Raw genomic sequence first — 243,793 nt, forward strand, 5'->3', positions numbered from 1 at the left:
GGCTGGTTGGCTCAGTTGGCTAGAGCTCAGTGTCGTAACACCAAGGTCAAGGGTTTGGGTCCCTGTACTGGCCAGCCACCAAAAAAAAAAGTAAATAAATAGATAAACAAGAAAATTCAAATAGAGAGGCATTCTACAAAACACCTGACAGTACTCCTCAAAACGTGATGCATCATCAAAAACAAAGAAAAGGAGAAACAGACTATAACCAAAAGAATAAAATAAATATCCATGAGTCCATATTAATATAAATAAATGATTGAATAAATAAATAAATGAGGGAAAGGGACAGGCCTTCTTTACAGAAGAATTCCAAATAATAAATGTAGAAGGAATGAGGGAAATAGAAACCACCATTAGAACACCCTAGTAATAAATGTCACAGGCAAGATCCACCAATGAACGTTCAGTATAGTGAGCGAAACTTTAAGGAGAAACAAGATATGTCCTATAGCCTCAAAATATCCTCCCCCAAATATGTATTAACTATGGCAATGGTTTCAATGTATGTCCACAAATATTTGATACTTCACACTCCAGGAGGTGAAGCCCTTGATTGTGGGCTGGACTTAGTGACTCGCTTCTAAGGAATGAGTGTGAAAAGGGAAAAATAGTAACTTTGTAGTGGAGGAACCTGACAGACACCACCTTAGCCAAGAGGTCAAGGTTATCAACATCAGTGCAGCACATTGACATCATGTGCCCTGGTAGGATGAGATGAGAAGCCCACTTCACCTCTGACGTCTTCTTCCCCCAAATCCATAACCTCGATCCACTCCTAAGAAACTTCAGACAAACCCACACTGAGGAACGTTCTACAAATACCAAAACACCTGACTAGTACTATTCAAAATGTCACAAAAGACAAAGAAAGACCTAGAAACTGCCTCAGATGATTGATGACTAAATGGAATGTGGGATCCTGGATAGGATTCTGAAACAGAAGGTTATCAGTGGAAAACCTGGGAAAGCTGAATACAGTCTGGAGTTTAATTCATAGTGATGTATGTACCAGTGCTTCTAAGTTTTGATCAATGTGCCATACTCAACTAAGATGGTAACATTAGGGGAAGTGGGTGAAGTTTATGTGGGAATTCTATGTACTATCTTTGCAACTCTTGTATAAATCTAAAATGATTTCAAAATAAAAAGTTCAAAAACTTGCACAAGGGATGTTGCTTGATTTGAATGCCTGGATCTTGCTCTAAGGTGGGGCCTGGGCTCCTGCCCTCCAGACAGCAGCAGCACCGTCAGTGCCAGCACCAGGGCAATGCTGGTAGGCCTGTTACTCAGCAATACTCCGCCTGTGGTTCTACCCATTGGGTTCCACCTACGTCTATGTCCTGGATCGGCACAAGCAGCCTGCAAGTGCTTTTGGTTCCCGGCTCCGACCATCTGGGTGAGGCCAGCATGACAGTAAATGAATGGGAGCCCCATTTGGCACAAGGGAAACATTTCCTTGAGCTCAGGTCAAGAAAGGTCGCGCATATGCGGTTGATGGGATCCCCTCCCCACCATGAACCAAGGCAGAGCATGCACCCAAGCAGGAGGAGAAGTGGTGGGACCCAAAGTGTCAAGTGATAAAGAAAGGGACCCCAGAGAGAAGGTGTGGCTCTTGGAGGACCAGCAGAGGGGACAGTGTGGGCAGCCCCAAAAGTGGAAGGCGTGGCCCACTTTGACCATCAAGCAGCCCCTTGTGATCTCCCACCTTGGGTGGGTTCTGGGTGTTCTGCACAAGGCAGGCAGATGGAATCCAAAATGAAGGGGGGACTGCCAATAGCTGTGGGTCACTGATAAGCCAGTCCTCAGACTGTCCCCTCCCAGGTTAAGGGCACATTAAGGTGGTCACAGATCAACTAAATCATGGGGAAGAGGCGGGAAAAGAGCATCATACAAAGACTAGGCTGAATCTCTAGGACAACTATTGTCAAAATATCATTCCACAGTGAACTGAGGCTTGCGAAACTTGCTAAAGTCAATATAAAAAAAGACTTTTAATTGATGATCAGAGTATAGAAGGAACAAAGGGCAACTGGTGTGAGATTAATAGAGGATGAACGAATTGCCTTCCCTGTTGGAAAACGGGTCATCAGCATGGAAAGGGTGGGCCAAATGGCATGGGTGCAGGCACAAGCCTGGAACATTATGGATCCCAGCATTAACCCAGGCGGGAAGCAGGTGTGCTGACAACTGGAGACGGGGAGGCCCGCGCTCCATCCTCCGGAAGGAAGGGGGGGCTTCAGCTCTCTCTACACAGATCTGCCCAATGCTCCAAAGGATGGCATGAGGGAGAGGAGGGGCCCCCCACCAGTGCTGCCTGCAGCACAGCTGAGGCTCTGAAACCTTCTAGCCTGGAGAAGGGAACAGTGCTGGGGGAAGGGCTTCAAATATTCAAGCAATTGACCATGGAAAAAGGCCTGGGGTGTGAACCAACAGCTCTGGGTAGAAGTTACAAGGAGATAGGGTTTATGTTTAAGAAAACCTTTCTGATCATTTGAGCTGCCTAAAAATGGAGTGGGTGGCTTGGCTACTGCAGGCGAATAAGCAGAGGACAGAAGGCCGCCTGTTGGGGGATTTGCTGAGGAGATCCTGGTAGCAGACCCAAGGGTAGACCAGGTGTCCTTTAAGGTCCCATTCAGCTGTGAGGTCTGCATGTCTTAGGACTGAAGCTGGAAGGAGTTAATCCCCACCCACACAGCTACCCAGGTCCTGGGGATACTGTGGTGTCCAGGCTGGTAAATTAGGCCCTGGCATCAGCAGCAACAGGCAGCCTGCCAGTTTGTCTATGAAGGTGTTAAATGTCCAGGCTCTGAGCCCTGGGCCTCCTGGAAAATTCATGCAGCATATTTTCAAAAGGATGGCTCTGTGGTGAGATTTCCAGACTGCAGCTGCCAGGAAGGGACAGAAAGGAGTGATTTGAAATCCCCCATGAGCTAGACAGGAAATTCCTCAAGACACAGGTCAACATGAAGTGACATCAGACCTCAGCAGCTACTGCACCTGTCATGCCCCCACCCTCTCCCCCAGGCCCCAGAGGCCCAGGCCCCAGCTAGACAGCTGCTGCTGCTGTCCTTCTGCAGCCCTCTCTGCTGCAGGCAGCACAACGCCTCACCCCTGCCAGAAATGTCCTGCTCTGCTCAAGTTTCTCTCCTCACCAGACTGCCCCGGCACTAGCACTCGATGCCTCCTCTCCCTCCCAAACTTTTTTTTCCTTTCTAAATGAAGGGCTCCCCCCCTTATTTCAAAAATAAGATAAAAATTAGACAAATGGTGATACATCCATAAAATGGAATACTATTCAACAATAAAAAGAAATGAACTCTCAAGCCACAAAAAGACATGGAGGAATCTTAACTGCATATTGCCAAGTGAAAGAAGCCAATCTGAAAAGACTCCATACTGTGTGATTCCAACTATATGACATTCTGGAAAAGGCAAAACTATGGAGACAATAGATCAATAGTTGCCAGAGATTTGAGAAGGTAGGGAGGAATAGGCAGAGCACAGGGAATTTTTAGGTCAGTGGAACTATTATTCTGTGTGATACTATAACAGTGGGTACATGTTTATACATTTGTCAAAACTGACAAAATGTACCATACGAACAACAAAGCCTAATGTAAGCTATGTACTTTAATGTACGTAATGTAAACTATTGACTTTAGCTAATAATGTATCAATATTGGCTCATCATTTGTAGCAGATGTACCACACTGCTACATACCATGTACCACAACACAAGATGCTACAAAGAGGGGAAATTGACTGGGTGGTTAGAGCACAGTGTTACAACACCAAGGTCAAGGGTTCAGAACCCCCTACCCACCAGGTGCCAAAAAAAGGGGGGGGGAATTGAGGGAGGGGAACGGGTTTATGGGAACTATGTACTTTTTACTCAGTTTGTTTTGTAAACCTAAAACTGCTCCTTTACAGAAAGTACAGAAAGGAAGAAAAAACAAACCAAAAAAATAGAAAAGCCCATTATCTCACTTAGAGGAAACCATTCTTACTACCAAGGCATATCCTTGTTCTAGATATACATTAGCGAACTCTAACAACTGGGACCATTCTGTAGGTTCTCTTTTCATCGTTGTTGTTTTCAACTGTTTATTTTGAAGTAATTATAGACTCACAGGGAGTTGCAAAAATAGTACAGAGAGGTCCAGTGTATCTTTCCCCCACTGGTAACATTTTATATAACTGTAGTACAATATAAAAACCCAAAACTTGGTATTGGTACAATTGTAGGTTTCTGTTTTGTAATCTGCTTGGTTTATTTAACAATGTCATGGATCCCCATCCCTGCCAGCCACACACACACACACACACACACACACACACACACACACACACACACACACACACACACACACCCCACAAAAAAGCAAAAAATATGTCATGAACATCTTTCTGTCAATAATTACATTTCTTTTGTGTTGTGGGTCTTTTAATGGGCATGTAATAATATATTATATGAATTGCTATAATATATCCTATAGTCACTATGGTTACATATTTCCAACTTTTTGCAGTTACCAAAGGCATTGCTGTCACCAAAAAGGGCTGGCTGGTTGGCTCAGTTGTTTAGAGAGTGACCTTATAACACCAAACGCATTGTTAAAAAATAATATTACAACAAATCTGGTTTTGTAGATCTTAACTGGCTTTAATTGCTATTCTAGAATGGTGCGGCAATCCTAACCAAAAATGGTTCAGAATGCTGCACCCTTCCACAGGTGCAGGGCATATTTATAGCCAGAGGAAAGGAAGTGACATACGGAAACAACCTAATTGGTTACAAGCTCAGTCTTTGCCTTATTTGGGCATGGTGTGGTGATTGGCCAGAGTTTGGCTGCTATGATTGGCTGAGTGCAAAAGTGATGCAGCCAAGTGCAAAAGAAATGTGGCCAAGTGCAAAAGAAATGTGGCTGAGTGCAAAAGGTCAGCAAAAGTTCATAGCATTCCTAGCTCAGACGGGCCTGAAGCTCAAGCTGAGGTGGCATCTTGTCTCCACTTTAGGTGCCTTAACCAGACAGATGCTATTTTCTTTGTCAGCATTAACTTTATTAACAGTTGACATTTAAGTGTGTTTCCTCTGTGTGAGTCCCTTACACCCTTCGCGTGCACTACTCATTTGCTTCTGCAAATGCCCCCTTCACAGAGGAGGCCTCTGGAACCCAGAGAAACTAAACACTTGCCTAGGATGCGGGAGCTGGGATCGGAATCCCAGGTGGGCCACAGAGCCTGGGCTCCCTACCACAGAGCCACTCAGCACAGAGAACACCCTGCCCTGAGTGCTTCGAGTAAAGTCCCGTAAATGGAATGGCTGGGTTGAAGGGAGGCACCATACGTGTGCCGCAAACAGCACAAGAAGGCAGGCAGGGCGGAAGGCTGCCGTTGCTGGCTGTGAACACCAGCCTGTCTGCTTCAGGACTTCCTTCTCCCCCTGGCTGTGTGAGCACACTTGGCCAGCATGCAGGCACATGAGGTCCCAGACGGTTCCCTCTGATGGTGGGGAGCTGCTGTCTAAGCACCCCCTTCCTTGCCTCACGAATAGAATAACTTGGCAGGTCTGTGCTGTATGTGGCCTTCCCCAGGGGCCTGAGCTCCAGCTGCCCAGAGTGGAAGGACCATGGCTCCATATCACACGCTCCCCTCCCTGTCTCACTTCTGCACTCCCTACTGCCCCTGCCTGGAATTTCTTTCCAGATAACCTACTTGCCCTGAATCCTTGTCTCAGGGCCTGCTTCTGGGGAAACCCAAACCAAACAGCAGGGGATTTATTGACACACGTAAACAAAAGGTCCAGAGGTACAGTGGGCTTCAGGGTGGCCGTGATTAAGTGGCTCCACGGTACCATCAGAACCCAGTTCCTTCCTTCTCTCCACTCTGCCTCCCTTGGGACAGCTCCATCGTCAGTCGCAAAATGGCTACAGTGTTCACAATGTCCTCCATTTCTTCCAGAAAAGGAAGGAAAGCAGGAGTCCAGGAGCTCTTGCCAAAGAACAAGTAATCTTTTTTCCCAGTAGCCCCATAAAACCTCCCTGAGTCTCTTTGGCTTGAATAGGCTAAAGTGGCCAAGCCTAAACCAGTCCTTTGGGTCAAGGGAAGGCCGAGGGCTGATTAACTTAAGCTGGGGAGCTGGCCCAGTCACTGTGGCATGAGGGTGTCATTATCCTAGTTGAATTAAGATGATCACATCTGGTTTCTTTACAGTACAGGGCAGAGGTGTCAGAGGTTACAGGGCGCAGTACTTCAAGACTCGCAAAATGCACCACAGGTCTTTTACAAATTGTTGACATGTGCTTGGCAAACTGCCTTCCAGAAAATCCCTTCCAGAAAAACCCTCTCTCATCTGGTTTTTATTGTTATTTTTTATTCTTTGCCAATTTGACATGTAAAAAATAGTATTCTATTTTGGACATAGTATTTATTGGATATTTATATTTTTTCTTTTGTAAATTGACTACTTATGTCCAGAACCAATTTTTCTATTAAGATAATAATTTTTAATTTTATTTTTTAATTTTTCCTTTTGTTCCACAAACTGGAGTTTTATTTTTTTGTTTGTTTGTGTTTTGGGAGCTGGCTAGTAAGGGGATCCAAACCCTTGACCTTGATGTTCTAATACCACGCTCTAACCAACTAAGCTAACAGGTCAGCCTCACAAAGCTGGAAATTTTTGAAGACCTCTTTAGAGATTAAAAATATTAATCTGTAGCGAGCGCAGCCTTATAACACAAAGTTTATGGGTTCGGATCTCTGTACCGGCCAGCTGCCAAAAATAAAAAATAAAAATAAAATAAAATAAATGTGTGTGTGTGTGTGTATAAAAATTCGGATCTCTGTACCGGCCAGCTGCCAAAAATAAAAAATAAAAATAAAATAAAATAAATGTGTGTGTGTGTGTGTGTGTGTGTGTGTGTGTATAAAAATCCCAGACTGGCCAGTTAGCCCTTTTGGTTAGAACATGGTGCTGATAACACCGAGGTCCAGATTTGATCCCCGTGGCCAGCCACCAAAAAATAAATTAAAATAAGAAATAAAAATATTAATCCCTTATCACATCTGCTGCAGATATTTTGCCCAGGTTGTCATTTGCTTTTGAATTTCATTTACGGTGTTTTAAGTTTTTACCAGGTTAAGTTTATTTAATATTTCTTTAAGATGCTGGCTTTTGCTTAGTTCTCCTACTCTAAATTTGTGTACTAGAGTACAGTGTTATAACACCAAGATCAAGGGTTTGGGTCCCCAGAATGGTCAGCTGCCAAAAAAAACCAAAAAACAAAACAATAAAGCTATGTAAACTTTTTATTTTTTATTTTTTTTATTTTTTGTCGTTTTTTCGTGACTGGCTCCTATATAGGATCCGAACCCGTGGCGGGAGCGTCACCGCGCTCCCAGCGCAGCACTCTACCAAGTGCTCCACGGGCTCGGCCCAAAAGCTATGTAAACTTTAACCTATAAAGTTATTTTCTTCCATTACATCTGGTACCTTTGTTTATTTGTTTTTGCATTTAAGTACTTAATAAATCTGGAATAAATTTGGCTTAAGATATTAGGTAGGCATCTAACCTTATTTTCATTTTATGATGTTAGCCAGGTTTTTAGAAACACCATTTCTTAAACATATTTCTCTGCAAGAGATTGAAATGCTTCCCTTATCATATGTTATAATATACACTTGGGCCCACTTATGGATTTTCTGTTCTATTCTGTGGATCTGAATGGCTGTTTCTATAGCACATTGTTTTAATAACCATAGTTTAAGAATATGTTTTAGTAACACTAAGTCTCCCATCATGACTCTTCTTTTTCAAAAGTTTCTTGGCTATTCTTATGTCTTTATTGGAATTGATTTTAATGTGCTGATTAAGCTGAGTATAGAATTAAAATGTGAATATTTACATAACATTGTATATTATTTTCAGGACCACACTATATGTTCTTCTCTAATCAAGTCTTACGTATCTCTCAGCAAAGTGTTTGCTTTTATTTTTAAATCTAGGTCCTCCACATTTTTGTCAAATTCATTCTAAGATATTTTATATTTCTTATTGTTATTGTGAATTGACACTTTTTAATTGTATTTTTAAACTAAAATTGTGACAGAGAATATTGTTTTTAAATATTTCTCTTATAACCATCTTCTACTGAAAACCATTTTATTAGTTCTAATGTTTTTTGGTTTTGTAGGGTTTTTTGTTTGTTTTGATTTTGTGGAGAGGGTGGTTGATTCTTTGGGGTTTTCCAAGTAGATAACGTATCATCTTCACATCATGAGAATTGTTGCCTCTCCCTTTTCCAATATTTATGCCACTTTTTCTTGTGTCATTGTGTTGGCTGGAATGTTCAGGAAAAAATATGTCAAACGACTGCAGTGATACTGAGATTCCTTCCTTATTCTGATTTAATGGGAGTGCTCCTAGGCTTTCCTCCAGTTTCCTAGAGATAAATCCTCCTTATATCCATTCAAGCACTCATGCTACTGCTAATTTACCACGTTTCTATCAGGAGTGGACGCTGACCTTTGTCAGTGCATATTCATAGATATCAAATGAACTTTTCTATTACTGCATTAATGTGAAACATTTCATGAATAGGATTTCTGATTTTGAACCTTCTTTGTATTCCTAGAAACTACATAGTTAGGAAGTTCATTATTTAAGTATAATGTAGGATTTGATTTACTAACATCTAAATGCTCCCACTAGCAACGCTGGTGGGACTCACTTGCCAAGGTTTCTCCCTTGGCTTCTGCATTCATTCGTCTTCCTCTTCACTGGCCCCTCACTTCCCAGCTAAAAACAACAGCCATGTCTCATGGCTGCACCCTTCCTTCTCCATCTCCTTCCCTCCCAGCCTCTGAAATGCATGCTCTGGGCCAGCAGACATCACTTCTTTGCCACCCGCTCTCTCCTGGACCCCACAAGCTGCCGTGCGCCTCTGCACCCTCCATAATACTCTTCTCCCTCCCTTTCTGGGTGGTCCTATCTGGTCACCGTCTCCTCCCTGACTTCTCCATCTCCTGCCAGGACCCTGAGTCAAATCCTCCCCTCTCTGCTCCTCTTTCTCACTGTTCCTCCTGCTGCCAACAGACCTCAGGTTGGTGTCACCTTGGGTGTCCAGTCTCTTGTCTCCTCTCCCTACCCACCCAGTAGACATGAGACTTCACTGTCACCACAAATTCAACAGGTCTGAAGCAGAGGTCCTCCTTGCCCCTTCACTTCCAGCTTCCCACTCCCAGCTCCGCAAGACAAACACCCATGCACACGGATTCAGACTCAGAAGCCTTGGTGCCCCTCTTTCACTCCACATGGCCTGCTGGTTTGCTCTGACATGCTCCTCACAGCTGCCCTTTCCCCTCCATGTCCATAACGCTCTTACGAGCACTGACACCAATATTTAGCTGTACCTTTAATACATAATTTCATTCTATTCTTCCAAACCCTGATAGCCAGATAACTGTGGTCCCATTTTATAGATAAGCAAGCTGAGGCTCCAGGAAAGGAAGCACCTTACCAGATTGGGCATCTAGTAACTGCAGAGCCCAGGAGGGGGTGGGATGCAGAAGGCAGACCCCTTCCTCCCTCTAGGGTCTGTCCAGTTCCCTGGTGCCTTGCTGTCCCGTCTTCCTGGCTTCCTTATTTCCTTCCTCAGCTGGTGTTGGATTCAGACACTCAGACGCTAGGCCACAGCTCCTTGTCTTGGTGGGTGTTAAAGAATTAGGGACCGAGTCCCCAAGTCTCTGTGTGCTCTCTGGCCTCCAACATCGTCTGCTTCCCTTCACCACAGGGATGTGGCTTCTCTGTAGTGACTCCCCAGTATCTGGAAAAACACCTTCAGTAGGGAAGTTTGATAGTTGGGAGCCAGCAGTGCAGGGCAGGCGGAGTGGGCACAGCTTGTGGGACCAGGCCAGCTTGACTGCTTGCCAACTGTGTGACCTTGGGCAAGTCACCCGATGGCTCTGAGCCTCAGGCCCTATCCGGTGAGGCTTGTTAGCATCAAGTGAACTAGGTCCAGAAGAGCCGCACAGCGCGGGCACGTGGTGGGCATCAGTGAGGGGCAACGATGACCTATGGCCAGTGTTGGCCCATCAGTGACACGCTGGGGGCTCTCCAGGCGAGTCACCCGGGCCAAATGTAATGAGCGCGGCAGCGCCACCTGGTGGTCTCTCTGCTTTGCTACAATTCAGCCCACTCGGGGGAACGAGCAGAACCAGAGCCAATTGAAACCCAGTAGTGCCAGACCCGGAAGCCGTGTCTTTGGGCTGCTGAGGGGTGATAGGAAAGGTCTGGGCTCTTGTCTCCTCTTCCCATGTGTCCACTAGACAGACTTCATTGACCAAACAGGTCTAGGGCTGGCCACTTAGCTCAGTTGGGTAGAGTGTGGTGCTGATAATACCAGATCCCTGCACTGGCCAGCTGCCTGAATAAATAAACCACACCAGGTCTAAAACAGCTCATCCTCTTCCAGCTGTGCTCTGGACCTCCACTCATCTGCGACTGTTTTGTGACAGGAGAGAAATTAATTGATTGCACAATAATGTCTTCCATTTTTAAATGAAACTTTAAGTAGCAAACCCTCAAAGTGGACCTTAATGTTAAAGTGTAGTATATGATATGGTGACATTTCAAATCACTGAAGAAATATACAGTAAAGAGGCTGAAATGGTTAATTTAATTAACTGTTTAAAATAAAACAATGGGGGGGGCCCCCGCTGGCCAGTTAGTTCAGGGCAGTGTTATGACACCAAGGTCAAGGGTTCAGATCCCCATATGTGCCAGCCAAAAAAAAGGGGAGGAAAGAAAAAGAAAGTATCTTTTCCTTTCCCTTTATTGTATCTTCTTCCTTTCCCTTCATTAAATATTAATTATTGGCATCCTTCCTTCCCTTGTCGAAAAGCCACTAGGAAGGTCCAGATGAGGTAGTGGGCCCTAGGGTTGGGGGATTGCTGGATCAGGGAGGTGCCCCAAGTGTGGATGGGGCCACAGGTGAAGGGGTAGCAGCCTAGGGGGGTTGGGAGCATGGTTGTATAAGGGACCATGAGGAAGTATGTAAATATTTGAAGAGAACAGGAGGTAGGTTTCTCACTGCTGGAAAAGAAGCTGCAGATATGGAAAGGGGAAAGGCCGGAATAAACCCTGTACTGTTGGACTGGAATTGGAGGTATCAGCCTGAAGCCGTGATTTTCAAAATATCTTGATAAAGAAATAAATATAGATGTAAATATGTGTGTGTGTGTTTCTGTGTGTGTGTACAGACATACTTCCTAGCTATGTCCATTGAAAAGACCTGGGATACCGGCCAGCCACCAAAAAAAAAAGACCTGTGAACACAACACCACCTCTAACAATGACCACAGCCACCATCCAGATCTTGGTCACTGTGACATTACAAAATATATATTTGGTCTTTATCTCCATGTCTAGACATATAGCTTCTAAAATCCTCAGACTCTCCAGAGTGATTTCATGCTGATGATATGACTGGTGGCTGGGTGTCCCTAGATAGCCTCAGGATAGGGGCTGGTCACCAGGGAAGCCAACCTAGTAATTAGAGGTTTGGGACTTTCTGTTCCACTCCCCACATACACCTCCAGAGATGGGAGAGGAGCTAAAGGTTGAGTTGACAAAACAATGGCTGATGAGTTAATCAATCATGCCTACATAGTGAAGCCTCCATAAAAGCCCCAAAGTACTGAGTCCTGGTGGCCTCCAGATAGCTGAGCACATGGAGGCTTCTGGAGGGTGGCTAGTCAGGAGAGGGTGTGGAATCTCTGTACCCCTATAGCTTGCCATAAGCATCTCTTGCATCTGGCTGTTCATCTTTATTCTTTGTAATATCCTTTATAACAAATGAGTAAATGTTGGTTTTTTTTGTTTTGGATTTTGTTTTTTTGTTGGCTGGCTGGTATGGAGATCTGAACCTTGGTATTGTAACAGCACACTCTATCTAACCAGCTGAGCTAACCAGCCAGCCCCTGATAAATAAGTAAAATGTTTCCCTGATTTCTGTGTGCTGCTATAGCAAATTAATCAAACCCAAGGAGGGGGGCATGGGAGCCCTGATTTATAGCTGGTCAGTCAGAAGCACGGGACACAACCTGTGCTTGTGACTGACATCTGCGGGAGTTGGGGGGACAGTCTTGTGGGACTGAGCCCTAAACCTGTGGGATCTGACACTATCTCAGGCAGATAGGGTCTGAATCAAATTGAATTAGAGAACACCCAGCTGGTTTCTGCTGGGGAATCCACTGCAGAATTGACTTGTAGGTGGAAGGAAATCCCTACACTTTTTGGTGACCAATGGTCACAGAAGTGTTCTATGTTGTGAGATCATAGTAGGAGAAAATGAGTTCTTTTTTCCTATATCCTCATAGTCAACAGACACTGCTCTCCACTGAAAGGAACCAGGGCTCCTTGGAGAAATGGCTGATCCTAGGACTGGGACAGGGCATGCACAAGATGAACCTGGAACATCTATAGTTCCACAGAATTAGGAAATGCACAAAGAATGTAGGGACATTTGAAAAAAAGTCAGAAAAGCCAACTTCAAGGGGCTTCCAGTTGCCAAACCTTGGACAATTTGAGCATCAAAATAACTAATGCCCCCCTCCCACAACCAAGCACACCACCAGCACCTCAGGGCCCGCCCAGGGGCCTGAGGCATGGAGCCAGGGACTGGACTCCCTCCCACAACCAGGCACACCACCAGCACCTTGGGGCCTAACTGGTGATCTGAGAAATAGAGCCAGGGACCAGACCCCACACACACAACCAGGCACACTGCCAGTGTCAAGTAGCATGCCAAAAACATCACCTCCATGTAGGTGGCCCACCACAGCCACCACAGTAACCATGGCTGCCATGAGAGTGGCTAGATGTCACAACCACCATGCAGATGGTCCACCAGCCACTGGAGTGCATTGACACAAGGAGAGTCACCAGCAGAGACCAAAGAAAAGAAGAGGATGTCTCTCTCCACAAAGCCCATTCCAGAGTGACAGAAGATGCATCTGCTCTATGATAATACTGGGGTACCTGAACACACCTTTCAGCATTAGACAGATCATCTAGGCAACAAATCAACAGAGTAATCATTACTCTTTCAGAAGGACAGAAGAAATCTAGGGTTATCAGTGGTGGGGGGGGGAGCGAGAAGGGGATGGGAGAGATTGAACAAGAGGCATAAAGAATAAGTACAATTTGTAACAATATATATGCTAGTAATATTGATTTGATCAACATATGTCAACATTGAACCCCCCAAATATGCATAATCAATTATGATTCAATAAAAAATAATAATAAAATAACTAATGCTAGTAACATTATAACCGATTAAATAACATAAGAATCCAGGAATCCATCCACATGAATGAATGAATGAATGAATGAATGAATGACTACTATGAGAATGGGAAGCTCTTCCTTCCAGTAGAATGCCAGTTAACACCTATAGGCGAGCTGGTATTAGGACATCACAGTTTGGCAGCCACCATAGTATTAATTCCAGCAAGAAACATTAAAGCATGCTAAAATGAGTGGGTGGAAAGGGTGAAACACAGGATTTTATGTGGTCCAGTATGCTGTGGGTTAATCAAATGGAGTCCCCCAAAGTCCATATATTAGAAGCTTAATTTCCACTGTAACTGTTGAGGGTAGGAAATCCTATTATGGTAATTAAAAGGTGGAGCCTTGAAGAGGTGATTGGATTGTAGGACCCGTGGTGAATGTACTAATAATGGTGGTCAGGGGCATGGTTCTGAGGGTTTAAAATGAAGTGCATGAGGAGCTATCTCTGTTCTCTCTGCTCCACCATTTTTGTAATATGATACCTGCCATCACTGTAGTCACCAGCAAAGAAAGCCTTCACCAGTTGTGTTCCCTGGACTTTGGACTTCTAGCCTCTGAAACTTTAAGCAATAAATTTCATTTTCTTATAAATTATCCAGTTCAAATATTTTGTTATAAGCAACAGAAACAGGCTAATACAGAAAGTTGGTACCAGAGAAGTGCTGCATATAACAAATATTTGAAAATGTGGAAGCAGCTTTGGAACTGAGTGTTGAGGAGAGGCCGAAGGAATTTGGAGGAACAGGCTAGAAAAAACCTAGATGCTGGTGAAAGTTTAGAAGACAAAACCTGGGAAAGTTCGGAATGTTTTAGAGGCTGGTTAAATGGTAGTGACCAGAATGCTTATGTAAATATGGACTATAAAGACCACTCTAAGGAGGTCTCAGATGTAAATGAGAAGGGACTTACTGGAAACTGGGGCAAAGCTCACCCCTGCTATGAAATGGCAAGGAATTTGGTGCATTGTGTTCATGCTCTAGGACTTTGTGGAATTTGGAACTTAAGAGTTGTGAACCAGAGTATTTGGCAGAAGAAATTTCTAAGCAGCAAAGCATTCAGGAAGCTGCATGGCTACTTGCAACAGCCTATGCAGAATTATGGTGGCAAAGGCATGACATAAAGCCAAAATTTAAATGATTTGGAAAATTTGCAGCCTGGCCATGTGGTAGAGAAGCAGAGAGCATTTTTAGAAGAAAGATGCAATGATGCTAAGAAGATTAGTACAAAAGAAAGGGATTTTCAAGAGATGGGGTGAGGTGAGGGGAGGGAAAGCCCTGAAGGGATTACAGAAGCTTCTGGGGCTAACCCTTCCATTTCAGGGCCAAAATTCCAGGAAGACAAAATGGTCTTGGGGAACAGGCCTAAGGCACCCTCCACGGGCTCCCTGCCCAGAGGCGCCTCGGGAAGCTGCTTCTAGCACCAGCACCCCAGCTGCTTTGGCTGCTCAAGTTGTGGCTAAATTGGTCCCAGAGGTGGCTGGATCTGCAGCTTTGGAAAATACAAGCTGGAGGCCTTGGTGGTGTCCACGTGTTGTTAAGTTTGTTGGCTCGCAGAACTCCAGTCACCTAGATTTGAAAGGATTCATGGAAAAGTCTGGGGACCCAGAAAGAGATCTGTCACAGGGGCGGAATCACCACATAGAGCCTTCACTAGAGCAATGTCAAGTGGAAATGTGGGGTCAGAGTTACAGCAGAGAAACCCCATCAGTGCCATGTCTAGTGGAGCTGTGAGAGCAGGACCACCATGGAGACCCCAGACTTGTGGAGCTACCAGTGTGCAACACCAGCCTGCGAGAGCTGAAGCATCACCTGAGACCAGGAGAGCCATAGAAGAGGAGCTATCTGAGAACTTGGGGACTCAACTCCCATGCCAGTGTGCAGAGGATGTGGAACACGGAATCAAGGTACATGATTCCCCAGCTTTGAGATTTAATGCCTGCCCTGCTGGGTTTCAGACTTGTTTGGGACCTGTTACCCATTTCTTTTGGCCTATTTCTCCCTTTTTGAATGAGAATATGTGCCCGACGTTTGTCCCACTATTGTATCTTGGAAATAGGTAACTTGTTTTGATTTCCCAGATGGGACTTTGGACTTTGAACCTTTAAGCTGAAACAAGTTTAGACTTTGGGGATGGAATGAATGTACTTACTTGTGAGAAGGACATGAATTTGGGGGGCCAGGGGCAGAATGCTGTGGGTTGATTAAATTGTGTTCCCCAAAGTCCATATATTAGAAGCTTAATTCCCACTGTAACTGTTGAGGGTAGGAAATCCTATTATGGTAATTGAAAGGTGGAGCCTTGAAGAAGTGATTAGGTTGTAGGTAGTGAATGGATTAACAGTGGTGGTCAGGGGCATGGTTCTGAGGGTTTAAAAAGGAAGTGTGTGAGGAACTATCTCTGCTCTCTCTGGTCTACCATTTTCACAATATAGATACCCTGCAATCACTGAAGTCACCACCAAAGAAAGCCTTCACCAGATGAGTTCCCTGGACTTTGGACTTCCTGGCCTCTGAAATGGTAAGCAATAAATTTCATTTTCTTATAAATTACCCAGCTCAAGTATTTTGTTATAAGCAATAGAAACAGCTAATACACAGTGTCTTCCCGCAAAGTACTTACTGAATACAAAGGAAAAGAAAGAAACTTCACAGTGAAAAAACCTGGCAGGTACCATCTTTATAAAGTGGGCACAGGCTGGCTGTCTAACTCAGTTTGTTAGAGCAAGGTGTTGATAACACCAAGGTCCAGGGTTCAATCCCTGTATCGGCCAGATGCCAAAAAATAAAAAACAAAGTGGATGGAATTATCACCACCAGTCATGAGACAGAGAAATACCAGGTGCCACCCAAGAGAGTGCAAGGGAAAGGGCACAGCATATATGATACTCATCCTCTAGGCCTAATAATGAGGAAATACTAGACAAATCTAAATTGAAGGATGTTCTAAAAAATGACTGGGCTATAATCTTCAAAGACGTTAAATTCCTGAAAGTCAAAGAATGACTGAGGGACTGACTCAGATCAAAAGTTACGGGAGAGACGTGATGGTTAGGTGATGACAATGTGTGATTCTGAACTGGAACCTTTCCTCTAAAGGGTGTTACTGGGACTATTGGTGAGACTTGAGCAGAGTCTCCAGCTGAAGGATATACAGAAGTTCTTGGTACTATTGCAACTTTTTTGTAAGTTTAAAGCTGTCTTACATTAAAATGTTAAAGTAATGAAAGGACTGAGCTGCCCAAAGAACATAGTCTTCTTCCTGTGCTGAGAGTGTAGGACAGTCCTCCCATATTCTCCTGCTAGAAATGCCTAGACAACGGGACAAAACACAGGTGCTCCTCGACTTACAATGGGTCATGTTCCAATAAATCCATCGTACGTTGAAAGTATGGTATGTTGAAAATATACATGATACACCTAACCTATGGAACATCATAGCTTAGCCTAGCCTTCCTTAAACATGCAAAATCATCTCACGTACACATACAAAAGAAAAGAAAAGAAAATCATCTAACACAAATCATGTTTTATAACAAAATCTTGAATATCTCATGTAATTTATTGAATACTGTACTGAAAGTGGAAAACTAATGGTTGCGCAGAACTGGAAACATGAGTTCTACTGAATGTACACCCCTCTCACATCATCCTAAAGTTGAAGAATCGTTAAGTTGGGAACCATCTGTATAAAAAGTAGCTATTTTCAGGCATTGGGAAACAGGTAGCACAGTAGAAAGGGAGACAAAACTGAGGTATAGCTCAGTTGGTTAGAGCATGGCGCTGGTAACACCAAGGCCCAGGGTTCGATCTCTGTACCAGCCAGCCACCAAAAACAAACAAACATAAACAATCAGAGTGAGCCCTTCTATCTCCCAAGCTTTCTGCCTGGAGGAAAAATCCAGACTGTACACAAAGAAGGGAAACCCAAACAGAGCCCAGCAATCTCACTGAGTGGAAGAGACAGAGATCAAAGTCTGGAGAGGCCAAGAAGGCTAGAATTGACGAGACAGAGTAGGCATCTGCAGAGGGGTCCCTTGAGTCTTTGGCTGAATAGCAATTTGCGCATGCCCAGGGTGAAAGCCCATGAGGCCAGACAGAAACACCTTCTAGGGAAAGAACAATTACTACAGAGCCGTAATTAAGCAGAACAAGTTCCAGAACTTATAAGAACTTGGAATTGTTTCAGTTCACACTGGCCAGAGTAAAGAGGTTTCATTGAATTCATAGGGTGTACGGCAGAGAGCCCAGAAGTGCCACACCTTAAAAGTGGCGTTAAATTAGCCAGAGAGGAAAAGCTACTCCAGACCAATGCTGAAAGAACTTAAAAAACAAGTCTTAAAAAGATCAAGGGAGACTTCCAATCAAGATGGAGGAATAGACAGTCCCCAGGGTCACCCTCTCCCAAAATCAACCATTTCACAACTATTGAAAAGCAATGATTAGGCTTCCAGTGAAGATGGTGGAATAGACGGTCCCCAGCATCACTCTCTCCCACAAATCAACCAATTTACAACAATAAAAATGCAACAACAGCCAAGCTGGGGCTGCTGGAGCTCAGGGGAAGAGGAGGAGAGACCTACGGAGTTCATGAAGGCAGGAGAAGCCACAATGAGAGAAAGAAAAAGCTGCTCTGAGCATTCTGGGCCATGGCCGCTTTAAGGCTAGAGCTGCTGAGCTCATGGAGCAGGAGCCGGCAGCAGCTGCAGCTGTGCCCTTCAGATGGAGTTATTTGGAGGCAACAGGGGAGAAGGGGGCCTTGGTGGCCCCCAGGACAGCAAGACCACTAATAGGGTTCCTGTGGATCCACACAGGAGCGAGGAACCAGAACAACTGAAAAAGGGGAGCCACTCAGAGGCCAGTGAGTCATTGCAAGGGACTTGGCATGCAGCCTGTCCCATGGGAAGTGTTGGAGTACAGGCAGTGGGAGAAATGGGCCCACCAGGGGAACACTGGGACACAGCAAGGACAGCCAATCCACCCCCCAATCAGCACAGGACCACTCAGAGGAGACTGGTCAGGAATGCAGAATTGCATGGGGTGCTGTTTAATGAAAAGACTCAGGCCCAGATCAGAGTTTCTACACAATCCAGGTGCACCAGGTCTCTGGAGAGCTGGAAGTACCTGTAAGGTCAACCATTAAACCCTGAGCTACACAAAAAGTCTTCCCTAAGGAAACAGTAGCAAAGCAGCAATTTAGCTCAACCACACAACTCAACTACTGGTTCCCGCAGGACATGCCCCCATTTTAGAAATAAGCAAAGGACAAAAAATTAGTTCTGGCCCAGGCACACCACCAGTGCCTCAGGAACCACCAGGGTACCCAAGGTGTGGAGATGGGTACCAGACCCCCCCCACCCACAACCAGGCACACCACCAGCGCCAAGGAGCATGCCAAAAACATCACCTCCGTGCGAGTAGCCCACCACAGCCACCACAGTAACCACGGCTGCTGCAAAAGTGGCTAGATGTCACAACCACCGCAGATGGTCCACCAGCCACTGGAGTGCATTGACACAAGGAGAGCTACCAGCAGAGACCAAAGAAAAGAAGAGGATGTGAGGATGTCTCTCTCCACAAAGCCCATTCCAGAGTGATAGAAGAAGCATCTGCTCTACGATAATATTGGGAGACCTGAATACACCTGTCAGCTCTGGACAGATCATCTAGGCAACAAATCAACAGAGTAGTCATTACTCTTTCAGAAGGAGAGAAGAAATCTAAGGTAATTAGAGGGGCAAGGAGGGGAGAGATTGGAGAAGGGGCATAAAGAATAATTTGTAATGGGCCGAGCCCGTGGCGCACTCGGGAGAGTGCGGCGCTGGGAGCACGGCGACGCTCCCGCCGCCGCCGCGGGTTTGGATCCTATATAGGAATGGCCGGTGCACTCACTGGCTGAGTGCCAGTCACGAAAAAGACAAAAAAAAAAAAAAGAATAATTTGTAACAATCTATATGCTAGTAATATTGATTTGATCAACATATGTCAACATTGAACCCCAAAAATGTGTATAATCAATTATGATTCAATTAAAAAAAAAAAAAAAAGGCAACGACAGCCAAGCTGGGGCCGCTAGAGCTCAGGCGAAGAGGAGGAGAGACCTACAAAGTTCATGAAGGCAGGAGAAGCCACGATGAGAGAAAGAAGGGACCACTCCAACTGTTTTGAGCCCTGGCCATTTCAAGGCTGGCCCTGGGAAGCACATGGAGCAAGAGCTGGCAAAAGCCACAGGTTTGCCCTTCGTATGAAGCTGCTTGGAGGCCACAGGGGAGAGGAGGGCTTTGGTGGCCCCTAGGCCAGCAAGACCACTTACAGGGTTCCCGTGGACCCACATAGGAGTGAGGGGCCACAGACAACAGAAAAAAGGAGCCACTCAGAGGCTGGTGAGTCACCATAAGGGATTGACACATGCCCACCCCATGGGAAGTGTTTGGAGTGCTGGTGATCAGGGAGATGGGCCACTGGGAGAACACTGGGCCACAGCAAGGACAGCTGATCTGCCCTCCAATCAGCACAGGACCACTCAATGGAGACCGGTCAGGAATATAGATCTGCAAGGGGTGCAGTTTGCTGAAAAGACTCAGGCCCAGACCAGAGTTTACACACAACCCAGGTGCACCGGACCTCACAAGATTGGAAATGCTCACAAGATCAACAATTAAAACTTGAGCAGCACAGAAAGCCTTCCCCAGAGCAGCAGCAAAGCAGCAATTTAGTTCAACCACAGGTCTCAAGCGCTGATTCCCACAGGAATTTCCCCCATGTTAGAAGTAACCAAAGGACAACAAATTAGTTCCAGTGCAGAGTTTAAGTGGTGGGAATAGTGAATAATCCAACACAGAACTAAAAGAAAAAGGGCCAGCCCATGGCTCACTTGGGAGATTGTGGTGCCGATAACACCAAGGCCACAGGTTCGGATCCCTATATAGGGATGGCCGGTTGGCTCATTTAGGAGAGCGTGGTGCTGACAACACCAAGTCAAGGGTTAAGATCCTCTTACCAGTCATCTTTAAAAACGAAAGAAAGAAAGAAAGAAAGAGAGAGAGAGAGAGAGAGAGAGAGAGAGAGAGAGAGAGAGAAAGAAAGAAAGAAAGAAAGAAAGAAAGAAAGAAAGAAAGAAAGAAAGAAAGAAAGAAAGAAAGAAAGAAAGAAAGAAAGAAAGAAAGAAAGAAAGAAAGAAAGAAGGATAATGTGACATTTACCCTGGAGAAAAATCAGACAACCTAAACTGACCTCGCAGTGACAAAGATGATAGAAGTTTTTAAATTTCCATTTAAAAATGGCCCCCAACTAACTGTCCTTGATGAAATTTCAAAATGGGATCCTGCTTCTTGTCCCTCTTGGTAAAGTGTTTCCACCTATCAGTGCACTATGGTCAGCTTCTCCTCTCAGTGGACTAGCGGCTGCAGTGACCTTAGCACCTGGCTCGATGGAAGCTCCACCCTTTACACACCAGGCCCCCTGCCTGACCTTGTTTAATTCCAAACCTCAATTTCAGAGGCAATGTCACCTCCTGCAGGAAGCCCTCTCTGACCTCCCAGACTAGGTCAGGTCTCTGTAATGTGTTCTTAGTGCCCTATTCTTTCATCCTGGCCATTTACCACCATTCATGTGAATTTGTGTGAATGTTGTATAATCTGTCTACTCTGAGCCCCCAAACTGGGGCTGGGTGTGTCCTTGAATCTCCAGCAGGAAGCACAGTGCATGGCACAGGGTGTCATCAGTAAACATTTGTTGAATGAGTAAATGCACACGTGAACAAACACTGTGGGTAGGATGAATTTTATTCCGTTCTGCGAAGCAAATTCCAGGAGAGTTACTGACAAACCGGTGGCGTGCAGAAGAGGGTGCTCCAGGCGACATGCCATAGTGCTGATGAACTGGAACTGCAGGTCAGCCCCACTCCCTACTGATGACCTTTTCTGTTCTTTTCTGTTCTCTTCCCTTCCCTTCTTTTCTTTTTTTCTTCTTCTTTTTTTTTTTTTTTTTTCTTTTTCTTTTGTTGATGACTTTTTTCTTATCAACAGCAGCTTTTCTCCGTAGTGTGGCTCACTCGATCTCTTAAGGTCACGATCTGTAACGGTGACAGCGTCTCCTTAACGATGAAACTTCCCAGACATAAAATGAGAGGGTTACAGTAAGTGCTCTTTAAACCCCCTTTCAACCTGGAAAGTCTATCATTTTCGACGTTAACCAGGCGACTTTTGTTTCCAGTCCGGTATAGGTGCGCGGTTGTTCCTCACTACGGCCACTAGGTGGCACTCCCAGCGTTACATTCCCCGCCTAGGGGCTGGCCCGTTTGGTCAGTGGTTAGAGCGCAGTGGTGTAACACCAAGGCCAAGGGTTCAGATCCCGGTACTGGCCAGACACCAAAAAATAAAAAATAAATAAAATAGGCAGTCCCATGGGGAAGAAGACACAACATCACAATTCCTTGAACTTGTTAAGACAAGTGAACAGATATGCTATTGATGGGGAGGGAGTGGGGAGCGGAAGGGGAGAAAGAGGAATTGGTAAAGGGACACAAAAATTAACTATTGTATATTGATAAATTAAAATAAAATAAAGTAAATAGGCAGTCCCAGGATCCACCTCCAGAGACTCTGATTCCTTCTAGGGTGAGGTCACTTCCCAGATTACTGAGAAGATTAAATAAGACAAAACCCAGCATATAGGATTTTTGGAAAAAGTAAGTGAAGCCCTATATGTTAAGCCCCTAGTACCATGCGCAGCGCATATAGTAAGTGTTCACTGAATAGGAGCTTTCGTTATTATTGGCAGCAGTTAGTAATTCAAGTGCCCAGAACAGTGCCTGGGCATAGTAGAAGCCCAGTCGATACTGTTGGATGAGTCAACAATTTCTGGGAGCAAACAGGAAGAAAAAGCAAAGTGTGCCGGATCTCTCTGTTTTCACCAGTGTCGGTGCAGCAAGAAATTTTATTCTTGACACTATTAATTAAGAAACATAGGTTTTTGGCTTCTTTTTTTAAGGTAACCACTAATAGAATAACATTGCAATTACTTGGGAAAATAGAAAAAACACTTGATCGATATAGCAAAAGAGGAAAAGGAAAACCAGGCAAGTGCAGGGAAGCTTCAGAAGTGTCAAGTATGATGAAGTAATTCCAAACATATTCATCCTCCAAGTACATTTGACTTTTTGTTGTGGTGGGTTTTATTTTTTTATTTTTGTGGTTGGCTGGTTTGGGGAGCCAAACCCTTGACCTTGGTGTTATAACAGTGTGCTCTAACCCACAGAGCTAACCAGCCTCCTAATACATTTGAGTGGGTTCAACTCTTCTCTAACCATACAGATTTTTTTCCATAATCACAATGGCTAGAAAGAAGAATTTTTTTTAAATCATGAGACACCATCAGACCACGAGTCTCCCATGATGCAAGACTTGCCTGTCCCTCCTGAGGATGAAGCCCTCTCATCTATGGGTGTGCACCTCCCCCCCCCACCGCCCCGTCACTTCCAGCGGGAGCTGAATGTGATGTAATGAACCTTTTTGGTTTTTCCCTTTAGCCTGAAAGCAAATAACACAAAGACTCCAGGTGGGCCCTGAAGCATCTGCAGGTACCCAGCCAGGTCTCTTTCTCAGACAAGAGAATGCACACAGGAGAAGCGCTGACACTTGCCTCCAATTCTCACCAAAGTCACTGTGGTCAAGCACATGTCATTTGCTCAGCTTCCTGGAGAATGACAAGGGACAGGGTCCTGAAATGCTGAGCACGTCTCTCAACCCTCACACGTATGAAAACCCCCAAGGTGGAAGGAGGGGCTCAGGGCACAGTGCCTGTTGCACCACATGCCAAGAGGGGACTTTAGTCCTCGTGGATTAGTTCTGCAAAGCCCCAGGGTCAGGGGAAGGGAGACGATTCAGGCAAGGTGCTGGTGGCTGTTGCTGTTCTGCCTGTCTGCTCTGTGTGGAGGGTGGGCATGGATGGAGAGGAAACTTCCAGCAGGAGAATGGTCCTCCCACCATGGCCACTGAGCCTACGGCGGAGACCTGGGATATGAGTGCGGACAGCGCCCCACAGCTACTGAGGCTGCCCTGAGAAGGTTGGAGGAGGGAGGGTCTGGGGCTCTCTGAGTCACAAGGTGGGCACTGGGGACAGGCCCTCACTGGCATCTGGAGACCTGGTCCACTCTGGCCTAAGTTGGTGTCCTTATTCTGGTGTTGTTATGGGAAGGCCAGGCAAGGGGAGGAGGTCGGCCTCCACCAGACCAACCGGCCTGTCCTGAGCTGGTGTGCCCTGAGGCCTCCCGTGGGCCTGCCCAGGTGTCCCTTTCCAGGTGACTCCCAGGAAGCTCAGGGCCAGGCCTGCAGCTCCTTCCAGGGGCCATGTGCGATTTGGAATGAAGCCCTCAGGCCAGTGTCTCTGCCTGTGTTTTTTGGGCAGCTGGCCGGTATGGGGATCCAAACCCTTGACATTGGCGTTAGAACACCGCACTCTAACCAACCGAGCTAACCGGCCAGTCCCCAAGAGCTACCTCTCTATCGTCACTAACCGCTGACAGAGTCTAACCTTTCCTTCAGGTGGGTGTGTAGGCAAGCTGGTAGGACTTTGTATCTCATCACAGTTGTTGCAGGCACCTTGAAATATCGTCTGCATCGTTCTGTTTTGAAAACACTGCATGTATTTCAATATAATTGGTTTCCTATGTACTCCTATGTGTTTTGGTTTTTTTGCATTTATAAACATTCTGGAAGAGTCCATGGGTGTCACCAGAGGCCAGCAGAGCCCAGGGCAGCAGGAAGGTCAAGTGCCCCGTGTTGCCATCTTCTTTGTTTTTGTGTCCCTGATAATCCCTCTGCAACTTACAGCGACCGGCCCACAAGCCCCAGCCAGACCGAGAAAGTGAAGGCTCCAGATGCTGTCTGAAGGGGGAAGGGGCTAGAATGACACCCACTCCTGCCTACTGGGAGTCCAGGTGCCCCTTGATAGAACAGGCATCCAGGGCATAGGATCCACCTTCTTCTCAGATGCCCACCCCCACCCAGGATACTTTGAGTTTCTCCAAAGCTCTAAAGCTGGCCGAAGACCCCCCACCTCTGCTCTCTGGTCCATGGTGGATCTTGGGAGGGGACTGTCCTCTCCCCATGTCACACATATTAACTTTCATAGCTAGAGGGCTGTGGTCACCTGGCGAATAACCCAGTGTGGGCCCTGTGTGGCAGTCTGAGGACCCAGCAGTGGCAGTGGGCCAGTGGTGCTCCCTGCTCCTCCCTACCCGCATGGTGCCACTCTGTGCCTGTCCCTCCCTCCCTCGGCAGAATGGTTCTCTTTGTCCTCCCAAACCTTGGAGATTCCAAGAACTGAATCTGATACCCCTGAGGCGAGAACTGTTCCAGAGATGTGCTGCCAACAGGAAGCCTTTGCCCACACCCAGGAGAGCAGAGGTAGGAGCCCCCATACCCCAGCGTTCCCAGGAAGCAGCCAGGTGACTCGAGGAGCCTCTGCCATGTGGTTCCCGCAGCATCCAGCATGGGCAGCCTGCCGGAGACTTCCTGGGGCCCTGTCCCCAGAGCTTGGTGCAGGCTTCCGCAGGCCATCTCCCATTGTGGAAAAGAGCAGCAGCCAGCAGGGGTCAGGCATCCAGCATAACACCAGCCTGCCTTTACCCTTTTGGCCCTTACCCACTTGGCCCAAAATGTGGAAACCCCAACACCAGACATGAGTTATGATGTCAGAGTTTGTATCATTTCAGCTTTGCTTTATCCTAATTTCTGAGTGATACTCAATCAGACGGGCTTGGAGGACCATCCGTGCACTGAATTTCTCTTTTGGGTTTTCTTTTCTTTTTTTTTAAAGATGACTGGTAAGGGGATCCGAACCCTTGGCCTTGGTGTTATCAGCACCACACTCTCCCAGGTGAGCCACGGGCCAGCCCTTCTTTTGGATATTTTATTGACGTAAAAAGAAGCATCAGCTTCACTTTTTTTTTTCTTGGGTGGCTGGCCAGTACAGGGATTTAAACTCACAACCTTGGTGTTATAAGGCCATGTTTTAACCAACTGAGCTAGCTGGCTAGCCCTAGTATCAGACAGCAATAAGAAAATTTTAAAAGGCAAGCCACAGACTGGGAGAAAATATTCACAATATATACATCTGGTAAAGGACTTGTATCCAGAATATATAAAGAACTTTTACAACTCAATAGAAGTTATCTTGTTATAAAGAAGTTAGCCCAACAGAAGTGGGCAAAAGATTTGAACAAACATATCATCCAAGAAGATATATGGATGGTCAATAGAGACATGAAAAACTGATCAGCAGCATGAGTTCCCTAGGGAAATGCCACTTAAAGCCAAGATGAAATGCCATTACCGGCCCATTAGAATAGCCACAATGTGTCAAGGGTTTGGATCCCTATATAGGCCAGCTGTCAAAAAGAAAAAAAAGAATGGTTATAATTTGGAAGACTAGATAAAAAATAATAATAATAATAATAAAATTAATAAATAAAATAATTTGGAAGGCTGATTATAACAAGTATTTTGAGGATATGAAGCAACTGTCATACAATTCTCATACACTGCTAGGAGGGATATAAAATAGTGCAAGGAGGGCTAGCCAGTTAACTCAGTTAGAACACGGTGCTAAGGTTCAGGGTTTGATCCCTGTTCCAGCCAGCCACCAAAAACAAAAGAAAATAGTACAACCACTTTGGAAAACAGTTTGGCAGTTTCTTAAAAACTGAAATGTAATGCTGAGAGCATACACTATGCCATTCCTACTTAACTAATCAAAAGAAATGAAAGTATATGTCCACGCAAAACTCAAACACAAATTTTCACAGCAGTCTTACTAGTAATAGCCCCAAATCATGGGCTGGCCGGTTTGCTTAGCTGATTAGAGCATGATGTTGTAACACCAAGGTCAAGGGTTCAGATCCCCATATTGGCGAGCCACCAATAAAAAAAAAAAGTTGAAAACAACCCCAGTGCTCGTCATGAGCAATGTGTGGATGAGTGAATGGTGGTATATCCATAAGGTGGACTGCTCCTTAGGAATAAAAAGGAACCAAGACTGACATGCATGCCAATGTAGGTAAATCTCAAAATCATTTTGAATGGAAAAAGCCAGACACAGAAAAGGACATATTATTGCTCAATGTATTTCTATGATGCAAGAAAAAAGAGGGAAAAAGTACACATTTCATGACTCCATTTATATAAAATTCTAGATCAGACAAAATGAATAGAAAGCAGCAGGAAGGTCTGGATTACCAGGAGCCAGAGGTGAGCCTGCCACCCACCATAAGGGTCTCACCTCTCTGCCTTGTCCCTTCTCCTTGGTGGGCATGCCCTGCCCCCACTGCCCTTGCTAAGCTACCAGCTCAAGTGTCCCTCTTCCCTCCTGGGGCCTTCCCCAACCCCCTCCATGCCCTGCACAGCACTGCCATGCAGCGTGGCCTAGGGCCTGGCACAGAGGACACCCTCAGTTGTTGTTACTGAATGAATCAAAGAAAAATGAAGGATTGTTATTTCCATCTTTGAGATGAGGAAACCAAGGCCTAGAAAGCCATTTCCCCAAGTTGACCCAGATTAGCAGTTAACAAATAACATTAACCTCAGTAAGGCTTAAAAGCCCCCAGGACAGCACTGAGCACAAGCCAGGATTTTATACAGAAAGCCCTTTCCAAAGAGTTGGGGATTGTTACACCTCTCACTGTGTAACAGAGACGCAAAAAGATTACTCAAAGCAACATGAATGCAATGAGAAGCCCGAAGGGACTGCACCTCAGCAACTCCTCTGTCAGAAGGAGAAACTGGGTACAGCCCCGAGTCGGTTTTTGCTTCAGTTTTTATTGTAAAGACAAGGAAATTATAGGAAAAAAACAGATGGTTAATCAATCATAGTAAGAACATAAAGAAATTGGCTATATAATAATCTTCATCCAAGCATGCATGGTTCAAAATAGTTTAAACAATATACCATCAAGAGTCATAAATCTAAGCTATGTGACATGCAAAAGAAACAATAAGATAATTATTGAAGTGCCTGACTTCTTGAGAAACTCAAAGAAACAGCTTAAAGCAAAATGTGGAACAACCCCCATGTCCTAACTAATCTAGCAGAACATCCTTGGAAATCTTAATTCACATGTTTTCCCATCATTTAAGTTTTATTATATTAAGGGTTATTGCCCTCAGAACAATCCCTGTTTTGCTTCAGTTCTCTTGTTCACATTAAAGGCTTTAGACCTGTGTGAGTTTCCTTCTCACAAAATTTTCCAATGAACCCTTTATATTAACCATCAGTGTATACAATTCCTTACTTAAACAGTGATTAGAATTGATTCAGTGGGCTCTTGCCCCAGCTGTAAGCTCTTGCCTCCTATCTGAGGACTTTTGTTCCATACATGCATTACCTAAAAACCCTATCTAATAATCAAATAGGAATCAAGATTTCTTTTTTTTTTTTTTTTTTGTCTTTTTTGTGACCGGCACTCAGCCAGTGAGTGCACCGGTCACTCCCATATAGGATCCGAACCCACGGCGGGAACGTTGCCGCGCTCCCAGCGCTGCACTCTCCCGAGTGCGCCATGGGCTCGGCCCAGGAATCAAGGTTTCTAAACCTCTACAGGGGATCAAGACAGACAGAAATCACTTATTCTTTGTTGTTGTTGTTGTTTTAGTTATTAAAAACAAAGCAAAACAACTCAAAAACCCTACCTGGTTCAATAGAAGATACAATTAGTTGGTTTCCTAATACTGAGAGGAAGAAATGAGTTCCTTCTCGATGGCCTCCAACTTCACTCCACCCTCTTCAGATGTATAGTTGTGCATATAGACTTCAAAAAAGCCCATGGAAAGATTCGTGTTATCTTTTAATTCAATTTTTTCCACAAACTTTTTTCCCCCCTTTGGCAGCTGGCCAGTAAGATGGACCCGAACCTTCAACCTTGGTGTTATAACACCATGCTCTAACCACCAAACTAACTGGCCAGCCCTTCCACAAGCTTTTTGAAGTACCCTCGTATAGCATTATATACAGTACTAAATACTATATATTTACATATTTTTTTCTTACAAGGTCAAGGTTGATGTCATACATATTCACCAGAGTAACCATAATTCTCCCTTAGTCTTTATGACCTTCCACCAAGCTTGTTTATTTCGATTTATCTCTGGATGGTGCCATCACGCACGGAGGGTTTTTGTTTCCTCAGAAGAGATCACAGGGCTGCGTTCCCTGAGTGTCTGTGTGTTGCCCAGTCTTTGAAGGAATGCTTTGCTGAGTAACACTTTTTTTTTTTTAATAACATTGTCCATTTTTTAAAATAAACTTTTATTAAGTAAGGCACATTACTCCAGATATTGGTTGTGGCATAACAGCACACACAACTCAAAATTTAGTGGCATGCCATGTTTGTAACAGGAGCGTTATTTGGGACAGCCAAAAGGTGGAAACAACCCAGTGTCCATCAGCAGATGAATGAATGAAACACAAGTGGCACATACACAAAATGGAATATAACTCAGCCTTAAAAAGGAAGGAAAATTCTGACACATGCTACAACATGGATGAATCTTGAGGACCTTATGCTAAGTGTAATAAGCCAGTCACAAAAGGACAAATACTGTTTGATTCCACTTATATGAAATACCTGTAGTCAGACTCACAGGGACAGAAATAGAGTGGTGGGTGCCAGGGCCTGGGGGAAGGGCAGTGAGGTATTAGTGTTTAGTGGGTACAGAGTTTCTGCTTTGCAAGATGAAAAACCTCAGATCCGTGGTGCAACAATATGAATGTACTTAACACTGCTGAACTGTACACTTAAAAGTGGTTAAGATGGTACATTTTGTTCTCTGTAACTTACCACAATTTATATTTTTATTGGTAGCTGGCCGGTAAAGAGATCCAAACCCTTGACCTTGGAGTTATGAGACTGTGCTCTAACCAACTGAGCTAACCAGGCAGCCCAACCACAATCTATAAAAAAATTAACTTAGTGGTGTAAGATGGCCACCACCATTTTATGATGTCCATGGGCTCTCTGGGTCAGGAGTTTGGGCACAGGCAAGGTGGCTCTTCTCTGCTCTAGAATGTCAGGGGTGATTCGACAGCTGGGTAACCCCAATGGCTGGGGCTGGAAAAGCCAGGGATAGACGATCTAATTCTAAGACAACATCTTTACTCACACATGTGGCACCTGGGCTGGGCTGGCCCAATGATCGGCTGCTCTGGGCCCATCTGCAGAGCCTACATGTGGCACCTCCATCCTGGCAGCAATCAGACTCGTTCATGGTGGCTCCAGGTTCCAAAAACAAGAGACATAGACCCTACCTCTCAATGGGATGAGGGCCAAATCGATTGTGGCCAAGTTTTAAAACCACCACAAATACAAATACAAAAAAGCACACAAATCATGAGGGTGTTGTTGCTTAACATTATTGTGCAAAGTGAACTACTCGTACAATTATCAACCAGATCAAAAAATAGAACATTACCAGAAACTCAGAGACCCCTCTTGTGCCTGCTCCCAGTCACTAATCCCACCCTCACCCCTGGCTTCTAACACTACAGGCTGCTGCTTTCTGCTTAATTTGAACTTTACATAAACATTCAGGATATATTCTTTTTTGTCTGGCTTCTTTCTCTTGACCTTAAGTTTATGAGATTCACGCATTTTTTCATACATATTTTTATTTGTTCATTCTCACTGCTGTATAGAACTGCATTGTATGAATTTACCATGATTTATTTATCCATTTTACCATTAATGGACATTTGGATTATTTTCAATTTGGGGCTTTCGTGAATAAAGCTGCCATGAATCTAAATATACATGCCTTTCAGTGCACAGGTACATGCATTTCTGCTTGGTGTATTCATAGAATGTATCTATTCTTTTGCAACTTTTTTGCTTAACATTATTTTTGTGAGTCATTCAAATTGGTGAACATACCTGTAGTTCATTCATTTATTAGTTTTGTTACAAAACACAAATCTGGCTGCCCACCACCAAAACAAAAACAAACAGGCCTGGCCAGTTAGCTCACTTGTTTAGAACGTTGTGCTGATAAAACCAAGGTCAAAGGTTTGGATCCTAGTACTGACCATCCACCAAAAAGAAAAACAAAAACAACCAGAAACAACCCAAAAGTCAAAGGAAGTCAGCTTTTTTCAGGAATACTGGTAGCCTGAGAGAGATGTTAGGCTAACCCACCTCTCCTGTAAACCTGAAGGAGATGGCCAGGTTAAAACCATCTCAAAGACTCAGATTTACTGAGTGGTTTTTAAGGAGTAAGAGGCGGGGAATGGAAGGCAGGAGGGGGAGATGTGGACCGTGGGTAGGGGGCACGACACGTCAGGGGCCAGGTGCAACTTCTCGCCAAGACTCCACCTGACTTCTGTTCTCATCCTTGACATTGTCTTAGGGTCCTGCAGGATTTTGATTTGCTTCAGGGGTGGAATCGCCACAGCTTCATTGATGTCTTCCTTGGTGATGGAGTTTGGATGTGTTGTCCCCTCCAAACCTCATGTGGAAATCTGATCCCCAATGTGGCAGTGTTGGGAGCTGTTTGAGTCGTGGGGGTGAATCCCTCATGAATGGATTCATGCAGGTGGGGGGAGTAATGAGTGAGTTCTCATTCTATTAGTTCCCGTGAGAGCTCGTTGTTAAAAAGACCCTGGCGCCTCCCCTCTCTCTCTTGCTTCCTCTCACCATGTGATCTGTTTGTACCCACTGGCTGCCACTTTAGAAGCATGAGCAGAAGCAGCCTGAGGCCCACACCAGAGGCAGCTGTCTGAGAATTGTAAGCCAAATAAACCTCTGTTCTTTATAAATTACCCAGTCTCAGGTATTTCTGTTATAGCAACACAAAACGGACTAATACACTTGGTTTCTCAGGCTCTGGATAGTTTCTGTCTCATGGCAAGTCTACAGCTCCAGGCTGACTAGAAAACACTTTACATTCATGCAAATGTCATCCGGCCTCATAACCAAGGTTCAAAATATCAATTAACCATGGGAAAACAGGGGGCCGAGCCCGTGGCGCACTCGGTAGAGTGCTGCGCTGGGAGCGCGGCGACGCTCCCGCCGCGGGTTCGGATCCTATATAGGAATGGCCGGTGCACTCACTGGCTGAGTGCCGGTCACGGAAAAAAAAAAAAAAAAAAAAACCATGGGAAAAGAGGGAACTCAGAGAAATGCATGCTAAGAAAAGAAAAACTGTCTTTTTAAAATTTCCTCCCCAAGGTCAAGGGCTCAGATCCCCATACTGGCCAGCTGCCCCCAAATAAATAAATAATAAAATTTCCTACAGCCCAGGCAGTTTTAGGTCTCAACATGGCTTCAGTCCTGCTCACTCCAACAGCTATAAATATTTTTGAACATTTCTCCTGGGGTTCATAAGAGTAGCAGAACGTGTGAATCTTCAAACAGTTGTACCAGTTTGCGCTCTTGTCGGTGACGTATGAGGGTGCTCAGTGTCTACCTTCCAGTCCAAACTCAGTTTTGTCAGATCTTTTAACATTTACTAATCCAGTGAGTAGAAAATGTCCTTTTATTGTGGTCTCGATTTGTATTTTATTTCCGTGATTACCCATAAGGCAGAGCATCTTGCAATTACTGACGATTCAGGTCGCCTCTTCTGTGAACTTCTTGTTTACGACAACATACGTACTGTAACAAATTTCGGCATAGACAGTGGAATGTTATGTGTATGCCAGTTCCTCAAACCTTAACTCGGTATTAAAAATGTGCAGCCCAAGGATGTGGAAAAATGGAAACCATCATACAACGCTGGTGGGAATGTCTGTGATGGTTAATTTTATGTGCTAACTCGGATGGCCCACGAGGTGCCTGGATTAAACATTGTCTCTGGCTGTGTCTGCGGGGGTGTTTCCAGATGAGATTAGCATTTGAATCAGTGGACTCCGTAAAGTAGACGATCCTCCCAGTGTGGGGGCATCACCCAATCCCTTGAGGTCCTGAACAGAAGGAAGGGCAGAGGAAGGAGGAATGCCTCCCTTTTTTCCTGCCTCTCTGAGCTGGGACACCTCATCTCAGACTGGGACTTACATCAGCTCCCCTGGTCCTCAGGCCACCGCACCTGGGGTTGAATTCCACACACCACCTGCTTTCCGGGGTCTCCCACTGCAGATTGTGGGACTTCTGCTATCGGTTCTGTTTCTCTGGAGAACCCTGACTATCACAAGGTAAAACGGTGTATCTGCTGTGGAACACAGATCGACAGTTCCTCAAAAGAGTCAAACATATTAACGTGAATTGCAAGGGAAAGAAGGTGAACACAGTTACCATATTACCTAGCAATTCAATTCCACTCCTAGGTATACATCCAAGAGAAGAGAAATCAGATGTCCACACAGAAACGTGTACATGAATGTTCATAGCAGCACTACTCGTAACAGCTGAAAGGTGGAAACAGCCCAGATGTCCATCAAGGGATAAACAGATAAACAAATTGTCATATAGCCATACAATGGGATATTGTTCTGCCATAAACAAGAATGAAGCAATGACACCTGTTGGATGGACCCCGGAAACATTATTTGGGAAGAAGCCAGACGCAAAAGGTTACATATTGTGTGATTCCTTTTGTATGAAATATCCAGAACAGGCAAATCCATAGTGACAGAAAGCAGATTAGTGGTGGTTGCCAGGGGATGGAGGGGGGCGGGAGGGATGGGTGATTTCTTAAGGAAGTACAGGGTATTTTTCTGAGATGAGGAAAAAGTTTCGAAGTTGGTTGCACAATGCTGGATGCACTAAATGCCACCGAATCCTACACTTCCAAGTGGCTAATTGTATGTTATGTGAATTTTACCTCAACTAAAAAAAAGAAGGGCTGGCCAGTTAGCCCGTTTGGTTAGAGTGTGGTGCTGATAACATCACGGTCCAGGGTTCGATCCCTGCACTGGCCAGCTACCAATATATATATATATATATATATATGTAGTCCAGGGGTGTCAGCTAACATTGTATCAGAAGGCCCCACTCCAGATGTGGCTAATACATGTCTTTCTGTGATCCATATCTTGGAGGAAGCTTGATTTGCTAATTAGCATAACGATGTCAGAATTTTTTTTATTGGTGAATATGGTGGCCCATTGACTAAACTGATGAATGTTAAAAACGGGCTCTCACTGGTGACATGAAAAGTGTTTTTCGTTTCCCACACCTGCCAGCCGCCAAAAAAAAAATAAAATGTATTGTTAATCAAGATATGCGCATTGCCTAAAATTGTTTAAAATCACTCCCCACACACATCGCACTGGGAAGGAGAATCCAGCAAGGCTGGTACTTGCCCCGAAGGCTTGATCTTTAATGAACCTGTTTCCAGCCGTTGATTAGAGGGTTTCTGGTTGTGCGATGCTGATCCTAAATAAGGCAAGGAATCCTGTCTCTGGGATGTGCTACTGCCTCTGGTGAAGGGTGCAGTTGAGTTTCCTAAAAGACCAAGAGCCAGACTTGAGACTTCATGGAATCTACAGAATACTATAGGTTGTATGAACTGTTTCATGTCTGCTTACTAGGAATGTCGGTGTAATAAATACCTGTACGTTTAAGGGCCGGCCCGTGGCTCACTTGGGAGAGTGTGGTGCTGATAACACCAAGGCTCCGGTTTTGGATCCTGTATAGGGGTGACCAGTTTGCTCACTGGCTGAGCATGGTGCTGACAACACCAAGCCAAGGGTTGAGATCCCCTTACTGGTCATCTTTAAAAAAAAAAAAAAAAAAAAAATACCTGTATGTTTAGCAGAATTTGGTCTGAGGCTGGCTTTCCTAACAGCCTGGTAACTGGATTGTGGGGGAATAGTTAACACCCACCCCAAACTCCTTTGGCTGCTATACTACCCCACCAAGTAGAATATAAGAGTTGTGTGCGGCTCAGACCTGTTTAGGTAAGTTTGAAACAGTGTTCACTCCTGTTGCCCAATTTTTCGTTAGTTTGTCTTTTTATTATTGCTTTGTAGCAGCCACTCCACCCTGCACCCCCCACCATCTTAAGATTCTGGATACTTTGATACATTTGTTAGTGGTAACTTCTCTAAGTCCACATGTTAAATCTTCAAATACTTTTCTTGGGATGGACTGCTCTTAAACTGAAGCTGTGTATAGGTGGATGTTTGTTACACCGGAGATCCTGAAAGAACCCTGCTCACCTCAAGAACTACTAGGTCTTTGTCTCAAAACACCGCAGGCCACAGAATTCCCCAGCACCAGCAAAACCCTTAGAAATGCAAACAGAGACTCTGTCCCAGGTTTGGGGGAGGGGTAGCTTGATCTGCACAAGAATACTGGAGGAATCTGCCATTGGGGTGGGGGTTCCCTGAGAAGGAGGAGCAGGGGGGCAAGCCGAGCCACAAAGCCAATTTGGAGTGCTTAAAGGAGCTGCTAAGACCAAGGTTTTCTAAAAATTAAAACTGAAGTCATTGGTATGGCAGTGATGTGATTCTCTATTGTTACCAAGCCACCCTGACTGGTGTGGGCTTTTGGTATTATGAAGGGCTGAGCCACTTGCCTGCATAGCAGTAATGTGGGTGAGGGCTGCAAGAGACTCCCCTGCAAACCAGCTCCGTCAGTGCCTACCCGCTGTGAAAAGAGGGCACAGAGAATCTCGTGGCTGGAGCCAATTTTCCCACCTCCAACCTTAGCCACCATCTGTGTTGAGCCTATAGCAACAGGGCTCACGCAGCTGCAGGGTGATACTGAACACCTACTAAGTCCGATGTTCATCATAACACGCTTGTAGGTCTTGTGGTTGGTATTATCTGTAGTGTATACATGAGGAAACTACAGTTCAGAGAGGTTAAGTAACTTACTCAAAGTCACACAGCCACTGAGTGACACAGCCAGGATTTATACCGTTTCTCTCCTCCTCACCCCTCTGTGCCCCTGACAGAGGGCTCCTGGTTCTGTGTCTAAAGGGAAGAACTAGAATAGTTAATTATTATTAGACCCCCAAAAGGTTAACTTGTCCTGTGCTATATGTAAAAACTGTCAGACAACATGCGGAGCAATATCCCCAAACTTCTTTAAGGAATGCTCCCATCAGCAAGTGCCCAGCACCATGCAAACCTTTGAACTGTGGACATGTCTCCTCCACAAGGGGGAGGCAGCCCACCCACTCCCATGGGCTTCCTGCAGCCAGGGCCCCAGACTTGAACAATAAAGGTCATCTGGGAACTGCGACCAGTGGTGCAGTTTGGATTTTATTTATTTGAACCCCAGGTGTAGCATCCATGGAGCGCTGGGTCAGACTTGGGTGGATCTGCAAACTTTGGTGGTAGTGGGGGAGTGAGGGGTTTCCGGGGAGGGAGGGGAGGCCAGAGATGAGCAGCGGGACATGCCCAGGGAGGGTCAGAGGAGGGAGCAGCGGCTGCTCCAATTTGCCTTCCGGACTGAGCTGTTCCATAAAGTTGCCACCAGCCACGTGTGGCTATTGAGCACTTGAAATGTCGCCGGTCAGAACTGGGATGAGCTAGCTCTAAGTGTAAAACACACCTCAAATTTCAAAGCCTTGGTACAAAAGAAAATAGTGGAAAATGCCTCATTAACATTTTTTTAATGTTGGTTACAGGTTGAGAGGATAATATTCGGCATGTATTGGGTTAAATAAAATATATTATTAAAATTAACTTCACTGGGTTTTTTTTGGTGGCTGGCTGGCATGGGGATCTGAACCCTTAAGACCTTGGCATATACAAGGCTGTACTCTAACCAACTGAGCCAACCAGCCAGCCCTTCTACTTTAAAAAATATATATATAGCTATTAGAAAGTTTAAAATACAAAGTTACAAATGAAATTACGCATTCTTCCTGCCTGCGGGAGGGAACAGGGGACAGGGGGTGGAGGGCTAAGCCCCTGGAGAGGAAGAGGTTGCCCCCCTGGCTTCCCCAGGTGAGCCCCGCCCAGCCTGATGCCAGGAAGGACAGGACAGGAGAGGATGGAGTCGCCTTGTGGGGTGGGACCGTGAGGTGACTGACAGGATGTGGGGCTAGAGTCACTGGTGGGGAAGAGCTCCCTGGGTGGTACCAACCTCTGAAGGGCACGGGTGGGGACAAGATAGGGCTGGTGGGATCTCCTGACAGCTGCTCCTCCCACCTCCAATCCCACAGGATTCAGAGGAACAAAAATGAGAGTATTGGAGGGGCTGGCCCGTTAGCTCAGTTGGTTAGAGCTGGTGTTACAACACCGAGGTCAAGGGTTCAGGTACTGGCCAGCCACTAAAAATAAGTAAATAAATAAAGTTAATTTTTTTTCTTTCTTTTAGCAGCATCCTGTATTTGGAGTCTCTTCGTTCTCTGAGCCCACAGGGAGCTGAGGTCATTGGGGAACCTCGGTCTGAGCTAATCAGCTCCCGGGAGGTTCCCTGGCAAGTTCCCTGGCAGGTTCCTGAGGTCTCCAGACCCCAGCCTGCTCCCCAGACCACAGACATGGACGACAGGAGCCGGAGGGGCCCTGGGGACCAGGCCTCACTTGAGGGTCAGATCTTCTAGGTCTGGCCTGGCGCCTGGAGTCTGAGGTTTAAAAGCTCCCCAAGCTTTTGTTCCCCAATTCCCTGATTCTCTGCCAGGAATTTCTCCTGCAGCTGTGCCAGCACAGGGGTACCAGGACCTATGCCAGGGGCACCACTGGCACAAGGTGTGGTTCGCTCGCAGGTGTTCATTTATACAGTCTGGGCTGATAAAAGAGAAAGGTGAGAAACCCAAGCAGGTAGTGCCTGTGGGCTTCCCACTGGGAGAGCAGCCGAGCCTGGAGAGAGTGTGTGAGTCCCTTTAAAGGTTTTCTCAAACATAAACAAAGACCTGAAATTTGCCCTTGAGGAGACATTCCTGGAGAAACCTATAGCCTCTGAATGATCGTGTTCTGACTACGCTTTACTGTTGGGCCTCCTCACTTTCGGCTGGTCATTGTTTGAATGTCACCTCCTCTAGGATGCACGCCCCCCCCCACCTTTTTACCTAGAATTGCAACTTGCTGCCCTCTCACCTTAGGCCCTTCTCCACTTTATTTTTGTCTCTGTACCTACTTTCTAACATACTGTATATTTTTATTTATCTTGCTGACTGTTTCCCCCACTAGAATGTGGGCCACAAGGCCAGGGACTTTGTTTTGTTTCTGGCTGTTCCCAAACATCTAGAACAGTTTTGGTACTGGGTTCGTAGCTGTTGAATGAATGAACAAATGCTTGCATGTATGAATGAATGAGGGTTTTCGCCTTTTAACCCAACAGCTGCATGAGATGGGAGTCCGCCCTCTGTTCACTGCAGTACCGTGCGGACATGAAAGACAGGAACCAACTTGAATGTCCGTCAACAGGGGACGGGTTAGTCAGATTATGCCACACACAGAGAATAGAATACTAAGCCTCCAGTTAAAGAAATAAGGTAGATTAGAGATTCTTGAAAAGCAGTCCACAGACCTCTGAGAATTATTTTCCTAATGCTAAGATATTACTTGCCATTTTTTTAGGGATCGAACCCTGGACCTTCGTGTTATCAGCACCACACTCTAAACAACTGAGCTAACTGGCCTGGATGGACATCTTGAGAAAAGCATTTGTATGACTGAGTATAAGCTGAGCTCACACCCTCTTCCACAAAACATCAGTTTTACCTGAAAGAACAACCAACAATCTAAGGCTTTTCACAGTTGGGTATTTGGAGACTCTTTTTTTTTTTTTTCTTGGCAGCTGGCTAGTATGGGGATCCAGGAACCCTTGACCTTGGTGTTATAATACCATACTCTAACCAATGGAGTTAACCATCCAGCCCTGGAGACACTTTCTTGAACAATGTACAAAGTAAGTCTGTCACTCTAAGGTAAGCAATTGATAGTATAAGCTATCAATAACAAAATGTGAGTATCAAGCAAAAATTAGAATTTTGAAAAACTTTAATATCATACAAGTGAAATATGTTAACTTGATCAATGCGTAATGCAACAACAAAAAAAAATGCATTGACCAAGTATCAATTAAATGTGCAAGACAGAGTAACAGATTTTTATGTAGCAGAGTATGAAGACTTTGTTCATATGCTTTCAGTTCACATTGCAGCTGAACTTCAAGAAACTATCACTTCTCTGAGCTTTGGTGTCATATCAAGAAAGGATAGTCACAATTACCTGAAAAGGCATCATGAGATGACACAAAACATTTTCAGCTACTCTACAGCAAAAATATCAGTCCTCCATATGTAACCCCCCCAAAAAAAAATTTAAAAAGAGAGAGCAAAAAAAAAAAAAAAAAAAAAAAAAAAAGAATAGCAGAAACAAACAAAAATTACACCTCTTTTTCCAGCTATATGAGGGGACTTCAAAGAGTTCATGAAAAAAAGGAATTAAAAGATGCAAGAGCCAGCCCATGGCTCACTTGAGAGAGTGTGGTGCTGATAACACCAAGGCCATAGGTTCAGTTCCCTACATAAGGATGGCTGGTTGGCTCACTTGGGAGAGCGTGGTGCTGACAACACCAAGTCAAAGGTTAAGATCCCCTTACCAGTCATCTTTAAAAAAAAAAATGCAAATAAAAAAATATAAACTTTATTTCCCAACATAAGCTCCATTAACTTCAAGACACTTTTGTAAGCAATGCTACCAGCCATTTAGCCCATCCCTAAAGAACTGAGAGTCCTGAGAATTTAACCATGTTAATGCAGTCTTTTTTACATTATTAACTGAAGAAAAATGGGTGCCCTTTAAAGATTTTTTAAGATTAGGCAATGAAAAGAAGTCAGAAGGAGCTGAATTGGGAGTGTAAGGTAGATGTCTAACAATTTCCCAAGTGAAACTTGCAACATTATCCTTGTTTGATGAGAGAAATGAGCAGGAGCATTGTGGTGGTGGGGAAGGACTTTCTGCTGAAGTTTTCCTGGGCACTTTTCTGCTAAAGCTTCGGCCAACTTTCTCCAAACACCCTTATAACAAGCAGATGCTCTCATTCTTTGTCCCTCCAGATAGTCAACAGGTAAAATGCCTTGAGTGTATTCAAAAAACTGTTGCCAGGAACTTTGCTCTTGACTGGTCAGCCTCTGCTTTGACTGGACCACTTCCACCTCTTGGTAGCCGTGGCTTTGATCATGCTTTGTCTGCAGGATTGTCCTATAAATCCATGATTTATCCTGTTACAATTCTTCAGAGAAATGCTTCAGGATCTTTATTTCTATCTTTATGTTTTTGGCAGCTGGCCAGTATGGGGATCCAAACTCTTGACCCTGGGTTTTTTTTTTTTGTTTTTTTGTTTTTTGTCTTTTTCGTGACCGGCACTCAGCCAGTGAGTGTACCGACCATTCCTATATAGGATCTGAACCCGCGGCAGGAGCGTCACTACTGCGCTCCCAGCGCTGCACTATCCCGAGTGCGCCACGGGCTCGGCCCGACCCTGGGGTTTTAACACAGGATCTTGATCCCACTTTTTACAAATTTCTGTCGAAAGCTCTGCTCTGGCCTGCGTCTGATCTGGGCACAACAGTTTTGGCATCCATCAAGCAGAAAGTTTGCTCAACTTAATTTTTCAGTCACAATTGTGTAAGCTGAACCAATTGAAATATCTATGATGTTGGCTATTGTTTTTGCTATTTATCATCGCTCCTCTTCATTAAGACACAAACAAGATTAATTTTTTTTTCTCAAAAATTGATGTGGGTCGTCTGCCACTGCTGGCTCCATCTTTAACATATCTCGTCCCGTCTTAAAATGAGTTGTTTGTAAACTGCTGATTTCATTGGGGCATTATCCCCATCAACTTTTTGCAGGTCGTCCATGATTGCACTATTTTTACACTTAAGTTTCACCATAAATTTGATGTTTTCTCTTCAATTTGAGCAGAATTCATGCTGCTTTGATACAGGCTATTTTCAAACTGATGTCTATCCTTCTTGGTGCTTCAAACTAGATCCTATTTAGACATGTTATAACAAGTTAGTTATATGAGTTTATCTTGTTGCAAAAAAATTTTGAAAGCCATGCATAGTTTTTTCATAATATGCATTCTCCATGAACTATTTATTTATTTATTTATTTATCTCTCTTCCATGAACTTTTTAAAGACTTCTTGTATATCCAACTATATTTTCAGCTATCTGTGGAAAACTGGATTTTCTTCACATACTTCAAAGCAACAAATCAAATGCAGAAGCAGATGTAATATCCAACTGTCTTCTGTAAAGCCAGAAGGTAGACCTTTGCAAATATGTAAAACAATACCTATTTTCTCACTAATATTGTTTATGTTAATATGTAATGGCTTACTATTGTTATTTTTTAACTAACAGATTTATTGAGCTAGAATACACATACCATAAAATTCATTCTTTTGGAGTGTATGATTCAGTGGGTTTTGATACAGTCACAGAGTTGTGCAACCATCATCACTAATGTTAGAATATTTCTAATTCAATAAGGGACTGCAAGAAGAAACTTGGAATGAGCTCCTGGTACCAAAATTAAGAGCTTAACAGTATTTTCAAAGGTCAAAACCCCTTCCTCTAATACAAATCTGAACCCATAATTTTGGTGTTATAAGGCTGTGGTCTAACCAACTGAGCTAACTGAGTCCAGTCCTGAGATTTCAAGAAGTCGAAAATCCAAAAACAAGTGGGAGGGAATGCCTATGGGGATGGAAGCAGCCCTGGGTTTCTGCTTTTCTCTTTCTGGAATTTAGTTCATTTTGACTTCTTTGTGACTTGCAGGTCAGTCCTTCCCAAAGAGCCCAGAGAACTGTGCTGACCCATCTGGGCTGAAAGATGTACCCTTTCTTGCCCAGGTGCCAGAGATGGAATAGACACAATTCTGCAGGGATTTTCAGAGGCCAGGCTGGCAGACTGTAGTATCCCAAAATGGCCACAGCAATATATATCCCATCTCACATGCTCTGCTCACATGCAATGTCACCACTCATCCCTCCCCTTGTGACCACCTTGACCAATAGAGTTCAGCTATGTGACTTCTTAGGCTACATTATAAAAGGTGATATAGCTGCTACCTGACTCTCCCTCTTGGGATGCCCACCTGTGGAACCCAGTGACCATGTTGTGAGGAAGCCCAGGCCACATGGAGAGGCTGTGGGTAGGCTAAGTAGGCATTTCTCTAAGGAAGATATACAAATGGCCAACAGACATATGAAAAAATGCTCAACATCACTCAGCATCCGGGAAATGCAAATCAAAACCACACTGAGATACCATCTAAGCCCAGTTAGGATGGCTAAAATCCAAAAGACTCTGAACGATAAATGCTGGCGAGGTTGCAGAGAAAAAGGAACTCTCCTACATTGTTGGTGGGACTGCAAAATGGTGCAGCCTCTATGGAAAATGGTATGGAGGTTCCTCAAACAATTGCAGATAGATCTACCATACGACCCAGCTATCCCACTGTTGGGAATATACCCAGAGGAATGGAAATCATCACGTCGAAGGTATACCTGTTCCCCAATGTTCATTGCAGCACTCTTTACAATAGCCAAGAGTTGGAACCAGCCCAAATGTCCATCATCAGATGAGTGGATACGGAAAATGTGGTACATCTACACAATGGAATACTACTCAGCTATAAAAACGAATGAAATACTGCCATTTGCAACAACATGGCTGGACCTTGAGAGAATTATATTAAGTGAAACAAGTCAGGCACAGAAAGAGAAATACCACATGTTCTCACTTATTGGTGGGAGCTAAAAATTAATATATAAATTCACACACACACACACACACACACACACACAAACGGGGGGGGGGAGAAAATATAACAAGCACAACTACTTGAAGTTGATACAAGCAAACAGAAAGGACATTGTTGGGGGGGAGGGAGAAGGGAGGGAGGTTTTGGTGATGGGGAGCAATAATCAGCCACAATGTATATCGACAAAATAAAACTCAAAAAAATAAATAAATAATTAAATAATTAAATAATTTTTTAAAAATTATTAAACATGTATGTGATTATCAAACATTGACCAGCACACCACTCCAATACTAGGAAATTGTATATACCTTTTTATGTTAAAATTAAACCTAATATTAAAAAACTGAAAAGACAAAAAATAAATAAATAAATAAATAAATAAAAGGTGATATAGCTGCTACCTGACTCTCCCTCTTGGGATGCCCACCTGTGGAACCCCGTGACCATGTTGTGAGGAAGCCCAGGCCACATGGAGAGGCTGTGGGTAGGTATTCCAGCAAACAGCCCCAGTGAAGGGCCAACCATGTCCCAGTATCATTCCTGAGACTTGAGGGAATGAGTCTTCAGCTGATTCCCACCCCCAGCTGCCGGCTTTTGCTAAGTGCATTAGTGAAGAGATTTCCTGATAAAGTACTGCCCAAAGTGCAGATTTATGAGCAAAATAAATGTTGTTGCTGTGTGAAGCCACTAAGTTTGGGGATGGTTTGTTACACAGCAATAGAACTGAACAAGAAGTCTTGGAGTTAAAACAATGGCTTGATTTTCCCTATGAAATGTGGAACCTCCTTTAGCCACCCCAGAAGAATGTTAATGAAATAAATGAGCTCATGAGATGATGTAAGACAAAACACTTTCAGCTGCTCTACAGCAAAAACATCAGCCCTCCCATATATACTTCTTCAATGTAAACAATGACGTTTATTTTTCTGATTATAATTGTTTTATATATTCATTGTAGGAAATTCGGAAAAATAAGAATTAAAAAAGAGAATGAAAATGATGTGGACTGCTAGCATTTAGAACTGTTAATAATTTGGGCTCTTTAGGTTTTTTTCTACACATAGAAATTTATTTTACAAAACCTGGGTCATATTTACACAGTAATGTTTATATTGACCTGTCATTCACCCGTCATGTTTGAATGCTTTGTCATGTGCCCACCCGGACAGTAGAGAAGGGGAGATGGAGTGCAAGGTTTTCCCTGCTATGGCCGTGACTCTGACCACCTGGAGTGGTCACTAATGAGATATTGAGACATCATTCCCAGGGGTGGCCGGCTGTTACCTGGTCAGCATCCTGGGCCTCAGCTGTTTTGCCAGCAGGGGCAGTCCACAGCTAAGGGGGTGTTCTATCTTCCACCCCCACCTCAGCAGCAGGGAGGCCGAGCAAGGTGCCTGGTGGACACAAGCCCCATTTTCTGCCCCTTGCAAGGGATGCGCATTTTGAGTGGCACTAGGTGACTGTTCCCATTACATATGTGCATCATGCAAAAGCTCTTCCTCATTCGGAAAATGTGGAATTGTGTTCAAATCCCCCAATAATTCAAGAATCTTCAATCATATTCACAAATGGAAGAGAAGAAAGAGCTGTTAGATTCTTTAAATTTAATGTAAATTGTTGTAAATTTTTGCATGCAAAAAATGTTTTAAAGTTTTATCATCTTCTCATGCAAAATTTCTTGTTCATGGAGGCTACTAAGAATTTTTCATGTTCTGTGTGTGAAATATGTCACGTACAATGCTCAAAGGATACGTGATGACAAGCGAGATGAAGAGAACCTCCTGGTCACCAGCACCAGGCGAGGAAGGGTAGCACCTTGGGATCCATTTGGAGGGGTCAGTCAATCGCCATTTCATGCATAAAGTGCGCTTTCGCAGAACCGAGTCGAATTGTTCAGTGCGGATGTTGAAAATGTTTTTATATTTTTATTTTTTAAGAAGTAACCTTGGAATCTCCAGACCCATACGGGTGCCTGGAAGGAATCCCCCAGGTGTCCCGCGTGTCTTAAGCCCGCCCACATGCCAAAGGCTGGCCCTGGTCTCAGGCACCCAAGGCGCACAAGCCCTGAGTCATCAGCCCACGGCAGGGCAGACCGTGTTTACCAGATTCTTCTCAACGCTCGGCTGATGTCACACACATGGGCATCGGCCTTCCTCGGGGACAATGACGACGGTACTTGTTTAACCTCTAGTTAAAAATGACGGCGCCCCTGAAGCTGTGCTGGTCTCACGGGAGTCGGGGTTTTTTCTTGCTCGGCCCCTTTTTGCTCCTTTATTTTTAGTGTGTTTTGGAAACATTTCAGTGAGTGCTTGAAAAAGAGCCCCCACGCCCCGCGCTCCCTGACGGTGCCTCCCGCTGCACGACCTGGGTGTCACCCGAGGGCGCTCGCCTCCCCCACCCCAGCCTGTCGCGGGCCGCGAGCACCCAGTCAGGGCCCTTCTGGGGGACGAGGAAGGAACTGCCCGAACGGTCGTGAAACTTTGCCGCTACCGTTTCCCCGGGGACCGAAGCGGGCAAGGTCAGAGTTGACTGGAGGGTCCGTGCCCCACCCCAGGGCCAGTCAGTCCCCCGTCCCGAACTGCGGAGAGGGGAAGCGGGTCGGGGTCCCCGGGACACGCAGACACCGGCGGGCGGTCCCCAAGCCCCGGCGCCTCCTTAAAGCCCCAGCTCCGCCCCGCCCCTCCCGCCCGCGGTTTTTCCCAACCGCCGGCTCCCCGTCGCTCCGGTGAAGTGTCGCAGAGCCACCCGCCTGCGAGGAGCGCGCCGCCCGCCCGGTCCCCGCGTCCCCCGATCCACCGCCATGGCCAGCGAGGAGCTGGCGCGCAAGCTGCAGCGCCGGCTGTGGCTCGAGCAGGCCGAGGACGGCGGCCCCCCGCCCGCGCCCGGCGTCGCCCCGGCCCCCGAGCCCGAGCCCGAGCCCGAGCGCGAGCCCGAGCCGCCCGCCCGGGAGCCGCTGGCCAGCGCCGACGCCGAGCTGAGCGCGCGGCTGAGCCGGCGGCGGGACATCAGCGAGGGCGCGGCGCGACCCCGCCGCAGCACGGTCTTCAGCCCCTGTACGGAGTTCCCGGAGTTCAGCCGCCGCCTCATCAAGGACCTGGAGAGCAAGTTCAGGCGGTGAGTGCGCGCCCGAGGGCCGGGGAGGAGCGGGGACCGGGGGGAGGGGGTGAGCGGGGACCGGGGAGGGGAGCGGGGAGCGGGGACCGGGGAGGGGAGCGGGGACCGGGGAGGGGAGGGGAGCGGGGACCGGGGACCGGGGGGGGGGGATGAGCGGGGACCGGGGAGGGGAGAGGGGACCGGGGAGGGGAGCGGAGAGCGGGGACCGGGGAGGGGAGAGGGGAGGGGAGCGGGGACCGGGGAGGGGAGCGGGGACCGGGGAGGGGAGCGGGGAGCGGGGAGGGGAGAGGGGAGCGGGGACCGGGGGGGGGAGCGGGGACCGGGGAGGGGAGAGGGGACCGGGGAGAGGAGCGGGGACCGGGGAGGGGAGCGGGGAGCGGGGACCGGGGGGGGGAGCGGGGACCGGGGAGGGGAGAGGGGACCGGGGAGAGGAGCGGGGACCGGGGAGGGGAGCGGAGAGCGGGGACGGGGGGGGGGGGGGAGCGGGGACCGGGGAGGGGAGCGGGGACCGGGGAGGGGAGCGGGGAGCGGGGACCGGGGAGGGGAGCGGGGACCGAGGGGGGGGAGCGGGGGCCGGGGAGGAGCGGGGACCGGGGAGGAGCGGGGACCGGGGAGGGGAGCGGGGGAGCGGGGACCGGGGTGGACGGGGACCGAGGGGGGAGCGGGGACCGGGGAGGGGAGCGGGGACCGAGGGGGGGAGCGGGGGCCGGGGAGGAGCGGGGACCGGGGAGGAGCGGGGACCGGGGAGGGGAGCGGGGGAGCGGGGACCGGGGTGGACGGGGACCGAGGGGGGAGCGGGGACCGGGGAGGGGAGCGGGGACCGGGGGCGGAGGGGCTTCCTGTCCCGGAGTCCGGGCCCGCTCGGGTGGGACGGGGTGGGCAGGGGGTGCTGGTCCCGGGGGTGCGCTGGCACCTGACCCAGCCCAGCCAGACCCTGCGCCCCCGAGTCTGTCCCGGCGCCGTGGGGCCCCGGGCCGGGCTGGGGAACCGAGAGCAGGAGCCGAGCCCAGAAGTTGCCCCGCGGCCGCCGAGCCCCCGGCCCCGGCCCCGGACGGTCGGTCCCGCCCCCTCCGCCCGCCGTTCGCAGATTTCCTCCGAGCGCGGCTTCCAGGAAAGGGAGCCGCCGCCGCGCGTCCCCTGCCAGCTTTAAAGTCACCCCCACGGGAGGAATGAGCCCGTTGTCCTTCCATCCCCTAAAACGAAAGGCGAGCGCGCTCCCCGGCCGCCGCGGCTGACACTCAGGACGCCCCGGGGCCGCCGCGGCCGGGCGCCTCCTGGGGGCGTCGCCCCGTCTGTTCCCGCCTGTGGGGCGGGAGGCGCCCGTCGGAACCGGACTCGGCCACTGGCACCGGTCGGGCGGGGGCTCGTTCCTGTCCCGCTCTGTCAGCCCCAACGAGCGGGGAAGCGGCGACCCGGGGCGACCTGGGGACTGCCACCGGGCGCAAGAGGCAGGCGTTTGGAGGCCCGCTAGCCGGCCTTGTCGCCCGGGACCTCCCCGGGCCTCAGTTTCCTCATCTGGAGAGTGGGGGCAGTAATAGTCCCTGCCTTTTAAGGCCGTACTTTGCACACCGTAGGCTCCTACCCGAGCTATTAATATTATTTCCAGAACTGGGCCGAGACCGGAAAATGCCTGGGGGAGCGGCGGCCGCAGGCCAGGTCACGCTTGGGGCGTTTTTAAAAGCGCTTGGAATGTGTTTGTCCGCGGCGTGGAGGTTCTATTTAAAGGCGCTGTGGCGGGCGCTGGGTGGCCGGAGCCTCGGGTGACGCTGGACTGTCGCCCAGTCCGGCCCCGGCCCTGCGCAGAGGTCTGCAGAGTGGGCACCTGGGAGCCTCCGCTTCCCTGACACCCTGACTTGTCCTCGGCTTCCAGGCACTGTTCTTCGGCATTTGCTGGGTCTAGTTGGGACATTCGGGGAGGCAGCGTTGGGGCCCCAGAATGCGACTGGGCGGAGATGGAAAAGCATTCGCTGAGGCGACGGCTTGTCAGAGCGCCTTTGAGACTTGGGGTGAAGCCCTTCGTGGCCCTGCTGCTCCCGCGTCCCATCAGCTCCTCCCAGTCCCGGGGGTTCAGGGAGGGCGTCCTGGGGAGGGACCTTCATCTTCAGGTTGCTTTGTGATCACTCGGGCTTCTTTTGTTTTCCTGCAAAGCGATCTTTGGAAGGATACATTTGTGAGTATTTATTAATACTCTTAGGTGCAGGATAGCTCAGTTGGTTAGAGTGCCTGTTATAACACCAAGGTCAAGGGTTCGGATCTCCATACCTGCAGGCCACCAAAAATAAATTAATTAAATTAAATAAAAAGATAAAGCCTTTGGTTAGAGCTGGTTAGAGCACAGTCTTATAACACCAAGGTCAGCTGCCAAAAAACAAAGCAAACAAAAAAATTAAAAATAAAGGGGTCCACACAGTCAGAGGGTCTTGAGAGACCAAGCAAGGTGGCATCTGTAAGGAAACAGGTACTGGACCGGGGTCAAGCTAAGGGAAGGCAGTGTGTGGTCTGGGGTCTCAACAGAGCTGACAGTCCAGCCATGCGTGGTATTTCTTTCTCCTGAGCGATGATGTTAGTCGGAATTCTAGGCTAGTTTTTCTGTCACTTGCAACCAAAATTGGTGTAAACAAAACCGGATTTGGCTCATGAAACTAAAAAGCGAGGATGGCTTCAGGTATGGCTGGATCTAGGAGCCCAGACGATACCATTGATGCTTAGTTTCTCTTTTCCTTAAGACACCTTCCTCCCTGTGTTGTCCCCATTCTCAAGTGGCTCATCCCCGATGGTGGCAGTGTGCCGCAGCAGCTCTGCTAAAGAGCAGCCACAGCAGAAGCCTTAATGTACCATTTCTGGGGGGAAGGGGAGAAGGTAGCTTTACTATTGGCTCTTAACCAATTACTGTGTTCAGGGGAATCTATTGCTCTGGTGTCCAGGCCTGAGCCTCACGATCCCCTCCTCAGAGCGAAGAGTGAATGTGTCCATGTCCGGAGTCCTCCCAGGCCCTGCACCCCAGTTCTCCCCTGCCTGCCCCACCATCAGGCTCCCCATACCCTATAAAAGTAGGGATTCCTTGGCCCCGACCCCCTTAAGCTTCTATCGGCTTCACTGTCCCCAATTGAGCTGGTTAGTTCTCCGTTCAGGGTGCCTCTGCCCAGTTTTCTTACACCCGGAGGCAGCTGAGAACTCTCCTCCTCCCTCCCCGCACCCGGCTCAGGGACTCCCCAGTCTGGGAGACAGTGCTGCCTTGTCGCTTCCGATTGTCTCTGGTTCAGCTCTCATCCACCCCTGGTGCCCAGCATGCAGCCATAACGGCAGTTGATGGACACACCCCTCTTATCAGGAGGTCCTGACATGCCTGTGGTCACCAGGTCAGACCAGCTGCCCCGCCATCCCTGGGCCACCTGCCTTCCTTTACCTCTAGCTGTCCTCCAGCTGGCCAGCTGGCTCTGGATCCTTCTGTGCCTGAGCCCATCAGCTCAGGCGGCCACTTGCACGCTGCTGCCCTTGCTTAGGCTGGGGCAGGCTGTGTGCTCCTCTCCCAGCAGGGAAGGCTGCCTTTAAATTTTTTTTAAGTTATGTCCAAATCCTGTTGAAGACGTGATGCCCACTTTTCCTCAGATTTGCTAGCAGTGCCCCTGCCCCGCTCCACGGCCACTCTTGCACTGACTGTATCTGCAGCTGCCTTAGCCACAAGCTGAGGGCCGGGCAAGGAAACCCCACTGTGGGCCCTCCTGGGCACCTCTGCTGCCTGGGCCTGCCCGGAGGTCAGTCCCACACATACCAGCCCCTTCTCAACCCTTCTGACTCTGTGAGCATGGGTCAGCTGTGGCCACTTCCATACACAGTCCTTACCGTGCTTCTGCCCCTAACTGAAGTATGGTCTCTCCCCCTGTTTTTCTGTTTCCCTTGGTGTCTATGCCTAAATAAATAAAAAGTATAAGCATGTTAAAAATCCTAAAGAACACACTGATTTGTTCTCCATTGTATGACTTTCCAAATTTTACTCATTGCCGAAACAGTCTTTTGAGGCTGAGAGTGGCACAAACTTGGAGCCAGGCCTCCAGGGTTCAAATCCCGACCCCGCAACCTGCTACCTGGAAGGTTGCTTTGGGCAGGTTACTTAAAAGCTCTGTGCCTTCTGTTTCCTCTTCTGTCGATTGGAAATAGAATAGGATCTGCCTTGTGGAGTTATTGTGGGGATTAAGTAAAATAATATATGGGAAGTATTTAGCTCAATATTTGGCCCATGGTGAAGGCCCAGTAGATTTAAGTCACTAACTTTTAGATGATCACATAGCCATAATGTTGGTGGATGTGCAAACTTTGTGTTGTCCTTTTTTGGTTTAATAATTCACTTTGCCAAGTCTGATCTATTCTTTGAAGTTGATTTAACCTGAGCTCGAGCTGGGGAGTGGTGCTCTGGCCACGTGGTGAGTTATGGGTCTCCTTGGGACTGTGTTTTGCCTTTCTGGGTTCTGTTGAAGGGACTTGTGAGCTCCACTGCTGGGGGAGTGTGTTAGTTTCCTAGGCCTGCTGGAACAAAATAACAGAAACTGGGTAGCTTAAAACAACAGAAATTTATTCTCTCACAGTTCTGGAAGCTAGACATCTGAAATCAAGGTGTGGGCAGGGCCGTGCTCACCCCAAAGGCTTTAGGGAAAGATCCCTCTTTGCCTTTCTCTAGCTGCTGGTGCTTGCTGGCAATCCTTGACTTTTTTTTTTTTTTTTTTTTTTTTTGTCTTTTTCGTGACCGGCACTCAGCCAGTGAGTGTACCCGCCATTCCTATATAGGATCCGAACCCGCGGCGGAGCGTCGCCACGCTCCCAGCGCCGCACTCTCCCAAGTGCGCCATGGGCTCGGCCCAATCCTTGACATTTCTTGGCTTACAGGTGCATGTCTCTAATCTCTGCCTCTGTCGTCAGCTGGTCAACTGGTGTTCTCCCTGTGTGTGTCTCTCTATCTTCACATGGCCTTTTCTCTTTTTTTTTGACATTTGGTCAGTATGGGGATCTGAACCCTTGATCTTGGTGTTACCAGCACCACTCATGGCCTTACAAACACATCAGTCATTGGATTTAGGACCTACCCTAATCCAGTATGATCTCATTTCAATTTAATTTACTACATCTGCAAAGACTCTGTTTTCTATAAGGTTACATTCTGGGGTTCCGTGTGGACATGAACTTGGGGGGGACACTATTCAATCCAGTATAGCAAGTGAGAAGAGCTGCCCAGTCTTGCATTACTAGCTCTGGAAATGGGGAGACTCTTCTAAGGAGGCCCTCGGATTTAGAAAGGTCAGAATCTCAGACTTATCCAAAGCCAGCATGATTCCCACCCCCATCAGAAGGAGAATCAGTCTTCCCAAAGCCCAACCGTGATTCAGATGGATTCACCACCTAACTACAAAAACAACCCAACAGAACCCCCCACCTTCTTGCCAGGAGTTCACTTACTGCCAGCAAGAGTTTGACTTTTAAGCAGTTTCTAGATTCACATTCCGGTGTCAGCCCCTTGCAGCAGGTAACCTGATTAGACCAGTACCAAGTACACCCATTCTTTTTGTTCAGGGCTAGATAGATCCGTACAGGAACTGCGAAACATGCTCTGGTCTTTTATTTTTATTTTCTTGTTCTTATTCTTATTTTATTTTTTGGTTGGCTTAAGAATTTTCAAAGTTTTGAAAAAACAGATCTTTCCCAGCCTGTGAGCTTGTTGGTTTCTTGGGGTGGGTCTTGTTTATATTATTTTTTTTTCTTTTGTGACTGGCCAGTAAGGGGATCTGAACCCTTGACCTTGGCGTTATAACGCCATGCTTTGACCAGCTGAGCTAATAGGCCAGCCCTGTCTTTGTGTCCTTAGGAACTGTCACCAACGAGCCTGGCTCCTAAATGGTATGTTGTAGAAGAAAGAGAATTTCCTAATGAGTGTGGGAAGCCAGAGGCACCATCGGCCTGGCCGGTGAAAGTTCCCTCTCCATTTTCAAGTGTGTTACTAGATAGCCCTAGCCAAGAGAATAGTGGCCTGATTTTAAAAGAGCAGTGAGAAGGCCCAGAAGAAACTGACTCTGCAGCGTGTGTCCACGGCTGTAACGCGAGCTGGCGGCGCAGTCAAGGTTGGACAGGAGATTTTAATTACCCTGGACTTATCCCGAGGCCCCTTTCAAAGGGAGGTAACAAGGGCAGCCACTTAAAGGCAGGACCCAAATGCAACATCTTAAATGCAGCTGTGATGTTTCTGCAGCATAATAAAAGCCTGTGTTTCGATTCCCCAAAGAGAGGGTGGGAAGAGGAGCATTTGGCTATTGGAAAGTTGTCTTTTTATTAAGAATCCGAAATGGTGATGTCATGGACACCCTGCCAAGGCCAGATTCCCGCAACACCAAGACACCACTGAGACCCAAAAAGGGGAGGTGGTGGTGGAATTCCTCATTACTCGCCCCCTCCTCCCTCAGTTTCTTTTTCTCCTCGTGTCTCGGAAGGACGGAGAAAGGGGTGTCCACTTGGAAGACTGGGAATTTGCCAGAGGCGAAGTGAGCTCTTTTCAGGAGGTTTTCTGGGGGAGAAGAGGTGAGGCGCCTGCGCATTGGGCACCCTAGTCTTTTGAGTGAATTGACTTTAAAGACGGGAATGATGGAGGGAAATAAATGGATGCGAAGTGCTTTTTTTCCCTTGGAGAAAGCCAGGAGCTTCTGACTCTTCTTAATTGTAGCTTTGGTCAATAGCGATTCACCTTAGATTTGAAATTCTCTCACCTGCCCTGGATTTTGCACATTTGATTACGTGGAATTGAGGAGTGGGGCAAGAGGACCCAGGGTTTGTCTGAATTTCTGGGGGGCAGCCCCAGGCTGGCCCCCTGCTTGGGGGCCCTGGTCTCTGGCATAAAGACACCGTGACTTGGAACTGTTCCTTAGACCGGTCTGAGCACTGGTTGCTTTGATTTGCCAGCACGCATGTTTACTATGACGTAGGAGGAGCTGGAGGAGATGCCACGGCTGCTGGCAGCTTTAGCTTTGTAGGGAGTTTTCTCTTTCTCCTCATTTCTTACACCCCACCCCCTCTCCCCTGGAAAGCCCCCTCCACCCTCCTTATCACAGGGCCGTCACATTTGATGAGAATTTGAATGATGGCAGTTTGAAGTTGAGTGATCAGAACAGTTATTAAAGCCTTCGTTATGCAGAAAAAGAGTCCTTTCCCCCTTCTCCCTTGCAAGATTGGCTAAAAAGTGCCTGATGTTAAAGCTGTAAGGTCCAGGGGACACTGAGCCCTGTGGTACCTCCTCATCCAACTGGTCAATAGGAATACGGATACTTATTTGTTGAATTTGGGGGGGTTCATTTGCATGGGGCTACATCACATGTGATTTCATGGTGTGGCTGAGCTGGTGGGTCTCCAGAGATGTGCCCGTTGACCTAATAGTCCATGAATCGGGTCTTGGGAGCTCGAGGCTGCAGGCCTGTCTGTAATGGTCATTTTAGGAGCCCTGTACACCCTCGAGGCCCTGCACAGCCAGGTTTGCGTGCTCACACATGCCTACACATGTGCTTGCATGCATGTTCACTCCCACATTCGCTCACACACACAGCACTTGGCCCCCACATTGTACAGTCCTCCTGGAACAAGCCTCTAGAACCTTCTCCTGCTTCTGTGTCCCTCTAGTATTGGTGATCAGAGGGCACCATTGGCCCTGAATCTTAGATGCTCCTTGGAAGGCCTGTATTGTTGGAGTGTGGATCGTGCTCCACCTCTTGTGGGATGAAACCTGACCCGTGGTCACTGACCTGCCTTGTTGATTCCAAGGCTGCACAGGCCTTTGTGACTCCTTTCCCGGTGCTCCCAGCTCTGGGATTCTATGGCCAACACCACCTGTACAGCTGATGTCTGCTCCTGTGTCACCATACGAAGATGATGATGAGCTCTTTCTCTCCTGCTGACTATGAGCTAGTGATTCGTTCATTCATTCATTCAGCTAAGCATTTGCCAGGTACTTGATCATACGGATTGATCCAGAAGGGTCTCTTTCCTTGAGAAGCTCAACAGACTCCTCTGACAGTGAGCTGGTGCTTGTCAGGGAGGGATGCAGCTCCCTAAAGGGCTACCCCTCACCCATGTACCAGACACTCGGTATACTTAGTAGACCCTGTGGGATGCTGGGGGCGAGGTGGGGGGCAGTGTGGCCTCAGGCTGCTGCATTCAAGGCCGAGGGTTCTGGTGGCCCGGAACACAGCGGGGGAGGAGCAGTGAACAGAACTATGGAGGGGTCCAGGCCCTGGATGGAGGCAGCAGCGAGGGCCCTGGAGTGAGCCTCCCAGAGGCAGAGGGGCCAGACTGAGGACTTGCTCGATGGCGGTGATCGGCATGGCCTCAGATGGCAGAAGGCGGGCAATGAGGACTCAGCTAAAGGAAGCTACAGCTTTGGCCAAGAAGGAGTGTTCTCACGCCTCAGCCTTCCCCCAATCAGTGGTCTGGAGTTCCACTCACTGGGGAAGACCTCAGGTCTGGAGGTGAAAACAGTAGAAGCCATGTGGGGCCTCGTGAGCCCTCAGCTGGATGGGCAGTGTAGTGAGGCCAGAGTTCTGGGACCCCAGAGTTGCTTCTGGAAGATGAGCCCTGGAGCAGGAGGCTAGGCAGCTGGCACACCCTGCAGCTGGGCTCCCTGGGTGATACTCTACATCCTTGGAAGGTTTTTCTTCCCCTGACAGGTGCTCCAAGGTGTGTTTGAGCTTAAAAAGTCCAGATGAAAAGGAAAAATGAAAGCTAATTCGACGGCACGTGGGTGTCTGCCTCCTTGAGCCCCATGCTTAGAGTCTTTGAGCCCTCAGGAATCATGTATGGAATTGCACCCATGCATTTGCTGGGAGTCTGGTTTCTCAAGGGGGTTTGTGGACCCTTCTCCAGAAAAAGTTGAGATCCACTGGTTTGGAGGGAAACAGGAGAGAATCAACTTTAAAGAAAAGAAAACTTAATTATTTTTCACTATAAAAGCAAAATGTTCCCTGTTTAAAATTTCCTGTAAGACCATAAAGATATTTAGGATTTAGATGGAGGAAGCCCGGTGCTGTCCTGTTCCCAAGGGATCACCTCCAGCAGGCTTGGTGCGTTTTCTTAAACAAGAATGTCCAGACGATCTGGGCTGCTCCGCCATGTATCAGTTAGGAGGCCTTTGGTCCCAAACTCACTAATCAGTAAAGAAAGGTATCATCTCACATCACAGGGAGTCCAGAGGACAAGCATGGCCCTTGGGCATGGTTGGTTGCTGCTGTCACCAAGGACTTGGGTTCCATCCTCCTCTGTGGTCCACCAACCTCTGTGCTGGAGTCATCCTTGGGCTGGTAGCAAGGTGGCAAGATCCCCCAAGTTGGGCCGAGCCCGTGGCGCACTTGGTAGAGTGCTGCGCTGGGAGCGCGGCGACGCTCCCACCGTGGGTTCGGATCCTATATAGGACTGACCAGTGCACTCACTGGCTGAGTGCCGGTCACGAAAAAACAACAAAAAAAAAAAAAAAAAAAAAAAAGATCCCCCAAGTTGTTTCTAGCTGAGACCATATCCAGAGTCAGGAAAGACCGAGGGTGCTTCTAAACAATGAGGGAATCTTCCCTGGACAGGTCCCCTAAGCAAGCCTCTGGCATTCCATCTGTCAGCACGAGGGCAGGAACCCACCCAGGGCAGTGACTACTCAGAGGGAGGCGATGACCGTGGTTAGCTTTGTCTGAGCTGGGGACAGGCTCCCTTCCCTGAGAGGTGGATACCTTGCCAAAACGGGGTTCTGTGCATAAGGAAGGAGAGATGGGCCCCAACAGTGTCCCTCTTGGGCCTTTTTACTGAATATGACCCGTGGCTCTCTTTGTCCATCTGTTCCTGTATACATGATAGGGGCTTTTTGATGGCAGGCTTGAATTCTGGGGACCAGGCAAGGAGCAGCACATTCCTGGGGGCTCCTCAGGACCTGAATGCAGAGGTCGTTCCTCTGGGACACTCACTTTTATAATTTCCATCACGATTCTCTTTGCCTGTGGGTGTAGACCCCTAGCAGGTAGGAGTGCTGTGTGTGTATTTGGGGCTGGGTGGGGTGTCATGTTGACAGTTCCTGAGGCCAGCGTTCAGTTCAACGCCCCCTTTTGCCTCCTGTTGCCCTTCCAGCCTCCCAAGAGCCTGGCCTTGTCGCGCCCATCCTGTCTACTGGGTTTGGAGGCCCGACTTACGCTCCTGCTGCGTCCTGGCTGTGACAACTGCTGCTACTGCCTCCCTTCTCTCCAGCCTCCTTCCCAAACCTCCTTCATTTTCTTTCTCACCCTGGGCACCATGCCCCTGCTTCCCTCTCCTCTGAAAGCCTCTCCAGATGGAGAGGCGGCAAGTGCGTGGGGCCGTGGGGCCAGCGCAGGGAGCCATGGTGTGTTGACATCCCCCATTCCTTTAGCAACTGCCTGGGGTTCTGTTGTGAAGGGTGCCCGTCTTGGCTTGGAGGCCTTTGTACAAGTCGTGGGGGGTGGGGGTGCGTAAGGTGTCCTGCTTTTATTTTCTTTCAGTCTTAGCCTCACGGCCTCCTGTGTTTCTAAACAAAGGTAAATTCTTTGGTGTTGGCAATAAGACCTGGGATGCCAGTGATGGCAGCAGCCTCCTCAGGACCGGTTCTGGGTTCTAGACCAGGTGGAGCCTTGGAACTGGGACCATACTGGGGAGCATCGGGCTCCCCCGAGCTGCGCCAAGGTCTGATTCCAGAGTGATGACCCTAGCTCTGGTGGGAGGTGTGGCTGCCTGGTCTTTTCCCATCCAAGCTGCCCTTTGTGTCACAGATATGCCCTCAGCTCTCTGCCAACTTAGACCAGGTTTGCAGCAAGTAGGAGGATAGTGTTTGGGACTTACACACTGCCTTGTGCCCAGGGCTGGCTACTCCATCCCTTCCCAGTGGTAAAACAGCAGAGGTGACCCCCTTCCCACAGGGCTACTGCTGTTTCCCCCACCAGACTCCCCCCAGCACTGATCACTGGACGCCAATCATGCCTTGGGACAGCCCTTGCAAAAAATATCTGGCTGCTAACAGTCCCAGCTCTTTGCCTCTGCATGTGACCTGGTGAACTCTGTGGCAGCCTTGGAGAAGCACTGGCCCCTGATCCTGCCCAGCGTGGCCTCGGTGGTGACAGGGTCTCTGGCCCCTTCCCTAAATGCCCCTCTACCCTATAAAGGCTGACTTTATTGAGCTCTGGGCTCCCCCACAACACCTAATAGTCATCACATACAGAACACCTACTATGTGTGGGCACGGTTCTTAGTGATCTACACGTGCTAACTCATTTACTCCTCAGTAAACTCATAACTCAAACTCATTTACTCATAACTTCCTGCACTCCTCAGGCCCACCCAAGGGCTGGGTCCAGGGCCATGGGCAGAGCAGGCACCTTGGCCTCTGTAGAGATTTCTGAGCTCTGCTGGCTGCAGCTGCTCGGAGGCCCTAATTACTGCCCAGGGGGAGCTCCTCAGCTCCCCTCGGCCACGGGAAGGAATGTGTGCCTTCAGTGGGGTCCTGTAGCTCCCTCCAGCAGAGCCACTGACACACACAGGCACACGCCCGTAAGTGAGATGTGGAAAACAGTGAGTGACCACCTTCTCAGGTTGTCCCCAAGATCGTGTGACCATGCGGTGTACAGTCATGACCTTAATTAGGTCACTGGGGTTCCAGTCCGATGTTCTCTCCACTGAGGGCTGCTGGATTTAATTAAGGTGGCGTGAGCCCAGCAGACGGACACAGGAAAAGGTCCCGCCGGCAGAGAAGGTGTGGGGTGGAGATCGAGAGCCCAGGGTGCTTTTCCTTCCTATTTGGAGTGATGACAGAGTCCCCCACAGTCCACTGGATTGGGTGTGGGGCCCCGGTCTCCCCTGAGACCTGTGCTCCTGCGGCTGTTGCGCTGCCGCTCACCAGTGCCTCCCCGTGGCCGTTTCCTTCCCTGACTTCCTTGGCCTGGGAGTTGAGGAGGGGCAGGGGCACTGCTGGGGCTGTGTCAGGCCCAGCCCTAAAGGAGTCTGGGTGTTTGGGACATCTGTCCCCTGAGATCCACAGGCTCCTGGGAATTCCAGGAGAACTAGGTTTCCGGTGGCACCTCCAGCCCATTTCCTGGCCCCTCAAGTGTTTGAGCCAAGGGAGGCATCCTGTTCCCACTCCCACGTGTTCCTGCAGACAACCCCGGTCAGGGTCTTTTAAACCTTCCCCCCATCCCCTCCCGCCACAGGGATTGCTCAGGGCAGGCTTCCCATGGGACACTGAGTGCCACAGTCCTCTCTGCCGTGTCCCTTTCTTCTTCCTCTCCTTTCCGAATGAATTGCTTGGAACTCTGAATTCCCAGGTCTACTCACGGATCCAGTCCCTGTTTCCAAACCAAATCCACAGCCTGCCTGAACTTACTCAAACCCAGCAACGATGTCCCATTTCAAAAGGACCAAGGAGAGACCCCATGATTACGGTCTTTCTCTTAATGAGATCACATTAGCCAAAACTAAACACATGAGCTCTTGCTTTGTGCCAGGTCCTCTGCTGAGAACTTTTTTTGTCTTCAATCTTAACAACTGGTTATAGGAGGAATTGGAAGCCCAGAGAGTTCAAGTGACTCACCCAGGGACACACAACACAGCACATGATGGTGCTGGGCTTTGAACCAGGGGAGTCTGACCCCAGAAGTACACGTCCAGCCACACTGCCCTCTGCCTTCCTCAGGAGGAGCCCACTGAGGCTCTGACTGAGCAAATCGTTCCCTGTTCCATTGCGTTGCTGGCTCAGAAGCTTTCCAAGACTGATCTCTCTCCATCTGGTCATTCTTGGTCAGAGGGTTCTTGGCATTTGTGTGAAGAACTTTGCACAACTGACGTGCTACCTCATTGTCTTTGGCATGTTCCTCTGGGGTGGTCATGGGGGCTGGTTTTCTTTGTTTTCACACTGGGTTGTTGGCATCAGTGGGAGAATATGCATGTAGCTGAAACCTCCCATTTGAGGGCTTCCTGTTAGCTGAGTCAGGGCAGCCAGGCAGCCAGTTTGAGAGCATGAGGGTGGGGAGGTGGGTGTAACAAGTGTCCATCCTGTGCAGTCACCCACCACCCCCTCTCCTTCTGAGTCCATGTGACAGTCCCCAGCATGGGCAGTGCACTCCCACACCACGCACTGCGGACGAGGCAGTCTCTCTTGAGGCCCGGCTCTGCCTCCCCTCTGCCTCCCCTCTGCCATCTTGCAAGGTGCTGAGCACACAGTGGGTGCCCTGTAGCTGCGGAGGTGGCCCTTCAGCTCCGCCCTGTCTCCCACCATTGTTTATGAACTTCCAGACACAGTGTATGGAAGGACAGGGGCTGTGGCTTACTGGGGGGTCCCAGCCTCCACTGGTCTCCTGCAGCCTGCAAAAACGTTGGCCTCTGCCCAGAAAAGGCAGGGAATTTGCCAAAGTGAGCCCTGCAGCACTGGCTCTGCACAGAATGGATGAAGCTGGAGTTCAGCCTCATGCCAGGGCCAGCCCCACGTCGCCGCCACTCTCCCTGCACCACCCATGGCTGGCCCTGTCGTGCACTGGCGGACTGGGCTCCTGCTTCAGTCCCAAATCCACCCGCACACTGAGCCGAGAGTCTCTGGGATGGCATCTGACGTTGCTTCCCCGCTTCAGGCTCTTTGGGGGTTGCCCCTGTTGCCCTTAGGAAGACACAGCTCTCCCAGCATGCCTTGTGCGAGCTGGCCCTCCAACCTCCTTCTGGGACATTCTGGCGCCCCGGACTGGACTGGGAACCGTGGCGCCCTCCCTTGGCTCTGCACATTTGCTCCTGATGGTTCCTCCTCTGCCCAGTGGTCTCCCTGCACCCGGCCTCCTCACAGCCCCGCTGTTCCTTCATGATCTGCCTCCCGTTGGGACTGGTCTTTGTGCTTTCCTCCAGCTCTGGAGAGGCCCAGGTAGACGTGAGCCAGGTGCTGAGTGGGTGCATGAATGGACCCAGTATTTGGAACGTGAGAGCCAGGAGCTCATCGGACAAAAAGGGCTGTGAGCAGTCTGATTGGAAAGCAAAGGCTCTGGGCTAAAGCTTTTGTACCTAACTCCTGAGTGCCCCAGGCCCTTCAGCAGAACCTGCTTCCTCTTGCTTTTCATGCAGTTGTGACACCCTGGGAGATCTGGTTTCCCAGCCTGCAGCAGATGATTTGACAGGACTCCCTCAAAGGACTGGAAACCAGAAACTTGGAGAACTGGGCAGCAGGGAAGTATGGAGCAGGAACAACAGTCCTATGACCTTGGGGAGTCCCTGAGGCTCATCTAGATAGGCACAGTTGGGGACAGCCACGGGGTGACCCCAGGAGGGCCCCTGAAAAGACCACCTGCTGATGGGTATAGTCTGCGCTGCCCTTTTCTGACTTGAAAGTGCCTGGGGGCCACAGGGGAACTAGTGGAAATGCAGGGTCTGATTCAGCAGGTCTGGGGTGGGACCTGAGAGTCTGTATTTCTAACACTCCTGGGTGATCCTGGTACTCTGGTCTGGGGCCCACACTTGCTTGAAAAGGCAGTGTGTGATCTCCATACGAGACCTTCCTATGTAGAGAAGGAGGGATGTTCCAATGTCCTGGTGGCCTCTGAGGTGTAGGCAGCAACCCCCCCAACACTAAGGCATTTTCTGGGGGCACTGCCACCCTCCTGAGAACGCCCTGTCTGGGGGATCCCTGGTGAGTTTCTAATGACTGAGCCTCAGGCAGACAAAGGCTGACCGGCTTCTTTCTTCATGAATGGCAGTATTATTCTGGTGAGTTGAAAACCAAGAAAACCCAGGGGCTCTGAGCTGTGGAAGCTGAAAGAATAAGTGATTCATAGACTGAGGAGGGGTCCAAAACCAGACAGACACTGGAAACCAGCCCTTGTCCCCTTGCTAGCTGGCCTTTGGAGGGGTCACATGGGCCCCTTAGGCTGGGCTGGGTGGGGGCTTTCCCAGGTGATGGGCACGCACAGCTGTGGGCCCATGATCGGGGGTCTCAGCCTGGCTCGCCTCACCCCACCATCCAGTGATGGTCCAGGTCGAGAACTCTTTTCCAGTGGACCCTGGAGAGGTGGGCGTTATCCTCTGATAGGCTGGGCATGAGAGTCGCCCAGGCAGGTGGTGGGTTTGGGTTTTCCCCAGAATGCTAAAGATGCCAAAGTCTATTTGGGAGCCAGTTGGGTGTGGGCAGCTCTTCAGAATAGAAGCCCTGGAAGCCGTCTGCTGCTTCTTCATGACTGCAGACAGGTACTACTTCTTAAAAATAGCCCCTCTCACTGTTTTCACTGGTGCCAGTGCCAAGTGCAGGAGTGTTTTCTCCTTTGGGCCCTTTACGACTCTTCAAGGCATGAGGACTCACGTCACACTCGGTTTACAGAGTGAGTCAAGTCTCTCCTGAGTGGTGGGGCTGAGTTTTAAGCCAGGCCTGTGTCTGCGGGGCCATCCCAAGTGCCAGTGAGATGAGTCTCCTTAACAGATCCTCGAAAATGTAAACGTGAGAGGGTCTAAGAAAATGGAAACTATGGGAAAAAGTCACAAATCCAGAGGAAGCCACAGAAACAAGCAGTTGTGCAGGATTTGGGATTATGGGTTGCCTTTAATAAGAAAAATCTGGGTTAAAATTTAAATTACAGGGGAAAAGAAGCTAAGATGGTAGAGGAAGACCCAGGGGCTCAGGGGAAATCCAATAAACCTGAAAGCCTTTAAAGATGTAAACTGTAGGGAGGAAAAAAGAATATTTTGATGATCCCAAATAAGGGGAGGGGAAATACAGGTTTAGACCAGGCTAGCAGGGAGAAAGAAAGCCCCAGTCAGTCAGGTCTCCCTCCCCAGACCTCCCCTTTCCAGATTCCCCCTTCTTGGCCGAGACCCAGACCCCAGGGCTGGGAAGGGCATCTGTGCCTGGGGAAGGGGGCTACCCTGGCACTGACCTGGGCAGGCTATTCTAGGTGCGGTTCCCTTTCTACAGGGCTGGATTCCAAATTGCAAGGAATGTGATAGATAGCATTTTCATGGGGGGACAGGGAGCAGTGGATGTTTCCAGAATGGAGAAAACAAATCCACAGGCTGAAAAGTTTGGTGTAAGCTCAGTTGTTGGCAGGTGGCCACGTGTAAAGGGGTTTTCACTCTGCAGCTGCCTGAAGACAGGGCCCTTCTGCAGGGTAAAGATGAGCGCTCCCTCTCCCCAAGGTGTGCTTTCCCCCTGAGCCCTGCCTTGGGGGCCTCTGCTGAGCCACTCACCTCCAGCTTCCTTCAGCCACACCCACTAGTGTGATGCACCAATTGTGTTGTCCCAAAACCGGAAAGGCCTTTATCTTCTTTCTTTTCCTTTATCTTTTAAATACTTAACTCCCTGGCTTCTGTCTTTAACTGCTGCTGGAGGGGCAACTTTGGCTTTCTGAGGACACCTAAATATCAAGTCTCCCTTGAAACCAGGTAGCCCAGCCACGGGGCAGAGCTGGGGGCAGGACCGGTGATTTGGGGCTGATCTACCTCGATTGCACCTGTTCCTTCATCGGCCAAACAGCACTACACCCCTCAGAGTAGTGTTGAAAACTTCAGTCAGGTGAAGTTCATTGCAGGGTGTGGCTGGTAAGACTGCCTCTCCACATCTTTGTAAGATGGCAACACTGGTGTTCTCTTAGCCAAAAACTTCCTACTTTGCATGTGTTGGTAGTCTGCGGCACCATGCTTCATGATCAAGAGCAGAATCCACGAATATTCAGGACTCCTAACGTTTCTGGCAAAGTCTTAAGATATAAATTGCAAAAGGTATAACTCACAGTTACACCTGCGATCTGTTCATTGGGACATCGAGTACACGCCATGCCTCCCCTAGCCCCTTAGGAGTTGAGGGGCACGTACATAGTAGAAACTCAATAAGTGATCATTCTCGCCATCCCCGCTCCGATAGAAAGCTTAGCATCTGCTTGAAAGTCCCAGGTTAGTTCTGATGCATAGGAATTGGCTTTGCCACTTCAGTGTTTACCATCTGTTAACTAGGGCTACTAATTATACCACCTCACTGTTGAATTAAATGAGGTAATTCAGCACAGTACCTGGCGCTTAGTAAGCTCAATGGATGATAAGTGCAGGCGGCTACTATGAATTCTTCATAGGACTGTCGTAAAGATCAAAAGGCTTAGCACAGGAGATAGTGCGTTGTGAACTGCGAGGCAGAGCAGTCTTACTAAACGTTTTGAACTCTCTTGTATTCAGTGCACTATGTAGTCATCGGGTGCTTTGAGAAGAGCAGATAAAATAGTAATGAGATGATGAAGGGGGACATGAATTTTTTTCTGCCAGTCTTGCAAATCCAGGCCCTGAAGGCAGTGACTGTAGACAAACCCTCAGAGAGGCTCACTTTGAAGAGAGAAGGATGCACTTCTGCATTATAAATCCCAGCCCCACAGGGGAGGGACATGCCACTGATGTGGTCACTTTATAGTCCTGCCAGGACTTAAATAAATGGCACTTGGCCGATGCTTCCAGGAGGAACAAAAAAGAGCAGCCTTTGCTGCACACCTGGGAGTGCTGGGGGTGCCTGGCTGAGGATTCCTTTCTTTCCTGCCCCTCTCGCCCTCAGAGACGTGCCCTCCACGTCTCCACACTCGCATCTCCACACTCGCTTTATTCCTGTGCCAACCTGGTGGCTCCCAGAGAACATGACCGAGGCCTGCTGTGGCCGCATCTTCTGCTCTCCCTGGGATTTGCCCGCTGGGCTGGCGGGTTTCTGCTTCCGGGCACACACTCTCCAAACGGGTTGAACCAAATTTTCTCACCCATTTAAGGAATTTGGAATTCCTTTAACCTGTTGCCCAGAGCTTGCTGAGGTCCCTTGTGACATACTTGTCGTTTTTGTTAGGCCTGGAGAATGTCTCAGGCTTGAGGGCCTAAAAGAAAGTTTTTCCAAATCTTCTCGATTGGTCTCAGTCAGAACCCCACAGTGGCAGTCAGAGGGTAACTTCTCCAGACCCTCTCCTTGTACCTGGAGGAGAGTCCCACTGCGCCTGAGCGCACGGTTCATGGTCCCTTTGTGTCTGGGGGAGGCCGTGCTATCTCTAGGTCAGGTGAGCCGAGAAACTATGTACCCTGCTCTTCCTCTCCCATCTGGCCGAGGACAAATTCCTGCCTTGTTCTCTGACCTTTACTTTCCTCCCCCATCCTCCTGGCCCAGTTTTCCTCCTGTTGCTGGGGTGCTCCCCTCTCTTTACACCTGACTTCTCAGCGGCTCCCATGGCGAGATCCCTGAGGACCTCTGTAATGCTGACAACCTTTGTAATGCCACAGGCAATTCACTCACGTCTTAAGTGCCCCGCCTTCATTGCTCCGGCCTTCTCTGCAGACCTTGTTGGAGCACAGTGTGCTGAGCAGCAAGCAAAAGACATTTACTGCAGATCTCCGCATGGAAGGGACCTTAGTGGTCATTTAACTGGGCCATCCCTTCTAACGTTGAATTGCCCAGAGAAGCGCTTCCCGAAGTGTGGCCTTGGAACACTCGATTGCTGAGATGTGCCTTCTCCAATGGCAAATTCCCAAATGCAGAGGATCGTGTGGCCGGATGAGTCTGTGTGCTCTGTTTCCCTCTTGTAAGTTTCGGACACATGACCATATGGAAGGCTCTGGAAAGTTCCACACTAAAGAAACCTGTTTACTTTGACTAGGACTCCATGTAACAGACACTGTCTCTCCCAGACTGTTTGTAAGAGCTCTCTTTACTTTTTAGGTCTAGTTCTAGTCAGCTGTTTTGCCAGAAAGTGCTTCCTTGCATTTAGCTAAAGCCCTCCTGTCATTACCGTGCAGAGCCTGGTTCTGGCCAGGTTCTGGCCATCCTCTGAGGCCCTCAGGCAACATCAGAAGACAGCTCTTTGCTTCCCTGGCTCCTTCTCCCCCTGTCCTTGCTTAGGGTATTCAGTCCATTCACCTTCTTGGCTGCGTCCCACTGACCAGGCCCATGACCTCCCTGAAGTGTGGGGTCTGCATGGAGTGGAGCAGACAGACATGGGGTGGGTAGGGCTGCAGCCCCCTGTATTTGGGGATTTTCATTCTTGCCATCATGATTCCACCCCACTAGTATTTTGTCAGCCCCCTTGACTCACTGTAGCGCCCCCAAACTCCAAAGGTGTGATCACGGTACAGCTGAACTCTATTCGCTCAAAACCTGTGCTTGAAAAGTTGTTTTGGGGGTCTTAGTTTCAGTACTTTGCATTGTTTTTATTGTGACAAGATATATATATAACAAAATTTATCATTTTTAAGTGTACAGTCCAGTGGCATTAAGTATATTCACATTGTTGTGTAACTGTGACCATCATCCAGCTCCAGAACTTTTTCATCCTCCTGAACTAAAACTCTGTCCTCATTAAACACTAACTCCACATTTCCCCCCTCTCAGCCCCTGGCGACTACCACTCTACTTCTGTCTCTATAAATTTGACTACTCTAGGAACCTCACATGAGTGAAATCATACAATTTGTGTTCTTTTATGACTGGCTTATTTCACTTAGCATAATGTCTTCAAGGTTCATCCATGTTGTAGCATGTGTTAGAACTTCTTTCCTTTTTAATATCCCTCTGTATGTATATACCACATTTGGTTTATCCATTCGTTCGTTAATGGAATTTGGGTTGTTTCCACCTTTTGGCTGTTGTGAATAATGCTGCTGTAAACACTGGTGTACAGACACGTGTTCGAGTCCCTGCTTTCAGTTCTTTTGGGTATATGCCTAAAAGCAGATTTGTTGGATCATATGGTAGTTCTGTATTTAGCACCTGCATTCTTCTTTGCTATATTTTATCCCTGAACACCACACCAGCTCGCTGGGATCTTTTGGGCCTAGATTCCACCCCAACTTTATGGCACCACCAAATTTGATAGCACCCTTTCTGAGTGGCTTTTACAGCCAATCCTCCTATTGTGTGGGCACTGACACCTGTTTATCTCCCCCCCAAGACCCTGTTTGAGGGGGCCTTGATCACCCTAAGCAGCAGCATCTGTTGGACCAAGTTGATGACTGTGTTTCAAAAGTAAATGAGCATATGACCCAGCAATTCCACTCTTGGGTCTATACCCAAGAATCAAATGTTGACACTAAAACTTGTTTATGAATATTCAAAGCAGCGTTATTCATAATAGCCAAAAAGTGGAAACAAGTCAAATGTGCATGATTTGATGAATGGATAAGCAGTCACAAGGTGAATAAACAAAATATGGTATATTTATATGGTAGTTTTTTGGGGGTTTTTTTGTAGCTGTCCAGTTCTGGGATCCAAACCCACGACCTTGGTGTTTGTAGCAGAATATTATTTGCTAATAAAAAGGAACAGAAGAGGGCTGGCCAGTTAGCTCGGTTGGTTAGAGTACTGCCTCCTAACCCCAAGGTCAAGGGTTTGGATCCTCGTACCAGATAGCCACAAAAAACAAACAAACAAAAACCCACAGAGGAATTGTACTGGTTGGTACATGCTACAAATGAGTGAATCTTGAAAACATGATGCTAAATGAAATAAGCCAGACAGAAAAGGCCCTATATTGTATGATTCCATTTTTATGGAACGTCCAGAAGAGGCAAATCCATAGAGGTGGAAAGACTAATATTTGCTAGGGGTCCCAGGGATGGAGCGTGGAGAGTGACTGCTAACAGGGGTGGATTTCTTTCTGGGGTGATGAAAATGTTCTGGAATTAGATAGTGCTGTACAACCTTGTGAATATACCAAAAACCACTGAACTGTGCAATTTCAGGGAGTAAATTTTAAGGTATGTAAATCGTATCTCAATAAAGCTGTTATTTTTTGAAAAAGTAAGACAAAAAAAAAAAAACAGGTATACGAGGCCCATCACCGAGTCATTTTTAGCAAACCCATGGAAACCATTGGTTCCTTTTTAAAAGTGCTCACAAACCATGCTTTGGTAATACTGGATTGTGGGCCGGTCCATCTGTGACTCATATACTCTGCCCACTTTCTGGAAACCCAGGAATACCTTGCCCATTTCCAGGCCTGAGACACCTGGCTCGTCCACTAAGGTTTGTCAGAGCTTGTCCGGGATCTCGTTTGTGTCCTGTAGCACTTGCAGTGCCCAGCGGGAGCACACGGCCGCTTGAGTAAAGATTACCCTGCACAGGCACGTGGCAAATGCAGGGTCCCAGAGCGGGACAGACAGTGGGTGCTACTGCAGAACCAAGGAGCAGCTGGCAGCTCCCTGGGCTCTGGTACAGGAAGGCTTCAGGCGAGCAGGAGGGCCATGCTGGGTGTGGGGGCATCACACAAGTGGCTTCTGTGGCTGTGGTGGCATGTGAAGGGGATTCCTTGGCCTCCTCTCCAGCCTGATCTTGTGGGCCTTAAATACCAGCAGCCCCCAGTGTTAGATTTCTAGTCGCCCACCGGCTACATTTCTTAGTGGGGAGTAGGGGGTTGTGGTTGTTCCCAACAATGGGTGTTTTTGTTATTGGGGTGAGGGTGGAGGTGGGAAGATGGATAGTGAGGAAGCCTGATTTATATACTTTTTGCATCAATTTTTTAAAATATAAAAAACAGAGAATTTACCATTATAACCATTTAAGAATACAGTTCAGTAGCACTAAGTACATGGACATTTTTGTGCCACCATCATCAGCATCCACCTCCAGAACCCTTTCCTCATCCCAAACTGAACCTGTACCCATTAAACAATCAGTCTACATTTACCCCTTCCCCAATCCCTGGTAACCCCCATCTGCTTTCTGTCTCTGAATTAGACGACTCCAGGTGCCTCATGTATGCGGAATCATACAGTGTTTGTCCTTTAGTGATGGGCTTATTTCACTTTGTGTAATGTCCTCAAGGCTCACCCATGTTGTAGCATGTGTCAGAATTTCCCTCCTCTTCATTGCTGAATAATATTCCATTGTAAAAACATGCCATGTTCCTTTGTGTGGATATTTCCCATTTCGATCATCCGTTTATCTGTCCATGAACATTTGGGCCATTTCCACCTCCTGGCTGTTGTGAACAGATTTGTTTTAAGATAAGGTGTTCATGCCTGAACAAGAGGGGTCTCTGAATACTGGAAAATAGGAAGGACCTGAAGGGACGAGGCCAGGGAGTCTGCGAGATAACCCTGCGATGGCCGAGTGTGTGGAAAAGAGGACGGGGTGGCGGGGGATGGCAGGGGCTGGCCGGGATAAAGCAGAGGACAGAGGCTGGAGATGCTGGCCTGGGTAGAAGGGGACGGGGCTGGACCCTCCACCCAGAAAGGCTGGGTTTGTTTCCAGACAGGGGGCTGTGGCTAGCGGGACAGCCAGCAGGGGACAAGCCGGAGCCCTCTCGGCCGCAGGGGAGCACGAGCAGAGCCGGGACCAGCCCGACTGGTGGCGCGGGGTGGAGGCAGCTCCCAGGGATATGGGCAGGAGGAGGGCGGGAGGGCTGTGGCAGCGGGTGTGGCAGAGGCACGGACGTGACCAAGAGGCGGCTCCTGGAGGTGGCAGTGCGTTCCTGGGAACGTGCTGGGTGTGAGGGCGTGTGCCTGCGACTCCTCCAGCGTCCCACATTAGGAGGTGCTTAGGGGACGTTTGTTGACCGAAACTGAGGGAAATACAGGCAAACAAGGCACGTTTTGCATCCTCGAGAAACTCGGCCTCGCGCAGGAGATAAAAGTCATGAAAGCCAATGTGTAGCACACGGTCCACTTGGAGTCATTCAAAGCCCAGAGGCATTGTGAGGAGAGAGGGGTGTTTGAGTTACTTTTCAATAAACGAAGCCAAAGGAATCACACATTTGGGAGACTAGCAAGTGTCCTTTGGGTCTGGCCATGACTCCCTTTGACCCTGCAGGTATGACGCCGGACAGGACGGCTTCATTGACCTGATGGAGCTGAAGCTGATGATGGAGAAGCTGGGGGCCCCCCAGACCCACCTGGGCCTGAAGAGCATGATCAGGGAGGTGGACGAGGACTTCGATGGCAAGCTCAGCTTCCGGGAGGTACCTGCGCCCTGCTGGTCCCGGGCCCTGGGGTGTGCCCCTGAGCGGACCCTCAAGTTTACAGTCCCCTGGAGTACAAATGGGTTTGGATATTTGATCTACAGTTCTGCTTTTAAAAATAACTTTAAGGAGGTAGCAAGCCTCAGTGCTGGGCTGGGAATGCTCAGTAAGCAGATTGAAAATCAGTGTGGATAGTATAACCTCCCTTGGGTAAAATGGTAAGAAATCTGGAAGGATGTTCACCGAAATATTCATAGTGGATATTTATGGGTGCAAAATTTTGGTCATTTTATAATATACTTTTTTATATATTAAAACCTTTATTTTTACAGAAAGCATTTTAAAATAGTAAAACAGTTAAACAAGGGGTCTTACTCTGTGCCCACGGAGCCTCCCCAAATAGTCTGAGAATGTGCTTCTTGGTCTTTGAACCTCTGAAATTGCAGGCAAAGTTTTGTATGTATAGGTACCTTCCTGGGAACAGGACACATAGCATTCACAGCCTGGTCCCCAAAGGGCAGAGAACCTCGGTGATAAAGCCATTTCTATTTTGGGGGAAATGTCTTAAGACCATCAGGTTTCTGCCATGGCAAGTACACTGCTCCACAAGGAATGGAGTTTCATATCTTATGTGTTTTTTTGTGAGTTTTATTGGAAGGCCTCTGGGTGTGTCTGCGTTAACTGGTATTACAACATTGGTGACAATGTCCAGTCTAAGAGCTCAAAGCATTAGGCTAGCTCCTGCAGTCTCATTCTCAATTGCATCTCAGCTGGGACCCTTGGGAGCGGGGAGTAGAGGACTGTCCCTGCTTCCTGTTGTTTAACTTCAGTTATTCCAGGAATAGTGGAGCTATGGTGTCCTGGTTTCTGGTTGTGAGACCTTTGGTCAAGTCCTGGTCTGTCCAGGCTGTATGCTCTTCCTGGGGGTCTGCAGCTGTGACACACTGGACTTGCCTCTTGCTGCTCACAAATCAGCTCCAGAATTTCCCATCTCTTCCTTTCCTGAACTTGCAGATGTGGAGATGGGAGATCACCGTGTTGGGTACAACTCTCAGGCTAATCTTGTCCAGCTTCCTCCTTCCAGGCCAAAAGGTCTGGGCATGCCTGAAATCAGGCCTCACAGGCTGACCGTGAACTGCAGCCCCCCAGCCCCCATCATCACCACCACTCTTGTCTTCACAGCTGCACCTTTGATCCCTTGGTATCATTTGTGCATCCTGCCGGGCATTGGCTTTTTCCAAGTTGGGTACCCCTGGGGTGTAGAAGGCAGAAGCTTTTGCTTTGGTGAAGCTTTGGAGGAAACGTTGGGGAAAAAGTTTCTGTGGCATAGTTGCAACCTCTGGGAACAGGTATTGAATCACCAACTGAACCAAGACACAAGCCTCGTCTGCCCTGTTGTACTCAGGGGCCCCTCAAAGCTGCTCCTCCCTGAATCCAAGATGCGCAGTTAGCTTTTTTTTAAAAATAAAAGATGACCGGTAAGGGGATCTTAACCCATGGCCTTGGTGTTATCAGCACCACACTCTCCCAATTGAGCCACGGGCTGGCCCATGCAGTTAGCTTTTCACTAGCTGCTAATTTGGCCGTTTTCCACATGGGGTGGACACCCAAGGCTTAGAAATCTTCAAAGAGTTCCTGTTGGAGGCTCTCAAACTCCTTACAAAGCTTCAGTGACATTCACATTCAATCCTTTGTCACCTCCAAGCCCCGCAGTGTTCCATCTCCAGCAATTGTACCTTCTGTGCAGGATTTGGGAGTGTAAGGACACGTTTGCCATTCATACCTCACAGCCCAGCCTCCTGGCTCATTCTGGTTGCTGCCCCTGTTGGAAATGGGACGATGCTGCATTTACATAGTGAGAAGAGCGCAGATCTGCCATACAGAGCTGTGTCACTGGACCAAGTCCTTTTCCTTCTGAGCCTCAGTTTTCTGCCTTTAAAACAGAGGTGTTAGCTCTCCCTCGGGACTGTTTGTGAGAACCGAGTTCTCCTTCTGTGTCATCTTCAAGCCAAGAAGAGAGCCCGTATCAGAAACCTTGATCATGAGCTTCCTGCCTATCGCGTTGTGTTAGAGCTGCCCAAGCACACCAACACAGGGGTCCCCAGCAGCCCTGGCTGTGCTGGGTGCATGCCCGCCCCTGTGGCTGCGGTTGATGGGACCACGGATGGACTCCAGCCACACTAGGCCAATGGAATTCTCTCTCCTGGGAGTTTGAAATTGGGTGAAGTCCTGCGAATGGCATGTGCAGGTGGCTGTTCCTGGAAGAATCACTCAGTGCGGGGTGGCCATTTTCTGCCATGTTGACCAGACATGAGAGATGGAGGGGGGGTTGCCTCCGACCCTAAGAGCTTTGGCCCTCTGGGGTCCAGTCCTCCCCAGGCCACTGCGTCTTACCCTGTACGGTGTAAGTTTTTTGAGACATGCTTTTTATGTAATGTATACCTCCTTTTTGCTTAAGCCAACAAATTTGTTTCTGTCCCTTGCAATCTAGGAGCTCTAACTAATATAGGGGAAGTGTTTGCATCCCCAGACAGAGCCATAAAGTTAAAAATTCCCTAAAAGTGTCAGAAGCCCCAACTGCTTGTGTCGGAGAAAGATTTTTTGCTTGGTTAGTTCTCTCTCTGTCTCTTTGTTTTCCACCTCTCCTTCCCTCCCCCTCTGTCCTCAGAGTCACAGCTAGGACATTTTCCAATTCTTCTACAACATGCCCCTCTTTGTGGACTATAAATAGGAAGGCAAACAAGGCTGGGCAGTTGGAGAAATTGTCATTCGGGGGCAGTTAGTATTGTAATAAAATTAAATGGGAATGTTTGGCATGCTTTATGGAAGGCTGCACATCTTCAGGTTGAGCTGGATTTTTTTTTTTTTTCCTTTCTTTAACTGGCTGGGGCTGGGGGGACGCCTAAATTAGGGCTGGGCTGCTGTTGATAACCTGCTGAACTGGCAGGGTGAGGAGCGGAGCAGCCTAGATCTGCCCCAGACCTGAGGGTTCAAAGGAAACAGTTCAGGGGGAAAGACCTGTGGGAAGTACTTTAATGATTCCAGTTCACAAAGCCCTTCTGTACACACGAACACCATCACCTCCACTTTAGATGTGAGAAACCCAAGTCTCAGGGATAAAGAGAGTCCCCTGAGGTCAATTGGGTTGTTGCAGAGCTTGGGGTGGGGCTCCCTCTCTTCTGAGCTGCCTCCCTGGCTCATGAGAGTGGCTAGTATGGAGGGGCCACCAGTCCTGTGCTTGCCTTGCGAAGCAGTGAGATGGGGGCAGTGAGGTGGGGGCTTTCCGTAAAGCAGTCGCTTGAAGGACTGGTAGGGTGTGGCTCACATCTGCAGCGCTGAAGTCTGCTGCTTCAGTCTCTCCCATGAGAGTTCAGCCACCACTGTCCCCCCCACCCCCCTTGGCCTTGATCCTGTTCTTGGGGAGCCTGGCCTCCTCTAACAGGCTTGTTTCCTTTTTGGCTCTGATCATCTGCAGCAAACTGAGTCTTTGCCGGCCTCTAGTGAGAGAGTTTGAAGCTGCAAGTGGATGAACATGGTATTTCCGTCTATCCAGACTGACCTCATCAGCTTCAGTGGAGCTACGAGTCCTTGGGCATCTTGCTTCATCCCCTATTTTGTATTTGACGGTGTCCACAGTGGGGTTAGGACACCTGAAGCGAGAAATACAATGAAGGTTTATTAGTAAGGCATTTTTGAATTGTGGTGATGGTTGATACTCTCACCTGAATGGAACACACTTCACTCTAGGGATTAAGAGCCTTGGCAGTAAAAGATACTTGAGCTGGAATTTGGGAAGTCTGTCAAAGTTGTTAGACTCTCACTCTACTTTAGGTAATGTGTTTTCCCCATTGGGGAAAGTGGTTTTCTAGGGAAGATGGTCATGAAAAAAGATTGGAACCTGACATTTCCCTGTAGGTACACACATTTTAGGTAACACCTGAAAACCCAGAGAAACCCTCTTTTGATCGTGACTTGGGATATATCAGTTTATATTCTTTCCAAATGGAAAAATAAACTATGGAAGTTGAATAGAAGTTGTTTGACAAGTAAATTCATAAAAATTATTTAAAGAAGAAAACTAAGGGCCGGCCCGTGGCTCACTTGGGAGAGCGTGGTGCTGACAACACCAAGTCCAGGGTCCAGATCCCCTTACCGGTCATCTTTAAAAAAAAAAAAAAAAAAGTTTATTTTGTAAGGGCCTTAATGCAAGCTGCCTTCAAAGATTAATTCATTGGGCCGAGCCCATGGCGCACTCAGGAGAGTGCGGCGCTGGGAGCACGGCGATGCTCCCGTCGCCGGTTCGGATCCTATATAGGAATGGCCAGTGCACTCACTGGCTGAGTGCTGGTCACGAAAAAGACAAAAAAAAAAAAAAAAAAAAAAAAAAAGATTAATTCACTCAGGTCACATTTTGAATCTAGGGGAAGAAGATGGATTATTCAATAAATGATGCGGGGATTACTAACTAGCCATTTGGAAGAAAGTAGGATTAATAATTAACCTCAAATGATAGATCAGAATAAATTTCAGAGATTAAATATTTACGTTTTTTAAAAAAAGAAGCCATAAAAGTAGTAGACAAAAAATAGGCAATTGTTTATGTAACCTTGGTGGTGAGAAAGGTTTTCCTAGCAAAACACTGGTGAGAGAAATGAAGATTGATAGAATTTATGTAAAATTTTTGAAAGTCAAAGATTACTTTCGGGCTGGCCAGTTAGCTTCAGCTGGTTAGAGTGTGGCCTTATAACAAAGTCATGGGTTCAAATCCCCATATTGGCCAGCCATTAAAAACAAACAAACAAACCATAAACACAGTTAAAAGGCAAGTGACAGAACTAAAGTATTTGAAATGTACCACATCCTATGACGATCTCTTAGCAAACGGTAAGAAAGGTAATCTAATGCAAAAATGGGACATACAAGAAAAATATAAGTGGCTAAAAAACATTGAAAATATTAAATATTTAGTTTAAAAAATAGTATTTGCAGGTGTATTTGATTTTTCTTTCATGGCTGTAAACTAGGATAACATTTAAACTATTCTGTGAATGTTTCTGAAGGATAGATCCCTAGCAGTGGAGTTAATGGTTGGAAGGACGAAAGATGTTTTATTTTTGTTAACTATTTCCAAAGTGCCCCCAAAACTTGACACTCCCACCCACTAGAGATGAGGGTACATCCTTGGGAAACATGGGCATGTTTTTATTTCTGACAATCTGATAAGGGAAAAAAAATTCGTCATGCACAGCACACACAAACACCCTTTTTGGCAAGAATGTCTTTTGCTTGGGCCAAAGAAGATTCTTGTGAATCTCTAAGTGAGGTAGACGTGACTCTAATCCCCTTTGCCTGCCTTCTTTCTCCTGCAGTTTCTGCTCATCTTCCACAAGGCCGCGGCCGGGGAACTGCAGGAGGACAGTGGGCTGATGGCGCTGGCCAAGCTCTCCGAGATCGATGTTGCCGTGGAGGGTGTCAAAGGTGCCAAGGACTTCTTTGAAGCCAAGGTAGGTGCCTTGTTCCTTCTGTGCAGAACCACCGCTCCTTCTCTTTACCCTGCCCGACAGGAGCACCCTCGTCCCGTGACTATCCCATTAGCTCACTCAGGACAAGTGGAACAGCTGCAGCTTAAGTCTGCACATCATGTATGGTTGCAGGGAAATGAGAGTGTGCCCGCGTGCCATAAGAATATTAAACGCCAATGAGAAAAACAACCAAATACATTCGATCCTGGTTTCAGATTTAAATGGGTTTGCTGGTACAGTTTTCCAAGATGGACCCTTGATCTGGACTTTGCTAAAGAATTTCTTTCTACCCCAAACCACAGTTGAATTGCTTCAACAGCTACTACCTCCACCATTTCATCTTAAGCACTGTGTTGCAAACTAGTGGTTAATGGGGTCAGACGAGGGGGACTGGCAGCTTGCCCTGAATGGGTGTTTGCTCCATTGAGAGTTGGGAGTTGGGAGTTGGGAAGGAGTCTCTAGCACATGGTCCCAGAGCCCTTCTGGCTGCTCCCGTTCATTCATGTGTTCATGCAGTCATTGAACATTGATAGTCTGCCCACAGCGAGGGGCTGTCGTTTTCATCTCCGCAGAGCTCACCTGCAGAAACAGAGACCAGGAGAGTCAGAATCCCCTGCTGGCTGGAGCAGTGGGTGCAGTGGTAAGAGCACAATTTCTGCAGCCAGGCTGCCTGAGTTCAGACCCTGCCTCCTCCACTTATTTACCCTGCTACTCCTCTGAGCCTCAGTTTCTTCATCTGTACAAAAAGGGGACGATAGGATTGTCTTGAGGATTAAATGAGTTCACATACATAAAGTGTCCAGCAAGTGCCTGGCTCACTGTGAGTGCTCAGAACCTAGTGTGAGCTCTTGGGACTCTACCACTCCAGGTAGAACCAGTCTCTTGTGGAGTTTTAGCTCATTCTGGGAGTTTGCCCAGAGCAAAGTGTCCTTGGTGGCATATTCCCAGCCTTCTCAGATCCCAAGGCAGGACTCTATTTTCACTTCTCGGTGATGCTGCTTGGAGACAGATTCTATCATCTTTCTGTCGCCGCAAGCCTGAATTTCTGATACTGTCATCTGACAGTGACAGGGACAGGCCAATCACCATCGCACCTTGAACTCCAGCATCATGTGCCCAATCCTGAAAATGGTTTGACCCTTCCTTCCTGATGTATCTTGATACAACCCGTCTCTAGCTGTAATACAGCTCCTTCACAAGGGTGAAGTGGACAGAACTGGGCACACTCACAGTCAGTGAGGAAAGCAAACCCCACGTTGATAGAGAGGAGGAAGGGTTCTGGTGGGATGGGTCTTCTCCATTCATCGATTGAGTCAACATTTGTGGATCTCTTGTGATGCCTTTAGGAAGGTCCTAGGACTGAGACCCAAGGTTAGCAGGACACTTTCCAGTTCACGGTAGTGCAATGTGATAGGTGGTTCAGCTGAAGTATGTGTGAGTCTCTGGGAATGTCTTATCTGGGCATTCAAGACTGGTTGTAACATGACTCTGATCCCTGCTCCGGCGTCATCCACCCCCTTCCAATGCTTCCATGCCTTTTCCCAATGGACCTCAGTACCTGCTGTTCCCTCTGTCTGACAGCCCCACCCAAATGCCTGCAAAACTCTACTCCTTCTTGCAGACTCATAGCAAAGAGTTGCTTCCTCAGGCCAGGAAAGTTCATCCTCCTCTGAGTGCCTCTATTACACATGGAAGTGCTATTATAATTTATCTGTTCCAGGCACTTTTGGACACTTTTGGTAAAGGTATAAATTGACCCAGCTTTTTGTAGAGCAGTTTGGGACTAGCTGTAAACATTCTATGTCCTTCACCCCTGCAATTCTGCCTCCATAGGCACTCAAGCAAATGCACAAAGATGTATACACAAGGATTTTCCTACAGCATGTTTGGTAATAGAGAAAAATTGGAAATAACCAAAACTTCCATAGTCAGGGAGTCGAGTCCATTGTGGTGCATCGACACACTTGCATGCTCTGCAGCTGTCGAAGAACGATGTGCAGCTGTTTGTGTGCAAAACAATATGTTTGAAGCCCAGTTTTGTTAAATATTAAATACAACCTGGATAATTATATGCCTAAGTATTAGTAATAGGTCTGAGGGACTTATTTTATATTTCTGTAATGTTTTAGAATGAGTGTGCATTATTTTTATAACCAGAAGAATAAATGAAAAGAATAACACTAAAATTTTTTTCAACTTGTTATGTTTATATATCGCCTCCTCACCCAGACTCAAAGGCAGAGTAGGTGTGTTATCTTTGTAATTACAGTGCGTGGCTTGTGAGTTTATTGAGTTTATGGCCCTCAATAAACGTTTGCATGAATGACGAATGGAGAGCATCATTGCTAGAGTTTGGGAGAGGGCCATAAAGGAGCTGACGTTTGTGACAGATGTTCAGAGATGAATGGGGATTCACCTTATAATCAGGGAAGGGAAGGCGTTCCTGTCGTGGGAACTGCAAGAGTAAGGCCCCGAGGCATGGAGGCTGGTGAGGTGTCCTGATGTGGTGAGCACACAGGGAGCAGGCCTGGTGGCGTAGCTGGAGTGGAAGCCAGGATGGAGACCAGGGAATTGGCTGGCACTTCCACCCTTTGGCACGCCTCGGCACATGTGGTAGATGACTCGGAGGTAGGATGGCCACTGGGCACGCTGGACATAATTGGACAGGGAGCTCCTCTCTGGACACTTGGTTGGGAAGGTCAGGCCTTCCCCAGCCTTCAGAGAGCCAGAACCACCTGCAGGCCAGCTTCCCAGGCCCCACCTAGATGCACCTGAGATCACTCCAGGGTGGGGTGCAGGAAAGGCATAGTTGCTGGAGCTGTGCAGGTGGTTCCCACATGTAGCTGCGGGGGCTCAGGAGCCCTCGGAGGTGTTTTGAGCAGGGTGCTGGCCGGGGCAGGAGTGTCACTATGGGGACAACCTTGCCTGGGGAGGGGCTGGATGCAGAGTGGTTCCCACAGATGCCTGGAGAGGAATTGTAGGTCTCCAAGGGTAGTGACGGTGCCCCAGGCTAGAGGCTAGAGCAGGTGCAAATGAACCGAGAGTGCTGTAGCGCTCTAGAACTCAAGGTGTTCGTGACCAGTCACCTGGAGGTGGGAGGTAAAATGCCATGTTTGTGGAGCTATGAGAAGAGGCGTTGAGAATATTTTAAATCAAGACAGCACTCCCTCCTCCTCCCAGATTGGGAGTGGTTTGCAGAGGAGAAGTGATAAGCTAGGTTTCGGTGTCAAGTCTGAGGTGACTTCAGGCACGGGAAAGGCATGCCCCTTCACTTGAAGGCCATTGTGTTGGCTGCAGATAGTTCCTGATCACGTCTAGTTGGACAGAACTTGGCCATGCCTGGTACACAGGAGGCTGCAAAAAATGCCTTTTTTCCTAGGGATGCGTGTGCCTAGCTGCAACTATGCTGCTAGGGAAGATGGCAATACTAGATATTGAGGGTCATGGAGTAACCAACCATTGGCAAGGGCTGTGTGGGGTCAGTCTCCCCGAGGCCCTCGGGCCATGTGCCGGGTGAGTTTCTCCCAGGAAGAAAGAGGGGAGGGTGGACACTTCATGGGTACTGAACAACGCAGACCATAGGAGCTACCTGCACAAGGTACAAGCTGGAACCTGAGAAGGAGAGGAGACTGAGCAATGGTAGAATGTCACTGTGGCTGGACCGTGGGGAAGGCTGGAAACCCTGGAGAAAATGCTATTTTGGAGGACGGGAGCTGTTTTAGGATGAGATTGTCAGACAAGGCCAGAACAGAGGTTGTGGGTCTAACAAATGGGTCCGTGGAGATCTTTGAGAGAGCAGGTGCACCATGGAGGTCAGATTGACGTAGGAGGAGAGGCGAATGGGAAGAGAGAGGGGGAGCCCGCCAGCCGCCTCCTCTGTCTGGAGGAGGCCTGGGCAAAGGTGGGAAGGGCAGCTTGGGATCAGGGAAGAACTTTTGGCTTATTTTTTAGCCTGGGGAAGATGTCAGCATATTTTTAGGTCACAGAGGAAGGATCAAGGTAGAAGAAACGTGAAGATACAGTAGGGTGATTGATGGACTGAGGATTTAGAGGTCATAAAATCCGGAGGCAAGGTAGACTTCTATACTGGAAAAGAAGAAAGTCCCCAAGGCAAGCGATTAAAAGGCTCCTGCCCCTCTGACCTGGCTAGGAAGGGTGGGGAGACGGGGTGATTAACAAACACGTGAGTGTTTTTTTTTTTTTTTTTTTTTTTGCTGCCAGCGCAGCACTCTACCAAGTGCGCCACGGGCTCGGCCCCTACACGTGAGTGTTGAGGATGGGCCGGACCCTATGCCGAGTGCTTCAGGCTCATGTGTTATCTAATGCTCACACAAACGCTCTGGAGGTAGCTGTCATTGTTCTCTTTTGCAGATAAAGAAATTGTGGTTTATTGGTAAAGGATTAGCACCTGGCTCTCTGAACAAAGTTTGCATATATATATACATGCATAAGTTTATTGTAAATTTTATGAAGGATATGCAACACACAATTTACAAATACTACAATATACACTGCTTTTATTATAGATTCCACATAGACTATTGATTCTCAGAGAATACGCACCTTGAGTTTTGCTGGACTCTTGTATCTGTAGCCGTCCTATGGATGCAATTGACAAGAGAATATAGTTCCAATGTGAACATTGGTTGACATTTCATTTAAGTTAATTTGTAAGAAAAAAGTGAAAGGACCTGTGTTGGAACTTCTCATTTCTCAATGTACAGACACCATACACTTAAATTTAATCTGCATGTTTAACATTTTTCCATCAATTTTTTAAGAAAAAATTGTTTGCACAATGAAACAATAAGTCAAGCCCTAATTTGTAGCACGTGCTGGTTTCCATAGTGTAAATCCCCCCACTTAGGCTGCTTTCCTGCTACCAATGGGCCGCGGATGAATGGGAAGTTGGGAGGAAATTCACGTCGTCAGCCAGTATTTACACCTCAGAGATACAAGAGACATAAGTAACCTCAAGAACATAAATAGTAAAATCGTAAGGAAGTGATGACCTTTAAGTATTTATTTTGCTGTTAATATAATTAATTTAACTATAATTTAAATTTATTATTCTTTGGGGGGGGTGTAGCTGACTGATATGGGGACCCAAATCCTTGACCTCAGTGTTATAACACCATGCTCTAACCAAGTGAGCTAAATGGTCAGCCTCTATAATTTGATTTTTAATAATGGCTATATCGAACCGCCAGCTCACAAAATTCCTGAAAATAGAGCAACTGGTTTTCAAGCAGGTACAAGCCAGCTCCAGGGCACCTCTGGGCTTAGAGATGTTGAATAAACTGCATAGAGAGAGGGGGAAAGGAGAAAATGGGTGGGAGAGAAGCCCAGAGTGGAAGGGTTGTGTTCCTCTGGTTTTCTCCAAATAAAGGAGGAGAGTAGACTGCTGAGAGTGGCAGGAGCCCATGGATCCGGACACTGTCCTTGTGAGACTTCTAAAAAGAAGGTGTTCTCAGCCTGGAAGCACATACACGACATCATCGATGGGACTTGGTGGGGTGGGAGGACAGAGGTGACAGCGTGTTAGGCTAAAGTGCAGGTCCTGGGGAGTTGAAGGCACTGTGACAGGTGTCCTTGAAAGGACTAGCCAGGGTCCACGCTGGGATGGAAAGTGAATCAGGGTGAGGCAAGCACACCAGGACATAGGAGCTTGAGTCACTGGTGAAGAGAAAGAGCCGGAGTTACTGGAGGCAAGTTGTGGAGGAGGGATGGGAGGGCTAGAAAAGGGGACCCTGCAGCGTCAAGATTTTAGGCCTGAGGCTGCAACCCTAATGCAGGGAACCAGGGGTGAGAATTGCTGGCCAGAGAAGCTGTGAGGCCAGGGCAGAACTTGAGTGCCTGAGGAAGAGCTGGGAGATGTGGAAAACATAATTTCTTAGCTCCTACCCCTAGGGATTCTGATTTGGCAAGAGTGAAAGCATAACACTTGCTGTCAATATTATCAAAGTTATCCTGTCTTCAGAAATGGGCCCCTCATCCGAGTTTTGAGGGGTCTATGAAGCAAAAGAAATTAAGGCTGGCCAATTAGCTCAGTTGGTTAGAGTGTGGTGCTAATAACACCAAGGTCTGGGGTTTGATACCTGCAGTGGCCGGCCACTTAATGATGGGGATACGTTCTGAGAAATGCATTATTAGGTGATTTTGTCACTGTGATATAGTGTATTATGAAAGGGAATGGCAATGGATTTTCCTATAATCCACGTTTGCCACTAGTTGCACCAGCATGGGCCCTCTAATTTTGTTACTAAGTCTCTCTGCCCCACTTTTCTCACCTGTTAAATGGGGATTAGAAGAACACCACCCCCATGAAGTTATGAAAATTAGATTACAGGTAGGGATTGTGCCTGGCACTTAGTATACACTCAGGGAGTGTTAGATAACTGTTATTTTGCTATGGGGATGGGTGAGAATCATTTAAAAATGCAAGAATTCTAAAGTAGACACGACCTTTTTACTTGGAATCAGACCTAACATGTCAAATGCTTGGCTTTCTATCTGAAAGGTCTGAGCTACCTTTGGGAGGGTCACCCTGTGGGTGAGCTAGGCAGTCCTCAGCATATTTTGCAGTAGGTTTGTTTACACCAGCATCACCACAAACATATGACAGCTGTGATGTCACTAGGCAATAGGAATTTTTCATTTCGATTATAATGTTATGGGACCACCGTCCTATATGCAGTCTTTTATTGACTGAAACATCATTATGTGGCACATGACTGTAATGAATATACCTAATGTGTTGTTTGGAAATTTTACCAAATTGATGAGATGCAGGGGGAAAATATCAGTTCTGTTTTTTTTTTTTTTTTTTGGTGGCTGGTTGATATAGGAATCTGAACCCTTGACCTTGGTTTTATAACACCGTGGTCTGACCAACTGAGATAACTGGCTGTCCCTAGAGTAGAGGATTTTTAGGTGGACATATCTGGTATGGTATTATTGAAGACAAATTGTTAGGCTTAAAAAAAGCCAAATGACACCCAATCTCACAATACCAACAAAAAATATGTAATATTTAGAAGCAAATTTAGGATGAAAAAATTTAGGTGGGCAACATAAAAGCAATAGTGAGTAAATACTGAGGCATCAGAGAAAGCTGTCGATTGTAAAAGTATCCCTTTGCCACAGGTGGATTAATGCAATCTCAATCAAAATCCCAGCAGGGGGTTAATTTTTATTGTCTTTTTCCTTAGAACTAAACGTCATTACTGAGAAATTAAAGGGATGTAAAAGTGGGTAATGGGAGCAGGGGTATTAAGCAGTATCCTGCCAAAAAGTGGAGTAGAAAGACCGACCCACAGGTAGAAGCACTTGGGACACAGCAACAAATCGAGCATCGTGTCTGTGCTGAGAGAGAAAGCAAACTTCTGAAGACCCAGGAGGAGTGTTGGCTGGGGCGCGGGGGAGGCGGGGGGACGGTGTCCTTGTCCCAGGGTCTGTTTGCTGGGCTGTTGGCCAACGTGTCAGCGTCTCCCAAGTTCCTCTTTCCCTCCCTTACTCTCTTGTCTGTTTTTGCTGTTTCTCTGCAGGTCCAAGCCTTGGCATCTGCCAGCAAGTTTGAAGCAGAGTTAAAAGCAGAGCAAGATGAGCGGAAGCGGGAGGAAGAGGAGAGGAGGCTCCGCCAGGCAGCCTTCCAGGAGCTCAAAGCCACTTTCAGTACATAGTCCTGCCGACCTTGACCCCCGTCCACCACTGTGCCTCACAGATGCCCGGGAGGAGATTGCCAGGCATCCTCACCCTGCCGGCCCCTCCCTGAAGGAGCCTCACACCCCCTGCCCAATGCCAACCCCTCAGCTTCACACGGGGGCCGGGGGCCGCTCTCACTCATCCCCGGGTCTGAGCCCCAGCAAGAGGGTCCTGGGGTGGCCAATGCCCTGCTCATCTCCTCACTCTTGGTCAGATTCTGCCACTTGCTTTTGCATCGTCTGTCCTTTAGTGACAATGGGGCTTACGGGAGGCCAGGGTGGACCGCTGTCTGTCCCCTGTCCAACAGGGGGAAGGGGCGCACAGCCGAGATGACGCCGAGTAGAGACAGAAAGTTCTGTTCCTTCCTGTCGCCTTTCTCCTGGCTCCTTAGCATCGCCCCTAGGCCCACCATCTTCATCCTTCCTCCACCCTTGTCTTCCCATTTCAGCCTTTTCTCCACTCTTAAGTACTATGCTGCTTGACTATAAGGATGCAAGAATAATTAGAATATTAAGGAGTAGAGGAATTCTTGTTAACTCTGACTATGCAAATTATATTACAACGAACACCTGACATTCCCAAGTGACAAATCCAGGGCTTTTCAAAATCCCAAAAGTCATGGCCATCCCCATCATCTAGCTAGTTTCCAGCATCTGCTCCAAGGTATTGAGGTGAAGATGTTCTTACCCCAGTACAGATTTTTATACCTTGAGAGTTCTTGGAGTTGCTTATAAATAACAGGGGTTTGTTGTATTTTTTTTTAAAAAATTCCTAATGTCATATTTATTTCTTCTCTTTTGTAACTGCTGTCTTTATGATAAAGAAAACAACTGCCTTTCTACCTTATCGCAATTACGTTTTAAATAAACTGTGCAAATGAACTTGCCCGTCGCATCAAACTGCCTCTAGTCGTCTTTGAATTAGGAGAGAGAGGACAGTGTTCTTTAGGGGCCGAGTCCATCTCAGGGCTTCTGTTTGGCACTGAGTCACTGAAGTACAGTTAGACATGGGAACTAGAGGGTGGGTTTTCACTGTGGCATTCAGGGTACTGAGGCTATCAGCTGCTTGCCCTTTCCCGTCACTGAAGATACTTTTAGCTGTAAGTAAAAACTGTAGCTTAATTTCTTTTTTTCTTTTCTTGTTTTTTAGTGGCTGGCTAGTACAGGGATTGAACCCTGGACCTTGGAGTGACCAGCACCGCGCTCTAACCAGCTGAGCTAACTGGCCGGCCTTAATTTCTTTTGCTTCCTAGATCCCTTGAAACTCTAATGAGGGTCAATGTCCCTCTCACCCATATGTAATCCAGGGTATTTTGGAGACCTGTTTAAGGACCCCTTACCTAAGAGAATACCCTCTGTTCCCCAGTGAGGATCATTGTATTTCTGCACAAACTCAAAATCTACAAATCTCAGGCACTGCTTTTCTGGCTACAGTCACCCCTAGAGGAGAGGGACATGAAAAAGGAATGGAGAGATTCTTACCATACAATCCAGCAGTCATGCTCCCTCATATTTATCCAAATGAGGTGAGAACTTATTTATACCCACATAGAAATGTGCACATGAATATTTATAGCAGCTTTATTCATAATTGCAAGAACTTGGAAGCAACCAAGTTGTTCTTCTGTAGATGAGCGAGTAAACACACTGTGGTGCATCCCCGCAATGGAATATTATTCAGTGGCGAGAAGGAATACTCAGCCACAGAACGAAATGAGCTAGCAAGTCCCAAAAAGACATGGAGGAAACTTAAATGCATGTTGCTAAATGACAGAAGCCAATCTGGAAAGGCTCATACTATTTGATTTCAAACCATATGGCATTCTGGGAAAGGTAAAATTAGGAAGACAGTGAAAAGATCAGTGGTTGTTGGGGGAAGGGAGGGAAGGACGAATAGATGGAACACAGGAGATTTTTAGGGCGGTGAAACTTATTCTGTATGATACTATAATGGTAGAAACTCATTATACATTTGCCAAAACCCATAGAATGTATAACAAAGAATGGACCGTGATGTAAACAATGGACTTCAGTTAATAATGTATCAATGTGGACATGTCAATTGTAACAAACGTACCACATTAATGCAAGATAATAATAGGGGAAACGGTGGTGGGTCGAGAGGGGCATATGGGAATGCTAGTTTTGGCTCAATTTTTCTGTAAACCTAAAACTTGTCTAAAAAAGAAAGTATTAATTTAAGGCTGGCTGGTTAGCTCACTTGGTTAGAGTGTGGTCTTGTTGACACCAAGGTCAAGGGTTTGGATCCTCATACCTGCCAGCCGCCGCCACCCCCTCAATCTATAAATAAAGTCTATTAATTTAAAAAGGAAGAAAGAGAAAAAAGAAAGGAGACGACTGTGTAATTACTTGAAACATCCATTTGCCTCTATGAACAAGTAGGCTCGTGTAAGAGCTAAAGTTCTTGATTGCAAGTGACAGAAAATGCAACATGGAAGGATTTAAGAGGAAAAGGAAACGCATTGGGGCACATGGCTACAGGAAGAGACAGAGTTGCAGAAATTGCTCCTTTTATGCCTCTCACCTCCAGTTCCCACCCTCTATCTCCAGGGCCATGGCTGACCCTCAGACCTTCTTTGGTTCTTTCCTGGGTCTCTACAGTGGGCTCCTAATTGGTTTCTCTGCCCTCATTTTGCCCTGGTTGTCCACCTGGCAGCTAGAATAATCTTTTCAACATGTAAAACTTTTCATAACATCTCCCCTTCAATTTTTGATTCTTCACATTTGGGATCTGGCCCCTGCTCACCCCTGATGCCCCATCTCTTGCCCTCCCTTCCCTCTCTCCTTCCAAACTGTAGACTCCAGTTATATACAATGCTTAACAGTTCCTAGAAAGTGCCACACCTCCCGGCTTTTGCACTCGCTGTTTCCTCTGCCTGGCACTCCCTCCCTCCCCTCCACTGGCAAGCTACTACTTCTAATGTTGATGACTCAGCTCAGAGATGATCTTCAGGAAGCTTTCTTGATGCTCCCAGGCTAGGAGAGGTGCCCCTTCTCAGGATTCCCATGTCCCCCTGAGTTTTTCTCTATTGTAATTCTTATGGCATTATGCAGTAGCCCTCTCCTTACTTCTCTGCCTCTGCATTTGGACTATGAACTCTTTGAAGGGCAGGAACCCTGCCTTGCCCACTGTTATAGGCCTAGCATGCTGCCTGGTATGTAACAGGCAGCCCTTGCATGTTAGTTTCACGGGAAGTGCCGGGTTTGTTACAGCAGACAGAGATGGGCAAGGCAGGATCACTATGACTGATGTCAAGGGCCTTCTAAGCACCTTAACACAGAAGCCTAGCTGCAGGGACAGCTCTGAAAGTGAGGACAGTAGAGAATGTGAGGATATCTTTCACACTGGAAGAGTGATGAGTCCGCTCCCCAGAGGCCCTCCTTTGAGCAATAGAGAAAACCAACCACCCAGCCTTGCCTCTGCCCTGGATGCTTTGTGTTATAATGGGATTTGCACTCAGGCACTACACAAGTGAGTTAACCTAACTAAGCCTCAGTTTCCTCACCTGTAAAATGAGATGATGATGATTACCTACCTGGCAGATTCTATGCCTGGTGTCTATTTAGTAATTGGGACACATGGGTCCCCTCTCTACTCTCCACCCTCCACTTCTGCAACTCTGCTTCTTCCTGAGCTCTGGGTCTCTAAAGTTAGGTCCAAGGGATCCCAGGCCAGGGTGACCCAGACGTGTTCAGTCCTGGCTGCTATTTTGGCCCCAAGAGCAGGTATCCACTCACCTAGCTTCTGTGTTCCTCTGAGGCCTGTTTCCCAACCAGCCCAGGGAGACTTCCATTTACTTGCCTACTCACGAGCCATGCCCCCTGCAGCTGGCAGTTGCAGGGATCTCTGGGCCTGATCATGTGACCTGACACCTGCGGCCTTGCCAATGTTCAGATTTCTCTTTGCTGACTCTGCTTGCTCTCCAGACCAGATTCTGGCATATTCCTGTCCACCTGGCCTGACTGTACAAGTCTGGGTCCTGTGGTGGTGGTGGGTTCATGGAGGGACAATGTAGGATTCTACAACTTAGGGAGGCACTGAGGATGGGACCTTATCAGGGGTCACTTTCCTTGTTTCTCTCCACTTCTTTCTGAAACCAGTCACTTTTGGCATTCTGCCATATGGTACTGGCAGGAGTATATACTGCGATTGCCTTTTTGAAGGGCAATTTGGTAGAATGTTAAAAAATTAAAAATTGTATCTGTATTAGTTACTTATTTTTGTGTTAAAATAAAAGATAAAAAAAAAATAGAAATCACCCCATGACTTAGTGGCTTAAAAGAATAATTAACATTTATTATCTTACACAATTTCTGAGGGTCACAATTTCTGAATTCAGAAACAGTATAGCTGGATGCTCTGGCTCAGCGTCTCTCATGAGGCTGCAGTCAAAATGCCAGCTGGAGCTACAGTCACCTGAAGGCTGGACTGGGACTGGAGAATCTCCTTCCAAGATGACTCACTCATGTGATTGGCACGTTGGTGCTGGCTGCTGACAGGAGGCCTCATTGCCTGCCATGTGAACCTCTCCATGGGTCTGCTTGAACATCCTCACAATATGGCAGCCAGTTTCCCCCAGAGTAAGTGATACAAGAGAGAGTAAAGTATGCAATGTCCTTTAAGACCTAGCTTCAGAAATTCACACTCTGCCATTTCCTCAATGTCCTACTGGTTACACAGTGCTATGGGTTGAATGTTCCCCAAAAGTTCATGTGTTGGAAACAGCGTCCATAGTAACAGTTTTAATAGGGTGGGAAATCCAATTATGGTAATTGAAAGGTGGGGTCTTTAAGAGGTGATTGGATCATGAGGACCATGTTCTCATGAATGGATTAATCCACTGATGGTTTAATGGGTGATCATAGGCATGGCTATGATGCCTTTATAAGGAGAGCGAGGGAGAACGTAACTATCTCTTGCTCAGCCCATTCTCACCATGTGATACCTTGCATTGCCATAAAGAATCACCACCAAGGGAGGGAGGTTTGGGGATGGGGAGCAATAATCAGCCACAATGTATATCGACAAAATAAAAAAATAAATAAATATTATTAAAAAAAAAAAAGAATCACCACCAAGAAAAAGGCCCTCACCAGATGTGTTCCCTGGACTTTGGACTTCCAGCCTCCCAACTGTAAGAAATAAATTTTATTTCTTTATAAATTATCCAGTTTCAGGTATTCTGTTATAAGCAACAGAAATAGACTAATACACACAGGTCAGCCCTATTGGCAAGGATCACTGGGGTCACCTTGGAGGCTGGCTACCACGGAATCAGTGAGGGTCCTTAATTTCAAGTAACAGAACCTCAGCTGGGCTAATTTAAGCAGAAAAGGAATTGATTTAAAAGATATTGAGGAGCTCCCAGAATCACTAGCAAGGATGAGGGCCACGCTAAGGAAACAGGCAGGAGGGTAGGTGTCTGGGACAGCAGCCAAAAGCACACCAGGGGAGCCAGCCAGGGAAGGTGCTGCTGCGCTGGCTGACCAGGACTCTGTGGTCTTCCGCTTCTTTTTACTTTAATTTTTTAAAAATTAAAAATTGTATCTGTCATTTACTCCAGATTCAGAGTCTGAGGCTGAGCCCAGTCATATGCCCATGTGGGGCAGAATTTGACAGTACCTGCCTCTAACCAAGATTCTCATTTTCCCCAGAAATGGGAAAGTGTTTCAGATGTAGAACAGTCATGAAGAATGGCAGGTGTCCACTACAGAGATACTCACGAGCTTTGGCCCAGGGATTTATCCTATAGGTAAATATAAGAACGAGCAAGGATATATTTAAGGGAACATTCATTAGAGCATTGTTTGTAATAGCAAAACTGCTGGAAATAATCAGGATGTCTGTCGGCAGGGGATCAGTTTGGTATGTTACGGTACATCCATGTAAATGGGCACTGCTAGGCAGCCATTAAAAAGCATGTGGACACCTTCAAGACATTTTGTTTCTGGAAAAAAGTCCAGGAGAAGAGCAGAATGCATCCTGATGCTCAGGTGTTGTGTTCTGCTTGTTTGTTTTAGGTGAGAGACATAAAGCCATGTCTTGGCCCAAGTAGACTCTGAGCTTCATGAGTGGATTAGTCCATTTCCATTGCTTATAGCAAAATACCTGGAACCGGATAATTAATAAAGAAACAATATTTATTGCTTATAGTTTTGGAGGCTGGCAAGTCCAAAGCCCAGGGAACACATCTGGTGAGGATCTTCTTTGTTGGTGGCTTTATGGCAACATAGGGGTCTCACGTGGCAGATAATGGTGGAACAGAGAGAGTGACTCTCCTGTGCTCTCCTTTTAAAGCCCTCAGAACCATGCCTGTGACCACCATTATTAATCCATTCATTAGGGCACAGTCCTCAGAATCTAATCACTTCTTCAAGGCCCCACCTTTCAATTACCATAATAGGATTTCCCACCCTCTTAATAGTCACAGTGGGGATCAAACTTCTAATACAGACAACTTGGAGGACACAATTCAATCTATATCAATGAAGTCAGCCACCAGGTGGGTTTTTGGGCCATCAATGTATCCCCAACACTTAGAGCTGCTGAGAACAAAGGGACACATCATACCTGTTTATGCATGTAACATCTGGGGGAAAACCACACAAGAAACAGGGGAGGAGAACCTGAGGGTCCTGGGTAGGTCTGGGGGCACTTAAAAATTTTCCACCCCCAAAATTAAAAATTAAATAACATTTTTCTGTTACATGTTTTTGAATTCTAAAAAAATGTTTTCTTTTTTTTTTTTTTGGTGGCTGGCCAGTGTGAGGATATGAACCTTTGACCTTAGTGTTATCAACACTGTACTCTAACCAATTGAGCTAACTGGCCAGCCTAAAAATTTTAAAACCATTAAAAAAAAAATACATTGCTTTACTACAACAACTACTACTACTACTACTACTACTACTACTACTACTACTACTACTACTACTACTACTACTACTACTATTACTACTATTACTACCACTACTACTACTATTACTACCACTGCTGTCAATAGTAGTTCATAAAAAAGAAAGGAGAATCTCTGGCCATAAAGAAAATGAGACGAGCAGTTTAACATGTATATAAGCCTGACCAGTTAGCTCACTTGGGGGACCGTGATGCTGGTAACACCAAGGCCAAGGGTTTGGGTCCCTGTACCAGCCAGCTGCAACAATAACAAAAAAAATGCATATAGGAACTCTGTGAGACAGCAGAAATACGAATCCCTAAATATGCAAAAGACTCAGGAGAAAAAAAAAACATTTTAGGACACACTGTGGTTGAAAGGACACATTTATTGTATTCCAATTTTTTTTTTTTGCGACTGGCTGTATGAGGATCTGAACCCTTGACATAGGTGTTATCAGCACCCTTGCTATAACTAGCTGAGGTAACTAGCCAGCCCAAAGATTTTTTTATGATTTAATTGTCTTGTATATCCAGAGGTTGTAAGGGAGAAAAGAATTAAAAATATGCAAATATTTTTATAATAAAAAGTGTTTTTCAAACATAAAAATGAATTTGTTAATAAAAAAAGGGATTTGTTTCTGTAGTTATCATCTGCCTGGCCTTTCCTGATGTTTGCTCAGCGCTCTGGTACGGTATCTTCGGACTCTCTCTTCCCTGTGTTTTCTCTTTGGTTTTCAGGCCTGTCCTCAGCCCACTCAGTCAGGGCCCTGATTGGAATAACCACTGCCTTCTGCACTGATAATTTCCTCCTCCCTTTTCATCCGCTTTCAAACTTCTGCATCCTCTGTTCCTCAACACTGTCTTTCCTAGCCCTGTTCTTCCTTCTCCGTGGACCTTTCCAAGTACCAAACCCATGGCCACTTTGCCAGTCCCGTCCGCCTTGAGGCCTCTGCACACCTGCCACTGCCCGCCAGTCTTTTCTCCTTTCTGCTCTGAGACTGGCTTCCAGCCTGGTCCTCCCTGTAACTTCTGTGTGTGCACCAGCAACCCCTTTCCCTCCCCAGAGCTTGTCTGAGCACCACACTTCTCTGTGGGTGCTGGTTATGGATGATTCCCCAGGATTTCAAACATCTCTCTATGAGAAACTCTCAGATCTATAGCTCTGAGCCCCTCTAATCGCCTTTATTTCAATGGCCTCTTCCATGCAGTAGATGATTGTGTTAGGTTGCTAGGGCTGCCATAACAAAGTACCGTAGACTGGGTGGCATAAACAACTGAAATTTACTATCTCCCATTTCTGGAGGCCCGAAGTCAGAGATCAAGGTGTTGGTAGCGTTGGTTCCTTCTGGGGCTGTGAGGAAGAATCTGTCCCACTCCCCTCTCCTGGCTTCTGGGGTTTGCTGGCAATCTTTGGCATTCCTTGGCTTATAGAAGCATCACCCCGACCTCCGCCCTCGTCTTCACACAGGTTCCTCCTGTGTCTGTGTCTGTGTCCACATTCTCCTTTTTATAAGGACACCAATCATATCGGATCAGGGTGCACCCTAAAGACCTGATTTTGTCTTGATTATCTTGATAGGTCTATCTCCAAATAAGATCACATTCTGAAGTACTGGGAGTTAGGATGCTAACATATCTTTTTGGGGGACACGATTTCACTCTTGCAGTGAATAAATTATCCCCAAACTTAGTGGTATAAGACAATCAAAACCAGGTTATTATGCTGATGGCTCTGGTGGATCAGGAATTCAGACAGGCACATTGAGTGTGCTTTCCCCGCTTCGTGATGTCTTATGATGTTGGGTTTTGATGTCTGAGGACGACTACACAGCTCTGGCTGGAATTGTCTGGTGGCATTTTTCACTCAGATGTCTGGGTATTGATATTGGCTGTCAGCTGGGACTTCATTTGGGGCTGTTGAGGGGGCAACTACAGGAGCCACTCCTTGTGGTGTGGGCTTCAGGCAGCCTCAGGGCATTCGGGCTTATAAAGCGGCACCTCTTGCTTCAAAAGAGACACTTCAGCAAACAATGTAGAAGCTGTATCACCAGTTATGAGCTAGCATGGGAAGTCATGTCCTTTTACTTTTACCATGTTGTAGGGTTATAAGGACCCAAGGGAAGGGGAATTAGGTTCTACCTCTAGAAAGGGTAGTGAAGGTTCTAGAAGAGTATATTGAATGGGAGATATTGTTGCAGCCATCTGTAGAGAAACAATCTGTCACGGGTGATGAACCTGCCTTCGTTACAAATTAAACTCATTTGAGATTAAACTCCTTACCCAACTCCATCTGCAAATGCTCTATTATTCCCAACTTACCTGTTTTTATCAATGATACAATAAATCTGGAATTTGTTATTACTGACTACAGCATGCATCACTCTTCTGTTGTACTTTAAAACCCATAACTTAGTGAAACATTGGAGAGATGGAGTGACTAAAAGGAGAAAAAGTACTCTTTCTAAGGAGTAGATAATCAAGAATTTATTTAATTCTATATGTACTTATTGAGCATTTACTGTGTGCCAGGACAATGCCGGCTGCTGAGGATGCAAAGTTGAATAATGCAGTATGTATAATGATGAAAAGCGTGGGATTTTGTCAGCTTTGGTCATCATTGTCATCATCATCATCATCCCTTAGATTAGGGTTCTGCTCTCTGGAAGCTTATAGTTTAGGAATAAAAATATGGCCAAGGCACTCTGAAAAACAGTTTGGCAGTTTCTGATAGAGTTAAACAAACACCGTATAACCACCAATCCTATTCCTAGGTATTTACCCAAGTGAAATAAAAACCTATTGAGTGAAAAAAAACACACTCAGTTTCTCCCACTTATGCCCTCACAAAATGCTTGTGTCACCAGATGTGTGGGGACTTCTCTCCACCATCAAGCAAGCAAGCAAGCAATTCTCTGCAGCAGATACCAACTGAGTGTCCTCCAAGTCAATTCTGACTCTACCTGCCTGGAGACAGCTGTCAGATCCCACAGGCTGAAGGCCCATTTCTCAAGACTGTCTCCCACTTCACATGTCAGTTGCAAGTCCAGGCATCTGGAACTTCTGACCAACCGGCTATAAATCAGGGTTCCCATGACCCATTCCTTTGGTTTGATTAGTTAGCTTAAGTGGCTCACAGAACTGAGAAACACATAGTTTTATTGGTTCATTATAAAGGATATTACAAAGGATATGTTGTGAGGCCCCCTCCCGCAAGAATGCACTTACACGCCACTCGTGCAGAAAAGGGCAGTTTATTCACTCCAGCTGCCCAGCGTCCGTCTCCCAAGGAGCAACCAAGGAAGAGCGGCCTTGGGCCTTGGTCTTGTGGAGTTTTTAAAGGCAAAAAGTACATCCCGTTGGCACACGGGTTTGTCCAGGTGCACAAAGCAAGCTAGGGAGCTAGGTCACAGAAGCCAAGAATGAGCCGTTAGAGCCATCAAGCGTACAACTTTTCATTGTGCATGTTCCCATGTAATAGTTCACTGTATATGGTTCCTGTTCCCATGTAATAGTTTACTGTGTATGGCTCCTGTTTCTATGCAACGGCTTTTGTTTCTATGAGAAGGTCAATGGTTTCTCATGCAGAAGCGGGGGTAGTCTGCAGGTCAGATGGGGTAAGATGGAGTTACTTAGGTTAAGCAAGCAATTCTACAGAAGCAGATAGTGTACATTATGAGGGTGTAGGGAGCTCTATTTCAGACACAGATGAAGAGAGGCACAGGACAAGGTATGAGGGAAGGGACACAGAGCTTCCATGTCCTCCCTGGGTGCTCCAGCCTTCGGGAACCTCCATATACTCAGCTCCCTAAACCCTGTGCTCTTGGACCTTTATGGAAACTTCCTTACACAGGCATGACTGAAGCATAAACAACCATGTAGAAACATGATTGGATACAAAGGGTGTGATCTAACGCTAACAGATCGAGTGGGGAAACCCAGTAAGGCCTGTTTGTTCAGGTTTCTCCTTGGCCTCTCTGTGCAGCATTCCTTCCTCCCAAGTACGAGGCAGGGCCCCTTTTGACATGGGACCCACAATCAGACTTAAGGTAGGTCAGAGGATTTCTTTATGGCCAGCTCCAAGACAGAAAGGCAGGGGAAGATTAGAGTCCTGCCTTGGGGAACAAGAAACAGAGGATGAAAATCAATTTATATATCATATTACATCTACGTTCACACAAATACCTGCATGTGAATATTTATAGATGCTTTATTAATAATCTCCCCAAACTGGAAACAACCCAAAGGTCCCTCAGCTGGGGAATGGGAAACATGAATAGTGGTGCATACATATGATGAAATACTAAGAAATGAAAAAAAAAAAGGACTGAAACATGCAACAACATGGATAAACCTCATGCATTATGCGAAGTGAAAGAAGCCTGTCTCAAAGGCTACATACTAGATTGTTCTATTCCTATGACCATAAGGAACATAAAAGGCAAAACTATTAGGACAGAAAACAGACCAGTGGTTGAAGGGGCTGAGAATGGGGGTAAGGGCTGGCTATAAATGGTCATTTTTTGGGAAATGGGACTATTCTGTATTTTGATTTTAGTGGTAGTTACACACACCTGTATGCATTTGTCAAAACTTGGGGAACTGTACACTAAAAATGCTGAATTTTACTGTGTGTAAACTTCACCTTAATAATAATAATAATAAAATATATATGTATAGGCAATGTATGTACAGGCGTGATAGCATCAGAGAGGTGGCATGACAAGGTGGTTAGGAACATCAGTTCTGCATTTAGCCATCTTGGGCCCAGAACTCCTGGCTGAGTTTTGGAGAAGGTGCTTACCTCTTAGACACCTGGTTGGCTCTCTTAGCACTCCATAGTTCTGTCGTCAGGATTACAAGAGAGAATGCAAATAAAACACTTAAAGATGTGGGTAGCACATAACAACCACATCCCTTAAAAACAATAGGGGTAAATTCTTTGGTCTAACAAAGTGGATTAATGAAATCTTCACAGAGGCAATAACGTGTGATCAGGCTTTTAAAGATAAGCAGGAGGATGGCCAGTTAGCTCAGCTGGTTAGAGCAGGTGTCGATAACACCAAGGTCAAGGGTTTGGATCCCCATATTGGCCAGCTGCCCAAAAAATAAAGATGAGCATGGGTTAATGAAGATTAGGGAAAAGTGGGTAAGTGTTGGGAATAGCATTGTAACAAGAGGGAACAGCATATGCAAAGGCTAAAACAAAATGGTATGTTTGAAGACTCTCAAACATGGTCATATCTGGAGCATTAAGTTCAGGGGAAGAGCCAGGAGAAAGGGCAATATGGATGATAGAGGGTAGAGTTCAGCAGAATGGAGTTGGGACTGGCCCATTTGAGAATCTGCATTACTTTTCTTTCTTTTCTTTTTTTTGGTGGTGGCTGGCTGGTAAGGGGATTTGAACCCGTGACCCTACGGTTACCAGCACCATGCTCTCCCAGGTGAGAATCTGTATTTCTAACAAGTTTCCAGAGGGATGTGGATGCTGCTGGGCCACTTGGAGCAACAAGGGTATAAAGGTCAAAGGAGGAAAGTGTTTCAGAAAGTAGGAAGTGGCCTATCATGTTGAAGATGAAGAAGCACTAGTTGAGATGAGGACCGAAAAACTCGTTATCAACCTGTAGGTTGGGATGTCCTTAGTGCAAGCAATCGGTGGATAGGTAAGAACAGAAATCACATTGGAGTGGTTGATGATTGCCTGCCGGGGTGGCAATTGAGAAAATGAACATAAACAACTTTTTTGTGCAGTTTGGCTTTGAAAGGGAACAAGAGACCCAGGGAGGTAGCCGGAGGGGAAATTGATGTTTTTACCATTAAGATGGGAGACACTTGAGTATTTTTTTTTCTTTTTTTAGTGTGGGGGCTATTGTCATCAGACACAAATATTTTTTAAAGCTGATGAGAAGGATACTATGAAAAAGAAGAGGTTGAAGGCACAAGAAATAATGGGGTGACCTGAGAAGTGTAGAGTTGCCAGAGTTAGCAAATAAAAACACAGGACGCCCAGTCAAATTTGAATTGAAGAATAACAGTGAATAATCTTTCAGTGTAAGTTTGTCCCAAGTATTGTTGGGTGTACAGTATTTCCTCTGGGAACCCTAAAATCGGAGATCTTCAGGTGAAAGGGCAGCCCCATTTTACTAGGAGCGCTCACGTCCTTCCCAGCTGTCACATGCCAACACTCGAATGCATTCCCAGCTCTACCAGAACTGTCAACATGTACAAAAACTGCTTTGAATTTCAGTTTTTGTCACTCCCATTCGCTCTAGGATGGCAAACAGGCAGGAAAATGCTGGATGAAAAGCTGTAGAAAAGTTCGAGTTTGGAAAATCAGTTCGTAAATAGTGAGGACATTTTTGAACTGTAAACGGGCTCTGGAGCGGGTGCATAGGACAGTGAGTCACAGGGTGCCTGGCTCGGGTCCAACTCTGGACACCAAGTCTACTCGACTCAAGGGCAGGGAGGGAGCTGCGGCCGGAGAATCCAGCACGCGCCTGCGCACTGCCGCTGCCCCGTCTCGTCCAGCCTGCATCCGGGTCTCAGGCAGGGGCGTGTCCCGGCAGAGGGGCGGGAGGCTCCGGAAAGGAAGGATGTCGTGGGAGGCTGGAGGGCCAGGAGAGAAGCGAGGCGGGGCGGGGGCGGAGCAGGAGGCGTGGCGGACCGAGCGCTCAGTCACGTGGCGTACGTGGCGACGTGTCGGCCATCTTGTGTTGTTGAGGCTGAGGACTGACTTGGGTACTGAGAGACTCTCTGTCCCGGACCGCAGGTAACCGGCGACTCCGTCTCGCCCTCTTGCCCGGCTTCACTCCTCGCCCAGGCCCCGCCGCCGCGCCCCGGGCCGCTCGGGCCTCCCGCCTGCGCTCGCGTCCCTGTGGCTTCGGCCCGGCCCGGCCGCATGGACACCCACAGGCCGCCCTGGCAGCGGCCGGCCGCGGCCGCTCGGGGCGTCAGGCGAGGAGACAGGTCAGGTGCGGGGCCAGAGGGAGCCTCCTTCCGGGCGAGGGGCACGGCGGGTCCGGGAACGTCTCGGCCGCGGGGAGCTCCCACCTCCGGGGCAATGCCACAGGGGAGAGCCGAGGAAGGGAGGAGGGTGGTGGGATGGGCAGTGTCAGGCCGGTCGCTCAGGACTAGAGGGCTCGCCTTCCACTGCCTGCTCGTGGGGGCCTGCCACCCGCCCAGCCTCGGGGTACCCCGTCACAGCTGCTGCGGCCGGACAGCTGCCTCGGCCAGTCCTGCCCACACCTGGCCTCTGGGAGGTGCCCCCTTGACTTCCCCACGGAGCCTCTTGGACGGGAGAGACTCCTTCCGTGGCGAGAGGACTGGGTCTGGACCAGGCCCGAGGCAAGGTGGAGCCATGGTTGGAACCTGGGACTGACGCTGGGAAAGTAGAGCCCGTGACAGCTTTGGGGACCCGAACGTTCACTAAGGTTGAAATGGGTAACAGCCTTAAGTGCCAACAGTTTCTCATGAAGCACTCTGAATACTTCAGTTTTGTGGTTGAAACATAAATCAAGCGAGCAGGGAAGAGTATGAAAGAAGCAGGTTGTATGACCGTGTTTGGAAAGCAGCAGCGTTGCTTTGCGTTTATCTAGTTTTTTTTTTTTTTTTTCATTTTGCGGAATGTCAAAGCACTTAGTCTCTCCGTAAGAAAGGTAAGTATTCAATTTTACATGAAAGAAATAGTAAGGGCAAAAGCCTGTGAACAGCTTCCTATCTACTGCTGTATACCTTGGATTATAGGCAGTTTTGAATCCCATTGTTGAGGGAAGATACTGTTTCCTTATGTAGTATTTCTTTTTTAGAGTCTAATGACTTCCTAGATTATAAAAAAATTTTTTTGTCATCCTTTCTGTACATTAACTTTCGTCCTTCTAATATTTGCATCTCTAGCCTTACAGAGTCTGTCCATTTTGGTTAGAAGACAAATGCTTTCTCTCCTTCATTGATATTTTTATGTGTTTTATTATCAGCATAGCAGCTTTGGAGTTAAACTGAAATGTGTACTTTTCTATTACATCCGATGTCAGAAGAGGACACTAGAAAAAAATTGCAAAGTGGCATATATTTGGAAAAATGTCACATGATCCTTGGGCATTTAACACTGAGGAATACACTGGCGATAGTAGTGATTCACTGGAAAGGAAGAGTTCATACCTTTTTAATATGTGATAAAGCATTTTAGAATTTTGATGCTGGGGAGGAAGAAGGGACCATGTGCTTCCATTCATTCATTCATTCATATATACATTCATGTAATTGACAAATATTGAGCACTTATTAAACTGTTGGGTATTGGGAACAAAACATAAAAAATTCCTGTCTCTGTGGAGCTCATTTCCAAACAGATAAATACTTAGGTAAAATATAAAGTGTAGTGGTAAGTGATGTGGGAAAAAAAAGAGACAGGGAGATAGGATAATAGGGAGTTGGGAGAGGGGTTAATTTGAAATCCAGTGCTCTGAGAAGGCCTCATTGTAAAGGTAATATTTGAAGAAAGTCCTGAGAGAGAGAGAAGTGCTATTCCTTTAGCTGTATGGGGGAAGACTGCCCAAGGTTAGGGCAAAGACCCTGAGACAAAAACTGAGGTGGGAGCAACTCAGTGTATAGGCTGGGAATAGCATGGAGGCCCGCCTAGGCAGAGAGGGAAGGGCGAGTCGAGGCTGGTAGGAAGTGTGTGTTATTCACTTTTGGTACTAAGGTGAGTGTGACTCAGAAAAGGAAATCAGATTCTAGAGACTTGGGCCAGCATCCCTAATCCCCTTCTCCTACATGAGCCCCCACCTCCCAATTTGGAAAAATTCAGGATGCTTGTATATTTCAGGAAATTGTAATGAGTTACCTTTCTCAGAAGTAAAAGTTTTTAAATGAGAATGATGCTAAACTGCCTGGAAGTACTGTTAAAAAGGAATTGCTTTATAAGAAGGGGATCTTTGGAAATTTTAGAACATTTGAAAATATAGGGAATTGAGGAATTTCCATTGAAGTTTATTTTATTTATTTATTCTTTCTCTTTATTATTTTTTTCCCAATTGAAGTTTAGACACAGATAATTAAAAAATATAACCAGAAAGAGAGGTGGACTCAGTGTATTAACTCAAGTCCTTAATCTGGTCAGTAAATAATTTCTCTTAGATCTTTGCTGTCCAGCTTAGTTCTAAATGCCTCACGGACTCTTCTACTAATTTTTGTGTGTATCCTTTATAGTCTTTTACATATGTAGAGCTATTTGTGCTGAGTTTTTTTTCCTTCACTTTTACCTTTCAGATGAGTTCTCTAATTAATCTTATACTTAACAGACTTTTTTTATTGGAAAAAAATTTTTCTAATTTTTTTCCGGTTTATATCCATATCCTTATTACTGAGCTTTTGTAAATGTCCTCTTTTATGTTAGTCCACCAGAGGAGTTTAATATTTTGGTTTTGAAGAGCTTTTGCTGGTGAGTTGTATATTTGAAAAATAATTTGTAGTAGGTTTGCCTCAGAATCATGAGATGTTAGGAATTACGAGCTCAGGACATGAATGGAACTCCTTGGCTAAAAGGGGACATAGTGATGGTAGTGATGAGGTTGTGTTTAACTAATTACCTTTCTCCCTGTTGTTCCTTTGTTGAATTTTTGAAATGGCATTTCCAAATGGTAATGTCTTTGATATTGTATCAGCTTATGACTCTGTATTTTAATACTCTGTATGTCTATTCTCTTTTTGTTGACCTTTTTTTTACACTGGAAGATGACCCCATTGAAAGTGATTGCTATCTCAGAGAACCTTTTTGGGTGAAAAGATTACTACTGTCCCTTTTATCCTTGCCCTTCTAAAAGATCTTTGATTTGTGCCATTTTCAAAGACTGATTTTCTAGTTCTCCATTAGCCCCTGTTGATTAAATTTTCCATACTTTCTGTTTTATTCTGTTTCTTATAGATTATAGTGGGACCAGTCTCATTAGGTTGAATCTGCAGCCTATGTTGGCGTTAATCCAGGTATTTTAGAGGCAAGTTAAATGTCCATCTTTCTTCAACAATTTGGATTTCCTTAATATTCTTTCATCACTGTTGTAAAGGTCTGAACCCAAGCTTTCTTTTTCTTTTTCTCCTCTTGACCTTCACTAGGGTTTTATGGTGATAAAGTCCTAGGTTTCTATTCATTTTTTTTTTGGCAGCTGAGCGGTATGGGGTTCTAAACCCCTTGACCTTGGTGTTATAACACCGCACACTAACCAACTGAGCTAACTGGCCAGAACCTCTTTTCGTTTTAAATGCTCTGAAGAAGAATTACATCTCTGTATTTATTTTTTTAACTTTATTTTATTTTTATTTTTGGGTGGCTGGCATGTACAGGGATCAAACCCTGGACCTTGGTATTATCAGCACTACACTCTAACCAACTGAACTAACTGGCCAACCCTCTTTAAAAATAGAAGGAAATATTAATTTCATGAATAAGTTTACTTATAGTTAGAATCCCAATATTTCTTCATCAGATTGTTGTGTTTTCATTTTGTCATGCTCTCAGGTGAATGAGAAATATACTGGATTAATTATGTAGGCATGTAAAATGATCCCTTTGTTGAATTGCCCGTAATTTTGTGTGAGGTTGAAGAAGAGGGGAGAAATTTAAAAAACACAAGAATGTTTTCTTAAGTATTTTAAAATACTTAAAATACCAAACCTTATTTTATTTTATTTTTTTGGTGGTTGGCTGGTACTAGGATCCGAACCCATGACCTTTCTGTTATAAGGCTGCGCTCCAACCAACTGAGCTCACTGGCCAGCCTTCCTCAAGCTTTATTTTATAAAAATATTTCTAATTTTGTAAGGAACACAGTTTTATATTCCCTTGTTAACTACTGGGTTTCATTAACTTGAACTTAATTTACACTTACAATAGGAGATACCTTGGAGCTTTTGTTCTCTTGAGTTAGGCCTGTAAGAGAGTTTGTTTTATTATTTAGTTCTTGCCCCTCTTCCTTCTGCCCTTAACAAAAAGTAGAGTGCAGAGGGTAAAGTGGGTTGACCTTTTGGACATTATAACATGGCTATTTTTTTGCAAGATTAAGTCAAAGGTGGAAGTGGCTTGCTGTTTATAAAATTGTCAACTTTAATTTTTTGGGGGGCAGTTGGCTGGTACAAGGATTGAACCCTGGATCTTGGTGTTATTAGCACCAGGGTCTAACCAACTGAGCTAACTGGCCAGCTTAATTTTAATTTTTAGTTATTGTTTTTTGGCAGCATTCAAAGTATTAATTGATTTTAGCTAAGAAAGCACTCGAAGCTATTGTACTTTAGTCTACTCCTTGCCACTTGAAATATCACCATCTTGTGGATTTTTAAGATACTGTCTCAACACAGCATCAAAAGCAGATTGTGATTTTGCACCTGAAATTGCACCTGGAACTGTGCTCCTTGGACATTTTGGCAGTGGTCCTATTTCTGGGGGTTCAGTAATTGTTTGCGTAGGATGCATATTGCTGTGACGCTGGCTGTTGTTTTTCTGTCAGATATGTTTTTAATATTAAATCCCTATAATGTGGTTTTGAATGAAAACCCTAAATAATCACTTCCCTGAAACACTCTATTTGTCAGCTTCAACAGCATCGCTTAGGACTTTTGTTTAAAATATATATGAGGGTACTTCAAAAAGTTTCTGGAAAAATAGAATTGAAAGATAATACAAATCTTTCCATGAACTTTTGAAGTACCCTTGTATTTTTCACTTCCCCTCTACAGCTACTGATACTCTCTAGATGTTAGGGCATCCAGTTTATAAGTCCACCAGGTGATTCTAATAATTTAACCAGATTTGGGAGCCATTTTCTGTACAGTATAGTCATGATGAAAAATTATGCTTTTAATGTTTCCTAAGAGATTCATGAGTGATTTACGTGAATATTTTATTATTTACAGTGTTAAAAGGAGCTGAACATAGTCTGCTCAAACCTCCTGCTGTGAGCCAGCGGAACTTTTGAACTGGTAAGTACAGAAGGGAAGCACAAAGCTGAGGGCTTATGCAAACAGGTGATTTTTGCTTTTTGGTTTCAGTTATTTTTTTTTTATTTTTTATTTTTTATTTTTTTTTGTCGTTTTTTCGTGACCGGCACTCAGCCAGTGAGTGCACCGGTCAGTCCTATATAGGATCCGAACCCGCGGCGGGAGCGTCGCCGCGCTGCCAGCGCAGCACTCTGCCAAGTGCGCCACGGGCTCGGCCCGGTTTCAGTTATTTTTGTCCTATTATTTCTCCCAAGGTTATGGATAGCGAATAGAGACAACTTCTGTAATGCCTCTCAGATTCTTTATGAACCATGAGAATAACATATCCTTTCTTTGTTGATCCTGGTGTGAATCTGTGTCCTAAACTGTCATGATTTTTTTTGATGACAAGAAAATGGAAGAGGAATGTTTTGGGGGCAGGGGTGCTGAGATATCTTAAAGAACCCAAGAGCAGTTGGATTCATGAGGGGTGTGAACCAGAAACTGGGAAGCATTCAGGAGCTAAGGTTGTCTTGACAGCACTTTCCTCCCAGCTGGCCGGACAGCATCCTCTCCTGTCTCTTTTTGTCCTGCTTTAGTTGTCTTTCCATAGTCTGGCTCTTTCTGTTTTTACACGTGGAAGAAAATGGCTACTTCATTCCTAGGGCCACGTACGAACTCAAACTCTACTGTACTAGCATGTTGTCAAAATTTCAAATTCCTGGGAGGGAAAATTTGATTGGTTGAACTTGGTTCAGTTCCCCATTATTGGTCCAATTAGTTATGGCCATGGGGTTGGAGTGCAGAAGTGCAAACATAATTAGCTGAAAGGTCCCACTCCTAAGGGTGGGGGCATGTCTTGGAGAAGGTAGAGTGGTGGCTGTTCTAGGCAGACTGCCACAGAAGCTTCTAATTTTTCCTTTTCTAGCATTGTAGAAAAATTTCCTGTGTATAGCTCTGCTGTTTTAATTCATGTGTCCTAAACAGTTAACATATGTGCGTATCTTTTGGTGAAAGAGGCCCAGTAGGTCTCACCAAGAACTTCGTAATGCAGTTTTTTTTTTAACAAAAGTTCTTGATTTGGGGGGTTCGGAGAATTGTCTAGGATAAAGGTTTAGCAAATTAGCATAAGCAAATGAGAGACTTAATTTGTGGAAAAATTCATTGGTTATTTATTTTCCATTTATTGTTTTTACAAATTTTAATTTCTGGGTACTTTTTATAGTATTCAGCAATACTATAAAAGTATTAGTATTGAGTATTAGGAAGCCATATAGAAGTTATTTATTTATTGATCGATTGATTTAATTTTTGGTGACTGGCCAGTACAGGGATTTGAGAAGATTTTTTTTTTAATTAAAAGAAAATTTTTTTTGCAGCTGACTGGTACTGGGATCTGAACCCTTGACCTTGGTGGTATAATACCACACTCTAACCAACTGAGCTAGCCAGCCATATAGAACTTAAAGGATGGGATTTCATAGACTCTGTATTCACATTCTTAGAGTGAATAGTAGCAGGGATCAGTGAGAGAGTATAAACTTTTGAAATAATTGTTTTTGTATTCTACAATTATTAGGTATGGGCTGAACAGTTAGCTCAGTTGGTTAGAGTGCTGCCTTGTAACACCAAGGTCAAGGGTTCAGATTTCATTACCACCCTGCTGCCCCCCCCCCCAAAATAGTAGAATTATTAGATAGTACTGAAGCAAACTTTTTTTTTTTTTTTTTTTTTTTTTTTTTTTCCGGTGACCGGCGCTCAGCCAGGGAGTGCACCGATCATCCTTATATAGGATCTGAACCCGCGGCGGCGGGAGCGTCGCCGCGCTGCTAGCGCAGCACGCTACCGAGTGCGCCACGGGCTCAGCCCTGAAGCAAACTTTTTTTAATGAAACATTTTGAAGTCCTGTTTATTCTTGTTTGTAGATTATATATATTTGGTGACATCTAATTGCTTAAGTAATTTTTTATTACTTAAATTTTGTTATATTAGTAAATCTAGATTTTTGATGCAAAGCTTGGGAATTACTAACAAAAGTGATATAGACTGATATAGCTAATGATAGGCCATAGGTGTGACTTCCAATAATAATATATTTTTTTTGCCGAGGTATTTTTTTTTTTAGTAGATTGCAACTAAATTCATTTTTATGGTAACGGGTCTTTCTCATGTTGTACATTTTCTTAAATCTGGATCTTGAGGTAAGACATATTCAGGGCTTTGTGGGGTTTGAAAAGATTTCTGCATAATCTTTGTAAAACTTTTATAGGTTCTGGGGATCCCTCTCTTAAACATTGGCTAATGGTGAGATTATCAAATAACATGGCAGTATTATGGTATTGTAATTTTTCCTAGAGTAGTTCACTTATGCTAATTTTATTCTTATCCTTTCACCAGGAGGAGGGGAAAAAAAAAGGAAATGTTTGCATATTGTTCAGAAACAGTGGGGAGAATGATAGTAATAGTAATACCTTTTCTTCTTATAGTGATATTATGGACTGTATGTTCTTTGGGAACAAAGCTCCTTTTATTCAAGTTGTCCTGGGCCTGGAGGAAGTCTTGGGAACTCTGGTCTCTTTAGTATTGGTTTTTCGGTTGTAGAGATTGATAAGGAATAGGCAGAAGTACTGTCTTGGTACTTTCTTATTGGTAAGTCATGGCTCAGGCCTTGAAGAGATGGCCACATTCAGGGGCTCTCATAATCAGTTCCTTAGAAATTGACATGGTGCTGTCCAAGCCATGGCCAGATGTCTTCTGTGTAACTGGATGTGAAGTTATTCTACAAGATCAGTCTTAATTTATGTTCTGGAATCTGATATTCTTCTTTAGCCTTTTATGCTACTTCCACAATTGTTGAAGTTTCTTTTTTTTTTTTGACAGTTGGCCGGTACAGGGAACTAAACCCTTGACCTTGGTGCTATTAGCACCATGCTCTCTCCCAACTGAGCCACTGGCCAGCCCCTTGAAGTTTCTGATAGTGTGTTATAAGAACATGCATTCTTCCCTAATTAGAGGGCTTACTATATTTCTTAATTGAGTGAAGCAAAGGGGTGGGAGAGAGGGAGATTGGGAAAAGGAGGAAAAAGTGACTTTCTACAAAATGAATTCCTCTGAAAACTGCAAAGAAATTGAAAGAAAAAAGGTAACCAAGCAGTATTGAGCACCATATGTAGTGAGCTTTTGAGCAGAGAGATGTGGGCTTAATTTTCTGTCACTTTTTTACCTGTAACTTTAGACAAGTTAACCTCTTGGAGCCTTATTTTTCTCGTCTGTGAAGTATGTCCCATGGGTGTTGTGGGAATTAAACATCTAAAATGCCCAGTGCAGGGGCTGGTCAGTTAGCTCAGTTGGTTAGAGCATAGTGTTGATAACACCAAGGTCCAGGGTTCTGTCCCTGTGCCCAGTGCAATTCCTGGTATGCAGTAAATAGGTCCTCAGAGATAGGTTTTTAATTTATTACTATGGAAACAGGGAAATTTTGATTATAAGTTTAAATCTTTATTAAGTTTTGTATAGACACATTATAGACCTGTTTGCAGGTCCTTTTTTTTTTTTTTTTGGCAGCTGGCCGATATAGGTATCTAAACCCATGCTTTGGTGTTATAACACCGCGAGGTCTTTTGTTTTTTTAAGAATATATGTATATATATTTTTAAAGATGACCGGTAAGGGGATCTTAACCCTTGACTTGGTGTTGTCAGCACCATGCTCTCCCAAGTGAGCAAACCGGCCATCCCTATATAGGGATCTGAACCTGTGGCCTTGGTGTTATCAGCACCACACTCTCTCAAGTGAGTCACGTGCGAACGCTTTTAAGAATATTTTTGAATGCTTGTTGTGCTAGTTGCTGGGCTAGCCCTAGTGGTGAGCAAAACTCACACATCTTCATGGAGCTTATCGCCTAGTGGGAGAGGCAATCAATCAATCATTTAAGTAAATTCCAAAATGTGAAAAGTCTTTCTGTCCTTGGGAAGATCTAGTTTTAAAATCCTAGATACTTTTTGAATGTGTCACATTTTGGATCTTGGTGTTCTTGTTGTCTAATACTTTATGCCCCTTGATATGCTTTCCAGAGTATATATGTTTGTTTTAAGTTTATTTATGTGCTTCTTTTACTTGTAATTTTTTTCTCTTTCTCTGAGATAGATGTTATCATCTTCTTTTCTTAGGACCTCTTTACCCTCTTAAAAGTTATTGCTCATGCCGGAGAGCTTTTGATTTTTTAGTTATGTCTATCTTTGTTTCTCATATTGAAATTGAAAAAAATATTGATTCATTTAAAAATAACAATAAACTCATTGCATGTTAACCTGAATATATTTTTAATGAAAAGTACCTATTTTCTATAACATTTCTAAAAAATTTGGTGAGGAGTGGCATTGCTTTTACGTTTTTGCAAATTGCTTTTATGTCTTACTTTATAGAAGGCAGCTCTATTCTCATATCTTCTTCTGCATTCAGTCTGTTGCTGTTTATTACTTTGGTTGAAGTAGAGTCATCCTCACAAAGATACATATGTAGTTGGAATAGGGAGGAGTACTTGAATAGCTTTTTCAGATAATTGCCGTTATTCTTTGATATTACACTAAAATTCGACCAGTAGTATTTTTTAAGGTTAGTTGCAGTTTAATTGAAAATATGAATTATATCAGTGAATTTTTTGTACTCTGTAACATTAAAATCTATTGGTCTGTCTTGCACATTGAATGGATTTTACCTTATACAATGTCAAAAAATCACTCTCATTTATATCAACACCCATCAGAAAAACCTTTAAATATTGGAAAAGGCCAAGTATTGGAAAACTGTCAAACATGATGGTGAATAGAAGTTTTCCAAAATCCTAATTTTTGCTTTAAAGCTGAAATCTTTTTTTTTTTTTTTTTGGTCTTTTTCGTGGCCGGCACTCAGCCAGTGAGTGCACTGGCCAGTCCTATATAGGATCCGAACCCGCGGCGGGAGTGTCGCTGCGCTCCCAGCACCTCACTCTCCCGAGTGTGCCACGGGCTCGGCCCAAAGCTGAAATCTTATAATTGGCAACAACTACTCTCAGTTGTTTTTCGTGAAGTGACAGTCTCACTTTATTCATTTTTGAACCAATGTCTGCTAACTACCCAAGTCTGGATAACCATATTTGTGTTTCAGCTATTCTTTCAAGTCAAAATGATGTTGCATGAAAAAAAGCAGCTACTTGAACATGCAACCCAAAGCAGTTGCTAAATGTGTCTTCATGATTTTGGTATGCAGTAGCAGTGCTTTATGCATATTTCCCATCTCATTACATAGAATATTAAAAAGATGTGTGAGGGGGAGGGGGAAGAGGGAAGTGGGAAAGAGGAATTAGTAAAGGGACATAAAAATCAACTGCATTGTATATTGATAAATTAAAATAAAAATAAATAAAAATTAAAAATTAAACAACAACAACAAAAATACTCCCCAAAGATCAGACCACTTTGAAGTCAAGTATCATGTTCACTCTGGGTAAATTTTATAAAATGTAATGTTTTATATCATCTCTCTGGATCTTGTGGAAAGAGTGATGGAGTAGGAGTCAAAAGACCTGAGAAGGTGTCCTACATCTGCCGTTTGCTCTGTGACTTGGGACCAGTCATCACCACTTGCTGTGTGACTTGGGCCCAGCCAACACCTGCTCCATAGCACTGTTGATTTCTGGCATGCACGTTGATTAGTGATTTCAGTTGGAACTCAGTTAAGGATGTGCAAGAGGTTGAGAGCAGGAGGGGTTTCTTAACTAATGCAGATGCTCTGGACAATTTAATAAAAAGCTAGACAAAAATACGTAAAGTGCCCACCAGCACACAGGGCTGTTTGTGTGCATAAAAAAAAAAATTTGTACATAGGGATCAAGATTAATACAATTAATAGTTTTTATTACTTTGTGAAGGGCATTCTTAAGTGAAAGTGGCTTTTTCCACCTCTTGTGTGTACATGGAACATGGCAGTGGAGAATACAGTGAATACTAGTACAGTTTGGTGGTGTTAACTTGAATGATGTTAAGGTGCCAGCTGTTTTACCCATCACTGCACAATCTGTGCAAGTGCCAACACAGTGAAAAATGCAAATAATATTTTTTCTTTCCCCCAGACTGTGAGTTGGGAGCAAATGATATCTTAATAGTATTATGGAAATAGTTTTGACATCACAGATGCCCTGAAAAAGTTTGGAGGTCCACAGACTGTACTTCATGAACTGCAGCTTTGAGGAGTGGAAGTTTTCAATGGTACATTCGTATGTGTTACATTGATTTTTAAAACGTGATTTTGAAAAATAAAGTAATTGTTTGAAATTAGAATAAATATTGAAAGTTTTTAGATATTACTGAGGGCTTTTAGTTCTGGGTAGATATGGATTTGTTGATAAGATGTGATTAGTTGTAATTCCTTTAAAATAATCTACAACAGTACAGTCCAACAGAACTTCCTGGTATAATGGTAATGTTTTGTAAATCCTTACTATCCAGTACTGTAGCTACTAGTGACTTGTGTCTATTGAGCATTTGAGATGTGGCTAATGTGATTGAGGAACTGCATTTTTTTAAAATGTAAAAAGCCTTAACTTTTTAATTACAACTCAGTTTCCTTTATTTTTATAATAGGATTAGTTTTTAGAACTGTTTCATGTTTACAGAAAATTGAGAAGCTAATACAGTTTCTCCTGTTATTAACATCTTCAGTCTAATGCTGTTCCTATTTCGGCTTCCTTTCTCTGGTTATTAACATCTTAGATTCCTGTGGTACCTTGTTGTAATTAATGAACCAACATTGATACATTGTTATTAAATAAAGTCCATTGTTTATTCACATTTCCTTAGTTTTACCTAGTATCTTTTTCTGTTCCAGGATCCCATCCAGGATACCATATTGCATTTAGTCATGTATCTTTAGTCTCATCTTGGCTTTGACAGTTTCTCTGACTTCTTTTATTTTTGATGACCTTGTCAAGTTTGAGGAGTACTGGTCAAGTATTTTGTAGAATGCTTCTCTATTAGAATTTGTGTGATGTTTTTCTAATGATTAGACTGGGATTATGGGTTTTTGGGAGGAAGATCACAGAGGTAAAGTGCCATTTTCATCACATCATATAGAGAGCACTTATTGTCAGCATGATTTATCACTGTTCATGTTGGCCTTGATACCTGGTTGACCTTGATCCCTTGTCAGGTGTGTGCACTGTAAAGTTACTCCCCTTGCTCCCCTTGAGGAACTGAATTTTAAGTTTTAGTTAATTTTGATTAATTTAACTTAATATAGCCACATGTGGCTAATGGGTACTGTATTGGACAGCAGAGTTTTAAACAGTGTTCCTCAGTTTAAGTTTTATCAAAAACTTTAACATCTACTTTAATAGATTTAAAGAAAGGTGATTTAACATAAAAGAAATGTAAAGTCTTAGTCTTAGAATGCATTGCTTTTTGGAGGGGCAGTCTACTTATGTTCAGTAAGTTTAGTCTGCCTTTAAAATTAACGTTTTTTGAGATATAATTAACATATAATAAAAGTACATTTATTTTAAGTACACGCATATTAAGGGTACATTTTAATAAACCTTGACAAGCGTGTACAGTTGTGTAACTATCACAACAGTCGAGATAACATAACATTTTCATCACCCCCAGAAGTTTCCTCCAGCTTTTTTGCAGTCATTTCCCCACCCCCCACCACTAATCTATTTTCAGTGACTGTAGATTAATTTTTCCTCTTCTAGAATTTCATATAAATGGAATCATTCAATATGTATTCTTTTTGGGTCTGTCTTCTTTTGCTTAATGTCATACCTATGATTCATCCGTGTTGCTGCACGTATCAGTAGTTTGTTTTTTAATGCCAAGAATATTCCAAGGTATGATTATTGTACTATTTGTTTATGTCTTCATCTGTGGATGAACATTTGGGTTGTTCTAGATTTTGGGCTATTAGGAATAAAGCTGGCCTTAGTTTCATGGCATGGGTAATAATTCTAAATTGTACTGGGTTGCAGTATTTATCACAACACTGTATTAGGAATTCCTGTCAGGAGGAGGAGAAAAGCCAGCAGAGCATCTATAATTTTTTTGAAGATATGCTATCAAAAGGGTAATTCACATAGAAATAAGTAGTGTTTTGCAGTGTTTCATGTATAATGTGTGGGCCAGGTAGATGTAGACACTTCCTTGGACTTACGTTGACTTTCTAGAAAAGAAGTTCTTTGTTAGTTCCTTAGGTTAAATGTTTAGTAATAAAGTGAATAATTGAAGCCTAATTTTACTTCATGAAGTTTGTCATCAATAAATGTGTAAACAGATCCTTTAAAAAAAAATTACTCAATATTGTTTGCATGTTTAGTAATGAGGAGATCTGATATTGTCAGATGAGATGGGTGTACAAGGAAACTATAATAGATGGGAGAAGAATTTCCTTTTATTTTTGTACCTTAAAATTGTTTTTTAAACTGAGTTAACGTGGTAAAGAATTTTAACATTCTATGACATGTGTTGAGGTTGTAGAAATACTTCACACAGGTCAGGCAAAGACTTTTTGTGATAATTAAAATATATTTTGTTATAAAGTAATTGAAGAATATTATTGCAAGTTATGAAAATAGAGGAAAAGTCATTAGTCTCACCTCACTATTTCTTCATCCTGTGTTCTTTGTCTTTTTTTTGACATGTGTAATTACACTCTGGTGTGTAAATGTTGTTATACCTGTATTCTATTGAGTGAATATGCCAATTTAACAAGATTGCTTCTAGTCTTTTACTATTGTTAGTGTAATTTAATGGCTCCCTCTCATGTTTGGACTTTTCCTGTTCATCTTTTTACTTAGTTCTTTTGTGCTATTTGGAAAAAAAATGTATTCTGAGACCTATATTTGGTTAGCCTAGTGACTGAATTTTGCTTCATTTGAATGTAGACCTGTTTATGGTCTTAATGAGTTGACAGATTTGTAGATTATTATTATCTTGTTTTTCTAGCTGCACATTTATGGTTTAATTTAACCTTTTTAAGAATAATTGAGATGTAAAATACATTTTATAAATATGCGTACAATTCTGGGCCGGCTCATGGCTCACTTGGGAGAGTGTGGTGCTGCTAACTAACACCAAGGGTACAGGTTCGGATCCCATATAGGGATGGCTGGTTCTCACACTTCGGAGAGCACGGTGCTGACTACACCAAGTCAAGGGTTAAGATCCCCTTACCAGTCATCTTTAGAAAAAAAAAAAATATATATATATGAGTACAATTCTGAAGTGTATAGTTCGATAAATTTTTGCATATGTATATACTTCTATAATCACTGCTTCGATCAAAATAGTGAACATTTCCAGCACTCCAAAAGTTTCCCTCTTCTTCCTCCTAGTCAGTAGCTCCCACTTCCCATGGTGATCACTTTTCTGACATCTGTAACTGTTGATTATTTTATCTATTCTTGAACATCATGTAAGAGAAGTCATACAGTATGTATTTTGTGACTGGCTTCTTTTGCTGAACGTGATGTCAAATTCATGCAATATCGTTGTATCAGTAGTTGGTTTTATTTTCATCACTGAATAGTATTTCATTATATAAATATACTACAAATTCACTCACCTGTTGATGGATGTTTGCATTGAGTGACACAATAGCCAAATGTCATTTTTTGGCCATTGTGAATAAAGCTACTATGAATCTTGTCTTTTAGAATTAGAAATATGCATTCATTTCCCAGTGGATCATGGGATCACAGTGTAGGCATATGTTTAAATTTAATGGATCTTGATAAACTTGTTTGAAGTGGCTGAACTAATTTACACTAATGAAGTTACTAATCTTTGTTATCTTAATCTAGATCTGGTGAAGGTAAAAATAGCTGGCTGCTGGAGTGGGGACAGAACTATTAATTTATTTAGTATATGTGAAGAGTGCTAGTGGAGTAGGTCATTTTTATACTTTTGGGAAAGTGGAGATAGGGAATGTGGGCAGATTCAGGTTCCTTTGTGTTCATTTTCTTTTAGTCTTGTATGCAGACTATGCTGGACTCCATTGCAGATTTTACCAGTTTTTTTCTGGGTAAGTTTTATACATCCAGGAAATAGAGATTTGCAGTAGCAGACAATTTTAATAAGAAAGGTTCCAGGGGTTTTCAGGGGAGTACAGACGATCCCCAACTTATGATGATTCAACTTAAGATTTTTCAACTTTAGTATAGTGTGAAAGCAATTAAGTAGAAACTGTACTTTGTGTACCCCTACGTCCATTCTATTTTTCACTTTCAGTGTAGTATTCAATAAATTACATGGAATATTAAACACTTTATTATACAATAGGCTTTGTGGGGGCTGGCTGGTTAGCTCAGTTGGTTAGAGAGTGGTGTTGTGACCCCAAGGTCAAGGGTTTGGATCCTTGTACCAGCCAGCTGTCCCCCCTGCCCCCCACCCCAGAAAAAAGGCTTTTGTTAGATGATTTTGCTAAACTGTAGGCTAATGTTAAATGTTCTGAGCACATTTAAAGTAGGCTAGGCTAAGCTATGACAGTTGGTAGGTTAGGAGTATTAAATGTTTTTGATTTAGGATATTTTCAACTTACAATGGGTATATCCCATCATGAATTGGAGCATGTGTATATATGTTTAGAATTGTTAGTGGAATAGTGGTGGTAACTAATCAATATACCAATACTTTTTCTGGGAAATAGTATTGGGAAACACTTTCACAGTCAATCAAACTGGATTCTGATTCTGCATCAGCTTCTCTTTGCTGTGTTTGTCCAGATGGGACTTAACACATCGATCTGGAGCTCCTTCATGTTGATGGTGATTGCCTGAGCTCAGGAGTTGTGTGGCACCCCTCTGTGCTGTGCCAGGTTGTGGGAAAATGGCAGACTAAAAGTGAAAAGCCAGACTCTACTCTTTCTTTGTTGCAAACCCAGCAATAAGAAAGCTAGATTTCTTCTTTCTCTCCCCTTGTTTGAAAATGCACTCACATGCACACAGAGTGCTAAATGAGGCCCCAAAGAGGAGCTGAATAAACTAAAGACAAAGAAGCTAGGAAAACTATAGAAAAATATAGAGAGTAAAAGAATTATACTAGTAATCAGAGATAAGATAATTGATAGCAAGGGCTAAATTTAGCTCAGAGTTTCTTTAGAAGAAGGCCAGATTATGTCAAACACACAGTTGCAATTAATTGACAAAGACACACTTCCTTGTATTAATTGCATAGGGCTACATTACAGTACGTGAATTCACTTATTATAAGGAATTTTGAGTATTGGACAAGCTCTGAAATATCAGATATGTAGAGATATTTTCTCAGCTGTTTTTATGTCACCTCTCTTTAAGATTTGTATATAGACCTTTATTTGAAATTCTTATCCTTAGAATTGGAATAGCTAAAGAAGAGAAAAGGCCAGAGGAGAGAGGTGAGAGCCTTATCTGTTCTGTCACAGTTGCTTTCAGCATGGTCTCAGAACTAACAATATTTTGCTCATATTTTTTCAGCAGCACTTTATGTCCTTCTGTGACTCCTTCCTGAAAGTTTTGAGTGCTTGCTCCTATTTTTCAGAGATGCCAGGACTAGTTCTCTCAGTTCTTGAGGCCTGTTAATTCCACTATTTGTCGTTCAGAATGGAAGTCCATCTGGTTATTCATTCTTTTTTGTCTCTGATCTTCATACCACTCAGTTTCTTCTTCCCTTGTCGCAATCTCTCATGGTTTCATTTCTTTGCAAGACTTTTCTACTGAGTTCTCTGAATTGTCGTTTTTGTGTTAAAACCTCTCCATTGTGTTAAATTGTTCTTAAGATGTTTTTCAGCCTTCTTAAGCTAACTGAAGCCCATCTTGCCCTGGTAATTTTACCTTCCCTTTAGCCCTTGGGGGTTACCATATATTTTCCTGCACCGTGATAGGTGTGGCAGGATCAGGGTCTTCAACCTCCTGTATTCACATGCCTCTTCTGTCCTTTACCAGGGTGACCGTTCACCCTGGTTTGCTCCTATTGTCTTTGTGTAGTTACTAATACCCTTCTCACACAAACATTTTCTGGTTTAGATGATAGATTATACTAAGTCATCCTAACTAGCCATTATTCCTTCATCTTTGTGCAAAACCCCACCCTGAAGTTCATGCTGTCTGACAATACAACTCTGCTCCCCTCATTATTAGCAAATATAAACCCTGTGGTCCCACCCTTTGATTCATTGTCTTCTCTACTGTCCTCTCTGCCATTATCCTGATGTGACTTTAGTACATGTAGTAATTTTCTCTAAAGAAATCATATTTTATTATGTGTCATTTTAAGTAAACAACTGAGATTTTGTAAGTCCAATAGGGATAAAAGCATAAGTGTAGAAAGTTGTTTATTGCATTGTTTAAAAAGGCAAAAAATTGGAAGTCATCCATTTCTTTCAAACATCATGCAGCTTTTATTTTTATTTATTTATTTATTTATTTATTTTGTCTTTTTTTTCGTGACCAGCACTCAGCCAGTGAGTGCACCGACCATTCCTATATAGGATCTGAACCCGCGTCGGGAGCGTCGCCGCGCTCCCAGTGCTGCACTCTCCCGAGTGCACCATGGGCTCGGCCCCATCATGCAGCTTTTAGAAACCATGACCTAATCTACTTACCACAGATTTGTTTGTGTAAATATATTGAGAGAAATGCATGCTTCAGAATAAGGTAGGATTCTAGTTTTGTAAAAGCCAGAAGGTAATCCTTCCCCCACCACATAATGATGGAAGTTAATAGGAAGATTCGTATTATCTTTTAATTCTGTTTTTCCATGAACTTTTTGAAGTACCCTAGTATATGTGAATATATGGTTGTCTCAATGTGGAGAGAGGTGTAGAGGGAAACACACTAGTCTGTTAACACGTTTTCCCCAGGAGATGGAAATGGAGGGGAGGTGAGAGTGATGATTAACTTACTGGAGGTTAATATGAGTTCCGTTTTAGATACAGTGAACGTGGTGACAGCAGTGTATCCAGGGGAGAAAGCTAGTCATTCACTTTGAGTTTAGGTGAAAGATTTGGGCTAGGGATTAACCATGTGCTGTTTCTCTTTCTTCCTGTATCCTTCTGTACAATGTGTGCTGAGTCTTTGTTACTGTCTCTTAAGTTCGTCCCTTCTAGATTTCTGCCTTGGGGTAACTTCATTCAATTTTTGGTTGTAACTATGAATTCACTTACAAATCTGTGTCTCCTTATCTTGATTATACTACAGAGTTCAAGGTCTTTTGGACATCTCAGGCATCTCACATTCATTTTTCCAAAATCAAACCGAGTATTCTTCCTCTCAATTTTTTTTTCTATCTTCTACTTCCTTTTAAATTTTACGAGCATAATACAGATTCAAAAAGTACTCTACCCCCAAAATTGAATCTTATAGATTCAATTCCATTTCTGCATCCTCTGTTTTAGATTTTCCTTTCCAGAGGGAGCAGTGCTTTTGGAAATATTTTATGAAGTAGATATTTGAATGGATCCTGGTTTTGTACAGGCAATTCTAAGGGAGGCAGGATGGGATTCCAGGGGAAGGGAATGGCATGAGCAGAATCAAAAAAGGAAAATGCAGTGGACAGTGGAAAGTTCTTATTGGCTTTGAGAAACAAGGAGGCATGGGTTGTCAGATTGTTGGGAACCTGAAATACTGGGAGTTTTGACCACATGCAGTAAGTTTGATTGAGTGATTTTTAAAGAGGGGTCTAGGTCATGACCAGAATAGAGCTTTCAGAAAATTGATCCTGAGGCCAAGTCAGGGAAGCAAATTAGAAAATATTTTTTTGGCTGTTGGGTATGGGGATCAGAACCCTTGAAATTAGAAATTTTATTGTAATAATCCAGATGTTCGTTAATAAGAGTTTGGGCTATAGTGAAAGAAGAATGCAAGAAAAATCTTGAAGGAGGAGTTGACCAAATTTGAAACAAAATGACCGGATATGATGGATAGAGAAGAGTACTGGTTTTGGATGACTGGGGGGTGGGGGTGGGGTGGGGGGTTGTTAGAGCCTGGTTGACCAGTAAACTGTGAAAACAGTAGTGCCTTGATTAATTGGAAATAAATATCCAGGAGGAACAGGCAGTTGAAAATGCCACGTAAGTCATGGGAGAAAAAAAAATCAAATTTCTAATTCATGGCAGGGGTGACCTCCCCTCCTGTGGGTAGCCGTTTAAAAATTTTTCATTACTGTTGTTATAATGACATCCCACTCTCTGCATGTCCTCTTTGCTACTCCATGATTTAGTGGTCAGAGTTCTACCAACACGGTTAGTAGAGAACACCATTATAGATTTAAGAAGTTCAGGATACTATCTGAACAGTTTATAGTTAAATAAATAAACCATGGGTACTCTGAGGAAAGTTAGAAAAGAGGAGAAAATTTGGGGGCATGCTGACTTAATAGGGGGAAAATAAATTATAGGAAAAAAATGTCAGGAAAGTGCTGACCACGGAAGAAATAGTTTCAAGAAAAGGCTGTCTACAGAGGCCGAATAGTATGGCAGAGTGCAATGTCCAGAGTCTGGTTCAGATCCTGAATCGCTTTATAAATTCAGGGCTATTTTCTTAAGATCACAAGTCTTCTAGGGATTAGAGCTGAAAACATTTGGCTAGGTAGGGTTTAAAATGGTGGTGAACCTATGCTCATTTCAGTATCTAACTACATCCTTAGAAAAGACTATTCAGAAATAAGGCACAGTTTCCATTCCAACTAATTTATAATTCAGAGGCATAGCGTAAGACAGTCTTTCCAGTACGTACCAATACATTAAACCTGGGCTCATTTAAATTGATTTGGAAAGAGCGATCTGGGGCGGGGAACTCAGAGTTAACAGTACTTTAAGTGCTTAGTTAGATTTGTTCAGTAGTCCTATCTCTGAGATTTCCTGCTTTATTTATTTGTTTGTTTATTTTTGTTGTTTTGTTTTTGGCTGCTGGCATGGGGTTCTGAACCCTTGACTTTGGTGTTACCAACACTATATTCTAACCAGCTGAGCTAACTGGCCAGCCCTGCCTGCTATATTGTTGTAAATAGGAATTTAAAAATTTCATCCTTGTGACTCTAATTGAAATGGGCAAAATCAAAACACACTCTCTAGCTATGTTTTTTGGCTTGGAATTCTGCATTTAATCTTGACTAATTGTATGGAGATATTTTTCTCTTCAATAGGTTTCTCCACACATAAAAATCTATTGTAAAAATACGGAAAAGAATGGCAGCGGAAACGCAGACTCTGAACTTTGGGCCTGAATGGTGAGTTTTCAAAATCTCATCTTGTTCGATATTGGATGACTAGTACAGTAGTAAAGTAATTGTACAGGTGCCGGGTGGTTTATAAATGTGCGTGTTTTTGAGACTGTGCTTTATGTGCCTAGTTGAAAAGAATGTGGCTAGTTCAGGGATAAATTATATTTGGTAAATGACTGCATTTTATACTTTATTAAAATTTTTTTCTTGGTCTGGTTATATAATGATAAGGGAATTAAAACTCCTCATAGATCCACCGCCCTGGAAAATTATTTACTTTTTGTTTGAGCCCTTGTCTAGGAGCATATACAGTTTTATTTAAGTGTAATTGTAACATTTTTGTGTTTTCTGCCACAGTGTTGTTTTGTGATTGCTATTTATAGAATCATTTGGAAAATAGTTTTTATTGAAGTATTGTTTGAATTTTATTTTATTGATATGCAAAGTAGGTGGTCCAGAATTATACTGGCTATTAGCAGTAGCTCATCTAGGATTGAGTTAGCATTTGCCATAATAACAACTAATTGACCTTTGAGTCTCTTACAGATGTGTTTGGACCCCGAATATGGAATTCTCATGGAATTTTGAGATCCATCACATTGTAGTGTGACTTTCCCCCCCTCTTCTTCCTTTTCCCCCAAAGTTGGTGATTGAAGATCCTCTCTTCAGTGGCATGAATAATGATAGTTACTTTTTCCTTTCAAACCTTGAACAACCCCTGTGGTAATGTCAGAGGCAGTATCTAAAGTAGATAAAATAGATTAGAGTCTTAAACATTCCTTGATTGTTCAGGTGGTGGAGGTTTGCTAAATGATGCAGACTTCCTGTAGTAACTCCCTATTTGAGGGCTTTTATTAACTTAACCCTATTATATACAGTTCTTTTTGAGTAATTCCCAAGTTTTCTTAACCTTTAACTTTTTTTTTTAACTTTGTGGACTGAGGAGAAATAACTATTTGAAGTTCGAAGAACTGATATAATTCCTATACTTTGAGAGTTTATTTTGAAAATGTTGACCTAAATAATGCTGCACCTGTTTTAGTTGTTTGGTTTTAAAAATAATTTTTTATTACCAAATCAATACATGTTTCTAGAAAAATTAGAAATTACAGGTAAGCTAGAAGATAAAATCACCATAATTTCACCATTCATGATAACCACTGTAAATATCTTGGTGTATCTTTGCAGGTGGTTTTATATATGCTTATTTTTGTATGTGTATATTTATTTTCACAAAAATGGGATAATTCAATTTTGTAATGTGCTTTTAAAAAATCACCTAATCAAAAACATCTGTTTTATCAATAAATATTTTCCATTCAATTAAATGTTTGCATTGTATGGATGTACCATCATTTGTTTAACTAGTTTTTTAGTAACACATAGAGGCTATTCTGTTTTTCACTATTCTAAAAATATTTTTAATGAAAATTCTCATAGCTAAATCTTTATTCATACTGTATTAACTTCTTTTACCAGGTGGATTTAAATTCAAATAGTCTACTTTGTAAACTGTTTTGTGTGTAGCTCTTCTACCTTTATCTAGAATTTGTAACTGCTTTTCTTTTGTATTGATGTACCATCATGTCTCTTTCTTTATAAACATGATTAAAGTCATTAGCTAAATTAAAGAAATGTTTTCCCCCATCATCCTGCTGTTATAGGTTAAAGAAAATAAATAAATAAAGGCAACACCAGGAATTTAGCCAAAACAAAAGAAAAAAATCTGGTGCTATTCTAGAGTCAATACACATTTAGCTTGATGCCCTACATCATGGGTTGGCAAACTGTGACCTGTAGGACTGTAAATAAAGTTTTTATAAGTAAGTTTTACTGGAAGACAGCCACACACATTTGTTTCCATATTATCTGACTGCTTTCATACTACAGAGGCAGGGTTGAGTAGTTATATCAGAGGCCATGTGGTTTGCAGAGCTAAGATATTGCTTTCTGGCTTTTTACCGAAAAAGCTTGCTGGTCCCTGCCCTACATCATGGATTCCCAAAGTCATCTCAGTGTGTCATTGACTCATGGCGTCTTACACATCCTCTTTTTCTTTGGTACTCTGAAGTTGTGTTTGATGATCTCTGTTTTGATCAGCCGGGTGTTTTATACAAAATTGGAATTGAGGTAGCTTTAGGAGAGGGCAGTCATCAGTCGCACTCATAAATGGTAGCTTTACCTAATTGTTACCTCTGTTTCCTTGCAGGCATTAGAGTTTAGGGAACCTTCCCTTAGTCATCTGAAATACTGATAAACTGAGGAATGTAGGTCTAAGTAGGCATACTGCCTTATTTATACCATCTATCAAAATTCCTTCTGGCAAAGGGAGTATAAGAGGTCCTTAAGTAACCTAAGTAACCTTGAGTTAGAAAGCTGCAGTATGAATAGAGGCTGTTGCCATGTTTTTCTTCATATAACCCTTAGGTTCATTGTGAAACTTGAGGTAAGGGGCTATGCCAGAGTACTTGAGAATCAAGGTTTAAAGTTGATTACATTGAATCAGTGTATAATTGTGAACAATACAGAAACATTTAGTGATATTCTGTTTACTAATGTGCTCATTTTTATAATGAGTAATGTAAAAAAACCATAATGTTCAATAAGAGGTGCATAAAATTAAGATATTTATACCTGGCTGCAGTTGTGAAGATGGGAGAGCGTTGAAAATTGTGGTAGGGACAGACCATGAATGGTTGTAAGCTTAGACTTTTTAAGGTCTGAGGAATTATTATCCTCATATTCAGAATAAAGAAATGCATTATATAATCACCAAAGCAATTTAAAAGTGTGATAGATTTAAAGGAGGAGTAGCTATAAAACAACAGTTACTTTAAGCCTTTCTTCAAATGCTACCACCTTAGACCTTTCCTGACCATCTGTACAGTACTCCCCCACCTCCTACCCTTTAGTCCCTGTCTCTCTTCCTGTTTAATTTTTCTTTATGGTCTATTAAAAGGTAACATGCCAAATATTTTACTCACTTACTTTCTTTATTATTTATATCCCATCCTCGAAGCCCCACTAGACTGTGAGCTCCATGAGGGCAGGTTCTTCTGTCTGGACTTTTGTACAGTTTGTTCACTATTGTATCTCCTGTGCCTGGCATATAGGTACTCAATAAATATTTATTAAATGAATGAGTGAATTATTGGAAAGTTAAGTTGTTTTTAATGTCTTACTATTGTAAATGGTATGAATATATACCCTTGAACAGTTTTGTTTGTATTGCTATGTTTGTATTGTATTTTGTTTGGAGTGATTTCTTGGAAGTGGAATTATTGAATCAAAAGTTTCATTTTTAATGCTTCAGATGATATATTGACTGATTGACACCAGAAGGATTGGATGAATTTAATTTCCATGCCGTGCATGTTTACTTCACCCTTGACAAAACACTAAGTACTATCTTGAGAAAAAGTTTTTTGGTGCTAAATCTCTTAGATTTAGGTAGGTCTTTTAGAATTTTTTGTTAGTCCCAGTAATAAAATAAACACGCTTTTTCCAGAAAATCTGGAGGAACCAGTAGTACAAAAGGAAAAAAAAAGATCTAAGTTACTCTACATCTTAACCACCCAAAGAACCTTTGCTAACATTTTGGTTTGTATCCTACTATTCTTTTTTCTTTGAAATGTGTACTTTAAGACATTTATAAAACAAAGAAATCAATTATACTTCTTTTATTTGGGGATTTAAAAAAATTTTTGAGAATCAAATTTACCCAGATAAGTCTAGATAAGGAATTTATTATAGGGAGAGTAATTGTAGAGTTATGTGGCTTTATGGGAAAGGAGCCAAGGAAGTTCCTTTGGGGTTTCCTCTGTCTCATTTCCATGGTCTTAGGAAGTCTTCCTAGATCTTTTCCTTGCAAAAAAGAGAGAGGTACTTTTGTTTCCCCCAAACCACTTTGTTTATACCTCTGTTAAAATAGTTACGACCTTGTGGTGCATCTCTTTATAAATGTGTTTGCCTTACTCAGGAAAGAACTAATTCAATTAAGAAAGGCACTGTATTTCTCAATTTTGGTAAGACTGTTGTTTAGTGAACCAGGCAGGAGCACTTAATAAATGTTTGTTGAATGAAGGCATTCAGTTTTTATTGAGAGAAAGGGGTGGGGGTAAGAGAATGCAAACCTGAGATTGCTAGCTTACTATCCATAACCTTTGTGAAACCATGGGAAAAATGAGAGAAGTTCTGGAGGATGGAATGTGTTAATATTCCCAGTTTTCAAAAAGGGTAAAAGATGTTTATGTGGGGGCCGGCCCGTGGCTCACTTGGCAGAGTGTGGTGCTGATAACACCAAGGCCATGGGTTTGGATCCCTATATAGGGATGGCCGGTTAGCTCACTTGGGAGAGCATGGTGCTGACAACACCAAGTCAAGGGTTAAGATGTCCTTACCGGTCATCTTTTTGGGGGTGGGGTGGGGGAAAGTCTGTGTGAATCGAAGGGATAGTAATTTAGATGTTATCCAGGGATATATTTTAGAAAAGAATATTAATTTTTGTTAAGAAAACATTTTATCAAGTGCTATGTTCTTTGTCTTGGGTTAGGTACTGAGGCAACAGGCATAAAAAGACATGGTGCCTACTTTTGAATTGTTTAGGAGCTGACACTAAGTAATTTCACTATAATGTCATAATGCTGTAAAGGAATTATAATGCAAGTACAGAATATTTAGCTGCCTATTTGATTTTTCCACTTAAATGTCTTGAAGACATCTCATAATTTCATACTTTTCCAAAACAGCTCATGAGTTTTGCCCTTTTATATCTTCTTTTATTTCATCTTAATAACATATCTGCCCACATGCTTAAGTCAGAAGTCTTAGAGTGAGCCTTGATAATTTCTTTTACTTCTGTATCCCTACATCTAGTTCATCACAATGTCATGTCAGTTCTGTCCCCAAAGTGTCTCTTGAATCTGTTCATTTGTCATCACTTTAGTGAAAGCTACCACCATTTCTGACATAAACTATTATAGCAGTTTCCTGGCTTCAATTCTTATTTTCCTTTAAATTGTTCTCCCCGTATCAGCCAGAGTAATCTTAAAATGTAAATTGAATCAAGTCTTCTCAAAACTCCTTCAATAGCTTTATGTCTATTTGTATGACTTAATTATCTTTTTATTATCCCACTAGCCTGTTAGTTCCATGAAGCCAGGTGCTTGTGTTTAGCGTACCCATAGCATCTCGATCTCTTTCCTTTTTCCCCTACCACTCTCTTTCCACGCCACTATCTTCATTCTGCCTGTCTTTTTTCTTCTTCCCACTTAACCTCTCTTCTCCCCAGCATTCCCCACCATTGGTGAAAAAGTCTAGGAAAAATATTTGTGACAACAGAAAGGGCATGTGTAAAGGCAAGGAGGAAAGAAGCAGCAGATTTAAGAGAAGAACTCCAAGATGTTTTGCTTTTACTATAGTATAAAGAGATGAGCTTGGAGGCTGCCCTTCTGTGTTAAGAAGTTTTGGATTTTATTTGGTCATTGTGTGCCAATGAAGAATTGGTAGGCAGGGAGTGTTTATTCAGATTTGCATTTGAAGTAAATAACTCATGGTAATGTAGACAATGGAACAAGAGTAGTTAGATTGTTTGGGATGCAGTTGCAGCAGTCCAGGCAGGAAATAAGTGTGTGAACAAGAATTAGGTTACTTAAATCAAGGGATAGCTTGATTGATTTGGAATTTAAAACTGACAGTACATGGTGATTGGGTATGGGAGGTTGTAGAAGGTGAGGAGTGAAGGGTGAATCTCAGACTCTTAATCCAGTGGTTGAATAGATGGTGACATCCTTATCTGTCTGAGAATTCAGGTGATGAAGGGGTTGGGATGAATAAGCTGATGAGTAGGGTTTTGGGCATGTTGAACCTGATGGGCGTTATGTGGTATGTGAAAACCTGATTATGTGAGAAGTCAGATGGTGGACTTGAGAATCATGAGCTTATATAGAAGTGTTTTTTGACCCTCACACTTCACATGTCTATATTGATAGTGTGAGTAGCTTTTTTATAGGCTGAAGTTTGGATTTTAAGCAACACTTAACAAGTGAAGATTTTGAGGGTGTCATGGAGTTTTAGGGGTCTTGCTGCTGCCGCCAATCAGTTACTACCCATGGTAGGATTGGGCCTTCTTTGTTAACAGATCTCAGTATAGGCCAGAAAGTTGAAGGCTATGAGAGATGTAAATTTTCCCTTGGATTAGGCCATGTTGAGGTTATTGATGAATTTTGCTAGAGCAATGGAGTGGTGGGAGGAGCCAGGTTGCACTGGTTTTGAAGTGAGGGGGTAGTGAGGAAAAGGAAATACTTCTGGAATGAGGAGGAAAGATGAATGGTGCATAGCTAGAAGGGGGATGCTGCATTAAAGGAGTTTTAAACAACTTATTAGATATATTTAGAGACCGAGGGGAAAGCACATAGGGAGGGATTGAATTTTTAGAAGCGAGGGTTGTATGGAGGAGATAAAGGTCACTGGTGAGTTTTTAGGGAGAAATATTACTCAAATATGTTTTAGCTTCTCCAAGTATCCGTAGGTGAAGAGAGACTTGGAATAGGATTTGTTATTGAATCAGAGCACTCCTGTTTTCCATTATCTTAACTTGGGCAACCGTCTTTTCTTACTTTGAATTACTGTTAGCTTGCCTCAGTCTCTTTACAATAGCTGGAGCAATCTGGTCGTGATAGTCTTAATAGATCTGGTGCCTAAAAGAAGTATGAGAAGTGTTCAGTCCTGGACATTGGAAAGCCATTGGGAGTCGATTGGAAGGGGCAGGGTGGTGAATGGATTTGAAACCTTGGTGTGAGGAAGAGCTGTAGAAATTAGGGATGTTGGCCATGAGAAAGAGTCTGGTGAGACATAGTGACTATTTTTCAGTACAGAAATTATTTTCACTTCAAAGAGTGCTTAAATGTGTCCTCCATTGGTAGAAACATTGGCTCAGTATAAGGAAGATACTAAAAATCTTCTAATAAGAAATATGTGTATATTTAAAAATTGGCAAATAAACTGGCTATTTTAAATACAGTTTTTAGACCTCATTGTTAGAAAGATGGTGGTCTTTTTAGTCATGAAAACCTAGGTTTGAACCTTCGTTCTACTGGCTGTGACTCTGGGCAAGCTTTTAACCTCTCAGTTTCATTTATCTTGTCTGTTAGGTTGGTGGTGTTGTGCTGCTCAAGTGAGATTAAATTAGCTAATGCATATGTAAAATTCCCAGCTTCAGTTCTCAGTGGATGTTAATCTCACTTCTTAAGGAAAGAACTTGATTTTGCAAGAATCTGATGGGAAGCAGTTTCCCAAAGGTCCTTCAGCAATGTTTGGATCCCTCCTTTGTGTAGGCATGTTGTTTTTCAATCTACTTGTTTAACCTGTCTTAAGGGGTTTGAACTAAGTGACCTCTAAGCTCAAGAATAATTGGAAAGGAAACAAAGACCAACCCAATACCAATGAGTACTCCTAGCACCCAGATTGTAGTCTTTCTGTATACTAAAGAGAAACAGCACTCCCTGAAAAAGTAGTTGATTCCAGATCTGAGGTAAGAAATAATACAAATACAAGATTAGCCTGGAACATTTTGACATACGAGATAGAAAAGAAGCTCTTAAAGACTATTAGGGTCATGTCAGAAGGACCCAGGAGCCAACCTGAAGGGTCTTCCACTGGTCAAAGATGAGGCAATTTGAACATGGTTAAGAATAATAGCAGTAAATAGAAATATATTAATAAAAAATAATTTGTTGCTGTTGCAGGATGCTAGTGAACCAAGTCATTTTGAAAACTAGTAAATAAAAAGAAAGAATCAAGGCTTTTCCCTTCCTTTCCTGTTTAAACTATACCATTGGGTAACTATACCCAGTAGTATAAGAGGGATGTTTCTTTTTGCAGAAATACTCCAGCTATTAAAGAAGGAATGATAAAATAGAATATAATCACTTTGCAACCTTAGTGAATTTAGGGATCCAAGCATTGATCATCAGTGACAGCTAGTATCACAAAAATAACCAGGCCATATGTGCCTCTTATTGGAATGATACGCCACCACTTATGAAGTATTGCCGTAATGAAAGAACGCACATCTGGTCAAACCTCTACACCCAGTCACCAGTTTATGTGAAATGCAGAGGCCAGGGAAACATGTTAAACTATATCACGGATAAAGTCAGCAAAACGGATAAAGTCAGCAAAATCCAGACTTTTAAGGAAGTCCTTATCCTTTAGAGATAACATTCTAAAATACTTACAGATGAAATGATAAGTCAAAGATTTCCTTCAAAATAATGTCAAAGGAGGCTTGGATGGAGCATTGGAAGTAATAGGATTGGCCATGGATTGCTGGTTTTGAGGCTGAGTGGTACACAGGAGGAGTTCTTTATGTGCTTCTTGGTGCATTAATGTATGTTCATAAAATTGTCCATAATAAGAAATTAAAAAGTTGAAAAGACAGATAAATTGAAAAATAAAAAACAAAACGAGAACTCTACATTCTCATTTTACTTAATGAAACTTTTTAAGTATTACTTTCTATGTGTAAATACATTTTAAAAGTGTTTACTATGCATATACTATTTTTTCCAGCCATTTTTGAGTAACATGCAAGTAATTACTGTGCTTTACTTGGCCTTCACATTAATTTTTAATGTGTAATAATTTGGTAGTCATTCCCCTCTTTTTTTCTTTTGTGACTAAAGCTTAGCAATTTGGGGCATATATTTTAATGCTTCAATTGAATTTTCTTTTAAGCTGAACTACTGAATTAAAAAGTACCTTGGATGATAACTCCAAGGTCAGGAGTTTGGATCCCTGTATGGCCAGCCACCAAAACAAAAAAACAAACAAAACAAAAGAGAAAAAAAACACACCAAAGTTAGTACAAAAATGTACCTGGTCCCTTTCACCATTTGAATCTGTTACATTATAGAACTCTGGGCAACCCCCAGATTATCAACTGCTCTTAATATTAGCCCTCTCACTTGCTGTTTGACACAGTGTTGCAGTAGGATCTTATTCTTGCCATTTTTTGGCGAGGTTTTTTTTCCCTCCATCTTTTTAAAAAATAAAAACATTTCAAAAATTAAACAAATTAGTCCCCTTTTCCCCAGTTCCTTTTCTTCGAGACCGCTTCTGTTATCAGCTTGGAGTATATTTTTAATTTTTTCTTCTTAGCAGTAAATAAAAATTTTATTTTCTCCTCTTTGTACATCACTGCATTTTCAAATTCTCTGCACTGATCATTAATTGATTTTTATTAATATATTTTGAAATATCACAGGCATATAAAAATTAAAATGTGATAAACATCCATGTCCTCATCACCAAGCTGAAAAAATAAATAATTGCAGGTACAATTAAAGCTCTCTTTATTCTTTCCTTTCTTTTGCAGATATAACCTTATCTTGAATGTTGTATTTGTCAATTCCATGTTTGTCTTTATGCTTTTTGCTACATATTGTATGTGTCTAAATAGTATAAACCTATTTGCAGGTTTATACATTTTGTATAAAAGTTATCTTTATTATACATTTCTGTATTTTGCTTTTTTTGTAGCATAGTTTATTAAATATTTTAGCTATTACCAAATAGCCAAGTAGCTGTTAAATAATTAGCTGTTACCAAATCATTTTTTGAAGTGGTTATTCCATTTATAGTCCTGCAAATAATTCTTGAGAGTTTCCATTGTTTTTCATTCTTACCAACAACTGGTATTGTCAAACTTAGTCATTTTTAGGAATCTAATGTGTGTAAGATGGTCTCTCACTTTTTAAATCGTATATGACTTTTATAATTTGGAAAAAAATTACCCCTCCCTATCTCCCAAACTTCTCAGGGACATGCCATGATACCTTTTAAGTCAAGGAATTACCAAATGAACTGCTTTCTTCATGTGCTGTGGCAACAGCTTGTATTAAAGCTAAAATTGTTGATACATTGAGATAATGGGATTTCTTTCTCTTCTAAATAACAAAAGTGAAATTTTTTTACAGTGTATTATATAAAAAGTCCATAGTGTCAAAATAGTTGTCACTTCATTTTAGATTCTTTGTCTTTCCTATTTTAGGCTCCGAGCTCTGTCCAGTGGTGGGAGTATTACGTCCCCTCCTCTTTCTCCAGCTTTGCCGAAGTATAAATTAGCCGATTATCGTTATGGCAGAGAAGAAATGTTAGCACTTTTCCTTAAAGACAACAAGGTAATAAAGCAGGAAAAGAGTTCACAATTACGAATGAGACTTTGGGATATGTGCAGTGATGTATTGATATATGAAAAATAATATACTCTGCTAATGTATTAACCCATGCTTTTTCATTCCACCTTACTTTTTCCTGCTTTGAAACCTGCAGGAGTTAACTGAGGCTCTTCTAAGTATAACACACTGGGCCGAGCCCGTGGTGCACTCGGTAGACGCTGCCGCTGCAGGTTCGGATCCTACATAGGAATGACCGGTGCACTCACTGGCTGAGTGCCGGTCACGAAAACGACAAAAAAAAAAAAAAAAAAAAAGTATAACACACTGTGTTTTTTAGAGAGGACCTAAGATTTTATTGTAGGAATTGGCAGCTTTATGGAAACTGGAGAATAGTCAGCACTTAATGCCTTCTCTATCTAATTTCCTAAGTTCCCTTTCATGTCTATTTCTATCCCAGTTTGACGGCTGAGAAATGGAGAATTTCTGCTTTCTTTTTATTGTACCTCTTATACTACTTTCCAGTTAGAAGTAAGGAGTGAGAGGAGTAGTTTCTCCTGTTTTTTCCGTTTTTAAGTTAAGTATAAAATTTGTAGTGGAGAGAAAATCTTAAAATATAACACCACATTTATGTCACTTATAAATGATCTAAACTGAAACAGTATAAATAGACTTCTATTACCTGATTAGTGAGAAATAATATTTTCTGTTTTTTTCAGTATACTTTGTTTTCAATTTTATTAATGGGTTGAGAATCTCACATTTTAGTGATAATTGCTGAGGACAGATATAAGTGTTTATAAAACTCTCCTTACCACCTTCTGCTTTGAGTTAAATGTGGAGACTTTTACTCCTCCAATAATGTATTCTGGAATCCCAGAGTTAGTGCTGAGTCCAAAATATAATGGTCTGATGGGAGGATGGGAGAGGGTGACTGGGGTTTTTAATATTTGACCCTATCAAAATATGTAAGTACCACAGGAGTTAATTATGGGTGAATAAGCTTTAATCTCTATTTATAATAATGAACAATAGTAAACAGAAGAGTGGTTTTTTTGTTTTGTTTTATTTTGTAATTAGGAGAATAGCATTAATCTCTTGGTCATGTGTTTGGTCATACAGATACCCTCAGACCTTCTGGATAAAGAATTTCTGCCTATCCTACAGGAGGAGCCCTTGCCGCCATTGGCTCTTGTACCCTTTACAGAAGAAGAACAGGTTTGTGCCTTAGGTCAAACAAACCCTTGTTCTTTCCACTAAGACATGAAAATAGGAAGCTACTACTTAAGCTCTAAGGATTAGCCTGAGTCACCACAGGTGTGCTTCCTTCTTACTATTTCTTGGTATGAGGATGCCTTTTATTTATTTTTAATTTTTAAATTTTTTTTGTGGCTGGCTGGTATTGAGATCCGAACCCTTGACCTTGGTGTTACAGCACCGTGCTCCAACCAACTGAGCTAACCGGCCAGCCCTAGGATGCCTTTTAGTTGACTAGATTTTGCTTTAGTTTCTGAAGCTGTTGAATATTATGTAGAGATAAGGAAATGTTTCTAGATCCTTAAGGACAGTGGGAACCATCCCTTATAATGTACTCAAGTACAGAGGAAGAGTTATTATTGTGGGGAGGTGGGGAAGATCATCTTTGTTTTTCAGAAGTAATTGCCAACCTGAATTCTCACCAGTGCATTTTATCTTAAAGGGAAATATAGGTCTTTAGCTCAAAATGTGCTTGAAACTCTTTTTGTCAATAGTTAGTTTGTGTGATGTTGTGAGAAAGAAAATTTCTGGGCTGGGAAGTAACAAATTTTGTATTGTCCCTAATTTTAGTGCACTATGTCTTGTGCAAAAGTAAATAAAAGAGTTTGTGATTTCAAAGAACTTATGGTGATTATAGTAAAATGGAGAAACAAGAGTTTTGTTTTGGAATGCCACTTTAAATGAAGAATTATCATGACCTTTTTATTTTTTTTTAACAGCTTTTTTGAGACAATTAACATGCTATAAAATTCACCTTTTTGAAGTATACAATTCAGTGGTTTTTAGTATGTTCACTAAGTTATACAACCATCACCACCATCTAATTCTAGAACACTTTCATCATTAGTTTTTGTGGCAACCATGGGTGTTTTCTCTACATTCTTGACATGTTTTACATGCAGAAGTCACTTTATTAAGAAAGAAAAGCTTATTAAAAACAGCCCTCTATTGGAACCATCTTAAGATCTAAGAAAGGTATGATATTAATCTTTGGTGATTTTCAGCACCGTACGTTTATGAACTATTCTTGTTTATGGCTTCTTGTGAATCAGGCTAGTTCCATCTTTATGAAACTCAATATTTTCTGGGGTCATCAAGCGGAATGACCCTTGAAGATCCATTTTCATTGACCAAAAGGTGTTTATTGCTGTAAAGAGTACACAGGAAGGAAACGGTCCTGTCTACAGTGATTGCTGAAAAGTTCCTGCCAACTAATCAAATTGACATCTGACTATATTTTGGTTTAATTTGTCTTAAAAATATTTTTATTATGAAATATTTCAGAAAGACAAGCATAGAGAACATTATTGCAAACCATTTACTATATACTGTTCAGATATGTCACATCTTAAAATTATGACATGTCTGTTTGTCTTTTTTGTTTAAGAACTCAGATTTCTTATACAGTTGAAACTGCCTGAGATGTACCCTGTTCCTTCCTTCCCGTAGATTACTATGAGTTGGTTTATTTTTGTCATTCATATTTTTATATTTTCGTTACATATTTATGTATCCAAAGGCTATAGAATAGTTTCTTTTTATAGGGTTATAAATTTTGTATTGAAGATAACATACGTAGTTTTTATTCTGCAGCCGGCTTACTTTTTCTCTCAACAGTGAGTTTTAGATTTATCTATGTTGATACATGAAGCTCTAGTTCATTCGTCTCTGCTGTAGAGTATATTTCTTAGTATGAGAAAACCTACAATTTTTTAATCTCTTATTAGATATTTAGGTTTTCAACTTTTGCTATTACAAACCAAGCTGCAGTGAGCATTCTTATAATGTGTATTGTAAAAGTGGAATCACTGGGTTTTGGTTGTTTGCGTTTTTTAAAAACTTTATTGGGTATTGCCAATTACTTTTTATAGTGTTTTAGACTGATTTGCACTCCCACTAGCAGTGTCTGAGATGTCTCATTTCTATACACCTCTCTAGCTCTTGGTTTTTAAATTTTGAACGAAGTGATAGTTATGATAGCTGTTTTTAATTTGCATTTTACTACTTTTTAGTGACGTTGAACATCTTTTCATATGCTTGTGGGCCACTGTGGTCTTTTATTTGCCTGTGTCCTTTGCCCATTGTTCTCTTGTGGTGTTTGTCTTTCTTATTGATTTTATGATTTCTTCATATGTTCTTTAAATTAATAAAACCTTATTATAAAAGTTACTCATATTCATTGTAGAAAATACAGAAAGTTATAAAGAAAAAATCTCACCCGTAAATTCACCATGCAGACTTAACACACTTTTATTGCACTGTATTTATATATCTTTAGTTGTCAGTGCATACCAACACAGACTGAATCCAATAGCATATTAAAAGGACTATGCACCATGACCCAGCTGGATTTATACCTGGAATACAAGGGTGGTTGAACCTAAGAAAATCAGTGTAATACACCATATTAATAGAACAAAGGAAAAAAGCCACCTAATTATGTCAATTGATGCAGAAAAAGCATTTGTCAGAATTCAGCACCCTTTCATGTTAAGAGACTCAGCATGCTAGAAGCAGAAAGGAACTTCATTAGCTGATTAAGGGCATTTCTATAAAACCCAGAGCTAACATTATACACAGTGGTAGGAGACTGAAAGCTTTCCCCCTGAGATTAGGAACAAAACAAGGATGCCCATTTTCACCACTGCTGTCCGACATTGTATTAGAAGTTCTAGCCAGACCAGTGAGGTGACAAAAAGAAATTAAAGGCATCCAGATTGGAAGAGTAGAAGTAAAACTCTCTGTTGGCAGATGGCATGATACTATATATAGAAAGTCTAAAAACTCTGCAAAAAAGCTATTAGCACTAATAAATGAATTGAGCACCGTTGTAGGGTACAAGATCAGTGCACAGAACATTAATTGTAATTCTATACCCAATGATGAACAATCCACAAAGGAAGTTAAGAAAATAATTCCATTTACAGTATAATCAAAAAGAATAAAATAAGAATAAATTTAACCAAGGAAGTATAAGACTTTTACACTGAAAACCACAAGACACTTGAAAGAAATTAAAGAATACCTAAATAAATGGAAAGACCTACATGCTTATGGATTGGAAGACTTGATATTGTTAAGATGGCAGTACTCCCCAAAGCAATCTTACAGAGTCCATGCAATTCCTATCAAAACCCCAATGGCCTTTTGGGCAGACATTGACAAACTGATCTTAAAATTCATGTGGAGTTACAAGGACCCTAAACGGTCAAAACAATTTTGAAAAATAACAAAGATGGAGGACTCACACTTCCCAATTCCAAAACTTAGTACAAAGCTACAGTGATCAAAACATTGTGGCACAAAGACAGATATATAGATCAGTGGAATACAGTTGAAAGTTCAGAAGTAAACACAACTTGCCCGATACTGCTAGATTACTTTCAAGAAGGTATGAATGCGTATCTCTCTTTTGTTTCACTGCCATCATAGCAATAGTATTTTACCATTATTTTTGCTATGTTCAGTATTTTATTATTTTATTTTATTTACATATTTTTTGAATAAGTAATAAATCAAATGGTTTAAAAGTGAAGATTTACAGAAGAGTCTATAATAGAAAATCTCCTTTCCATCCCTCTCCCAGCCACCTGTACCCTTTTCCCAAAGGCAGCCAGTGTTAGCAGTTTCTTGTATATTTTTCCAAGTAAATGTGTATGTGTATTTCCCACCTCTTTATACAAATGTTGGTATACACTAAACTTTGTTCTGCTAATATCTGTTCTTCTAACATTGAGTATATTTATTGAAAGAATTCCCTGCAAATTTGGAAAAAAGTTTTCCCATTGTTTTAGTTTGTATTTCTTTGCCAATAGCAGCGAAGAGGTTTTTTAAATTTTTAAATTTTTTATTGTCCCCCCTCTTCCTTTTTTTTTTTTTTGGCGACTGGCTGGTACAGGGATCTGAACCCCCGACCTTGTTGTTACAACACCACACACTAACCAGCTGAGCTAACTGGCCAGCTGGGCAGTGAAGAGTTTTTCAGATGTTTATTCATCATTTACGTTTCTATGAATTATTTTCTTCTTGTCTTTGCCAATTTTTCTTTAGGGATTTTTTTTCTTGTTGATTTGTACTATTTCTATAAGCTCCTTATGTTTTAAGATCAATGGCCGTAGTTGTGCCAGCTTTCTAAATTTTTAAATTGTATTTATAATTTTAAATACAGAAGTTAATTTTTATATAGCTCAGTATATAAGTTTTATTCTTCTGATTATTTTTAGCTATTTATACATATTTAAACAGTTTTTAAAAATTTTTCCCTAAATGATTTCCTAGGTTTCTTAGAGTGTAAATTGTCCAGAAAAGCTGTGTTGTAAATAGGGAGGATGACTTTCTCCTAGTTACCAAAACATGATAGATTTTAATCAATAGAGTGAGTAATGGAATCATCTAGAAACATCCCATATCATTTCTAAGAAATTAATATGTAGTAAGTGGCTATATAAGTCATTTGGAAAATCAAAGATTATTCAACAAGTGCTGCTTGGGAACTGGTGGTTAACAATTAACCAGTGATGGTTAGCAATTTGAAGAAGAATAAAATTAGGTATGCACTACACTTAAACACCAAAATTAGTTCTAGATTGACTAAAGGACTAGGTCTTAATTTTGTTTTTGTAATGGAATGTTTGTTTTAAGGTCTGCATTTTATGATCACAGGGTCTTAATGTGAGGATTGGCAAATTTTCACAGTAGCCACATATTGAGGTCCAAGTTTGGCAGCCGGCTAGTATGGGGATCAAAATCCTTGACCTTGATGTTATAAGGCTGTGCTTAACCAATTGAGCTATCTGGCCAGCCTGGGGTCCAGTTTTGGAAGCATTTAAAATGTATCATTTATAAAATATGTTGAAGTAGGACAGTACTTAAAGCTGGCAAAGATTCATCAAAACTTTGATGTTTGTCCTTTGATGGTTAGGCCACCCCTTCAGGGATTGTTTAGATCTTCCTAGACTAGTGTTTTATATACTTTTTCTTTCAGTACTCCTGTAGGGAGGTAAATACTTTTACTGACCTAAAGTAAGATTTTAACTGTGTATCTTACGTTTCCTGAAGTTATCTGAAACTTCTATGTATGAGGGGTCTCCAGAGTCTTTTCTCATGGAAAGATGATGATTCTTCTTATTTTGGCAGCTGACCAATACAGGGACTGAGCTTTAGATCTTGGTGTTATTAGCACCATGCTCTAACCAACTGAACTGACTGGCTAGCCTCCGTGTTATCTTTTAATTCTATTTTTCCACAAACTTTTTGAAGTGCTCTCATATGTGTGTATAAAATATAACGAGGAAAAATGTTTTCTTAGAACAAAACCAGTGCTCAAAGAAGATCTTCTAATTGTTCTTTTAATTTGGCATTTCCCTCGAATATGTATCTCAGATTGAGAAGCATTATTCTATGCACTACACCTATAATTTAGGTAGCTGCTACAAAATTGGTATATTTTATTTATTTGACATCAAAGAAAATTATTTCACTTATGCATTCTGGAATAGATAGTACATGTACATATACATAAAATATTCAGAAAGCACATATAGTGAAAAGCAAGTCTGCTGTTCACACAATCTCTGGTACCTATTACTCTTCCTCAGTAGTAACCACTGTTTCCATTTTTTTGCATGCCCTTCTAGGGGTGTTTAAGGCATCTACAACTATCTGTATATTCCTTTAACCAACCCTCTGCCCTGCTTCCCCCCAAAAATGGTAGTAGCATTTACGCACATAGTTCTACACTTTACTGTTTTTACCTAAGCATCTATCTAGGAGATAATAGCAAATACTTATTTAGCTTTTAATGTGTGTCAGGCACTGTTCTAAGCAGTTGACATTTAATTGGTTGCATGCCTACAACAGCCCATGAGGAGGTGGAAATATCATCACCATCCGCATTATGTAGATGAGGAAAATGAGGCACAGAGAGAAGTCAAGTAAAGGAGCCAGAATTCAGTCCAGGCAGTCTGGTCTCTCCTTGCTTCTAACTACAACTATGCTCTCTTGTCCTTGTGTATTACATTGTATTTTACATTGGCCATAGGAAATTGCAGTTTTTGTGGATCAGAAATGATTGAATGTTAAATTAACAGTTTCATATAGTTCACCTTAGGGCTGGCGGGGTTAGCTCGGTTGGTTAGAGTGCAGCCTCACAATGCCAAGGTCATGGATTTGGATCCCCGTACTGGCCAGCCACCAAAAAAAAAAAAAAAAAAAAAGTTTGTCCATATAGTTCAACTTAAAAAAATAGAGTTGCCTCATTTTTTAAACCACTGTATAGAATTCCATGTGTAGATGACCATGATTTTCAAATTAGCCTCTGTTGGTTGATACTTAGTTGGTTTCCATATTTGCTTTTATAAACAGTGCCACAGTTAAAGATTTTTCGACTTGTTATTTTTCACATGTAAGAAGTGAAATTGTTGTGTCATAGTGTATGGAAATTTAAATATACTTTGAGAAATTGCCTTCCAAAGAGATTATACCAGTTTTGCAGTGTGTTAGAGTCTCTGAAAATATATGAGAGTTACCCCACACTTATGGATGGGTGCATTTGAGTTTTATACATGGGTATGTTGGTAATAAAATGTTCAACTACATGGGATCTTGGCATTCATAATGTAAATAGCTCTAACCTCTGTATTTTCAATGTTAGAGTGTATTAATATAGATTTTGGGACTATGTAAGTCTTCTTTAATTATGATAATGCCCAGAGGTTGCCCAGAGGTGTTATTCGACACTCCACTGGTTACTCTGTGCTAAAAGGTAAGCTGATATGTATGTTTCAGCCAGTTTTCAATTTTTTAAAATAAGTTTTATTAAAATATAGTTTGAAGGGCTGGCCCATGGCTCACTTGGGAGAGTGTGTTGCTGATAACACCAAGGCCACGGGTTTGGATCCCTATATAGGGGTGGCCGGTTGGCTCAATTGGAAGAGCGTGGTGCTGACGACACCAAGTCAAGGGTTAAGATACCCTACTGGTCATCTTTAAAAAAAAAAAAAGAAAAAAAAAAAAGTTTGAAATAGGTTTTTGAGTTGGGCGTCTTCTAATTTTTAGTTACCGAGTAATTACATCTTAAGTCTTCAGCTTTGTTTGTTTGTTTCTTTCTTTTTTTTGTGTGTGTGACCAGTAAGGGGATCGCAACCCTTGGCTTGGTGTCGTCTGCACCACACTCAGCCAGTGAGTGCACTGGCCATCCCTATATAGGATCTGAACCTGCGGCAGGAGCACTGCTGCGCTCCCAGTGCCGCACTCTCCCGAGTGAGCCACGGGGTTGGCCCCTTAAATCTTCAGCTTTGAAGTTACTTGATTATGTGAATATATACCTATAAAACTCAAAGAGAACAACTTTATTTACATTGATAAAGTTTTTAAAATTTACCTGAACAAGTCGTATTGAATAAAATTCTGAAAAAGACAAACATGATAAGAAAATGACCCATATGTTAACACAAGAAATTTAATAATGAAAGAAGTTTTTAGCTAATTACGTGTTGACTTCTTCAAACAAAGCAGGTAATAGACATCATACTTCAATTGATATAGAATCAAAATAGAAAATTGGTGGACACCACTTTGGATGAAAATGTTAGTTGAATTGCAGACTCTTTTTCACCCTAACTCTTAAGTCTCACTTCTTCACTTCTGCCAGGAGGAACCTTGGCTACAGCCACGCCCAAGGTGCATTTTCCTCTGTGTTCCACTCCTCCACACTTTTGTATAAATGTCTGTTGGGTTCCAAGTTTTCAGAAGTTATTCAAGTAAGGATATATCCCAATATTTTCCTAGTTTAAAATTCTCCTTCAAATGCTCAGGGTTTTTATATTTTATAGATCATTTTTCATGATTTTTATAATTACTTTTCCATTACTTTTTCCAAAGCCCCATATATTCCATTTATCCAGAAGTATCATAGACATATTTTTGGCTCTTGGCCTCCCTTCTTCCTGTATGGATGCACACCTACTACTATTTCATTGTAATTGACCCTATTGTAGATTGGCTGTGGGTACAAGTGCAGGTTAGTGATTAAGTGTTGGGAATTGATATTTTTTTCAAGCATTTCTTCCCCTTTCCATTAATGTATTATTTAGGTGGTTGATCTTACGGAGATTTTTACTTGGCCCTTCCCCATTCACTTCTGATTCCTGTCATTCTGTTATAATACTTGGAGTTGCAAATCCACATTGGTGAACAGAATGAGGATCTTTGTCATGCTACTGTTGCATCAGACCTTTTTGTGACTCCCTCTCATTTCTACCTTTCACTGTAGGCTTAAAGGACCCTTTTAAGCCAGGTCACTTTTACAAAGTTTTCTCTATATATTCTGTTGCATATTTATCCTGTGTGCTTCTGGTTACATACAGCATTTAATTTGTTTGCTTGTTTAATATTTCCTCACCAAACCTAGCATAGTGAAGGTATTGGTTGTTGGTTTTGTTGGTCTGAAATATTAATTTGAAATTGTCAGGTAAAATCGGGTTTTGGATCATCTCCGCATATTGTGTAGTGGCAAGTAGATGCCATTTTATAGATGCAATGGGATGTGGGGAGAAGCAACATGTAGTTTTATCTTATCTGTTTTATCCATTTTTTCTTTTTTCTTTTTCTTTTTCTTTTTTTTTTTGGCAGAGAAACTTTTCCATGTCTGTAAATAGTGCTGCTGTCCTGAGATTGACAGGACGAGGAGGAGGAGGAACAGTGGTGGGGGCTCCTAGAGGTCGAAGTTCTTCAAGAGGGCGAGGTGAGCTTTCATGTGAAAAAAGTAATGGAGGAGGAGGAGGAGGAGGAGGATAGGGAAATCACTTTTAAATATTTTAATGCCTGATTTTTAAAAAAACCTGCCCTTTGACATTAACTGCATACTAAATGTCCACATTTATTTTCTTAACCATTTCTCAAGGTATCTGCTGCATAACCCCTGATTTGTAGCAGAGGAGTGTAATTCTAACTGTAGAGAATTGAGTGTGAGGAAGTCTAGACGGTACCAGTTGACTTTGGCAGATCCTTGTTATCCAGGTTCCTTGTCCCCAGCGAGCCTTACACTTTGGGATCCAGAGCTTCCTAAAGTGTCTTGACTCCTGGAGCAGTGTTGATATTCCTGCAGGCCTCCATGACACAGAGTTTCTGTACGAGGGCCATGTGCCAAGAGTGTCCACAGCCAGAGAGAGGCTTTAGGAAAAAATGTCTCATATCAATACTAGGGTCTTTTAGGGGGTGGAACAAGAAATAATTATGCAGCATTCTGTTTGACCTTTAATTTTATAGATTTATGTCTTAGAAAAATAATTGTTATTTTGATATTACTTGTTTCTTTGATATCTGCTGTTTTGGGTTTGCTGATTTTCTGCTATATAAAGTATTCTTGATGTTTGTCATATAAATATTTTCTTGAGCATTAACTCTAAGTTGGTTAAATCATAGCACTAGTCTAAACATACTTTGTAGTTTTCTCTAAGAGATGCTTTAGAAATGGAAGAATTTGGTGTCTGCAGCAATAGAAACTGTTATCTCCACATACACACCACCAAGATGGGTATGATCATGAGTGTGGAATATCTAAATGCTTTTAAGGTTGTGCCTTATGAATAATTTATATACATTCTTTATAGAAAATGTATTTAATTATACATTCCTATGAAGAAGTTTCTTTCAGTAGTCCGTTCAGAATGTGGGCAGAATGTGGCATGAATAGTGAAGAGGCTAACTAAAATTCTTCACTTCTTATGCTAGGTACTATCACCTAGTTACATTTTTTCCTTCTGAATTTATTTGTCTGTCTCTGGAATAGTGGTTTTTAATCTGAGAAATTGTTAGATTCATCTGTAAAACTTATATCTCTGCAACAGAATTTTGGGTGGTGATATCTATCTAGGTGTGTGTGTGCTTCAAAAGCTCCGCAGGCAATTCAGATTCACACACCCAGTTAGGTTCCATTGATTCAGAATTTGTCTGAGATTCATGCATCTTGATGATGTGATAGTGTTTTGAAGATGAGACTGACCACTTACGGCTCTGTCCTGCTACTTGGGCATTTCCTGTTTTTTCTGCTTTCGGTTGGCAGTGAGTAGCGGTTGCACTCAGGCAGCTTTGCCTCCAGTGCTTTTCAGGGCCAGTCAGAGAGAGACCTTCTTCATCAAGAAGTAGGAACTACACCAACTTTGTGTGCTGCAAGTATCAACCAGTCTCTAAATAGGACTTCGTTTTTTTTAAATTTTAAATTTAAATTTTAAAAAAATGACATATTGAGAAACAAGCTAATGATTGGTGGTGTTTTTTGGTTTCTTTAAATAATGATCATTGTGGCTTTTCTTTGCATGGGCACAGCTAATATTAGATTATTATCCTGGCTCTTTCCAACTTGAAACTTTGATATGAAAATCAGCTGATTTCAGACTTCTAAATATCATATCCTAGTAAAATTTAAACAAACAAATAAATGGATGAAGAAAACAACATAAACGTGTTATCTTTCAATTTTATTTGGTGAGAATGTTTAAAAATAAAGCAAGTAACACAATTGTCAACCACTGCCTTTATCATCATTAAAAGAAAGTATATTTTAATCCTCAAAAAGAATAGGGTAAAATCTCATTCCTTTAAATTTAGTTTTATGAAGGGTTCATCATATTACATTTACTTGCTTATTCCTGTATGGGAATCACATTTATAGATGACTTAAATTTTGCAAGCCGTAAAGCTCTAGAATCTGATTCTTTTTATGTACCCCATTATAAAACTTCAGTCTCATACGGAGGATCAGTGTCAATACTAGTCATAAATGGCAGAAAATATTTTATATGTGTTTTGCTTGTTTTTTTTGTAACCTGAAGACTTTTTTATATTCATGTATTTCTGAAATAAAACATTTTCTTCAAGTGATTTGAATGTAGTGGCTTTCCTGAGAAAATTGTTTTCTGAAAGGAGTAAGGACTTTTTTTCCCTTCATAAAACCATCATCAGAGGGGAACACCCCAGTGTTTTGTAGTGGTTTGCATTACATTATTTTAGGATCTTAAATAAAATGTATAAATTTCCTGATGTGGGGAGAGGTACTTAACTTGTGAGTTGACTTTGTTGACTTAAAGTGAAGTTGACACAATTGGAAGGTACCTTTAAGATTATTACAGTTCATCCTTGGTCCTTACTTCCATTTTACAGGTATCCATTGTTCCTAAAATTACCCAATTACAATTCTACGCATTATTTTGGTATTTCATAATATGGTCATATAAAAGTATACTATTCTGAATCAGTTCTTCGTAAATTATAACCAAGTAGTAGAAATACCTCATGGATATTTGAAATAATTATTTAACGGAATTATTTAGCTTTGGAATGCATTCATGCTTTTATTCAAGATCCATCATCATTTTTCTTTGAGTCATTTTGCATTATGGGAGAAGTTGAGGTAGGGATAATGGCCAGGATTTCATCTAGTTATAAATACATCCCCAGACCCCCATCCTCCTATAATTTTCCTTAATTGTCTGTTGGATAAAACTGGTACACATTAGTTGGGAAAACTATAGAAAGCATAGAGCTGAAAGTGCATACTGCCTTCTGCTGTCAGACCCAGCAATTGGATGTATGGCCTTCCTGAGCCTCACTGTGCAGCTGTATCATTTTATGTAAATGGAATAATCTCTATATGCATTGTTCTGTGGTATGCTTTTGTCATTCAGCAGAATAATGTAGATTTCTGTTAATGTCAGTACTTTATCTTCTGTGGCTTCATGGTGTTCTACTGTATTGTTTTATCAGAATTTATTTAGCCAGGCCTTCATGGATTAGGTTGTTTGTGGTTTTTAAAATTGCAATGAACATCTTCATACATATGTATTTGCATACCTGTGCAGGTATTTCTATTAGGAGAAATTGTATGTAGAATTGTTGAGTCAGATATTGATAAGTCTAACCAAATTGCTTTCAGTAAAGGACAGTTTACATTTGAACCACCACCAGAGCTTCTAAATTCCTGCATCCACATACTGTTACCAGCTCTGTGGTTCGAATTTAGTCCTTATACTTTTCTTACGTCAAGATTTGAGTAGAGGGCAAAAGGTGTGCTTAGTTTCTGTAGAATATCCTCTGAGTTCATGACATTGATAGTTGACCCTATTGAGGTATCTTTTTCTCTGGGATTAGAAAAAATATTTTATCATTTGTCCTTGGCTTTTTAACTTTAGCTTCTCCTCACCATCTAGTCTCTAAATCAAGATGTCTCCCATTTTTATTGAAGATAATCCAATAAGAGGTTTGATTTACAGTAATGCTTTATTGAACTTAGTAGAATTTCACTTATTATTAAATAAATTATTTAATTTATTTAATGAACTTATATTAAAGGTGCCTGGGACTGGGGATTTTTACATTAGGTTTTTAACTTGCTTCTTTAAACCTCCTGTGGTCTAGCCACTTAGTTCCATTATTGGTCTCACAGGTAAAGATACCTCAGGACTTGCTAAATATTTAAATATAGATGTCTTGTTTATGTAGAGACAGGACTTCAGAGGTTAATCTTTGGTGTCAAATGTATGGTAATGTTGACATGTGACTCATTTTTTCTATTTTTCTTATTTTTAGGCAGAGGCAGAGGTGAATGTGGTTTCTACCAAAGAAGTTTTGATGAAGTAGAGGGTGTGTTTGGTCGAGGAGGTGGCAGGGAAATGCATAGATCGCAGAGCTGGGAGGAAAGGTAACTGAAGGATCCAGATCTTGGCATAAAGATTTCTTGGTATATAAAACTTACTTGTTTTCGCTTTCTGCAGAGGAGAAGCCTCTTTGTATAGTTACATGGTTTCACTTTTTAAAAAATGCTTTTAATTATTTCATATTAAGTTGTGTGTTAGAAATTTTTAAATTACCCTTATTTAAAGGAAGAAGTATTCTAGATAGATTACTATGTTAGTGTCAGCATAGATAGGTTATTTTATTTGCTATTTGATGAGCATTCAGTGGGAAGCATTGCCATTTTATTGTTTGTTGGTATTAGTAAAAGCCTCTTCTCTATATATTGTTTGTGACTTTATATAAAGTTTGTCAAGATGAGTGAGGGCAGTTGCACAAAGATGTATGTGCAAGGATGGTTACTGTGATGATATTTATAATATAAAATAATTGGAAACAAACCAAACAGATTAATATCACTCTTATATAATGTTATATTCACAGCACACAATAGATACCATATAACAAAGTTAAGGATGGTTTTGAAAATAATGATGTGGGGAAACACAAAAAGCAGTATATAAAACTGTGTATTGTGTATCTAATTAAAAAAAATTATATTCTGGGTCAACAGAAACTAGTTTTTGGTAGGTGAGGTAATGGATATTTTTGTTTTCATCTTTATGCTTTTCTGTATTTTCCAAATGTTGGGCAATAATGTATTTGTTTTGTAATTTGAAAGGGAAAGGAGTGCTAATACTATTAAAGAAAAATAGCAAAGTGAGTATCATGGATGGGAAATGTATATATTATTTGCAAGCCTTGTTTGACTTATTTTTTACCTTTTCTAGGGGTGACAGACGTTTTGAAAAACCAGGACGAAAAGATGTAGGTAAGGTTCTGACTGAAAATATTTCCTGGACCTTGATGATACTAGTTTTTAGTTTTAAAATTAAAAAAAAAATTTTGGTGGCTGGCTGGTATGGGGATTGAACCCTGAATCTTGGTGTTATTAGCACCACCCTCTAACCAACTGAGCTAACTAGTAAGCCCCCATGATATTAGTTTTTTTTTAGTATATGTGCTGCCGAAGCGAGCACATGATATTAGTTTTTAATGAGGCTCACATGTAAGGATAAATTTATTAAAAAATTGACTCAGTTACGTGCACCTCTCCAGTAGATGGGGTTGTAGCATTGCTAGCATTTAGAATTCCGTGATTATTGAGGTCTCCATTGCGTGAAACCAGGGATGATGAATACAACCATTAGGATTTATTTAACTTTTTAGAATTCTGTGTTCTCTGGAAGATATGTATTCTTTATTAAGGCCATTTTGTGAACTGAAATTTCAAGTTAGAAACCAGTCTAATAACTCCTTTTCCAGTGTAGATAGCATTTCCAGGTGAGAATAGGGAAATGCTAGAATCTTTGCTTTTGAATCAGAGAGCAAAGTCTAAAACTGTTTTTTTTTTCTTTCTGTTTTTTTGTGTTTGTTTTCTTTAAAGTCTAAAACTATGAATGTTCTTTCTTTAGTCATCTATTCATCTGGTCTTTTTGCTGTATAGTCTCATTTATTTATTTTTCTTATTTTGAGATGAGAGCAGTCAAATAATATAGTTACAGTATCCACTGAAGAGGAACATAATAAGGGAACAGGATTTCAGTGTTTATGATGAATTAATCATAGTTTATATTAAACAATTTATAATGCTAAGATGGGCTTTCTGACGGATTAGATGTACTACTTTACAAACTATCAATAGGTATTAGCATCTAAGGGGGAAAAAAAGTGCTGATTCATAATACCATTGCAGTTATGAAAATAGCTATACGAGTTCCAAATTCCTACAAGTACCAGACAAGTTTTCCAGAGCATGATTATATCTGACAGTGGTAAACATTTCTCATACACATATGTTAAATATAGGAATATCATTCACAGACCGATTGTTTTAAAAACTCATAAGTATATGAGTATATGCTTCACTGTTTTCATATAAAACTCATTTAAACATATCAGTGAAAAAAAAAAACATATCAGTGATTTGAATTCCTCATTCGTTAACATGGCATTGTGAATACTCAGTTGTATTTACATTAACGAAAAGCCATTAAATGAGTGTAGTATGAAGAAATTTGGAACAGATTGGGGAGATAATTTATTGTTTGTTTTACCCATATTATAGATTATTGGATGACTGTTCTCTTGGGGGACTTGTCAGGACCTCTGCTCCTATCCTTGTCTGATTCAGTAGTTTTGCCAGTAAATATGGAGAGGTGACAGGAAGAAGGGGGGGCAGTTTAAAGAATACAGGATTTGGAATCAGAAGATATTTGGTATTCTGAGCTCTTAGATATTTGTTATTCTTACAATAAAATGAGATAAAACCTTACAGAATTTTTAGGATTAAATAAGAGCATATCAACTCATTTATTCATTCAGCAAATATTGAATTCCTACTTATATGCTAGGCCTTGTGCTTGGTGCTAAATAAATATTCCTTTTCTTTGGAGGACATTGTTGGTGGAGGATGATGTTGGTGTGCTGATCAGACTTTCATATCATTCAGTGTTAAGAGGGATAACTCTGGAGTGGAACAGTTGGGACTTGGGATGAGAATTAAGGTGGAACAAGAGACCAAATTAAATCAAATGGAAATTTAACAGCAGCAAATGCCAAGTCTTACATAAATAAATTATGGAAGTTAAAATGTGGAGTAGCTGTGTGCAGCAGCAGCTCATGGGGAAAGGCACAGCCCTCTCAGCAGACTGTGTGCTTCATGTTAATCAGCAGCCTGATAGTATCCTCACAGCTGTGAGCAGTATTTACTAGAACTAAAGTGTCCTCAGTGAGTCAGGTGATAGAGAGTCCTATTGTCTTTTCTGTGGTCACAGGACAGCCTGAGCATTGTGTTCACTTCTGGGGTCACACCTTGAAAGGGTCTGAACATTGGAGTAGGAGGACTGCAGCATTTGAAACCTTGCGTTGGTGACTGCGTGAGGGAAATGGGGTGGTATAGATAGGAGACTAAACTAGATAGGACAGAGTGGAGTGCATGGTTATAGCGTCACTGTCTGCGAATACTTGCTTAACGATCATGTGAAAGAGGAATAAGACTTGATCTGTATGAGTCTAAAGGGCAGAAAGGGGCTGAGCGATGGATGATTCAAGGAGGCAGGTATTTGATACAATCTTAAAAAGATCTAATAATTAGAGTTGTCTGTAAATGACTTGGGTTGCTCTGGTAAAGTAGTGAATTCCCTGAATGAGAATAGCTTGATTTTAACTTTTTGACACATATTAATACTTTGGTGGTTTGAAATAGATGAGCATAAAGTTCTTTTTCATCGTTATTTGCAGTTCTCATATTTAACAATATTAATCCAATTAGGGTAATTTCTCTAACCACGCTTTATTGAGTAAAGCTTATTTTCTTTGCACCCCTTAGGTATATCTTTGAAAAGGCGAGTTGCATAAAGCTAAATTGCTATGAAGTGTTTAAGAATATTAAGGAGGTTAATGTACTAACTACTTCTAGTGTACTATCACAGCAATTTCCACACACAGACAGACACACACACGTATTCTAATATGTCATGGTGGCTTTTATTCTGAATTTTCTCTTTTTGAAAGCAATCCACTTGTTGAAAATAATGTAGATTAAAAAAATATTGTTCGTAATTATATGCTTTCCAATAACGGCACTAAACTAGTTTGTTGGGATACACTAGTGTCTTGATCAATTGTGAGATGTCCTGTGACATTAAATTAATTTAAATACGGAAGGTTCCAAAATGATTTATTCTTTTAAAAATTAGAGATGGTTCATATCATGTATTTGCTTTTTATATGAAGAGAAGTGCGTGGAATTACAGACATCTGGGTAAGAATCATGCGCAACTCCTGTGAACACTCATGGGAGAATGTGGAGGTGGAAAAGTCCTGTGGTACTGGGATTATAATTCTTATTTAATAGAAATTGATTGCTGCATGGGGAGAGATCAGTTCTGGTGATCATCTTGTAGTATGATTCTGTGAGGATGAAATTAAAAGGTCATTGAAAAATAAAAATTGATGCAGATAATACCAATAGGCTTAGCCCAATTTTATACTAATTAGTGCATTTTGGTGTGAAATACTTAGACATAGCAATTTTTGATTATAGACTGTTTGTGGAAGTTGGTAATATGCGCTTGTACGCAGATAAACTAGGTACTTAAGATTTTTGGCAACTGGTCTCCAGTTTATTGGAACTGTCATGCTATCTGTATTGGTTTCCAAAAGTACTTTTTAAGTTAGTTCCAAAGTGGTCTTCCTGATCATGTCTCTGAGACACCGTGACTGAGCTCTCATGTGGTCCAGGTTAGTGAGCTGTACATCCAGGAAGGCAGAGCTGCCATTCCTACCACCCAGTAATTTCCCCCCTCTTTCTATTTATTTTCCTGAGAGGATGGTGGTCTCTCTGCAGATAACTTAATGTTTAACCTGGAAACTGATTCTATGAAATATGTGAAAAAATCATGAACAGTGCTACCAGAAGCTTTCTGTCCCCTAGACAAAAGTTTTTGATCACATTTCTTAGCTGTTTGTAAAATATTTGTTTAGTTTAACAACATTAGTTTACCAATATAGGGTTTTTTTGGGGTGTGTGTGGGAGAAACCACATTTTGTTTTCAAATGCCAAGTTTATGTATAAATAGTAAGTATAATTTGAGACGCATGTGACTTGGAGAACGTGCCGCATCTATAAGGGAGACTTAGATCCCAGATCTCATTTATTTGTGTCATCTTGGGCAGCTTCAGTTAACTGTTGAAATTGTGATCTATGTTAGTGATGTAGCACTCAGGAAAAAACATACCATGTAAGTCTTTGATACTACTTTATTTTCACAGGTTAGGTGAATCTTATTAATTTATTATAGAAATAAGAATTCTTGCTATCTTTATGTGTTACAGTAGTCTTGGGTTGGAAAAAAATCGATGGTCTGGTTACTACTTAAGAATGAATGCCTAAGATTTTCAGACAGCAAAAGTTTGCAATAATTTTCTGTATTCTTGATATTCTTCTGCTATTATCAGTCTTAGACCACTCCAGAGTTGTTCTTTATTTTCTTTTCCTTTTGGTCAAAGAGTAGAAAAATGTGGCTTGCTGCTGTGCCCTGCTCTTCCTAACCGCTTGCCTGTACTCAGCTAGTTTTTTATTTCAAGAGATGATTCCTGCCTGGATCATCACCAGTGGGGAAGGTTAATCTTTCACTTTTCCCACACCAACCTGAATAAGGGAAATTTCAGAATAGAAAAGCAGCCACAAATCTTTTTGAAACCTGATAGGGTGACTTTTTTGGTTTTGTTTTGTTTGAGGACAGTTTCATTTTTTGACTGAAATAAAAATTATGTAAAGGATTGTTTTAACTGGATGTAAGAGAAAGGGTTTGCCTTAGTATGTATAAAATAAAAAAATGAAGCAGAGAAAGCATAATTTTCATGGAGTATTAGATTTTGAAAAAAATAATAGAGTTTATCTAGTCCAACCTCCTACTGGTGAATAAACACTCATTTTGTGTTTATAGAAAAAACTATTTGAAGTTGGAAACAGGAATTTGGGGTTGAAAATACTTTGTTGCCTAATTATTTTTTGCTTTATCTATTGGAGATTTTTTCCCTAGTCAAGTTTTGTTTAACTAAACCTTTATATATATAAAAACTTAAGTGTATATTTGTATTTATTAGTTATTTAGACCTGTCATGGTTTCTCATACCATCAAATGAATCATAGGTCAGTAGAGAATGTTTTTATTCAGGTTGGAACCCATTCAGATGAATGGGTGATTATAGTTTTTAAATCGCTATTTGCTTATTATGTAGGGTAGTTTTAAAGTAGGTATAATTTTGCATTTCCTTGGCAAAAATACACACTGCAGGATCCATTTGGGCTGGAGCGTATCTTGTTTGCTGTGATCACTTTCTGCCACAAATATATGAACATATATGCATGCATGTGTTTGGGTGTCATATTCAAATAGGGTTGTGTATAAATCTGTACTTTGTTGGGTTTTTTTTTTTTGGTGTGTGAATTTTTGTTCCTAGTTGTTAAAAATTAAGGGGGTGATACTTACCCTGGTTTTGTAGTATAAAGAACCAAAGGATGCTCTTTGAAAAAAACAACAGTTTCAAAAGGATGATCGCTGAACATTGTGAAATCATCATTCCACCCAGGGAGCTAGGTTTGAAACTAGACTGTTCCTTTGATTTGCAGATGAAAGTGAGAGATTTATGGTTGATTTTCTTGGAGTTCTGTTGTGTTAAACTTCACTGTCCATTTTACCTTCATTACTGGTATTATATACCATATCCTTATTAATTCACCAGCAACATTTCTGTATAAGTATCTGTCAAGTTGAGTTGAGTTCTGTTGATTTCAGCAGATAACCACAGATACAAACTTTGTAAGGTAGATTGTTATGTTTCCGGAATGTGTATTGTTAGCGTAGCCATTTTTTGTGGGCATAGGCATGATTATCATGATGTAATCAGAGAAATGTAATCAGCATTGAAAAAAAGAAAACATGAGATACAATGAAGAGAAAGTAGCTGCATAACTGGCTGGGTGTATTTAATGTATTAAAAAATGGGGTGCCACGGATAAGTCTTATTCTGTCAGTCCTGTTTCAGAGATCTGAAAATTATCAATGCTTTGTCCATTGATACGGATATCCAGGTCAGTCCTGTTTGGGCTCTTAGAGACCAGAGGAATTGGAAGTTCAGGGACAGTCTTGTCAAAATTCTCCATCTTGATTTGATATTCACCTTTGGAACCTCGTGTCAGCAGAGATGCAAAACAGTGATGTAACATGATCTCGGAGGGTAGGTAGGATGTCCTCCTTTGGCATATTTCTCCAGTGCCTTCCTGCATTGCTGAAAGGAATACAACTAATTCAAAATGGGGAGGGTTTTCGTGCTGGAGCAGAGTAGCCAGAGGACTCGATGGTGTAATGGAGTGATAGTATGTTAGTGGAAAGATAAAGAATGGACATTCATCAGAGCTGATGCCGTCAAGGTGGAAATCCACACTGGTCTGGTAGAGTTCGCCGTTTTCTCTTTCCTGATAGAGGACAGCTGAGACCCGGACACTGGTTAGAGGGCTAGGTCGGGTGTTGGCCACTTGGAAGATAAGATTAGGTTTGCCATCTATGTGAGCTACTACTGCTAAGTCAGTAAAGCGAATTGAGAAAGCTCGATTTTTTGGCCGGGCAATCTTCGCCACAAAGGCACCTAGATTAGAAACCATTGAATTTTTTTAAAAATGAAGGCTTTAAATATCAGTACCTTTTCAATGAGAGGGGTATATTAAATAGTTACACACTTCTTGAAATGAATCAGGAATTGAATTCATTGTTAATTTAGGTGGTCTCATTTGTCTAAAGAATTTTTCAGAGTATACATACATTTCTATCTAAAAACCATGATTTCAAAATTGATGAGAAAAATTGATTTTGTTGTATAGAAATGTAAAACTTTATCTTCTAGTTTCATACCAAGTCAAAGAATTGGTCATTTCCTGTATTTCTGCCCCATAAAAGAAAAATGTAATAGAAAATAAATGCGATTTGCTTACGACCAGATTACTTAAAGTTGAAGTAGAGACTAGCTTCAGAGTACAGCAGTATGGGGTAGGGAGGGACCAGTATAATGAGTGGTACATTGAAGAATTTTTTAACTTTGAAACTTATTCAGCTTCTTTTGGGGGGAAGACTCTTGACTATGAAATGATTTCAGTATACCTTTCAAGAACACCCTCCTTGTGCTCCAAGCTGTATGTGAGGGTTTCTTAACCACTTTGGTGCCATAGAACTTATCACAATTATGTTTTAAGTGCTTAAAAATACCATACATACAAAGGAAACCAAATATATTGAAATTCAGTTGAACATTGAAAAAATTATAATATACTATATGTGCTTTATTAATGCATTAAATTATAAAATCTGGTGGGTTTAACACTGATTTTGAAGTATTGTAGTTTGATATGAAAATATCTGTGATTTCTATTTGTGTCAGAGTTACTGGTACTGCTGATGTCATTGTTTTTTTGTTGCCTACATTCATAATTGAGGGAAGTGCCAAATTTCAATTAGGGGTTAGTACAAAAAGATTTGAGTTTTTATTATGTAAGTTCACAGATCCCCTAAATTTTATCCAAGTACTGAACCACTATAAGGCTCTTATAAAAGTAAAGTGATTTGTTACAGATTATAGAGCTGGTTGGTAGCACACTGGGACTTCATTCCAGATTGCCCTTCATATAGCTCAGTGCTTACCTTCTCAGATTATTATTGGATAGTATGCTAAAACCAGGTTTTCTTTTATTTTTTAAAAAATTGTATATGTCACATAGATAGGACTCCAGCCCTATTTTGTTAGAGGAAAGAATTGTATACGTTACCAGGTTTGTAAGCAAAATCTCTTAATCTTTGTGGCCATATTTCCAGTGCATTTTGCTAGGGATGTATATATGTAACTTTTCTCTAACATACAATGCTAACTGGTACTCTGAGCTCACTGGTATTGAGTAAATGTTGAAAAGATGAACTCAGAAGAGAAAATTCTAGCCCAGTGAAGAAGAGAAAAACTCACATTCATCTGTAAGGTAAAGTGACTGTCAGAATATGCATTGAACATATTTACTCACTTCTTTAACAAAATGGTTAGTTTCTGTGAAAAACTCCTTTTAGACCGTTTGTTAATATATTTTTTGGCACAGGATGTTCCTGAAAGTAAGTGTCATAATGACCCCCCCACTTTTTTTTTTTTTAAAAGATGACCGGTAAGGGGATCTTAACCCTTGACATGGTGTTGTTAGCACCACACTCTTCCAAGCGAGCTAACCGGCCATCCCTATATAGGGATCCGAACCCGTGGCCTTGGTGTTATCAGCACCACACTCTCCCAAGTGAGCCAAGGGGTGGCCCTGCTTCTTTTTATTAAAGTACTTTCAATAAGTAAATTTTAAGTATTGAGTCAGGTTTCTTATACCAGAATACTTCAAAAAGTTCATGGAAAGATTCATACTATCTTTTAATTCTGTTTTTCCATGAACTTTTTCAAGTACCCTTGTACATTTATCCCATTGTTTAGCCCTAGGCTGTTTTTTTTCTATCTTAGGCATTACCTGTTATTAATACTAATAAATTATTCTATAACAGAATTACTTATAACTGACTATACCCTTTCCAAGACACTGGCAGTTTTTGTGTTTTTTTTTTTTTTTAAAAGAACAAAGACAATTACCTGTGATAAAAGCCTCTAGCATGAGGCCTAGGAGCATTTGTATGGCAAGTAAGGCGATTGCACTTGGACAGTCACCACTGGGGAACATGGTACCATAACCAATTGTGAGTTGTGTCTCCAGAGAGAAGGAGAATGCAGCTGTAAAACTGGTGATGTACTTGACACAGATAGTGTGGTTTTCAGGTGGGGCATCATGATCTAGTTCCAGGTCACCATTCATCTCAGCTAGGACATACCAGAGCACCGCAAAGACAAGCCAGTGGACAACAAAAGAAGCAGAAAAAACCAACATCATCCAACGCCAGCGCATGTCCATTAGGATTCCCCAGGCATCTCGAAGATATGCAAGACCTCTTTGAGCACCATCCATTTGAAGTGTGCTGTGGCCATCCTTGGTGACCATCCTCCGGTATCTCTGACTTAGGAGAGGAGCAATAACTTTGCAATTACTTCTGTCCATTGCAGGCTGTAATTTTCTGAAAACAAGCATAAATTAGTAAGCTCTTAACTGTTTTACAGTTAATATTCATGAATTTTGAAGCCTCTTTCACTTTGTTTTCTTGGGACTGCTTCTCAGACTGCAACTTGAGCAGGCTTTCCCAGCTCTCTCTTCTTTTTCTTTACACAAGGGGACATTTATTGACTAAGACTGTTTTTAGCTAATCATGTGCTAGCTTAGGATATTTCTCATTGTTTCCTTGAATGACTATTAAAATATTGTTTGACATTTAAAACTTTCCAAGTATATTTTAAGTATTCCTGAAGGTGGGGGTTGTGATTCACACCTGTTTGACATCCTGTATCTTCCTTGTACAGGTCCAGGCATCAATATTTATTAATTTGACCAAATATTGTGTGCAAGTAACAACTTTTTGTAAGCTTTTAATTGAAGACTATGAATAATTCATAATTAAAAGGAATCAATTTACATGTATAAGTGTTCTTATATACTTAAATAAATAGAAATCTGAGTTTCATGATTAGACTTTGTCACTTAGTGGCAATATTCATGTATTCTTTCTGCCCTGGCTGATATATTGCTGTCTTTTTGACTATTCTAGGCTCTGATTAGATAGTGGGGTGGAGAGAGAATTATTTTCTTTGCAAAATAAAAATTCCAGGTAGACTTTTGTAGGTAGGTAACATTAGCTTTGAAAGTAAGTAAACCAGAAGAAACAGCTTCAGAAGTTTAATAAACTATAATAATTAAGGGATCAAATAGCAATTTAAAAAACATAATAAAATTAGTTTTCTATTGTAAATAGTTTTCATCAGTGGTTATGCTTTTCTGTGTGTGGTGAGTAGAAATCTAATATGTTCCCTTCTTGTGACCATCCTTTCATATAACAAAGGTGTCTTAAGGCATTTGTGTAGAGGCCACCAGGAACAGAATGGGAAATGGGGCTTTTCTTCTCTTGAGTACTCCTCTCTTCTTTGCCACAGTCCACTACCAGGAGTTTATATTGGACTCTTCCCTTTGCTTCCTCATTCAGAAGTAGATACCCTTGGGAGTGTTGCATACCCCCTTCCTGCCTTTAGAGTGACGCTTAAGAAGGGCACTAGAGACATGTAGAGCTAGTTGTTGTTTGGGTTTGCTAGATCCTTTCTATGTCTATGTCTAGGGACTTTGGGGCTTTGGAGACTGCCTTTCTGTGTTGTTGGAATTGGATGTTGACCAGCTGGGTATATACAATTTCTCCTTTTGTCCTGAGGCTAAGTTAACATTTATTAGTGATACTAGAGACATGCTCTTGTTTTTCCTTCAAATTTGAGCTACTGATGGAACATTGGGATGATTGTTCAATTTCTTTAGATTAAATGGCCATTTCATTTTCATGTTATAGTCTTTTTTCTTAAAAAAAAAAAAAAAAAAGGATGACCAATAAGGGGATCTAAAACCTTGACTTGGTGTTGTCAGCACCACGCTCTCCCAAGTGAGCTAACCGGCCATCCCTTTCTAGGGATCCGAACCCGTGGCCTTGGTGTTATCAGCACCACACTGACCCAGGTGAGCCACGGGCTGGCCCTATTTTCATGTTATAATCTTTAAAAAAATCTTTGAGCATTAATGTTTTATAACTTATTACCCTAACAAGTTGTCGTAATCATTTAATGTATTTTTTTTTCTTCGTATAGCTCTTTAATGACCCTTATTTTGCTGGATTTTTTAAGTGTTTTAGGAGACCTAATCTCTGCCCTTTTGGAAATAACATCATCATCTTCCTAGACACTGAGCTAAGTACTTTTATACTAATTCTAATTCTTTAAAATCTCAACAAGATAGACATTATTATCCCCAGTTTTCAGATGAGGTTACTGAGGCTCAGACAAATAAAAGGAACTTACATAGTGCAAATGGGGTCTTTGGATTATTATCCAGGTCTGGCTAATTTCAAAGCCAGTTAATTTTTTTTTTTTTTTATTACAAGAAGTTGTCTATTCAGAATTTGGTAAAATAAAAATCTTTCCCAAGATGATTGGTATTGCATTCTTTGACAACCAGATTTTTAGCATCTTTAGTAGATGCTCTTCTTGCCCCCATAACTGTCTCAAATACATATCTTAAACCATTGTTAACTTAGTATGTTATTCTCATGCCGATAATGATTAATAGCATTAGCTAAAATATATTGTTTATTATGTGCCAGGAATCATACCAAATACTTCACTTGTGTTAACACATGTGAAGTCAATAGGCAATTCCTGGCACAGAGTAAGCTCTCAGTAAGTATTAGTTGCTTTATTGTTAATAATGTTTCTTAACTTTCACAGTAATAAGTACCATTATTATTACAATTTTACATATAACGAAACTGAGGCACGATGAGGTAGTAAGTAGGGGGTATGAATCCCATGTATTCCAAGTCCAGTCAGTGCTATACTGCCTAATAAACAGACATTTGACCCTGGTTAGCCTCTGTGAATAACACTTTGTTCCATTTGACTAGTTTTGTTTAAGAGCTACTACAGAATTTGTTCCATTTGACTGGTTTTGTTTAAGAGCTACTACGGAATATTTGTTCTTCAGGAATGCTTATTAGGTTCAGACCTATGATTTGCAGGTAAGAGATTTTCAGTTAAGGAAGACTTCTTTCAAAATTGAAGATTAGTACAATCAGCCTTAAGAGATTGTCTAGTTGTATTCTGCAGGCCAGTAAAATTAAAACAATGTGGGGAGGAGAGTTCTTATTTGGCATTGCCAAATTTATATTTTGCCAAGTGAGAAGATAATTTAAAAATATAAACCTGTCATCATAATATTGTAAAAGAAAAGATTTTGTCACTTGAAGAGGAGGAGGAAGAAGAAGGCTGTAACAATAAAAGAACGGTTGGCTGCTTTCATAAAAGAGTGTGAACAGCTTTGTTGTCCTTGTTTCTTTTTGCATGAAAATGCCCCTCATGGGCTTGGACACTCGAATTTGTTCCATTTGTGGAGCCACCGTCCTGGTGAATGCTGCGAAGTGCTTAGTGTTTTACAAAAACTTGAGGAGGAAAAACCTCCAAGATTCTTCTTGATTTTCAACCTACCTTATTTATGAACTTTCTAAAATTCATTAGCTGGAGAGATAGGTAGGCTCTATATACTATAGCTAAAGAAATTAATTATTCTCATTTAGGCCTTTTCAGGATTGTTACTTGTTACCTCCAGCTTTTGAAGCACTTTTACTATAGGGTCTTTACAATTTCATTTTTTCCCCTTTCCTTGCAACTAAGTACTGTACATGGAAAAACCTATGAATAGAGAAGTCAAAAGGCTGGTAACAAAACAGTGAAGCAATATCTTTATTTTACATAAGACTTTGCTGGGGTAGAGAGGAACGGGTAAAAAGGGTGTGAAAAATCAACTACAATGTATATTGAGAAGTAAATTAAAAGAAAGACTTTGCTGGATCTGGTTTCTATAATGTTGGGAAGTAGAGTAGTTGAAAGAAGTGAGATTTTGATCCCCGCTTAACAGGTTGCCCTCAATAACTATTCTTCGGATTCATGTAGTCAGTGTACTTTAGTATAAAGAACGTAGGATGGGGGATATGGTCATGAAGCTTGGGCTCTGTTGGTTAAAGTAGCTGTGTCATTTTGGACAAGCCACCTGGTCCTTTTGGCCAGGCATCTTTAGATTAAAACAGAGAAAGGGAAAAAACAGAGAATTAAATAATATGATCCCTTAAAACTCTACAAGTTTGTATGTTTGTTTTCAATTTTTTCGACTGATACAGGTGTCCCGTATGATTTCTTTCTTTTTAAAAATGATTTTACATCGGCATAGATGGTTTTTAAAAAATTATATTATTGTTGTCGATATATGAAGGATTTTTTCTCGTCAAATTTAAAAGTGTCTCATGGGCATGCATTCTGTTTATACTATTATATTTTCAAATCCCCACAGGCACACAAGTGCTTTTTGAATGTATTTGTCTTGGTTTGTATTTTATGTGATTCTCATCAACTGATCCCAATAAAGTAAAATGGGAGATTGGAAAGGTGTTTGTATCTGTGGGTGGGCTGTAAAATATTTGCCCATTTATAAATTGTTTGGTGGAAAAAATAGTACTCTTTATAAAAATGATAGTTTGGCAGCTTCATTGGTCACCAAAATAATGGATTTGTACTACTCATTAGGATGTAGTACTTAAAATTATGTCTTTTTTATTGCTTTGTTGTAAAGTACTAGTGTAGTTCATATTAGACAGTTAAGAGATATAGGCTATAACTACAGTTATTAAATGCTTTACTTTTCTTTTGGCGGGTGGCTGGTACAGGGGTCAGAACCCTTGACCTTGATGTTATCAGCACCACTCTCTCCCAAGTAAGCCACTGGCCAGCCCCCTGCAATTGTTAAATGAATACAGTATTATTATGAATTTGATCATGTCTGGTATAAACATTTTAAATGTTGAGAGTCTTATAATCGTCTGTCCTGTCCTTCATAATTAGGGCAAACAATGTGAGTTCTAACCGTATTATATAAGCTCAGAGATTCTTTCACATTTTAATTTCTTATTCGCAGAAGCATGTACTAATTTCAGTAATAATTTCTTGCTTAAGAAGAAATTTAAAATTAGGATACTCGTTACTTTTTTCATGGGTTAAAACAATAAAAACAGTGATTTATTCTTTTGGCATTTGTTTCTATATATTCGTTTTGTCTTTCTTTAATCCCTTCTAAAAGAAGAAGGCACATTAAAAAAAAAAAGCCACTCAATTTTTCAAGGGTCTCTCTCCTTTGCTCTCTTATAATATTACAGTGGAGAATTAGTATACATTTAATTAAACAGTTAAGAAGAACATTTTCAGTAATGCTTTCAGTAGGGCTATAATTCCATTTTTTTAAATTTAAGGAAAAAGAATAAAGAACCTTAATGTATGACCCTATAGGTAATGTCTTTGTTTTAAAAACCTATTGGAAGTAATCTAGCTCTGTCCCTATGTGCCAGTCAGTTTCTTTCCCTGTTTCCCTTAAGGAAGAAATAAGAATGAATATTATTTCATGTACTCACCAATTCTTTTGCTGGGTCAGCCTATATGCAAGGGAGGTCTTAAGGAAACTCGCAGTCTGCCTTTTTGATCAGGTAATTTTAACCTACAAGTCTAGTTTGTAGATTCTCTTCTTGGTCTGGCTTTACAGCTTGCATTCCTCTGTTTATAATGTCGTGGGGGCTGGTTTCAGCTGAAGCTGATGTGATTGGTCACTTAGTCTGCAGGGGGGCCAATTAGCTCTGATCATGTGGAAAAGAATTCTGGTTTGTTAGGAGGTCTTTCTTTACCCAACACAAACCTTAACAACTCTGTAGAAAGCCTCCAGAACTGACTTGGAGAAGGGGTACATTTTTTCTCTCTAATCAGGACCGGTCTTTAGTAAGTTTGCATAATCTTACTTAAGAGTTTATTTGAAAGTTCAAAGGGATAAAATTCCCTGCAAGATTTCCTTTCAGCCGTCTTTCCTTATATAGCATGTTGGAGTGTGAGATATTTCCTTTACTAATCTTCTTTTCCCACCATTTCTTTGGGGAAGGTTTATTTGGATAAGGACTTTTAGGCATAAATTAATGAATAATTTTCCTAGTTTTTTTTTTATATCCCATCTCATAGAATGACTATCACTAATTCCAGAACTAGTAATATAGTTAATTTAGTTACCTGAAAATTTTTTTTAAACAAGGAAACAGCCTTTTTTCCTTTAAAGGCTGTGTACAAAGACCTTGACTAGGAATAAAATTAATTGTTTCGTACCTTGTACTTTTCTTTAAAAAACACACCTGTGTGAAAGAACTGAATAATTTTTTTAAGGCTTGCTTTAATGATGTTTAGAGGATATTTCCCTGATAAGTATGATGAAGTACAGTAAAATATAGTATTTAGGGTACAGAAAATTTAACTCAACACTGAGTAAGTAGCTGGAAAATGTCTGCGATCTAGCTTGTAGCATACTTGAAATGAGCTGTGGTATGGCTTTGTGTAATGCCTTGGCTAGTAGTGCTTTTCTCCTCTTCCGTTAGCTGCCGATTTTAAACTTTGATCAAATGTCACATGTAAGAGGATCTGAGAAACAAAGACTGTGATTGTTCAGAGTAAAATCATGGAAGGCCTGCTGGGAAAATTATTAATGTAGACCAATATAATGCTACTTAGAAAGTGAAATCCGCCTTTGTAGATTTCTCTGCCTCCCCCCACAATTTAAAAAATATATTAATTCCTTCTTTGTTTTATTAATGCCAAACATTTCAATACAAGTTTAGACACAGTACTGGAAAATTTTCCCTTCAGAACTAGGGAAGGTAAAAGCATAAAAGAAAGACTTGTGGCATGATGCTCATTCCCTGCATACACTGGTAGGAATTATACTTTATGTCAACTACCAGCTAGCTGATTGGGGAAAAAAGCAAAACAACAATGAAAATACTAGAGCAAGTGTAGTCTACCACTGCCTTCCAGAAAGCAGAAGTAGTTGAGTGTATCTGCCATGTGTCTTGAACAGACATTATAGTAAGCAAGATAGTAAAGGACTTTTCTAAGCTTAGAAGCCTCTTTCCATAATATACCCCATTTCAGAATGTATTGAGACAAAAATGGTTTGGCAGAATGATCCTCAATTAAGAGAAAAATGTCTTTGGCGACTGGATAGCTCAGTTGGTTGGAGCATGGTATTATAACACCAAGGTCAAGAGTTCGGATCCCTGTATAGGCCAGCGGCTGAAAAAAAAAGAAAAGAAAAAAATGTCTTAAGTGAAGTTTTCTGGGTTTTTATAATTTGAAAATCTGTTAATGGTCTCTATATAGTGATTTCTAACTGCTGATTGCATGGATATTGTAGACCAGCTTTGGAATGTCCATCCAGGAGCATAGCACTCCTATTATAATAGTCTGAGCATTTAAATTCATTTCTGGTTCTGATTGCCAGGTTAGCTGGTGTAAGGGGGAGAGAGGACTTTCTCTGTACCCTCTGAAGTTTCAATAATTGAATCTATAAAATAAACCGACAGTAGACAGATCAACAGGAGAGAAAGTATTTTAATTATGTGCATACACATGGGAGTCTCAAAATATGAGACTTGAAGGGCCAGATGATTGAAGTTTTTAAAGCTTTGGAATACAGGCTTGGGTCTTCTGGGGGAAGGTATCACCAAGCTATGGAGACAAAGGTTGTGTTGTTATGTAGATAAAATCTTTTAGGTAATAAAAGTTATCTTGAGAGAAGCTGTCAGAAGAATAGGTGGTAGCCTGTGTCAAAGTCTGTCTGGGTGAGGTACCAACCTTTAGACTTTTCCTGTGGTTAATCTTCCCAGGTTGATTAGATTCCAGTAAGGGACAAATGAGTTCTTTCAGGTAAGAGGACCTCAAAAAAGTCCCTTCCCTGTACTTGTCCCCAGGTTCTCTCAGTTTGAAGTAATCAGCATACTAAAGGGGCATTTTTGTTTGGGGGGGAGGGTATTTCCTGGATTCCTTCACTGGCACAACGCTGATACTGGCACAGACGATATGCCATCTTTACCCTAAAACCCGTGGGCCTTCTCATCTACCCAGAGTTTTTTATTTCTTTTTTAGATACTTCACACTAAGATAATTGGAGTTGGCTCTAAAACATCTCTTCTATGAATGAACATAAATGCTAGATACCTGCTTATTGATTTTTTTTTTTTTTAATTCAGAATTACAATGATTAAGCAAGGTGCCAAGACCTGGTAAATGATTCTTTATTAAATCCAATTCTCTGTCCCTAAAGGTATTTGATTTTCTTTCTGGCTGAAGTAATCTAGTATATAGTCCACAAATGCACTACATTGTACTTGATAACAACAAAACCTTTACTTGGAGTGCAATGTCCTGCCTAAGTACATAGATCATCTCCCAGGCTTAAAACTTTATCCCTGGTCTCTATGTTCTTTCTTATATAATGTGCTTAGCTTTCTTTCAAAGATGCCTAGTCTCTTTCCAGTCTGCATGTTCAAGCCTACCTATTTCCCTAGAGGTTACCTTCCCAGAGATTTCAGGCAGCCTCAGAGTGTATACCAGCAGACGGCTGAGCATGAGGGCTATAGGGATATGAGGCATATTCAGACCTCATTAGGTGCTTTTTCAAAGAGATTCTGATATGCTGCAGCCTCTCCAGTTTCTCTCCAGCCAGGAACTGCTGTGTTCTCAGGACCCATGTTAACCAGTGGAGCAGGTTGTTATCTCTCAGGGGTTAGGCTGGGAGAAAAGTTGCAAATCATTGGGTACAGAATTTAAACTTCCTATCCTAGCCACCCTGAGTTTTGTTTACAAGTAATTGTGGGGAAGAAAAATGTGAATATCAACACTTGGGTGGGATTCCCTTTCACTGTTTTCTTTGGTGTTAGACAATATTTTTAGTGTTGATTAGAGAATATATATCTGAATAGTAGAATACAAAATCACCCACTACAAAAATTTGCACATAAACAAGCTTCAAAGTCTGTCCCATAATTCCACTTTTGCTTTTGGAGATTGGGCACTTTTAAGCTCCAAGTCTCACAGCTGTAGATTTTGTTGGCTGAGTGCCTCTTTGCTCCATCTGAAGTTTTCCATAAACACCATTTTTGGCTGTGAGTCAAACATGCACACAGGTGCCCTTTTACTGCTCTTTCTCCTTAGGAAGTCCACTCAGACCAGGCAAAAACGAACACTGCATTTAAATTTTATTTTATTTTTAGAAGAATTCTATTTAGATCTAATACATTAAAGCAGAAACAACCAAGTATTTACCGCCATTGGGGAAATTATTTATTACTGTTGATGTAAGAACATAAAATGTATTATATAGGTAGTATTGTTTCCTCATTAAATGGTCGTGTTTGTTATATTAAATAGAAAAAAATGCATTGTATTTCTTTACCTTCTGAAGGCCATAGGTATGCTTAAAGACTTTGATGAAAGCCTTAAACCCTTTTTCCTGAAAACAAAAAAAAGAAAAAAGCATGCTGGCACAAACATTCTTCTAGTTCAAGGATTCATAGCCCTGAGCTCATTCATTAACTGTAGTTTAGGAATATTTTGTTCAGGCCTGAATTTGTAAATTATTCAGTCATCTTGTTTATAATTTTATCTGTTAACATTTTAAAAAGATGTCAACAAAAATATTTGATTACTCAGCTTTGTCATGGTGCTCCTGTTGCAGGAGGAGGAAGACTTTGATTTTGAATGCTAGAAGGACTGTGTATGTGGGTGTCACTCAGTCATTTTAGCCCTGGTTATTATGGAATGCCGGCATTTTTAGGTGTGAAAGGAACTTCAGATACCATTTTCTAAATTGCCATGAATGACTTTACTATTTATCAATCATTTAAAATTGTATCAGGAAAACACAAATATATATGTGTGTATATAAATAACTCAAATTGTATAGGTGAAGTTCTCCTTGATAATCCTACCCACCCACCCAAATTCACACAAATCTACCTGAATCAGTTAGGTAGAAGCGGTTTATTTTAATATTTTAGAGCACTTTTTTTCATGCAGTGTTATTTTTAGTTATCTTGGTAGTAATTGGAAAAGTGTATTTTATAACTGTTCGAAGTCACTTTTTTCTTCTAAAAATAATTTGGAGAGTAAAATTTTTTATTGATGAAATTATGCCATTTTTTCAGGGGTATACATTTTGAAATCATTTCTGCAGGAAGATAACACTTTTAGTTTTCTCTTCCTTTTTAGAGATGTTCATAGACTTTGTCTCCAAGACGTATGATGCACGGTATGTCTACTGTCCTTTTAGGCCTTTTTGGACTTAGATCTCAGATCTTCCTCTAACTATTCCAGTTTCTCTGGAATTTCTGGCTGCCTCAAATGGGTCTAATTTGTGAATAAACCATTAAGAATGATGTAGTAGAAATAAGCCCTGGATTAAGATTTCGAGAACCTAGGTTTTATTTCTGATTTGCTTATGACTCAGCTCTGTAACCTTGGGAAGCCACCCTACAGCTATCCCTTTCCTCACAAGACCAATCTAGATGATGATATTTCATTTATCTCTTGTGGTTATTATGAGGATCACGTGAGATATATCAATGTGTTTTGTCAACTGTAATATTTCAGGTCATTTATTTACATGTCCCTGGACTATGGAACTGGAGGGCAAGTGTTATGTCTAAGTATTTTCTTTGTTTTTAATACTGTGTCCCTAATTCTGTTTATCTATAGAGGAGGCAGTCATGTTAATTTTCCTAGAGGTTTGAGCAAACAAATGGTAAAGTAGTACTGTTTCTTTGGAAAAAATGTTTGGTAGTACTTAGAAAAGTTGAACATACTCTGTCTGACCCAGCAGTTTTACTCCTATGTATATACCCAACAAATGCAAACATATGCTTACCAAAATTCATATTCAGGAATGTTCATAGAAGCACAATTCATAGTAGCAAAATGTACAAACAACCTAAATGTCCATCAGCAGTAGGGTAAGAAAAATACACTACTGGTGTAATCTCTTCATACAGTGAGATTCTGTACAGCGATGTAAAAGAACAAATTACTGTTTTCTGTAACAACGTGAATGAATATCCTGTAATGTTCAGTTAAAGAAGCCTGATATAAATGAAAATTCCGTTTATATAAAAAAATTTTAAAGCAGGCAAAACTGATATTTGGGGATAGAAGTCAGGATAGTGCTTACCTTGGTAAAGGCTTAATGAATTTTTAAAAAATCTAAGGTGGTAGTTATATGGCTATATTTGCTTTATGAAAACTCAGGGAATTCTATGTTTGTGATTTGTGTACTTTTTTGTAATAATGTTTTAACTCAGTAAAAAGTTCTCTTGGTGGGGGATAGGACATGAGTGAAGTCCATTTAAAAGTTCTCGAATCCTTTTCACCTTCTCTTATGAAAGTGACAGTGACCCCTTTCCACCCACTTTGCCTCTTACATGTGGGATATTTGTTCGGCTTGTCAGAATTATATTATTCTGGTTTTTCTTGGTTTATCAGAGAAGTCTTAATCTAATTTTTTTCTCTTGCAGTTATTCATTATGTAATATTTAACATCAAAAAAGTATATTGCAGTTTTTAGAAATTACTTTGTGGAAATTGTCACTTATAACAAAATTTGAACTCCTTTGTTGAGATATTTGAACTAGAATGGGTAAATTCATTTTGCTTCACCTTAACACATACATATGCTGAAACTTCTTTCAAATGGGGAATTGGGTCTTCATTAGTTGAGGTGTACAGATCAGAATTTGAGCCCGCTTTTAAAACTAGGTCTGATGTCTCCAAAAATCATCATTCTTTCTTTGGTGCTGTGCTCCTCTTTATCTTTATAATTTCTGTCTCAAATACATTTTTAAACCAGAAATAGCGTAAATGGTCATTCAAACTTTATGACATGTACAAGTTTTCCAACAGTTGGAGAATTGCAAGATAGTTTTCTGTAAGTAGAAAAGCCAGATTTTTTCCTCTCCCTATAGTTTTTCTGTTATTACCCTATTCTGTCCTTTATATTTTTCTTGTTCCTGGGTATTAATATTTTGAGAAATATTTGTAAAACTTGACAGTTAAAAAAGTAAAGAAGCTGCTAGTTTAGGACAATAAAATTGCAAATAAAAACTTTATTTTTATTTTTTTATTTTTTCTTTTTAGTAATATTTTATTTTGTCGATATACAATGTGGTTGATTATTGTGGCCCATTACCGAAAGCAAATAAAAACTTTATATAACGGGAAGTAGTAAACAACATGAAAAATCTTTTTTATGAAACATTCACATTCGCGCCACATTACTATACCATTTTACAACAGAGTAATAAAGTTTTAAAAGGATAATAGCACTTATTTTTGATAATGTAAAATGATATGGTAGCTGAACCCTTTTTTTATGGGGGAATGGTATTTCAATGCATCATGTCTTTCATTTGACCTAGTAACTTCACTCTTTGAAGTTTTTTTTTTTTTCTTCCAGAAGCAGTAGCTTAAAAAAGCAAACACATATGCACACAAATATTTCTTGTTTCGTTATCTATAGTTGGCAAAAAAATTAGTTATAAAGTAAATATCCAGTGGGGAATAGTCTAGTGCATTATGCTACAGCAACAAGATATAACTAGTATGTGTCCCTTTGTATTTTTAGGAAGATGTATAATCACAGAGAAGTATTCGCTATCATTGATGAAAAATAGATTACAAAATATTAGGTATACAGATTGCAACTACATAAAAAGATAAATTTGTATTATTTAAGTTAAGCTAATCACAGATAAATAGATTTCTGTTTTTAAGATTGTGGGATTACTAGTATTTTCATTTTTGATAACTTAAAATTTTTACAGTTTATCATGTTAGAAAAAATAATGACATGTTTGATGAGTTATGCATTTCCCCATTTAGCACTATTTTGTTACTTTGGTACAGTCATTACTTTTTCAGAGGCTTCGTGTAAAAGTTGAGCAGATAATTCATCATGTGATTACTGCTGTATTTCTAAGTCTTAGCCCAGTGCCTGGCATATAATATTTGTGATTAACCGATTATATTGGTTAAAAGCCATTTCCTTTTATTTTTCAATTTGTACACATTAGGGATTTCTTTGTTTTTAATTTGTTTGTCTTTTATAAGTACAGCTATAGTTTTCATCAAGTCATATAATGGATGTGGTGCTTTGTAAAATGGGTTATCCCCTTTTATTCTAAGCAAGAGAACCTGAAAGATCTTCGAACCCAAGGACAGACATGGAATAATATGTGTGCACTTGAATCCATAAAACTTGGCACTCAGTGTGCTATAGATATTTATTGAATGATCAGAAGATTAACATTTGTATCTTGTCTGTGCCATTTAATAGTAGTGTGTGATTTTAGACAAGTCTCCTCGGTTATTTTTTTGAGCCTCAATATTTTCAGCTTTAAAATGGGAAAAATAACTTCTAATACTTAGGATTGTTATGAAGATTAAATCAGATAAGTGAGTGTTTTTATTATTTATGATTGTGTAACGTATTACCTCAAATGGCTGAAAGTAGCAAACATTTATTATCTGAGTTTCTGTGAGCCAGGAATCATCAGCCCAAGCTGCCGTCATCTCAGACTTGACCGGGGTTGGTTACACTTCCAAACTCGCTCATGTTTCTGGTGGCAAGCCTCTGTTCTTTGCTATGTGAGCTTTTCCACAGGGCTGCCTCACTCCATGACAGCTGGCTTGCTGCAGAGAAAGTGTCCAAAATGGAAGCTGTAGTCTTTTTTAACTTAGTATCAGCAGTGGTATCTCATTACCAGCTATATTCTGTTTGTTAGGAGTGAGTCAGTAAGTCCAGCCCACACTTAAGGGGAGAGGGTTATACAAAGATCAGCAGGCGGGGATTGTTGGGGGGCTCTTAGAAGCTGCCTACCACAATTAAGAAAGCAGGTACCAGCATATACTGCCCTCATAATCCCCCCAGATTTTTTATCCTGTAGTAGAATGATCCCTGGTAGCAAACTAACAACCATATGTTGTCAACAGGATGTTGAATTGCAGTACATGTAAGAGGATGACCAGAAATTAGAATTTTCCTCATCTCCATTGTTCAAGGCCCCCCCCCCCATTTTTTAGTATGGTTTAATGAAAAAGATTGAGTTTGTCACTGAGAGAATATGTAACTTTATTGTTATAAACTGAGGACATCAGTATACCTTATGTTCTGGATTTTCAACTACTTTTATGTGATATTTTGTACATTGTTATGAATTGTATATGTTAGCACATGTGTGATGGTGAGTAAATAATTTGCATAATTTAGCATTTTCTTTTCCTTTTAAAGTACCAATTTCGTTTACTTGGTATACCAGGCTCTCTTTTATCATTAATGTAACTCTTGAGACATTAAGTTAGATATAGCTTAGCTTTAAATTCTTTCCAAAAGCAATTGGTTGTATGTCTGTATTGTACTAGGTGCTAGAGTAAATGAAAAATTATAGCTCACAGTCTTTATTTTTAAATTTACAGTTTTGGATTTAAAACAGAGGTTGAAATGAGCAGATATGCTCTTTCAACATATTCACCAGTAGAGGTTGGTTAATGTACATCAAATAATAAAAATATTATATAACTTTAAAATAAAATGTATTGGTAAGTAAGGATAGGTAAGATATACTATTAAGTAAAAACAGCAAGGGTACAAAACAACATGTGTAATATCCTGAGGGTGTCGATGAGGGAGCTGCATATATGTGCATAAGTGTACCAGTGGACAGTTTTTGGAAGGTTTTATAAGAAACTGTTGATGCTGGTTGCTTCTGGAGAGTAAGTCTCTGGGGGAGTAAGTCTCTGGGTGTTTTGTGTAGGAAGATTGACTTTTCGTTGCATGCCTTTTTTTAATGCACATACTATTTTTGTTTAAAAAATAATTGCCTAGTCTATGAACATTCAGCTTTAAGAAATATGTCTAGGGCTGGCCAATTAACTCAGTTGGTTAGAGCACAGTGTTATAACACCAAGGTCAAGTGTTTGGATCCCTGTACCGGCCAGCTGCTAAAAAAAATAAAAAATAAAATATGTTGAAAAAGAAATGTGTCTGATAATATATGCATATGTCCACGGTTATTTTATTGATACTTTCTGAACACTGAAACTGACACCTTTGTAGCAAAGCTTGATTTGAGCTGTCAAGTTTGTTTTTCAAAATTTTTTCTGACAGATACTCATGTTTGCTTACCATATTTACTTATTTTCTTTATAGGAAGACCAAATTTTGAGGAAGGTGGACCAACATCAGTGGGGAGAAAGCATGAATTTATACGCTCAGAAAGTGAAAATTGGCGTATCTTTAGAGAGGAACAAAATGGAGAAGATGATGATGGAGGTTGGCGACTAGCTGGATCAAGAAGGGATGGAGAGAGGTGGCGGCCTCACAGTCCTGGTAAGAATTCTGAGTAGAAGCACAAAGTGACTGAAGTAAATAAGTGAGAGTTTGGAAATTGTTAGGGATTAAGTGGAAAAGATAAACTAGTTTAAAAAAAAAAAGAGGAGTCGTTTATGCCATCACACAGTCTTATTACTGCAAAAAAATTGCAACATAAAAATTCCCCACCATGTCTCTTTAGTTGATTGAAATAACTCTTCTGTATTTTTCTGGGGCAAATAGTGTAATTTAATGGGAAGCACCTGCCTGCAACTACAAAAATGACAGAGTTTCATTCAGTTTTGTCTAACTGTAAACTTTGAATCTGTTTTTCACCATTCTTTAAAACTTACAAATGTGTAATTATACATTTGGAATATGTGTGTCCACTCCCCATGGGTGTTTTCCTGCATAAGAAAGGATTTATTCTCATTTTTCCCCCCCTGAAAATGTGATTTATGCTTATTTGAAGAATAAACTTTAAACCCAGGTCGAAAACATAATTGTAAGTTCATTCTTTTGTTCCTGTAACTTTAGAAAAAGGAGAGCGTATTAGTGGTTTTTTAAGTTCTTCTCTTTGACTCTTAAGAATGCTTCACACTGTTCTTTTTGGACATTAGATATGCTAGTAATTGAAGACAGTGGTGCTTTGTGTTAAAGTTCATCCCCTACTGAAGTGCTGATCCCATGCCTCATGATAATCAGATGCAACTGTCGTTTGAATAGTGGGGTCATGAGGAATTTAAGCACAAAAAGTGTATGTACATGCCCTATGAATTTCATGTGCATAACAATATTTTTTCAACTGTATGCCAAGGTAGCTTACGTTTAATAGAGGACAATTTTTGTTTTTTGGAGGGGACGGCTGGCTGCTACAGGGATTGAACCCTGGTCTTTGGTGTTATCAGAGCCATGCTCTAACCAATTGAGCCAACTGGCCAGCCCCAATAGAGGAAATTATAATTATGTGAAAGGTTTTTACTTATTAAAATCAAGTTATTAGCAAAACCACTAGTTTAGGTCTGTGTAAACAATAATAGGCATTCAAAGTGTGTTATGGAGTTGTAGGTAGATGGAAACATAGTAGAGTTAATCTTTGGATGGATTATGATGCTTTTATATTAACTCTTCATGGCTGCCTTTTGGGCGGGTTTTCTGTCATTAGTGGGCATTGTTTACATCACAAGATATAGGCAGTTCTCATCAGTCTGTATCTTGGGCAACCACATGTTATAGTTCTCTTCAAGGCATCACGGCATTTTGTGCTGAGCTTGCCTGTAAGCAAAACAGTTTGTAGACTATGTTCCCAACAAGCATTCAGTGAAGAATGGACAGGGTCTGGGCTGAGCAAGAAGAGAAATTCCAGCTGATCAAAAACAAACAAGGTGAATGTTTTGGAAGATGAGCAGTGTTTCTGAGCCTGAACTTCTGATGTTGATTCTTTTAAAGGGAGTTAAATGAAGTAAAATTTTAGTGTTATCTTCTACCATTGACCCTCATCCAGCAACCTAGAATTTGGTTATGTATTGTCCTTTTCTCATCTTTTAAAAATCTTTTTTATTCTCTAATATTTGGCTTTCGTGTCAGTTTTGTCATCAACTTGACAACTTCCAAAATATTTTTGTCCGTATATATTTTTAAAGACAGTTTGGGGGAATATAAAGATATATGGGTCTGAAAAAACACTGAGTGCATTTTTTTAAAAAGAATGGCATCTACTTTTTAAACTCAGTGTATTGAAAGTTTAGTCTGATTATAGCAGTTGTTATAAATGAACTCTTAGCAATTCTCAGATTGTAGTTAATCTTTTATTAGGATTTGAATAAAATTTTAAATATAATTATTATGACTGATTTTTATTTTATGAAAATAGTATCCAATTTAGCTCAGATGTAAGGTCTATAAAGCAGTGGTCAGCCTCAGTAAGTTGTAAATCTGCCTTTCCATTTAGTTTCATGAATAAAATTTTATTAACTATTGGTAATACAATAATAAAATTATGGGATACAGTTATGTGCAGCTAGATGTGTATGGAGATGGGGGCATTAAGGACAGCGAAGCATTCACTCTGGGAGCTGAACTTAGGAAACTCAGTAAGAGGGAAACATGAGCCGGGTGCCTAGAAGGATAGATTCCTATCACGGTGCATACTTAGACTGTTTAGAAATGATAGTAGTAGACAGAGGACTCTGGAATTCAACATTTGATCCTGAAGACTCCTTTTGAGTAATAGCTCTAGGTTTACATTGAAGTAGTCTGGGTGTAAAATTCCTTAGTTCTCATAGAAGTTAGTAAATAGTATTTTCTTGTCGTGAGTTGGGGTAGGGAGTGTGGGAATAATGTTTTCATATATTTTTGAGTGGCTTATAAGATTCTACCTGTATTTGGCATCTTAACATTTTGCCCTTTGTTTTTCACTTTGATTTTTAGATTGCTGGTTCTAGTAAATTGGGCCTCAGTAGTAAGAACATTTAAATTTGGCCTCATTAATTTTGTGTATCTTCTTAAGAGAAAGGAATCAAGGATAGAAAATTCTAATAGGTTAAAACCTGCCTTTCTTTTTAAGACTCTTTTAGATGTGAGTTAGTCAGATTTTAAAAAGAGTTTTCCAATTTTCTTTCAGAAAAATACCTTAAGTGGGATATTTTTTATTCTTAGGCAGTCTTTTTCTGTTGGAAAGTAGATGCAATAAATAGTATCCTAGGGTGGATTTAGGAATGTCCCTGGGGTTATTAATACAGAAATAAAAAATCCCTAGAGAAAATTAAGAGATGAGAAAAAAGAGAAAAGAGAGTAAGCATGTTGTTGTGCAAAAAGCAGCAGAGGATGTAGAATTGGATTCTAGTTCTTTTTGCCATTTGAGCAAGTTACTTCTGCTGTCAGAGTTTCACTTTCTTCTTAAACTATAAAATTAAGATAGTGGGCCATATAAAATCTCTATGACATCTGTCAGTGATGTAATTCCATGACTTTTCATTAGGAATCAGAATTACAAATGGGAACTTGGCACTAGTAAATGAGCATAATGAGTTTGATATTATGAATTAACACAGGGCTAGCTGGTCTTATCCAAAAAGAGTGATATTTTCATGGGAAGAAAGAAAATGCTTGAAGATCTGCCAGACGGAGGGCATAAACTTCTGTGCAGAAATATATCCAGTGCTGTAAGTCTTGGCTAGGAGTAGGCCATGTGAATGGCTAATCGGTATTTTAATCAGATACCTAAAGCTTATTAAAAGTGCACACTTTGAATAAAGTGTCCTTTAAACATGCTATTTTAAATTTATCTTTTAAAACTTCAGAGTATGTTGCATGGCTCAGTACTTATCTTAATGAAGATAAGTACTCTTGTCACTTAGTGATGGTATAAATACTCTGAGTTCTGAACTTCATTGAATTTGCCTAATTTTCTTGTTAGTAGGTTGATCCATTTGAATTTGTTGTCAGTTTAGCTTTCTCCTTTATTTGCTATCCAAGATTTTCTTTTCCAAATATTGTCATAAAACTTTTCTAAGGTATGTGTCCTCCTCATCCCAGATGGCCCTCGTTCTGCAGGCTGGCGGGAACACATGGAACGACGTCGAAGGTTTGAGTTTGATTTTCGAGATCGGGATGATGAACGGGGTTACCGAAGGGTGCGCTCTGGCAGTGGGAGCATAGATGATGACAGGGATAGTTTGCCTGAATGGTGCTTAGAGGATGCCGAAGAAGAAATGGGCACATTCGACTCGTCTGGAGCATTCCTCTCTCTGAAAGTAAGAAATTTATTTTAAATGTTATGACAGTCACTGACCTTATACCAAAGCCAGATATGCAGTTGACCTTTGGTTTTATTTTTTTGCTGCAGAAAGTACAGAAAGAGCCTATTCCAGAAGAGCAGGAGATGGACTTCCGTCCTGTGGAGGAAGGGGAGGAGTGCTCTGACTCTGAGGGTAGCCATAATGAAGAGGCCAAAGAACCTGATAAGACAAATAAGAAAGAGGCAGAGAAAACAGACAGATCAGGAGTTGGTAAGGCCCATTTTTGCCTTTTACCATTTTTGTTCATTAAACCCAAACTTTCCTAAGTTCACTTAAGATTACTTTATGTTCCTAGAAGATAGTGAGGAAACACCCCAAACCTCATCATCATCTGCTAGACCAGGTACTCCTTCAGACCATCAACCTCAGGAAACACCACAGTTTGAGAGGAAAGATGAACCCCAAACTGAGCAAACGGACAAAGCTGAAGAGGAGAGTCGGACGGAAAATAGTCTACCAGCCAAGGTGCCCAGCAGAGGGGACGGTATGTATTTGTGACAGTAGACGAGCTAAAATAGGGTTCTGCTGAGGCCAGTGATCACTGATATGATAGGCTTCTGTTTATGCCTCCTAGAACTGCTGATAGTGGGTGTATTATTAGAATAGGTAATTTTACCAGTAAACCCAGTCAAAAAATGCTTCCCACATATGTATCCATCCCAGAAAATTCACCCAAACAGAGTTAGAATCTGAAAGGCTGGAGCTCAGGAATATTTCCTAGGGCCTTTTGCATAGTCACCCTGGTATCACCCTAGCAAATTCAGGTTTGGGATCCTCTGCAATAGTTAGATTCCCATATCAGACAAGTTACCTTCTTTTCATGTAATGTCTGGCTGTTTGTGTGCTGTATTTAAATCAGCAGATGACACACCACAATGCCATTCTTCTAAAAGAAGTAAAAAAGAGAACATGGATGAATTCGTGGAAGTCCAACACCTTTGATAGGGAATAAGCTTAAAACATATCTTCTCTAGCGTTACTGTATTGGTTTAAATTGCTCATACACCTTAGTAGGCAATATTATTTATTTTTATGTTTCTTCTTATACATACTAAAAAATGACTTTGTAATTCCTGATGTTGAAAGGTTAGTTGTTTGATTCACTCACCATAAAAATTCATACCCTTTAACGTGGCCTACAAGACCCTTCATGATCTGACATCTGCCTCCCTCTGTGCGCTTTTAGCCCTAGCCTCTTTGTCTTCCTAATACTCTGCTCACCAGCCTCAAAGCCTTTTACGTCCTGAAATGTGCCCTGTTTTCTCATGTTCATACCTTAGTACATGCTTTTCTCTATGCCTGAAACTCTTCCACTCAAAGACCCCAAACTGGGTTAGGTGTCGTCTTGTTTCTTTTTATATTTTTTAAATAAAAAAAGTTTTTTTTAAAAAAGATGACCGGTAAGGGGATCTCAACCCTTGGCTTGGTGTTGTCAGCACCGTGCTCAGCCACTTTGCTAACCGGCCATCCCTATATAGGATCCGAACCCGTGGCCTTGGTGTTAGTAGCACCGCACTCTCCTGAGTGAGCCATGAGCCGGCCCTGTGTCGTCTTGTTTCTTAAACAGCCAGTTCTGTTCCAAATATATAATTACAATATTGTAAAGATCTGCTTGTTTATTTATTTTTTTTCCATTAGACTGATATTTTGAGGGCTTGAACCAAGACTTTCTTTTCAGTTTTTTATGTTTAGAACAAAACTGAGTGAATTCAGCAAGTATTTAAATATCTAAATAGTAGTCACTATGGGGACCTGTACATCTTGAGACCTATTTGATTTGTGGTAGTTGTTTTTTTAGTTATGACATATGTCAGAATTACTTGTCGTGCATTCTCTTGAACGAACAAGCCTGAGTCCTTATTATAGGAGACTTTAGGATTGACTGCAGCCATATGTTTTTTTTCTTGTTGTTGTTTGTTTTGGCATTTGGCCGGTATGGGGATCCTAATCCTTGACCTTGTTGTTATCACCACTGTGCTCTAACCAACTGAGATAACTGACCAGTTCCAGACATATGTATTTTGAGAAAGCTTCATAGATATGAATTACAGGTTGAAACTTCAGATCTGGAGTCTGTACGGGAGATAAAGCATGTGTATGACAATTATCCAGGGCAAAAAGCAATGATATAAACTCACTATTGGTAGACTCTTGGAACACCTCAGGAAACAGGCGATCTTTGAACACATCTTGGAATAGTAAGAATTTGGTGGTATGTATAGCTTGGGTGAATTGGAAGAGGGCACTCCAGTACTAGGGAGTAGTGAAAGCAAAAGTGAGGAAGGGGGGACTGATCCAAGAATGGGCAGGAATCAGCTTCTGGTTTTTTTAAGATAGCAGATGGGCTGCACTGTGACCTGTTAGACTCCTGAGCAGTCACTACAAAGTAGGCAGTACACCTATAAAGGGAGCTTGTGGCAGGTGAGATTTCAAAGTAGAAATTTGCAAGACTTAGTCGTTAACTGGAAGTCAGGGTAAAAAAGAGGGAATAGTCAAAGATGACTGAGATGCCTGAAAGGATTGGGTTCCCTTCACAGGAAAAGAGTGGAAGTTAGGAGCACATTTGGGAGGGGAGAGACTAAATTCAGTTTGAAACATTGATTCCGAGGTGTTGATGAGAAGTAGAGATGGCTAGAGAGAGCAGTGTTGAATGAGGGACTGTAGAAGGATGGCAGTAGTTTAGGGCCAGAAAGAGAATGAACATTTAAAAGATTATGCACACTTGTTAGGGGTGAGAGAGAAGTGGACGAGAATAGAACCTTGGGTAATTCCTATTTTTAGAGGGTAGGTAGAGGAAGAAGAACCAGAAAAAATTCTTCAGAGGCAAAAGTAGAGCTAGGAGAGTAGAGTGCTGGGAAACTAAGCAAGGAGAGCATTTTAGCTTAGAATTGGGTTGATAATGTGAGATGCTACTGCTAAGGGAGTGGGTAATGAAGACAAGGAAAAGCCATTGAATTTAGCAACTCTGTGTCACTGCATATCTTTGAGAGAGGAGCTTAACTGGAGATGTGGGAGTGGAAGTCACATTGTAGCAGGTGTGGGTGGTGAAGTGGAGACAGCATGTCTAAAGTGTCCTTTAAAAAAAGTTTGGCACAGAAAGAGTGAGAGGAACAGGAATTTGGAGAAGCTATCTGTAATTTGAACAAATAAAGTTTCAAAGGGGAAACTGCAGTTGTATCTAATTACTTCCATCCCCTTTCCTTCTTAAGAGCCTGCATACTGAGAGGTTAGACATAGGAATCAAGACAGAAACTTTTTGGCAATTTTTATTCTTTTTTTTTTTTTTTTTAAGTGTATATTTATTTATTTTTGTGGCTGGCTAATATGGGGATCCAAACCCATGACCTTGGTGTTATAAGGTTGTGTTCTAACCAACCAACCAGACAGCCACAATTTTAATTCTTATTGAGAGGAACATCCTGCATTATACAGGTAGACTCCAAGTGCTTTTTATTATCTTAAAACATGTAATGTTTGAATTATATTAATTATTACTTGAAATAGGTACTTCAAGGTAATTGCAGATATTTTTAATAGGGGTTTTGATGAGCTATGACATGTCTTTGAGATGCGGGGTGCTTTGATAACTCTCTTTTTATTTGGGAACATGTTTGTTTACAAGAGGTTGACCTATAGCTGTTGGGTAGGTGCTCTAGTGACACAGGTAGGCACTGCAGAAAGACCTTTTAAACCTTGTCTTTTGTCATTCTGTGGAGGTAATTCTGTCATTCTAGGGAGAAGCACCGTACTTCTCTATGACAAGTCGCTTCAGAGTTCATGACAGAGTTCAGTTTCTGTTGGGCCCATTTAGCAGGTTGCCCAGTTGGATAATGTAGAGTTAGACTTCATTAGAGTTTCTGTATTTCAGATGATTTTCGTCTGTCTGAATTTTTTTCCTCTAGAAATGGTTCCTGATGTCCAACAGCCCCTGTCACAGATTCCTTCAGATACAGCCTCTCCTCTTCTCATGCTTCCACCTCCTGTTCCCAATCCTAGTCCTGCCCTCCGGCCAGTTGAAACATCAGTTGTAGGTGCTCCTGGTATGGGCAGTGTTTCCACAGAGCCAGATGATGAAGAGGGTCTCAAACATTTGGAACAGGTAAAAATTATGTAATTCTTTTTGTTTCCTTTCAAACTGCCATACAAATTAGAAAGCGTTAAAAGAATATTCAAATATAGAACTTTTGTGCACTAGATTTTTAAGTACTGGAAAAGTTGTTTGGATATTTAGTATTTATTTGTTTGAATAATTGTCTTTCAAATCGTTTCATGCTTTTAAGTTTCTGCTATGTGGTAGTCATTATGTCAGGTTTTTTGCTCCTCTGAGATTGCCCTTAGCTGTTTTCTTTTTTCTTTTTGGATGTTAATGGAATGCCAGAAATGGCGAATACGAGCAGCTGTGAATGGTCACTGTGTCTTCAGTATTTTTTGCCCCAAGTGTAACAGGGAAAATAAACTCTCAGGTTTTTAACATAATATTCATGTGTCTAGATTTTGTAAGATTGTATATACCATTGTTATATGTAAAGTAAATTATAGCTTGCTTTTCTACAAAAGAATTTCTTTTTTCTTTTGGGTGGGATGGTTAGTGGCAGTTAATGTTAAAAGAAGTAAGAAAGGGGTAGTGTCTTAGTGAAACTTGTAAAAAGGTTTTTTTATTTTGTAATTGCATTAATTGAGCCTTTTGTTCTGTTAACATTCCTATTTTTACAGGTTTAGTTTATATAATTTAGAATCGATCAGTGGCCTATTAGTTTAAAAAGTACTTGTTTGTTGATTAGAAGCCTGAACTTTGACCCACACCAGTTTGTGTTTCAATCTCAGTTGGTTTGTTTAATAATTTTGAGACCTTGAGCAAGACTCGACATCTTTGAGCCTTAGTTTCCCCCTCTGTAAAATAGGGATAAGTACGTATTGCACAGCATTATTGGGAGAATTAAATTATCTGCTGTGTTCCTCACATAGTGTCTTTCACAGATCAAGTGTCCAAAAAAGAGAGACATTGTTATTACGTATACAAGTTTTTTTTTTTTTTTAAACAGCTGGCTGGTTTGGGGATCTGAACCCTTAACCTTGGTGTTCTAATACCATGCTCTTACCAGCTGAGCTTGCTGGCCAATCTGCATGTACAAGTATTGATTCAGGATTATCTGTTTCCTTAATTTGTTTTTCGTTTTTTGTTTTTCTCTTATTAGCAAGCTGAGAAGATGGTGGCTTATCTGCAAGACAGTGCACTAGATGATGAGAGACTGGCATCAAAACTGCAAGAGCACAGAGCTAAAGGAGTATCAGTTCCACTGATGCATGAAGCAATGCAGAAGTGGTATTACAAAGATCCTCAGGGAGAAATTCAAGGTAGGTTGTTCCTTTCTACTTTTAAGTACTGAAGTGTCTGCTAGTACCTCCAGGCTCTCTAAGAATGGGATTTGTTTAATGTTAATTTGCATAATAGTAGAGAAAGAAGTCATCAGGCTTTCTTTAATATATATGAAGAAATACTTATATATGAGAGGTCTTCAAAAAGTTCATGGAAAGATTTGTGTTATCTTTGAATTCCATTTTTCCACAAACTTTCTGAAGTACCCACGTTTATATATATGAAAGTTATTTATATGTATCTTATATATCTGTAGTACATATGAAAATAATTTGAATACAAGGCAAGTCATGACTAATATGACAGGGATATAAGCAAATGCTTAAGGTTCTCTCAGATCTGGCATCCCAGCTGGCTGACTAGGCAGGTAAGTTACTCATCTTCTCTGTGCTTCAGTCTCCCTGACCATAAAAAGGTGATGGCAGCAGTATTGGAGGACCTTGAATGTTTTGCTTAAGTGGAGTTGATATAAATGGTAGAGCACTAGTAAAAATGTCTGGGAAAAGATAGTCCTATATTACAAATGAATCCCTTAGAAGATTTGTATGGTGCATAAGTTAGATTAGAATGAGGAGAGAATGCTGTAAAGGATGTTTGTTGATTCTTCATTTCTGTTTTTGAAATCTTTGCTTATAATCTGAAATTGGTTGTTGACTGTATTAGTATGAGTTTCATGGATAGCATTTTACCCAGTACACCCTGTGAACTGCCTGCAACATATGAACTCCCCTCCTAACTCTCAGTCCTCTCACCCTGCCTTATTCATAGCAGTTATCGTTACCGGGCATTGTATATATTTGTTCATTGTTTACAACTTAGTAGACTGAATGTAATGTATATGAGAGCAGGGCTTCGTGTATGTGTTTTGGTTTATTTAGTTAGCCTTAATTAAATTTACTTAATTACAACTTATAATTGTAGCTTCATGTGGAGTTGTAAGAAATAACACAGAGAGATTTCATGCCTCCTTTACCCAGTTTCCCCCAGTGGTAATTTCTTGAAAACTATAGTACAATATCACAACCAGTATGTTGACTGTTACAGTTAAGATTCAGAACATGTCCAATTTCTTGCAAAACTGTAGTACACTATCACAACCGGTATGTTTACTGATACAGTTAAGATTCAGAACATGTCCATCTCAGCAGGTGTCCCTCATTATGCTCTTTTATAGCGACATGCATTTCCCTTATACCCACACCTCCTTGTTAACCCCTAATCTGTTTTCTCTTTCTGTCTTTTGTCATTTCAAGAATGTCATGTAAATAGAATTATACAGTATGTATCCTTTTGGGATTAGCTCTGTTAATTTAGCATAATTCTCTGGAGATTTATCCGGTTGTTGCATGTATCAATAGCTTCTTTTTATTACCCAATAGTATTGCATGATATGAATGTGTCATAGTTTGTTTTACCATTCACACATAGAAGGATGTCTGGGTGGTTCTAGTTTTTGGCTGTTGTGAATAAAGCTGCTATAAACATTCATTGACAGGTTTTTGTATGCACGTAAGTCTTTATTCCTCTGGTGTAAATGCCCAGGAGTGCATTTGCTGCGTTATATGGTAGTTGTATGTTTAGGTTTTTTTTTTTATGAGAAACTGCTGAACTGTTTTCCAGAGTGGCTGTATAATTTTATATGCCCATCAGCCATGCATTAGTAATTCAGTTTCTTCACATCCTTACCAGCATTTGTTGTTGTTGCTATATTTTATTTTTTACTTTTTATTCGTTGTTGTTCTCACTTTTTTTTTTAACAATGAGACAAACCACATTTGTCTCATTGTGGTTTTTAATTAGCATTTTCCTAATGGCTAATGATGTTGACATCTTTTCATGTGCTTATTGGCCTTCTGATTATCCTCTTCAGTGAGATATTTTTTGTCCACATTCTTATTGGATTGTTTGATTTTTTTTTTTACTTTTTCCCCCCAAGTTTTTATTGTGTTAAAATACACATAACATAAATTTTACTGTCTTAACCATTTCTAAGTGTACAGTTTCATGGTATGAAATACATTTATGATGCTGTGCAACCATCACCACCATTCATCTTCATAACTTTTTGTCTTCCCAAATTGAACTCTGTAACCATTAATCAATAACTTCTCATTTTCCACTCTCCCCAGTCCCTAGCAACCACCATTCGCCTGTCTGTATTTATGATTTTTGACTACTCTAAGTATCTCACATAAACGGGATCATACAATATTTATCTTTTTGTTACTGGCTTATTTCACTTAGCATCATGTCCTCAAGGCTTGCCCGTGTTGAAGCATATGTCAGAATTTCCCTTTTTTTCCCCCCTAGTCTGAATAGTATCCCACTGTATATACCACATTTTGGTTATCCAGTTCATCTGTTGACGGACACTGATGTTGTCTCCACGTTTTAGCTATTGTGAATGATATTGCTAAGAACATGGACATACAAATATCTTTTTGAGACCCTTTTTTCAGTTCTTTTGGGTATATCCAGAAGTGAAATTACTGAATCATATGGTGATTCTATTTTTAATTTTGGGGGGAACCACCCATACTGTTTTCCACATTGGCTATACCATTTTACATTCTCACCACTGGTGCACAAGGGTTCTAATTTCTCCACATCCTTGCTAACACTTGTTCTTTTTTTTTTTTTTTTTTTTAATAGTAGCCATCCTAATGGGTGTGAGGTGGTATTTTATTGTAGTTTTGATTTGCATTTCTGTAATGATTAGTGATGTTGAGCATCTTTTCATGTGCATATTGACCATTTGTAAGTCTTCTTTGGAGAAATGAGTATTATCCAGCATGACTTGTCCTTTGCCCCCCCCACCCCCTTTTTTATTGGCCTGTTTTTTTAATCGGGTTTTTTTTTGTTGTTGAGTTTTAGGAGTTTTCTATATATTCTGGTTATTAATCCCTTGTCAAATATTTGGTTTGCAAATACTTTCTCCCATTCTGTGCATTGCCTTTTTACTCTGTTGGTACTCTTGATGCACAAATTCTTTTAATTTTGAGTAAGTCCAATTTGTCTATTTTTTCTTTTGTTGCCTCTGCCTTGCTTGTCATATTCAAGAAATCACTGCTATATTCAATGTTGTGAAGCTTTTGCCTTGTGTTTTTTTTTTTTTTTTTTTTTTTCTTTTTGAGAGCTTTATAGTTTAGTTCTTAAACTTAGGTCTTTGATTCATTTTGAATTAATTTTTGTATATGGTTTTAGGTAAGGGTCCAACGTCATCTTTTGCATGTGGATATCCATTTTTCACAGTACCGTCTGTTGAAAATACTGTCCTGTTTCCATTGAAAGATCTTGGCACCCTTGTCAAAAATCATTTGATTGTATACCTGAGGGTTTATTTCTGGGCCTTCTGTTCTGTTTCATTACTCTATATGTCTGTCTTCATGCCAGTAGCACACTTTGGATAACTATAGCTTTGTAATAAATTGTGAAATTAGTAAGTGTGAGTCCTCCAGGTTTGTTCTTCTTTTGAAAAATTTTTTTAAAAAAATATTAATTTACTTATATATTTTAATTGACAAAAATTGTATATATTGTGTACAGTGTGATGTTTTGAAATACATATACATTGTAGAATGGCTAAAGCAAAGTAATTAACATATGTATTACCTCATATAGTTACCAGTTTTGTGGTAAGAATGCTTAAAATCTACTTTCTTAGCCATTTTCAAGAATACAGTACATGGTTATTAACTGTAGTCAATGTTGTACAAGAGAACTCTTGTTCTTCTTTTTCAAGATTGTTTTGGCTATTCATGGTCTTTTGATTCCATATGCATTTTAGGATGGGTTTTTCTGTTTCTGCAAAAAGCATCATGGGGATTTTAGTAGGGATTGCATTGAATCTCTTGATTGCTTTGGGTAGTACTGACATCTTAACAACACTGTCTATGAATCCATGAACATGGGTGCCTTTCCATTTATTTAGGTGTTTGATTTCTTTCAGTAATGTTTTGTAGTTGTCATTGTATAAGACTTTCACATTGTTAGTTAATTCCTAAGTGTTTTATTATGTTTGAAGCTATTGTATATGGACTTGTTTCTGTAATTTCCTTTTCAGATTGTTCATTATTAGTGTATAGAAATGCAATTGATTTTTGTATTTTGACTTTATGTCCTGCTATTTTGCTGAATTCATTTATTAATTCCAGTTGTTTTTAAAATGGAATTTTTAGGGTTTTCCAAATATAAGATTATATTATCTGTGAGTAGAGATAATTTTACTTCTTCCTTTCTAATTTGGATGCTTTTATTTCTTTTTGTGGCCTAATTACTCTGGCTAGAACTTCCAGTACTATGTTGAATAGAAGTGGTGAAAGGCATCCTTGCCTTTTCCTGATGTTAGAGGAAAAGCTTTCAGTCTTTCCCCACTGAATATGATATTTGCTGTGGGTTTTTCAGATATGGCTGTTGATATATATATGGTTATTCAGATGTGGCTGTTTCAGATATGGTATGTTGAGGTAGTTGCCTTCTGTTTCTCGTTTGTTGGGTATTTTTATTATGAAAAGGTATTGGATTTTGTCAGACACCTTTTTTTGCATCAATTGAGATGATCACATGGGCGTTTTCCCCTTATTCTGTTAATGCGGTATATTACATTGATTTTTTTTTTTTTTTAATTTCAAACCCTCCCTGCAATCCAAGAATAAATCCCACTCGGTCATGGTGTACAGTCCTTTAAATATGCTGCTGGATTCAGTTTGCTAATATTTTGTGGAAGGTTTTTGTATCAATGTTTATAAGGAATATTGGTCTGTAGTAGTTTTTTTTTGTTTGTTTGTTTGTTTTTTTTGGTGTTTTATTTTCCTTGTAGTGTCTTTGTCTGGCTTTGGTATCAGGGTAAGGCTGATCTTATAGAATGAGTTAGGAAGTATTCCCTCCTCTTCAATTTTTTGGAAACATTTGCTAGAAGTTGTCAGTGAAGCATCAGATTTAGGGCTTTTCTTTCTGGGGAGATTTTTGATTACTGATCCTATATACTAGTCCTTTGACAACGGATATGTGGTTTACACATATTTTCTCCCAATCCATATCTTCTCTTTTCATCCTCTTCACAGAGTCTTTCACAGAGCAAAAAGTTTTAAAGTTTGGTGACACCCAATAGATCTTTTTTTTCCTTTTATGCATTGTTCTTTTTCTTACCATGTTGAGTTGTCTTCTAATTCATGAACATATGTCTATCAATTTATTTAGATCTTCTTTGATTTCTTTCATCAGCATTATTTAGTTTTCAACATAGATTCTGTACATATTTTGTTAGATTCATATCTGAGTGTTTCATTTTTCTAATGATTATAAATGTTATTGTATTTTAAATTTGTGTTTATGTGTTCATTGCTAGTATACAGAAATACAGTTGAATTTTCAATGTTTAACTTGTACTTTGTGACCTTGTTGAGCTCATTTATTAGATCAAGGAATTTTTTTATTTTCTGTTTTTTGGGTAGTTTTCTTGAGATTCCATGTAGATTTGCAAATAGGGGCAGTTTTATTTCTCTGTGTGCTTTTCTTTCTGTTGAGTGAGAGTGGGAAGAGCACACAATTAACCTTGCCTTGTTTTTCCTGTGTTCTACTCTTGGAGGGAACACATTTGGTCTTTAACCATTAAACGTAATCCCAGAGGTAGGGTTTTTGCAGATACTCTTAATCAAGTTGAGGAAATATTCCTGTTTTCTGAGAGTTTTTATTGTGAATGAGTGTTGGGTTTTGTCAAATGCTTTTTCTACATCTATTGGTACGGTCATGTGATTTTTCTTCTTTGGCTGATTTATATGATGGATTACATCAATTGGTGTTTGAATATTGAACCAGCTGTGCATCCTTGGAAATAAACTCCACTTGGTCATGGTGTATAATCCTTTGTATATATTGCTGAATCCTATTGGCTAATATTTTGTTAAAGATTTTTGTATCTATATTAATGAGAGATATTGTTTTGTAGTTTTTTTTTTTTTTGAAATTTAAAGAAAAAGTTTATTGAAGATCTGAAAAACAATTCCTAAAAGATCAACTTTTCCAGAAAACTGTAGCTACACAATGCATTGCATCTATTATGTTAAAACGTGCATTAGACACAAATACAAAAACCATGAAACAAGCCACCATTCTTCAACAATTTGAGCAAAGATAAAATGCCTCAGGAACAACATGGACGACTTGCAAAGGATGGGCTCTTTACTTTAAGCACCATTAAAAAAAAGAAAATAAGAAAAAAAAAGGAGCACAAATGGATGAGTGTGTTCGGTTATATACACTGAATTGAACCTTTGGCACTAGGAATCAGAGCATTTTGTCATATAGCATTAACACATATTATAAAAGTGCGTAGTGTCAAAGGACTAGAACCACCAGCATTCAAAAGCAGCTTTGTCAACTAGGCAATAAAACACTCTACAGCATGTCTCTCTGCTGTCCATCATTGAATACACTGGTAGCAACTTTGAAATGAAAAAAAAAAAATCAAGAAAAGAAAAAAGGAGCTATAACCCCTTTTATTTTCTCTGTTTAAAACCAAACAGAAAACAAACATCAATTCTGTTATACACTAACATTTTCAAAGTACATCATTTGTACAAGAGAAGGACTAAGAACAAAAATGTGTTTACAGAGATCTAAACATAAGTGAGAGCACTTCTCACACAGCTTTCCGATGGTATTCAGGAGGAGCCACTTCATAATCGCTGGCACTAAACAAAGTTGCAGAATTTTTTGCCAGGTACTTTAGGAAATCGTGAAGATAATTCAGTAATAAAGCAAGGCTCTTCTCATCCAGGGGTGTATAGGCCAACATCGCTCCAATTCGTACAAATAATCTCAGTAGATGTGGCGCTCCATACACCTGGGACATGGGTGTATCAGGGTGATCTGCGAGGATTTCAGCATACTGTGGTCTCTCAAATTTGTAGAGTAGCTGAGTGCCCAACATTACATTGAAGTATTCTTTTATCCCTGCCACAACTTCATTAACAGCATACTCATTATTATCTGTGTTTCCTCGAGATTTCTTGTAGTTTGCATAATCCTCTAGAATGGAGTCCACATTCTTCTTGGCAGGAAGATAAAAGAGCTGTTTTTGCCTGGTAATTAAGTCCCAGTCATCAACAAGCCATGGTTTTAGCTCTTCAGGAATCTTTACTTTAACTTCGACTCTGTTCATGAATGTTTCCTCATTTTCAACAGTAGGATCTACCCGGGCCCTTTTCTTCCGAGGAGGCTGAGGTGTCTCACTGGTACTGCCACCATCTCCATTTCCAGGTGTTTTCTGCTTGTTCTTTTTTGTTTTCACTTCAACATTTTTCTGTTGCAGACCAGATGTCTTCTTCCCGGGGGCAGCCCCTCTCATCTTCCTCTCTGCATACTGCTCCTGATTGGCTTTTTGAAGTTCTCGCTGTTTCTGCAGATTGGTATCCACGTATTTGAGTACTCTGCTTTCTGGAACCCATTCATCCCAATTTTTATTCCAACCACTGTAATGTATAAAGTATTTCACTTGTTTGTCCTTTATGGCAACCTTTACACACTTTGCTTCATAAAGAAGAGGCCCATGAAAGCATAGCACTCGCTCACCCTCCTGGAATTTAGGCTTCGGGTCCTGCTTCGGCGCCATTTATAAGTGATTCGCCGCCTCCTCCTTCTCCCACCACCCCCGACTACCGCCCCCTACCCTCTACCCCACCCAACTTCTGTTTTGTAGTTTTTAAAATACTTTCGTTGTCTAGTCTTAGGGTATTAATTTGCAAACTGTCCTCTACCTTCTGTTTTATGGAAAAGATTGTTTAGAATTGATGTTAATTCTTCTTTAAATGTTTGGTGAAATTCTCCAGTGAAACCGTCTGGGTACTTCTTTTTTGGGAATTTAAAAACCGCAAGTTGAATTTTCTTATTAGTTACGGAGCTATTTAAATTACCTATTTAGTGTGGCTGATTTGTACTAGTTTGTGCTTTTTGATGAATTGGTTCATTTTGTCTAAGATATCAAATTTATGTGTGTAGAATTGTTTGTAGTGCTTTCTCTTATTTTTTGATGTCTGTAGGTTCTGTAGTGATATATTTTATTCCTGATATTGGTAATTTATATATTTCTCTTTTTTTCTTTGTCATTCTTTCTAAAGGTTTATCAGTTTTATTGGTCTTTTCAGAGTCAGCTCTTTGTTTCATTGATTTTTCTGTATTGTTTTTGTTTTCAATTCCATTGATTTCTACTCTTTATTATTTTTTTCCTTCTACTTGCTTAGGGTTTATTTTGTTCCTTTTCAGGGTTCTTGAGTTGGGAGTTTAGATTATTGATTTGGGATTTTTCCTCTTTTCTAATGCAAGCATTTAATACGATAAATTTCTCTTTTAGCAACCCTTTAGCTGTGGGTTTGATTAGTGTATTTTTATATTCATTCATTTCTGTGTATCTTTTACCCGTGGGTTATTTCGAAGTGTGTTTTTTAGTTTCCAAGTGTTTGCAGATTTTTCTGTTATCTTTTTGTTGTTTATTATTAGCTTGATTCTGTTGTGGTCAAAGAATATACTAGGCATGAGTTCAATTTTTAAAAATTTTTGAGGATTGTTTTATGGCCCAGAATATGGTTTAATGTTGCTACATGTTCTTTGGGTACTTGAAGAGAATGTGTATTTTGCTGTCTTTGGAGTGTTCTATAAATGTCAACTCACTTCTGTTTGATGGTGGTGTTGAGTTTTTCTATGATCTTTCTGATTTTCTGTCTTGTTCTATCAGTTGTTGAGAGAGGGGTGTTGAAGTCTTCAACTTGTGGATTTGTCTCTTTTTCCAGTTCTGTGAGATCCTGCTGTACATATTTTACCGCTTTATTGTCTGGCTCATTCATATTTATGATTGCTGTATATTCTTGGTGGGTTGACCCTTTATTATTATATAATGCCTCTTTCTGTCTCTGGTCATTTTCTTTTTTAAAAAATTAATTTATTATTTTTTTACATTCTAAGATGTCGTAGAGCAGTTGGTTAGAAGGGGGAGGGAGATAGGGTGGGAGGAGAAAGAAGGAGGGAGGGGGGCATGGTTGAGGCCCATGGCACCCCCCTCATTCCGGCAAGGGAGACCAGGGGTCTTCTGGCAGTGGCTCAGTTGAAGCTGGGCTGAATGCGGACATTGGGGGACATGACTGAGGCCCTCAGCTCCCCACTGCCCTGGCTTGGGCCAGGGGTGCTTCCGGTGGCAGCTGGGTGGTTGTCACTGGGCTGGATGAGGATGTGGGGGGCATGGCTGAGGTCCTCAGCTCCCCCCTGCCCTGGCTTGGGAGCCTGGGGGGGCCTCTGGTCTTTCTAGGTTTTATAGGTATTCTTTGGTGGTGTTAGACCTCTGCTGGTTAATATCAGAACTTTGTCTCTGATCTGTGGTTTTTTTTTTTTTTTTTTCTTTCAGCCCTGTGTTGGATTATTTGCTGTTCCCACCACTAAACTGTGCACTGGAACTAATTTGTTGTCCTTTGCTTACTTCTAAAATGGGCAAACTTCCTGTGGGAACCAGCACTTGAGCCCTGTGGTTGAGCTAAATTGCTGCTTTGCTGCTGTTTCTCTGGGGAAGGCTTTCTTTGCAGCTCAGGTTTTAATTGTTGACCTTGTAAGCACTTCCAGATCTTGTGAGGTCTGGTACACCCGGGTTGTGTGTAAACTCTGGTCCTGGCCTGAGTCTTTTCAGCAAATTGCACCCCCTGCAGTTCTGTATTCCTGACCAGTCTCCACTGAGTGGTCCTGTGCTGATTGGAGGGCAGATCAGCTGTCCATGCTGTGCCCCAGTGTTCTCCCAGTGGGCCAGCCTCCCTTATCCCCCACACTCCAAACACTTCCCATGGGACAGGCCATGTGACAGTCTCTTGTAAACTCACTGGCCTCTGAGTGGCTCCGTTTTTCAGTTGTCTGTGGCTCCTGTGTGAGTCCACAGAACCCTTATTAGTAGTCTTGCTGGCCTGGGGGCCACCAAGGCCCTCTTCTCCCCTGCAGCTTCCAAGCGACTTCATACAAAGGGCACAGCAGTGGCTTTTGCCAGCTTTTGCTCCATGTGCTCACTGGGGCCAGCCTTGAAGTGGTTGGAACTCGAAACAGTTGGAGCGGTCCTTTCTTTCTCTCATATGGCTTCTCCTGCCTTCATACACTCTGTAGGACTCTCCTCCTCTTCCCCTGAGCTGTAGTGGTCCCAGCTTGGCAGTTGTTTCTTTTTAATAGTTGTAAATTGGTTTGATTGTGGGACAGAGTGATGCTGGGTACCGTCTATTCTGCCGTCTTGATTGGAAGTCCTCTGGTTGTTTTCTTTGCTCTGAAGTCTACTTTTTCTGATAGAGCACTGTTATAGCTTTCTTTTCATTAATGTTTGCATAGTATATTTTTCTATCCTTTTACTTTTACTCTGCCTATTTCATTATATTTGGATTGACTTTCTTGTAGAGAGCATGTAATTGAGTGGATGTTTCTGGTTGCTGCTGCTTCATCTCCAAATCTGGAATATATGAGGTAAAAAGAAAACCCAGGGAGTTCACCTCTCAGGCCTCAAGGCCACTAGTCAATCTGCCTTCTCTCCACCTTTTAGAGTGTTCTTTTGTTTGTTTTATATATACTGTACAGAGTTTTTAGTTGCACTTAGCTGGAAGAGTAGGGAAAAGTATATCTACTTCATCTTCCTGAAGTGGGATATCCAAGCTTTGATTTGGATATTGCTATATCACTGCTTAGGTCATATAGTTAGTGTTTAGGAAATAGTTGTTGAATGAATTAATTAATGGTTTCTTGATTAGTGTGCATTTGTTTGTTAATGTTATATATAAAATGCTTGATTATTTCTTATTGTAAAACATCTAGAAAGTGCTAGTTTTTTCCCACATACCAAGGCCAGATTTAAATCTGTCTTACCTGGGTAAGTAAGTTGTAATTTGCCTTAATTTAATTGATAATTGTTTTGTTTATATTTTGCCCCATATTCACTGATCTCTGGCAGAAAATGGAAATTAGAAAAAAGTTGGTTCAGCCCTGTACATTCTCTATGCCTAAGTGTGATACAAAGTCTAGGCAACACTTATTCAATCTTTTCGGTTGTATCAGCTCTTTTCTGACAAATGAGTTGCAGAGATTGAGATAGAGACAGTTATGCTGCTTATAATAATTAAAGCCCTGCTGAGAATTTGGGATGTATAATCAAAGGGCTTGTTTCAAAATTGTTCCTATTGTATTTTATTAGTTAGAAACCTATTTACCACCTTTGGAAATGAATTCAAATAAAAAATTTTGACAGGTGACACCTGGGTGAGGATTAGACTCAGGAAATATTTTTTTCCTCTTTGAGCTTGAAAGGATTCTTATTGCACTTCTGTTTAATTGGTGCTACTATAGGTCCCTTCAATAATCAGGAGATGGCAGAATGGTTTCAGGCGGGCTATTTTACTATGTCTTTATTGGTGAAGAGAGCATGTGATGAGAGCTTCCAACCTCTTGGTGATATCATGAAAATGTGGGGAAGGGTTCCGTTCTCTGCAGGTCCAGCTCCTCCTCCTCATATGGTAAGTACTTTACAGCTCACCTGGGGTACATATTAGGTGCAAAAGCACAAATGTTATAATGAGGAAGGAATTATAGTTTGTTAAAAATAATTGAAATGGTAGTGGAAATGTGAATGGTAGACTGAATACCTAGCCATAATGATCTTTTCAAAACTCAAATACCTGTCCCATCCTCTACACACAGACATGTGCGCACGCACCCCAGAGAAACAGAATCCTTCAGTAGCTTTCCAGCAGATGTAGAATGAAGACCAGCATCTTATCCTGGCCTGTTATATACCAGGTCCTGCATGGTCTGGCTTCTTTCCTTTCTAATTTTCTAATCTAATTTCAGAGCTTTTATTTTTATCTGCTATGCTTCAACATAGTCGACCTCTTTGAGTTCCTTGTTGCCTCTAGTTAGAATGCACATTCTCCTCTCTTCCCCTCCATTTACTTGTTGCTTTGTGACTCATAAAGTTTCTAAATTTGACATTCACCTTAAAAAATGTCACCAGTGCTTCAGAATATTTTGAGTATTAAAAAAAATTAGTCACTGGTATTTTAATTTAAAAGTGGAACCATAAAGCTAGTGACCTCCCTGGGGCACTGGCACTGGAGTACCTTTGGCAGGGGCATCTTACTTTCTCTTGCATCTACTCCTGGGCCTCTCCCAGTAGAATTCCTTTTGGAGGTCTGGATCTGTACCTTACTTTTCCTTCTCCAGGTTGGAGTGTCTAATGGCTGGCTGTAGTTAAAAGTGACCAGTCAAAAACCTTTAGTGTGAATACTGGGTTTCTACGGTAACATCCACCATTGACTTATTCATCAACTATATATTGAGGGCCTGTGCCAGGCCTTGTGGTAGGTTCTTATGAGATGGAGATGAGTAAAACATAGTCTCTGTAGTCAAGGGAGTTTGTAGATGAGGAACTTTCTTGACCATGACTCATAGCCCCCACCCCCAAAAGTATTTGACATCAGTACTCTGTACATTTCATAACTGTGTGTTTATGTGTGTGCATTACAAATTTCACAAAACATTTTGTGCCATGCACATATTTTCTGTTCATTTTATTTTTTTTCTTTTAAATGTTGGTCTTGATCTGGTAGTACACTAACGGGTCGAGAGCTGTAGTTTGGAGAGCAGTGGTCTAAATGGAAGCAGATGGTCTAGGTTCTGACATCCTCCTAGCTGTTTTAAATCCAAATAAAAATTGTACTGTGTATTATCGTGTATAAATTTAACTTTTATACTAATTTTGAGCTTCTTTTCCCTTCTCTGAAATTGAAATGGGTTTTTATCTTGAATGTTTCAGGAGCTAATAAAAGCTCCTCATTTGGATCTTGACATGCTTTCTCTAGATTATTTTCAAACTTCTAGTTATAGGTAGGGACTAAGCCTCAATATTACCTCTTTAATGAGAAAAACTATGGAAAGCTCTGCTTTCTATCAGCTATTGCTTTTGCCCTCAGTAGCAATGATAAAGAAGGGAGCTCACCTTTATGATGATATCTTGAAACCTAGGTTTTCATGTAGAAATTTTAGATTAAACCATTTTAGGTTCTGTCTTCCAATATTTAATGAGAAAGAAAAAAGTCCCTAACGTAAGAAATTGTGTATCAAATGTTTTATTTCAAACTATAACCAGTGTATAATAAAAATATAAAGGATTCACTTGAGATTTGCCTAAGTTTAATGTGTCATCCTTATGCTTTTTATTTCTATTATCTTACACCTCACGTTTCTTTTTTTCTTTTAACTTTTCAAAATTAAAATTCCAGTCGTTATTTTAAATGTAAGCTTAAAAATAAGTGTTATACTACAGCTTATTTTTTTTCTAACTCATGATGTATTAATAACATTAGAAACACCTAAAATTTGGGTAGAGAGCAAAGCTCTTTTTAAGTTCTCAACATCTTCAAACTTACATACTGGTTCACTGTATTTATTATGTGCTATTATAAAATTCCTGCCATAACATTTCTTTTAACATTTAGATAATTTTACTCCTTTCTGTGTTGTCGCATTTTTCTAATTTCTACGTGATCTTAAAATGTTTAAATGACTTTTAAGATTGGGAGAATTATACAATTTTTCAGTTATAGTAATAACTCTGGAGTACAGTTCAACATTCAGCTTAAAGAAAGGAGTGGAGAACAGCAGCTTTTGAAATGACTCTTTCTCACCTTAGGGGATCCCTTATAATGTAGACCACACTCTCTCTATTCCAATAGAATAAGGGGAATCTCTTATAATGTAGACACCACCTTACTCCACTAGATGGCATTGTGTAGCTTTGCGAGGTGAAAGTCTTGGGTTCATTTTGTTTTCTGATATATATACTAAGTGGCTTTTAGGTTCTTTGCAATTGATTTAATGGTATTTCTTCCCTTACCCCTTCACTTCCAGGGAGAGTTGGATCAGGAACGACTGACCAGGCAGCAGGAACTCACGGCCTTATACCAGATGCAGCACCTCCAGTACCAGCAGTTCTTAATACAGTAAGAGCAGTAATGGAGTAGGATGTACTGCAGCACCAAAAGGGGCTGTAGATAGTATCTGCTCCCACATCTCACGTTTTACAACAGAGAGAGCTGAAAGCTTATCTGATACTTTGGTCACCCAGCTAGTGGCATGTTACCGTTATACATTCTAACTTTATTCTTATCTTCTTAATACCAGAAGTTTGCAGAAGGTGACACATGACTATAATTTTGCAAGCCTCTAAAGGAAGAACCAACAAACATTTTAAGAACTGAGTGCCTCCTGAGTGGCTCAGCTTTAAATGCCAGAGAGAAAAACATAGGGAAGAGGCTGCGAAAGAAGTTAAAGTTTATACTGTTAGGAGTGGTGTGGAATAATGGCAAAACCACTTAGGTTGTGTGTCCCTTTTGTAGAAGGAGTAAGATTTACTGCCATCAGGTGCAGAGGTTGGCAAAGTCTGGCCTTGAGGCCAAGTCCAGCCTGTTGCCAGTTTTTTAAGCAAAGTGTTATTGAAACACAGACACACCCATTTGTTTCCAGATTGTCTGTGGCTGCTGTTGCCTTATAGTGGCAGAATTGAGTAGATGCAACAGAGACTATATGGCTCACAAAGCCAAAAATATTTACTCTGTGGCCCTTTACAGAAAAAGTATGTCTACCCCTGATCTAGCAAAAAAAAAAACAAACAAAAAAACCCCTAAAATTTTCCACGTTGAAACTTACGAATTTGGGAGTTTTTATAGAAGTGATTTTATTTTTTGCAAAGCGTACTTCATATGGAACTAGCTGTTAATTTGAGTGTTTTATTTTTTGATAAAAATCTTGAGGGAATTTGCCAGTTTCTGACATTTTGTGCTATTTTTTGCTCTTTTACTCAGAAACATGTCATCAATGAGTTCAGTTCTTTCTGGAGTAAATTACAGAATTTTCTGTGTGACTGTTATCATCGTAAGAATTGTAAAATGTATTTGATAGCTATTTCTTTTTGTTATTGTTGTTGTTTTTTGTTTTTTGGCAGCTGGCTGGTATGGGCATACAAACCCTTGACCTTGTGGTTACAACACTGTGCTATAACCAACTGAGCTAACCAGCCAGCTCCTGATAGCTATTTCTAATGTGTTTTTTGTGGGGTGGTGAATTGAACTTTGTCTGTCAAAGTATCAGCCTAGTGAACTAAATATGGATAAATGGGTTACACTTTTTTAAAAAAAATCTTTTTGTAGACAACAATATGCTCAGGTTTTGGCTCAACAGCAGAAAGCAGCCCTGTCTTCCCAGCAGCAGCAACAGTTGGCACTTCTTCTTCAGCAGTTCCAGGCTCTGAAGATGAGGTTGGTGGTTATTCCATTATGTGTTGCATTGCACGTGTGTGTGTGAGAAAGAGAGAAAGCAAAATTTGGTATAATGTGTGAATTCTGATATCAGAATACACATGTACAGCGCATTTTGTGTGAATGTGTATAAAAATAATATGTTGTGTGTAAAAATAATGTAGTTTTGGAAAATAGTAATTTAGCTGGAGATAAGCATTTATTTGGTCTTTTTACTCATAGAGGATAAATTTTGAGTACTAACTAAAGAATATTGAGGACTCTTGAGAAGCAATGTAGTCTGAGAAGCAATGTAGTCTTATGGAATTTTCAACAAAAAATTTGCTGTCTAGGATTTCAATTTCATGTTTACCCATGATATCTCAACAAAGATATTAATGCCACAAAGGGTTTCAATTTTCTGGAGACCAAAAGCTATTAAGGTAAGGTCTAAGGAAAAGGAAATTATGCTGGAATTCTTAAATTTTTGCATTTCAGATTATCATTTTTATTTATTTTTTATTTTTATTTATTTTTTTTTAAAGATGACTGGTAAGGGGATCTTAACCCTTGACTTGGTTTTGTCAGCACCACGCTCACCCAGTGAGCTGACCAGTCATCCCTATACCGGATCCAAGCCCGTGGCCTTGGTGTTATTAGCACCACACTCTCCCGAGTGAGCCACGGGCTGGCCCCAGATTATCATTTTTAAATGGATAATATTTGTCTTATCTCTTGAATAGGTATCAGTTGCTGCTTTCAAAAATGTTGGACGAACCTTATTGTCCCATTTAACAAAAATCATTTACATTTCTGTTTTGAGCGTTAACCTATCCTATGAGGGAAGCAGTTTAGGTGGGTAGGGTCTCCATTCTAAAGATGGACAAACTGGGACTGAGAGGCTAAAGGACTTGGCGAACATAATACATAAAACTTTAGAGACAGAACTAAAGTGCAGACCTTTTGGCTTACCGTCCAGGGCTTTTTCATTATAGCATGTTTCTTCTGTTAGTTTTATTGAGATAATCTGGATTTTTAAAGACAGTGGGTGTATCCATCATTTAGAAATCAGTATTTGCTAATACCATAGAGGATTCCAGAAGTGCAGTCATTTTGCCTCTATCATTATTCCTTTCTTGCCTGCTTTGGTAGTGTTAGGTATTAGTTAAAACAATGGAAATAACCAAATTTTTTTCTGGCCAAATAACCTGGAGGGACTTTCAGATGATCTAGAAATTCTTCTTTATTTTATTTTTGCAAAATACAAGAATAAGTTGATTTTTTTATTTCCCTTTTCCAGAATATCTGATCAGAACATCATTCCCTCAGTAACTAGATCTGTGTCAGTGCCAGACACTGGCTCTATCTGGGAGCTTCAGCCAACAGCCTCACAGCCTACAGGTAAAAATTTAGATTGGCCTTTAGTACAATTCCAAGGATATAGAATCTAATAATAATTTTATAATAAAAATTTTAAAAAATGATTCGGGTTTTAAAAATCTATTTTGTAATGAATATTAACAAAAAGTTTCATGTTGTAGTAGATCCCAGCAAAAGATTGAAGGTATTGTTGAAAATACACTTAAGGATATCTTAGAAGTTATTTAGTAGACAGATTTCTTGAATTTGAGTCAGCCTTTCTTTTTTATGTTGTTCTAACCAGTGTGGAAAAGTCTTTTTAAATTGTTTTTGATCTCTTCAGCCAGAGTGAAAAAAAAACATAAATGAAAACATAAGTAATGGTGATCTGTCATTTTTGAGTCAAGGATTGATATATGTATTAACGTGCCAGGTACCCAGAAATTTTGGAAAGAGAAAAGCCTGCCTTGAAGTAAACATTTTCCCTCATTCTCTGATATTTTTGCATCAAATTAGGAAATTTGGAGTTGGGATTTTTTTTTTTTAAGTCTTGATATTGGTGGAGCACTTTTGTTTCCTAAGGTCTGATACCTGCAGAGATGAAGAGTTTGAACCATGGATAGCTCTTACAAGAGATTATAGTTGGTGTTGAAAATTAGCAGAACTATGGGCATTGATGAAGATTTCTTAGAGCTACTGAGCCATTTAGGCCATAGTTCTCTTGTAACATCGATTCTGCAGATTATGGCAGGAGAAGGACTGATTGTCCTCCCTCATCAACTTTCCATGCTTTGTGTACCTTATTTTTTCTTGGTAGCCATTTATTGTTTGGATGTTAAAATAGTCTCAAATTTTTTGGAAATCGTAAGAACCTTATTAAACAATTTCTGTCTTTGGGTTTGTATGCAATCAAGGTCCATTGGTTTTATACAGACAATATGTATTAATTCATAAATACAGTAAAATAGGAATGTAGAAAATAGAGACTGCTGAAAAGTGGTATCAACAAATTTTGCTGGCAGTAGGAAAACAGACTCAGAAGGCTTTATCTGTTTGTTTACTGTCACATCTGACCCTACGTTGCCTTTCATGTCAGCAGGGCCAAGTGTCACTTGTGAGACCTGCCCAACCTTTCCAGAGGCCTCCTCATCTCCAGCTGTAGTACTTTCTCTCTTTTCTTTTTATTGCAATGGAATTCATATAACACAGAGTTGACCATCTTAAAGTAAACAGTTCAGTGACATTTAATACATTTTCAGTGTTGTACAGCCACCTAATTTTCTCTGTTTGGTGTGAAGTAAGAGACTGGAAATGGAAATGTATGGGTTTTGGAATCTCACGCACTGGGATTTAAACCTGACATGGCCACATGCTTGCCACGTGCCCTTGGGAGTGTTACAAAACTACCTCTGACACTTAGTTTGTTCTTCTGTAAGGATGGGGATATGTATAGATACCTTACAGGGCTTTGTGAGGATGAAGTTAGTTCCCCAATAAATGTTTTGTACTTCCTTTCCTTCTAGATGTGTTCAAAGATATTGACTGAAACTAGAGCCCACTGGCAGTTCAGTCTACTTAAAAGCAAAACAGAATGTGTATGATGGAGCATATTCAGGCACAGGGAAGCAGTTTTTTCATTATGCTTATAGATATGTGACCATGTGTGTAAGCTCTGACATCTCTCATTTTTTCCTTCATTGTCTTACAGTTTGGGAAGGTGGTAGTGTATGGGATCTTCCTCTGGACAGCACAACGCCAGGCCCTGCCCTAGAGCAGCTTCAGCAGCTGGAAAAGGCCAAAGCTGCGAAGGTCTGAAACCCATTCTTTCATGGCAGTGCATGCCTCTGGACATAAGGACACAAGCACTTCTGTTTATTCATAAGTCTCTAGCTAATTGTACTTTTTTCTTTTTTTCTTTACGTGAGAGACTTTATCATGACATAGCTATACTTTTTCCTTTTAGTTACTCTTACTTAGCTGGTATAAGTTCGTTCATATTCTATCCTTATTATGCACCTTTCTTCCAAAAAGGACCTCAAAACAATTAAAATTAATGATTGAGGGAGTGGTTAGTTGACACATTAATAATCATGGTTATATGTATGTTTAGTTACATTACTCATAGCATGAACATTTGTTATAAGTACTGTGAGAAAATATTCACTACATTGGTTATTAGACTTCTGATCTGTGGCTTGAGTTCCCACATTGAATCTTTTTTTTCTTTTGGCAGCTGGCTGGTACAGGGATCTAAACCCTTGACTTTGGTGTTACCAACACTGAGCTCTAACCAACTGAGCTAACTGGTCAGCCCACCACATTGAATCTTTATATTGGTGTTTATTTACATTTCCTAGTATCCATACATACAGCTAAAAAACCCAACACTAACATTATTAGATCCTGTGTTCTGTTCACATTTTGTGGAAAAGCTAGGAATCTTGAATTTTGATTTTAGTACTTGCTAGAAGAGGATGTCTGTATCAACACCTAGTGACTTGTGATAATTTCTGGGTTCTCATATCTCCAAGTGAGTCTTGGTACTATTTTATACTTAATGCATTCTTATCCCCTGTGGTAATGTCAGTTTCCTTAGAGTGCCCAGAATGTGGAAAGATTCATGGTTAGGGTCTGTCTTTATAAATGAATGAGAGGCCATACAGTTTTGAGTGTCTTCTAGTTCCCTAGTGCTTTGTGCTGGGAACACAGAGATGATGAAAGATAGGGTCCTTCAAGGAGTTTGCAGACTTGTGTGTTGTAGTCTAGGTTTCCCCAGACATAGACTAGTAGCACTTAAAATTACAGGGTGGTCAAGAGTATATGGGGTAGCTACCCAGTTGGAGAGGTAGGGATCAGGAATTGGGTGGCACTTTTGATGGATAGAAATACCTGAGCTAATTTTCACTTGAAGAATAGTAGGATTTAGCCTAGTTGAAGTGTTTTGGGATGTCAAAGTACAAGAAGGTGAAAATTAAATAGTAGTTGAAGGAAATACAACCAAGAACATGCTGGACTTGGGAAACAGCTAAGTAATTTGGTCTGGCTTGGAGCAGTGGTGCGTCTGAGAAATAAAAGATGAAAGAATAGACTAAAGACGAGGAAGGCCAGTCATGAGGATCCTTGTACATATCACATTAAAGAGTTAGGATTTATTTTTAGGGTGAAAAGTGCTATTGAATAACTAGAGAATGTGGGCAAAACTGGATGTTGGGATAAAAGACACTTAGGAATGTGAGTGAGAAAAGTGAAGGCCTAAAATATAGTTTTGACAATGGGACCAGGGAGTAGGTGCTGAATTTGATTAGTATTTGGGAACTGTAAATGATAAGCTTTGTTAAATGATTGTTGTTTAAAGAACTGTGAAATTTACATACTGGCAGCTTTACAACATTGCTGTTGAAACCTTCTAGCCACACTGTTAGATCGTCAATCAGAAAATTCTTTGTAGGGATGAGTAAAGAAATACCATCCCAAGAGAGTTCTGATGTTACTCTCATACTGGCCATTTTCTATTCCACATTTAGCAGAAGTGGTGTAATGGTAGTGTAGAGTGAGGAGATAGGTAAAAGTGGGAGGAAAGTGCATTCAATTTAGAAGAGCATAAAACTGTTCTGATTACTGTGCCATATCAGACTTTAGAGTTTTTTCAGGGTTCACCGAGTTGCAGTACAAATAATTGAGTGAATGGTGGTGTCTGCACATTCCAGCTTCTTTTAACAATACTGGTCAGTGCTTTTTGAGTGTTCCTATGGTTGGTTTCAAGTTTCTAAGAGTGCTCTCATGTAATTGCAGCTAGAGCAGGAGAGAAGAGAGGCAGAAATGAGAGCAAAACGGGAAGAAGAGGAGCGGAAGAGGCAAGAAGAACTCAGAAGACAACAGGAGGAAATTCTTCGCAGACAGCAGGAGGAAGAGAGGAAAAGGCGGGAGGAAGAAGAGCTTGCCCGAAGGAAACAGGTATATCTCTGGGAACTCTGACCATTGGATTAGCGCTTGACAAGGGCTTTCGTACTGCTCAGTTTCATCATTTCACAGGTACTGGTTGGTACTCCACTCCTGAGGTCAACAGGAGTTAATAGTAGGGTTGGAATTAGAACTGAAAAGGACAAGTCGACACCAGTTGACGATCCACAGGAGAGAGCTCGTTTTATTAGGCAGCACACACACATATATATATATAGGGCTTTAAGGGAAAGCTGATTGGTTTAAAATACAATCCCTATTTAGCATACCGCATGGGGCTTGGGGGGGAGCTGATTGGCGTTTAATTTGCGCCAGCGGGAAGGAGAGTGCGGAAGAGAAGGGCAACCAGTGCCATGATGGGGTGCGGCCGAGGAGGGCTTATGTGATCAGGGTGTGATCCCTTGGGGCATTTGGGTTCTTACATTCCTCCCTTTTTCTTGTTTTAGGAAAGGGGATGTTGAAGTCATCGAGCTACTTCCTGCTGAACTGGGGCGTTGTGAGGGGGGGGCAAAGGGAGGAAGGTACATAAATACCCATTATGAAACCCCAAAGGAGGGTGGAGAAACAAGTAATTTCAAAAGGGGAGAAGTCCATAAACGTTCCTTGAAGCCACAAGTCACACATGCACTGGTTCCATTGTTTGTAGTCAGAGGGGGCAACCAGGCGTTGGTGGCGAGGGCGCGTAGGAATGCGTTTCCTCTGTAAGGTGGTACCTCTTCAGCATCGGCTGAGGCGCTCATGAGATGAGGCGAGGGGTTCATCGGTATCTAGGAGCTGGTAGTTTCTAAGTAAAAGCTGGTTAAAGGCCTGATTAGAAATTTTTCCCACTTGGGCTTGAAGAATGATGCAGGGCAAGAAAAGGCAGGTTATGAGGAATAACAGCATTCTTCTCCAAGGAAGATGCAAGTATCTCCTTTTTCTGCAGTGAGGAGGTCTAGTGCTCTACGGTTTTGGAGGGTGACCTGAGCTAAAGAGGTGATTTGTCTCTGTAGAGAGGAAAGAGATTCGGCAGTGGAAGTTAGAGCCCCTTCAAGTTTAGTATTGATGTCTTTGACCGCCCATAAACTGTGTCCTAAGGCTCCTCCCGACAGGCCGGCTCTGACAGCTGATGTTGTTAGGGAAATACCAACCATGATTGGGAGGAAGGCGGCCACTTTTTGTTTTGAGGGTGGATGAAGAAGATAGAACAGTTCTGGATTGGAGTACAGAGTGAGTTGAGGGACGATGGTGACAAGAAGGTATGGGACAGTAAGATTAGACTGGATGGAGGTAGAGAGGGTTCCATTGCACCAGAAGAAAGAGCCTGGTGGGGTGAAGGTGTGGTTATAAATAGTTGAGGAAGGGAAGCGTTTAAGGGGACGGCCGCCAGGAGCGGTCACATGAGAGAAAACAATTTCTGGGAGAGAGAGAAAGATGAGTGTTTCAGAAATGATCTGTTGCCAGGTGTAAATGGGTAACCCTGGGGAGCTAGCAGAGGGGCCTGAAAGCTCCCTGGGTGAAATGAAAAGAACAGGAGAAGGCCAAGGAGAAGGTTCATGTCTCCGGAATTGGGGGTAAGGCTGAGGTCCGGGATAGGCGGAGTTTGAAAGGGTCAGTAGGATGAGGGATACACTTAAAAGAATGGTGTGTTAAGTTCTATTGCAGCTTGTTATCGGAGTTCTCGGTGGCCGAGGGCGGATCCTGAGTGTAAGGCTTCAGCCTGGAAATATGAATCCATGGAGTAACATGATTACCTGGCAGGGCAAGTTTAGCAGCAGTTGGAGTGCAAAGGATGACAGGACATGGGCCTTCCCACTTAGGGGTTAGGGGGGTTTTGGGTTCCGGGGAGTGTAGAATACTAATTGGCCTGGGCTGAGTGAAAGGTTATTTTTGGAAAGTGACGGATCTGGAAGTAGCCAGTCCTGGTACTTCCATAATTCGGTGCGAAGGTGGGAGAGCAAGGGTAAGGCCATGGTGGGTGGTATGGGTCCTTCAGTTGCTGTGATCCCCGGGGGTAGGAGGGGCCTACCATACATGACTTCAAAAGGGGAAAGATTGGAGGGCCTTTTTGGGAGAGCTCTGGTCTTGAGTAGAGCGAGAGGTAGAAGACGGACCCAGTCAAGGTGTAATTCCAGAGACAATTTAGTTAGTATGTCCTTTAAGGTTCTGTTGGTTCTCCCTACCTTTCCAGATGCCTGAGGTCGGTAAGGGCAATGTAGGTGCCAGGGGAGAGAGAGTGACTGGGAGAGTTTTTGTATTATCTGGGCTGTAAATTCAGGTCCATTGTCAGATTGAATGGAAGTGGGCATCCCAAATTGTGGGATGATTTGGGAAAGGAGAGTCTGGGCTACGGTGGAGGCCTTTTTATTGGATGTTGGGAATGCCTCTACCCATCCTGAAAAGGTATCAACAAACACCAAGAGGTATTTGAGGCGCCGGACAGAAGGCATGTGCGTAAAATTGACTTGCCAGTCGGCCGAGGATGTGAGACCTCTGGCCTGGTGGGAGGGCTATGGCCCAGGTTTGAGAGGGGTATTAGGATTGGTACGCTGGCAGATTGTGCATGAGGAGGAAATGTTTGGCAAGAGGGCTTTGTCAGATGGGGTGATTGAGAAGAAGGCTTGTAAAAACTGGGATAAAGCTTGGGGGCTAGAGTGAAACAGGTCATGGAGCAAGCGAAAGAGAGAGGACTTATCATCATTAGGCGGTTGAGGCTGAGAGGATGTCTGTGAACCTTGGGAGCCGTATGGAAGAATGGGAAGTTGGTTTTGTGTCTGTGGGTGCGTTGCCGCAGTGCGTGCGGCGAGGTCAGCCTTACAATTCCCACGAGTGATTGGGTAATCGTCCCTCTGGTAGGCTCTGCAATGAATGACTCCTCCTCAATTAATGTGGAGATTAAAGCTGAGTTGGTGATTGTGTTACCCTTGGTGTTAAGCAGACTGCATTCTTTCCATATGGTGGCATGAGAGAGAAGTATATGAAAGACATATTTGGAAACTTTTGAAGGCTTTCTACGCAGCTGTGCAAAGGGGTGTTGGGGGAATCTGGTATAGGCAGTAGGGTTGCCGGATTTAGGGGCGGGCAGGTAGTGAAGGATAGGGCAGGATTTTCCAGAAACGAGGATAGGAGGGTTAGGATTCTGGAAGGTGGGAGGGATTGGAGAGCCTTATAGGTACGGAGGTTTTTGAGGTGATGTGGTGAGAGAATGGTGAGAGGTGCCCCAAATGTTAATTTGGATGCCTCCTAATGCAGTAACTGCCCCACTGCTAGGGCTCTTAGACAGGGTGCCCAGCCTCATACAGTGGGGTCCAACTGTTTTGATAGGTATGCTACGGGGGCAAAGGAGGGGCCATAATTCTGTCCTAGGACGCCTAGAGCTTGTCCCGTATTTTCATGAACATAGAGGAAAAAGGGTTTAGTTAGATCAGGGAGATGAAGTGCAGGGGCTGTTAGAAGGGCCTGCCGAAGCTTGAGAAAAGGGCGCTGAGGTGAGGAGAGTAAAGGTTCTTCAGGAGGACCCTTACTCATAGAGAGGTCGGGCTAGCAAAGAGAAATTGGGGATCCATGCTCTGAAATATCTGGCTAGACCCAGGAAAGATAGGATCTCTGTTTTGGTTTGGGGGATGGGCAGGTCAGTAAGAAACTGTTTTCTGTCCAGGGTAATTTCCTTCTTTCCCGGGGAGAGGAGAAAACCAAGGTAGGTTATGGACGGTAAGGAGATTTGGGCCTTGGCGGGTGACACTCGATATCCCCTACCCGCTAGGAAGTTAAGCAAATGGGCAGTGTCAGGTTGGGATTGTTCCCATGAAGGACTGCATAGAAGGAGATCGTCCACATATTGTAATAAGGTGGACTCTGGATGGTTTAAGTGAAAAGATTTGAGGTCCTGTGCTAGGGTCTGCCCGAAAATATGAGGGCTATCCCGAAATCCCTGTGGCAGGACCGTCCAAGTGAGTTGTTCAGAGTGACGGGAGTAGGGGTCAGTCCATGTGAAGGGAAAAATGTCCTGAGTATTGGTTTCCAGGGGTATGGAAAAGAAGGCATCCTTTAAGTCCAGAACCAAGAAATGAGTAGAGGTCGCTGGGACCTTGGAAAGAAGAGTGTATGGATTTGGTACAAGGGGGTGAATGGGAATGACAGCGGGCGTTAACAAGGCGGAGATCTTGGACGAGACGAAAGGCGCCATTAGGTTTTTTTACAGCGAGTATGGGAGTATTGAAAGGGGAGTGAGTGGGACAGAGATACCCCTTTTTTAATAGGTCCTGAATGATGGGGCTTAACCCGAGGAGGGCTTTTGTAGTTAATGAATACCGAGCCTGACAAATATATTTGGAAGGGTCTTTTAGTTTTATGCGTACAGGGGAACACTGGGCCAGAGCAGGGCTGGCAGTGTCCCAAACTGTGGGGTTAACAGGGTGCGTTAAGATGGGTAAGGACTTCTTTGGAGGGGTGGGATTAGTAGGATCTTGGGCTTGAACTAGCGCTAGGAGGAAGGAAACGGGGGAAGAGGAAGAGGACAGGGGCAAAGTAATGGAGACTTGAAGCCGTGATAGAATGTCCCGACCCAACAAGGGGACGGGGCATTGTGGCATGACTAGAAAGGAATGGAAGAAAATGGATTGAGTGCCTTGAAGGCAGCAGGTTAAAAGAGGGGTTTTTTGGGGAAAGATTTGTTTACCTCCTACCCCGACTATAGGAGAGCTGCTGGAGGTGGTGGGGCCTTTATATTCCCTTAAGACCAAAAAGGTGGCTCCAGTGTCCAGGAGGAAAGATATTGGGTGGCCGTCCACAACCATGGATACCCTGGGCTCCTGCTTTATTATAGAGATGGTCGGGAAGGGCCCAAGGCTCCATCAGTCCTCCTCAGCGAGGCCCACCTTAGGTGGTGTCCACGGTTCGGGGGACTGTGGGGCAGTTGGTCCCTCACCCCTTCGGGTGAGGGTGCAATCAGATCCCCAGTGTCCCTTCTTTTTGCATTTTGGACAAGGAGTGGTAGGTGGCCTGGGGGTGGGGCAAGCCTTTGCCCAATGCCCTTCCTTTCCACATTTAAAGCAGGCTCCAGGTGGAGGCTTAGAGGTGGAGGCTGTGGGAGGGCACCCAGGGGGTTTGATAAGCTGGGCCAACATCTGGAAGTTGGCATGGTCGGCCTTTTGTTTTCAATGTTCTTTTTCCTCCTCCTGATTATGAAAAACCTTGAAGGCCACTGACAGAATTTCGGTCTGAGGGGTTGCAGGACCCTGCTCTAATTTTTTAAGTTTAGTTTTAATGTCAGGGTAGGATTGGGCCAGGAAATAGGTCATAAGGACATGCCGGCCATCTTCTGAGTTGGGATCTAAGTTAGTGTATTGTTGAAAGGCCTGAGTTAATCTATTGAGGAACTCGGAGGGAGTTTCTTCCTTTTTTTGGACAATTTCTTGAATTTTTTGGAAATTGACGACCCTGCGAGCCGATTTTTTGAGGCCAATTATTAAGCAAGAGGCAAAACGTTCTCAAGCCTGGATTCCCTTGGCTGTGTTATAATCCCAGTTAGGTTCGTGTTCTGGGACTGCTTGGGGGCCTGGCGGGTGATTCGGATTGATACAATGGGTGTCAGTGGCATGGGTTTGGGCTGTATCCCAGACCCTGCAGCGTTCCTTGGGGAGGAGGGTATTGGCTAGGAGCATGAAGATGTCATGATGTGTGAGGCTGTAGGCCTGCAGGATCCATTGGAATTCTTTAATGTAGGTGGTAGGGTTGGTAGAGAAAGAGCCTAGTCTTTTTTCTAATTCTGTAAGGTCAGCTAGGGAAAAGGGAACATGGACCCTAACTACTCCTTCAGCCCCAGCCACCTCACGTAGTGGGGCGATTGTTAAAGGGGTGGTGGGAGGTCCTCGGGAACGGGTAAAAGGGGGGCTTAGTGGGTCAGGAGTAGGGGAGGGTAAAGACGGAGGATTGGATGGTGCAGGAGGTGCAGAACGTGACGCAGATGACGGGGGAGGAGGAGTGGACACCAGAGGCAGTGGAGGAGGAGGAGGTCGGTAGGGTGGGAGTTCATCAGCAGGTTTGAAGGTGGAAGAATCAAGGGGTGACTGTGAAGAGGGTTTACAGGCTAAAAGGACTTGAGAGGGAGCACAGAAGGAGCAGAGGGTGGGGTTCTGAGCAAAGAGGCGAAAAGCCTCGATGTAGGGGATCTCCCTCCATTTTTTTTTTAGGCGCTGGCAGTAGTTAACGAGGTCTCGTAGAATGTTAGGATCTAGTGTGCCCTCAGGGGGCCATGTGTTTTGATTATCTAAAGGATAATAAGGCCAATCTTGTGTACAGAATTTGGTGAGGAGTTTGGGAGGTTTTTCAGAAGGCATTGAAGTGGAGAGTCCCCTAGGGAGGAGGAGGAAGCACCCATTCTGGTCTCTTTATGGGAATTTAGACAGAAATCGGACAGAGATTAGTGATAAGACAGATCCTTCAGCCGGTTGGGAAAGGCAGGATCCTAGAGGGCGTCCCCAGTAGGTCACATCAGTCCCGGCAGGTTCAGGTACCGACCAGGAGGAGAGAAGGGAGGTGTGGGTCATCACTCAGACCTTCACTTCTCTAGGGCAAAAGCCCGGTGTATGAAGGAACCTAGCGCTAGGATTTTCTGGTCAGGTACTGGACCCGGGAGGTGGAGAGAAGAGAGTGGTGGACAGGAGGGTGAAAGAGAGAAGGAGAGAACAGAATGGGGCTTTTAACCTCCAAAAATGAAAGTAAAAGTTTACTGGGGCTTTGGAACCTGTTATAGTTTGGGAATTTATGGTGGTCGTGAAGACCATGGTGGGGTGGGGTATGGGCGTTAGGGGCTACTGGACGATCACTGCGGTAGCCTGAAAAAGGGCTGGTGCCCTTTAGGAAAGGGGGCTTACCTAATGATGAGCCGGTGGTGAGCGGAAGGAGCCAGCGCTGAAAAGAATGGACGAGGGTGGACCGTCAGTGGTGAGCGGTGGATGGGAGTCCGGTCCTGGTGGGACGGAGTTCCTGAGGGGCGACTTGAAAAGTGTTGCCACTGCGGTTCGAAAAGTGTTGCCGCTCGAGGGAGCCCCGAGGGGCGACCCGGTAAGTGTTGCCGCTGTGATCCGAAAAGTGTCGCCACTTGAGGGGAACTCCATCCCGGGTTTCGGCACCAATGAAAAGGATGAGTTGACACCAGTTGACGATCCACCGGAGATAGCTCGTTTTATTAGGCAGCACACACACATATATATAGGGCTTTAAGGGAAACTGATTGGTTTAAAGTACAATCCCTATTTAGCATACCGCATGGGGCTTGGGGGGGAGCTGATTGGCGTGCGATTCACGCCGGCGGGAAGGAGAATGCGGAAGAGAAGGGCAACCAGCGCCATGATGGGGTGCTGCTGAGAAGGGCTTATGTGATCAGGGTGTGATCCCTTGGGGCATTTGGGTTCTTACAAGAACCTTAAAAGACTAACTCACCTTTACGAAGAATCTCTGTTTTCCACCAACACCCGTTGGAGGGATATTCCTCAGTCTGCGTAAACCATTGGAATTGATTTCTTGTGCATATTTCCTGGGGTTTTATAAACTAGTTAGATTTCAGAAGTTCTACCTTTGCTGCTAAAAACAATAAGGAAGTAACTTTAGTGCACAGTATCATATGTAAAAAAATTTAAAGCCAAATGGGCTTTTAAATAAAAAATTGTCATGACATACACAAGTACATAACGTAAAATTTACTTACCTTTTTAACCATTTTAAGTGTGCATTCAGAGGCGTTAAGTATATTTGCATTGTGTGTCACCACCATTTATGTGTAGAACTTCTTCACCTTCCCTCACTTAAAATTCTTTACCCATTAAACAAGGAGTCCCATTCCCTCCTTTCCTCAGCCTCTCATAACCACCATTCTTTTTTCTGTGTCTGGGTACCTTGTGTGAGTGGAATCAGATAATATTTGTCCTTTTGTGACTGACTTATTTCACTTATGGTTCATTGATTTTGTAGCATGTGCCAGCATTTCCTTTCTTTTTAAGTCTAAAAGAATTGTATGTATACAAAGGTACTTCAAAAAAGTCCATTGAAGGATTCGGATTGTCTTTTAATTCTATTTTTCTACAAACTTTTGGAAATACCCTTGTATAACACATTTTGTTTATCCATTCATCTGTTGATAGTCATGTGGATGACTTCCACATTCTGGCTGTTGTGAATAATGCTGCCATGACTATGCATGTATAGATATCTGTTTGAATCTTTGCTTTCAACTCTTTTGGATATATACCCAGAAGTGAAATTGCTGGATGTTATGGTAATTTTACTTTTAATTTTTTGAGGAACCATCATACTGTTTACCACAGCCATTTTACATTCCCACAAGCAATGCACAAGGGTTGCAATTTTTGTACATCCCAGCCAGCACTTGTTATCTGCTGTTTGTCTTTTTGATAATGGCCTTGCTAATGTGTATAAAGTAGTATCTCATTGTGGTTTTGATTTACATTTCCTTCATGATTGGTGATGTTGAGCGTCTTTTCACATGCTTATTGGCCAGGTGTTCTTTTTAAAGGTATATTTATCCGACTAAGACCTATGCCTTCTCTTTATTCTTTCCCTTAATGAACCTCTCCTACTCTTTATTTAGTGACTAGTGTTTCAAAATAAGTAGGAAAAAAAACTGTGCATATAATTATATATGCTTTTTTGAGAAGTATATATTATTTGTACTTAGTGTTTTGTGTGTGTGTGTGTGTGTGTGTGTGTGTGTGTTTGTGTGTGTGTGTGTGTGTGTGTCGTTTTCGTGACTGGCACTCAGCCAGTGAGTGCACCGGTCATTCCTATATAGGATCCGAACCCGCAGCGGGAGCGTTGCTGCGCTCCCAGCGCCGCACGCTACTGAGTGCGCCATGGGCTCGGCCTGTACTTAGTGTTTTTTTATAACCTACCTTTGACATTAATGAATTATGTCATCTTTCCATGTCAAATGTACATCTACAAATGGTACATCATCATGTTTGCTGATTATAGGAAATTTCATGTTATAAATTAATTACAGTAATTTAGCCAATTCTCTATAGTTGGACATGAGGGTTGTTTCCAGGTTTTCATTGTTATGTGAGAGTATTTGAATGAAAATCCTTGTAGCTAAATCTAACCAATGAAGTTTAACATTTTTCATGTTTTTTGGCCATTTTCTTTTATGGAAATTCACTGTACATGTGCTTGGCCCATTTTTCTAGTGAGTTTTTCATAGACTCCATTTGAAAGAATCCACTGTCTAATGGCCCCACATTTCCTACTTGTTGGCCTCAAGAGGTTTCCTGTGAAACACCAAAGGATCCATGCTGCGATGAGATTAGAACTACTAATATTTCTTATAGTCACACTATACCTCAGCATATAAAGACTCTAAGAAATACTGCATTAAAGCAGTCTGTTTACTTTTGTGTTGCTCTCTGCTTCCTAAATGATTTCAACCACGGGACCCCTTTCTGTGTAGTACTTAATGATATCCTTGGGACTTTTGTTCTTCAGAACATGTTCTGGGACACACAGCTTTACTCAGTACTTCTGACTGGGAGACCTTATTCCACCTCACCAGGAATTTCTGGTGACTATGTTGATTTGACCTCTCTATGCCTTACATTCCCAGTTGATTAAAAAATAGAGACTAGGCTGAACCCGTGGTGCACTTGGGAGAGTGCGGCGCTGGGAGCGCGGCGAGGCTCCCGCCGCGGGTTCGGATCCTATATAGGAATGGCCGGTGCACTCACTGGCTGAGTACCGGTCACGAAAAAGACAAAAAAAAATAGAGACTAAAAGTACCAATGGAGAAATCATAGCTGAGTTTTAATGTAGCGCCTTTCTTGGGTTAATCAGTAAATGATGTAGCTAATAATAGAAACCAGGATAGACTTCACAGTGCCATTGCATTTTAACTACTAATATTTTAAATAGAGTTTTTTTTTACTCTTAATGTGCCCACTTTTCCAACTTATATATATAATTTTTACTCTAATCCTGTTTGTATACATATTATATTTACTGCTAACAGAGCCTTAGAGCACATAACGTATTCCTTTTCAGTTTATGATGTAATATATTGGTTGATAGACCCCGAGTTTCACACACACTCCCCCCACCCTTTTTTTTTTAGGAAGAAGCTCTACGACGCCAGAGGGAGCAAGAAATTGCATTAAGGAGGCAGCGAGAAGAGGAAGAAAGACAGCAGCAAGAAGAAGCTCTTAGAAGACTGGAGGAAAGAAGAAGAGAAGAGGAAGAAAGGCGGAAACAGGAAGAATTGTTACGCAAGCAGGTGACCAGATGGTATACTTTCCTTTGAAGCTAGGAATTAGTGATTAAGAAAGTATTAAGACATTTAGATAAGCTATCTAAAATCTTTTCAGGTTCCTGAAAATTACCCAAAGAAACTTAACTGGCTCTTATTATTTCTAGATTTATTTTTTCTTCAAGTGAAAACCTGTTTCCTGGGGGGGGGAATTAAATTTATCTTACTTTTCTGGTTTTCGTTCATATATTTAGTGAAGAATGTAAAATGTGCATGTTGGTGTGTTGGTTTTGTTTTTGTTTTTAGCAAATTTCAAACTTATACAAAGTAGAATACTGTAATAAATTCCCGTAAGTCACCCAGCTTCAGTAATTACTAATGTAATGATTTTTGTGTGAGATGAGAGTCTGATTTCATTCTTCTGCATGTGGATATCCAGTTTTCCCAGAACCATTTATTGAAGAGACTGACCTTTCCCCATTGTGTGTTCTTGACTATAAATGTGTGGATTTAATTCTGGGCTTTTTTCTCTTCACTTTCTTGATAAGTGTCTTTTGAAACACCTGAGTTTTTTATTTTCATCATGTCCAATTTATCTGTTTTTTTCTAATAATGTAATAGTTTTAGTTCTTTTAGCTGTAGATTCTTTATATTCTGAATATGTGTCCTTTGTTAGGTAAAGGTTTTGTGCTTATTTTCCCCCAGACTACAGCTTGTCTATTTTCTTAGTGCTGTTGTTTGATAAGCAGGGATTTTTAATTTTGATGAAATCCTATTTATCAAAATTTTTTTTCTTGTTGGTGTGTTTTTTTTGTTTCTTTTGTATAAGAAATTTTTTTCCCACCTGTAGATCATTAAATATCTCTTGTGTTTTTTCCTGAAAGCTTTATAGTTTTGGATTTACAAGTAAGTTTGAATTATTTTTTTGTGTGTATGGTATGTGGTATGGGTTGTTCCAGCACCAGTTTTTGCAAAGTATTCCTTTGGTGCTTTTGTCAGAATAAGTTGTATAAATATGGCTCTTTTTCTGGACACTCCTTTTCTGTGCCATAGATTGGTTTGTCTATCCTTAAAGAAGTAATACACTGACAATTACCATAGCATTATAGAAAGTCTTGAATGCAGCCAGTATGTCTTCCAGTTTTATTCTTTTGTTCAAGACTGCTCTAAAATCTTTTGCCTTCTCATTAAAATTTAAAATCATCATCTTAGTAGGCTTTGATTTGTACAGAAATTGTGATTATGATTAGGATTGTGTTGAATCTATAAATTGGGGAGAATTGGTATTTTAAGATGTACTGAGTGGTATATACCAATCAATGGACATGGTATATCTTTCCATTTATTTATGTTTTCCTTTATTTTTTTTCAGTAACTTTCTGTTTTCACTGTAGATGTTATATATTTCTTTTGTTAAATTTATTGTTAGTATGTCATTTCTTATGCTATTGTAAATAGAATTAAAAAAATATTTTCTAGATGTTTGTTGCTCCTAAATAGAAATGGAGTTGTTTTTCATATATTGATCTTGTTTCCTGAGACCTTGTGAAACTCACTTATTACTTTTAATGGTATTTTTGTTTATTCCTTAGGATTTTTTATGTTGATGAATAGGAGCAGTTTTAGTTCTTTCTTTCCAGTCTTGGATAGAAATGGTTAAAATGGACAATGGATAGCCTTGTTCCCAATTTTAGGGAGAAAATATTTAGTGTTTCACCATTAAGTATGTTGAAAGTTTTTTTGTAGATACCCATTATCCAATTGAGAAAGTTTCTATTTATTCCTAGTTTGCTGAAAGTTTTTTCATGAATAGATACTGAATTTGTGAAATGCTTTATCTACATGTATTGATGATCATTTAATTTTCTTACTTATTCTGTTCATATGGTGAATTATACTGACTGAATTTTGAATGATAAACCAACTTTGTGTTCCTGGATTACACCCTACTTGATGATAAGTTAACCTAATTTATTACTGGTTTTTAAAGTATATTTGTATCTATGTTCATGAGGGATATTGTCTATAATTCTCTTATACTGTGTTTGTCATGTTTTGGTGTTAGTTTTATGCTGGCCTCATAGACAAGTTGGAAAGTGATACCTCTGTCACTATTTTCTGAAAAAGTTTATGTAAGATTCTTATTATTGCTTCATTGAATATTTGCTAGAGTTCACCATTGAAACCACCTGGTCCTTCCTTGAGCTATAAGGCTAATCAGGTTTTTTGTTTGTCTTCTATCATCAGTGTTTGTAATCTGTGTTTTTTAACAATGTTGTCAAATTCAGTAGTACAAATTTGTTCCTTGTTATTCTTTTAGTATTCTTTTTATGTTTGTTGATCTATAGCAGTAGTCCCTCTTTTATTACTCATATTGGTAGTTTGTGGTCTTTTTATCAGTTTTGTCAGTTTATCAAGTTGTATCAGTCTTTTGAAAGAACTAAATTTTGGCTTTGTTAGGATTCCTGCCACAATCACTATTATTTTCTTCCTTCTACTTATTTTTGGTTTAATTTACATCTCTTTTTCTATTTTCTTAAGACGGAAATTTAGATAATAAATTTTAAGCCTTTCTTCCTTTCTGATAAATACATGTAAAGCAATGCATTTCCCTTTAAGTGTTTTAGCTACATCTCACAATTTTTGATAATGTTATATTTTCATTATCATTTAATTTAAAGTATTTTCTAATGATTTCCACTTTGGCCTATGGGTTATTTAGAAGTGGGTTATTTAATTTCCAGGCACTTGGGATCCTTTCCAGGTATTCTTATTTGTATTCATTTCTAACCTAATTACATTATGGTCAGAAAACATAGTCTGTAAGACCTCAGTTTTTAAAAATTTATTGACTCATTTTTTGGTTTAGCATATGGTCTATCTCAGTGACCATTCCATGTGCATTTGAAAATAATGTATATTTTTCAGAAGTTATGTGTAGCATTCTGTGAATCATGATTAGGTCAAGGTGGTCGATAGCATTCAGATATTTTATATCTATATTCAATTTTTATCTAGTTATGTTAATTGCCAAGAGAGGGATGCTAAAACTCAAACTGCTTTTTGATTTGTTCATTTCTCCCTTTAGTTCTGTTAGTATTTGCTCTTATCTGTTTTGAACCTGTTATTAGTTGCATACACATTTATATTGTCTTCCTCATGAACCTTTTATTGTTATGAAATGTTCCAATTTATCTCTGATTCCTTGTTTTAAAGTCCGTTAAATTGATATTAATATAGCTACTCCAGTTTTCTTTGATGTTTCCGTGGTATATATTTTTTTGTTATTTTCTTTTTTGTATATTTACTAATTTTTAAAAACTGTATAATGGACATTGTAAATGACAAATTATGGATTCTGTTTTGTTCCTTTAAAGAGAGAGTTTTGTTCTGGCTGGCATTTAACTTGGTGAATTCAATCTTTACCAACTCCCCCGAGTGGTATAGTAATGGAAGTCTCCATTCAGTTCTTTCATCTTTCTGCTGCTCCTTTTTATCTTAATCCCCAAGATCTACCTCATGTGTGTAGTTTGAGTCAACCAAGGATTTCAGCAGATTTGGGGACTTATCTCTTTCATGGATCCCTTCTTTTGTTACCTTTCTTGCAGATTTTCTCCCTAAATTTATGGCTACTCCTCTATCCTAGAACTCTCTCTTGCTATCTTAAGATGGTAGGGCTTTGAGCCCCTTGTGAATTGGGGAGTGCCTTCAAGCAAAATGTTTCCAACTTGCCGATCTTTCTTTTGTTTTTTTTAAGGGTAGACTCTTCTTCAGTTTCTCTCTTGTGTTCTTTTTGTTTGTTTTGGTTCTTTGATATTTTGTTCAGCTTTTATAATTACATGGTACTCTGCTATTATAGGAAGTGAGAACCCCAAAGCACTTCATTTTAATGTTTAACATAGATTTTTTTTTTTTTTTTTTTTTGTATTGGTAGACTTTAATTTTAAACCAGTTTTAGATTTTTGGATAAATTGGAAAGATAAATTGGAAATAGTGCAGAAAGCTTTTGTATATCCCCTGAATACAGTTTCCCCCATTATTAATCTCTTATTAGTATGGTACATTTGTTATAACTAAAATATAGTGATGCATTATTATTAAATAAAATCTATAGTTTGTTCAGATTTCCTAAGATTTTTTCCCCTAATGTCCTTTTCCTTTTCCAGGGTCCCGTTCAGGATATCACATTACATTTAGTTCATTTAGTTGTCATATCCTCTTAGACCCTTCTTAGCTGTGACAGTTTCTCAGACTTTCTTTGTTTATAATGACCTTTACAGTTTTAAGGAATACTGGTCAGTGTACATATTGTAGGATACACTCTGTGGGAATTTGTCTGAAATTTTTCTCACAAATAGACTGTGGTTATAGGTGTTTGAGAGGAAGATCACAGAGGTAAGGTGGCATTTTTATCACATCATATCAAAGGTATACAATATCAACATGATTTATGAGTGCTGTTGATAGCCATGATCACTTGGTTGAAGAAGTGTTTGTCATATTTTCCTACTATAAGTTACTGCCCCCCTTACTGTACTCTGTAAGTCACTATGTGCAGTCCACACTTAAGGATGTAGATTTTTGTTTGTTGGTTAGATTGACACAAAGCTGGAAATGTTTGCTTTTGTTTAGTTTCTGGATTGAAACTCTTTCAGAAACCTAAATTCTGTTAGAGGTAGATAGCTTCTAGGTTAGATTACGTACTGATTTATTCTTTGGTTTATTCATTTAACAGTTAACATATTCAATTAATGTACTATATACCAGTTATTTTGCTTATTTATGGTGGAGTATAAGACTTTTTAGGAAATTGTTTCTGTCATCAAAAAGCTTACAGACTGTGTGGGTGATAACTATATAAGAAATTAATGCCACAATTAGGTTGCTTTCAGCTGCAAACTCAAAATACCCACCTAAAGTGGTTTAAACAGTAGATGACATTGTTGCCTCACATATCGAGGAGGTCTGGCAATAAGGCAATTAATTACACACTTGCTTCAGTGACTCAGTGATGCCATTAAAGATTCAGGTTCTTTGTGTACGTCTGCTCTACCATTTCCTGGTGTGTTGACTTTTGAATTTAGATTATTCACCCCACAGTTAGGAATTTTGGATATCACACCCTTGTACAACCTATATCCAAAAAGGGAGTAGCCCTTCTCTCAGGCTGCTTTCATTTTGTCTGGGAAGAGTATCTTTCTTAGAAGTCTCCCAGCAGATATCCTTTAGACTTAAATCAGATCACATGGCCAGTTAAAGCTTAAAAGCAAAATCTGACATTTTAAACCAGGAGACAGGAGGCTCTGTCTACAAGGAAGAAACCTGAAAGGGAGTGGTTGTTGGATAGGTAGAAACAGTAGCTGCCGCAGGTGGACTAGAAGCAGGTAAAAAGATAAGGACAGAATGTAGATGGGCATAATCAAAAGGCAGAGAGGTCAAGTCTACCTTACCTCCTAAAGGCTAAGGAGTTCTCTTAGAGTGGCTGACATCTGACCTAGGTTTTGGAGAGTGAAACGGGGACTATATTATCTGCATAAGACAGAGCATTTCAGGCACAGCAAACAGACTCTGCAAAAGTGTGGATAATTTCTTAACAATGAAAAAAGAGTTCTGGAGAACATAGTAGAATGGTTTTAAAGGAAGGAAGGAAGAAGGAAGCTGAGCCCATATGAGGGAAAATGTAGTAGAAGGTCGAAGATTGGTTGAAGACAAGTGTCCCGAAGAACTTGTGGGCTTGTGGACCACAAAGGGCAAGAACCAGGGATGGAGTTAAGTGGTCTTGCAGAGTTGCTTTGATTCTAGAATTGGCTGCGGCGTTCAGGGTAATCAGTATCCTCGCAAGATATTGGTAGCTCTTAGTGCTCAGTACCCTGAGAAGCTTGCTTGGCCTCAAATGTTGGAACAGTATTTCAGGAGACTTTTCCTACAGTTGTTGGTGAGCTGATTCGAGATCAGGACTGTCACCAACATTCAAAGTGACATTCCTTCAGTTAATTAAAATTGAATCCTGTAAGCATGCCAGGCCTTTGTGGCTACTGTAAATATATTTTAAAATAAAATTTAACTTCTGTTGTTTACGTCGTCATAAACAGAGTTTCTCTGTCATTTCTATAGCCATTTGACAGAATCCTTCAAAAGTGATTCAAATTTTTCCCCCTACAATTAATAATATTTTTTTTTCTCTTTTCTTTAATTTCTCCTCCTGGAAAGGAAGAGGAGGCTGCAAAATGGGCCCGGGAAGAAGAAGAAGCGCAGCGTCGATTAGAGGAGAACCGGCTACGAATGGAGGAGGAAGCAGCCAGACTCCGACATGAGGAGGAGGAACGGAAGAGGAAAGAGCTGGAGCTCCAGCGGCAGAAGGAGTTAATGCGCCAGAGGCAGCAGCAGCAAGAGGCTCTCCGGAGGTTGCAGCAGCAGCAGCAGCAACAGCAGCTGGCACAGATGAAGGTAGAGCCTGAGACACCAACCTCAGGAGCTATTTGCTAACATTGCTTTTATCATCAGTTAGATAGATGCTGGCAGTAACAGTAAAACAGTACTTTTTCTTTATCATTAAATATTACTACTTTGGTTTTTAATCAATCAATAAAATATAACATGATGCATGTATTTTGTGTTAGGTGTTTAAACAAGAGAGGAATAAATGGAAGAGGATAGGACATGAGCAGTGATGCAGGCAAAAACAAGTAAATCTATTAGTCATAAATTTAATGTGGCTCAATAAACATTAGAGTGCCTATTTTGTACTAGTTCAGCCATACTGAGACAAAGATGAAAGAGACAAGGTAGTTGTCCTCAGAGAGCTCCTAGACTTAAGAGTAATAGGCATATACATATGAATGTGTAAATGGGAACCAGAATATAGAACTTGAAATACAATTGACCATGGAGGTGTATTGAAAGTCGGGTTAAGAGCTGATGTATGCAAAATGTTGTTTTAGGAAGATTCAAAGCACTATTTGAAATAAGGAGAGAGTGAACACTGGGAGCCCAGGAAAAAGTGCATGGGGGTGGTGGAGAGAATGATTAGGAAGGGCCAGTGGGAGAGAACTGGCCTGATAGCAGTCAGCAAGACTTAGTGACTGTGAATCTTAGGGACAAAGGCAGAAGCTGGGGTAGCTACTAGAGAGTATGCCTTTAGTGACTAGGAAAATAGTGGAACTATTTATGAAATCTGAGTAATTGGGAAGGGAGGGGCAGATTTATGGCAGGTTCAGTATAACTTCTTGCCAGGTCTTTAGTGAGCACTAAGGCTTAGTGTCCCTTATCTTCAAGGAGCTCACAGGATAAAGACATATAAACAGGAAATTAGAATACAGTGTGGTGAGTGTAGCAGGAGAGGTGCATTAAGGCAGTAGTTCTCAGAGTGTAGTCACCTGGGAAGTTGTTAGACGTGCAAATTCTCAGGTCACACACTAGACCTACTGAATCAGAACCTCTGGGGATGGAGTCCAGCAATCTTGTGCTTGTCTGGGGGTCTCCCCCCCCCCCCCAAATCTTGTGTTTGAACAAGCCCTCCAGGGGATTCTGATGCTTGCTGTTGCTGTTGCTTTTCTTTTCTTTTCTTTTTTTTTTTGAGTAGCATTTAATTTAATTTAATTTTATTTAATTATTACATTCTAAGATGTTGTTGCAGAGGGGTGGCCCATGGGTGGCTCCTTTGCTGCCTGGTTGCTGATGGTGGGGGTGGGGCTTCTGGCAGAGGCTCCATCTTTGCTGGACTGGTTCTGTTTCTTCTTGACTTACGTATGTTTGGGACTAGTACAGGGTATAGGGATCTGAACCGTTGATCTTGGTGTTGTAACATGGTGCTCTAACCAGCTGGGCTAACCAGCCAGCCTTGACTTACTTTTGTTAATGTGTATTTTTCTGAGAATTTGTCCATTTCATCTAGGTTATCTAATTTATTAGCATACATTTGTTCATAGTATTCCTTTATATTTCTGTAAGATTAATGTTCCTTTTTCATTTCTGATTGTGGTAATTTGAGTCTTTTCTATCCTTTTTTTCTTGGTCAATCTAGCTAAGTCAATTTTGATCTGAAAAGAACCAGCTTTTGGTTTCCTTGATTTTTCTCTATTGTTTTACTGTTCTGTATTATTTTAATTTCTGCTCTAATCTTTATTATTTTATTCCTTCTGCTTGTTTTAGGTTTAGTTTGCTCTTGTTTTTCTAGTGGCTTAAAGTCAAAGGCTGGGTTATTCATTTGAGATCTTACTTTCTCAATATAGGCATTTACAGTTATAATTTTCTCTCTCAGCCTTGCTTTAGCTGCCTCCCATATGTTTTGATTTCTTCTTTGACCCATTGATTATTTAAGAGTGTTTTGTTTAATTTCACTTATTTGTGAGTTTTCAAAATTTCTTTGTTATTGGTTTCTAATTTCGTTCCATTGTGATCAGAGAATGAACTTCGCATTATTTCTATCGTTTTAAATTTATTATTGAAGTTGGTTTTATGGCCTAGCATAAAGTTTTACTTCTTTTATGTTATGCATAAAGTTTTTCTCCAGGTCTATCCTGGAGACTGCTCCATATTCACTTAAGAAGAAGGTTATTCTGCTCTTGTTAGATGGATTGTTCTATAGATGTCTGTTACGTCTAGTTGGTTTATAGTGTCGTTCAAGTGTTCTGTTTCCTTGTTGATATTCTACCCAGTTGTTTTGTTCGTTATTGGAAATGGTATTGAAGTCTCCAATTTTAATTGCTGAATTGTCTTCATCTCCTTTTATTTCTGCCAATTTTTGTGTCATGTATTTTGGTGCTCTGTTGTTAGTTCTGTATATAATTGTTATATGTTCCTGACTGACTGATCCTTTTATCATCAGAAAATGTTCCTCTTTATCTTAGTAACTTTTTTGTTTTAAAGTGTGTTTTAATAGTATAGAAACTCCAGCTTTCTTGTGGTTGCTGTTTGCCTGGTACATCTTTTTTCATCTGTTTACTTTCAGTCTCTTTGTATCATTGAATATAAAGTGTGTCCCTTGTAGATATGTAGTTGGGTCTTATTTTTTTTAATCCAGTTTGACAGTCTCTCTCTACCTTTTGACTAGATTCTTTAATCCATTCACATTTAATGATATTATTGATATAGTTGGTGTTATGTCTACTATTTTACTTTTTGTTTTATGTCTCATGTCTTTTTTGTTTGTCTATTCTTCCTTTACTGCTTTTTTTGTTTGTTTTTTGCACTAAGTATTTTCTAATGTAGCATTTTAATTTCTTTCATGATTTTTTTCACTATAGTATTTTGAGTTATTTCCTTAGTGTTTGCTGTAGGGCTTACCATACACATCTTAACTTATCAGAATCAGTTATACATTTATTCTAACTTAATTCCGATGTTACATATAAATGCTACACTATTATAGATGTTCCCTCTTCCCCCCTTTTGTGGTGTTATTGTTATACATATCACATCTATAAATGTTACAAACTCAGTGATATAGGGTTATGATTATTACTTTAATTTTAATCTCTCAGAAAACCTGAAAAAAGAAAGAGCAAGTATATAAGAGTATTTCAGAAAGTTCATGGGAAGATTCATATTATTTTTTTAATTCTATTTTTCCATGAACATTTTGAAGTACCCTTTTGTATATGCATAGCTTTTGTTATATAACCTTATTTATCGCTTCTGTTTTTCTTTTATTTGTTCCTGTGGATTCAAGTTACCATCTGTAGTCATTTACTTAGCCCAATACAGCTTTGCCTCTGCCTATCTCCTTTGTGTTATTGGCAAATATGTTAGATTTCTATATGTTATAGACTATCTTTTATAATTACATAATTACTCTTATTGGTGGTCCTTGTTTTCTCATGTGGATTCAGATTACTTTCTGGGGTTACTGGCTTCTAGTTCGAGGAACTCCTTTTAATGTTTCTTGTAAGGTAAGTCTGTTACCAACAAGTTCTCTGAATTTATCTGAGAATGTCTTTATTTCATCTTCGTTTTTGTTTTTTTTAAAAGATGACTGGCAAGGGGATCTCACCCCCTGACTTGGTGGTGTCAGCACCACGCTCTCCTAAGCGAGCCAACCAGCCATCCTTGTATAGGGATCTGAACCTGTGGCTTTGGTGCCATCAGCACCACACTCTCCCAAGTGAGCCACGGGCCAGCCCTTCACCTTCATTTTTGAAAGATAGCTTTACTGGATAAAGAATTCTCAGCTGACAGTTTTTATTTTTCCTTTGAGAACTTTGAATATCTTACCCCAGTGCCTTCTGGCCTCCTTTGTTTCTGATGAAAAGTTAGTTATTAATTTTATTGGGATTCCCTTGTAAGTGACAAGTTATGTTTTCTCTTGCTGGTTTCAAGATGTTTTCTTTGTCTTTGGCCCTCAGCATTTTCACTATGATATCACTGTTTGTGGATCTCTTTTTAGTCTACTTGGAATTCTTTGACCTTCCTGGATATGTAGATTCATGTTTTTCTGTAAATTTGGAGAGTTTTCAGCCTTTATTTTTAAAAATATTTTTTCTTTTCTTCTGGTACTTGGGTTTTATGGATATGCTGAAGTACTTAATAGTGTTTCACATTTCTCTTAGGCTCTCTTCATTTTCCTTCATTTTTTTTTTTTTTTTTCCCTTTCTGTTCTTTGATTGGTAATCTCTGTTCATCTGTCTTCAAGTTCACTAATTCCTTTGCCAGTTCATATATACTTATGTGATCCTCCAGTGAGTTTTTCATTTCACTTATTGTACTTTTGAACTCCAAAACTTCCTTTTGGTTCTTTTTTTTTTTTTTTTTTTTAAATAACTTCTATCTCTGCATTGATATTCTTCATTTGGTGTGACATTGTCATCAGACCTTCCTTTTGTCAAACTTAATAACAAGCATAGAGAGGCTCTCTAAAAGAAAGTGATGTTTATTTGAGAAAAGGTAATATGCATGCCACAGTAAACCATGCATGTATTCAGGGAGGTAAAGGGCCTTGGTGCAAGGTTGTGGTTTTTGCACAGTCTTTTTTTATAGATCTTGTTATCAGTCATTTATGTGTGGGAGTCCTCTCTTCTTGGCCTTCCATAGCTTCCATATTTGTCAGGGCTTTTTTTTTTTTTAGTCCATTTTGATTCTGACAGCTTTCACAAGTCTGTCTTTTCATGAAGCTCTTTCTCCAAAAGCATCGCTGATCAATCATCCTGTATTTAGCTTTTGATTGTCTCTCAGTGCCAGGGACAGATCTGTCCTTGGTTGTTCTGGCCTGGTCCCACAGCAGAGGGAAGTGATTGGTGACTAGGAGTCAGTGTCAAAACCCTTTTAGCCATATTTGAGCAACAAAGGAAACTTGAAGGGAGTGGCTGTCAGGCTAAATCTACCTGGAGTCTATTGATAAGTTCAAGTTTGTCTTTTCCCCAGGCATTTGCTATCATTTCAAAGTTGCTGGTCCATTATTCTGTTAGGAGTTGTACTTCTGTGAAAGTTTAACAAGTAACAGGTACAAAGTTTAAAAAGGGAAAATACAAAGTAAAATTAATAGTAATGTGATAATCCCAGTTTGTATAATGGTTTTGAGCTGTGAACCTAGGCTTAAAGACAACCAGTTGAATAAATCACATCATTGTCCTGCCAATTAAAAAAGGTAGGCATTAAATCTCATGATGATCTAGAATCTTATTCTGACATCTTGGGAAAAGCTATCTACAATGTGAAACAATCAGCTTCTCTCCCTGGTTTGCAGTTTGAGTGTCTCTAGTTATGGCATTGGGTGGTTTGGTGAACTTTCTTTGTGGCCCATACATTAGGCCACATACACATACATGAGATGTATTCCTTAAAATTTTTCTAGTTTCAGCTTATAGGACTTCAGGAACAGAGAAGTTCTCATTTTTAGTAATTCTTTGGAAGAAAGTTGGATTGGAAGAACCTGGAAGAATTTAGAAGAATTTACCTGTCTACAGGTAGATAATAAAAACTTGAATACAATGCATAGGGCTACAATCTAATAATAAGAGTATTATAGTTTTTCTTTATAACTTATGCTCTCTACATCGATCATATGGAATCTCAGATTTAAAAACTTCTTGAGGCTAGGAAGTGAAACCAAGGCAGGCTTCAGATTTCATCTACAGTTTTGAGGTTACTGGGCCTGCCAGTAACAGTTTTTACCTACTCACTGTAAAGCTGGGAACCCTTGAAACTAGGCATTCTATTCACATTTTCAAATATGACATTCCAGTCAAAGCCTTGGTACTGTAACCAGTGTTTCCAGTTGTATTCTGTTATAAAGAGAAAGGAAATTCTATTGAGCTTATATAGTTAACCATATTGCCAAAAGAATACAAACAGTTTCAAATTTTGGAGGGATCAAGTAGGGAGAAAAAGCAAATTTTTCCACTTTTGTTCACAAGAATATATTTTACCAAATTGCTGTAAACTACAGATAGCTTAAAAGAGAAAATTTCCTTAAATCTGGAAAACTAAACATTTAAGTAAAAAACCAGTAATGTTTCAAATAAAAGTCATAAAAACATTGTCTTCATAAGTTATTTAATCTCATGTAATTAATTTTTATTCTGTTTGATCTTGATTAGCAGTTTTATGAACACATGAGTTTCTTCATTAGAGTTCTGGAAAACTTTTATTTTGTCAGTTGATCTTGATTATTAAAAACCTGTATTTAATAGTACTTGTTAGATTTTCTTCCATGAATCTGATTGCAAATACTTTTAGAGAAAAATTAAAACAACTGTGGATGACTGAACTTAAAATAGCCATGGTTAAAAATCTGATGAAAGTTCATTATAATCAGCAATTGACAAAGAAATTTGGTTATTTCTGAGATATACAATATAATTATGATTGATGACATATTAGATTTTTAAGAATTTTATATAATTTTGGAAAATTTATATCAGTAACATACCCATAAACGTAATTGAAATAAGATCAAGTATCACTTAGCACTTGACAGTGCTTCTCACACAATTTACCAAATATGCCTAATCATTTAATATCTCTACAGGGGCCCAGCTAGAAAAAATCCCAATGTTAATTCTAGGTCAGAAAGACTTAATTTAGAATTTTGATATTGATATAAGTCCATCAAAGTTGCCAAAAGGTTTAAGACATTTTATCAACACAGGATCATAAGTCACTGTGAAATAATAGTTATGCTGTTAATCAGAGACTTCAAAAACAGTATAGAAAGTTACATGGATGTAAAAACAGACACACACCTTACTCTTTCAAAGTGGCTTTTATAAGTAATAAAAAAATTTTTTTGAAAAACCTAATATAGATAACAAAGGAAATTATCTTTTTTTTTTTTTTTTTTTGTCTTTTTCATGACCGGCACTCAACCAGTGAGTGCACCGGCCATTCCTATATAGGATCCGAACCTGTGGTGGGAGTGTCGCCGCACTCCCAGCGCAGCACTCTCCCGAGTGCGCCACGGGCTCGGCCCCGAAATTATCTTGATAAGACATTAAAATCTTTATTTCTTAGGCCAGTTACCAAAAAAGGTAAAGAAAAACCTCCTGCAGTGTGATTACTTCTCTTTATGGGAAGCCTGTTCAGATAACCTGAAAGTCTAACCTGATGAAAAGGTATTTGAATTTAATCAGACACAGGAAGAGTGTATCTCCAAGTGTACATCATATTATAGAGGGATGTAAACAAGAAAACTAGTACCTTGAGCAGGGGAATACATGGCTATTAAAGCATGGGAAGTTTCCTGGTTCAGGGAACAATTCAGGCACATGAAGAAGGCAAAAAGTACAGTACAGAATCAAGTTACAGTGGAAGAAAACATTGCTTTTCTAGGCCTTCAAGAGAGACATTTTCAGGCTGGCTGTTTGGCTCAGTTGGTTAGAGCATGGTGTTATAACACCGAGGTCAGAGAGTTCCAGTCCCTGTACCGGCCAGCCAAAAAAACCCCCAACAAGACAAACATTTCATCATCAGGCCATAACAGCAGAGTTAGAACAGGAGAAAAAAAGTTAGAGGAGCTGATGAAAAAGTTGAAATAGAGAGTTGTGATCCCAGCCAAGCAAAAGGTGTACCTTCTCAAGGGGAGAAAGAACTGAAGGCAATTATGTATGACCTGCAAATCACATGCAGTGAAATACAGCAAAAGTTGAACTTCTGAGATATGAATCCAAGAAGCTTCAAGAGGAAAACTACCTCAAGGACTAACCGAAGAGGACAGCATTTCTAACCTCACATTAGGGAAATTAAATGGATCTCAGGAAGAAATGTGGCAGAAATAGAAACTAAAACAGGAAAAAGCTGCAGTTCTGGAAATGGTTGAAAATTTAAAGAAACATTTCGCAATTAAAAATTAAAACCTCCTGTAATTTTTTATTAAGAGAGGATCACTACTTCTTAAAAACAAACAATCAAACCTGTTCTAACATAGTGGCCAAAGTTTTAGTTTTGTATTTCTATATACCAAAGCTCTATCTTTAGAAAGACTTATGAATAATTTCCTTCTAATCATAGTCAGCTTGATCACATACACGTTTCTTTCACAAATTTATTCTCCACAAACTTTCCACAATTTTCTCAGAGCTTTCACTACATGTTTAGACCTTTTGCTTTGTCCTGTACTTTCTGTTTCTTAAATAACCAGTCATTTTACTTTAAGACAAAATTTACTTTTTTTCTTTTCATTTTGAAAAATTATTCTCTTTTTAAGCTTTCTTACCAAAAGTACATCTTCATACACATAACTTTCTTTACCTCTCTCTCTTCTACTTACTTGTTTCTTTCTATCTTGTTTCTGTTTTCTTCCTAAATTTATTTTTTGAAACAACCTTAAATAACCTCTTAATTCAGATAAAAAATTTTTTCTTAATAAAGAACATTTTAAAAATGCTTTTCTTATAATTTTTCTCATCAGAAACACACCTTACTTTTTTAGTGCACTTTATATACAGAATTATACATATTAATTAGACTTTCAACTCTTAGTAACCTTAGTTTCTAGTGAAAACCTAGAAAGCAAGGAATTTTGAACTGTCACATATCAGTATTTTCTCTTATTTGGAAATGACTGAGACATTTAATGAATATCTATCACTTAATTATAAACATTTATCCTATTTACATTTGCCTAATTTATTTTTGTCAGTTATACCTAGATTACTTACGAAAACTGAGATACTATACTAGTATCATAGCTAGTCATCGTTTCATTTCCCTGTTAACCATTTTTATAGCCTGTGAATATTAGGTGTTCACCTAAGTAGTAACTTTAAAGTTAAATATATGAATAATTTGCTAATACTCAGAAGTTACAGCTACTTTTATTAAACCAACAATATTAAATTAGTTTTATTTATCATAGTGTTACTACACAAAATAATTTTGTTTTTAGGCTGGGTTTATCATTTTATGACTTAAAAACATCTAGCAGAAACAAATATAAAACTGTCTAATCAGTAAACCCAGGCAAAAATGTATGCTCACAATTCTAAAGCCATCTCTTATTTTTATTTTATCAACAAGTTTAAAACCAGCTTATTTATCAAAGATTTATTTAAGTCATGTTACCTAAAAGGCAACTGGGTTAATTACTATATATTTTATATGAGTACTCATTTATCTAAGCTAATCTGAGTAGAATTCCTTAAGGGGTTTCTGGCCTACTATGCCACATGTTACCATGTAGACATAATGTCCAGTGTAATGCTTGTACATGTGGGTAAATATACCTAAACACGTATACACACACAAAAAGACCTTAAAAGCTTTCATTTTAGAATTTTAGTCATGAGACAGTAAAACATAGTAGTAATACAGACTCATTAGTGTATAAAAGACAATTGGATCCAAATTATGTTTCTGACAAAATGGGGCAAGTTTACACGGCTAAACTTTATTTGTCCCAATAGATAATCTTAGGAAGGCTGTGGACCAAAATTTTGGGTAAAGCAGTTTGGTTTAAAAAAAAAAAATTCTCTTTTACCCTTTCTTCCTTCTCTTTTCAGTTTCAAATGAATATAGGGAGTTTAATTTTCAATTGTCTACATTTTAATTTTCAATTGTTTATACTGGCTGAACTATATAAGAAAAACAAAATCTCCAAGTAACTTTGAACTAGTACCAAGTTTATCTTTTGTTTGTTAGTCTGGTTTGCTTGACTAGTCAATGTAAATAGGTAAGCATTTAGAAAGTTTATTTTTTTCTCTCCCCCATCCCTCGGCTCTTCCTGGCGTATGTGTGGCAGACAAAGCAATTTTTATGCTGGACAGAGAGATACCTTATACTATTGCTCTGAGCTCAAGATTTTGACCTGTTTGATCTGAGAGACTAACATTTATAACCACTTATCTAGTTCTTTTCCTTTAGACTTCCAATCCTTCAATTATGTCTTATTGTTTTTGGCAGGCCAGTATGGGCACGTGAACCCTTTCTTTACCTTGGTGTTATAACACTGGCTGTAACTAACTAGGCTAACCAGCCAGCCCCAATTAACTTTTCATAACCCTAAGCAGTAATTAGCCATGCTCACCTAAATTTACACTTTCAAACGGTGTCTAGGTTGTTGGTTTCCATGGAACTGTTGTAATTTGTAAAGCCATTCATTTGAAAGCCCTTTAGGTTTATTTTTTAAAATCTTGGCTGGAATGCTATAAGCAGTGAGTTTTATCTCAACCCCAGCAGAAAAGTCAACAGATTCAAAGTAGGCGGAAAAAATAAAATACAGAGACAATTTAGAAGGCTCTACATGTTAACTCTATAGTTGGCTGCAATTTTTTAACAAGCTTAGAGAGTTTGAATAATGGCCATTTGAGCTCTGAATTTTCCTTGGTATAGTTTGTCCATTAGTTTAAAAATGTGCCCAGTAATGGGCTGTATAAAGCTGGCTGGAATCTCCAAAGAAAGGTTGTTTTGGCATGCCTTTAGAATTTTGAGGATCTTGCTTCATTCTTATTAATCTCTCAAGAGCAAAAATAATCTTATAAATCCTGTCAGAGAATATCAGGAATATGGACCCATGTTTTAGATGGTGGTGACTGCCCTAGTAGCTTTTAATTAGCCATCCTGAGCTCACCATTTAGAATGTTTATTTTTGCTCTCAGAAGATTTTCAGAAGCAAACAAGGGAAAAGAGCCAAATTATTTACAGATGCAAGTAACCAAACCAAAATGAAACCAAAAATAAGAGTGTTCACAAAAATTTTAAGCAGGTGTGCAGGTCAAACAAAATATTAAATTAGGTGTGCAGAAAAAAAACAAAAGTAAATTCACCAGAAAAGACATGCCTCACGGACAGGATGTAAATTCTGTAGAAATCAGAGTACTTAAACCAGAAAGATTCTTGTCCTCATACCAGAAAGGACTTGCCAGAAAAGATGAAAAGTCTTTTATTATCCCAGGCGGGATGAGAAACACTGTTGCCTTTCCCAGGTAGAGAGCCTACTGACTAGCGGCGTAGGGTAGAGGGAGCCCTGTGTCTTGATGGCACAGTCTGGAGTGGGTTTTCTGTCTCACTGAGCTGGCAGTAGGAGGGAGAGAGTGAGTCTTGGTTCAAGTGCCACCGACTTTTGTTGTTTTAGCAGATTTTCTTGAATAAGTGTTTCTTCATTTGCTGGATGCCCTTAGGAGCATTTCCAGAGACTTTATTTTTAGTTTTTATTTTTTTGTTTTCTACTTGTTTGGGGGAGGCTGGCCGGTCTGGGGATCTGAATCGTTGACCGTGATGTTACAACACTGCACTATCACGAACAGCGCTAACTGGACAGTCCTCCAGAGACTTTAAATGGTTGCTTTTTGATGATTTCACTGGTTTTGGTGGGGATCAGGTCCACAGAGTTCCTCATGCTGTAATACCAACAGTGGAACATAATTTTCAACACTGTATTTGCTTTAAAAACAATTAAGGTAGAAACGTCAGGGCAGAAAAAGAGGAGTACTTTTTTTTTTTTTTTAAATTAATGAAGGATATTAGGCATTCAGGGGACACACAATGTGCCAAATCGCCTACTGTTTGCTTCAGATTTGGGAAAGGGTTGCTCCAAAAAGCATGATTGACAAACCACAGTTCTCTCAGTGGGCAGTACAGGATAAGGGCTGAACTGAAAAATGTTCTGAAGCAATGTTGAAGGAACTACAGGATAATATTTTCTATATATAAAGAAGTCTTAAGGAAAATGATATCTACAGATAACTGTCAGTCTAATATATGAAAAAGACTTAGGTTTACTCTGCATTACCCCAGAGAGCAAACCGATGAAATCATAGAGTACATTAGAGTACAGACTTTTGGGTGTGTGTGTGTGTGTGTGTGTGTGTGTGTGTGTGTGTGTGTGTGTGTGTGTGTGTGTGTGTGTGTGTGTGTGTGTGTGTGTGTGTGTGTGTGTGTGTGTGTGTGTGTGTGTGTGTGTGTGTGTGTGTGTGTGTGTGTGTGTGTGTGTGTGTGGTGTGTGTGTGTGTGTGTGGTGTGTGTGTGTGTGTGTGTAGAATATAAATGGAGTATATTTTAGCACAGCAATTGGAAGAATCTTAGACGTGCCTGACTTTTGGTGTGTGTGTGTGTGTGTGGTGTGTGTGTGTGTGTAGAATATAAATGGAGTATATTTCAGCACAGCAATTGGAAGAATCTTAGACGTGCCTGACTTTTGGTGTGTGTGTGTGTGTGTGTGTGTGTGTGTGTGTGTGTGTGTGTGTGTGTAGAATATAAATGGAGTATATTTCAGCACAGCAATTGGAAGAATCTTAGACGTGCCTGACTTTTGGTGTGTGTGTGTGTGTGTGTGTGTGTGTGTGTGTGTGTGTGTGTGTGTGTGTGTGTGTGTGTGGAATATAAATGGAATATATTTCAGCACAGCAATTGGAAGAATCTTAGACGTGCCTGACTTTTGGTGTGTGTGTGTGTGTGTGTGTGTGTGTGTAGAATATAAATGGAGTATATTTCAGCACAGCAATTGGAAGAATCTTAGACGTGCCTGACTTTTGGTGTGTGTGTGTGTGTGTGGTGTGTGTGTGTGTGTAGAATATAAATGGAGTATATTTTAGCACAGCAATTGGAAGAATCTTAGACGTGCCTGACTTTTGGTGTGTGTGTGTGTGTGTGTGTGTGTGTGTGTGTGTGGGTGTGGTGTGTGTGTGTGTAGAATATAAATGGAGTATATTTCAGCACAGCAATTGGAAGAATCTTAGACGTGCCTGACTTTTGGTGTGTGTGTGTGTGTGTGTGTGTGTGTGTGTGTGTGGTGTGTGTGTGTGTAGAATATAAATGGAGTATATTTCAGCACAGCAATTGGAAGAATCTTAGACGTGCCTGACTTTTGGTGTGTGTGTGTGTGTGTGTGTGTGTGTGTGTGTGTGTGTGTGTGTGTGTGTGTGTAATATAAATGGAGTATATTTCAGCACAGCAATTGGAAGAATCTTAGACGTGCCTGACTTTTGGTGTGTGTGTGTGTGTGTGTGTGTGTGTGTGTGTGTGTGTAATATAAATGGAGTATATTTCAGCACAGCAATTGGAAGAATCTTAGACGTGCCTGACTTTTGGTGTGTGTGTGTGTGTGTGTGTGTGTGTGTGTGTGTGTGTGTGTGTGTGTAATATAAATGGAGTATATTTCAGCACAGCAATTGGAAGAATCTTAGACGTGCCTGACAGGGGAATTTGTCATTTCTGGAGGCAGTGCATCTATTCCTGGTGCTGACTGAAGTTCCACTGGAGAGGGCTGGAGATTGTTTCCTGGGTACAGTAGGGTGACACATTCACTGGGATTTTAGACAATATCAGTAGTTACTGACAGATTTGTCACATCAGAATTACAAAAATACACATTCTCTGGCCTTACTTTTGGATCTTCTGATTCATTAGGTGTGGTAGAGCCAGGGTATCTACATTTTTACAGGTTCCATCATGTGATGCTTCCAGGCTTGAGAGCTACTGTCTTACTTGATCTTGATAGCACCTTCCAAATGTGTTATTTCCAATGGAGAAAAAGAGTTAATTTTTGCTCGGTTTGCTTACCTAGGGCACCAGTCCCCTTTGTTAACTTTCTCTGTGCCTCCCCCTGACACCAGCACAGATGCATTTTGAGAGAAATACCCTATCAACTATCATATTGACCAGAAAATGTTAAGATTCTATTATGTTCAGAAGTGTCGAGGGTATTCGTTTGGACAGCTGTTCGGCAACAATTTAAACTGTTTATGCCCTTTATCAGTTCCACTGTTAGAAATTTCTGCTTATAGATCCATTTTTGGGGGGGACCATTTGGCATTTTGTTTGTTTTGATCCATGCTTATGTGTTATTTTCATTAAACGTATTTTAAAAGCCTGGTTAGGTTTGTTTTTTACTGTTTTTGTTTAAGAGCCCTAAGATGCCTCAAAATTAAAGTATATTTTTTTCTGGCTAAAAAGAACAAGGGATTTTCTTAGAATAACCAGGCTTTGAGAACATTGAAATATTCAGGACTCAGATGTTTGTTTATATTCTATTTTAGTCAGTTATTTTAAAGGATAAGGAAAAATATTTTTTGATTAAAAACAGGTTAATGAAAAAAAGAAAAAAAAAACCAGGTTAATGCTCATGACTAGAAGCTATAGGCTGGTTAACAGTATCTCCTTTTCGTAAAAGACTGATTGAGAACTATGCCTAGCATCTCCCATCAGTTACCTACTGTAGATTTCCCCTCAGAAATCTTGTCCTTAACCCTTTCACTGGATAGTAGCACATCATGTCCTTTGTTGCCTTCTTGGATTAAAATTCTTTTTGTTTCCATATTGCCAGTGCCAGATGTAACAAATCAAAATATGCCAGTGCCAGATGTAACAAATTTGCAGTCCCCAAATAGTATATCAAATATGTGTGTTTGTGTCTGTTTTGTTTTAAAATAAACTTAGGCTTGGCCAGTATATAAACTTAAGCAAAAGAAGTGAACTGACTGAAAGAAAAGTATGTAAAAGGAATGAAGAAGGAAATTTGAGTTGAATGTTGTAAATGGAGTTGAGGGAAACATGGATGTTCTGGCTGTACATAATGCATTATTGCCTCTTTGTTTCCTGTTCACACTTCCTCATGAACTCTCCTACTTTCCCTTTTTTGTTAGCTTCCTTCTTCATCAACATGGGGCCAGCAGTCCAATACAACAGCATGTCAGACCCAGGCCACACTGTCATTGGCTGAAATCCAAAAACTAGAAGAAGAACGAGAACGGCAGCTTCGAGAAGAGGTAAATTTTTAAAGTAAAAGTGGCAGTGTTACAGAATACTTAGTGTGCATTACAGGTTAGTGGTTACTGAAGACAATTATTATTGTCAGCATTGCTGTGTGACAGAATTGGATTTTCACTTTTAAACTCTTTAACCTATAATTTGGTCACCCTAGCAAATATGAAGGATCTAGTAAAAATAACATTAATATTGGGAACATAAATGTTCAATTTTCCTAAAGATTTTATCATGGCTTTTTTCTTTTTTTGGTGGCTGGCCAGTATGGGGATCTGAACCCTTGACCTTGGTGTTAAAATACTGCACTGTAACCAACTGAGCTATCCAGCTATCCCTTTTTTGTTGTCGTCGTTGTTTTTTGTTTTTGTTTTTTGGAGGCTGGCTGGTACAGGGATTGAACCCTGGACCTTGGTGTTCTCAGCACCTCACTCTAACCAACTGAGCTAACCAGCCAGCCCTTACTGTATGTAGCTCTTGTGAATACCTTGAAATAAAAGAACAAGGCCACATCAAAAAGTTCATGGAAAAATTGAATTGAAAGATAATACAAATCTTTCCACAAACTTCTTGAAGACCTCTCATATGTAAATTGTTCTAAATTGTGGGTTAGTTTTGTATAAATATCCTTTTGTAAAGTTGATGTTTAGAATACAGAATACATTTTTCTCTAAAGGGTATAGGGTTCCTTTACTAGCCTAGAAAAAATTATATTATGACAGAAATACAGTATTTCTACTTTTAAATCTGTATCCTGTAGTTTATCATTAGAGTAGGAAGTATACAAAAGAGTGAGAAAAGGCTGGCGAGGGGAAGGAATAACAGTTTTTGACAGAGAGGAGACATGGTTTGGTTCAGCATTCCATTAAGCACCTCATTCATTCATTCAATACATATTTACTGAGCACCTACTCAGTTATAGTCTGGAGATATACTTGAGTCTAAAACAAACAAAATTCTCTGCTTTCATGAAGCTCACCTTCTAGTCGAGGAGAGATGGAAAATAAAAATTAAGTGAAACATATGGTGTTCTAGAGAGTGATAATGTCAGAAAAATAATGCATAAATGGGTAAGAGAGAGTGTTGGGAGTCGGAGATGGTATTGGTGATCATATGATTTCAGGTAGTATGGTCTGGGGAGGCCTCTTTGAAAAAAGATGACTTTATGTGCTTTATGTGGATATGATTTAAATTAGAGCAGTTTGTTAGAGAATGCAAGTTGTCATTTTAGGTCTGGGTTTGTGTGGATCACTGAAATTGGAGAGCCACTGGATACACAGAGACAAGTGGCAGTTGTCCATCCATATTTACCATGTAGTGTGCTTGATGTCATTAAAATGTTTCTTCATCGTGAAGATTCCCTTATTTCCCACCTTCATTTAAAACAAAAGTATTGAACTTTCTCTGGAATCATCTTTTTCTACAAGGCTATCAACAAACAGATATAGAGCAGAGTATATCTCTCCCTTAAAGGCTGGAAATTATTTCAGTAATTTTAGTCTCTCCTGAGCGAAAAATTAGTAATAGTGATAATAAGTAGGAATCACAGATCTTTTCTTGTTACCTTTTTGTCTAGCAGAAGTTAATAATTACTTCCTTTGTATTTTTATTTGATTAATTTTCTTTGAATTCTAAAGTGCTCCTTCATCCTTCAAAAGGCATAAAATGCCACCCAATACATATTTCTTACATAGAGAAACTTAAGATAACTTAATTTCATTTTTTTCCCTGGAGGCATCCTTTCTGAGACCCTCTAACCTGTTCCAGTCTGTACACTCTTGGCTTTCTACATAGCTATTCTGTTTTTCTTGAATTCCTGTAATGTGCGTGTTCCCCGGCTTGATTTTGGTTTCCCATGTTTTCTCGCCTGTTGTTCATCTCTAGTCTTTTGATGTCTTTTGATGGAGCATGTCCTCAATTTTTTTTTTTTTTGCAACTGTCTGGTACAGGGATTGAACCCTGGACCTTTATGTTCCTAGCACCACACTCTAACCAACTGAGCTAACCGGACAGCCCATTTCCTCAATTTTATCTTTCAGTCCTTCTGTTGAGCTTTTAAAGTAATGTTAAATTTTTGAGTCCTTATTTTGCTCTTTAAATATTTCTTTTTATAGCCTCTTTTTCTTATTTTATTCTTTTTTTTTTTTTTTTTTTTTTTTTGTCGTTTTTTCGTGACCGGCACTCAGCCAGTGAGTGCACCGGTCAGTCCTATATAGGATCCGAACCCGCGGCGGGAGCGTCGCCGCGCTGCCAGCGCAGCACTCTACCAAGTGCGCCACGGGCTCGGCCTTCATGGTTCTTTTTTTTTTTTTTTTGTCGTTCTTATTTTATTGAATGCATAATTTTACCTCTCTAAGGATATTACTTACTGATAGCTTTTTAAAAAGGCTATATATTCCCTTGTCTTGCTTGTTTTCACTGAATTTTGTATGTTTGTTTTGGTCTTTGACTTTTGTCTTAGAATCTTATGTGAAATATTTGTTGATCCTTGGCTATTTGTTCATTTCCAAATGAGGCACTTTAAAAAGCTGATTGGAGGTTCTGGTATGTATGCCACCGAAGTGGGCTTCCCTGTAATGGTTTCTGGCAGGGCCCTTCTGTTGGGGGAGTCCCCCATCTGTTGGTGCCTATATATAGGTGTATTACCTTGTGCTGGTTGGCTTCCCCATAGAATGATCTACCAGTCTGTTTCAGTCTCTCCAAACAGGAAACTTTCAGTTTTCTGCCGGGGTGAAGGAGAGACAGTTGTGCAACTGCAAGTGGTCAGGGAGGCAGTCTGGGGTCTTACTGCTTCTTTTTATAGACCTTCAGTCAGTCTTCCTCTGAAATATTTAGCACCTCCGATTCCTGAGCTTTTTGTATGAATCTGCCTGTTTCTGAGCTTCCTTTACTTAGGTTTCAATTTATTGGTACTGTTATATTGGTTATTATTTCTCTGCTTTCCAGCTTTTGAAATCTGTTCTGTTCCCTTTGTCCTTATGGGTCTATGCTTTTTAAAAAATCTGTATTACTTCCATTTTGGTGGGGCTTTAGGAAGTAAACATAAGTGTTTCATTTCTATGCTTAACCAAAAGGCATACTTAATTTTTAAAAAGTAATTCTGCATTTGATCTTTCTGTTCTCCTCTTAGTACCTCTAGCAATTTACATCTTTATTTGCAGCAAAAGAATTAACCCTGTCAAGTTACTTTTACATAGCTACCATGTATTTGCATTCCATTTAGTATACTGGACATTAATAGCTGCATATTATCTAAAAACAGGAATCCTGAGCTAGCTTCTATTTTTATGCAATAGCAAAGGCGCCAGCAAAGGGAATTGATGAAAGCTCTCCAGCAGCAGCAACAGCAGCAACAGCAGAAACTCTCAGGTTGGGGGAATGTCAGCAAACCTGCAGGTACCACTAAATCTCTTCTGGAGATCCAGCAGGAAGAGGCCAGGCAAATGCAGAAGCAGCAGCAGCAGCAGCAACAGCACCAGCAACCAAACAGAGCCCGGAATAGTACGGTGGGTTCATGGTCTTGAGCTGTTGGTGTGTGGGCTAATATTATGTTATCTTTTCTGACTATTGTGGAGTATCTTTTTAATATTGTTAACCATAATTATTTTTCTCTTTTTCTTTAACAGCATTCCAGCCTGCACACCAGCATTGGGAATTCTGTTTGGGGCTCTATAAATACTGCTCCTCCTAACCAGTGGGCATCTGACCTAGTCAGTAGTATCTGGAGTAATGCTGACACTAAAAACTCCAACATGGGATTCTGGGATGATGCAGTGAAAGAAGTGGGACATAAGAATTCAGCAAATAAAAATAAAAACAACACCAGTCTCAGGTAGGGCTCCAAATGATCACACTGTTGCATCTTGGTTGGTTGGGAGGTGGGGGTAGGGGGAACTAGGACATCCAGTGGGCAGAGAAAGGTAATTATTTATTTAGTTTTTACTTACTATTTTCATCTGTGTCCAAGCATATGAAGTCATAATTATGGTGATTGCTTTCTTCCCCTTAGAAACACAATTTTTATTATTTATAGAGGCTTCTTCTACTGCTGAGCACTTAATCCATTGTCTATCACATGGTAACCACTTAATATTAGGAATAAAATAATATTTTTGTTGTTGGTGAACATTAAAGTATTCTCTAGATTTCTTAGCATTTTTTCTAAGTTTATATTTTTAAGTTGTTTACATTATAATGAATATGATAATACCTCTATAATAATCTTAAACCTATTTATTTTTATGGTAAATTGTTACATTCCATCTTCATCTTTCTCTCAGTATACGATGTTGTTGAATGAGCATAGGTTCTAGTGTTAAATACATGAACTCAAATCCCTATCACTTATTAGCTGTGTGACCTTGGGCAAGAGGGAACGTTTTTGAGCCTCAGTTCCCTCATCCGTAAAATGAAGATAATAACAACTTCATAGGTGTAGTTGTAAAGATTAAAGAATACACATGAAGTAATAAAGTGCCTGGCACATAGTAACTACTTAATAAATGGTAGTGTTGTCAGATTGTTTTTTCTTGGTTGAGGGCCTAATATATTGTGAATAGAACAATAAATATCTGTTAGTTTATTGAGCATCTTTGCCAGGCACTGTGCTAAAGGCCTTTGTGTATAATATCTTTATTCTTTATGATAACCCAAAGAAGTGTTAGTAACATTTTACAGATGAGGAAACTGAGGCTTAGTTAAACAACCTACCTGAGGACACAGGGGAAGAATTTCATCATTTTCTTTAAGTAGAAGCCCTGTGTTCACAAATTAGGATCTGTTAGCTGAAGCTAGGTTTTAAAGGGGATATCCAATCCAAATTATTTGAATTATTCTTTTTTTAGAGCCAAGCATTGGATTACTGGACAGCTGTCCAGAGTTGCCAAGACATTATTATCTATTTATGGTGTTGTAGTATAATCATATAGTAACAGTTTCTGGGAATATAATACCGCCCTATTGTTTTGCTTTAGTAAATCTGTAGGTATGTCTAACCGGCAGAATAAGAAAGTAGAAGAAGAAGAAAAGTTGCTGAAGCTCTTTCAGGGAGTAAATAAAGCCCAAGATGGATTTACCCAGTGGTGTGAACAGATGCTTCATGCCCTTAATACGGCAAATAATTTGGATGGTAAGAATTGGGGAGGGAAACCCAGCATGTGGAATAACAGAGCAGGACCCACAAAGAGGTTGGCAAATTTGAATGATGGGCCAGAACTCAGGAGATAAAATATAAGATCAAGGCTTGCACCTGACATGATAACTTAACTCTTTAATAGTTTTACTTGTGAGAAAAGTCTTGTAATACTAAGCTCAGATAGGTTCAGTGGTTACCAAAAAGTGAATGCCATTTCAGGTTGCCTTAATGATGTACAGGGTAGAGGAGGTCATAGTTCCATACTGCTCATTTAATGGGGGATATTGCCAGCTGTATCAGGTCCAAAAGAAAGTAACTGTCGTGTTGGGGACAAAGGTCAACCTGGGCAAGAGAAGGCTGGGGTGATGTGACATCATTCCCTTCCTACCTTTGGGAAAGTGGGGGGGAATTGCGATAGAGCAAGTAGACTTCCTTATTTTGTGTGGAATAAAACTAGAATCAATGTGCAGAAGTGGAAGGGTTTTAGAACAGTTTGAAGACAAACTTTGTCATAGGTAGATGTTTAATAAGAGAACTATCTGCCTTAGATGGAAGTGAGTCCCCTCACCCACCCCTATTTGTTTGAACAGAGACTGGTCAACATGCTCCAGAAGAGATTCCCATAACTGATAAACTAGACTAAGTTGAACTAGCCTACCCATGATATCTTATCTAAAGCCAAGAAGCTGTTAAAAACAGAGCAGTAAAGGAATTGAAGGGTTCTTTTGCTGCATTGTAACACTATCTAATGGTCTGAAAGTCTGCAAAGAAAACAGTTGTAAATAATAGTAATGGCTACCATTCATTAAGTACCTACCATGTGCTAGGCACTCTTCAGGGGTTAACGTAAGTTATCCCAGTTATTTAATTTTTGCAGTAATTTTTTATGACACCTTTACAAGGTAGGTGATATTATCCCCATTTTATAAATTAGGAAACAGAGGCTCAGTATGGTTAAGTAATACATCAAGGTCACACAGCCATCATATTTCAGAGTCAGGTTTTAAACCCATGTCTGTCTACCACTGATACTTGTGCTTCTTCTCCTATACCACACTGCTTGCATTTTCCATTTGATTTCTCTCTAAACATAGAATATCGCAGTGGATTGAATGTTCCAGGAGGATATAGGATATAGGTCTGACAGATACTAAAGAGTATCTCTCATGGTGTTTGACACACATCATAGCACTTAATGAATATTAATTGAATTTAAGAAAGAATGAATTCCCAGATTACTTCAGTCTTAGGCAAGTAACTGTTTCAATCAGCATAACATTTAGTTTCAACCAACATAACATTTAGTGAAATTAAACATGCGTAATATGTCCTTGACACTATGCTGTTTCAGATTATTTTGGGCATTGCAATGATAGTGTTTTTTCATTTCTACAGGGTAGATTAAAGAATATTTAGCACAGTAGCTGCAAGTTTCTGTCATTAATGTCTGTAGTAACAAAATGTTAAAAACTGAAACTGATTTTTTGTATGTCGTATTTCATTATTTCACTGTTATTATTTGTGTTCTCTCCTCCCATATTGCAGTTCCCACATTTGTTTCTTTCCTGAAAGAAGTAGAATCTCCTTATGAGGTCCATGATTATATCAGGGCCTATTTAGGAGATACTTCTGAGGCCAAGGAGTTTGCCAAGCAGTTCCTTGAGCGCCGTGCCAAACAGAAAGCCAACCAGCAGCGTCAGCAGCAGCAGCAGCAGCAGCAGCAACCGCAGCAGCAACCACAGCAGCAGCAGCAATCGCAGCAGCAGCAGCAGCAGCAGCAGCAGGTATAAAGCAGCATAGTGTATATAGTACCTCTGTGAGTCTTAATATTTTTATTTTATTTTTATTTATTTATTTATATTTATTTATTTATTTATTTATTTTAAAAGATGACCGGTAAGGGGATCTTAACCCTTGACTTGGTGTTGTCAGCACCACGCTCAGCCAGTGAGCGAACCGGCCATCTGTATATGGGATCCGAACCCGGGGCCTTGGTGTTATCAGCACCGTACTCTCCCGAGTGAGCCACGGGCCGGCCCAGAGTCTTAATATTTTTAGATGTTGAGTAACCAGAGAAATGAAAATTAAAACAAAGATAGCATTTTTGTATATCCAATGACCAAAGCTTTTAAAAATATGTAGACTTCATATTTTCAAATTACATGTTCAGAGACCTTTGTGAATTTTCCAAATAGCAAATTTCTCTACTATGCATGCCAGACCAATTTTTCTTGATTCATATATGTGGATTGCAAATTCAAGAATGTCACAGAATTTTACTTTCAAAATTTTACTTTCAACAGTTAAAACTTGGAAATGTTAAATCCTCCAGCACTCAGGATCCACTGTATTCAGTACTGACAGCACTGCAGCGTGTCAGTCATTTCATATGTTGTTGATGGGGATGTAACAGGAACAGTCAACTCTTGTTATTCACAGTAGTTATGTTGTATAAAGTCCCCATGAACACTGAATTGGCAAATATCAAACTATTACTCCTATACAACATCTTCATCAACTGATCAATACATAACCTTGTTTTATATATGTTTCTGTTTAAAGACACCTTATTTAATATATGTTGATTGATTAACATTGTACTCTGCCAAAACACTAACTCATGCTTGAATGTGGTCTATCTAACACACATAGTTTCTCCATAAGGAACAGCACAGCCTTCTTGCATTTAGGTGCCCTAGATAGCACTTATGCATTATACCTGGGGGCCATTTTAAACAGTGAAATTACCAACCAAAAGGACAAAAATGAAAAACATGGCACTATTAAATAGACTGAAAAAAAAAACCTTACAATATAAGAGTTAAAACAAGAAGGCAGAGTTTTTCTTTGTTCTGCCTCAACTGGGAATGTGTACCTTGAGTGTGTTAAATATATCACTGCTCTGTGCATGTGCATGTCTGGAATGACTGTGAGTACTGATTTTGAGCATACAAGCAAATTTCAGCGAGTAGATAAATTCACAAACATGGACTCTGTGAGAATTGATTGTACAAGTTTACTGCAAGACATTGGCAAGGCTTGTGGAGAGGCTTAAAAATATTCATATCCGTTAATCCCATAATTCTTGTACTAGAAATAGTATTGTTAATAGGTCACTTCTGGGGATGTGGAAGATACAATGAAGTACAAGGCATTTAAAATCCAATTGGGTAGATGGGCCTGCAGGGATAAATTGAAGGAAAGTGAAAGATGTAAACACTAGAACAGCATTTTAAGGAAACTATTTTAAGGAATCAAAGGAGAAGGCATCATATAGCAATACAGAAGGTTGTTTGCATCTGTGAGATGGCCTCCTCTGTGGACTGAAATAGGAGATGGAAGCCCAGTGCACATATGTGCACACATATACACACGCACTCATGCATGCATACAACACACTAAGCTTGTCCTTGTACAGTGCTTTCTCTACTCTTCCCCTTCTACCACCATCTGTGCCTTCGACTGGCTCACTGAAACGGATCCTGGTTTAAAATGAATTCCTCTCCTAAAAGCAACAAGTAAGTTCAAGGGGCTGGTAGACTATTTCATAGTCTTACCAGTTGGTAGAAAGTGTATGGACGATATTTGGGGGCCATATCCCTTCTGGGATTGCTGGTTGAACTAATATACGTGACTTTAATCATGTTTGATAATAGGCTGCTAACTGGTCAGCAGCCTGTCCTCTCTGTCCTAGGGCCCAGAGAACAAAGATACCTTCTGCTTTGAGGCGTGTACATTGCCAGAGTGCACAGATCTCTTCATGTTTATTTGCTGTTTATTTTGTTTCCGAATGGATAGTACAGACTCCATATATACAAGAGAAATTCTGAGAGCTGTGCTGTCACAGCAGGATGGAAACCTGGAGTCACTAGGAAAGGCTTTGTGGAGGCATAGAGCTTCAGTGGAATGTCTGAATCTAAATGAAGGAAAATGGTGGCTCAGTGGCCTGCTCTTGGCTTTATTTTTACCAGAACCTACGACAGGCTTTTTGTTTTTAAACTCATACTTGACAAAGTGAGGACAAACCAGCCATTTTCTTAGAGTGGACCAAGTCTGCATTTACCATGTAATCTCCGTTATGCTGTCTTGTTTCACAGGACTCTGTGTGGGGGATGAACCACAGTACACTCCATTCAGTATTTCAGACCAATCAAAGCAACAACCAACAATCCAATTTTGAAGCCGTGCAAAGTGGCAAGAAGAAGAAAAAGCAGAAGATGGTCCGAGCAGATCCAAGTTTATTAGGTGAGCACAGGCCTAAAGTCTCAGCTGTGTGTTGGGAGTGCTGATGATAATAATTACCATATGTGAGTCTCCACAGTACAGTGTTTTTCAAGAAGGGAAATCTCTCTCATACAAAAATATTTTTTTTAACTGGTACAAAATAAATAGCTGCTATTTATTGGGCATCTCAGTGCAAGAGCTGTGTGCCTCATGTTGTTATTGGAAGTAAGAAAAGTAATAACATATTGTATATAGTACAGTACTTCAAACTTTAAAGCATTGTTTTGTATTTAATATGAATTTCTCTGGAGGGCTTTTCAATTTTGTTGGATAATAATGCTAACGGAAAATAGTAAAAGTCGTTTTAAAACTTAAATGCTGATTTACATTGGAAGCAGACCGTAAATCCATTCAGGTGTTCAAAGATGAGAAACAATATTTGTTGGTATCGACTATATGTATCATACATGAGGAATCTTCAAAACGTTGATGGGAAGATTTGTATTATCCTTTAATTCCATTTTTCTATGAACTTTTTGAAGCACCCTTGTAATTCTCAGAATTACTCTGCATTATGAAGTGATGTTGTAATTTTAGCAATGAATAGACCAAGGCCTGGAGGATTTAGAACATTTCCCAGTGTCACACAGCTTTCAGCAGTGGAGCTGGGATTTCAGAGCAGGACTGTTTTCTTTCCACTCTTCTGGGTTAACCAAAGTTATTCTTGTCTAGCATTGAGGACTAGTGTCTTCAAACAAGGCAGCTTCCTGGAAAAGGTAACATCTGTATTGGGGCTTTGAAAGACTGACAGGAAGGATGAGGGAATGGTGTTTCAGGAATAACAAACAGTATATGCTGCCTGTGTTTTTTAAATTAGCCTAACAACTCGCAGACACTGATGAAACTAAAATTATTTTTTATTTGTGAGTGTAAAATAAGCCGTTATAAATCCGTGCTCTCTGTAACAGAATGAATGTGTTGGCAAAGATGGCAGTTTGGGATGTTGGCCTGGTCAGGAGGCAGACCAATTAGGAGGTTGCAGTATGGACCAGGTAAAAGATACTGGCGGCCTAGAATAGGGTTTTGGAAGTGGGAATGGAGAGGAGTGGGGTGGATTTCAGAAATCTGAGGGATAGAATCAGCTGGACAAGGAGAGTGGAAAACTCTGGTTTGGGGAGCAGGATGGTGTTGCCATTTGCTGAAATAATGAGCACTGAAAAATGGAGCAGGCATGGGGGAATGAGATGGTGTTTAGGTGTTGGGTGGTGTATTAGTCTGTTTCTGCTGCTTATAACAGAATACCTGATACTGGGTAATTTATAAAGAAATAGAATTTATTCCTTACAGTTTCAGAGGCTGGGAAGTCCAAAGTCCAGGGAACACATCTGATAAGGGCCATGTTGGTGGGTGGTGACTCTTCACAGCAACACAGGGTATATATCACATGGCAAAATGCCTAAGAGAGCACTAACCTCACTTCCTCGCCTTTTAAAGCCATCAGAACCACACCCATTACTCCATGAAATGGATCAGTCCATTCATGAAGGTATAGTCCTTACAATCTAATCAGCTCTAAAAGGCTACACCTTTCACTTACCATAATAGGATTTCCCTCCCTCTTAACACTATCACAGTGGGGATTAAGTTTCAATGAGTTTTTTTTTTGGGGGGGGGTGGCATTCAATCCACAGCAGGTGTTGTGTTTGAAATGCCTGTAAGACATCAAATAGAGATACCTTCATGAAAGAGCTTGATAGCAAGCAAGGCACAGCAAAAGGAGATTGCAACCCTGCTTGGCCCTTTGTAGGATCCTCACTTTCCTTCAGTGGTTTCCTGCCCTGAAGAAAACAACATGACAGTAACAAAAACCTACCTTTGAGGGCTGACCTTCAGAACTGGTGCCTGAAAGTTGGGTTTGGGAACATAGAGATAGTCTGCTGAAATTCTGTTTTCTTCTGCTTGTCTCAAAGGCTAATGTTGAGGATGAATGGAACAGTTAAAAACTTTACCCAGTTTTGACAGAAATAGGTGAATAGATTTAAAAGCATTCCTTAGATTGTAACTGTGGGTTCCAGCTAAGAAGCTTTTGTTATTTAGCTTTGAGACTTGAGGGGTAGGTTGTCAGGGAAGAGGTTCCTCTGAAAATGAGGTCAAGCTGTTTGGACTTAAATGTTTGATCGGATCCGTCTTCTGTTACATATATAAGAAAGGAAAGGATTTTTAAAATCCCCCTACAAGGGAGTGGAAGATCCTAGGAAGAGTTTAAGGGAATCCATATATCTTGAAAGGAAGGTGGGAAAAAAAAACCCAAATGTAAGCGAAGTATAAAACTGCAACAGAGTATTGAGGAAACTCACTTGTGTAGGCTTTTACATGGACTGGACTTTTTAATGAGAATTACTGCTCAACTAAACCTCCCTCTGGAAATTCTTCTGTAATTGATAATTTCTGTCCCATATCTACTCATTTTCATATATTATTTTTTAACTTATATATTCCTTATAGATTTACAGGTAGAGAAAAATTAATAACTATCCATCAGTCACAGGTTCTGCATGCTCAAATTGGGAAAATAGGTTCTAATTTGATCTAAAAGTATCCACTGAAAAAGTTTACAAATCAAAAGAGAACGTTGCTTCTAAAACAAACCAGTAGAGGGAGCCCTGGCTTCGTTTTAATTATTGATATCCTCCATTGTATTCAAAGAGTTCCCAGGCAGCCACTGAAACCAGCAAACTGCACTTGGATGTGAGAAATACGCACACACACAATATAGTTTTTCCCCAGCCAGATTTTCCTTATAAGAACAGTTTCACAAACTTTAAAGAAGTCATGTGAGTGAGATTCTGTTCTGAATCTCACAGAATGTGGTGTTTTGAGCCAGGCACAATGGGTTAAATCCTCATTTGTGTTGCCTTGGGTTTCATGGTATCCCAGAGATTTCCCTTCTGTCGAGTTGTGAATATAAATACACAACTTACTGTTTTATTTATTTATTCATTCATTCACTCACTCACTCATTCATTATAGTGAAGTGAGGCCACATTTGTTAAAAGCCTAGCGTAGTAATCAACATATTATAGCATTGAATAATGATTTTTTTTTTTTTTTTTGGCACCAGACTTTCCCCTTGCTGTCTTTGTATGATTAAAATTACTTTAGTTTTTAAATTATATTCCCACTTCTGTTGCTCATTATTGTTTTTATCCCATTTCATCTATTCTTGAGATATATTTGAAGTAAAAAAACAAACTGCCTCAGAATAGATTAATGGTTCACTTCATAAACTGGTCTTTAGATTCTTGTACTTACCTAATTAAACTATTACTTTAAAAATGTGAACAACTAAGCCTTTCATTATTTTCAAGAGAAGAAATCTTGCCCATTATGGAAACATAGTTGATGGAGTAGAACTCAGGATGGGGTTTGGAATTCTAGCCTCTCCCTGTGTTAGGCCTTGTAAGCAACTTGTACCACAGCTTTCTTGGTTAATAAATAGGCGTGTTTGTTTTTTCAAATCATGATATTTTGAGCTGTTTTTATTATGTAAGACATTTTTGTTTATTATTGGTACATTTCTAATTTGTATTTGTTTGAGAACTTCAACATTAAAGAACAAAAAAGGTGCAGAAAACCCAGCTAATATTAACAGAACTGCTTTTAGAATGGAACACATCATCAGGAAATAGGACTGGGCACAGACTTCATGAATACGACCCCAAAAGCACGGGCAACCAAAGGAAAAATAAACAAATGGGATTATATCAAACTAAAAAGCTTCTGCACAGCAAAAGAAACAATTAAAAGAGTTAAAAGACAACCAACAGAGTGGGAGAAAATATTTGCAAAATATACATCTGACAAAGGATTAATATCCAGAATATATAAGGAACTCAAACAACTGTACAAGAAGAAAACAAGCAACCCAATTAAAAAATGGGCAAAAGAGCTAAGTAGGCATTTCTCTAAGGAAGATATCCAAATGGCCAACAGACATATGAAAAAATGCTCAACATCACTCAGCATCCGGGAAATGCAAATCAAAACCACATTGAGATTCCATCTAACCCCAGTTAGGATGGCTAAAATCCAAAAGACTATGAACGATAAATGCTGGCGAGGCTGCGGAGAAAAAGGAACTCTCATACATTGTTGGTGGGACTGCAAAATGGTGCAGCCTCTATGGAAAATGGTATGGAGGTTCCTTAAACAATTGCAAATAGATCTACCATACGACCCAGCCATCCCACTGTTGGGAATATACCCAGAGGAATGGAAATCATCAAGTCGAAGGTATACCTGTTCCCCAATGTTCATCGCAGCACTCTTTACAATAGCCAAGAGTTGGAACCAGCCCAAATGCCCATCATCAGATGAGTGGATACGGAAAATGTGGTACATCTACACAATGGAATACTACTCAGCTATAAAAACGAATGAAATACTGCCATTTGTAACAACATGGATGGACCTTGAGAGAATTATATTAAGTGAAACAAGTCAGGCACAGAAAGAGAAATACCACATGTTCTCACTTATTGGAGGGAGCTAAACATTAATATATAAATTCACACACACACATACACACACACACACACACAAATCGGGGGGGGGAGGGAAGAAGATATAACAACCACAATTATTTGAAGTTGATAAAACAAGCAAACAGAAAGGACATTGTTGGGGGGGAGGGGGGGAGGGAGAAGGGAGGGAGGTTTTGGTGATGGGGAGCATTAATCAGCTACAATGTATATCGACAAAATAAAATTAAAAAAAATAAAATAAAAAAAATATATATATAAAAAAAAATAAAAAAAAAAATAAAAAAAAAAATAAAAAAATAAAATAAAATAAAAAAAAAAAAAAAAAAGAATGGAACACATCACCTGTTTACTTATGGTATTCAAATAGTAGCTCAAACAGCTTAGGATTTCATTCAGAGCAGATGAACTGGAAAGATTTTGGGGAGTCATTCACTCCAAGAGGCTCTGTTTGTTATAATTTTTATCAACCTCTGATTATGAAGTTTATTGAAAAATTACATGTATGTGTCCACTGGCTTTAGGTTTTCAAATGTACTGCTTGTGGCCTTCAATGGGTATGGTAGTACTGCTTTTTCTAAACCAGATTCCATTTTGGTTGATCAAATATTGCTAACTGAAATCTTTTCCTTTGCAGATCTACTCACGGCAGATTATATTGAATAAAGTACTTTAATCTTTGTGTTCTGTGTACTGTGTGATAGGAAGAACTGGTGAGGGCTCCAAGGATGTAATACTGGATCTTCCCTGAGGCCCCCCTCCTCTGAATAGCAAAAGCTCCTGGCCAGAACTTTCGTAAAGTTTTTGACCAATGGGAAAAAGTATTCCCATTAAAGTAAGTGTAGGACTGAAGGAGTATTAATCTCATTCAAATTTCAAAGTCACATGGTCAAGTAGTTAGAAAGTACTTAGTGCTATTATTTCCTCCCACCCCCACCCATTTCTTTTAAGGTATACCTCCTGAATGAACTCTCCCCAGGGCCAGCCTGGCCTGTCCTTAATATACACTCATGCACCTGTCTCTTCTCAGATTCTCTAAGGCAGTGGCTTGCAATTCTTTTTAAGTGGTGGTGCTGTTTTGTTTTGTTTTCCTCCCCAAATCCTAAAAAATAAAACAAAGGATCTCTCATTGGAAGATTACAAAACCACTGCTGTGACCTTTTTCTTTCTTTCTTCTGTCTCCCTTTACTACCCCTGTGGTATGCTAAAAAACAGGAGACTCATATTCCAGCCACTACCTAGAATTTGAGTCACTTGGTTGTCTGGATGTGGTCACTCATAGCCAATTTTTTTCCTGCAGGGTTTTCGGTGAATGCGTCATCAGAGCGACTCAATATGGGTGAGATTGAGACTTTGGATGACTACTGAGCGCCTGCCAGAGGACTGGCCTTCCCTCTTCTCTCTGCCGACTGTGGATTCTCCACCTTTGGACACAACACTCATTCACCATTTACACTTTATCACTCTGCAACAAATCACAGAACCAATCATCTCAGGCTTTTTCTTCTAGCCCTTGTGTCCAAGATTCTTTAAACCGTCTTTGTTGGTGAGCATCTCAGACTATAGATAAGTGGACCAGACCCTGTGTCTTGGGGGTGGCAGTTGGGATTACTCCCCAACAAGGCTGATTTTGGGCAGCACGTTTTCACTGTGCCGTGATTTCATCTACTGTCTCCCAGAAAGTGTGTTGGGATCTGCCAAAAACAGCTTACTTTTATCACTTTTTTCCTTCTATTTTTGTTTTGTTTTGTTTTTTTTCTTCCTTTTCCTCCCATAAATACAAGTGGTCTAATTGTTGCAATCATGAAGAGAGTTACTGGTTAACAGACATTGGCCAGCAACACCATGCCCCATGGACTGTCACTGGAATGTCCTACAGAGAGTCAGAGCTCTCCCAGTCTGAAGGTTACCTTGCCACTGCTAACTTTGGGATTGCATCAAAGAGGCCCTGAGCGGGGTGGAGTTTAGATTGGATTGGTTTGATGTTGCACACCCCTCGCCTATTCTTTCTGAGCATCCTTTCGGGGAAAGGATTCATGTTTTTCTTCATTAGATAGTGACTTCCAAGCAAGCTGACTTCTCCCCTGGCATATTCCAACCTGATTGGACAAAGGAAACCCTATGGCCTGGGAGAGGGACTTACTCTTCATTTTTCTTTCTTACAAAAACTGATTTTTTCCCATAAATATTTTTACTTCAGAGGACTAGGACCAGTTCGTTTTGGGCCCTTCTGCTGAAAATTTGTCTCGTTTAAGAGGCAGCTAGGATCTTTACCATATGTATGAATTTGTATAATTTCATTTTGGGTAGGGATAAACTTCTGCTTCCGATAAAAGCCTGGAATTTCATCTGGTTCCTCAGAGCATCGTGTATGTGTCTTGTTGTGGCCCCAAAAAGGTTCTGTTTAAAGATTCTGGGATGGCAAGTTGCTTGCCTTTTTGGAAAAAAGAACATACAAAACCTGACCACCCTTAAGACCTTCATCCGTGGAAACCACTATACAGGAGGATGCAGTGGGATGGAGGGATGGGCGAGAATGGGAGAGGGAAGCCTGGTCTGGCTTCTGGGTGCAACCTCCTAGCACCCTTTCCCTTCAAGTAGAAACATACTCAAGCCCTATTTATAAACAAGTACTCTTCCTGCCTCCAACAGACCCCCACAGAACATCACCTGGAATTGCTAGTCACACTTTGGTTGGAGCTGTTGGGCTGGCTGTGCCTGTGGAAAAGGTGCTGCGGTTTGGGTGGCTCCTGAGTAAAACACCTTTTCTTTCTGTCATCGTTGCCTGAAGAAGGTTGGAGTTGCTCTGAGAGCGGTGTGGTTTTGGAGGATTATATTTGGTTTCTATTTTTATTTTGGATCACCATTCTCCCTATCCCTTCTTGTCTCCCTCCCTTCTAAACATGTACAATAACTATACAGAGACTGCTACAAACTTGTATATAGTTTTCGGATCAAATAGCATGAGGAGATGGGGAACCATTAAAAACTGGGACTCCTACTCTCCTTTGCTTTGTAAATTCAAAAGTGGGGGGTGGGAAAGAGGGATAGTTAAAATGTTTACAAAACTTTATGCTCCCTCGGAACTTTTGCCAGTGTGGAGGAAAATAAAAACGAACTTAAATAAAACCTGGTTGTATTCTATCTGAGCACAACTCTTGTACCCGCCTTTGTGGAGGCTAAGTTTTACACTAAACTGTTCCTCTTGGCACCATGGAAAATCTCCAGGCCCCGAAGCACCTGAGACATGGGAGCAGCCATGGCTTTTTATGCCAGGCTGTGGAACACTGGCTGGTTCTGTATTTGAGAACGTAGAGGTTAAGGTAAACATCAGTAAGTTTAACCAAATATCTTTCCTCCCTTGACTGTTCCTTTCTGCTGACCTGTGGATTGGCACCTGCCCTCACCCCCCAGACACATCCCCTCTGAATATGCCCCTCCAGAGCCTACCCACATCTTCTAAACTATACTATGTGGTTGTTCAGGAAAAATAAAAATAAATTTAAAAAATAATTGAGAGTGGAGTGGGCAGATGGGAGAACAAAGTCGTTTTAGTCATGGAACATTCCATTTGCTTAACCAGGAGACTTGCTTCTGTCTGAAGAATTTCTCACTTAGTGGAAAGAAAGAAATCACTCTTCCATGGGAATGTTTGTTTCTGTCTCTCTTAATTCTATTCTCTCTCATACTCTCATTTGCTCACTCTTCCAATTATAGCCACTATTTTCTTATTGCCTTCTGTAAACTTAATCCCAAATTTTCTTAACTCTTCCAGAGTTTTAAAGTATTTGTTTTGTACACTATTTGTTTCCAGTTTTTTTAATTTAGAGATTTAAAAAACGTCTCCAGACAAAATAGTTTGATTATGGAGATTTTCCCCAAGATAGTTGGTGTTCTGGTTACTGTTGCTGCATAACAGATTACCTCCAAATTGGCTTTCAACAACTTCATTTTTTTGGTAAATTCGTGGGTCAAGAATTTGGGGAGGACTCAGCTGGGTGGTTCTTTCATGGGGTCTCCTGTGATTGTGGTCAGATGTCAGCGGGGGCCATGCTCTTAGGAAGGCTTAATTAATTAGATATAATGTCCAGCATAGCTCATGTGTGACTGGCAGTTGATGCTGGCTGTTGGCTGGGAACTCAGCTGGGTTGATGGCTGGAGGACTTATATACTAGAGTACTTCAAAAAGTTTGTAGAAAAATAGAATTGAAAGATAGTATGAATCTTTCCATGAACTTTTTGAAGATCCCTTGTACGTCCTCTCTAGCATGTCAGTTTCAGAGTAGTTCTTATGTGTTGGCTGGCCTCTCCCAGAGAACCAGGCATAAGCTGCATTACCCTTTCTGACCTAAGCTCAGGAGTCTCATAGGGTTTCTTCCGTGACGCTGTATTCTGTCAAAGTAGTCACAGTCCCATACAGATTCAAGGGGAGGGAGCATGGACATCTTCCTCCATTCACCTTGATGAAAGGAGTGGCAAGTTCACATTGTAGAAGAGCATGTGGGATAGGAGCTGTTGCAGCCGTTTTGGGGAAATATCTGCATTTAAGTGAGTTTATGCATATACATCAAGGATGTTATTTTCATTGGCTATAAGTTGAATTCTTTGTTTTTTTTCTTTAATTTC

The 243,793-nt window shown here is 41.0% G+C and overlaps 4 protein-coding genes across 9 annotated transcripts; 2 read left to right on the forward strand and 2 right to left on the reverse strand.

Moving 5' to 3' along the window:
- The first annotated feature begins 44,786 nt into the window (after window positions 1-44,786).
- Window positions 44,787-82,121, forward strand: EFHD1 (EF-hand domain family member D1). The gene is made up of 4 exons (XM_063114043.1): window positions 44,787-45,139; window positions 67,926-68,073; window positions 73,443-73,577; window positions 81,143-82,121. The coding sequence occupies exons 1-4, from the start codon at window positions 44,826-44,828 to the stop codon at window positions 81,275-81,277; spliced, it is 732 nt and encodes a 243-aa protein (XP_062970113.1). The 5' UTR covers window positions 44,787-44,825; the 3' UTR covers window positions 81,278-82,121.
- Window positions 82,122-94,904: 12,783 nt separating this feature from the next.
- Window positions 94,905-242,311, forward strand: GIGYF2 (GRB10 interacting GYF protein 2). Of its 5 annotated transcripts, XM_063089372.1 has the most exons (30): window positions 94,914-94,983; window positions 98,137-98,195; window positions 100,119-100,184; window positions 115,331-115,414; window positions 125,460-125,589; window positions 126,706-126,801; window positions 135,472-135,583; window positions 139,426-139,537; window positions 140,361-140,401; window positions 163,955-164,134; window positions 167,654-167,871; window positions 167,964-168,126; window positions 168,212-168,400; window positions 171,819-172,015; window positions 173,112-173,271; window positions 184,646-184,812; window positions 187,205-187,296; window positions 188,503-188,610; window positions 189,890-189,990; window positions 191,657-191,757; window positions 193,741-193,902; window positions 204,008-204,166; window positions 210,350-210,586; window positions 225,151-225,273; window positions 228,565-228,774; window positions 228,895-229,100; window positions 230,242-230,396; window positions 231,948-232,186; window positions 234,500-234,647; window positions 240,468-242,311. In XM_063089372.1, the coding sequence occupies exons 4-30, from the start codon at window positions 115,374-115,376 to the stop codon at window positions 240,533-240,535; spliced, it is 3,915 nt and encodes a 1,304-aa protein (XP_062945442.1). In that variant the 5' UTR covers window positions 94,914-94,983; window positions 98,137-98,195; window positions 100,119-100,184; window positions 115,331-115,373; the 3' UTR covers window positions 240,536-242,311. The 5 variants fall into 5 exon arrangements, with proteins under 5 accessions (XP_062945432.1, XP_062945461.1, XP_062945472.1 ...); XM_063089362.1 differs by lacking the exon at window positions 98,137-98,195 and having other exon boundaries at window positions 94,905-94,983; XM_063089391.1 differs by lacking the exon at window positions 98,137-98,195 and having other exon boundaries at window positions 94,905-94,983; window positions 168,215-168,400.
- On the reverse strand, window positions 146,162-149,260 carry KCNJ13 (potassium inwardly rectifying channel subfamily J member 13). 2 transcript variants are annotated; one of them, XM_063080805.1, is made up of 2 exons: window positions 148,801-149,260; window positions 146,162-146,784 (listed from the first exon to the last, which is right to left on the reverse strand). In XM_063080805.1, the coding sequence occupies exons 1-2, from the start codon at window positions 149,258-149,260 to the stop codon at window positions 146,162-146,164; spliced, it is 1,083 nt and encodes a 360-aa protein (XP_062936875.1). The 2 variants fall into 2 exon arrangements, with proteins under 2 accessions (XP_062936875.1, XP_062936885.1); XM_063080815.1 differs by having other exon boundaries at window positions 146,724-146,784; window positions 149,037-149,260.
- On the reverse strand, window positions 179,321-180,958 carry LOC134382465 (mortality factor 4-like protein 1). Its single transcript, XM_063103021.1, has one exon. It carries the CDS (start codon window positions 180,903-180,905, stop codon window positions 179,934-179,936), a length of 972 nt encoding a protein of 323 aa, XP_062959091.1. The 5' UTR covers window positions 180,906-180,958; the 3' UTR covers window positions 179,321-179,933.
- Window positions 242,312-243,793: the final 1,482 nt, after the last annotated feature.

Source organism: Cynocephalus volans, chromosome 1, assembly GCF_027409185.1.
Source record: "Cynocephalus volans isolate mCynVol1 chromosome 1, mCynVol1.pri, whole genome shotgun sequence".
Classification (NCBI taxonomy): Eukaryota; Metazoa; Chordata; class Mammalia; order Dermoptera; family Cynocephalidae; genus Cynocephalus; species Cynocephalus volans.

Excerpts from the sequence above, each read along its gene's own strand:
- EFHD1 (XM_063114043.1), top strand. The coding sequence starts at position 44,826 with ATGGCCAGCGAGGAGCTGGCGCGCAAGCTGCAGCGCCGGCTGTGGCTC. Across the intron at positions 45,140-67,925 it reads CTGGAGAGCAAGTTCAGGCG|GTATGACGCCGGACAGGACG; the intron begins GTGAGTGCGCGC and ends TTGACCCTGCAG. Across the intron at positions 68,074-73,442 it reads GCAAGCTCAGCTTCCGGGAG|TTTCTGCTCATCTTCCACAA; the intron begins GTACCTGCGCCC and ends TTTCTCCTGCAG.
- KCNJ13 (XM_063080805.1), bottom strand. The coding sequence starts at position 149,260 with ATGGACAGAAGTAATTGCAAAGTTATTGCTCCTCTCCTAAGTCAGAGA. Across the intron at positions 146,785-148,800 it reads GCTAGAGGCTTTTATCACAG|GTGCCTTTGTGGCGAAGATT; the intron begins GTAATTGTCTTT and ends TTTCTAATCTAG.
- LOC134382465 (XM_063103021.1), bottom strand. The coding sequence starts at position 180,905 with ATGGCGCCGAAGCAGGACCCGAAGCCTAAATTCCAGGAGGGTGAGCGA.
- GIGYF2 (XM_063089362.1), top strand. The coding sequence starts at position 115,374 with ATGGCAGCGGAAACGCAGACTCTGAACTTTGGGCCTGAATG. Across the intron at positions 135,584-139,425 it reads AAGTTCTTCAAGAGGGCGAG|GCAGAGGCAGAGGTGAATGT; the intron begins GTGAGCTTTCAT and ends TCTTATTTTTAG. Across the intron at positions 140,402-163,954 it reads ACCAGGACGAAAAGATGTAG|GAAGACCAAATTTTGAGGAA; the intron begins GTAAGGTTCTGA and ends TTTTCTTTATAG.